Raw genomic sequence first — 270,234 nt, 5'->3', positions numbered from 1 at the left:
AAAATGTAAGGTTCATTTAACAAATGTTATTTTAAAGTATTAAAAAAAAAACAGTTGTTTTAGAATTTTCGAACGAAATGGTTGGTAATTAGCACGTTTACGATAATTCTGTAATATTGCAAAACCAAATGTCCTAATAACAATGTGATCATTTCACATAGTCAACTAATATACCTTGCAAATATATGACCAATATGTTAATGTGAGGAAGTTGTGTTCCATTGGCAAACATTGGAGTCACTTTTTGCCCAGTGTTAGGCCACAGGAACTCTCTCCTTCCATTTGAATTCATCTGCAAACTGGCAGAGTGATCTGACAAAGCAAGTAGGTCAATTATGCTTTACAGTCACCAGGGCCAAAACCAAGTCCAAAACTAAATGAAGACTAACACAGCTGCTGTATGTGAGTGCGGCTCCATTTGACATGATGGGACCACGGACTAAACATACTGAATAGCATATTAAGGGTCTTGCATCATGGAGCATAGGTTACAATACACAAATATGACTACTACTGGGCAAGCCCTATCGACAGAATGTACAGTAGTCATTCATTGTGGTCTTCTTTTGTCAGGCATAAAAAATCTGAAAGGAAAACCTCAAACAAAGCATATTTCCACTTAGATCAGGGGTGTATTCCAAGTAGGTGGTTAAGTGACAAATCTGGGTTAACCCAGAGGAAGTGGTCAACCTTCTAATAGAAGAACCTTTTGGCTTTGTTTAATTTGGATATTGAATCCCCACACTGTTCTACATGTACAGTAATATCAGGTGTACAATTTTCTCTGGGTCATTTTACCTAGGTATGCTACTAAACCACCTACCAGTACTTGGAATCATGACCTGGGGTGCGTTTCCCAAAACCATAGTTCCAGTAACTAAGCAACTTTGTTGGTTTCATTGCAATTCCCCATTGCCAACCAACTAAGTTGCTAACAGGTTAGCAACTTGGGAAGCGCACCCCTGGACAGGAGCTTAATCCAAGAGTTGTGTCATCTCCGCTAACAGAGAGCCCATTCTAGTTATGTGCTAATGGCCCGTGAGGGATGCTTTTAAATAAGGAACTTCCTAATCATATGCATTATGTGGTGGTATGTGCTGTACATTTATTGTGCACACATGTACAACCATTTTGCAGTTAATCAAGCTAATGACTATAAAAAACAAAGGGCTCCTGTGTGTCTACCACATTGAATCACACAACATACCTGTTCATATCAAAGGGGATTTCTGAAATTTGACTTGACCAAAAGTGTGTCTGAATGGTTTCAAAATAACACAAGGGTTTATTTTGAGTTTTCAAAAACAAATTCAAGCAGGTCTCTGATTGAAATATTTTCTTTGTTTCAAATGAACATACCTCACAGTATTGATTCCTGACCCTCTACAGAACATCTCAGTGGTCAACTGTCAAGTCATCTCTCCCATGAACTTCACTTCCCCAAATCTATTGAACTTTAAGGCACCAAAATACATTGTGAAACATATACATCCAACCATGAACGTGACGCATGGTCCTTGCACACTTTTGAATGAGCTTATTTGATTTGACCTTATTGCCCATCAGTGACATTCACAGTTCATGGAATGAATGGGGCTCCAGGAAGGTTTTGCTGCAAGATGCACAAATAACTTATTGGCAGGAAAACAAAGTTCAAGTTGCTGCAATGTGTGTTAGAGGTTTAATGTGCAATCACTAGACAAACACAGTAAAGAGCATGTTCCTAATACATACATGATAAGGTGGCAAGGAACCAAATATCATGTGGACTCCATGTTAAAGATCACATGGAGTACCTGGGGTCAGACCAGATAGCAGAAGTGAATTCCATACATGCATTTAGTCTGACACAGTGAAGAAACTGCATGGAAAATCTTTTGGGCAGTAGCCTACAGTATATGATAAAGACAGTATCTAATACTGATGCATTTCATGTCACCAGTGCACTGATGTTGAAGTAAATTAAGGCTTTTCTCTTCAAAGTCTTTGACAAAATGAACATTCACATCTGTGGTAGACAGAGGGCTATTTTTAATCTCTGTTGACAAACTCCTCTCTAAGGACAAGTGCCAGCATGGATCAGATATAAATGCTCCTGTAGCTAGGACAGCAAATGTGAAGATTAATAACGTATTAAAGACCTTTCATTTCGCCATTTAGGGGCAGGCAGTGCATTAGACCATATGGTACCTACCCATAGTACAGCCAGATAACTTGTAAGTTGAAATAAACATTCACACACTTTGGAGGCGTGATGGCCTACTCCAGAAATGCCAGCAACTGTGTGACGTTAACGTTAAACCTCCGCGAGTGGTTTAGAAATAGATTAATTTGTGTCACTTCAGTGCCACAGCGGGGGGTGGGGGGAATATGATCGTAGTTTCCCATTGAACGTTCTGATGTGGACAACGTGGATGTCCCACGAGCGAATAAACACATTTTAACTATGTATCCTACGGGTTTGCACGAAGTTATTAATGACACGCGGGGTGCACAAATAGAGCACTGACTACACTGGTCAATCCCATCATGCGCGCTGGGAACTCAATGTTCTATTTACAATCACTGGACACAGTTTAATGCCCAGTAACTTATTTGCGACTCAGATGTCGGCTGATTTCATTTGGATGTGTTTAAGGGGTCCTAACCTTACTTACCTTCTCGGTTGACTTTCGCAATTCCTCCTGGAAAGACTGCAACTTCACCATTTTCATCTGCATACCCATGAGGTTATCAGTTAAATAGGTTAGTGTTTGCTGCTGCTGGAAGCAGAACCAGCCGACGGTGGCTCCTCCAATAACGATAATGAGAAATAAAACAAGCAACAAAGCAAGGTTGTTTCCTGGCCGCTCCTCTGGTTCCAGAGAGTCATGTTTGTAAGAATTTTCTTCGTGTTTGTTGCTGCTTTTTCCTCTGCGGTGCTTTGCGGTCATCTTAACTCTGTCTTGATTTAAACTGAGGTCAGGGAAGAGCTTGCCGATTAGAGTAGCCTACCTATTTGCTTGCAGGAGCACCGACACGGCCTGGATTTTTTCAATAAGTGTTTGATCAACTGAATGGAGAGGATAGGCAGAAGGACCTCATGGGGAGAGCATCAGAAAGTACCGAGAAGCAACGAGTGAGGGGGCCGGGTCCTCTGGCACATAAGGAAAAAGGCGTGGCAGCAGAGCTCTGTTACTGGTAGGGAGACATGTATGTAAAGACGTATCATGGACGTGACTGGCTGGTCTGCGCGAAACCATGTGTGTTCTTATCTAATGGAAAAGACACACGTGTTACCACCGACATATATGACGATAATTAACTCCTGCAGCAGCACATGCCTGCAGCGTGGCCATTTCCCCTCACCTAAACTAATGTATACTCACAGCCAGCCTTTAGTGTGTTCTCAGTGGGGGATGATGCGTTTTTCCACCGCATCCTCAGGCCTATAACGTCAATTTTCTAAGGTTGTTCTTTAACCGCGGCAGTATCTCCAGAATGAGCCAGCGGGTCTCAGTGCCACTTGAACACAATTTCAAACAGCCTTATTATATGGAAAGAGGAGTCAGTTGAGTTTTCTCAAATATTAGATTTGCCTATCTGAGACTGTTGTAGCCTATTTAATCAATTTGTTCTAAGGAGGACACCAACATGATGTTACGACTTTTCTTTCACTGCTAATGAATGCATATTTTATTGTCCTGATTCACTTAGATGAGAGCAGTTAAAATGCAGGTTCAACTTTATTGCAAAACACAATTGATTGGATTGCATAAGGTCATGTGACATTTTCAAAAACACCCACTGCACTCATACAACCTGGTAAGAGGTGTGCCATATTAAACACTCAACCACCAAGTCATCAGGATGATATTTCAAGTATGTGGTTTAGTGACTGGGTAGTTCACTAATAGTAGGATAACTGTAAAACTCCTACAAGAAGAGCCTTCAGGCTTTGATTTACAAGGCAAATGAAGCCACAAGGCTCTCTTATTAGGAATTTGTGCACTTCCTCTTAGTTAACCTACCCAGGCTTCTCACTAAACCACTTACTTTAAATACACCTCCATCTACAGCTGAAAACAAGCAACAGTTTTTTTTTAATTACAGAGTAGTCTAGGCCTACTCTGTCCTCAATTATAAAGACCCGACGGTCTTCTGAAGCAGTGTAATACTTGCACCTCTGTACCACATTCATGTCATTTCTGCCTCTTTCTGTGTTCATTCACTGTTTCAACTTAGTGTACCATAGACTGTCATATTTTGTCATTTTGATGTCTTTATAAATAACCCAGTAGCTTTCATTTCACTCATTCTCACAACAGACATTTATGTTTCCTTTCGATATATAAAGCAAATAATATTCTCACACTAAATCTGAACTCAATAAATGAGTCAAGCAAAAGCAAAATTATATGAGGTTTGTCTACCTAAACAGAAAAGAAGAAAAGGCAGTATAGCATTAGATATGTACATGTCCTCCAATTGGATCCCATCCAGAATGTTGACATGATGGAAGAAATCATGATAAAAAGATGTGTGAAGTTAAAGGAAGGAAGTGAGGAGTTTATTGAACTCCATGCCATCTCATTCTGTAAAACAGAAAATATATCACATTATTCCTTTACTTTCACATCACAACTATAAAACTGAACAGAGCATAAAATAAAACAGAATATTTGGACATGTTTTTTTACAAGTTTTAACATATAACATTATCATATTGGTAGAGTAAATTTGTTTGTTTGTCTACATTCATTTAGGGACTAAGAATATTTATAGTTTCTATATAGTATGACATCTTCTTACAAAATATCAGTCGCCATTATCCACTGTGGGAATCTTTAGCCATTGTTCTCATGTACTGTAGTAGTCACGCATGCATTTTCATCCAGTACCTGTTCTAAATTTTACAATCTGACAGATACTGTATGTCTTAAGTTGCAAACCTCGAATATTGAGCTTGATGGAGCTCTCAGCCCGGCCCAGTGGGTTCTCAACCGTAATGGTGTACTCTCCCTCATCCCTGGGCCCCACCCTGAGGATGAGGATCGAGCAGACGCCACAGATGTTGGAGATCAGGTAGTTGGTGTTGGTGTTGAGGCTGACGTTGTTATGGTACCAGGTGATGCGGGGCAGCGGGTTGCCCTTCACAGCACAGCTCATGTAGCATTCATAGCCCTTGGGCGCCGTACGGACCTTCAGGGGCACCAGGAAGGCTGGTGCGCACTGGAAATTGCAGGTTTTGTAGTCAGGCATGTTGACTACAAATTTGCCTGTTGGAGGTGGAATACGATAGACTCAGTATCACATCATGACACCTCATTTGATATAGTTTATTTGATGCCATTCATAAAATTACACAATATTGCTACTGTTGTATTATCGAGATTATATGAAGTTTGAATCATCTTATACTAAAAAAACAAACAAAAAACTGTTTTACTCCTGGTATGAATTTTAGATTTATTCTAAAATCAGGCCTAGTACTTAAATAACTTTGGCTTACAGACGTTTCAACCCTGTACCCTGTACTGTAATGCCATGGCATGCCTTTATAACAAGAAAAAAACATGTTTCAGTGCATATTTCAGTCCCTGGAAAGTGTCAGATTTCATGAAAATCACATCTAACTCCATGCAATACCTTTCTGCTTAGTTGTACCCCATGTGGGCGATTCGGAGGGGGAAGACAAGCCCATGTCGTTCTTGGCATAGACACGGAAGTGGTATTCACGCCCCTGCATGATATTGCAGGCGGTGAACTTGTTATTGAAGAGCCTGTCTGCGACTGTGTGCCAGGTCCGCTTGGTGGAGTCACGCTGGGACACCATGTAGTGCAGCCGGTCGTCCCTCTTCTCGTCCGGGGACGGCTCCCAGACCACAGTCACCGTGCCCGGCACATTCTCCTCCAGCTCGATAGGGCCTGGTGGCTTTGGCTCATCTGATGTCACATCGAAGACATAATTAAACTGACGTCTGATTTCACTGCATGTTTCAAGTTTGTTGTTGAAGAATGGCAATTTGATGTGACGTGACAGTTTAATGGCCTTGTTTATGAGCTTTCAGTGGCCCCACAAAATACTACTGCAGGGTATTTCAATTGCGTGCCACAGTATGGCTATATAATTAGAGGATCTTTACTAGGATTTTTTTTTTGACTCTGTAAACCAGATAGAACTTTCTAGTTAACTTATTTATAGGTTTTGTGCTGTTTAAGAATGAAGGCTTATCAAGGATGTTTATAAAACCTAAAACTCAAAAGGTTGATCATAAAAAGTCCCCCAAGAGGAATAATGTAAATACATGACATGATGACCTACCTGTTACTCTGACCTCAATACTGAAGGTCTCCTGGCCCACCATGTTCTTGACCACTATGGTGTAGATGCCTGTGTCGGTGCGCTCAGAGGACGGAATCAGGAGCTGAGATCCACCATCTGAGTTGCTGATGGTTGCACGTTTGGTGACAGGAACGCCATCTTTCAGCCAGTCCACGTCTGGCCAAGGGGATGCCTGTCAACAGCAGCTTGGTGAGTTTTAGCACGTTGTGGTGACAAATATTTTATTTGTATATTTTAGGGAACAGTTGCAACATGTCAAGAGGGTAATGCAAAATAAGTCAATCATCAAATGTCCATAATCTCTTATGAACATTTTTATATTGGGAGTAACTGGAATGGCTTAATACCATTGGGACCTATAATTATGATCAGAAATGTCATTTTCCTCACACTTACTTCAAAGGCTAAATTGAGCCGTACTGTGTTCCCTGCGCACACAACCATAAAACTCTGCATGTTGCGACTAGTGAACTTTGGCCGAACTGGAAAGAACAATAGATGGATACGTAAAGGTATTTAGATACTGAAAAAAAAAAACAATGTAAATCAGATATCACAACCACATGGGAGTAACATGAGTGTTATAATAGTAATAAACATTGAAGATACTTAAATTAAATGTATTTGCACCACATGTCATACTTACCAGGGGGAGGTATGGCCAAAACATAGTTGTCCAGGTCAGTGGGCACACCATCTCCACCCTCATTCATTGCAATGACCCTCACCCAGTACATAGCCATGGCCTTCAGACCTTTAATGGTGTAGGAGGTCAGAATGATGGGTGTGGGGTTGCTCCTCTGCCAATCCAGGCTCTCTGCTGGCCTGACCTCCACAAAGTAGCCCTTAGCCTCGTCCATGACCCCCGGCTGTTCGTCGGGCTTAGTCCAGGTGATTGAAGCAGTGATGTATGTCGTTTCAGTCACTCTCAGGTCAATCACTTTGCCTGGGGGCTCTGAAATGGTACATTGCAAAAGATATGCCTACTTATGAAGATAAAATTGACTGATATGTTGACTAGTTTGGATGTGCTTTCAGTCACTCTCAGTTCAATCACAAGGGCTCAGAAAAAACAAATTGTATGATATACACTGTACATGTTAATGAAGACATCTTGACTAGTTACAGTAAATGTGCCAACGAAAAATAATGTAAAGCCTTTACTGTTGACAGTGAGACAGTGTTTCCTTACTTTTAGGGTCTCGTGCAATCCCAAACTCCGATGGTGGACTGGGTTCACTAGGACCAGAGACATTGATAGCTGTCACACGGAACTCATACTCCATTCCAGCAATGACATCTTTAACAGCATACTTCTTTTCTAGAATTAAGAGGTACAATGTTCCTTTAGCTTTTTTCAGAAGTAAATAATCAATACATCAGTCAGAATAACTGATTTCTCATTTAAGTCAGTGGTTTGATATACCTTTTTTAAGCTTAATTAAAGCTCAAGGAGCTCATACTTTTTAAATTAACCCAAATAATTTGATACTGAAAGTGAATGTTGATCATAATTCATACATGATCAAGTTTAGCCCAAAAATACACCTGGTATGAGTTCCCCTGCTGGGTTTACTGCACTCCAGACGTTGCTGCCCTTCTTGCGTTTCTCCAGGTTGTAGCCCACGATACGGGAGCCTCCCGTATCACCAGGGGCAGTCCAAGTCAAGTTGATGCAGTCCTTGAAGGCGCTTGCCACTTTTGGTGCAGCCGGCTGCCCTGGGAATGCTGGAAACCAAAACATTAAGTCAAATAAGTGTACAAGATGATATCCTTTGAGAGGCCAAAGCAGTGGTGAACCCTGCCTCAATTATTTCAGTTTGAGAGTATGAACATCTACTATTAGAAATCAGAAAAACACCCCTCACCCAAAGTGCCTGCCATGATGTCGTCTGTCTCCATCATCTCGCTTATTCCCTCCTCGGTGATTGCCCGGATCCGGTAGCAGTACTTCCTTCCGTGGTCCACATTGGTATCCTTGTAGGTGGAAACGCCGGGAATCTCTCCGATTTTGGTCCATGTGTTACGACCAATCTGCTGGCGATCCACCATGTAGTTCTTCACGGGCGAGCCACCATCATCTTTCGGTGGTCTCCACTTGATCTCGATGCATTGGGAGGAGGCTTCCACAATTTCCACTGGGCCCTGGGGTGGTCCTGGTTTATCTGATCAGAAAAAACAGAGCTATCAGCAGCTATAAGATGCTGATGTGATAATCAAACCTTATTTCTTCCAACACCTAAGAAAATAAAATGGCAGACTTAAGCCTTAGCACATCACTATCAAAAATGTCTTTAACTGATTTCATTTACATATTATTATAAAACTATAAGACCCCACGGAAGTTATGTAAACTGAACTCACCAAGGACAATTAGCTTTGAAAAGGCTTCTGTTGTGCCAAACTCGTTCCTCAGTCGGAACTTGATTTCTCCGGACTCTTTGCGCTGGCACCTGCTGAGGAGGAGCCTGCTCTGGGTCAATGACTTCTCGATTTTTACATTGGTGTCGTCCAGAAGCTCCTCGCCCTCCCTGTACCACTGAATCTTCATTGGATCACGGCCCTCAAAAGGCAACTTAAAGACTGCATTTTGTCCTACTCGTACAATCACAGGCTCAGAGAATTTGCCCAAATCATCAGAGTTGAATCTTGGTGGATCTAATGTGAAATAGGGTACAAGTTTAGTTGCAGTCATAGTGATATAAATATACGTACTGCAGTGTTTATGCTATATTTATTCTGATTTCTGGTACATCACACCTTCTCCCATCAAACCTGACCTTTTAAATATAATGTAGCCTCCGATTTCCGACCTTCGGCCTCAAAGCGGTACCTTCCTGAGTGTTCCTCTTCACACTTGCTAATCAATAACTTATGGCTGGGCCCATCTTTAGACAGGATTACTCCATCTTCTCCATCTGCAGATAGCTAAAAGAGATATGGAGGAATGCAAAAAGTCAAAATTGGTATGAGCAGCATCCTTGATTTATACATTACTGAATTCATCCATACATTTATCCATACAGTACTGTATATGTCCTTTCTACACTATCAGCGTGTCTTGGCAGGGACACGTATCAAATTATCATGACCTAACCACAGGTGTGCCTCAGGGATCAGTATTAGGGCCCCTACTTTTCTCTATTTACACAACTTCCTAAGGTGAGACCAATCGCTCCCATGGATTTGACTATCATTGCTATGCGGACGACTATCATTGCTATGCGGACGACACTCATCTTTACCTATCTTTCCCACCTGAGGACTCTAGCATTTCCCATCGGATTTATTTTCATGGGGCTATTGATTGAATTTACATTGTTGTTTATTATTGCTATTCTCCTTAATGTAGTCTTACCAACTTTATAAATTGTTTGCTGTTAAATTTAACTTTATATTGTTGTTATTTATATGTCACTTTGGACAAAAGCATCTACTAAATACCATAACCATGACCATATAATCCTCCATTGATGCATCAATCTAGCCATCCAATCATTTTATCCAGTTCATTCATTCATTTATTCATTCAGTCATTCATTCATTCATCCATCCATTCATTTGTTCATTCATTCATTCATTCACTCACTTAGTATATTTGTTTCATGATGGCCTACCTTCTTCCCATCTTTGTACCAGGCCCCCTCACTCTGCTCACTGCTGAGTTTACACGTCAGTTCCGCTGGCTGGCCCAAGAGGGCGGTCACATCCGATAGACCACTGACAAACTGAACCCCAGGATCTGGCAACACATAGTTAGAGAGTTAGAGAGCTAAACACTTGTGGATGAAACTCTTGAGTCAGACAGGAGACCCAGATTTTAGTCATGCAGCTTGCAAAAAGGCTCTCTGCAGTATTCATGTGTGTAAAATAATAATTCAAGTATTGCTTGTCAGCACTGTGGTGAAAAAAGATGTTTGAAAGAGACAAATGAAAGGGACAGTGCAAGAAGGTTTGCAGATGGTCCTTGCCAATGGCAAAGAAAATGCATGTTAAATGTGCCAGCTCTCCATTAGTTGGTTCATTTACTAAAACCAACCAATCCTGTTTTGCCCACCCATTGGGCTTGTTTCTTGTCTTCTTGATGTCTTCAATTTGTGAAGAAATTTCACTTCAAGAAATAATCAAAATGTCTCTTGAAACTTCTTGAAAAGACACATGTATTTAAACTTATTTTGATTGTTAGTGAAAATTAATAGTTTAATTTTGTGAAAATCCACAATGTGTTTCACAAATTAGACCAGGATTACAACTCACAGAGGAAAAGGCAGTAAAAGATTTTACAGGGATGTCTTCTGAATACAGGTGCTTCCATATGTCCATCAATCTGTAACATATATTCTTGGTTTGTAAAATACTGAAATCTTTGTTTTGTGGATCTATTTAATTTACAAAGGCATTTAGTTTTTACACATCTGGATCTGTCATTTAAAAATACTTCTGTAGGTGTGTAAAAAACACTAAACAATTTGAAGCGGGTGACGTGTAGAAAATAAGCGTTAAGTTAGATTTCAAGTCTAGTGGTCTTCTTAGGCCAGATTGTCCACTGATCTGAAGCCTCATCATGATGGTCTTTTGTGGTGTTAAATTGAAAACATGTTGCAGTTTTCATTCTGATTCACATTCCAAATGAATACATCGATGTAGTCAGTGGAATGTAATGAAAAAATATATAAAAATATTTAATCTCCTCCTTTCTATTTTCATAATCGAAGACAAGGTGATAGAAAAAGCAAAGCAAAGAATCAAAACATTATGCTGCTGGTGACACATCAAAGATACTCCATGTCAGACTTCGCCACTAGGGCGCAGTACATAATAAAGTTTGTGCTTGAATTGTACCCACTGGTAGGTGGATGGCTGGTCTTGATGGCTTATTTCTCAAGAAGGCCGACGTAAACTGTAGTTTCCAAAAAACATTCCAAAAATAGACTTTGTAAGTGGTGGGTCCTCATCTGTAGACTTTAAGTGGTGGGTAATCTGGAGTTCAATTTAAGAAAGCCTCATACATTGAATTTGAATTCAAAAATAACTTATAAATGCAAAAAATAATTTGCATGTTTATACATACAATAGCATATGCAATGGCATTTACAATGGCTTCTACTGACAACTCCCAAATATGTCTCACACTACACAAACACACATGACATGGAAAACAAGAACAACGACAAGATCATTTGCATTCATGTATCTTTGTACATGAATTGGTCCTCTTTTGACAAACATGTAAAATACAATGTTAGAACAACTTAGTAAACTCTTTTCACTCCTTCTATGCATTAAAATTACACCCACACTTTTTATAGGTGAATTTAATGAATGCATCTCTTTCATGCCACCATTGACCCAATCACCCTCTTACCAATGACCGTCTCAGGCATCAGAGAACCTTGTCTTGCACGGCGCCGCGCAGCCCGTGCATCCGCAGTGCTGTCCTGCAATTCAGCTCCGTCTCTTTTAGACTGACCACCTTGAGAATCTAAATCTGTGAGGCCTCCCTCCAGTGTCCCTTTCTGGTTCCAAACTTCAACTCCGTCATCGACGTAACCTCCAGCATCTCCTGCTGATCCTTCTTAGATGTTTTCAATAGTGTAGAACATTTTCAGTTATTGGCTGCACTTCGGCTTCATTGTGTGATGCAGTGACAGAAACAATGCAAGACATTGATATAGCATTATCAATGTACTTTTGCAAGAATTCAACCATGCATTGAATAATGCCAAGAGCCATTGAACATGGCATTTGCACATTAATGCATGATTGAATTTATGCAGTGGGTTGGACAATAATTTGACAAACAAAGCCAGCTGGTACCAAACAAATACCAGCTTGGCGTCCATCCAACTTTTTACAGTGAATTTTGACCATTCGAACATAAAATCCTGTGTTGAAATGCTCAAAATTTCCATACAATGTTCATAGTCGAATAAGAAATTAATTTGCTTGAGGGACGTTAAATGATTCCCGATTTGTATGAAGTTGATGGAAATTGGTTTATATTATTTATCAGCTCACAGTTGTTGAGATTTTATGAGGCGTTCCCATTACAGTTGCCAAGATGTAACCAACAACTGTTCACAACTACTCCCTTAATTAGGAGAGTGAATTTTAATTGTTTGGGCCGAATTTGTATGAATCCACAGCTATACAAAAGACTGCAACATGGGCACAACAAGAAAGAAGCATTTGTCGAGCTCATGTTGTGCTGTCAGTTGTTACAATCAGTATTTCTCACATGGTTAGAGATTAGAAACCAGGTGATCTTACAACACTCATGCAAAGTCTGGAAAAAAGACATCAGGGATGCACATTTTTACAACTTTGTAAAAACACAAAAATGGTTGTTTATGTACTTGCAAATGTTCAGTAGAAAGGCGTATTTTAAATATTGTCTGTTGTTAGTTGATACAGGCAGTGTGCTGTGCAATTTAGGTCATTTAGTTTGCAAACCATAAACTGTATGACATATAACATTTATCAATAGAGAATATAGCGATGTACCGTTTATGCATCTTTTGTTCATTAAAAGGAATTTGTGATCAGATTTAGACCTTGGCTAATGCAATCCATGAAGAAAAAGCTAGGATCACAGTGTTTATTGTGTCACTTAGTCATGCAGTTTCAAAAAGGGGTTTGCACTGTCATGTATGTGAAATCATCTAACAATCGCAGTGACCAAGACGGATATTTAGGAGAGACGAATGTTGATGAATTACTGCAGATTTCCTTTGTTCAGAATAAAAAGCGAAACATTTAATCTTTTCATGATGTTGGTTCATCTAACCAATCAATCATGCTTTGCCAATATGTCTTATCAAAAAGGCATTGTGACTGCCATGATATTACATTAGAGATTTGTGCTTCCTTGGAACTTGTTGCTTTTATCCATTGGACATAGATATTGTCTTCATGGCATCTTGAAGTTGTGAACAAATTATATTTTTATGATGTCTTCTGAGAACAGACTCTTCAGTGTATACATCAATATGCACAGCTTCAAGGTTCTTCAAGATTCTGAAATCTTTGCTTTGTGTGGTTCGACAATATTTAATTAACACAGGTCATTATCAGACATTGACATCTCATATACAATTGATACTACATAAAATAACTCTGGAATTGTGTAAAAAAAGCCTTCTAAGAACTTGAAAGAGAACGTAATATAAATTAGTCCTTTTGTAGACGCAAGGGTTGAGAAGTTAGATTTCAGTCCAGCTGTCTTCTCATCCTTTATTTATCATTAATGACATCATGGTAAGGCTCTTTAGTAGTGAGAGAAGTATATTGTACACTTTCCTTTCTGCTTCAAATCATTCCAAATGAATGCATTTATCCAGTGAAACTTAATGGATTTAATTCCCATGGCATGCAGCAACTGATAAATGGTGCACTTTCCTTGTACTTTTGGGCAAAAGTGCCTGATAAATTAGGTAAATGAATTTTACTTCCTCCTTTGCCTTTTCTTGATAAAAGAGATAGTGACACATTGAATCAAAAAACTAAGCAGCTGGTCAAACTTCAAAGATACTCCCGACTTCACCACTAGGGCGCGCTACTGTATAATTTAATAAATGTGTGTGACCGACTTGTAACCACCAGCATGTGCATGGCTGGGGTTGGTGGGCTGTTTATCCACCAGTGCCGATGTAAATATAGAAGCTACCAAAACATTCCCGAAATAATTTCAGTTGCTTGGAGAAGTATCCCTATCCATTGAAAGTCATCACAATTTTGTGGTTTACACAATATATGTAGACATACTGTATTGTACCAATCAGTATTTTCATTGTGAACACTTATGCCCTAATAAAAAATACAAAAATATTTGAAATACTAAAATATTCTGCTTGCATAGATATTTGACCCCTATACATTCATACTTTGAAGAGAACATTTTTTTGCTGTAACTTTCTCAAGACTTTTGAATTTAGTCATTACTAGCTTGCATATTGTTCTGTAGTGTTTTTCGCCCTGGTAGAAATCACCATGGGATGGCGCGCGGTCCCGCACTGTAGGCTAGTGACAGAGACTCCCAGAAGGATATACCTCGAGGCTTGTACTTGTCTCTAGAATATTCACTTGCCTATTTTTGAGCCAGTCCAGTATAGCTTTAGCCTTGTGCTTTGTTTAATTGTCCTATTTGTGGATAAAGCCTTATCAGATTGCAAAAGGGGTTTCTTGTGATATGTAGAATTTTCATTCATTCTCCCTTCAATTATCAATTATCGTAGTACCTATAGATAGGAACAGCATGCTGTTACAATGTTGACACTACTTCGCCATTAGAATGGTGTTTCTTTGGTGTTTTACAGATTGATTTACACTACCATGTACTTTAAGGATTAGACAAAAAGCTTGATTGAGGTTTCATATCACCATAACCTGTTCAATTTTACAACTCCAACAAATCCCACTCTCCTTCCACTATTGAATAAATTTTGGTGATAACATGAGACTAAAAAAACTGCCTGTTTACATGAGACTTACAGCAGCATATGTAAAGGCATTTTATATTTCATAATAGTTTCTACTGACAGCTTCCAACTATGTTACACACTAAAACACACAAACACACAAGACAAAGAAAACAAGAATAATCACAAGACCATTTGCATTCATGTGGACATGGATTGGTCTAGTTGTTGTGATAAGAGAAACATGTAAGACAAAGATCACAAAACAACTACAAGACCCTTTTGAATTCATGTACATGAATTAGGCCAGTTGTGATATGACAAACATGTAAGACAATGTTAGAACCAATCAGTTCAAACCCTTTGAGGGCATTTCTCTCTCTCTTTCAGTTCATTAAAATTCTACCCAATCTTGTTTGTGGGTGAATTTAATGAATGCATCTCATCCATGCAACCAATGACCCAGTTGCTCTCTTACCAGTGGCCGTCCCGGGCTGCTGGGAACCTTGCCTTGCACGTCGCCTGGCAGGATCCTTTCTTTTGGGATTGGAAGTTGTACTGTTACCCTGCATGCCAGCTCCGCCTTCAGACTGGGTCCCATTCAGTGTTTCTTCTTTCTCTTCTTCTTCCTCTGAGGTTGTTTCAAGCCAGTCTTCTCTTTCTCCTGCATATCCTCCTTCTTATACGTTTTCAATAATGTAGAACATTTTCAGTTATTGGCTTTACTTCTGCTTCATCATGTGATGTTGTGACACCAAGCCACGTCAAACAACAACGTACTTTCCCATTTTAGTTTTGCACAAATTCAACCATGCACTGAATGATGCCAGGTACGGAGGATTTTTGTCATAAAGAATCCTCCATAGCCAAGAGCCATTGAACAATAATGGAATTTGCACCCTAAATGCATGATTGAATTTATGCAGTGGGTTGGACAATAATGTTACAAACAATAGACAGTTGGTACATCACGTACCAAACAATGGACAGCTGGGTCTTAATCCAACTTTTGAATGTGAATTTTGACCATTCAAATCATAGACTGTATATATCTGCAGTCTATGATTCAAATACTGAAAACCAATTCAATCATGAACTGAACTCCAACAAATCCCAGCTCTCTCTTACAGATCCAGTGGTGCTTATTGTACATCAAAACACTTTTTTCATAGCATTTTTCTCACTTGAGAATGTGAATCAATGTGTCTCTGTAGTCTTGAGACAGAATATTTTCTCTGTTATTTCACAACCTTACCCTAAGACATACATATTTTTATATCCAGATGGGCATTTCTTCTGAACTAGAAACTCTTGCTATTCCTGGTCCAAACTTTCAGTAGGGACAAAAACTATGAGAATAGGGTACAGTATTGAGCTTGCAGGCTAATGCTAGAAATGGCTAAGTGGATCTACAGTATACAATGCAATCCTGTATAGCATGCTGTCACTTTAGAATAAACCTCTCCACCGACTAATGTTAGGTTCAAAATGTGTTTCCAAATGTTGGCCAACATGGACAATATCCATACAGAGATACTCCGGTGTCTGTTTACCTCAATAAATATGAAGAAAATGCACTATTTGCATTCGTACAGTGCCTGGCATTGCTCATTGATTGCTGCATTAGCTGTATTCTGATTACTGGAAAACAGGCATTGAATCAACTTACATGTACAGTATGCAGGGGCATATGGCTAGGTCACTGAGAAGAGGTCAGGCACTGATTTTACAAACAGTCAATTTATAAAAATCCTTTACACTCATAGAGGTAAACACAGATGTGTTTGTACACATAGAAGGGATTGTGTCCATGTAGGCAGACACTTGTAACTAGAATTGCATCTCCGAGGAACTGCAAGAGTCGGCTTGATCAGGTGCAGTTCGCCAAACGGATCGCAACAGTACCTCATTTTTGAAAATCGGGCACACGGATCAAAAGTGATCTGCATTAACGCAACATCTAATAAGCCAAAACGCATAAATTAAGCGGTTGCTATGCTGGTTGCTTGGGTAATCATGCTGGTTGCTATGCTGGTTGCTAGTCACATTATAGTGGTGGTTGCTAGATTGTTGCTAGGGTAATTAGCATGGTTGCTAGGGTGTTGCTAGGGTAATTAGGATGGTTGCTAGGGTGTTGCTAGGGTACATATGTTGCTTGATATGCAAAATAAACATGGTTGCTATGGTGGTTGCTAGGGTAATCATGTTGGTTACTATGGTGATTGACATTATAGAGGTGGTTGCTAAATTGTTGCTAGGGTAATTAGCATGGTTGCTAGGGTACATATGGTGGTTGCTATGTTAAATAACACGGTTATTTATCTCTGCCATGCTGTGGGCTTGCTTGATCAAACCCACTAATGATATGTTAAGCCAAGTCAGTGGCCTAAGGGGGCATTCAGACTGACACTGTAGGGACACCTCACTGTACATCATTCATAGCCAGGATTATCCTGGTCATTTTCATTGTATGCTGTTGACAAGTGATTGTCATTGATTGTTGACGTGTTGTCCCGCAACGTGGTGATGTTTTGCTGTTAACCTTAACCGACATGTGGGCTAGTTGCTTTGTGCTAATTAAATGTTTCCTCATTCAGGTAATTATAAACTCATAATGTCTTTACTTTCTCTAACGACACCACTAAAACACGCTTTTTTCTCCTCCAGGTGTTCAAATTCAACGGAGCTTTCCATTCTGTCAATCATAATAATGTAAAAACCAATCAAGTAGTCCAATTTTCTTGGAGCTTCTCCTTTTGTCCCACAAACAAATGGTGGCTCTGATGGTGTGTATATCAGTCACAGGTAAAGATCTTAAAGTGGTGCTCTAGAATCTTTGGTCGCAGGCAGGGGCGGACTGGGACCAAAAATCGGCCCTGGCATATTTGGCCCAAGCGGCCCTCAAATCGGTCGGCACACCTAATTAAATACAAAATCTTTGCATTACACTTAAATATGCATATATTTTCAACTGTCACGGAGCACTGAAAGTGATGTAGCCTAGGCCTCATTGGTTATCTCTCTGACTGATCAGAGGTAGGCATGGAGCATATGATCTCCATATTCAAGTAGGCTAACAAGCAATTATTAAAGAAGAGTTTCTGCTTGAATTCAAAGTATCATTTCAAATTATTCAATGGGCTACAATTGACAGCAGCACCAAAAATTACTGAAGCCTATGTGTAAAGAGTTAAATTACCCAGATTGTCTTAGACATTAATGTAATTTATACCAGTTATCACTGTAGGACAACTGAAACAACAGAAAATAAACAGGGCTGTTGCTGGAAATATTTTATTCCTGTAGGCTATACTACCTACCTACATTGCTGGTACATTTTGGAACAGTACAGCTACATGAACTAATTATCTTTAGTGTCTTCCAGTAGCCTATCGTAAAGGTTATATATAATGTAGCTTAGTTGGCTTGTGCATGACGTGACGTTTTAACCTACATTTCCGTCAGTCTACAGTCTTTTAGCCCTTCTTTACCATAATAACCCTTCCCAGATAGAACCCTACTCTACTTTGAGAGACCAACCACCACTCGTGCATGGATTCCAGTTGCTGCTACTGGAAGAAACTGGAATCCATGCATTTCCACTGAATTATTTTTGGAATCTGATCCCTTATCATACCTGTTCATTCTTACTCGTTGCTTCGACTTTATCGCGGACTAAATTCAAGATGGCTGCAAACGCTAAACTTCGTGAAGATACTGTCTGTATAAATCGCCTTGTAAGTAAACTACCAGTGCTTTTTCAAAGTTCTCAATGTCTCGCTTTAAATGTCAGGGCCCTCGAAGTCTACCAATTAAGTGTGGAGATACATTGAGCCCTCGTAAATGGGTGTAAAACAGTGATTTATTTGCATGGCTAGCCCGATGCGAAGCACCACTATTGAAAAGCTGTTGGTAGCATCGGCTAACTAGCCAGATTTTGGAGTGCAGGGGACAAGCCGAGATGGGCTATGAGATATACGTTCACACTTTCGGTATCATGTTTCAATACACTTTAGGTCAATATCACACCGGAATTCTCCTTTAAGTTGCGCTATTTGTTATTATAATCACAGCACGGCCTTACTTTGTTATCATTAGGCTACCATATCATTAAATTATCGCAATTAATAAGTCATCATAATCATCATAGTCAGCATCACAGCCTACCTGCTCCACCACTGAGTTCTTATCATGTAGCCTCAACTAGGCTCGCACTCTCCACCTGCTCACTGTCCCTTGCTCTGTATGCTTGCTTACATCCTCGTTCAAACTCAACGAACTTCAACATGTTGCTGACATATTCTAACCTACTTGCAATATTGTATTTTTGAAGCTTCTACATTGGTGTTAATTTTGCACAATTGTCACTACCGGCACCCGCCGCAATTTCGTGTAGGCAACTTCGATTAACTTTTGATGCGCTCACAGAATCCTGGCTCTGAGCCAAAATGGGAGGGGTGGGGTCTGACGTGAGCTGTTATTGGATCAGTCCAGTGTCAATATTGAAATGTAACCAATGGGCCGCTGATTGTCCTTCCTTTGGGCCGATCGTTGGCCAAAAAAATGAAATTATATTTTTAGCCTATTCTATCGGCCCAAAAGGTGCGTCGGCCCACCGGGAAAATGCCCGGTATGCCAGATGGCCAGTCCGCCCATGGTCGCAGGCAGTGGTTAGAGTGGGATTTGGCAGGTGGGGGAACCCTCAAATCCAGTGTCGGTGCAACAGGGGGAAATGACTCACCGCGGGACAACATATTGAGTATTGTGGTGTACAGAGGGTCCCCGTTAAAAATTGACATTTCATTCACGATAATGGTGATTCACGCAGCTGGGTGACATGTAAGGACAACTGCAGCCGCTTGGGGGCAGCATAGTCCGCTGTGGCGTTCAACGGTCGAACCGGACGGCGCATTCGACAGCAAGGGCTGTGATTGGCCGAGTTTTCAGTGCGTTTCTCTGTTTTTAGCAGCCCCTGCAACATGCTAATCCACTGTAGCCTAAGCTTTGTACATAATGTTAAACATAGTTTTGGATTCAGTGGCAAGATTTCTTGATTGTATAGTGCCTGTCTCTCAGTAATGTTTTAAAATGAGAGCTTCATCAGCTGGCAGTAGGCTACTTTGTCGGTAGTCATGAGAAGTTCGCTTGCTAACAGAACATAAAAATGCTGCCCAGAAACCTTGTGAATAGTTCTGACACTAACGAGGTTGAAATATAGCATTTGCCTACAGCATCTCCTTAACAGTAATGTTAACAAAATGACAGCATTCATATGACAAAGGAAAACGAATCCGGTCACTCAAGACTGTGCCGCAGTCGTGGGGCAGAAGACGCTTGGTGGCCGTCCACAACGTTATAAACTTAACCTAAATAGCCGGCTGCTGTAAGCTACAATCGGATTTTATTGTATACCCCTGTTGTCTCAATGATGATAACATCTCATTTCCGACTATATTTCAAAGTGTGTCGTTCATTTGCATTATTAACATAACATCGTATTTTGTCATTTTTGGCGAAGACATGCAGTCCGTTAGGGATATTGAACATATTTAACATTCTCTAACCATCGTGATTTCGAATTGGTGCAGTTGTCAGCACAAAAAATCATTTTATTCTTTTGCTCTTTTGCATTGCTCTATGCTGTTCTATGGTGCTTTCTGCCTCTTGGTTGCGCACGCATGTTTTCGTGACGTTTCATAGAAATCCATATATAATGAGCGCATAAAACGACTTGTTGACGTTTTGGGACATTAATCTACATGTAGGCTACGTTAAGCTTTAAGGATTGTATGTCCTTAATTTATTTATATAGGCCTATTTAGGCTACTTGCGCAAACCCTGGATACTTTTATTGCCACACAACAATATTGGTGGTATTTGTTACATTAGCTTCAAAAGGCACCGCTTCAGAAAGCTGCACTGCTTGTGAAAGAAGGGGGTGGGGGAGGGGAGCTTGCAGCCAAGTGTCGGAAAAATGCATAGCCTACAACACAGAACTCTCGCATTAGTCACTGACAGTAGACACGCTTCCAGCCTAATGACTTTCACACATTTTGAATGATTTACAGTATGCCTATACATTAGCGCTCCACGTGTAGAGACTGTGCAGAATACAATGTGTGAATGATGCTCAATGATTTGCCAATAGCCTATAATAGTCTTCTGCTGGGTTGCATGTACTGTATAGCCTAGTTTTACTGTACATTTTTTCAGCCTTTATTGGTTAAATGACCATTTTTATTACGAAAATATTTCTTAACTTCAAAAACACAGTGTCTAAAACTCGGTGTCATTCAGACTCAACCCTCTTGACGTTTGGTGATTAATTGACAGCTGTTTTGGGACACGTTAAACTTTCTTTATAATGAGCGCATAAAACGACTTGTTGTTTGGGACATTAAGCTACGTTAAGCTTTTTCACGTTAAGGATTGTATGTCCTTAATTTATTTATATATTTAGGCTACTTGCGCAAACCCTGGATACTTTTATTGTCACACAACAATATTGGTTGTATTTGTTACATTAGCTTCAAAAGGCACCGCTTCAGAAAGCTGCACTGCTTGTGAAAGAAGGGGGTGGGAGAGGGGAGCTTGCAGCCAAGTGTCGGAAAAATGCATAGCCTACAACACAGAACCCGCTTCTCGCACTAGTCACTGACAGTAGACACGCTTCCAGCCTAATGACTTTCACACATTTTGCAGAGAAAGCTCGAGTAGCCGAGAGAGCAGAGAAAGCTCGAGTAGCCGAGAGAGACGCCGAGAATGATCGGTTGAAAGCGGAGGTCAAAAACCTCAACGAATTCCTCCGCACAACACGCAGATCTTGCCAGGGATTCAACGTGCTTTAACGTAGACTGTTCATTATTTCAATAAATACGTTTTCTCTGAAGCACTTTCCCGACTTCGTCTTTCTATAGGCTAAGCACATCATGGAGATAGAGTAGAAAACTGGATGTAACTAAACAAATGTAACTAAGTAAACTGATTGTTTACTCTACAGTAGGCTATGTTCCCCCTCTCAGGCTGTACAATAGGCCTATTGAAAGTAGGCTAATGAGCTCAATAGACACGTTAGCGCTTCCATTAGGAAACTTTCGTTGCAGACTTTCACAGCTGATTGTTTAGCCTAGTACTGTAGGCCTACTCTACAGTAGCCTAGGCTATAGGTTATGTTCCCCCTCTCAGGCTGTACAGTAGGCCTATTGAAAGTAGACTAATGAGCTTAGACACATTAGCGCTTCCAGCCTAATGACTTTCACACATGAATGATTTACAGTAGACACATTAGCCCCACGCAGTGGCTTAACTAGGCCTAGTAGGTGCAGCAAGTGCAGTCGCACCAGGGCCTGTGACCTCCGTCGCTACCCCCGCAATGCAATTGCTGGAAAATTCTATACCGGTCCTTTCTGACTACCTGCGTGCCTTTGGCCAGGCCAAGGCTACAGCGCAGACACTCGCAAATAAATGGGGGTTCAGAGTACATTTGAAAATGTTAGAGCACGGAGAGTGAAAGTAGATGCTTAAATGACATAGATTGTGTATATGTAGGCCTATATGCAAGCTAAAATATGCAGGATATTGAATTGACGATATTGATTGCAATTTCTGGTGTGTTAGAGTGTGGAGTACTTTCACTGGGTCTGGTGTGGTCATGTGATGATGTTACCACCCATTTTACCTGCGGGTGTCAGATTGACTGTGAACGTGAACCTGATGAAGCAACTTGCGAAACGCGTTGTTCACGCCAAATAAAGTCAGCAAAATATACCCTCCAGTGTGCGATGTATACTACTCTTTTGACTTTTATGATGTAATAATATTTGCATATGTCTTATGTCAGCCTATATATTTGTGTCTTATTATTTTTTTCCCTTTTATATTGTCTGGAATCCGGTAATATAAGAACCATGATGGTGGGATACTCTATGGCTAAGCAATTTACAACAATGTATACTGACATAAATAGTTTACATTTTTGCTCAAAGTTGAAGACCATGTAAACTCTAAAAAAAGATAAACTCTATTTCTGAAATCTCAGATGTGGATAAACTGTGTTTACTTGCGTTTAGCCTCCACTACATCCCTGAACACTGTATACATATCGCAACTCTAGGGGGAGCTCTAGAGTGGCCAAAAACAGAGCCGGATATGGAGAGAGTTTGTGAGACCTTAGCAACAGTAATGCTGCATTCCAGACAGCTGGGAGGTCCGATGTATCCCACAAGGTCCAACCTTAAAGCGTTCCAGGTGAACAACGTCGAAGATAAACAAAGAACATGGCTGATCGTGAGAAGTTGACATTTGTTTTATTTTTGAAAAGGCAATTTGACTGTCAGTATTCCAGCCTCCTTTGCTTATATAAACCAATCAGAGACGGGAAAACGATGTACAAGGTAACAGACCCCATAATACTCTGAATATAGCCTTCTTTTTCCGTTTCAATAGCCTCTTTGTAAACGTTTAGACGTTGCCATTATTGTGTGACATCAGATTACTGCATCTCAACGAAGTCGGGGTACACCGATTTTCCCCCGACCTGGCGAGTAGAACCTCCCACTTCGACTGGCGTTCCAATGTGATTTTCCCTTCTAGAAGGTCAGAAATTTCAGACCTCCCAGTTGTCTGCAATGCAGCATAACTAGGGGGCGGTAAAGCGGAAAGGTCCTTTTGTTTTCATTGAAGGATGCGGCTGACCATTGCAACTTACCTCACATTAAAATAAACAAGGCGCAACAGAAAAAAAGTGAAGCTTGTAAAAATGTGAGGCGCACAGAGTTGAAAATAGTTCAACTTTTAAGGTCATGTTTTTATTTCAACAGTGGGCCATTGCCTGGCTGCCTGCCTTAGCTAAGACAGGGAGCTAGGTATTTAGCTAAGTATAACATATAGCAACAACATGTACATTATCAATTTCCACCTTTTAACACTCACTACTGGAATACTCACGTTTTGGACATGGAAACAGCGTGTCAGTGTGAACGGTCTTTGGTTGGCATTCAGGCTACTGGTAGCCCATGTTATGCTGTGAAGGACAGCCTTTACATATGTGAGGCTGCCACATGCCAGGTAGTGTATTGTTGTTCTATCTCTATATTGTGTAATTTAAGGTAGGCTTGGTTGTTGATTGGCCTCTGTGGCAGCATGTGTTGTGCCGTGAAGGAGAGCCTTTTACAGGTCCCGGGTACAACATGTGGCACACTTGTGATGTCACGTCATGCTGTGTAATGCAAAATAGGCTTGGTTGTTGATGGGTCACTTTTGGAAATCACAAGGAATTTCTAAAATCTGATACCAATAGTTTGTATTAGCCTGCTTATTCAATATATATTATATTGTCAATATTAGTAAAGGTTTGCAAAGAAAATACTGACTGGGAAAATTATGTGCAAGTATCTTTGAATTGTGATGACTTTCGTATTAGGGCTGAGCTACACCAGGCACGTAACTGAAGTGTTCCGTTCGCATTGCGTCTGCTGCAACAATTAGCTTCCACTATAATCAATGGAAGTACATGTAGCTACACCAGACGTGATAGCGGCGCGTACAGTATGTTCGAAAAAAAATAGACCATTCATCTAAAATTGATTTTACGCGTTGCGAACGGAACGCTTCAGTTACACGCCTGGTGTAGCTTCGCTGTTAGAGTTTTGAATAGAAGAAATACGAATTTATTTCTGTTGTTATTTTTGCAAGTCTCAGTGAATTAATTTTGGTGATAACATAAGACTAAAAAACTGCCTGTTTACATGAGACTTTCAACAGCATATGTAAGGGCATTTTGCTTCTTAATAGCTTCTACTGACAGCTTCTAACTATGTTACTAAAACACACAAACACACAAGACAAAGAAAACAAGAATAATCACAAGACCATTTGCATTCATGTGAACATGAATTGGTCTAGTTGTTGTGATAAGAGAAACATGTAAGATCACAAAGATCACAAAACAACTACAGTACAAGACCTTTTGAATTCATGTAGGCCTACCGGTACATGAATTGGGCCAGTTGTGATATGACAAACATGTAAGACAATGTTAGAACCAATCAGTTCAAACCCTTTGAGGACATTTCTCTCTCTCTTTCAGTTCATTAAAATTCCACCCAATCTTTTTTGTTGGTGAATTTAATGAATGCATCTCATCCATGCAACCAATGACCCAGTTGCTCTCTTACCAGTGGCCGTCCCGGGCTGCTGGGAACCTTGCCTTGCACGTCGCCTGGCAGGATCCTTTCTTTTGGGATTGGAAGTTGTACTGTTACCCTGCATGCCAGCTCCGCCTTCAGACTGGGTCCCATTCAGTGTTCCTTCTTTCTCTTCTTCTTCCTCTGAGGTTGTTTCAAGCCAGTCTTCTCTTTCTCCTGCATATCCTCCTTCTTATATGTTTTCAATAATGTAGAACATTTTCAGTTGTTGGCTGTACTTCAACTCCGTTATGTGATGTTGTGACACCAAGCCATGTCAGACAACAACGTACTTTCCCATTTCAGTTTTGCACAAATTCAACCATGCACTGAATGATGCCAGGTATGGAGGATTTTCTAATATGTCACAAAAAAACTCCATAGCCAAGATCCATTGAATAATGGATTTTGCACCTTAAATGCATGAATGAATTTATGCAGTGGGTTGGACAATAATGTTACAAACAATAGACAGCTGGTACATCACGTACCAAACAATGGACTCCAGCTGGGTCTTAATCCAACTTTTGAATGTGAATTTTGAACATTCATATAGGAAATCCTGAGTGAATGGTTGGATTCCAATCAAATCTATTACATCAAATCAAATCAAGTAAATTAATTCACTAGATTGACTCCCTATTTGCACATTCTATTTGCACTAGAATTTTGAGGAAACTGGTTTATTTGCATTTGTTGAGATTTATTATTGCTCACAGCTGCTCACAACTCCCTGACTAGAAGTGTTCATTTTAAATTCACCTGGATGTAAATGTGCATATAGAGTCATTTTTGTCTCAGTTGAATTTTCATAAATGTCTTTGAAAAATGCAAATAAGTTGGATAGACACTCAGCTACATACAAGACAGCCGAGTATAACATGGTCACAACAAAACAAATACTAGTGTTGTGCTGGCAATTTCTATGGTCAGTGTTTTTCACAAGGTTAGATCAGAAACACTCATTCAAAGCTCAAATGTTTCACTGATCAGGAATGCTAATTTTTTCAATTATAAAAATGAAGAAGTAGCTGTTCATGCCATTACAATGTCAACATTACTATTGTCAACAGATTAAGGTAGTTTGTAGTGCAATTTATCTGATATAGCACACAAACTATAAACTGTATGACACATTCTATTCTATTCTAAGATTATATTAGCCACCAAAAATATAGCAATACGCTAGTTAGGCAGATAGCAAAAACCTAAATCAGAATATTACGAAATCTTTTGTTAATTAAAAATAATTTGATCAGATTTACACCTTGGCTATATCACATAGTGAGGCCATTATAGCAGTGCTTATTATAGCAATAAGACCTGGGAATGGATTTATGTGTGCGTTGCTCTGATTGCCATGCTTGCATGTGCCATACTGCAGAAACATTGTCAGTCTTACCAGTAACCTTGTCTGGACCAAGTTGCACCTTATTTCTCTTGGCTCTCTTGCCATCTTTTCCCTCTTCATTGATTTGCCCTGATTGTGCATTTGGGTCAATGCCATCATTGAGTGAATCTGTCAGGAGATTTTGAAATCGCCTTTCAATCCAATATATATATATATATATATTTATATATATATAATTTTATTTTGTTATCATTATATACTGTATGTAATAAATTATATGACTATATATATATATATATATATATATATATATATATATATATATATATATATATAATTTTTATTTTGTTATAATTCATATTTAGAACAAAATACACAATATATAAATGTGAATATGTCTACAAGTCTACAAGTTAAAATTGCTAAAGTAGAAATATCATAGCCAGGGACAAGCCAAGAATCTTACCCTCTTCTGCAAAAAAGGGATTATTTCAAATGATATGATTTTGACTTTAATTCAATTTCATATTGTGGAGAGATATGGTAATAGCATGTTCAAAATCACATATCAATTTGTTATTGTAATTGTATTGGTGATTGTTTCCTGGGATATAAATGCACCGATCCATTTGGTGGAATGTCTCAGATGTCCATCAGGCAAAACAGATATATGGCCTATCTACAGATTGATTACAGTTAATAACATCTAAATTATGGAATGCTATGCTTTACCTTTGTTTAGGTTGTCATTTGAATCTTTTCCATCGTCTTTTCCTTTGCTCAGCCCACTGCCATCATTGGCGCCTCTCTTTCCAGATCCGTCACTGTTACCCTTCCCCTTCAGTTTGGACCCATCCACATCAGTGCCACGTCCGGAGCCATCTTTTCCAGAACCATCTTTCCCAGACCCGTCTTTTCCAGACCCATCTTTTCCAGACCCGTCTTTTCCGGAGCCATCTTTTCCAGAACCATCTTTTCCAGACCCGTCTTTTCCGGACCCATCTTTCCCAGACCCGTCACCTACCCCAGAGCCTTGGCCCTTGCCATCTGCTCCATCAGCTGCTTCGGCGACGGCCTGGGCTGCCTCGGCCCTCAGCCTCTCCGCTTCCTCCCTGTCCCTCACCAGCTTCTCCTGCTGCTCCTGGGCTAGCTTCTCCAGGTCCACCCCGGCGCCTCCAGCCTGCGTTGTCTTCCTGGCCACCTTCTTGCCCTTATTAGCAGGGTCGGAATCAGCTGTGGGAGACGACAAAGGGGTCTCAGTGAGGTATATGGTTTGGAAAATAAGTCTAATATGCCAGTTGTGTATCTGAATTATTCTGTTACTCTCCAGACTTATGTAGCTGCTTTGCTGCATCTGAACTGATATATCAAGCCAGAAGTAAACAGCTTTACATTATAGGCACAGTTCTTGTTAACAAAATATCTGAAGTAGCCTTTATAAGTCTGTTTTATCCAAAGCTTAAATGCTTTGGAAAGAGTTTGGTCTTTGGTCAAGTCTCTGTCCTCTACGGAGCTCGGGAGGTGTCATTGTAAGATTATATATTGAGAGAATGTGCGCTCATTTCCCTCATCATATTTTTACTAGCTATATTGTGTGCTTGTTTTACTTTAAATTGTGTTCTTGTTTTAATAAAATTGTGTGCTTATTTTAATTCTTTAGTTTCCACATTTTATTTATAGGAACTAGGAGTTTGGTCAGTTAGGACAGTTTGGTAAAGCTGTAAAATTACCCTCCACGATCAGCCAGGCACTGCAGGTTTTAATGCCTGCTATAGCGCAGTAGATGCCCTTGTCCAGCTGCATGCAGTCTTTCACCAGCAGCCTGTGGATAAGTTTGTCATCTGACATAGTGATTGAGTACTTGTTCCCATCCTCCAGGGCCACGTTTTTGCCCAGCCATTGAATTCTGCCAAAGGGGTGAGAGAGGACACACTCAAAGAGGGCATCCTCGCGCTCTTTGGCCTTCACCTCCTGGAGTTTCACGATGAAGTCCACCATAGGAACTATGCACACAACAACAGTTTGATTAGTACTTAAAACTTCTGCCCTCTCATCCTCCTCCAATAGTATTGCTTGATGTAGGACAAATGTGTCTGCTGAATTCACATTATTTTGACCTTGAAAAGCAAAAGAGTTTGGTTCCAAAACGCTATATCCTCCATTTTAATGAATTTTCATAAATATTTTTTTTTACATTTTGTTTTTAGTAGAAATGCAATTGGATATTTATCTTTACTTTACAAAACAGCAATTTGATTGATACAGTATTACCTGAAATACACAATTAAATAGCATGACTTTTTAATGTTTTTAAAAATGGAGATATAGCGTTTTGAAACCAAACTCTTCATTATGGCCTTACTCTTAAAATCAGTAGAGAACATGTTGACCTCCTCCACATCCACCTGGTAGAGGCCAGCATCCTCAGGTAGCAGGTCTTTGACAGAAAACACCAGAGTCTTTCCAACTCTCTTCAGGCTGTGTTTAATCTCTGTATCATCATTGTTGTCCGTGTACGGGATCATGACACCGTCCTAAATCGCAGCAGGTCAAGACATGTGAGTATGCGTCTCTAGGCATGATGGGCTAATCACTTTGACAAGTTTAGAATGATGAATAATGAATGACGAATGATGCATTGTGATACACTGTGATGTGAAATCAAATGCAGTGTGAGAGTTAGTGAGAGTGTGCATTGCTTGCTGACATCGTAGCCAATTAGTTTGCCAATTAGTATTGCAATGTTTTCAATTTCTGGGACTTCCACTAAGGACTTTGTCAGGCCGATGAAAAGGATAAGGATATTCCAAAATGTGTACAGAACATTGAAGAAGAACTTTTTGCAGAATATAGATGTTCATGGAAGTTGTCTGTTGACCGTAACACACTCATAATTTGGTTTTAGTCAGTGTCATCTTAATCTAAATCAGCCTCACCTTGTAGAGGAAAATCCTACTGGCAGGGTCTTTGAGCTCCAGGTCAAGTTGAAATGATGCAGAGCCGTTTGCTTTCACCTCAATGTGTTTCAGGTTAGATATAGCCTCAACATACTGGCAAGAGTGAAGGATGGATGGGGGATGCCATGGAAGGTAATGAAGGGATGGGGAGAAGATGAAGTTAGAGACCATTTTGATCGATGCCCATGAAATGGGTTAACACCATAGACTGTATATATAGAAATACAGTCTACGGTTTACACTGACATGTGACTGTTGAGGGTTCAACACATACAGTATTTCAATGATGAATGCTGCTGTCAAACATATGATATCATTAAAACATGTTTCGACTGCCAAGCCATTTGTCTTTTTTTTTCCTCATTTAGAGGTAATTTGGCCATATGGCTTGTACTCATGGCGTAGCAGGGTTGCCAATTCTTGCAAAGGGCAGGAATTGTCTCTGGTATCATTTCAATGAAATCACCTGTTATAAGCAGAATGATCAACAGTAATGTGTTGAAAGACAAAACTAAATCCAATGAAACACCAACCATCTTTTGCTCCTCCTCTCTTTCCTTCTTTATCTCATTGAGTTTCTTCAACATCCAGCGGAAATTGGTGACGCCAAACTCAGCACAAATACGTTCATAGTCCTTCTTGTCTGCACTCATAAGGATCTCCCAGAACTTTTCATCAACTTCTCCTGCGTCCTTCTTCTGTTCTTCCTTCTCCTTTCCTTTCCTGCAGTAGAGGAATACTGTGTTTTAAAAAATAACAGTGCACACTTAATCAAGTCTGTTTTTGCAGGACTACAAACACACAGTTGAAAATATGATTTCTGCACTTCATACTTGTCAGTTCACTAAAAATAAGAGTCTTAGATGACAACATCATCACCCATCTCAAATTACACAGACCTCTTTCTGAGCATCTTTCTGAACTCAGCAGGATCTGTTGAATTAAAGTTATGAATATATGAGAACAAGTATGCATTTGCAAAAAGGTCAAACAAACTTGACATGAAAAGAGAATTCTGTAAAGAAGAGACACAGATGACATACCAACTTCTGTGTCTTCCAAAACAACCTTGTTTTTCTTGAACCCAACTGATACAAGGTTAAACATGTAGAGAAAAGCAGAAGTAAAAAAGATAGAATATTGAATAAAAGAAAAAACTCAAGAATTCAATAACATTGAGTGTAGCTGTGCATTTGTACAAAATCAGCATGGATGTACTAAAGCATTGCTACTGTATTTGTTCAAGATGGGGAGAAACTGCTTCAATGATGTGCACAAGTGATAAGATGATATGAAGTTTGAACAAACAGTTTTGAGAATTATATTTCTGATCTGAGAAATGTGGCATGAAGCAACTGAGAAAAACTAATAATCAGAGATGACAGCATTCTCACCTTCAATGACATTGAGTGTAGCTGTGCAAACTGCTTTCCCATATTCATTGTGAGCATAACATTTGTAGGTATCGGCCTCAGCTCCAGTTACCTTGGTAATCTAACCACATACAGATAGTATATTTTTATCATTGGAAACAGACACACACATTCTTGGTCCTCCATGCAAACTCCACAGATACTCTACACACACTGCCACCAAGTCATGTCAGAATAAAGGCTATAGATCTTACCACTAATGAATACTCTCCAGTGGTCTCATCATACTTCTGCTCAAATTTGCCTTCGTCAGAGAGTTCACCCTTGGCTCTTCTCCAAGTGAGCTCAGGTTTCGGATCACCACATATGACCGCTTTGAAAAGGGCCAATTTACCTAAAGTTGACAAACATGATAAGCTTGTAGCTTCGCTTTGCATTGGGCCTAACAACACCCCTTAGCTGTTCTAAAATCAGTGGAATCTATGGCCTTTTGGAGCTTATTGCTTAATTATATTGGCTGCACACTGATGTACAAACTGAAATAGAAAGATATAAGATATCCAAATATATTTGATTGGTGTAGATTCAGTTTTGAGTCTCATATATCCACACTATCCATTCTGTTGGGAAAAGGGGGTGGAAAAGTCCAGCTTTAGAAAGTAAAGGTCCAGCCATGTATTGGTTCTACTGCACACTTACCTGGCAGAAAAGTTATGTGCTAATTACAATCAGCTGGTTTAAATTAATGGTTGGCACAGATATGTGGTAGGATTATTACTTTCTGATGCTGGACTTTTCCACCTCTGAGGAAAATGCTCACAAAATGTTGCATTAATCACCATCAAAAAGCTATCTCTGCCAAGTGATTCCTTGCCTAATGCATTTACAGTTAGAGATTGTTGATGAACTGACTTTCATTGTAGTTACATTTGTTTACATTGTAGTTTACATTTAGGCTACATTTATTCATTTAGAAGACACATTCCACAGAATGAAGAATATTTAAAGCACAGCGTTTGGAAGCTGTTGCAAAGCTTGGCAGAGGGCAGACTCCTGTGAGAAACAAAATATCGACCCCTGGCTTACAAGACCAGTGCTCTTGCCGCTGAGCTATAGATGTTGTTGTACAGTGAGTGTATGATATTCTGTGTGTTTTGTGCCTTACCCTCCTGGATGGTTAAAGCGATGGGTTTGCGAATGAAGTCTGGTGTTGTCATCCCCTCAGGGATTTCCTCCACCCACTGTGTGACCATGACACCTGGGACTTTGGATCGCTTCTTGATGCCCACTGAAAGAATAAGCAAAGATAGTTAATACAGAACTGAAGCCACGTCAAGTGATAAGTGTTAAGTGAACTCTTCCACTCCTTCATCTGGCCTCAGGTAGCAGCATCCTTGCTAAGGTGTGTCTGTATCCTTAGTATGTTGTTTACCCTTCTGCCAACAGGTGTCAGTCATGTCACACTAGACAAAGTAATGCACAGTGATGTGATGGTTAAGCAGATCCCAAGTAAGACATTTGATCTATTACATTTCCAGCAAATTCTCTTGACACAGAATGGCAGAAATGTATTACAAATCTGCAGCTAATAGCCTATAGTAAGGATCTGCTTAATGGAATTGCTTTCCATTTAGGTTATGAGACATTTGTGGAAAATGTGGTTTCTTATACGGATTCCACTGGTTCCTCTGAATCCATGAGATTTCCTCCAAGAGGTGGTCAGAAGAAACAGGGGGGTAGCAGACTGACAGAGACTCACGGAATACATACACACAGGGGATCACATACAGTCCTGGACAGTCATTGGCTGCAATGCTCCCTACCTCTTTTCTTGTTAGGTTTCTCTTCTTGAGGGGGTTCAGTTCCTGCTCGAGTAAAGACATGGGAATCACAGAACAGGAAAACAAGACAGAAAAGGGTTATTTCCCAGACAAGTCCAGGCTCAGGCCAACAACTTTGCCCAAGATAGTAGAAAGACACAGAAGAGAAGAGCCATCATGGGATGGTCTGTATACACATAGACTCTGGGAGATACACAGTGCATAGCAGGGAACAGACAGGTAGTATTTTCCCATCAAAAATGAAAAAGGAAGATGACATCTATTGAAATGTTTGTGTTGTTCTACATCTCAGTATAATATCTAAAGTACATTAACAGAAATGTTATCAGCCTTTGATACCAGGGAGAAACATTATCATAAAACGAAACTACTGTCGCCAAAAATGGTCAAGCTAGAGCTCATTAGTTTACTTATTCAACTGATGAGCTTAGTTTTTCTTTTTTTTAAAGGGTGGATTTCTTTTTTCAAATAAGATACCCTGAGGCTCTGGATTCCATGTTAATTAAAATACAATATAATTGGTCTCCTGAGTCTAATTGATAATGACGTTTGTCATAACATATTTTGATAAATATGCTGGTCAAGGTCATCTTTTTTTCATGTTTTGGTTGACTAGCTGAACAAATAGTCAGACAGGTGCCGACAAACAACAAAATTGACATTGAAATGTCATATTGAAGAGGTAAGTAAGAATTGTGGTTATCATGTCGCAAATTAAGACTTAAAGAATCTTCAGCTGAACATTCAGCTGTCCTTCCAATGGGGACGAGCATTCACCACAAACAGCAAAGTTAAGTGTTAGTTCCTCCAAAATATCTGTTTAGTTTTTGAAGATGTGCCCTAATTTCATTCATGGGTGATGCGGCTGGCAACACACAAAGTCCAAGTCCGATTCTTGGGTCAGTCTAAGTGCCCACATGGGTTGGTCAGTGTAATGCTGGGTTGTGTCCACAAAGAGACGTGGGAGTTCCATGTATAAATGTAACGTCTTTTCCATGAAACTTCAAAATGATTTTCTGTTGGGCAGATCTACGTCAGTCCCCTCACTGTGCAGCTGATGCATGAAGACTATTCTGCAGCAAGTGTTGTCGGCCTACTGTCGAATTAGATATTTAGACACTAGATAAATGGAAGACACTGTATTTTGAATGTGAGTTCTTGCATCACACATTCTAATAACATTGATTTAAAACAAAACTGTAATTACTTTAAGCCTGCAGTTACGATTCACATAAAATGCAGAGGTGGTAAATTGTCCACTCTATTGACACACGCAAGAGCCTCTCTGATACAAGAATTGATATAAGGCAACAATATTCACTGATTTAAGACTACACTATTATCATGGCAGTTCCCAGAACTAGAGGCCTATAAATAATGTAATGAGCTATAAAGCTCATCTAAAAGGGTGTACGTCAGTTATGTGTCCAGTTAAGGTCCTCTGAATCTGATGGCCAGACTTTATTGGGTATAGCCATATTGAGCTTCTGCCAGAGAGGTGGTCTTTTGTCAGTCCCATTTTAGCGATTTGACTCCATTTTGTTATCAGAGAGGAACAGCGAGGGTTCCCTTCATCTTATTTTGACAAACTTGTCTCCCACATTGGAGTTGGATGCAGCATAATTCTTTCCCTGAAAGGTATGTTTATTAAACCACCATGGAAAGATCAGTCATTATGAGCAGAAATTGAGCTTTAGCTTGCTTTCAGGAATTAAGAACACTGAATTGTCCTTCTTAGAGTCCTACAATGTCAGTAAAACCTTCAGGTCTTCTTTTCTTGCCACGTCTGCGGCATAAGTGAAGAAGATTCTCCAGCGCAGGACATAAGCGGTTTTACTTTGGGGACATTTACATATACAATATTTAGCATTGCAAATAGTCTGTGAAGACATTGGGGGAAATCCTGTCCTGACATTTGAACAGAAATGCCATCCCACTGAGATAAATATACTCTACTAAGCTACAAAATATATACTATAAATACTATGAATGTATGAATTAACTATGTGTGTTTCTTAATATTAATGTGTTTGGGAATCAACAGAATCAAAGGTTTAAACAGAGAGCAACAATTTCATATAGTTCCAAAGTTCCCTTTAGATTCCTAAAATCCCACTCAAGCTGCTATGTCCCTGGACATTAGTGAGATCACCACATGCATACAGTATAATGCTCACTCACTCACTCAATCAGTGACTCACTCAGTCATTCACTCTCTCACTGATTCAGTCAGTCAGTCACTTGCTCACATGCACACATGCCACATGAGATGTAATGAGCATTAGAGCATAAAAGCATAAAGAGCATACACACATACACACACACACACACACATACACACACACACACACACACACACACACACAGTGCCGCTCTCTCTGCAAGGACAAGAAAGAAATTAGCAAACAAATGACAGGTGTGAGGAGCATAAAAATCGTGCTAAACATGACTAATTTGTTATTGTATTGTTGTTACCCCATGAACGGCTTATTATTTTACAATCAATATTAAATCAGATGATTAGATTCAACCATGAAAAGTTTACCCTGTCCCACAGCTGTTTGGTCTGTAACCTTTGATTTCTTGATCATCTTGGCACTTTACAATATCGGATCCAAATGCCAGAAAGTCCTAAAAAGAAAACGCACGTATTACACACAACTTTTGGATCAAACATCAATCATATCTGTGTACCACCCAGTGATAGCACCTGCACCCAAAACAAACACATAAACAAAGAAACCCAAGCATGAATGAAGGATTTGAATGATCACATCTATGTGGATCACAACGCCCAAGTGTAACTCAAGTGATATTGGTGTCACATATCTCTGCCGAGCTCTGACCTAAAGCTCTAAGAGATACCATATATCTGCCAGTGGAACTCCTTGATGACATGGTTTGAATTGCACTTGCTGAAAAGTCTGTAGCTGTACAATGAGTGCAGGATACAGGTGCTTTTGTCTGACTTTTCACCCCTCATGAAATGTGACTGAAATATGAAGACATACACTTAGGACTTAATATTAAAAGACAGTGTCATTGTGTAGTTGTGCATTTCCCTAGATTTCTCCAAGCTTTAAACTGTTAATTTTAATGTTATTGCCATGTTGATTGATGTCATTATAAGTCACTTTGGACTAAAGTGTCTGCTCAAAACTGTACACACAAACATAAGCATAAGCCTGATGGAATTGCATGTGGTACAATTCAACAAATGTATGCACCTGTAGCACACTGCTAGTGCAAGGTGCTAATAACTCCAAGGTCACAGGTTCAGTTCTGAAAATATAATGCACTGATCTGAAAATACCATTTTATACACACGAGTATAAAAGCAAGTGAACGGTAGGTTATGGCCAAATCAGCACTATATATTGAATTTTGCCAAGTGTGACCTGTGTTCTATCTTGCTGGGGCACAGAACCAAAAACACAGCAATAATTATTTTATCTTGTTATAAAAAAAAACTTTAGTGGTAAAACAGATGACACAGGCAACAGCATGGTGTGCATATGGTGTAGAAGAGAGAGAGCAGACACATACCTGTTCTGCTGTGTACTCTTTATCACCAACAAATCCAACGTTGCCTGATGCCCACTTCAGTGTCTACCCTTTTCTGTTCAGTCAGACAATAAATCCGTATAGGAGAGAGATAGAGAGTGTGAGAGAGAGATGGAGAGAGTATTTTTGGTTGTACTGCCGACCAGCACGCGTCTAGACAAAATAAGTATTAGAGGGAGGCCCGTCCCTCTATTTAGGCTAGTAATTTAAAGGGGAGGAAGACAGAGGAGGAGGATCGCTCTGAACATTTCACCCCGCATTGGATTTCTCAGTGCCTAATGACTGGTGACAGCATGGCCATCCTTTGCACCATATTCGCTGACAAGGCCATGATAAGTGTGGGCTTAGTTGAAAAAGGTGTAAATGTTGGACAGGTATTCACTCTCTGTCCCATCCCTGCTGTGGAGTGAACCGTAACAGCCGTAAGGGGCAACTCTCATCCATGTTTTGTTTCTTTAACATACATATAACTGTATAACTGTAAAGTTTGACAGAAATGTATGTGGATATAAACTTAAAGGAACCGTATGTAAGAAATGTATTTCAATTAATCATAAAATGGCCCTGATATCTAGACATTAAGAAATCATGTTCATTTCAAATACTTATATCACTGACAATAGTAGACCGGCCAGGATATTGTCATTTAAAAAGTGAAGTTGCAGCCCTCAACTGATGTTGATGTTGTGTTTTGTCATGTCATGTTGTGTTTTGGCCTGATGCGCCACTCTCCACCTATCTACTAATAACAAAGTCAGTAGTCTTTCGGCATGTGGGTTGGCAACCTCGAGTCAGGGGGGAGGGGGAGGGGATACACCGCTCTACAGTAATTTGAAAGTGATTGCAGTACCAGTTTTGGCCACAATCTTACATATGGTTCCTTTAAATTACACAATTGGGGTTTGTATGATTGTGTGGAAATGTAAAACAGTGGCCACTGCTTTCTGACACATTTAGCATGTCAGCAACCATGCAACCTTTTAGATTGCTTAAAGTGGCAATGATAAAATTGATTTTATGAGGCAAATATCTATAAGTTATCTATCAGTGAAAATTCCTGTGGGTAGTAAGAGTGAATCAGTGTCAAATGCTCAGAGGACCATGGATAGTCAGGGTGTAGGGCAAGAGTGAACTGTAAAAGCAAATGGTGAAATGGTTGGCAGGTTCAAAATCGACCTTGGCAGAAGCCATCCAAATGGGTCAAGGTTAAGTGCAATCCAGCTATTGCTTTCACCCTAATAGACTTATAACATTACAGGTATTATGTAAGCTACTGCCATTCTGGCATTGTAGTCTAGATGTACTGTTCCTTCTGTTCTTCATGGTATTACCACGTAGCAGCTGCTTGTTGACAGAAAGAATAACACCACATAGGACAGAGGAACATGTACATCACGATCAGTGCAACATTAAGATCAATCCATGATGGCGACCCCAAATTATATTAGATATCAGTAATTGCTGTAAAAACAGTACTTCTTGAGACTGGTCATGTTTGATCCAGTGAACTTTGTATCTTCCCGCAGTATTTGGTTTACGCTGACAGGTGGACTGTGTTTGTGCAGTTGCTAAAGGATTTCGCAGGCAGACACACAGGGGAAGGGATCAAAATGTGATGCCACTTTGGATGTGACATGGTAACGCTTCCATGTCTGTTTCCCTCACGATCATAATCCTCAACACTTGAGAAGGCTCTGTCAAAGACTTTGATCTGGGTTTTCCCGACAGGAGACAGGAAGGGAACGACCTAGTCTCGAAGACTAATTGGAAATGAATTTGGAGCTGTAAAAAGCCATGACGGCAGTGGGTGATGTGTGCAACTTAGAAATTATCCACAGAGCCTTGGCAACTTGGCATAGGAGGCCTGGGATCATGTAAAGATAGAATTGTACTCACTTAATGAAAGTGCTATTCTCAAGAAATAGATCAGATATTGGATTATGTAGGATTACGCCAATTTACAATTTTGACATGCATTTCCTTCTAGTATCCCCTCCAAAGAGATTCCAGCTTTCCTAAATGCTGTCCATGTATCCTTTAAATAATCAAACATGGTTTGGTTACGGCATGGGCGTGTTCTACACCCTGATTGATTGAAGGCATGGAGCTTTTATTTTTGGGCCCACAATCTGATGCACGGGACAAGCATGGCAGTCGCTGGCAACAGTCATGTCTGGGATGCAGGCCCCAGCAGTTGTGAACTTTGGAACTCTAGCCGTTCATGTTTAAAGGCCACAAGAGATCAGATAATCAGTTAATCTTGCATTACTATGTGTTACTATTAGATACAATTACTACAAATAAATGTGCATAAGAAAAATATGAATTTTCCTCAAAAACAAATCAGACAGACAGAATCATGCCACACTGGAAGTAAGTCAGGCATTAATGTTGTTAATGCTTGTTAATGTTCTGTAAAGAAACAAGTCACTCTGTATGTCTTCTCTCGGACACTGTCCTTCTTGGAGAACCAGGCAGGAGGTCACAAGGTATTGTTACAGACAACCTATCCTCTCAGGATTAAGAGATCAAACCATCTTGCCTATCGTTTTCCATTTTCATTAAATGTCACATCGCATAGTGATCATTCCTGACACCGGCCAACCTGAGTGAGCGCTAACTAGACAGCCAGCCTGCCGGCTGCTCTCGCTGTGAACACGTGGCTCCACTCAAGTGTGACATCAGGCATCTCATGACAGTCAGAAAGGCATGGAGCTTATGAGTGAGCAAAGGACAATGTAATGTTCGAGAGCATCATATGCCAATTAACACTGTTGTTTTATTGTGATGACCCGAAAACAAAAAGTAGACTCATGTGTTATGTAGAGCCGTATGTTTGCCTGGAGTATGCACTGAGGGCTTCTAATACTTATTTAGTTGTTATGAACAATATAAGAACTATTGAAGGACATCTAAACTAATTAATGTAAACTTAGTATGGGTATAAGATTATTTGATAAATTCACAAGTGTGAAGGCTTTTGAGTGCAGTGATGAGTATGTATACATAGTTATACATACTAATGCCAATAAAAATGAGGCTTTATGAATGCTTTATAACCCTTTATGAATGTGTTGATAATACTTTATGATACTGGGTTCATAGAAAGTATTTAGTAGGAGCTGTCTCCCTAGCCTGGTTAAAACCAGACTTATTTACTTTGTGAATAGAGTTTTGGGACTCATGATTGGGAAAAGTTTCCAACACTAGCATGGTGACGAGCGTAGATTTTGCGTTTACTTTGAAATCACTGGTCCAGCCTAACCGATTACATTGATCTGGGATTCCTAACGTTACTTCCTACTGCAAAAAGGCATTAACTGTCAGGACACAATGTATGTAGGCCTACCTTTGCTGTAAATAAATGTACACATTTTTTCCGACTACATTTTTTGATGTTTGCACTGCAGGTGTTGCTACTATCGTTTACCACAGCCACTTTCGGTTTCGAAATTATGCCGTCATCCTCTCTCGTCGCTGATTGGCCTGATCCTTTTGAGGTCTGATGGAAACGTTAGTAAATCATGGTGTTCCAGACTAGTATCTCCATGAAAGGAGGTCTAGGTGGGCATGGCAAGGCTAGTCTTTCCCTGCTGTTTCTTTGAATTAGTCTGTGATTTCAGACAACTCAAAAGTGATAGCTTGCGTCCCAGGATGACTGTGCTTGACTCATGTCACACAGTCTGTCTATTACCAGCCCAAACATGCCCATCTTGGACAAGCAGTTGGATAAAGGCTTTTCCTGCCCCCTCCATGGTTTGAGTCTTAAAATAAATAGTGCCCACGCTGCACTTCCTCTAGTAAACAAGACCAATTACTGTTGAAGCCGTCAAATATTATGTCTTATAAAGTTGTTGTCGAAAGTACAGCAGTTGTAACTTTTATAAATCATTCATAAAACACAATCATAGATCAAGAACTTGAGTTGAGTTGTCCAGGCACCGACTCCAGCTCTAGTGGTTGTGGCTTTGGATCCCCTTTCTTGAGGAAATATCTGAAGTAATTTTTGCATTTTTATCTTTTAATCTCACTCCCTTGGTCATTAGCTTTACAATCACAAGTAACAAAACTCTGTTGCCCTGGATCATTATCTCTATAATCATATCAGACACTCTTTAGGGTAGACCAACTCACAACTGCATAGATTTTGCTTTTGTTGATATGTGTCTGTGTAAGTCAGTGTCTTGTGGCATACATTAAGTACACATCACATTGGGGAATAATGTCAGAGACAGTACAGAAATAGCCCAACAGGTCATAATAGCAGGAGCAAGTCCTGTTAGTGTCTCCTTGTGGCCCTCCAGGAATCAGATTGTGTGCCAAAAGGGCACTGTCCTGTCAGGGACACAGACGATTGTCGCAGGTGCATCCTTAAATTATGTCACATGTCAAAGCCTCACGTGTTATGTTTGTTGATCTGATTCACATCTGTTTTTTTCCTGACAAAAGTCCTTACTAGGGTAAGACATACCTGCGAACAGTGTTTTGAGGCATATGAAGACACATTCAAGGGTTTGATAGGCAATGAGCTCATGATCTAGTTTAAATGGCATCTTATGTGAGAGGTCACACACGTAGAGAATTGATTTATCACCACCAAGGTTAGGTATGTCCCAACTATGTGCCAAGGACCGACCTCAAGACTGGAAATATAAATCAGCTGCTATTTTGAAGCAGATGACTGGCAATGTGTAACGTTTTATATGAGGTGAGCCATGTTGCCACAGAATGCCATGGAACATTTTTGGAACAATAAAACTGGGTTAGTATGTATTTATCATGTACTTGTTCAAGTTTGTGACAACAAGGAGTTGGAGGTGTCTCACACTTCCTGATGATTTATTTTGGTCTTCTACCCTGTTCATTGTCTGCATTGAGACTGTTATGATTCAATATACAGCAATGCGAGACACACAAGCAGCTCTCACAAACAACACTGACATCACAAGCATGCAATAAATCAAGTTGAGCAAACACCAGACAACTGACACAGAGATAAATGTTCATGCTTTCAGAAAATGCCATCCACTTCAAAAACATACATTCTGGTGGGAGGTAGGATACACTCTAGACATACACAATAGGCCTATATATAGAAGGTCTTTGCTATTTGTGGAATCTTTTGTGCTTTTGAAATGTCTGTATATCTTTGATCATTCCCAGAATGCAATTTTGCAGCATGAAAAAAGCTGACATTGTTTTGTTCTGACTGCTCTTCGGAAGGTCCTGTGGTCATATCCGCCCGGCCTCATGGAGGATTTGCCATTACCAGTTTGATTTTAGCTGTTTTATTTGCCCCTTGTCTGAGTGGTGCCACACTAGCGTAATTACGTTGGGATAAGGCCTTTGAGGTGGCCATTTTAAAGCCATAAGTGTTGCGTATTGATTTTATTTACCCCGTGTTTGGGGCAGCTGATGGCTTGAGAAATGAAAGTTTTCCCCAATAGCAAACATCCCAAAGGTTAGGCATGATGAATTGAAATATGGTTATACCTCCATGCATTGATCCCTCTATTGATTTTGACCAGGTCCTCCATATGAGTGGAGAAATTGCAACCAAGCAGGCCCAAACGGTGATGGAGTCTCCACCTTGCTGAACAGACAGGCTCCTGGCAGGTATCAGTGCACTTAACTCCGACTCCTCATCTAGGCTGTAGGCAAGTTTTTGAACAAACTATTTGACATTTTGCCTCCTAATTTGAAGTCATCCGGCCACTGATTGTCACTCAGAGCTGTGTCATGTTTCATGGTCGGCCACCTTGAAAATGTTTGAAATGAGTGAAATAAGGTACAGTATGTCAACTTGATATGGCTATTTACTTAATCTGGGTAATAGACATTTTGAAGATAGATTTGGCTACATTGATACATTTCAGCAGTTAACATTCATTAGATTTCAGCAGTTTACATTACATTAGCTACACCAAATGACACTTTTGAAGTACTAATAAAATATCATAATAGAAAGTAGGGTGGCACAATTAATCAATATTTTACGGAAATCACAATTTGAATTAATGCAATTAGCTAGGCTGCCATTAACTGTGCATATCTCAACCCTTGTTTCAGTGGTTAATCTGGTCACATGTATTTTTATATTCATGGCATCCTCCTTGGCAAAGTAACACATGCACTATGTGAAGTAGTGACTAAGATATCACCCGACATATGTCACATAGCAAGCTCCTCGTCACATTCAGGATTCCCATCTGTAGTGGCTGACACACAGTCAGCGCCTTGAACTTCCAAACGGCAGGCAGTGACATAATGAACAGTGCTGTAAAACTAGCATGCTACAATGTGGCAAGCATACTGGCTTCGCCCACATGCTTTTTCTATGTGTCAAAGATAAGGTGTCCTATAGCGTTCCGCATCAGACACACACACAACACAGCACTTGTGAGTTTTTCAAAGGGTGGAGGCAGTTGACACAAATATAGTGAGTAAAAATAGTACAAGATACTTACCAAGAGTGTCAAAATAGTAAGTGAAGTTCTTGGTAGTTTATGTCAGGTGAGTTTGAGGCATTTCAGGTATTGGCTCTTTGTAAAAGGTCAAATTGCAGGTCAAATTGGCTGCACCATGTTAACCTTTACAGTCTTGTTATTTTGGTTTGGACATTTAATGGACTGACATTAATTTGACTGGGGAGTGTGCCAAGGCACAGAGAAGTTGTCTGTTAACAGCATTCTCCTCAAAGCACCATGGTATTTAGAGACAACAGCTGTCCTGTTTATTGCAACTCTGAGGGCGATGGGACAATGCTATTATGATCATAGCTAAAGGCCATGACTTTAAAATGTTTTTCAACCCTGTTTTTCCTCTTGCGGCAGGAAGTTAGGCAAATACAGTGCTCACAAGGAGAGCGTGCACTCCTGGAAATTAGCTGCTGTAGCTCATATTAGCTAAAAAACAGATGTCATTAACTGAAATAAGAAGTCACATTTCGAGTTTAACATTTCACAATTTGCCACATTACTTCCTCCAAATCACTCCAGGCACATAAAACACAAACATGCACTTCAATGTCAAACACCCTTTTGCCATTTTTCGAGGTGTGTTTTCCTGCTGTATTGTACTGAAAAAGGTAATAAACCAGTAAAATGACATATGCAATAAATATGTTGAGGTTACCTCCTGCTACATAACCACACAGCCATTAAAATTAATATGGGTAGGTCTCTGGGACTATAATAACACATTCAGATATAATACTCAATAAATTCAACTATTTGGGCCAATTACTTACTTTATTCATTTAACACTTTATTTTAGTTATCTTATAATGCAATAAATATACATTTGATGTGTGTTTCCTTGGTACTCGATAGGCTTTGGTTCAATTAGCTGTTTTTTCTGGTACAGGAACATTTTGGTAAACATTGGCTTGACATTAGACAGCTCAGCCAAAACCATCTTTAAAACTGGTAATCACTAAACTGACACACATTACAGCTGTACAGAAACCTTACAGTATATCTACCGTAGGACAGTGATCACTCTTGTCCTTTTTGCAGATCCAACCATCTGGAACCGTCTGAAATGTCATACTGCCTTTAAGCGGAAGCACCAATAACAGGGAGCAGTTTAATGGTCAATATGGTTAAAAACAGTATGTATTAGTACTGAAAATCTGGTAGTGGATTTTAGTAAACATTTTTTGCCAGTCTATGAGTTACATTGCTTTTCTGTAAATGATGCAATTGTTGAAGCAGCCACAAGGTGGCACACAGTTTCTGCTTTTCTCCTGATAATCCAAATCTATAAAAATGGATTTCCCAAGTGGTACTGTGCTTGTATGCAAACACACACACACACACACACACACACACACACATACACGCACGCACACACACACACACACACACACACACACAGACCAACAACTTGATCTGTGTCTTCCACTCTGTGATCATAGCTCATTAAGCCAGAAAAGTTGTTAAAATATAACATTGGCATGTGGATGATAATTACCAGAAAGGAAAACATCTTACAACAACAACATCTTATAAAAATGCATAACATTGTGCTTGAAGAGGAGGTGCACACACACACACACACACACACACATACATACACACACACACACACACACACATACACACACACACACACACACACACACACAAACACAAACACATGTGCACACACACGCACACACACGCATACACACACATGCACGCATGCACACACGCACACACACACACACACACATTCCAATGATCTAAAAATATCAGCTTGGCAAAATGTGTTTTCTTTGTTGCAATCTACAGTACCTCTGTCATGCTACACTATGTTAAGAGTTGAGTTCATGAAACGTTCATGTCATGTCATATAATGTACTGTAATGTAAATGTAATATAATGCAATGCAGTATCCTATACTATACTTCATTACACCACACTGTACTGTACTATTAGCCTACTCCACTCTCCGCTATGTTTGAATAGTGCCCTGTTGCTCTCATTCTCTCTCTCTCTCTCTCTCTCTCTCTCTAGCCCTAGGTCAGAGGAAGCCTACTGTCACACAACCTTGTGAGCACATTTGAGCTCACACATAAAGGTAGTGGCTCAGTATTGTCTCATATGTGTTTATTTGCCAGGCCTGTTCTGAGTTGAATTATTCTCTAATCTGGGCAAAGCAGGTTTTGTTATTTGTACTTTGTATCTGATCTTAAATCAGTGGCGATCTTCGTATGAATATTAATTATGAAATCTGAAAGTAATAGTATACGTACCAGACAGTCCACAGACAGAGACAGTCCTGGAAAAAGATACCAAAATAGAAGATTAGAAAAAAAGATGATGAAATGAAATGCTAAAAAGGATCTTGGGTCTTTTTAACTTATCTGGGATTTAAAAAAAAAACATCTTGTTTGTTTGTTTTTGGATGTAGCCTATTTTGTAAATAATCTGGTATCAGTGGTAACATTGACTTCTAGTTTTTAAGTAGCAGTCTCTTAGATCTATGACAACACACCAACTTCTATGCACAGGAATGCTTGTGTGGGCTGTAGTTTTCATCTGAAAAGAAGATGAGTGACATAAAGAGGTCTTAACAGTGATCTCCATTGCTTAGTGTGAGGATGCAACAATAGCTCACCCTTCAGTAAAAATCCTCCGTCTGAATATGATAATCTCGATCCGAGTGGAAGATGAGACCATTTGAATGGGGGATAGCTACTGTAATTCCTGAACACTTGTGCTTTGATATCAGAGAATTTTGTCAAAATTTTGTTATGACTGTCCTCATACTCTTTCAGGATAATTGTCATGCCAAGTTAGAAAATGTGTGCACATTTTTTTCATTGTTTGCCGTTTCAGTGTGCCAACCACCTTTCGTTGGAACTACTTGCTCTCACTGAGACTTGGATCAAACCAGAGAACACTGCCACCCCGGCTGCAATCTCCACTAACTTTACACTATCCCACACCCCTCGCCCATCTGGACGAGGAGGTGGGACGGGCCTGCTGATCTCCAACAAATGGAAATTCACCCCGCTACTACCTTCAAACAAATATGTCTCATTCGAATTCCATGCCATCACAGTGATCGCCCCAGCAAAACTCTACGTACTGGTCATCTACCGCCCTCCAGGCCAACTAGGCGACTTTATGGACGAACTTGACACTCTGCTGTCCTCCATCCCTGAGAATGACTGTCAGCTTCTTGTTCTCGGCGATATGAACATCCACTTAGACGCCACAGGCTCAGCGGACTTTTTGGCCCTGATCCACTCCTTTGACCTCAAACTGGTTCAAAGCCCACCGACTCACAAAGCTGGCAAAGAGCTTGACTTGATCCTCACTCTCATGGTGACGCTTCTCCATCTTTCTGACCACTTCTTCATCCAGTTCAACGTCAGCCTGACAGAACAACCTCCGGCTCCTCAGCCGATGATCACGTTCCGCCGCAACATCTGAACCTGTCTCCAACCCACTTTTCCTCTGTGGTTGCCTCCGGTCTACCTCCACTCAACACCTTCTCCTCTCTGGAGGTTAATGAGGCCACAGACTCGCTCTGCTCCACACTGAGCTCGTGTCTAGACAAGCTGTGTCCTCTTACCACAAGGCCATCTCGATCCAAACACTCTCATCCATGGCTAAATGATACCCTCCGATCGCAGCGCACCAAACTCAGAGCCGCGGAGAGGAAATGGCACAAATCCAAAGTAACTGATGACCTCAAAAACTACCAGACACTCCTGATCTCCTTCTCAGCCAGCATCACTGCTGCTAAGACGGCTTTCTACATTGACAAAATCAACAGCGCTACAGACACTCGAAAACTTTTCTCAACCTTCAAATCGCTACTCAACCCTCAGCTGCCTCCTCCTCCATCCAGCCTTACTGCGGATACCCTTGCCTAATTTTTTACAAACAAAGTGGCGGCAATCAGCAGTCAATTCTCTACATGCCCACACAACGCATCTGACTCCGCACTCCTACAACCTCTAGGGGCTGCTGGAACATCTTTTTCAGCATTCGCGCCTCTCTCCGAGAGTGAAGTATCTAGACTCCTGATATGTAGCCGTCCTACCACATGCTTGCTGGACCCTATACCTACGAGCCTACTTTAGTCCATCAGCCCGACCATCGCACCAGCTATCACACATGTGATCAATGCCTCGCTAACCTCCGGCACATTTCCAACAGCGTTCAAATTGGCCCGGGTAACACCGAAAGCTTCTCTCAACCCTGCTCAAGTCGAGAACTACCGCCCTGTCTCACTCCTGCCTTTCCTATCCAAAGGCATTGAACGAGCAGTCTCCAAACAGGTCTCTGACTTCCTTTCACAGAACAACCTTCTGGATCCAAATCAGTCTGGGTTCAAAAGCGGCCACTCTACCAAAACGGCTCTGCTGTCTGTAACAGAAGCCTTAAAAGAAGCCAGGGCGACCGCTCGGTCATCAGTACTCATTCTGCTTGACTTATCGGCTGCCTTTTACACGGTTAATCACCGCATCCTTCTCTCTATACTCTCTAAGATGGGAATCTCCGGTTCTGCTCTCTCCTGGTTTGAATCCTACCTCACAGGACGCTCGTTTAACGTATCATGGCTTGGTCAGCTATCTGCACCTCACCATCTCACCACAGGACAGTGGCGATTGCTGCTCTTTGGAACAGGGGAAGCTCTGATAAAAATGGTCAATTATTAAATTAATATTATTAAGGTGCTATATTGTTCTTTGAGGGCAAAAATGATCCCAAAACCCAGAATAGTCCAAACAGTAGGCATGGCAGACATGGCATAATGTAATGTAGCCTACACCGTTATATAGCGCGCTACCTAACTTAGCCTAAATACACAACTGAAACAAAAGCAAGTCACAAACTCTGTAACTCCACATTACGGTTTTATTTACTGTATGCTATTTACAGTACAAAGACAAATAGAAACCGACTGTATTGCTCCCAAATTATGAGAACTTGAGCAGCAACTTGCCTTGCCTCTCGATTTCACCTGCCAACGTTAACGTTAACGCATCCCTTGAACTTAACCACTTCCTGTCAGATCGCGACATATGCTGTCAATCAAAAAGAGTCCAGCCTCTATGACGGTTCCTCCAATCATCATACAGAAGCTCGGCATCCGGGCATCCCACTGTCCCATTCACTCCCAGAGACGCCGGGCTTATCTGGAAATTACGATTTTGTGGCGCTTGTCCAATAAACGTGTAGCTTTTCTGCACTGAGATCAGCCCACTCTGTAGTGCCATTGAAAGTCCAGTGAAGCCCAGCGTCTATGGGTTTTTTGCATGGTCTTTTGATGGATCGTGTCGTCACAGCAATTTATTACGGGTGCGAAATCACGATAAATGACCGGCAAAACCTTATTGCTGAACAAACTAGCCATGAAGATGAACATGTCTAGTTGGAATAGTAGGCTAGGCTAGAAGCTAATGTTATTTGATGCGATTTTCCGTAATATTTTAGAGGAGGCTGAGCTTCCCCTGTAGTCTTAGAGCAATCGCCTCTGCCTCAGGGGTCCCCCAGGGCTCAGTGCTGGGCCCCCTTCCCTTGCTATCTACACCACCTCCTTGGGACAGATTATCCGTTCGCATGGCTTCTCATACCACTGCTATGCAGACGACACAGCTCTATCTGTCCTTTCCACCTGATGACCCCTTGGTTTCAACACGGATCTCGGATTGCCTCTCAGACATAGCTACATGGATGAAGGCACACCATCTCCAGCTGAACCTCTCAAAGACTGAACTGCTGGTCCTCCCAGCTAAACCTACCATACACCACGACATCAACATCAAGTTTGACTCCCTGTCTGTTTCACCTACCAGGACTGCAAGAAATCTAGGAGTTGTTCTCGACAACCAACTAACCTTCTCAGATCAGGTTGCTTCAGTCGCCCGGTCATGCCGTTTCGCACTCAGTGAAACCCCTTCAGATGGTCCAGAATGCAGCGGCGTGCCTGGTCTACAACCAACCCAAAAGGGCACATGTTACCTCGCTGCTCATCCAGCTACACTGGCTACCTAAGGTGGCCCGCATCAAATTCAAGGCTCTAACGCTTGCCTACAAAGTAGTCTCCGGTTCTGCTCCCGCCTACTTGAATGCCCTCATACAGACATACGCTACCTCTAGACCGCTGCGCTCCTCAGACGAACGACGTCTAGCTCTACCACCGGTAAGCTCAGGCCAATCCAAACTTTTCTCATCTGTTGTTCCTCGTTGATGGAACACACTGCCAGTTCCTACAAGGGCAGTGACATCCCTCTCCATTTTCAAAAAACTCCTGAAGACCCAGCTCTTTAGAGAACATCTCTCATAGCACCACTTACAACAAGTCTTGCTGATCCTAGCACTTACCAGCCGTCTTGAACTGACACGTAACTGTTAAAAACAGCACTCACTGATGCACTTATTCTTACTGTACTCTACCGTTTTTAAATTGTCCTAAAATTTTTGAGAATTGCTTTAAAACTTAAACTGTTTACCATGTTGTTAGTCGCTTTTAAAAAGGCGTCAGCCAAATGTAATGTAATGTAATGTAACAAAAAAAGACATTTTCAAAAGGTGTGTAATTCGTGTGTCAGTTTGTGTGTGTGTGTGTGTGTGTGTGTGTGTGTGTGTGTGTGTCAGAGCCGGACAGTAACGGAGTACATTTACTTGAGTACAGTACTTCAGTACAATTTTGAGGGATCTGTACTTTACTCGAGTATCATTTTTGGGGAGTACTCATGACTTTACTCAAGTACATTTGAGAGGCAATTTGAGAAGCTGTGTACTCTGTCCGCCTCTGGTGTGTGTGTGTGTGTGTTTGTTTGCTGGTGTGCGCAGTGTGTGTGTGTGTTGGGGAAGTGGGTTGTAAAATCACCATATCCTTCTCCTCTGTTTATAACAGCAGGTCCTAGTCATCAGTGTGCAAGAGGTCACTTCCAGATTCATCCCCTCGTTCCTGTCCGGCTGTCTTCACCAGTGGCCCAATCAACAGGCCACCCTACATCATCTGTGCCTGACGGTTTTAAGTAGCAATAAATAAGTGTGCCCCCAGCACTTTGTCATGTGGAGGCTCACCCTCCATATATCTCCCCTTTTAGAGACTGTAGGTCTTTCCTTTATGGCCCGTCACAAGTTGGCCAGTGGGTGCAAATGATGGCACCGAATGACCGCTGGACAAATAATTATAGCCGATCGTTCCACTGCAATAATGAGAGGGAAGGGTCCTCAGCTTGTAAAAGAAAGACACCTTACAAAAAACAACAGATCCCACATGGCATGGTGAGGCAAAAGGGAGACTCATTGGTGGAGATGAGAGTGAGTAATTATGTTTTAACAATCGTATAGCTCCTGTTGGGGAGAAAAGGATAGGTCCTCCGTTGTCACTTAACTGTCATTAAACATTTTAAGACATCTCTTACTGGCTGTGTCTTCATGCTTATTGGTTAAACAAGTTACAAGGGACACATGCACTATAATAATCACAGTGTCTCAGAATGGGGAAAGGGTAAGTTACTATTTACACATGAAATGTATATATACATGTAATTGTCAGCCAAAGTGAAAGGAATTGCTATGGCAGGCATGATAAATATGAATTACCAATGTAACAACAGCATTGGAAGGATCACTTCTGTTTCTTTCCTAGCTCAGTGTCCCTGAGGGCTTGAGTGTCTCAGAAAGATCCCAGACTTGTTAGGGCTCAGGAGGGGTGGAATCACACTCTTTTTCAGATCCTCTCTTCTCATGTCACACTGTCTACGATGCTGGTGTAAAATGCTATCTATTCAATATCTACACCATGTATAATATAAATTAACTGACAACGTTATGTGGCCTACTGCACAAATTATGTAAATAATTATGTGTTCTGGGTTACAAACAGTAAGAAAGTAAATAAGTAAGTAAATGTAATTTATATAGCACATTTACATCCAAAGTACGTCACAATAAAAGAAAGACACCAACACCAACTACAGCTGATACCTCCAGACAAAGAGCAAGAGACCGTTATAGAGTAATACAAATCTCCATCGACAGTAAATACTCCTGAAGAGCGAAGGTAACACATATGGGGGTGAATTGAGTAAGTATTGTAAATAAAGCATGGTCAACAAAAACTCATTAACCTTTGCCCTCTAGTTATTTGACAACAACAGTCGTGATGACTGAAATACTAAATATTGATGAGCATCTCAAGTACTAATCAGCAGAGCCATACAGTAAATGACATCTACAATTATCTGTTATCCTAATGCTTCTGTCATTATCCTGTTATCTTACCCATGGGAGAGCTTCCTCTCAAAAGCCCTTGTTATTGTTTGTTGCCCTTCAGTTTAGCACTATATTGAAACCTGTCAAGTTGTGGTGAAACCTATTCTGATCTTATTGTAGGCCATATCATTAGGGATCTAACCTGCATTCCTGGGGCGTTTCCGCTCATCAGATATCATCGTCTCTGACATCCCAATCCAGCTGAGCCTGATCAAGCCTCACGTCTCCGCTCTCCTGATCAGGAGCTGCCCGCAGGCTTCCTCTACTGCCGCGGTACTGCTGTAGATAACTTTCCCCCTCCTCTTCCTCCTCCTCTTCCACCAACGCCAGTTGCAGAGTATAAGCCCTGCAGGTTTAGAGTAAATCAAAGCCTGTGTGTGCACCTATTACCTCCACGGGCGAGCACTGCGGCTGTAGCACAGAGCCTTGCCCATGGCAGTCAGTGATGATGACCCTCATTCTCTCTCTCTCCCTGCCAACGCTCGAAGGCCTGACAGTCTCTCCCCCCACGGCTCAGTGAGCCCCATGCAGCAGAATGCACTTGGTTGCATCTGACATCTGAATGATGTCAGGTGTGAGGGTGGCCTTGGCAACGTATTGAAGAAACTTGATTAGGCTGCCAAAGTCCGCCACCTGCTGTCAGTGCTCCTCCTGTGGAGGAGGCTTTATGTAGGTTTGACATTGTGTTGATGTTTTCCCAGTATCTAATATTTATGGTTGTTCTGGACAACTGGCCCACGGTGATGGCACTATGGATGTGGACTTGTAGATGTCCTGCCACCAGCAATATCAGCGTCACCTCCACAGTGCCACAGTCTTCTCTGCAACTGAACTAAACTGACTTTTTGCCTCACATTGCATCGAATGAGCAGCTAGACTTACAATATGTAAACATTTAATATAACCCGGGTTATCCAAGTCTGTGTGTGGAAGCAGGGCCAAGCCGCCATGTTTGTTTCCCATGTGCAGCCTCACATGCTGAAGGGACAGGTGGAGGACTGTGAAGACCAATACATGGAATTGGAGAGAGAGTCCTGACCACCTCTAAGTAGCAACTAATGGCATTATCCAGATAAAATATGAATATTTCTTTCAAAGATTGTTTTGCTTTGCTGTTGTGTTAGCCTCTTTTAGCCTCTTCTTTGGGCCATACACACCATGCAGACTGTGAGTGAAATGATCTTTTCCTCAGATAAATGGCCAGAGGACCCTGGGCCAGCCAGACAAATAAGACTACTGTATCTCAAGGCAAGTACAACCGTTGCCCTGTGAGTCTAGCTGAAATTGAAAACATATATAAACCTACACATGTTCAGATGTGACAGTGTGCCCTTTTCTTTCTTTTTGACCTAGTTGAAAAACAAATCCAAGCTGTTTGTCAGAAAAATAATCATATTTGTATATGCTGCAGTGAACATGAAAAAGGTAAGTCCCACAAACAAATGAACATGAAAAGGCTAGTCTCATAAACAAATAAACAAATGAACATGAAAAAGGCTAGTCCCATAAACAAATGAAAATGGCTAGTCCCATAACAAATTAACATGAAAAAGGCTAGTCTCATAAACAAATGATGAACATGAAAAAGGCTAGTCCCATAACAAATGAACATGAAAAAGCTAGTCCCATAAACAAATGAACATGAAAAAGGCTAGTCCCATAAACAAATGAACATGAAAAAGGCTAGTCTCATAAACAAATGATGAAAGGATTGCTCCAAATACTTCTTCAAAGTTAGTTCATTCAGTAGTCTCTCTCACTCTCATGCAAAGTTATTGAAATCATGCTGCGCTTGCATCTGAGTATTTCAGTGATCATCTAATGCAAAATATTCAATTTAACTGACATGATTCATTTTGGAGGAGTGATAAATAGATTTGAGCATTGCTTCAAAATTCTTGAAAACTGACCACTTTTAAACACTGAAAGTGCTGGGTAATTAGTTAGGAGTTTCTCTTTCCTCCAGAAAGGCATATCTAAAGGGTTGTTAGGTAGATTGCGAACACATTATGGAAGACTGCTCTCAAATGATGGTATACTATGAAAGGGAAAAATGTTCTGCACATGGGGCAGTCAAAAATATTCTGCACATGGGACAAGTCTGCTACACATAACCTAATACCAATTATATAATTATTATATATATTATTAACTATTATTAATTATATTACTAATATAATTATACATATTCTGAGATAACTACACTGATCTTATATATAGAAAATATATATAGAATATATAGAAAAAGGGTGAGCTGTCTCAGAGTAAACGTCCTCTCACCATCAATGGCTATTTTAAAATCAGGAATGGAATAATCAACATAACAATGAAATGTATTATTTATCTACCAACTAAAATCAAACTCAAAGTTGATTTTGCATTGTTCTGTGACTTTGCCAGTATTTTACACTTCTGTCAACAAGGCACAACTTTGCTGATGACTCACCTGTGGAAGATTGGATTTCTTTTGGCATTCCCCTACTGTATAGGAACACTATACACCACTTGTTTCCCCTCCAGAGAGTAAACACATTACATCGGCCACACACAGCAGTCGCCTTCCCTTCATCCTGAGTCCTACAGGGGACTCCATTAAGCCGTCTGCCGCTCACTGTATATGGAGGCACGGACACGCACACACACACACACACACACACACACACACACACACACACAAATACACAAAAAAGTGTCCTGTAGGATCCCTTCCCACCTTCGGCCGGTTGTTCATTAACTGCAAACACAGGAGCCCTCCCCGAGCGGTGTTTTTTAGCGCTCGCATAGATGGAGAGGTCGGGCGCCCCTTCACACAGGAAGCAAAGCGCTCTGAGGCGGGCTCATTAATATAAATAGGGTTTTTGTTGGAATGCCTGTCGAGATGAATTATTCAGGACACTTTTCGCCACAGACATATGGGCAGTCCCCTTTGGAAACAGACGGGGAGAGAGTGGGAATGGGAAAGTGTTAAACCCCTCGGAATGGACACAGCGAGGGGAGAGACGCTGCTCAGAGGAAGCCCCTCCTGGCCGAACGGGCGACGCTTAATCATTATGGCAAGGGCATTCACGTAGCAGGTGAGGGGAAAATGGATGGGGCTAACCTGCATGGCATACTGATTCATCATGTCTCTTTCAGACGTGTAATCAATATTACTGGACCCAAGGTGTTTTCTTTCCAAGGTAAACAACTATAAGAGAGGCGGGAACCTGTTGGCTCGCCGACACTCTGTATCTCAAACAGAGATGCATAATTTCAACAAACAGAATAAGAATAGCAAACAAGTGAAATAATAAAAAAAAATGTGAGTATTTCAGAGAGTATTCTCTTTTATCCATAAAGGGGTGGATCTGATATTATGAACAGCTTGTCCACATGTGTTATTGCTGGTAACATAATGGCATGCTCAAGCTCTGTCAAAAGTGTCCCAAAGTTTGATAAACCTCATCTTTTTATGTGGCAGTTTTGTGAGGATAGACAGCAGTCCATCAGGCTTGACAAAGTAATATGGGTGATGTGGTTTGATGTTAAGCCAACATCTAAGGGATCATGCCATCCTTTGGGAGGAAATCCCCTTCTCTGCTCTTGCCAGCACACTCCTGTCACTCAAAACCTGGGAACCTTAAGACCTGAAATGTGCAGTTCCTTTTATGTCATTAAATAAGTGGCAATAAAGCAATATCTTTCCAAAGTTCAGAAAAAGAGGTATTTTAGCTTAGACCAGCAGCACTGCTCATGGATAGCCTACAATATGAGATATATTGTTTCAAAATCTTGACTCTTGAATCTTGAAATCTGCTAACTAGCAGTCAACCCAGATCTCAAATTGAGTTTAAATATAGCAAGTCGCCGTGAATAAATCCTATTCCCTTTACTTTACTTTACTTTTAAGCCTTGAGATTTTGTCCCAAGAAAAAAATAGCAGAATTATTTATTTCATTTTTTTTTTTATATTTAATATACCTTTGCTCTGTTCACATTCAGATATGAGCTGCTGCTGGCTATCAGACTGTCGTTATTGAGAAGTGGACTCCGCTTGGTGGCCTTGTGCTCTCAGCCTGTTCCTCTGCTCTTCTCAGATGGGATTTGGCCATGCTGGGCTAACAGCCTCCTGTACTCACCCTCCCACTGTTTTTCCACTGTTCTCACTCACCCCTCTCTCTCTGTTCTTCCACTGTTCTCACTCACCCCTCTCTCTCTCTCTATCTGTTCTCACTTACCACTTTCTCACTCTCTCTCTATTCTCACTCACCTCACCACTCTCTTTCTCTGCTCTCTCTCTCTCTCAGTTCTTCCAATGTTCTCTATACTCATCACTCTCTGTTCTTCCAATATTTCCACTCATCACTCTCTCTCTGTCTGTTCTTCCACTGTTCTCACTCACCACTCTCTCTCTCTCCCTCTCTCCCTCTCTCCCTCTCTCTCTGTCTCTCTGTCTCTCACTTTCTCTCTCTCTTCTTCCACTGTTCCACTGAAAACAGCTTAACCCTTAGATGCATAAGTGGGGTCATAAATGACCCCAGCAGTTGTTTTTTTGCAATATCTCGGTTTGTATTTGTATAATCTAATCTTCCATGTCTTCCTTAAATAGGTAGTCTTTGACATGAGGCCATTTGGATTTGTATGTAATTGGTATATTTTTTTTAAGTAATTGCATTTTTTGTATCAGTACCACACTTTTCCATACGTGGGGTCAAAAATGACCCCAAGCATTTTTTATGGAATTTCAAAGGAACCTTTGATTTTTATCAACTGTGACTATCAGGTATACATTTACTGATGTATTATGAATGTAGTATGAATTATTTCACTTTTTACTGTCATGGCACAAAGTTGCCTTGAGGCAACAAATCTTAAAAATATATAAAAAAAAAAAAAAAAACATTATACAAATTATTATTATTATTGTTATCATCATCATCAAATCATCATCTTTAACCAAAATGAAAGAAAATTCTTTAGGTTTACAGCATAAAACGCTTCATTCTAATGGGGGTCATTTTCACCCCACTCATGGAAGAGTGTAGGTATTGGTAGGTCATGCATCTAAGGATTAAGACTGTATTGCATCACAGTTATAGGTATTATAGTATGACCTTTGTGGTTTTACTTTAGTATACAAGGTCTTTTTTGGACTTAAGGAAGTTTAATGGCCTAAAGCATGTCTCTCTTTTTCTTTCTTTTTTTGTCAAATCCAATTTTCTTTTTACTGATGGACAGGGGTCTGACTCAGCTTTTCTTTATTGAGAAAATCCTCCCCACAGCTATGTTGGGTGTGATGTTAATATAATGAATTCTCCCCTTGGAAATTGGACCTGTCCTTCTATGATCACGCTCTTCTGTGCTCTCAACAGACTGACAGGTACAAGAATGGCACACACCTGAAGATAGCCACAACAGAACCAAAAGGGTTCTGTTATGAACTCAATGTTGTGCTGCTTTCTGTAAAAAGCAATAGAGTTCTGCTTCCTTGTCTTTGGCTTAAGGTCACCAGGGTGATGAAATCCATCTTAGCCCCAGTAATAGGAATCTCAAAGTTTTCCACCTTACTGTATGACTTAATGACATGAATGTGGTGCTCATTCATATCTTCCTTTTTTAACTACCTACCTATATTGAAATGATGGAGCATCAGGTATCAAGCAGTTATTCAGGATTTATCCTGGTAGCTGTTTTATGACAGTTCTCTCTGACGTGCTTTTAAAAGGTCACTGCCATCTAGTTTCAACTGTTTGTTGGCTTTGTCAGTCCCACCAACTTGCTTGACAACCATATCCACCAAGACTCAGGCTATATACAGTGTCCACACTATTCAGTTTTCTTTTGAATCCGAAACACATTCGTTACATTTACGCCTCTCATTTACACTAATCTTCTAATTTTCAAGCTCCTGGAACAGAATGATTTGAAAATGCTGTCGGCCCTGTTTTCTATTAAAGCTCCGGCTTTGCGTTTTAACTTCACATTGGACATGCCATTTTTAGCTGAAAGTAGATCAATATAGAAGAAAAGATGAGTAGTTTACACAATTATTTGTAAAGGTATGTCCATGCGTTTTGCAAAATGCCCTGGAGACTCCCCATAGGACTTTTGGTTACCCAAAATGCATACTGATAATAAAAGCCTAACTGTATGAACCCTTTGGTGTAGAAGCATAATCATGGTAACAGTTTCTTGTTATTTGGATTACATTCTGATATAGAATGACTACACAACATATGGAATAATCACACAAAAGTATTTTCTGGTAGTATTAGTATTTTTTTTTTATTTAGTATTTTTTCATTTTTTCAATGGGTGTGTGTATAAGATGGACTATAAATCTGCACGACTTATATTGGATAAAACAACATGAGTAATTTGAGTATTCTATTTCTATGGATTCTTGTGGACATTTAAAGACCCAATATGCTGCATCTACACATGGCTAAGGACATGCATTATGGCTAGAAGGTAGGGAAGCACCAAAGGCAAATGAGGGGGAGGGGGGCAGTTTTAGTAAATTTAATTGAGACATAGTAAGATTTATTTTTACAATGTAAATCACTATATATATATATTGTACATGAAAAAGGTTGCCATGTATGGATTCCCAAGAGTCCAAGCTTTCAAGTGGTGTACAATATTACTTTACTACATAGCAATATGCATCCAATTGATTTATAATGTTAAATGTTTGGTTAGGGGCGTATGTGTGTATTTATTGGACCTTGATAGTCCTTGATAGTCTCATGTTTTCTTCCCTGATGTTGTTCTTGGATTATGTGACAATGGTTGTATATGCCCTAGCCTGGAAAAATCCATATTCACATACTGAATAGAGCCTGGTGACTCATGATTGGAATTCCTTTCCCAGACTTGCCGTGTCCCAGACTAGTATCTCCCAACATATGCCCCTATTCCACAAGAAAACAAGAAAAAATCACCTTCAACTCTCCATGACTCATTTCAACTTCCACGACTAGCCTGCTAGTGGTGAATGCAGCATGATGAATAGAATACAAACTTCATGGCCTTACTTTTTTGGTAGCATCTGTAATGCTATTTGAAAGCTAATTTAATGCATTTTACAATGGTGACAGTTGCATGAATGGTCATGAAAGAATGTGATTTCTAAGTGTGTGTGTGTATGTGTATGTGTATGTGTCTGTGTGTGTGTGTGTGTGTGTGTGTGTGTGTCTGTGTTGTATTAGCTTTGAAACAGCATTTTAAAATGAAAACAGTAGTGTGGATGTGGCTTCAGTTGAATCCAGACAGCACTGTATCACTGTATTTGTAAGTCTTACCTTTAAACCATTAGCTCAATCCACTTGAATCCTTAAACTTGACAGGAACAGTGAAGCTTTCCACTCACATTCAAGTCAGTGACATCCTGTTCCTGCAGCAGAGTAAGCCCAGTGAAACCCTCCTCCATCCAGTCACCATAAGCAGTCCAGTTAAGCGATTCCTCTGCACTCAAGTGGGTAAGCCCGAGAATTTGTCGCCCTGAAGTCTAAGGCAGCCAGCGGTCCAGCAAAAACCCTCTACCTGCTGTCAGGTCAGCCAGAAGTCCACTGAAGCCTCTGTCTTGCATTCAAGTCATACAGTAGCTAAATCTTTGTCGATGTGCGCTTAGGCTAGGCTACTTTCAACAGCATGGTCATTCTCAAAAATCTCTGACTGTCACAACAGAGATGCTTCACAAATGGAGAGCAAAATATTTGTTGAACATATTTGTTTATTTGTTTTTGTTGATACACATATTACAGAAGAACTCAGATGGATGCCAGGAAGCATGCTAAATCCTTTGTTATATGTTGTAGGCCTACATCTTGCAAATCACTTGCAGGAAATCACTGCCACACATAGTTTCAGTTTTCATGTATGGTAGACCATTGTATGCATACAAATTTAAAGAAAACATAATTTGTCAATTATATTTATTTATTTGTTTATTTATTTGTTTTGTATTAGCAGACACTGATAGACGGCCTGAATGATAGCATAAAAACATGCATCTGTTCAGTAGACAGGGACGAGTCAGTCCATTTGTTTCACTCAGGAGACCAGGATTTGGAAGGGTTAGCTTCAGCCAGTTAACATCCACCATCTTTAAAATGCTGTCCCTCAAGTGCTAATGTCCAACCCTATTTTTATACACAATTACTGGTTGACAGCACGAACGCTTACTGTCTACGTGGATTGGTGGATGAGCTGTCAATTTCCTGCTGAGGATCAGCCAATCCACAATGATGACATAATTTGTGTTCATCAGTAATGTAGCACCTAATTGCTGCCTAATTGGCTTGTTTGTGAAAATGAGAGTGGAAGAGAGCAGGATGAACATCATTTTTACGGATGGCAGCAGGCCACTGAGTATACTTTTGGCTGAATTTTGCTACCAACCATTGGAATGAATGGGGGCATAACTTCCTCTCTATGTCTATCTCCTGTGCTATATAATACCTCCATGGCTTCACTGTTAGGTTAAGGAACTTTATTTGACCTGAAGGAAATTTGTCCTCTGCATCCGGGGGTAGTGTACACACACACACACACACACACACACACACACACACACACACACACACACACTCACACACTAGGAACAGTAAGCTCATCAGGAGCACAGATACACACCTGGAGCAGTGGGCAGCCCTTGATCCGGCGCCCAGGGAAACATATTGGCAATGCTAGAAACATATTGGCAATCAGAGGCAGCTCAAATAGCAGGCAGCCTAGTATAATACTGAAATGTCTTATGGCTCTGGTACAAACTACTTGCGAGGATGTTTGATGTGACATTTCTTGTGTTTAGATGAGCAGCAAGACACATTCCTGATGTAGTTCAAGGTTGTAATTAAGGTGTAGTGCATTGGGCTATAATTGGGCCAACAAGCACCGAGTCCAGTTGTTATCAAGGATTGTGTGGACAGTGTGATTGCATAATCAAGTACAGTGATTCTACAGTGAGTTTCTGAAATAAAACTACTAACAGGGAAGTCTTTTAAAAGTACCTGTCTTTAAATCTCCATCAAACTGACTGAGACTAGACTAGATTAAAAAACAAGAAATGTTGCACTGACATAGTGTTTTTGTTATTGCATGCCTTATGGTAGTTGAGTACAGTAAGTAGGTGATTGAACTTGCAGGTGAATAAGGTCAATGTTCGCTGGCCGTGGCCCTGGGATGCCTACTGTATAGTGGAGATTGCGTGTGAATCTGTATATGTGTATACTGACACCTCCGAAAGAGGATGAGGTAAAGTGAGCTCCTCAAGGAAGTGACGAGAACATGGAGGAGGGATACTGTGCTACATTATAAGTGGGTGATGTGGTGGGCAGGAAAAGAGGGTTTGAATCTCCTAGAAAGTGAAAGTGGCGTGGTCGGCTGTCAATCATCTCAATGGGCCCCACTCGATTTGTTTTAGAAAACATCATTGTTGTTATGAGCCTGTGCTACTGAAACTAATTTAGAAATGAGTTATCAAATGAGAGACAAGGAGGAAAGAGACTGTTCTGTTAAATGAGATGAGGCAATTTTAACTGGAAAACATTTTATTAGAAATATGTTGTAAAAAAAATTAACATGCTCTACACATTTTCATAAGTTTCTATACATAATTAATAAATATCCAGGCACTGCAATTATATACTTATATATATATATATGTACTTTTCATTTTGTTTTAAATTTGTCAATACACATAGCAAACATGGTCAATTTATTTTTCTTATTTTAAATTACCTCACCATTTAGTTGGGTCAGCACATACTCTACTCTGAATAACAACACATACAGTTGGAGCATTGGTAACCAAATCAAGGAGACAGGGAAGCAAAAAAGGAAGCAAATCATTTTACACAGTTACAAACAATCCCACAATACTTCATCTGAAGATTTCAAAAATATTTAATCTTGTCCTTTTTTTAATTTTATTTTTATCGAAGCAAAGAACTGACAACCACGGATTGAAGGAAAATGAAACATACCATCTTTAGAGATTTATTTATCGGTTTTCCTTCTGGAGATCATACAAGCAGACAAGCATTGGTCCGAAGTCCAGTATAACATACTGAATGCCTTTAAATGTAGTGTATTGTGCAGTGACATCATACCGACTTAAACATCTCCAAGTGAGTTGTGCCTTAGATACTATCAAGAGCATATTAATGCCATGGCCCTTGAACAACAAAAAATAATTTCTACATGTGCTTGTCATAGAGATAACTATTTGACTGAAATGACAACTGTTTTGGTTGAAATGACAACTATTTTGGTTGAAATGACGTGTCCTTTTTGGTAAGAGGCCACGAGGGGTTGGGCATCAAGGAAAAATGCACAACTACATAACTGACTAGAGTTTGATGGGGTCCTACAATGGCCTTCAAGCATCAAGACGGGTTGTTGTATATAGTTTGGAGCACTGTTTCTCATAATGTCAATTCTTCGAAAACAACAATGAGGAGAGCTGATGCATATATTTCATTGTATGTTGCAATTGTATGACTGGTGGATAAATTGTAAAGCTATGGGGTTTAAAGGCAGTTGTTGGTAGATGCCAGTCAATGGTTTTACTTACTGTTACTACTGTATGTGTTCACCAGTTATTATTTGAGCACTATCCCACAAGATAAAGTGTGGTTACAGTAAATATGAGCTTTGCTATATGACACTCAATCAGAGACAACCACACAAACAGACAAAGAAAGATCCTCAGTCATGCCAACAGCCACTATGACAAAACATTTACTATGATAATGCTTAAATAACAAATGGTTACTATATAATGTTGTCACACAGCGTTTGATTTCAGAGTGACGCAAGTATTTATAAATATCACAGTGCTGTTAGTGAAAGTCAGCACTCCTGGAATGTATCTTGAAGATGAAGATTTTCTTGACCTTAACAAATCATCACTCCAGTTTAATTTAATTAATTAATAATTAATTATGAATGTGTTTTGAAAGTATTTCTTTGGTAATGGCTGCAAAAATAACCAAGTTTTAACTGTTTTTAACTGTTGCTAAATTAACCATAAACATGATATTTTGGTGATCACTGACTTTCTCAACACTATTTATGGGAAGCTTACACTCCAGGTTTAGGATAGGATGTTAAATGTGATGCTGTTTTCATCCATTTGAGCTTCTGACTTGGGCAACAGTCGACTGTGGTCAGCCAGACAGCCCAGAGTATTTATTTCACCAAGCAGTCCACCAATCATCTTGCATATGTGACACCTAATATGGCTTAAATCACCCATGAACAAATAACATTTTGTGGCTTTTTACCTTATTAGTAAACAACAAATTCATGTTAATAACTTAAATACTGTCAAGGTGCCAAATAAAATGTGCCACATAATAACATAGTATTATTATGTACACTATTAACCTTGGGATTTCCCCAGGAATAACAGCACTTTTAGGAATATAACTATGAATGACTAACTGGATAAAATAACCTTGAAATAGCCCACCTCAGATGTACAACTAATTTTGGCTCCGCTGCATCCAAGGACTATGAAGTACAGTAGGTGTTGCATTTTTCATATTACATACTAAACTCAGGAAGGTATGGAGAGCTCAGGAGAATGGAGCTCCCATACCAACGCGAGCAGAGGCAGCATCCTCGGTATGTGGCAGAGATGTGTCTTTATGGTTATATGACATGCATAATTCAACGGGCCAAACTGTGAGAGGCCTGAGTGTATTTTGAGGATGGGAAAGGGGGTTGAGATGGAGATGAAATCACTTTGCAGTATGCCCAACATACACAGGCCTTGGCCTTGCTGCAGACCTCTTGTGACATTTGCCTAAAAAATTAATGAACGCACAACAGAACACATGGGCTTTAGCAAAATGTTAATCACATAAACATGCATATTTTACTTTCAAAACAAAGAAGGGCTTTGATCTTATCCTCTGAGACAGACTCTGCACCCCAGGGGGACTAAGTGGCAGTTCTGTATACGTGTGGGGTGCAGTGGCGCCATGAAACATATTTGTTTACAGATTTATCCCCACTGTGCTTGTGCTGACACATTATGTCTGTTTATGTTTTTTGAAAAGATTTGTACTTTTTACTTTCAAACATCCAGTGTGTCATTGTGCTTCACAATGGCATTTCTGTTGCCAGCTTATCTTAGACAACACTGTCATGTCGAGAGAGGTTGTCTGTTTTGCCAAATTGTCAAAACATATTTGAGAATGAAATAAAAAAAACTAAATTAAATCATAGGGTTGTTTCGTCAAATTATTCCAAGCCTAAAACCCTTGTTCAATACTGTCCATTGTCATCAAATTTCATATGTTTTGAAAATAGACAGTGTCAGTTTTCTACACCAAGCAATTTAACAGAAATTTGACTGAAATCGACCTGGTCACACTTCTATCTCAACATCTGATTTAGGATTTTATCGACAGCCCATAATTACTCCTCTTGTCCCCCCACTACTCTGGTCACTGTGGAAACGATACTCATCTATCACAAGAGGGATGAGTAGTCCTGACCAAATCGCCAGAAAGGTTTAATCACGCCTCGTGAATACGCACGTTCCATTTTCAACCAATTTAACAACACAAGCCAGGACGAAATAGGCACCGCTAGCCGTGCCTATACGCCGGCAAGTGTAAATAATGGACCCATTTTGCAAGCACTGTTGTCATTATCACAGATTAATGGGGAGCTGGAGGACACAAATGAAAAAAGGAACTACAGTTGTTACCCCTGTGTTGATGAAAGAGAGAGTGTAGTGTGTGTGTGTGTGTGTGTGTGTGGAGGTGTGTGTGTGTGTGTGTGTGGGGGTGTGTGTGTGTGTGTGGTGTGTGTCTATGTGTTTGTTTGTGTGTGAGTGCGTGTGTATGTGGGTGGGTGTGTCTATGTGTGTGAGTGCATCTGTGTTTATGTGTGAGTGTATGAAAGAGTGTTTGGACATTGCATATTATATTTGCCTTTTGTTTGCTTGTGAATCAACAAATAGTTAGCATCATTGTCCTTTGTGATGTCAAATAGCTATTAATACAGCATTGATACCAAATTCGCTCTCCAGAAATAATGGACAGGACCATTTACAATCAGCCACCTATACAGTGTGTGAACTTCAAAAGGATGGATATTTTGAATATCATGGATATTTTCTTGAGTGTGGGGTGCAGTGGTGCCATGAAACATATTTGTTGAGTGTCAAATAGGCTTTTAATCTTTGACAGCACTTCCTTTAAATAAACTAAATAAAATAAAATTCTAAATATAGAGATGCTCCACTGCAGACACAAAAACTTAAATAATAGTCCATGAACATTGAAAATATTTATATAAAAAATAACTTCACATAAGTCAAGCTTGAACAAAACCATCATGAAGACACAATACAAACTCCAGAAGGAAAACACTGTCTTCACTGTTACCTTGGAAACGCGAAGGATGGGCTGAGGGAGGGGAGATTTCACTGTCATTTCTGTGGCAGGTTCCCCCTCTCACACTGCCTGTATGAGTTGAAATGGAAAAAGAAAGGATCCCAAAATATTATTTGATTCTTCCTTGTATCATTTTTTATTTCCTGTTGCCCATCACCCTTTGCTGCCTCGTGTTGTCATTTCCAGTCTTCAGCTGACCAACGGGCCACAGGGAGGAGTGGCGGGGGGCTTAGTCGCTTTTAGATGCCATGGTTACTGTAGCTGATGTACGTTTGCTTTGAAGACAAAGCTGGAAGCAACATAAAGGGACACATTATTAGGTTTGAAGGGCATAGTTCATTATTTCCTAAGAAAAATGCTCCCCTTTCGGAGGATCACTTATCTCAGACTAGATTTGGTTTGCACAGCAAATGTTATTAGAGTAACACACACATTAAGACTGACAATAATAGAGCACTGTATATACAGTAGAGTAACTTAATACTCATATTCATGATATTACAAATATTATACAAGGAGTATACCAGAAGTATAAAGTACACACGCAGATGGCATCATTCAGTAATACTGTCAGTTTCCTGTATGTAAGCATTCAGATACAAATTCCAAAGTGTGAAATAGCATAACAGTATCAATGCATGTGCAGTGTTTTGTTTACATATATAACATTCTTATGGAACCCCCCGTCACAACAACCATGGTCCTGGGAAACATAAGCTGAGCATCTTGTCAGAATACAAATCGTGCTGCTCTGATAAACTGCTATTTTAACAGAAATCTCAGTCCCATGCAGATACATCAAATCATGTGCAGGTATTTTGTGCACCAGGCAGTACATGCAGTGCTGTTCCAACAAAAGCATAGATAAGTAGCATAGGCAGTTTGTCCTGCTGAGACATGCCAGAGAGATAGCAGAAAACATATTCTCTGCGAGGCAGTTGAATGGGCCAAAGCCAACGCATTGGGAATACTGCCATTTGTGTTGTAGAGAAGCCCATAAAGATAGAGAGCATTTTAAGCACTCCGACACTGTGTCAAACTAATGAAGATAGGGGGAAACAATATATGAGCACAGCTCCCTCTGTTGGGCAGATACTTAACTTCACACTGTGCTGACGGCTTCTAAAATTTCCTCTATAAATTTATGAATTAGGAATGTTTTCAATGAGGTTTCAGATTAACATCAAGTCAGTATCTGTAAAAGACTTGTGGACTGGAAATCTGGGGGGCTGCATTAACATTTCTTTCTGTGTACATTTCAAAGTCAACTCTCTGAAGTAACCAATAAAGTACTTCACAAAACAATATTTCTTAATAATGTCTGTAGCTGTTTAATTTCATCCATAAAATTCACATGTCCTCTCTGCTCTTTAAGATATTGCCACATCTAGGTACAAAGTTTGAGGGTAAGGCTGCCAGTTGAAATAGGTGTGCTTGTATGTGCGGATGAATGGTGTGTGAGTGTGTTTGTGTTTGTGTTTGTGTGTGTGTGTGCTTGTTTGTTTGTCTGTGTGTGTGTGTGTGTTTCTGTGTCCTCCAATATAAAACCATCATCAGTTCGGCGCAACCATTCTGCTGTGCAATCAGCACACAAATATGCCAATCTCGGCCAGATGGGCTCCGGTGATTGGCTAAGTCGGAGTGGATAAATCTAAGAGGGCACCGTCTGACAGCTCCCCGAGACGGGCGAGACCGGGAAAAGGTGCTCTCTCTATCCCGTCCCCGTCCGTCCTCCCTGGCATGCAGTGACAAATGAACCTTATTTAAATATTTACACAGAGATAAAAAATAGATGGTCCAGAAAAAATTGAAGTTGACAGTTCCATCTGTCTTAGCCCCCCCCTCATCTTCCTCTCAAAGCAGTTGTTGTTTCTCCCATTACTGTTAATTTCTCAGTTTGCCATCATGCAAAAACAAATTACTGGCATGTGCGGCAATTGCTTGCCCCTGCAACATATACAGAGTAGCATGGAACACCATTAAAACCAGCAGCTGTCTAGAAAGGAAAAGGGTGCCGGTGGGTGGGGGTGAGAGTGGAGAGTCCTGTAGAGGTAGGTGGCATTTTAAGAGTGTTGTTTACTTACAGCCATTACTCAAGATGGACAGAAAGGGGATTCGTTTTCCTTAACCGTGGAAGCAAGCTGGCGAATGTGACATAACCAAAGCAGGCACAGGAGCTCAGAGAGACAGACTCAGTGGGGGGAGGCTCAGTGTGGTGGCGAGTGCTGGCGAGCCGGATCATACCAAATCAAACCAAACCAAACCAAACCAAAGGGCCGTTACCTGGGCGTCTGTCTACAGTCCCTCACCGGGCTCCCCACCCTCGCTATAATCTGACACATAAGTAGAGAGCTGCAGTTAGTCCAGGGCCCAGGAGGACTAGAGAGGCCCAGGGAGGGCACACAGATACAGTAAACACTTCCCATAGATGACAGGCAATCAACACTCAGATTTCTGCATACAGTCCTTGAGTTCGTTTAGACTTCTCTTCTCCAGAAGATGAGTTTAGCTAATAGTCTAATAATTCAAATAATCATAATCATAATAATAATATTAATCATAATAATCATGATCCCGCTCCTCTGTCGCTCAGAGGAAGTGCTGGGGTACAGGTGCGTTAGATTAGCTCCGCTGCTAAATAGAAGACAGGAAGGTAATTAGAGCTAGTCGAGCTGTGGGATTGAACTCGCATGGCATGCACCTGTGCAGATTACCTGGGAACACAATATGGATAATGACTAAAGGTGTATTTTTCCACCTAATTCTTCCATCTCACACAGGCATACATACTGTATCTGTACATGGCCTTTATTGGCACTGGCTTTATCTATACACATTGAAGGCTTGCTTCTGTAGCAGAAGCACCCTGTTGATCTCCAACAAACAAATCATGAGTAGTTGTTCAGCTGTGTTTCCTGCATTCAACCAATAGATCCCAAATGGATATACATGTACACCTCTGCTAAAACATCTGTGACCATTTTTGAAAGCATTCCCATTGATGATTCACTTTCTGCTTATTACATAACAAACAAACAAACAAACTAAAATACTGCAAATGTTTTCTTTCTTTCCAGAATTGTCCTTTATACAGATAGGAACTGCTCATGCACCGAGGCATTTATCTTCTGTCACCAGCTTGGCATTGGTGACAGGCATTGTCACTTTCGTTTATTTGTTGTCTACATGTCCAAATAATACCAAAAGCTGAGAAAACAAAACAAATAAGGAAAATAATGGAAACAAGAAAGGGAAAACAGGAAAAAAAAACATCACATCTCACAAAAAAACAACAGTCTGCGAATTCAGAAGACGTAGCATCAACAAACAGTAACACACACACACGCACGCGCACACACACACACACACACACACACACACAAAAACACACACACAAACACACGCACGTGCATGCACACGCGCACACGCGCACACGGACATGCACACACACACGTACACGCACACACACAGACACATTGTCTCCCTTCATCATGTGACACTAACCTTGTGTTTCCAAGCTCTCGCAGAGTTCCGACTTGGCCTCCCCGTTGGGTCTGAGGCCCCCCTTGGGAGTGAACTTGTTGGACATGGCGGCGGCGGTGACCACGGCCTTCAGGCTGCGCTTGCGCTTTGGGTACGTTTCTGCTCGGGTGGACGAGCACCACGTACACTTTGGGCATGTAGAGCAGCCCCAGGGACACGGAGGCGCTGAGGCTCACCGAGATGGTCAGCGTGGTCGTCTGAATGTACAGCTACAGGAGAGAGAGGGAGAGAGAGAGAGAATGACAAAGAGAAAGATAGAGAGAATGTTTGTGTGTGTGTGTGTGTGTGTGTGTGTGTGTAAAAAAGAGAGAAACAGGGAGAAAGGGAAAGAGAGATAGAGAGAGAGAGAGAAAGAGAGAAAGGGAGAGAGAGAGAGAGAGAGAGAGAGAGGTGATGATTATTTTATGACCTCTCTCTATAATGTGGGTCTGTTGACCCAAGTGCAGGTCAGTATATATACAGACCTCATCAGTCTGCACTATCCCTCCTCATGCTCTCCTACATATTTGGTTACAAGCAAGGAGCTCAAGCAAACCAAGATGTGTCATAAACAAACAACCACACCAACAGACACAAACTCCACCATAAACAACAACAGGAAGAAGATGATTCGGCTTTCGGACGCGGCCTCCTATCCATGGGAAACACAAATCCTACTAGTAGCTGCTTTGTTTGCCCATTTGTTTATGATGTGTGACTAACAACACAAAGCTCCCGACGGGTGAGACTGTTACAGATGGCTGTACCCCAAGGGGGCCCAAACAACTGTATGCTGCATGGTCTGCTGTGCTCAAGGTTTGGGGAAGGTAGCACCAAGACAGCTGAGACTCACAGCTGCCCTCACGAGCATGGCTGAGGGCTAGAGCATGCGGTGGAGGAGAATGACATCAGGGGACATTAATATTTAGTATGGGAATGTGCTGCTCTTGAAGTCTGCACACATTTACTCACATATATAGACACACACAGTACATATACACATACACATATACACAAACACATACACATACAGTACATATGCACATACTACAAACGCTACATACACACACACTCAGATGCAATGGGTTATAGGCAAGGCAATAGAAAAAAATGTCTTTCAGCTTTGGAATGTGGTTCACATCATGTGTATTGGTGTGCATTTATGACTTGGGATCCAAATATGCACATACACTTAGACCGCCCCACAAACAAAACACACACACACACACACACACACACACACACACACACAAACACACACAGACACACACACACAAACAACAAAACCATAAGCAAAAACACACACACACACACACGCACACATGCACACACACGCTACACACAAGACACGGACATGCACACACACACGCACACACACACACACAGACACATTGTCTCCCTTCATCATGTGACACTAACCTTGTGTTTCCAAGCTCTCGCAGAGTTCCGACTTGGCCTCCCCAAAGGGTCTGAGGCCCCCCTTGGGAGGAACTTGTTGGACATGGCGGCGGCGGTGACCACGGCCTTCAGGCTGCGCTTGCGCTTGGGTACGTTCTGCTCCGGGTGGACGAGCACCACGTACACTTTGGGCATGTAGAGCAGCCCCAGGGACACGGAGGCGCTGAGGCTCACCGAGATGGTCAGCGTGGTCGTCTGAATGTACAGCTACAGGAGAGAGAGGGAGAGAGAGAGAGAATGACAAAGAGAAAGATAGAGAGAATGTTTGTGTGTGTGTGTGTGTGTGTGTGTGTGTGTAAAAAAAGAGAGAAACAGGGAGAAAGGGAAAGAGAGATAGATAGAGCACAGAGAAAGAGAGAGAGGGAGAGAGAGAGAGAGAGAGAGAGATGATTATTTTATGACCTCTCTCTATAATGTGGGTCTGTTGACCCAAGTGCAGGTCAGTATATATACAGACCTCATCAGTCTGCACTATCCTCTCTGCGGCTCTCCTACATATTTGGTTACAAGCAAGGAGCTCAAGCAAACCAAGATGTGTCATAAACAAACAACCACACCAACAGACACAAAACTCCACCATAAACAACAACAGGAAGAAGATGATTCGGCTTTCGGATCGCGGCCTCCCTATCCATGGGAAACACAAATCCTACTAGTAGCTGCTTTGTTTGCCCATTTGTTTATGATGTGACTAACAACACAAAGCTCCCGGACGGGTGAGACTGTTACAGATGGCTGTACCCCCAAGGGGCCCAAACAACTGTATGCTGCATGGTCTGCTGTGCTCAAGGTTTGGGAAGGTAGCACCAAGACAGCTGAGACTCACAGCTGCCCTCACGAGCATGGCTGAGGGCTAGAGCATCACGGTGGAGGAGAATGACATCAGGGGACATTAATATTTAGTATGGGAATGTGCTGCTCTTGAAGTCTGCACACATTTACTCACATATATAGACACACACAGTACATATACACATACACATATACACAAACACATACACATACAGTACATATGCACATACTACAAACGCTACATACACACACACTCAGATGCAATGGGTTATAGGCAAGGCAATAGAAAAAAATGTCTTTCAGCTTTGGAATGTGGTTCACATCATGTGTATTGGTGTGCATTTATGACTTGGGATCCAAATATGCACATACACTTAGACCGCCCCACAAACAAAACACACACACACACACACACACACATACACACACACAAACACACACAGACACACACACACAAACAACAAAACCATAAGCAAACATACACACATACACACCAACTTTTCCACTCACCCCTTCTAGACATGCTAGACATGTATTGATGTAAGAGAGCTCTGTTTGTGCTCGGCTTGAGAGGGAGTGTGGCTGCATTGAGAGTGATGCAGAACCCGGGGGTGGGAGTGAGTGAGTGATAGAGAGAGAGTGAGAGAGAAAGAGAGTGAATGAGAGAGGGGGGGGTGTAATCCTCGGAGAAGATTACACGTGGCCTTGTGCGCCTCAGCAGAATATTGGCCCTATTTCCACACAACGAGTCGTATAGTGAACAGGTCAAACGTCACACACACACACACACACACACACACACACACACACACACACACAAAACACACCTTCACCTCCTCTCTCCTCATCTCACGCATGTGTCAGCCCTTGGCCAGATTAATTCTGTTCAGCATGCAGATACGATCACCAATCTCGCTCATCTGCGACACCGAAAGTGACGCTTTGAGAAATGTTGCCGTTGACTCCATTCAGGAATTCCATAAAAGGAGGGCAGGGACGCACTGCCTGTTATTGGCAGGAGCTTAATTCCACACCACTGGCTATCCCTTTTTTCTTTCTTTTTTTACAGAAAGCCTGTCTGGCAGCATGCAATGATGACAGCGCTTAGGGAAGGTAAGAAATTAGAAAGATTGAAAGTTTCCTCTCGCTCTCTCTCTGATGTTGTGAAATGACTTTTTTTTATTTCTTTTTTTTGATTTTGTTTTTTCTACCTTTTACCTTTATCTCTTTACAAACGCATTTTCATTGAACATTTATCTCAAAGAATTTCGCACTCACAGCGCTCCTCTGGATTCAAGGACCCAGAGAATGCCAGAGTTGAGATATATTTCATTCACAGTCATTGTTTTTTGGGGGGAAGAGACTTTTCCTTTCAAAAACGAAATCCTCTGCAATGAAGAAAAAAAAAAAAAAAACCCCAATGGCATTTGGCAGTCAGATCAAGGTTCTGCCCACGATGTAGAGAGGCACTCAATTTGAGGCAGCAAGGGCCAATGGACAATTACGCCCCCTCGTCTTGCCCGCTGTGTGCTTTCTACCGCTGTCTGAGACTATGTCACACCGTACGATGGCGAAGGCATCATTACCGAGCGACACTGGCACTGTGACCTGAAGTCCTCCAGCATGTGTCAACACCTCCGAGCTTCTCTACCAGCCAAATCAATTACGCGCCGCTCACTCCAGACTTTCTGAAGGCACACTGACATTTGTATGTGTTAGTGTAGCTTTTTTGTTCTGAACAACTGTTGCAATGCTAGTGTGGAGGATATGAGGAGAGGCCCTTTCATCAGAGCTTGTCACTGTATTTCAGTCAGAAAAGTACCAAAACGCATTGATGGGATTTGTTTATGTTTTTTATATATGTTATGTATATGTGTTTGCCTGAGTGGAAGTCATCTGCTTTGAGAAACTGCTCCTACTTGAGCTGCCAGTGCTACTGTTGCTGTTGCAGCTGCTGTGGCTGTATCAAGCAAAACAAATAAAAAGCACTGAGATCAAGAACGAGTAAAGAAACTAGACAAGACCCCCCCTGTTCTCAATGTGGATTTTGACAGGAGGTGCTGGGGACTGAGGCAAGAAAAACCCACTGTGCTGCAGAGAGCTGTGGCTGACAGCAGACTAACCGAGAATTCAACAACTCCAGAAAGGCGTTGTTGAGGGAATTAAGATAATTGGTTTTCAGGAGGTGGGCCATAGGAGACCAACGATCTTAAAATAGCAGGTTATGTACTGTACCAAACTGAATTTCAGTCTTTTATATAAAAGACACTTTTTAGCATTATAATGTATTACTGAGCAACATGTTTTTATCCTGTATTCAGACTATTCTTTGCCTACAAATGGTAATTCTTTTTGAAAACCTTAAACCTTGCATCTACCAACATGCATGAATCTAGCATGAATCTGCTTATTACATGTTGCTGAGTGGCTAATGAATGGAAGGACTATACTAATGCTCTGAGAAAACAACAAAAGAAATCTTCACTTAACTGAAGACTAAAATTATAATGGTATAAGTTTTTTAATAATAATGATAAACTTTTTTTATCTGATTAAAAGGGTAGCCAGCCACCTCCAGAGGATATTAGACCTGTAGCTCTATCTATGAAAACATTCATGGACATATAATAATGTCTGCTGGGTCATATAGGCCTTTAAGAGGATGTCACGTGAGACTCTGAGAAGGACTTGATTAAATGTTTTTATTCAATTCTGCAAAAGGACTGCCTTTATTACGGGAAAATAGATAGGGATAAATAGCTATAGAGGAGGAGAGGCTGAGCCATGGCTTGTTTGTTTGGGGTGTAATGATGGGGTTATGTCTGCATGATGATAACCAGGGGATGTTATCATTTTCTTATGAAGTAAAAATCCAATGGAATGTAATTAAAGTGTATTTTAATGTCCTCTGTGCTTGACTTCAAGACCTCTGCTAATGTGGTGTCCACCTTTGCTCTCTACACAGACAGGCACAGACAGTCCTAAAACAGATTATGAGCTGAATATTATTGGACGTTTCTAAACCAGACTGGCCTGTGAGACAGCAATCAGAGCTAACATGGTTAAGAGATATGTTGTTGTATGTTGCTAATGGAATGCATACCTGGTTAGATTGTCAAATAGCTCAACAAATATGGATTTAGACTTTAGAAGGATTCTGTGTTCATGCTAATGTTTATTTCAACAGTATTTATTTTATTATTTCTGATATAGAAATGATTAATTTGTGCACTGTCTGTTTGAAAGACATATTACCCACACAGATAATCTGCATAACACGTTTGCTTTTTCCTGTGACATGACAAAACTGACAGAAATATTTAAAATGACCCATGGCACATACATCTACAAAACTTGTTTTCACTGGAGATTTTCTCTCTCTTTTTTACTTTTTTTTTCTCTCTCTCTCTCTCTCTCTCACACTTTTTTAAGATGAGGTGGAAGCGAGACATGGCCATTCCCCTCCATGTGTTGAAGTTAGATATCAAAACTGCCGAGCGTGTTGTCACGCTCGACAAACCTTCACCCAGCAACTCCACGAGTCAATGGGCCCCAGTCCCCCCTTTCATCGCACACACAAAGCGCCTGGTGCCTCACCACTTTGCCTTTCATGAGGGGGGACAATGGTACAATTAGTACATTATCACTACCTGCCAGTCTGCTGTCACCCACCGCCACCACCATCACCACCCCACCGTCTCGCTGTCTGCTCTACTCTAAACTAAGTCCTCACATTATGTGATGGGTTGCCAGGTTCACATAATGTGATGGGTTGCCAGGTGTCCAACAGACAGGGGAGAGCAGCAGCGAATGGAGTTATTGTCAGGGCCCGCTTCTTCTGGAACCCCAACCACTCCCTCCCTTAGCCAATCACCCACGCACCCACGGACACATACATGCGCGCACACGACTGACATCAGTGGTGTTCAATCAACTTTTAACCCACTCAGAGTCAGGGGTTGAATTGTGAACTGATTTCTTAATGAATAAACTGATTGCTAAATAAATAAGCAAGAGGGCGGGGCTGACTGTGAGGATGCCATGTTGACACAGTGCAGCCAAATAGAAATAACACCAATTAGTATCCATTCACTGTGACGGCCTCAACATATTTCCCTTAATCGGCATCATGCCAATCTGACATGACAAACTTCATAAGCTACTAAAGACAGTTGTCACAACACGCATTGTCATTCAAATATGGAAATGTCAAAATCCTAACAAACTTTGTCATTTTATCACAGAGCTGTTATGTCAGCTTAACATCAAAGAGGACAATCAGGCCTCTATGACAGCTCCTATTAGTTTGTATTGGCCTGCAAGAGTGTTAACAAATGTCTATATCAGTTGTCACAAGTGCTTATGCAGGTGTCATGTAATTGTTGTACAATGGCTTAAAAAGAAAGCATTCTCAGATATAATGGGCTATTATGTGACATTACCTCTTAAATAAATAATCAAGACTTCTCCTAAGCGTGACACCACCTGCTTATGTGGAGCTGGGCTGGACAGAGAAGAAGTGGTAATTGCTATCTCTGTCAAACAGCCGTGCCTGTCCTTGCTCTCTGTAACACTACCCACTGTAATTTGGGTGCCATCACACTTGCAGTAATCGCTTTTTTTTTTTTTTTTTTTTTTTGCTGAGGCTCCAAGTCGCTCGCTTGCTCGTAGCTCATTCATTTCAAAGCATCTTTCGGGGTGAAACAACAAAAAAAGCATCCAAAAATATACAGCCAAGCACAATTAAGGAAATGAGCAAAACAAACTTGAGCAGCAAATAAATTACACACAAGAAGTCATCACTGGCTGCGTGTTTTCCCCGTGGGGAAATACCACAGGCACATCTCCTTGAATGATTAATACTGTAGCTGAGCACAAGTGATTGATGTTATACAACAACGGCAATTTAACCCAGCCACTTTCATTTCAATGGACCACGGTACAAACATGAATTGAAATGGAGGGACGGGCAGCCAGTTGTATTCCAAGGAGAGTTTAATTGGCTTGTTCGTGTGACTCAAACCATTTTGCTGTCGAGAGTTTACTAGTCCAGACTGGACAGATGTGTACATAAATTGGAACATGATTCATGGATCAAAGGGAGAATGGCAGATCTATTATCTCCCATGAGTGTGTCTCAACATATCATACTTCAATTTTGTTGCCTTGTTATATTAGAAAACTGCAACTGAAAGTGTTCCTGAAACGGCATTCTGTGCCCTGTGAGTCTGACAGAAACAAACAAAAACCTTTCTTGATAGATATGGTAATTTGCTGTGCAGCCTACCTTTTCTGCTGACTGTGAGGTCCCAAAGAAGATGGGTATGAATGCCAGCCAGATGATGCACGTGGTGTACATTGTGAAGCCAATGGGCTTGGCCTCATTGAAAGTCTCGGGCACCCCTCGCGTCTTGATGGCGTACACCGTGCACGTGACCATGAGCAGCATGCTGTAGCCGAGCAGGCAGATGAGCGAGAGGTCCGAGATGTCGCACTTGAGCACACCCCGCGCCAGCTCTGGGTTGGCCGTGCGCTGGTCCTCGTAGTCGATGATGGCCAGTGGCGACGGGTCCATTCCGAACCAGATGCACACGCCCAGCAGCTGCACGGCGATCAGGCTGAAGGCGATGACGAGCTGCGACGCCGGGCTGATGAAGCGCGGCGCGCTCACCGACTTCTTGCCCTGCTCGAAGATGCGGTAGATGCGGTTGGTCTTGGTCAGCAGCGCCGAGTAGCTGATACTCATGCCCAGCCCGAGGAAGATGCGTCGGAGCGAGCAGACGCCCACATCCGGCGTGGAGATCATCAGGAAGGTCGTGGCGTAGCACATGAAGATGCCCGTCAGCAGCACGTAGCTGAGCTCGCGACCTGACGCCTTGACAATGGGCGTGTCGTTGTAGCGCACAAAGGTGACCACCACGAAGAAAGTGGCCGAGATGCCCAGGATGGCGATGAAGACTGGGATGAGTGCCCACGGCGAGCTCCACTCCAGCTTGATGATGGGGATGGGCTGGCACGCCGTGTGGTTCTCATTGGGCCGCAGGTCGAAGCGGCACATCTTGCAGGTGTGTGTGTCGGCCAGGTACTGATAGCCATCGCAGCGCTCGCAGTGCCAGCAGCACGGCATGCCCTTCACCGACTTCTTGCGCTCCCCCGGGCGGCACGGCTGGCTGCAGATAGAGGTGGGGACCTCACGGGAACCTCCAGGCCATCGGATGTCTGTGACCTAGACAAGAGCAAATACATTTACACAAGAGCAAATGCATTCTCACTACATGCGCTCCAAAATACACTGCTACAGTATGCTCCAGCACCCTCATTTACTGCCACCCCTGGTAAAGATGAGTGAAAAGAGGTATAAAAACATTTTAGTTCCACAATTAACTCCATGAGGAAAAACCAACCTTGAAAGAAAGCAAATTCTCCTCCTTATCCTAAGTATATTTATCAAAAGCAAATGTGCCACGATAATTGGCACCCCTGTATTTAATTCTTTGTAAAGCTTCCCTTTGCCAATAAAACAGCTCTTAGACATATACTATATAATATCTAATGAAGTTGAAGAATACAGGGGATTTGAGGACGTATCTCTGGATCATTTAGATTTATCTAGCCCTCCTTGTGCATGTCCTCTTAAGCTATCCCCACTGAGTTCAGATCAGGGAACTGAGATAACCATAACAGAAACTTGATTTATGTTTTGGATCATTGACCTGCTGGATGTGCTTTGGCAGAAATATCCAGATTTCGATTTAAAATGTTCAGGTATCTCATGTACTTCATGATACCATGAACCCTAATTAGGTTCCCAGGGCCTTTGGATTAACAACAGCCCCAGAGCATCACAGACCCTCCACCATATGTATACTTAGGCCTAGGGTTCTTTTCAGTAGTCTTTTTTCTATGTACACCAAACCAACCTTGAATGTTTGTTGGCAAAAATATACATTTCCATTTTCATCTGACCACAGACCACAATTCCAGGCATTCCTGGCAGAATTTAGCAACTCTAGACATTTACATGTGTAGATACATGACAATAAAGGCTTTTTCCTGACAAGCCTTTTAAATACTCTGTTAGCATGGAGGTCACTTCTGATGTTTTTTTCAGACTTAGTGACCTCAAAATGCTTTTTATTTTTATTTCTTCTCAGAATAAAATTGTCTCTCTTCAGGGCTGGATTTTACTCTCATTGTTTTCATTGTGAAACTTAGATGAAACACCCAAATAGGATTTTTAAATATTCATCTTACTCAAACTCATCTTACTCATCTTCGCCAGGGCCAATACCATTGCCTGGAGGGTTCTGTATAATCTCAAGTCTGTATTTGCAGTACACTATACTAAGATGCCAATCAATCAGCCTGATTGCCAGTTCAGGTGTGGGCGGTGCTGTAGTTATCAAAAGACCATGCCAAGGTAACAGACAAGTAAAAAAAAACATCTGCGAGACAGAGACGTGCGGTATCGTTAAGGTCTAAAACCGGAGTACGCTTCCCCATTATCTTGAAAAGTAACGTGAAAACCAGTACATGTACATGTAACTTCATAGTAGGGCTAAATGTAAGGTTAATAGCCAAACCACTTGTCTTCACTAACATAGCCCATGGAGCTTCGCATAATAGCTTGCCTTGCCCTGCGCTGAGTTTGTGAACAGTTTGTGAATTTACATGCACACATTTTGTGAATACAGTTTGTGAATTTACATACACACTAGCCTACTCACAAAAGAGCTGCGTTTCACCAAATATACAGTACAGTACATGAACAAGCCCCTAATCAAAGATGAAGGTCAGTACTTTAACCTCAAAGCCATTTCATTTCAATCACCAATCAGTGGGCCTCACAGCACTGTCGAAATACAGAAACTCAAAGCAACACTATAAATTATGTAACCAAACAAAAAGACACATGTGGGATTTCTTATTATTTGTGGATGTTCAGTCAGGATAAATGGAGATCTTTCTTCACTTGTAGGGATGTTCAACAGTCAGGGTCTTTGCTACAAATATGATCGGTATGTGATATTTGCTTGAGAAAACGTACATTTAAATGAAGCTGGTCTATCCAATGCCCGATGACTTTGTATTCTTTAGTGTGATTCCTTATCTGATACTGGAAGATCTCATAACGTCCAGGGGCATCTCCATTCACATTGAAGACAACAGGAATGCCAGCAATACCTGGGGGGCAGAAAAAATATATTCATTTAAAGGAAAATTTCTTATTTGGACAATGATTATATGATCACAATTTAATTACTTGTTCACCCAGTGCTGTCCACTGTGAGGACCTCAGTGAGGGCATACAGTGAATGGGATGTCTGAAGCCAAAGCAATGATGTGTAAGAGCAAACATGAAAGCCATTTCGTATGTGCATACACTGCAAAAACTGCTTATCTAACAAAATCTAACCAAGTGTTATTAATCTTATATCAAGATAAAAAAAAACTAGTTGGTATTGTTTTCAGTATAAAGAGACTTACCTAGCGCTTTCTTGTGAAATCATTTGACTTAATTAAAAAAAATAAAAAATTGACTTATTTTAAGACATCTCATCTTGAAAACAAGCAAATTTGTCTGCCAGTGCATTGAGCAAATTTGTCTTGATAAGACTCCTTAAAATAAGTTAAAGTCTTCTTAAATTAAGCCAAAATGATCTTTTGAGAGGGCGCTACACTGTAAGTCTTTTCATACTAAAAACAATACCAAATAGATTTTTTAATCTTAATATAAGATCAATAACACTTGGTTAGACACTTGGTCATTTTTTGCAGTGTACAACCCCTTGACATCTTGCGCCCTGTCTCATTCTCCAGTACAAATCTCTGTGGTTCAAAGAGCAACACAATTCTGTGTTCTGATGTAGGTTAAGGTTTTCCATATTCAGCATGATGGTAAATTATTTATGGCCGATAAATTTTGGTTGCTGAAATGCTTTCCCTTTGATAAGGATTTGGACCCTCTTCCTTGCTGCTAATATGCAAAATGTGCACCCTGGGACCTGCTAATTGGTCTTACTAAACTGTTGACAAGAGAAGAGGGCTTGTCTACTACCTTCTGGAAGGTTCACAAGAGCTTGGTGTAGTTGGTGCTTAACTGAAGCATTGGAGTTTTGAAGTTTTTTGGTGGTTTATTTCTGCATTTGTTGCATTTATGTTTTTTTACTATTTGAACAGTGCTTAATCATTCATTTTGATCTGTACCTACCAAAAAAAAACCAAATGATTCATATTAAATCATATGACTGATTTAAATTGATCGGTACAGTAGGTTGGTTGGTTGAAAATAAAGCTTTGAAAATATCTTGGTTTCAGTCATGTTGAAGCTTTTCTCACAGTATTGTGTTAATATGTCATTAGCGACTTGCCTAAAAGCAAATTGGTAGGAGACTTCAAGTTGTGTGAGAGTAGGAATTACAGGCTACATGCATGCCAGTTCAGTCAAGCAACCTTGAACTTGTGCCTTGCATGCTGACATTCACTCTCACTTATCTGACTTGACAGTCTCCTTGCACTGTCCCCTTGCAAGCCTCTCTCTCTCTGTCTTAAACTGATGCATTCAATGTGCCATACCATCCCTGAATGCATCCAAGTATGAGGAAGATGCTAAGGCAGCCGAGCAAACAGCTGGAATACTGCACATCCAGATAGGCGTGACTCAAACTCAGAGATTCACAGAAAGTCTCTAATCCCCACCCCCCCAAACACACACACACACACACACACACACACACACACACACACACACACACACACACACACACACACACACACACACACTCCATGTCTCTTTCTCTCTCTGACAGTTCGACAATGGTTTTAGCAAACACACTTAAAAATGTAGTTGTGCGGCAGCTCCTGTGCCTGGCTCTTGACAACCTCCAGCACTTCAAAGGCAGTGCATGCACTGGTTGGATCTCTGATGTGTTTCAGTGGCAGTGTTATGCACACATGTGGTGTGTTAGAGAAGCTGCTGCAAACGTATTTCAATTTGTTTAACTTCAAACTGCATTTTGATGCAGTGGTCATAATCCCAAATGAGTTATCCCCACTGCACGTGCACACAGTTAATTATGGGTTAGATAAACGTAAACATAATTAATGCCAACATATTTAAGAGAGATAAGAAATAAATTGACCAATCCTGGCTAGATTTCCTCTATTTTAGCTAAATATAATGGAAAACCGCCAGCGCTACATTGAATTTGCACATGTAATCACTATTGAAAACTATGTATATCAAAGGAAAGTCTAAACCTTTCACCCAATCACTTTCTCTGAGATTCCTAATACAGTATGTCATGTTATGTTATCTGCATTGAGATATGCGGGCACCCCGCAGCCATCAAAGTATACTCTACATGAATAAGAAATGGGCACACTAATGCAACATAAACCACTTTCAAATCGTTTTGATTAAGTCCTGCACAGGGAAATTGAAAAGATATGGGGTTTTGAATTAAAAGTGGATTGCTTTAAGACAAAACTCCAACCATGAAGAATAATTAATTGAAGACCTCTGACAAACTTCTGACTTCGGAAGGCATGCTGAGCTACTGTAAGGAGTGTTTGTATGGACATCGCCATGTCTGGCACACTAGACGGCTGAAAATGAACAGAGCTTTGAGACCTGTGTTCACACAACCTGGATGAAAGAGAGAGAAATTTCATCCACGGCCACCTGGGACCAACTCATATTCCGTATAAGCATAGAATGCCATGGTTCTCATCCAAGTCCACAGCCAAAAGTGGCTCTATTCAATATTCCTTAAGCTTCTCCATCACACAGTGATGTGTGTGGTGGAGAGGCTTTCCTCTAGAATACAATACAAACTGCAGCTTCCCAAAAGCAGATGAATCTATAGAAACGCTCTGTTTCTTCCTTCCTATACAATACAAACTGCAGCTTTAAAAAGCAGAAGAATCTATAGAAACGCTCTGTTTCTGCCTTCCTATACAATACAAACTGCAGCTTCCCAAAAGCAGATGAATCTATAGAAACGCTCTGTTTCTGCCTTCCTACACAGCCTTACACTGGGCTTCATTTGTAAAGTGGCGACAGCTGGCAGTGATGGCAGGTGCAATCTGCAAATGTGCAAATGGGACACTCTGGGGCAGAGTGGGACTGCAGAAAACAGAGGTGGTATGAACAAACTGTTTTGAGATTGATGTAGGCCAATGGAGGTAGCTGTGTGTTCCCCTTAAAGCCAGACACACACAGAACCATTTTGTACATCATTTGGAGTTATTTTCCATGTCAGTCAAAGCTGTATTACATGTCCAAGTTTTGAGAAAGTCCAAAACTAAATTTGAATGAAAAGACAACATTGTCACAGGGCTTGTTTGACTTGAATTTGTTTGATTAGGCTACATAATGACCTAAAGGTGAGCAGTAATTCACTGGTTTACTGTTGTGAAAGGTAAGCAATTTTCTATAATTGGCTTACAACATGTTGGCATCCTGCCATTACATGCACAGTTGAAGCTGACCAAGGATAATGTTTATCGTATTTCATTACCTAATGTTTGTGCACTACAAATCGCTGTAATTAAGCATGTCTTCCACTTGTATCACACATTGGGGTGATCACTGAGGAGTGGTTTATATTTAAACCATTGGTGGTGCTATGCTATGTACTTAGCAAAGGCACTTAGCCATTGAGCTACAGTACATAGCTAGTCCAAGCTTGTGTATCTGTTAAGAGCGGGTGGATTGGGCTGGACTTTATTTTCAGCAATGTGCTTTCAAGACATCCCTGTTGTCTGTAATCAAGTTACAAGGTGCCCTTGTGTAAAAAGGCAGCGTAAGTTAAATAACTTAATATCAGTCCAGCTGTCTTCGCTGTCTTGTCCAATTTTCTCTGTGGGGTTGTGGAATAGTCAGCCTGCGGTTGATAAAACGGACTTCATTGCTGCTCTGGTCTCACAGTTATCACTTCAGTTACTTGCTCTTAATGAAACGTTTATTAGACTACAGAACACTGCCACACCTGCAGTAGGCTACCAGCATCAACTAGCCTAATTATGTCCTTTTCCTATACCAGTTGTTCATCTGGTAGAGGAGGTGGGACAGGCTTTCTTGTCACTAACGACTAGAAGTTTACACAGTTGCTACCTGCACAGTTATAACTTGTTTGAATGCCATGCTATCATGATAACTGAGCATTTTAAGCTATACTTGGTTATTTATCTTCCTCTAGGACAGCTTGGCTGATTTGTGCATGCAGTCCTCCTATAGGCCTACTCACAAAGCTGGTAAGGACCTTGATGTAATTCTGCTATGTAACTGCACTACAGGAAATCTTATGGCTATTATTACATGTATCCATTACAAGATAGTCATAAAAGAGCTAATGCAAAACGATGTATCACTACCTACATAATCTTTAATTAAAAAGATCAAATCCAGTCCTTATTTTTTTTTTACTATTTTTCTCTAAGCCACACAATCCTCTCTCTCTCTCTCTCTCTCTCTCCCCCATGTTTCAGCATTTTCATAACAGCATTTCTATGTGTTAATAACTGATGACACAGCTATGATATAAACATACATAAATCATTGCTGTTCCACCCCAACTGCTTCCTGACAGCAGAAGGGACTGCAGGAATGAATATTTAGAGACCAACACAATCATATTGCCTGTTTTCAACTGCAAATGAAATGTAGATGGTTGCTAAAGGGGCTATAGCAGGGATAGCAGTATGGGGTCAGACAATTTTGAGTTCTTTCTTAGGCTATCTCCTCTGGACGCTAGTAATCACTGTATCTTCCTATAGCATTCTGCTAAAATGGCCGTTGCTACACAAACGTGACATAGTCGTCCGAACTCTATACCTTTTTTTTTTTTTTATTGGTAATTCAAGTACAATAAGCATGGGTCAAAACAATCCATAAGGAATCCATCTATGTACAGGATCAGGTGTAATTAAAAGGAGGAAGCAAGAGAAAAAAATAAAAATAATAAACAAAACAGAAAAAAAAAACACAACAGAGGGAAAAAAAAACATATAACCAGGGCTTAGTCATTAAATCATATTCTGTAACACTGTTCAAAAGTTGTACTGCTTTCTTAGACTTCATAGCTTTAAGGGCTTTTGTATAATAAAGGAAATCATTGTAAAACCCACTAAAAGTGGGCTTAACCTTTGAGTATTTACATTTATGTATAAAAAATTTACAGAGAATAACAATCACATTGACTAAGAGATCATCGTTATCATTCACAGTAAAGAGTCCATATATAATGTCCTTCAAGTCAAAGTTATCTAACATAAAACATTTAGGACTGAGCCAGTTATGAAGGTCAAGCCACAAGGTTTTAACATAAACACATTCGACAAACAGATGCTCAGCGGTTTCCAGCCCATTACAAAATACACAATTATCAGTTTCAATCCCAAAGCGCCTTTGGATTAAATCGTTGGAGGGGTATATTCCATTCAAAGTTTTGAAATGTAGCTCTTTGGCCTTAGGCATTATGGGATATCTCATGTATTTAGTTCGCAAAAGCTGTATACGATTCTTTGGAAAAACTTTTAAAATAGAATTTCTATATGTTAATAAGGGGTAAGACCGGTTGATAAATAGGTTTCTAAGACATTTGTTGGAGTATCTAAAACTCTTAAAGTCACAACCTTCACGAGGTTACATTCAGGGCTGTAGTGGAGGCTAAACACAAGTAGGCCTAAACATACTTTATCCTCCTCTGAAATTTCAGAAATAGAGTTTATCCACCTCCTATTAGAGTTTATCCACCTCTCAAAAGAGTTCACCAAATGCAACTTTTAACATTCAAAAATGACACTGTATTATCCACATTCACAATATGTACACTCATCAACACTCTGGGATCCATTTAAGGGCGCATTCACACTAGACCGTTTGGTCTGGACATGGATTGTTTGGACCAATCGTTCGGTGATTTTTGCTAATGTGAACGCAGTCTACCAAACCCCGAATGCGAGTCCGGACCAGGGCCCCCTAGAAAACAGCGGTCTGGGGTAGGCCTATGGTTTGTTAGAACTCCGGTGCAGTTGGAATGCTATCTGTTCAAAAAAATAAAAAATAAACTGCCGTTTTTGCGACGTTGCGATATTGGTAATTACAAGCTAGTGTGTATGACAAACAGACCCTGGTCCGCAAACATAAATGTAATGTAACAGAGACCAGCTGAGTCAGGGCTAGGGAGGAGTAGGCCTAATCACACTCGGTTACGGTTATCAGCGGACCCAGTGTGAAGGCAACCTAATAGGCCCTACCTCTCGTAGCCTATTGTTATAAACATTGGACAATAACTTCCACCATCATCAAACATATTCTGAATGCCTTTTTTAAAAATCAGATACCGCATGATGTAGTCCACCTTGCCGTTTACCCACCTCTTATTTTACCACTACACCCCTGGTTACATTGGATACTGGCTGGGTTCAAACAGAATATTTATGGCCCATTGCTGATCTACTCAAGAAATGCTTTCACAGCAACATTGTGGCACTGAAACGTCCTGATTAGATTCTGCCTGTAGACAGCCAGGTAAGTCCAAACAGCTGGACATGTCTACTATAGTTTCAAAGAAAGAAGTGGGAGTAAGTAATGGAGCATTGCATTTCAATCTGGCATGGAGTTTATGGGTGTCTCTGATGTGAATCAACAACATGTGGGTAAAGTACACATAGAGTATCTTTAACAGGGAATATGTGTCTCCTTTAGCTCCTTTATCCACTATAATACTTAATATACATCAAATAAAATATACATCAATTACTTAAAGGGATGGCTCAAAAAGACTGTTTTTAGTGGCAGGCTAACACATACCGTTTTCTTCAGCTAGCCTAGCACCTGCAAACTCTGCAAATAGAAGGACTGGATGAAACGTGTTGAAAACGGTCTCCACTGATAAATATCACACTTGCTAACTTGGAAATGAGGTCCTACTGTATGTCCAAAATCCTTAATCCCTTTAAGTTAAAATATGTGCCATGTTATAACATACAAAAAGTGGGTGTGGCAGTAAAAATTATCTTTGAAAAGTTGTGACTGACTTTTTAAAACTTAAATGACTCATTTCACAGCAGTAATGTATTATTTCTCTGTCTCTATTTATAGAAATGTATGTGTAAATTAAAAACATCCACAGGGAAATCTAAAATTTGAAATTACACCAGGAGCAAGTTTCTTCAGCACAAAACAATCTAAAATATATTCTAGCACAGTAAGCACACCCTCCATGCCACTGTATACAAAATATAGTTTAACTTCTTCTGCTGAAACAAAAGCCTGGGTGCCAGTTCAAAAGCTCCTTTGACAATGTGAACTCCCCCTATTCAATATGAGTTCTGCAGAATTAAGACCAGGGTGCTGGATGTATGTGTTTGTTTACAAGCCTTTATTCTAATACTCTTTAAGGGGATTTATGAATGCTGCCCTACGTAAAAAAAAACAAACAAACAAACTCTGAGATGTCCAATATACCAAAGCCTGTGTGGTTCCTCCATGATGGTGCAGTCTGAAAATAATTACCCTCATAAGAGCCAGGCACCCAGGCAACCGTGGGCTAACGAGTCAAGAGAGGGATGTGAGGTCTGTTTCCATTGATAAAGACGCTTTGGCAGTTTCCAAAAAGCAAACTCACTGTGTAAGTCTTCAATGCGATTGCATTCTGTGCATACATTTACACAGCTGTGTGTGTGTGTGTGTGTGTGTGTGTGTGTGTGTGTGTGTGTGTGTGTGTGTGTGTGTGTGTGTGTGTGTGTGTGTGTGTGTGTGTGTACATATGCATGTTTAGTCATGAATATGACTCGTGCATTCTTTATCACATAACTTACATAACTGCACATACACTTGTACAGAAAATTCCTAAAGCTTTCTTGCCAAGTTTTAAGTGGGGGTATATGATTGGATTGATGACCTACAGCTTCTTCCTCAAAATGCAGATACCACAAGTATACTATTGAACTAATGCTTAAATACATTTCATTTAGTTAGGACATCACAGTATTACAAAACACCACTGCACATAAAAAGGAAAGAAGACACTCTGGACCAAAGCTTCCTACCTGTGAAGTTGACTTTGCGGATGTATTTAAGAAGCATGGAGCCGTTAATGGATTCCATCGCTGGGCAGAGGCCAACCCTCCCTGGGCAAAGATCCTTGTGCATGTTGTGCAAGGCGTGGGCCATAGCATAGACAGCGTCTATAACAAACTGCACTTTGCCCTCTTGTTCGTAATTAGAGTCTTTCCCAATCCGTTCATGATCTGAAACAGACAGAGAGAGAGAGTGAGAGAGAGAGAGAGAGAGAAAGAGAGATGCACACAGTCAATTAGAATTTCAATTTACAGTGCCACTGTCGTTCACTTAACAACCCTCGATCCATTTTCCATGTAAGGTAGACCGAAGTTCCAAAGTAACAAGATCAATTTCTCAGGCATGTTTACTGCTAAATATCAATCTAAACAATTGCAAATGGATGACACCATCTGATATTTGAACAATTTGAACATGTCATTCGTAACTCATGGGGATGCAAAGTGATTGATAGGCAAATCAAACAAATTATATGATTTCAAAATGCCTGTGATTACTCCATTCTCAACCCATACATCCTTTCTGAACTGAATTAATTTCAATCCATCTGTCTCGTGCCAATTATTGGTCACTGCTAATTAGTGCTCTTCAGACATGGTAGAGATTATTATTGGAATTCATAAACGGCCTCTTCATTGTTCTTGCTGCAAAGCGGCTCGATCTGTCATTGGTAGCTGTGGAGGGTAATTCAGCAGGATTTCATATTGTCAGCCACCAAACCTTGATGGAGCGTATCAGCGCATGCATAAATACAGTAATTACATTTTAGCTGGTGGACAGACTGATGGGCACAAATTAATTGAAGGAAACAGCTTTCAGGTCTGAGATCTTGACCACGTCAAATTAAATATGTGTTAATCAAGGACAGCAGATGTGTTAAAGTGGTGTTTGAAGGAGAGGGAAATTAAAAGATACAGCATTGTTTGTTCTGTGATGTTATGGCAGGCATACTGTATACTGATGAAAAGTGGGCCGTGCTTGATGGCATGGCAATAGCCTTCATTAAGTTAGGCAGCGCACTGGTGTGGCAATAAGCTGTAAAGACATCAACTGACCGGCAGAGTGGATGTCAATGATGTGAAAGCTGTTACTGATAAGGAGTACACATACTGTAGACTTCATTTACAAACTTCAGACTACATACAAATAATGTTGGCTATCTCCAGTTGCATGGGACCCTTCTGTCACCTCTCAACCACCTTCATAAGAAGCGGACCAAAATGAATCTTCAGCACATCTGTATGATCTGACTTGTGATGTGGCTCCAAAAGCAGGAATGACTTTGGATCTTCTTACATCTCAGAGGCAAAGACTCTTGATATTGTGTTGAATACTAAGATTAGTATGCTAAGTAGGTTTCAATGGCCACTGGCAACAGACTGATGGGAAAGCGACACAGATTAGAGTCGATTCACAGCATGAATAATAAATGGCTTTCAATACTGCTGTGTCGGAACATTGTCTGAAAACCACAGTCCAATGTATTTGCATCCTACACAAGAGTTAAATCATATTGTAGCAGGGGGATTTAAAAAAAAAAATGTGCTGAGACATTAGACACTCTGCACACAAACAGATAATGGAAAGTATATTACATATTGCATAGAAATGACTATGTCGCCTTGTTATCCCATTATCATACACACACTCGAACAGACATTTATTAGATTATGTTAAATGAATTAGTAATGAGTCCCTTTGGATAAAAGCACCCACCAAATGAAACATAACAAACAGCTCATTAAACACTGTCTCACTCACAAACATCAAATACACTAAAGATGCTCAGACATTATGGCCGAGTTGAGTTTTAAAACTTGTGGAAATGGAAGACTTCTATGACCTGGGGATGAAGTGCGATTAGATCAGTGAAGTGAAATGGACTTAGCTGGCTAAGAGTGCTCTGAGTGCATGGCAAAACCTAAAACCCCTCGCTCCTGTCAGGCACACAGGTCCTCTGAATAACATAACATGAATAAGCCCTGAGATAGACCCTTGATGGACCCCACAAGTAATTGAGGTACAGGACCAACAAAGGTGGAATAAAGTGGTCAGTTGGTCACTGCATCCTGTATGCCAGTCCCACTGATAATATAATACTGTATGTTATGTTAGTCAGTATGTCTGTAATATTAGTCACTGGAAATATTTGCGAACACTATATTATATGTATACACTATATTGCAATATTAATGGTCCTTAATGCTGAAAGTGTGATACTTGGGGTGGATAGTGTGCAGGTGAACAGGTGAACAAATAAAGGTGAAATAATACTGTTGAAATAATAGTGTTGTCATCAATGCCTTTATGTTCATCTATGAAGCATTGTCTTGTTTACTCAACACAGTTAAATATGAAATGTATTGTCCTTGAAAGTCTATCAAAGTTTCTATCAACTTCAATCAATTTAAAATGACTTCAGTTCACAGTGATCGTTTGAGCCCTGAATAAGAAAAGCATTGTGATCCTATACTACAGGGTCATTAAGGGAAACACATATTGTACATTACATCTATGTATTCAAAATACACTCCATTACTCAGTAAAACATACTCGCATATACACTGTGAGAGTTAAAGAATGAAAGAAAGAAAGAAAGAAAGAAAGAAAGAAAGAAAGAAAGAAAAAGAAAGAAAGAAAGAAAGAAAGAAAGAAAGAAAGAAAGCAGAGTAATTCTATTGGACAGCTTTCTTGTGTTGCCGGGTGAGAAGGCAAATAGGTGAATAAGCCTCTGGACTGTCTGGTCTGTCCAACAAAACAACATCATAAGCCAGTGCAATTACAACAGTCTTGTGTGTGACAGTAATGATTAAAAAGCCTTTTGTTTACAAAAGCACTGAACTACTTCCAAAACTCTACAAAAGGGTTTGACATATACAACTTTGGCACGGCTGCCAGTTTCCCTGTACTGTCATGAAACTGAAGGGGACATTAGCATATTGCAGCAATATTTGATCAAAGTTTTGAATAGGGTTCAGTGACATAAAATGCAAATAACATCACAATCAGCATCAAAATATAATCTACAATAACAGGATAGACATCAAATGTAACTGTCTGGACATACTATGACTACATACTATAACATCTCATTTCTACATCTCTCTACAAAATAGTTGGCCTGTAAAGGAAATTTCACATGCAGTGTTTTGGTTCAGTGCTCTTAAATGATCAATACTGAAGCCTCTACAGACACCCCCTACTGCACATACGAAACATCAAAGGGCAGGGCTCAGTTATCTGAGAGAGATGGAGTATTCTTGAAGGAGATTTCCTCCTCTCTACCTGCAGCCCATCATTCACCATGCACACACACACATACACACACATACACAGACACACGGACACTGGAGATCTTCAGCAGAAGATTTAGGCATCTCTGAATGATACCCTTCAGCTCTGCCACTCTGGTGGGATTTGTAGAAGGCCATTGGTGTGCTGGCCAGACTTCAACCCACTGAAACATTCATATCCTGCCTTTCCTATTCTGTTCAAGACTGGCAAGTCCAAATGCCACACCAGCCGGTAAAGGGCTGGTTCCTGTTCAATTTATCATAAAAAGACTCAGACAGTAAGTTATGGGCTGGCCTCCTCTACCAGACAAGCACATAGCAGCTTTCAATATGACTTCACACCTCACACAGCCTTTACTCTAATGCATGTGACCACACTAAAAAGTTGAGTATGGAATACTGTTCGTTGAGTAACATGCAGCTCTGGAAAAAAATAAGTGACATTTGAATGAGCTGACCGTCATATTCAAAATGAAAAGACCACTGCATGAAATGCATTGAATATGACCATCAACTCATTCAAATGTCACTCAGCAATCGTATATGACATCAGAAAAATGTGCAGTGGTCTCTTAATTTTTTCCAGAGCTGTATATAAGCCCCTCAAAATAATCATAGACTAAAAGGTATAATGAGAGGTCTTTGGAGGTTATAGAGTGATAATGACTATGTTGTACTGTAGGTAATGTCACACACACACACACACACACACACACACACACACATACACACACACACACACACACACACACACAAAAAAGTGTTCTTTGATGAACTATAACTCAACTTCTGTGGAGAGTAATAATGCTCATAAAGAAAACCACATGGGTAGTTTGAAGAGCCATTATGTGCATCCTGTTGCGCTGTCGAGAAGCAGATATAAATGTTGGCAAAATACAGAATCTTTCTGATTCCAAAGAGCTGCAAGTATGGCAAGCAATCTAGGGAAAGTTGCAGTCAAAAAGATGACTCACAACTAATGTGGTATTTAATCTGGTGGTTTCCAAGGGTGAACAGACTGACTCATTTTGGCTTTTAGGAGGACTAGTCCCCTGCAGTGCAACCTGAGGTGGGAATTATTTTGAACATTCTGTAAAGTAATACTGTCTGCAATTATTGCACTATTGAAAATGCCAGACATATTAATAGAGATGGAAATATAACAAAATACACACTGACATCTTGTATTGGTCAGAAAAATTAAAATGAAAAATGTTGGAGCAACACACATGTACAGTACACATACATACCATTTAACACATGTACACATACATACCATTTACTCACGCAGACACACACAAATACGCTCACTCATTCACATAAACCACCTTAAAAGGAAGTTTCCTCCAGAATTGCTTCAGCTAGCATGTCACAGATCTTAAAAAGCCATTTGAGTTTATCATAGGTTAGATGCCAATGTTAGGCTAGGAGGCATCTTACATGGTTTATTATATTGTACTGTATTTCTATACATGTACTGTAGGCTACATATATACTGGTGCCTATATACAGTATCTGCCTACAAACACAGTTCATGAAATGTCCTTACAGACTTGAACTGAATATGCAATGTGGTTAATGAGCTAATTTCCATTTTTTGGGGTTTTTCTTTTTTGCATTTTTATGAGATTCCTACCTTAGGGCATGTGGAGGAAGGGGCTTAGATGATGAAAGCACATGTAAACACAACAGGTATCATGTCACATTTGCACATCAGTAACTTGCCATCAGACGTCATCATTCAGGTCTACCTTTGGTGTTCTACGGGGTGTAATCATAATTTAAATGTGTCTCTAGAGTATTAGAACCTTCCTCTAACATTTGATCAAAATATACAACGTATTGGCCCTCAATCACAAATTAAATTATAAATGTCTAATACTTTACATACTGTACATGTTTATGTAGAGATATATGTGTACTATGTTGTGTCTAATAACTATTCAGTAGTTACGACTGCTTTCAAGCACAATTATTGTGATTTCTTGTTATACAGAACTAGAATACATCCAACCTCTGAGTTGAAAGTTGAAAACCATTATCCCTCCTGTAATTTTCAAAACAATTGAACTTCATTAAACCTGTGTGTCAGAGTGTCAGAGACCTCAGTCAATTTGGCAGTGGAAACATGACAGGGCCGTAGTCACCATAGATATTGAGGGGGACGTGCCCCCCAATATTCAAATATGACCAAAATGTCCCCCCCAATATACGGACATAGCAAAATAAAGAAAGAAAAAAACGCTATAGGCCTACAGAAAACCAACACGCACCACCATCTGAAATGTAATCAAACGAAAATAACACACACATTAGTGACCTAGTGATGGTTCCAGAGTAGCCTAGACCCCTGAGTGGTTTGTCCTGGTGGTTTTCTGTTTTTCGTTAGTGGCGTGCGCAATCAAAAGCTTCCATTTACTGCACCCTACTGCGGTGAGGTAGGGCTGTCAACAATATCGCAAAAGCTACCGGTACAATTTTCACAAAACTTGTTGGAAAGGTGTAGCACAGGCTAAGGAAATCCCGTACATTGTTGGAGCCGATCAGACTCAAAGGGAACTTTGAAACATTTTCCATATTGTAGCCTATTCTCGCAATGATAGCGAAAGTGAAACGTTTTATTTTAAATGATGAATTCGTGCAAGCCTGTTTCATTCATTTCTTTCACATTCATTTCTTTCACTTATTTTTTCAACATAAATAGGCTAATGCATTCATTTGCTAGTAGTAATGCCAGAAATTGCCGTTAATAGGCCTCTTAGAAATGGTTGTTGCATCTTGCATATGTTAAAATTGTGTGATTAGCCGCCAGCATAATAAAATCTAAATTAAAAGACAAAATCTTATTAGACTATAGGTCCAAACCTATGAGTCTAAGCCTTAGTTAAAAAAATCTTCAGGTGTAAGTAATAAGTCAAAGAACCACATTCTGTGTAATATAGAGTAATATCTTTTAAAGTATACATTTTGAAGACAAATGGAGTTATACCACAGGTCCAGGGATGAATTACTGAATGGGCTTACTGGGCCCTGAAGCCCAAGCCTCTGTGTGAAGTTGGTTCTTCTCCATCCTTCTCTTTTCACAAAACTGCCCAAAAGTCATCATTTAAAAAATCTTCCATGGGAGAATGCCTCAGGACCCCTCTACCCCTCCATCTGTGCCCAGGGGTTCATAATCCATCCATGCCATGCCTATGTCCGTCAAAAGTTTGGAATACCCTATTGACTGACTTAACTAATGACTTGTTTGTGATTTTTAATAATATTTTTTGCATGGTAGGAAATGTATTGAAATTCTGTTTGGGGGTCCCTCAGACCCCACCACAGATTTGGTCCCCCCCCAATGTTGACATCATGACTACAGCCTTGAAACATGACAATATTATTATTTTGACTTTTAAATCTTCGCTCAGATTTGATTTATAATCAGTACATCTAATAAAACTGTATTTAACCACAATTTATGTGTGCAGATTGATTTTTAAAACAGACATTTTTCTAACACATCATACCACATAATTTAAAATATTAAAAGAAGAAGAAGAAGAGTCTACTATCCAAAAATATTCAGGCCATAATGGACTATCTACTACACCCGCTAAAAAGATCTTTAAAGTTTCTAGAGCAAAAAGCCTAAAAAAAATGTATGTTTGTGACAGACACACACACACACACACACGCATACACACACGACCACCACCACCACCACCACCACTCTGATGTTATGTACCCCCCCTCCCCCAGACTAATATAAATATATCATTGCACTCTAATTTGCACAGTATACCAATATATGTGGCAGTGCTCATGTTGCATGGAAGCCATGGTACATTCATCCATTCTCTCAAGAGGGCTTAGTATCAAAGTCCCAATCTAACATGAAAGGGCATCACAGTCAAGTGTGTTGGTGGGGCAACACAGCCTCTCTGATTTGGCTTTGATCTCTGAGATTGCCTCCTCCTCGGCAAATTAAGATATGCCCTCATTTAACCGCAAAAAGAGAGAACAAAAACAAAAATATCCCAGTTGTCATAATCCTAACACTTCCTGCACCTTCAGGTGTGTCAATGTGAACAGTTATCTCTTTGAACAATTACACACACCTACATCCATTGCTCATACCCACATACAGACGGTGTTTTCATTGGTGTGCTTGTGGTGCTCGTTGTTGTTGTTGTTGTTGCTCTAAAGAACTGTGAAGATGTCGTCAATGCCTCGACCAGAGACACTGTGCCCACCACCCACCTCCCAGCACATTGTCTCTGCCGATGACTCATCCTCCAAGGGGCCCAGTCAGTGTGTGTGAGTCAGTCATATTTCCTTCAAGCCTCATTGAAACACCTCGTGAACTGGCATCAGAGCTTGCATTATCAGCTTCGCCACCCGCCCACCCCCCCCTCTGCCACCGGATAGGCTCTGCCCTCTACATAAAAGTCTAAGATTTGATGCTTAAGAGCAGCTGTGAGGAAGCGCGTTTATCCTTGGGCCACTGTCATGTGGCTCTGACTCCAACGCCAAAGCTTTACACTATAGCACTGATTAATCCATGTGCATCCACACTGCTGAAATCCTTGTTGAATTTAAAATGGACAAATAAGCACAGCAGGCCTCAATAGCGTTGCGTTCCATTTTTGGAAAATGCATAAACTGCTATGGTTGTGTGCACTTTGATGCACATCATTGGAGATTCACATGGCATGGATCAAGTCTTTCCCGATTTGATTTCCTGATATGAACACTTGATTTGCTGCTGATGTAGCACCATTATTTCAATATACATTATATGGTGTGTGTGTGTGTGTGTGTGTGTGTGTGTGTGTGTGTGTGTGTGTGTGTGTGTGGTGTGTGTGCAAACCTCCTTAGACAACAGAGGTAAAGTACTTGGACAGAGGTAATCTCAGGCTCAAGTCACACAGCAAAAAGCTTCCACGCACAAAATATATAGTTTCATTTGCTGTCCAATTTGTTGATCTGGTCATGTACCCATGTATATTCATTGACAGCACACACATACAAACTTGTTTAGCCATCCTCATGGATTAGGCCATGATGTTGCCCTTAGTTCTGTGTTCCCAGCAAGAACACTACATGAAATGCAAGTGAACAACGCAAACAGCAGGGTTTTTTCCCTCAGTGTGATGACTATTGACACTAAGGTGTGGTGCAATAAAGCAGCCACTCAATAGCTTACCGCCTTCAGCTTGGTAGTAAATAAATTAAATAATGTGTCTTTCAGGAAATGGTATTAGACACCATGCATGACCATTATTAATTGTCAAGACCAGCCTCAGGGTTGTGCATGTGTATTGCTTTATCTATTCATTCAACAAATTAATAACAGTGTGACTACTAGACTGTTGGAATCATCGACAGGAATAAGAATGGAAATATTCTGGAAATTCAGTTGTCTATAAAGTTTTAATCATTTTTGCTGATCAAACGGAAGTGTGTCAATGTATTGTAATGAGTCCAGCATGTATGTTTCACAGTCACAAGGGCATGGGTTGAATAATTCAGCTCCTGTCTCTAAGAATTCAAGGCTTTAAATGAGCTTAGTGGCTTTGGACTTGTCTGCCGAAACATTGATTGGATCCTTTAAATTTCTGTTATAGAGAGAGATAAATAACTGAGCGGTGACCGGAGGATTAAGATAGTGTCATCTTCTGTGTGTCTGAAGTTTGGGCTCACTAGTTGGCAGTAAACACAATGGCAAGGAGTTAAGGCATCTCTGCTATTATGCTAATGCATTTAGTCTGGTTGCATACACAAGATAAAGTTTCCTTTTATGTTTGTGACTTAGTGTTGTGTAAGTCTTTTCTGTCATAAGAGTAAGATTTAAAACCTCTATTGCTCTTAATAAAACACTTCTCTCCTTCTTAATTAGACTTTTTTGCTCTTTGCTCAGACAAATAGAGTATGTTGGCTCTGCTCAAGGATGTCTTGTTTTCTATTATGATGTTTTTTACGATGAACTTTCTGCATGAAAAGCATAATAGCCTGCCATAACAAAAATCCATTTGTGTTAGCAAGTTAAGTTTTTAACTAATTGGTTTCAGCACATAATTGAAGACTGCTTTATTGATTTATAATCCACTCTTGGAAACATCAAGGCTGGAATACACTATCAATGCAAAAGACTGGTGAAATAATTAATTAGCTCTTAATCAATCAATTAACTAAATATATAAATTAATGATAAGTTTGTTAATTTAATTCCCCTGTATGCAATCAGTGAAGCAATTATAACACATACAAGTATTATTATTATTATTATTATTATTATTATTATTATTATCTCATCTGTCAATGAGGCTTATCAATACAAATGTACAGCATTCAAATGTGGATGATATGTGGACAAGATGGAATGTCATGTGCTGTGTCATATGCTGGTCATAGGTTTACTGCCTGTGGCTATTAGTCTTGAAGCTTGCACACACTCACACACAATGTCCTTGGTTTGAAAACCCAAGGTCATGAATCTCCTACACACACAAACTCAACTCAACTTTATCACACAGAATCTCCCCATCTCTGCCTGATACTCATACTTGAATATGAAGCGTTTAAATAATATCACAAACACTGAATGTTCACAACTACATGTAGATCCTGGTCTGGAACTAAGTAGATGTGATTTATCAGGTTGTCTTGAACTCTATGGATCTGTCATGCTGTTAGACATAACACCCACTGCGTCTGCAATCATCTAAAATTAGGTAAATGTGATCAGACAGGTTGTCCAGAACTCCTTGCGATTAGTAGAAGACAACCTGCGTAAGAGGGCACATTGATTGAGGTGTCTCAGGACATGGGTTCCCTGATTAGATTCACTGCTGATTAAGTCCTCGAGAGCTGCACCGGTTTACAGTGTCTGATTGTGATTGTGCTGCTGTAGATTGAACCAGGATGAGTGCAAAAATGAGCATAAGGCTTGCACATTGCACACTTGGGGAATCTTTGCCACACATCAAACAATGAGGGCATGCACATATATACACACATGTACGCACACACACACACACAAATACATTTGGAATTTAGTGGTGTGGTGGTAGACAGCTATAGGGTAAAGTGGAGTAATTGGGCTATAGCCTTATTACAACCTATGCAATTAGCCGCTAAATACTCTAAAGAATGTCTCAAAAGAAAGAACAAATTCCTTGATAGCATTGATCGAATTCCCATAATAGTGATGACACACAAGAGTGACTGAGAGTTAAGAGTATTCAGGAAGTGGACCTACTTGTGCATTTCTTGATGCCTGATCCTTTCTTCAGGGCATGCCGGCTGAGTTTGCACTGGAAATTATCCTCCCAGAACTCGGCGAACCAGATATTTCTTCTGTTGTTGTCCAGCGTCCGGCTGATAAAGTAGCGATCAAATCCTAGGAGAGATCAATACAAGTAATATTGTTGCTGCACTGCGCTTGGTTACAGCAGCTTTATGACACTATTGATTTGTAAATGCTCACGTGTTCTCTTGAGACAGAAGTTGCAGTTTTAAAGACTTTTTTGTACACATTCAGAAAACTGACTTGTACCTGTTTAGTACCATATATCACATATTCACATATTGTGAGAGTAGGAGATCGATGTGTGATGACTACCTTTGATGGGCTGACGCTTGGGCAGAATGGTGATGGCTCCCTCCGCCATCTCTTCCTGATGTAACACCGGGGATATCTTTGACCCCCAGCTGTCAGACCCTATCCAAATAAAGTGACCGGGTCCACTAGCATTCTTGGCCGCTTGCAGGAGTCGTCTGCGGAGAGTAAAAGAAAAAAGGAAAAAAAAAGAAAAGAAAAATGAAAAGGGAAAACTCATTTAATGCCTCTATTGTCCAGGTGGTTCACTGTCACCTTTTTTGTTCAAGGACAGGGAGAGGTTCCAAACACCTTTCTGAGGAAAATTTTTGCAGGTCACAAGGTCGGACATTCTCCATTGTGCCAAAATTTCGGCTTTTGAGCCAGCATCACAACAAAATCGATTCCCTTCTGGGAAGCCAGACATTCCAGCATGAGCTGCAGGATTTCCTCTAAGCGGGCCTTGACACCAGCCATCTGCGATGGACTGTGACGCTTCACTGCTAGGGCTTCAACAGGTGCACGCTGCCCTGAGGCCTTTGAGTGTGTGTGTGTGTGTATGTGTGTGTGTGTGTGTGTGTGTGTGTGCGTGCGTGCGTGCGTGCGTGTGTGTGTGTGTGTGTGTGTGTGCGTGTGTGTGTGTGTGTCTGTGTCTGGGGAGAGAGGGAGGGTAGACTGTAAGGGAGGGTTTGTGTGTGTGTACAGTATGTGTCTGTCTATGCGAGGGGGGCTTGTGTGTGTGTGTGAAAGACTGACAGAGAGAAAAAAAAGAGAGAGAGAGCGAGAGATAGAGAGTCTGTGTGCGTCTAAGTGTGCGTGTGTGTGAACTGAAGTACTAATGAAGAGGCATCAGCAGCAGCAGCAGGGCGAGGAAGAGAGACAGATTATAACCGGGCAAAGTCCCCCCGCTGCTCCAAGAGTTCCCGCATCTCATTACCCCTCCTGCTCCCACACAGACTGACCAGCAGACATGAAAAAATAAAGTGCACACACATAAACACTTAAGCACACACACACACACACACACACACACACACACACACACACACACACACACACACAGAGAGAGAGAGAGAGAGAGAGGTGACCCTGGTGTCCAGTGGCCAGATGGAGGCCTGGTTACCTCACCTACTCTTATTTACCTGTCCTTCCAAACACATGTGGGGCCCTGCACAGTCCAACCAGTTCAATTTGACCATAGGCTCACTTTTGCAAGTCATGGTGTAAACACTGTCGTCTTGATTTACTCTGCTGCCCAGCTCGTTTCCGTACCCTGACCAACTACTCTGTTCTGAGAATAATTATTGAATAAAAAATGCTTTACCTCTTCGCCAAATTTAATAAATGCATATTAATTACGGGTTTGCCTGATGAAATTTTGCACCCCCCAAGAGGTGAAAGTTGTGGCCACCTGTTGGTATTAATTCCACTTTCTCAAGAGCTATAGTTTAATTTGGTTTTGTTATCAGTTGCCCTTTGTAATGAAGAAGACAAGTAAAGTAGAATGCAGAAAAAAACACTTGCCTACAATAATTCTATTATCCATTTGAAGAGTCATTTGATGGAAGGAGTGAATGAACATTTACAACATTAACATTTATACAGCTAGCCTTTTATCCTTTTGCAAGTGAGAAACAAACTTCACTAGAAGACCATGGAGTCAGCATTGCGTTGTAAATCTATTCAATAAGATTAAGTGCAAGATCATGTCAATTAGCGGATAGTAAGTGTCAGTAAATGTCTTTTGTGCAGGGATGGCAATACCAGCCAATGTTCCCTGGAGAAACACAGTGGCCAAAGACTGTGAGATTGAGTTCAAGTGGATCACAGGTTGTGAAGTAGAGGTCAATGAACTGCAGAGTGGCATGCCCTTTTGGGTTGATAGAAAGCCACATACGCCATCTGGACCATCTGTAAGGGTTTCACAGCAGACACCCAGTAGAAGGGCAGTGTAGGAGTTGAGGTGAAAGATAGACTTGCATTTTTGGTTAGGATGAGTAATGAAGAGGTGATTTTTATGTTGACATTGTAATGGATAGATTGATTGGCTGGGATTTTTTTACAGAGGTTTAACTGAGGGTGGTGTTTCTTCATAAACGTGCATACTGTATGTCTGAGGCAATCTGAGATCCATACCGAAAGTGTGGGATATTCTGGTGGGAATAACAAGTATAATTGGATATTGTCGGCATAACAGTTACATACTGTATGAGTAGCCATACAAGCAGATAATCAGACCCATGGAAGTGGTGTATATTTCAAAGAAAAGGGAACCCAGCACCAGGCCTTGGGGAACCCCTGTAGAGTGGAGATGGGGTGTGGACATGTCCTGGCTATGCTACATTGAAAGAATAGAGTGAAGACAGTGATGCAGAATTCAAACCAAGCATGTATTTTGCCTGAGTTTCCCCATATCAGGGCAAACAGATAGCAGGACGCAGTGGTTTACCACCTCAAAGGCTGCTGATTCTGCAAGATAAGTGAAGACTGAGCTGCAGCTCTAGCTGTCCTCAGGGTTTCTGTCACAGACAACAGGGCTGTCTCAGTGGAGTGGCCTCTTAAGATTAAAGCCTGGATGATTTAGATCAACAAGGTCATTCTGTAAGAGGAACTGTGAGAGTCTTGGAAAAACGCCCTTTTGACAGCCTTTGATAAGACAGGAAGTAACAAGGCCAGCCGATAACTCTTAATTTGAATTGAGTGAAGGCTTTTGGAGCAGGGATGTTATCCAAACCTGAAGTCAGTGAAACATTTATTACAATTGTAAATACTGGCACAATTGTGGGGGATATAGCTGGTGGGTATATCATAGGACATCCCTATGTAACAAAATCATGTCACATAATTTGATTAAGGCGAGACACTACAGGTGAATAGGGTACCATTTTTAGCATCAGTGAGTAATACGACTTTGGAAATTACCCTAATACTAATCTTAATCCCAATTTGGTTACACTATGATAAAGGTAACACAAATGTGTAGGCCTATCCACAGTTTTCAAGTGCACCCATATGACGATTTACCTGTTTCTATATTAATCGAATAACAATGTGTATGCTGACTGTGTATGTGTAACTGTCTATGCGAAATGGAGATTAATGCCCATGAGGCTGATTGGCATGACTTCACATTGGCACAATATTCTCCTATGGTAACTATATAAAAGTATGTTTTTGGCACTACCTTACATGTGTTACTTGTTGCAAAAACACTGCCCATGCTTCAGCGAGGCTGCCAATAAAATGATTAGGTCCAAATGAACTTCATTTGGATGCTGAATGTGCTGAAACACTTGGGAGATGAGTCAGCCTAAGTCCTGCATCTCGCAAAATGCCTTCCATGTGTTTCTCAACACTGCCATTAGACCAATATGGTGATTTAGTGTATGTTATGAAATGAAACGGCTGGCACATACCGTTTGCGCTAAAAACAACAGCTGGCACTTTTGAGACTTACTTAAATAAATGTTTGGCCATTTCTTAAACAAGGAAAATACTGCCAAAATGATGTGTCCAAGTATATTAATTAATAGCATGATGGTTGCTTTATGTAAATAATGAATGATCTAGTCCAATTTGGAATAGTAATTATTGTCTATTCCATCAGACATCAGATTGACGTGTAAGCCTTCCTGGTGCCCCTGTACAAGGTAAGAAGTTGTTTATAAAGAAAATAAAACAGTTTAATTACATTATTTTGATATCCTGTGTTTTTACTAAGTGGGTAGGCATTTCATAAATATTCAAACATTTGCCAGTAAACTTACCTGAACGCTCAATTATTTGCCACTAGACAACAAACAACATGAGTCAACTGCCACGAGTCAACAAATCCCTAATTACAACGGGACACCAACCAGGGCCATCACCGAACACTAACCTCAACTGCAGCACCAGCATCCTGGTTGGCACCTTCTCCTACTATCAAAACAAAGTGGGACCAAAAGTTCCTATGAATCTGATTTCTAGTCCAATACACTTTTTGGAAAATTCAACTAATTGCTGCTCACAGATATTCACTGGTGTTTGTACATAATCCTGGCTCTGTAAAATGGAAACAAACACAGTGGCGCTGGCCAGGCCATAAACAATCCAAGCTCATCAATAATGAGCTTCAGGAGCACAGAGGTCCTTAAAACAAAACTGAAATCACTGGATATTTGATTCACCAATTTTGAGATTATAAGATACATGTAGCTGAAACTTTGCAAATGTTGAGTACAAAAACAACAAGACGCTAAAACAATGAGGTGATGCTTTCATGCTGTGGATATTCTTCCAGAAAACACTATTGAATCTTGCATCTTGTATCTAACTTGTATCTTTTTATGGTGCAATTTCGTAGTTCCATAAAAAAAAGTGGGATTTAAACTCCAGTCCGCAATAAAAATGAGTTAAGATTATTATCACAGTCTAATTCAAAAGCAAAAATACTTGTCTTACCTTATATCATCCTCACTTGCAAATAAAACGACCACCCGAGCATTTGGGTTGTCCCTGAGTCTGTTTATGATTTTATCGAACTCTCCCGGTTTGGGCTCCCGAGGAATCTTCACAGACTGGGCGATGCACACTCCTCCTGCAATATAAGGTTACAGAGATTAGATTTTAGATTAGGGACAGAATGAGAGCATCCAACCATTTCTTTCAATGAGCTTTACAGAACATTGCCTTTAATTTCCCATTGCCGAATGAGAAATAATTGTCACAACCAAGTTCACAGATGAGGTATTTCCATAGCAATGCTATTTTATTTAGCAATGATGTCTGCAAAAATGTAACACTAAGACCTAATTTTCAACCCTGAAATGTATCACAGCTCAACAGCCTCTCTCGCAGGGTCAGGTCCAACAGAATGTGACCATTTAACAAGGAAGGTGATTTTCTTTAAACCCAACCTAATCCCACACCACTATATTTCCCCCCACATTTTATGGATGTCTGGGCAGAAGATTAAAATTGTGCAGGTGTAATAATTCAGGGCATGAGGAATGCCTGGTATTACGGAAATCCTTTGAGGAGGCACATGGGGGCAGATTTTCGATTCAAGGAGTGTCTGGACAATTTATGGCACTGCCAATAAGACAGCAGAGGCCATGCAACTTCCAGTAGTGAAACTGGTAAGAATTGAAACAGTTGATGACATTTCAAAATAAAATTTTTACCTATGTGTGTGTGCGTGTGTGTGTGTGTGTGTGTGTGTGTGTGTGTGTGTGTGTGTGTGTGTGTGTGTGTGTGTGTGTGTGTATTAGTTCATTGCTTGTTCCTTTCCTATCCCGTGAAGCTTTTTGTGATGGTTGCATCACAGAGGGTAAAGTCAGACAGAGTGTCCCAGTGGTGCTGAAGTGGTTTGTCTCAAAGGAAGGTATGCTTTGAGAACACTGAAAAATATGAGAAAAACATTTCCCATTTTTGTCAACAAATATTACACAACATAACTATTCAGTAAAATAAACATGCTCAGTTACTACTGAATATATTTTGAAACATAAAGTGCATATAATGAACCAATAACAACAACAGAAATGTATTCAGCAAAGCCATCAAATTCATACACACTCTGAATATTCAGTTTTTTAGTCATTGCCTGGAGAAGCATTGGCCATGGCCGAGGCATCTGATATGGAAAAAAAAAAAAACATGGAAAAAAATGCAGCAAAGCTTTCTAATACCCTCTGAAACATTTCAAGAGAATTGTTTTGTCTTCCTGCCAAAATGCCACGGAGCAAATTGCATGCTAATGAAGGCCTGTCTCTCCAGCTCCTGCACAAAGGCGAAGCGCGGCGCAATCAATGTCCAAATAATACCCTCTGGTTCGGTCCACGGCTGCCTGGGGCAACACCATGGATCACAAAACAAAGTGCCAATAGAGTCCTGAAAGTAATAGGCTGGGAGGGGGGAAAGGGCTTGGAGAAAGGAGAGGGGGGTGGCACAGCGAGGTAACAAATGGTTCAGAGAGAGTGGCCTGGTCAGTGGTCATAGCGGGGTGACTTGGGAGTGAAGTTCTCTGACCTGACCTCTTGACTGAGCTTTTGCATTTTACTGCGTGAACAATCGCACCCTCTCTCTCTCTGTGTGTGTGTGTGTATATGTGTGCGCGTCCGTGTGTGCGTGTGTTTGTGTGTGTGTGTGTGTGTGTGTGTGTTCATGTTCTCTGTGTCTTTGTTCTGGAGACAGGGAATTACAATCATTTGTGTTTGCAGTGGTGTAGTAATGAGATGCTTTCCTTCACTTTTGCTGCTACGTTTCCTCTTTATGCTATTCTCTATCTCATAACTGCATTTATTTACATGAAAATGGAGACTCTCTCTTGACTGAGAACAACAAAAATTCTCTCTCTCCCTTTCTCTACTACCCTCTCTCTATCTCCCCCTTCCTTTCTCTTTCTCTCTATCTATCTGTCCCCCTCTCTCTAATTTGTCATGGTGAGTTCACAGTATACCCACCAGCGAGTGAAACTTCCAAGAACAGCCTGCAGAGGACCTAATCAGCATTTAATTTCTAATCATGCACATTTGAGTGCATTATCATAACGATGGCTTTCTCTTCTCACGGGGATCCATTGATTGGGGGCAGTGTGGAGGGAATGGACAAACTGGCTTCACAGACACAAACCACCATTTCATTGTCCCTCAGAATGCTAAAGGGTTTTTCCACATGCCTGCATGACAAGTCATGTTAAACGTTCTACATTCTGTTCACATATAATATATCGACAACTTTTGAGATTATGCTTTTTTATTATTATTATGCAATAAAAACACATCATACACAGAGTGTATGATGAGAGTGGAAAAAAAATAAGAAGAATAGAAAACAGAACAACACAACACACTTAACTAATAACAAACTCATATTGACTACATCATCTTCAAAGAAGCTCTTTAAAGGCAGTGGCAATATATTTATCCAGAGGTTTACAGTGGTTGCCTTTGCCTTGTTGATCTTAGCAGTCATACACTCTAGGAAAGCTATGCAATGGAATAAGACTATCTAAAATTGCTAAAAGTTTGTATCTGTGGATACATTGGACAGTCCCAAAACATATGTGCCGGTAGTGTCTGTTTTACTGAGGCTGCAATGAGATATTGCAGGTGTACAATACAATAAAATTATACTTCAACAACTTTAATATTAATTAAGGTTACATTTTTTAGAAGTTCCTTTAGTTTACTTTAATGAGGACACCACTGTCAGAGAAATGTGTCATAGTGTGCCACTGAATAGAAAATCAGAAGCTCAAATAATGTGGTGTCATCACGAGTATTGAGCGATTCCGAAAGGCAGCTGAAAGGTTACTGGCTGTTGTAGTAGGAACTTTCCACAGTTTTCGGACGGATAGATAGCTCCCTTAGAGCACATTCAATATCGTTGCAGAGGAGAGCATTGTTTATGGGTAGGAGGGCTTTTTGGCCATTTTGATATTTGATCAAATATTTGATATTTGATTTTGATATTGCCGTCAGATAAACAGTCGAAATCCCCCGAGCTCAACAATGCAATATTTTGGATTGAATCTCAAATGCTTTGGGCGCTTATGGACCAACAATGTTTACTGCCATGGCCAACATATACAGTAAGAGAGCACTTTCAAAGCAGAGGACTGCAGTCTTCCTGCAGAGAGCAAGGCTTCATTCACTGTGAGATTTGTTCAAGGATGTATCACTGCAGTTTGAAGGTTGTTATCTTCTATTTACATTTTTTATCTTTTAACTTATTCTACCATTACTGTACTTTCTATTGTTGTGATGTACAAATATTTATAGGTGATTAAATTATATCACACTGTCAACAGCCCTGACAAACAATATGATTGTCATGCTGATCTAGCTTGGCAAAGCCTATCCAGGTCAGTTATCTCCTCACGTAAAGCAAATGTTGAAGCTTATTTGAGGCAGAGGAGATAGATATCCAATTGAACACATATCCTTCACAACAATTATAATCGTTCATAAATGCACTGGTGGTGCTGAAAGAAATCATGTTTATCCGAAAAAGAAAAATATTGGGAGAGGTATATCACTCACAACTTAGATTCCACATTCAAGGATGTGCTCTTGTGTTCACTAAGCCACTAAATAAAATTGTAACACCAACCAGAGCTTCCAGTGAGAGACTGTTTTTTTTATTGTTATTTTTTTTTATTAACGGCTGCGCTTTTTCCACCCACTGTCTTATTTAGACTGATGGAACCCAATCCTTAATATTTAGATGCTTAATGCATTGGTTTCATTACCCTCTGTGTCCAGTGAGTAGTCAAAAGTAGCTGCAGACCCATTCTGCCAGTTAAATCCATAGCGTGTAACTCTTCCTCACTGTACTGGAAATCCCATTTGTTAGCTAATTAGGAACACTACTCACACTGATCAAGCATTAAGAGGAACTACATCTCATCATTAGCAAATGAATGTCCTAAGAATATCTCTTGCTTTCTTTGGTTGTAATTTCATGTACGAAAGGTGTATCTACCTGCTAAGGTAAATAAAATAAGAAACCAATCAGGTCCCTCATTTAAAGTTCTTTCATTTTACTCTGTAGTATTTCATTCAGAACTGCGTCAGTGCATGCTGGCCACCCAAAGTAGTATCCCTGGCCCCTGCAGGGCTCTGTGAATTCCTATTATCTCTTGCCATCTGTTGACTGGGGACTCGGACTAAGTGCGTCACCACTGCTGACAGCTTGCTCCGGTGACGAGACACTCAAGACTGAGACCACACGCCTCCTGCCTGGCATGTCCTACTGAGCGTACTCGATTATTAGGTCACAGGCAGAGGGGAGTCTCGTCTCAGACGTTTCCGCAACGAACAAGTGTGTCATTGCCGAGTTTGTTTACCCATCAGGAAGGACTGTCTGTGTAACAGAGCACAACAAATACAGAGCTGTGCCGACCACCCACTCTCACCCCTTCCCAGACGCCTAAAAAGAAGGCCTAATAACTGACGCAAGCACCAATAGGTTTTAGCCTCCTTGCTAACATTGTCAGCCTTCTGTGCCTTGAGGCTGTGTGTTGGAGCCCCGTGCTGAAATGTGTCACAGCCCACACAACTAGCACAGTGCAGCTGCACATACAGTGTCTGAGTGGCAGGTTGAAGTGTGAAGGTGAGTTGTTCATTTTGATGGCCAGGCAAGTGCACTTCACTCGTTAATACTGCAATTTGTTTTTTTATCGATCTAATTATGATTCTGCCTCATTATGCATTTCCTGCAGTTCTTCATTTATGTGAGGTAATAATCTGGCTGCAATTGAGTGCCTTCCGGAAACCGGTGCTTTTTCACAGACACAAAAAAAAAGCAATCCTAGATTTCATTTAGCTGCAGGTCTAGTTTTAATTAGACAGCACAGCTTGAGTATATTTCCGCTCATTGTTATTCACTATCTTTGCCGATCGACCAGGTTGACTTTCCATTCAAAGGTAATGACAATCTGTCAGTCAGTTAGAAAGAATAAATTGGAAATAGGCATGGGAGCTAATGATTCCTTTTCCTCTGTGCTGTTTTGGGGGAGATCTAGCTATTCTAGTCACACAGTTTTAAAAGATAAATTCTAATCATCATCATTGCTATGATCCATGGCTACTATTCACAGGAAAGTGAATATGTGTCTCTCCTTTTCGGGGGCAATTCTATTATAATTTGAATCAATTTCCTGTCACATTTTGTCAGAGTTAAGAAGAACCTGTCCCAAGGCTAGGGGGAAAGTCAAAGCATTTTAACCTTAATGAAATGCATCTGATTCACAAAGTATGTAGAAATATAATTCCCACGCAACCAATGATCCTCCTCTATTTGAAATACTGGCAGAAACACCCCCCTCAACCCATCCACCCCATCCTAAATGCAATAACAGCTCTTTTCCACCAGCTGGGAGGGCCCCACACCACTCACAATCCACTTGCAGAGAAGCTGTGCAACAATCTGCACAGCAATTAACGACCCATGGGGGAAACATTCATGCCATAAAAATTAAATACAACCCACTCACGGGGGTTGATTGCTTTTTTTAAATCTTCTAGGATGGGCACGAGGAACATATGTGGGATCTTACTGTCTAATATAATTTCCCAGTGCGCCTTTACACACACAATGTGTCGCTCCAGACTGTATGATTTATTTCCTTATAAAATACCCGCGAATGACATTTAGATAGCTAAAGGTATTGGGTGTTACATAATGGACCCATTTTTGTTCCTATGACCAATACCACATATGTCTCTGTCTGCAACATAAGCTTAATCATAGAGTAAAATCTACAAACACTAAGAAATTTGACCTCTGAACTGGTACGTGTGCTATTTATCTGGTCCAAGACATGTATAAGGCTACAGTATTATGTTCACGGCAAGACAAAACACACACGCGCACTGAGATGTGTGAAAAAGAACATTCGGGTGCTCTCACGTCGCAGATCTCCATGTGGAGGGGCGCGATCCTAGATACCTGGCTAATCTGCATTTATCAGCAGGAGGCCGTGCTCCCCGGGCTGTGCCGAGATAATACTGTGTGTGAGGGAATGCGGGCGCTTCACATGTGACCGCCCCGCACGTGAGCTCCAAGGGCTCTGTGACAGTGGCACAGCAGCGCGACCAGAAATACCACCTCCCCTGACACGAAGCCAACAGCCTCAGCTTTGCTAGCTCCATAGTTACATTCTTGATGGAGAGTGGCTCTTAATGCACAGCGAGCCTCCTGTACCGAAAGGTAAGAACAAATAGGCCTGTGCTGTGATTGTTCATACACCAGCCAGCATCTACTGCGTCGATCATCAATCATTTCTTCTCAGAGTTGATCAGAATTATAGCGAAGCCTTGTCAAATGTGCAGATACACTCTGGTGCCCCGAACATAGCAAGGAGGAGGTAAAAACAAGACCATGCTGCAGCTCAACCACTGAAGCCATTGATGATACACAGCAACTTGGCAGGCATCGCTGATTTAGAACTTGTAGTGGTGCTTGGAAGCATTTAGTTAGCCTGCAGCAATGACACCTATTTAATACGAAAGAGGAAACCTTGCCTCACCCTCTCATTTCATGGTTGTTCAACATTAGTCTGGCAATTTCCATGGTAATTCTTTCAAACCAGCCATGTCTATAAGCAATATGATTCAAACACTGTATTGTAGGACCACTGGACCGTAGAAAAATATCTGACAAGCTACATTTGTGACTTTGCACACTTTAAAATCTGTATTACAAGAGTAATTTATATATGTTGCACATATTTATACTGTGGGTATTGTATCACATATTATATATGTTTTCCTTCTTATTCTGAGCCTTTGTTGCTTCCACTGCACCATTGTTTCCTTAGGAAAACATTAATATAATACAAGAAAACCTCAAGACAAATCTTAGTCAAGATCTGACTGTTGTTATGGCATTCCGCTGAGCAGGAACATATGCATGTGCACAGTAAGTCCAATTAAACAAATTGCTTCAAGGACCAGATTTTTCTTCCGAATACTATAGCAAAACTGAAACACACACTGGCCCGTCCCTAAGCGGATTTACTGTTTTACGCACACCACAGAAATGATGGATAAAGCACATGTTTGTGTTGACATGTCTGGCTCCCCCCCGGCACTCTCAACTGGCCGACAGTCCCACAGCAACATTAGCAACATCGCTGATAATTTGACCGTAAGCGTAAGCAGTCTTTAGGTCCCCGGAGGAAACCGACCTTGCCCACCAGTCGTGGCAAAGGAACAGGGCAGGTGACAGAGCACGCTATTTACCCTCATCAATCTCTCTTCTGACATCTCGCACAATCAAAACCTTTGTGTTGATTGCGGAACACAACTTCTCTTATTTTTTTTAAATATCTTAAAGCTGTCACTGCAACCATAATCCACAAGGACAGTTATTACACCAATGGGCAAAAGGAACAGAAAAATGCCATTAGAAACAAGGACGGGCTAAGCAATATAGAGTTCCATGTCTGCACCCTGAGAAAAGTCCCACTGCTCTGACAGGAGTATATTACTCATCCAGGGTAGGGCTGCCAGGTCTTTTGGTCATTACCGCCATAGACACCTGAAAGAGTGGATAAAGCATGTATACAAACCATACAACACAATGTATGATAAAATCTAGGGAAGCCAGCATTTAAAAAAAACTAGGAGGCCGCCTTGGTTTTCTATGGGCATTTATAAAAAATTACAAAAAATAAGAAATGTTTCACTAATAGACCATACATATACAGCATCATACCCTCATAATATGATATTATTGTGATAAATATATTATAATTCTGATTGTTTCTATCTATATGCTTATGTACATGAGTCATACTAACTCAGTGGGCTAACATTATAGGCAGAGAATTGTTGCTGTCTTGAGTCAAGTGAGTTATAACAACGTAACAATGAAAATTTGTCAAACACAGACAAAGTAACCTGCGAAAATGTCCAGTCATAGGAAACATGAAAGTTGGGCGCAAAAAAGAAAAATGCAGACTCAAAAACAAGAGAGAGCTTCAGAGCTACTAAAGAAGGCACCCAAATTAATGTATTATGGATTATAAGCATCATGACTGATGTTAATTGTCTCAAATTGCATAGGAAGTATAACAAGGATCTATATGATTTTCCAGATATGAACTAATACAGTTTTTTACTGTATTGTTTTAGAGGCACCTCCAAAGTGTTTTTCCAATGTTGACATAGCACTGAGGACATATAGGCTACTTTATGTTGTCCATAAAGTACTGCCATCGGCGAAAGATCATTTTCAAAGTTGGTGATTATAAAACATAGACTGAGGACATCAGTAGCTGAGGACAGACTGAGCAATTTGACTTTGATGTCAGTTAAGCATGACCTGCTGCGACAGCTGGATTTTGAAAACCTCAATGATGACTTTGCCTTTAGGAAGAGCGGGAAAAGGGCCCTCTGATCACTGGCGATATTATTTATGCACGAGTATAGCCTCCGTCAATAGAAAAGCATTTAAAATAGTTCTTTTTAATTATGTTTTCTGCATTCTGAAAATGGTGTACTGTCTCCGTGTGGTGTGTCTGTCTGCCTTTCTTGTTGAGTTTTGGCGTTTGTGTGGAAATGTGCTATTCTCTGGCTGTTGAGTTTTATTTGATTTTTTGTTATATATTGTTGAGACCCGTTTTTGCACTTCAGTATTGTTTTGGTGGTTAGATTATATGTTAATAAACAATATGATTTTTTTTCATCAAGGCTTGAAGCGGGCAGATTATAATAAGCTAGTTTAATAGTGTAATTACAAGAATCGTTCTGTTGCCTGGAACTTCCGTGGAATGCGCTGCTGTGTAGTATCAATCTGTGCAAACGTGTGTCCGTGTGTCGGCTACAGTAAGGGCTCCTTCCAAGACATTGTCCAGGACCACAGATTGGCTTAAACCGGCCTTGTACATATAGGAAATGCTGTGTTCAAAGAGTCAAGGAAAACAGATAAAAAAAGTGGTACAAAGGTTTCTTGAAAACCTTGAAGGACATAAATATAAATGTCCTGCTTTTCAATCATGTTGTACTGTAGCTTTGAATCTTTCACAAATTACATATACACACATACTGCATACACACACAATCTGCTTAGCAGTTGAGCACATATGGAGACCTCTGCACATTCACATAAGACTTGACAAACTAATCAAGAATATGCCTGTACCGTCCTTTGAGACTAATTATCTAGCTCTGGTTATTCATGCAATGCAAACTGAAGATTGTGCTGCCAAAACATCGAAAACATGCTAGTGAGCACCAGATGGAGTACTGTAGATGTGTTTCTCCTGAGCTGCTAGCCATGCTCTTTGGTCATAGTTTTTGGTCATTCCTTTGATATCCACTAGATGAATCGGCTTTCTCTTCTTTTTATCCAGCAGTTGGAGAAAGGGCCAATCAAGGTTGAAGTTCAACTGCCTTGAGAGCTAGTAGAGCAGGCCTCAGCAGCAACATAGTCCGGCAACAAGACTGATATAGAGTTAACAGATATCCTTTTGGCATTACAGAGTATGAGCAAAGTGACGACTGACTGATTCGACATGTTAGAGGCAACTCTAGCATTCACCCAAGTGACTCGGGAGGCGTATGACTTGAAGATGCTGCCTCTCATGTGTTGAACAAGCATGCATAAAAATGTGGACGAAGAATGAAGCACTCTGCTCTAAAGTGATTGACTTTAAACCTCACTCCAGGCGTCAGAGTATCAAAATTGTTGGCCTACCTGAGAAGATCGAGAACGGACGCCTTACTAAGTTACTGACAGAGTTTAGGCCTGAACTGCTAGTTGCTAGCAACTTTCAAAGGTCACTTGTATGGGCTAGAGCACAAGCAGTCCTCCGCTAAAAACATTTCCAAATAAAAGCAGGTTTTGTTTGGTAAAGTAATAAAGTCCCACAAAAGTTAAACCCACAATACCACATTCTACCAGCCCACTATCTCTATGCCACAGATTACCAATCTGAACTCAATTACATACCAAACTCTCTGAGGTAGACATGCCTTCAACCATGTGCATACTGTACCTCATCATGGTGCAAATTCTATAAATTACTGTAAATACGGTACATCACTGTAATACTTTATTATACGGCTCTTCACAATGCTAGCAGAATGCTTCATTGACTTGAATAGGATTTCCCAATGTTCTACGGTAAAATATTTTCATGTAATTACCGCTGCAAACATATAATTACCGCTGTCAATGGCAACGGGTTTTGTGCTGCTGATTTAAGTTTTTCATATCACTCCGCAAGTAGTCCGGTCACTTCTTGCATTGGAACTTCATTCAAAAGTGAAAGCAGACGGCTGATCAGCTGTGTTCTAAAAAATGTTTGATTCAAGTTCAGCGTGTGTTGCAAACTATTTGTTTCTCAGCAAAAGCCACGACGAAACGGTAACAAATAAGTGTAAAGAGACATATCGTGGACGTAGCCTGGGTGTTCCCATGCTGCCTTGCGCGCGATTTGATTCACGCTGCTAAGGCAGCCTGGAGACCATGGAGCAAATTTTCGCCTGAGATAGGGAACCAATCACAGAACAGGGGGAAAGCAAGACGATGATGAGCTATGCACAGACGCATTTGATAGACATCCGTGGCACCCAATAAACGGATCTGGGCATTTTTTTCAAATACGAGAAAATGAACGTTTGGTTCCCAGACCACGTCTCATTGAGAAGTGGTGGCGCTAGCCAGGCTATCGTGGACGTGGATTTTCGATTTATTAATGAGTCAGCTCAAAGCTACTAGAGGGAATAATAGTCCTTTACCCAGATAGCAGACGGGCATTGAAACTATGTAGAATCAGAGAATGTCTAATAAGGGGAGAACCTTCACTCTTGGAATGCTTCCGGTGTGGTACTGCATCTAGGGGCACTCGCGGGCGAGTCCAGAATGAATGTAGGTCTATGGAGCTGTACCCCTCAAAATCCACTTTTCTCGGGATATAATTTTTTTCAAGTAATTTGAATATTGTATTCGAAAGGGGAGGCAAAGACAATACACTTGGTTGAGTATTACATTTTTTAAAGTCACTTAATTGTTCTAAAAAGCCTTTCAAACGTGTCAATGACGTCATTCATTAGCATGATCATAGCATAGCATAGCATCAATGCTAGCGTGTTATGGGCAACAACAACCCAACCTGTAAGAAAAAGAAAGGACATGACTCCCGTATTATTTCCCTTTTGATTGATAATCCATATCCATTTTGCGAAAAATAAAATAAAATCTGAGGGTTTCAGTTGTTAAATAGGTGAAAACAATAAATGTAGCCATGTAGGACCCCATGCATTTTGGACTCGCCCGCGATCGCCATCTAGGTGAACTCTGGTGAACTGCAGCCAAATTCGGTTTGTATGGGATTAATAGAGAGTGGGGAGGCTCTCCGTAGACGGGCTCTGGTAGAATCAACATTGCATTGTCAACGTTAAATCATTGAATCAATGTCGGATTTCGATGTTGATTTAACATCAGTTTGCACCCTCAGTTAATATTGAAACAATGTTGATTTATTAACTATAGACCAGCGGAATTTCAATTGTATTTCAATTAAAATACATATTGAAACAATGTTGAAATTACAACCAAACTAAAGATCAATTTCAATAAGATTTCAATGGTATTTCAATTCATATTAAACCACAGTAAACCACTATTAATCTGGCAAAATATTGGGAAATTCATACCCTGCTTTATCTACAGCCAGGATACATTTGGCTAGGCCTAGGTATGTCTGGTTTAGGCTAAACAAGCTTGCATAAATAACCATTGACAACTTGTCCTCCTGTGTGCTGAGCTTCCCTGTCATCCAGTAGGCCTACGGTTGCAGTCAGATCGTCCACCATCCAGTAGAGTGAAGCGTCACCTAACATAAATAGAAGAAAGATAGACAGTGTTAGATAAATATGTTCAACTGAAGGCTACTTACAAGTGAAACTTTAAAATAATCATATTCAGTCTATGTACATCGCCTACTGTCTAACTTACAAACTCATTCATGCTAGAGTCAACTTAGGCTAGCTGGTAACAGTAGTGCTAAGCGTTCACGTTAGCCAGCAGCACATCATCTTCAGCCATCATTTTGACAGTAAACTCAACAAACATTTTATGTAAATCATATGAATATAATAAACTCTAACTTACTGACAACTAACGTTAAGGAAGGCCTAATTATAAATCAGACTGGGAGTAACGTTAACGTTAATATAACATTATGATGAACTGCCATAACGTAACGTAAAACATTAATTTGACCACAGCAAAGATAACGTAGCTTCTAGCTAGCCTAAGTTGACTCAAGCATGAATGAGTTTGTAAGTTAGACAGTAGGCTACGATGTGATAGACTGTAAACATGCCCGAAGTTAATGTAGTACAATTTCACTTTGAAACATTATCGTTAGATAAATAAATGCTTGCTTACCATTAAGGTGGAGCGGCGAACTTGACAGAGAGCTGAACACGGTTAGTCTGACTGAACCGTTGCTCAAAATGATCTCCGGCTGGACAGTTCAAACGTCGTCGCGTGGTCAACTAAAAATCCACTACTTTTTAATCACCACGTCAAAATTTCCCAGTAAACCATACATCCATGACTTTTCAATATCTTTTAATGAACTATGTATCGATGGTCTATCGATTATGGTAATATAAACTATAAACCAATGTTGTTTCGATGTCTCTCTATCTATGCTCATGCACTGTCGGAGTTTTGTCAGGATTGTAATGCTGATTCAATGTCTAGTTCTATTTACCATTGAGATTTCAATCTCAACCAAAATGATGATTTGGATGGAAAATCAACATCACATCAATGTCACCTTGTTATCTGTTAGATAACACCTCTGCTCAGATGGGGCAAAGTCTTATTGATCATTTGGGATAGGCCCGATGTTTAACAAATAAGTAAAATAAGTAAAAATAAGTTCCTTCAGGGCGGAACAAGACCCCTCCGCTGGCGCGTCGGGGTCCGGTTCGCCCTGTCGGGACTTATTTTCCCCATAATGACCGGCATTCTATACATTATCCCTTACGTAATACATGACCGGTGAAGGTTTACCACCACAATGGTTGTTTTCAGGGACGGATCATGGCTTGTGCCAAGTGTGCACGTGCACAGGGGCCCTCAGCCAATGGGGGCCCTCAGATTTAAACAAAAATTGGCATGAATTTAGGCTCGATTATGCCCGGTGCTTCTGTCGGTTAATTTGCGGCACAACTGAATGGTGTTATGAACCGCGGACCGAAAGAAAAATAAACTAAATGTTTTCCTGATCAATAAATACTTCTTAATTCATAAAATATAGAGGCATAACATTAGGTGGAAGTGGTAGGCTATGAGTGCTCATTCAATGTGTATGCGTGTTTGCGAAAGTGAAACTGGCCCACTCGTGGGTAGGTGAATGAAGTGGATTCCTGCAATGTTCATGAAAACAGCAGAGCGATTGGATAGCCTAATAAATCGCGACTTGTTGTAGGCCTAACAGTAGCTTATATCGTAGCAAATAGCCTATGGCGACCGATGATGACAGATAGGCCTACACTTATTTCACTTGCGTCTCGCTGGAGTGAGCGATAATGTGGGCTGTTAGCAAAGAAATTAATTAGGAGATGATCTGCATCTCCATTTACCAAACGCTATAGTTTTGCTAACATCTCCACTGTTAACGTGAAATATGTCTCCATGCAAGGTAGTGTCAAGCAGCAGTGAAGTGAAAACCGTATCATGCAGGTAGCCAATGTTCACGTCACCTGAGTCAGACAGAAAACGGGCCCTGCTTGCTCTGTTAAAGTTTGTATGCCCCTTCCAAACTGCGTTAAAAGGGTATATTTAACAGCCAGAATTTCGAAAATTTCCAGGGGGAGACACCCCCGAACCCCCCGTAATATGATCAGCACCACCTCTCACAAAATACTATCAACGTCCCTGCTACCGGTCCGTCAGATATGACAACTGTGTCCAGTCCGTTTAGTGAAAAATGTTGCTGTAGACTGTTTGGACAGCAAAGGGAGATTACAGCCTAATAATAAAAACAGCTGCTGGAATTCATTTCTGTGTGGGCCTGAGTTATAATATATGACATAATGTACTATATTTTCATTGTGTGCAATTGTGCACCAGCCTGCACAGCGACAGCAAAGAGAGAAGCGCTGGCTGCACGCAATCATAGCGCCAGCGCGTCGTGGTCAGGGGGAGGGGGGCCTTTTTTGATATTGTGCACAGGGGCCCATATTTGTTTAATCCGTCCCTGGTTGTTTTTGCTTATTTGTTAAACATCGGGCCTATCCCAAATGATCAATAAGACTTTGCCCCATCTGAGCAGAGGTGTTGTCTAAATAAAGGACTATTATTCCCTCTAGTAGCTTTGAGCTGACTCATTAATAAAGCTGGCAAATGATAATGGCCGTTGTATCGATCTGCAATGGGTCGCGATACTTGACAGGTAATCGCTTCAATGCTTTGTCTTGGTTGTCTGAAACCGCATCCCTTGTAATCATTTACTCAATACTGCAGAGCAGCCTGTTGATGAAACTCACACATAGACAGTCTGTTTGACTGTGAAAGACACTGGAGGAGGGAGCTTGTCAACCATAGCCTACTCACCGTAGCGATGTGTCTCCTGTTATAGTGAACATTCATGTCTGACAATGTGTTGGGTTAAGTTAATACTAATAAATACAACTTATGATAGCTTAGCTAAGGATTGTACACTGCCTGGCCAAAAAAAGTTTACACAACTCTAATATTTCGTTGGACCGCCTTTAGCTTTGATTATGGCACGCATTCGCTGTGGTATCGTTTCCACAAGCTTCTGCAATGTCACAACATTTCCGTCCAGCGTTGCATTCATTTTTCGCCAAGATCTTGCATTGATGACGGGAGATTCTGACCACTGCACAAAGTCTTCTCCATCCCAATTCTCAATGGGATTAAGGTCTGGACTCTGTGTCTGGTGATGATGTCTCATGGTCCCTGAATCTATCTTTCACCATTTGAGCCCGATGAATCCTGGCATCTTGGAATATGCCCGTGCAATCAGGGAAGAAAAAATCCATTGATGACCTGACCAACTGCAGCAATCCTAGATCATAGCATTGCCCCCATAGAGAGGTTCTTACCTATTTGCTTATTTAAATCCAGATGGTGACCATTTTTCAGACAGGCAGAGTATTATTTAGATTAAATGTACGCTGCCATGATGCTGTGAAGATTTGTTTTTTATCTGGAGTGAGGATGTATGTTTAAATGTTATTTTCCCATTTTCTGCTGTCTTATTCTATATGCTTATACAAATGTGCACAGCAATGCGTATAAACAGAGCAAAATAAAACAGTGTTTTGTTTTTCTATTCTGGTGTATTTGATACAACTGATCATAAACAACTTTGCCACTTATCTGTCCCTGGCTAGCCAAAGAAGAAGGTCATGATTTGTCAGAGTTTGTTTTCAAATATCAACTATGCTCTGGACAACACACACACATTACTGTCAAACACTACAAAAGTAATCTATTATCAGCTCACTGAACATGGTTGAATGCCTATGCATCCTCCAATATCATTTCCATACTCCGGGAGAGTGGTCCTGCATTTTGTGAGTAGCCTGTTTTTTACAGTAACCCAGCGATCTATCCCACGCTTCTCTGAGCTCCACCTGCAGCCTTGAGCCTCAAGGGCTGCGGCTCCAGACTTGCTCATGAATTATGCAGGACAGCAGCGGCAGGCAGGCAGGCAGGCAGGCCCCTAAAAACCCCCGGCGCGGGCTGACTCACCTCCTCCAGGGGACTCGCGGGCCCCGCGATCTGACGGAGCCATAATTTGTGAAAAATGAATTCTGACCAGAACATACATTGTGGCCATGCAGCCACTTCACAGGTGTGTGGCACTGAGTGATTTGTGCTGTTTTTGAGGGAGTTTAGGATGGAGAGAGGAGAGGAGAGCAGAGGAGAGGAGAGAGAACGGATGTGTGTGAGAGTGTAAGAGAGAGTGTGTTTGAGAGAGACTTTGTCAGTATGTGTGTGTGTTTATGTGGTTGCGTGTGTGTGTGTGCGTGTGTGCGTATGTCTGTGTTGGGGTGTTAGAAAGAGAGGGTCATCACCAGGGAACCTTGGCTCAATCTTTTCCCTCTGAAATGTGAGAAGTGCAGAGCTTCTCTAAAACCCTCTTCACATCATTGTCTTACTGCAGGCTACCGCAGAGCCTTTTTAGAGTGGTGCGAACATTCCCCAGCCCGACATTCAAACACAATATGCCCCTATGATTATTTCTATTGTACCAACACCTAAAAGACCCACTCATCAGGAATTCTGCAACTATTGATTAATAAGAATTAATGTGAATTATTTTCTTGATTAATCCATTTGTTTTTTGTGTCAGATGTCAGATGAAATGTCAGAGAAATGGTGAGAAGATATTTACTGTGATAGAACAGTAAGTAAAGCTGAACATATAAGTTGTAGAAGCTGCAATCCAAAAAGTTCTAGGTGTTTCCCCTTAGAAATGACACAAACCGATTAACCAATTACCAAAATGGTTGGCAAATAATTTAATAGTTGACAAATCATTGATTAATCAATTACTTGTTGCAGCCCTAAGTTCTCCACTTGAAATTATGGCATAAGATGCTATCAATGAACAGGGCTGCAAACCAAAGTTGCTTTGAGATCATTCAGGATATCAAAACTTGTCAACATAGATTCAGAAAATTACATCGTCAGTCCAATAGTGCCTTCGTATATGGTCAGCCAGAATCTAAAAACGTCTTCTCAAAGAGGGCATTAGAAAACTGACGGAAAGGCATCTTTTCAAAGAAGGCCTATGTGTCATATGTTTTAGACAAGGTATGTTTTTGGCAAACAGGTCAAAACATTTTTTCAAAAACAATCTTGCATGTTTGCTATAGGAAGACAGAGCTACCTCGTAAGTCAGTCGTAAGTCAGTCGTAAGTTGGATTGACTGTGAGAATGAGCAGTGGTAGGGACATTTGACAAAAAGGGGAAAAAAACCTCAAGTAGTGGTTGCTTCATCACAGATTTGACACTAGGCAATTAGAAATACTGTTACACAAATAATGACTTTTCCTGTTCCCTATAGGTTCAGCTCATACAATTCACTGTGATATTACATTATAAACACTGAATGTGAGCGAGATCTCAATATATGTTGAATTACATGGTTTTACAATAAGGGCAAAAGCAAAAGTTCCATAAGAAACAGTGCATTAGTTTTAGGGGAAAAACTTTTCCACTTGTTTCTATTGAACATTTCAGTGATGTTGCTTTTTCGAGAAAGAAACCGGCCCTGATTAAACTGGTGCACACAATTGCGTCCTTGCCTCCAGGTGGTGGTCTGTCCCACAGTGCAGCCTTTTAAACAATTACTATGAGACCTGTGCACAGAGGGCTTCTGAATTATCTAAATGAATGTTCAATTATTGATGCACATCTATCACGTTTGTATAATAAACTGACTTTTTCCTTCATTTTGCCATCCAAAACCTCAGGCCCAAGCTTTTTACCTGAAGTCTCTTTGATCAACATCTATGGAGTAATTCTGCTTTGTGCAGAATGGTGGCTGTGACCTCAAATCAATTACTGTATTGTGTTAAGAAACAATTCAACCCAATACACATCAACTAAGTGATAAAGGAGGTTGAGGTTACACACGAAATCACACAAACCTCACATAGCGCAGACAATACACACTTAAATCCTATTCAAACATATTGGCTGATCAATCTAACTTTTCCTGTACACACAAAAGCAATTGTTTCCCTAAATGGTGGTAAAAACAACCCCCCACTAACCTATATGAGTCAATACACAATTATAACATAGACTAGTGGCAGTAAATGGTAGACAGACATGGATGAAGAGTCTGGGCATAGTCTCTCCAGCGGTATTATAATATCCCAGACTATGCTGCCTAAGTCACACACACTCTATCATAACCTAAATTAAAGGAGAAATCCGGCGAGTTTTCACATAGATCTCCTTTTCTCGAGGTCACCGAGTACTGTCGGTACAAAAAAAAAACCTGTGGGCATCTAAATGGGAGCTCACGGACCTGCCCCCAGAGTGTGCTGTAGCTGCCTGGCAGAATTAGCTCCTGGCTGTAACTCGAGCTAGGTAAAAACGATTGTTTTCATTTTTTTTTCATACCAAGAGTACTCGGTGACCTCGAGAAGCTGAGATCTGAGACGTACATTTCTCCTTTAACTGCTGGAGTAGTGCTGCCTTCACACCCAAGACCATAGGGAAATGAAATAGCTGGCAGCTACAACATGCAATGCACACACAGGCCAGTGTCTCTTAGATTTGAATAATAGAATTATAAGCAGAGGTGGTGCAGGGTAATTTCTCACTGACGCATTTGAACAAAACAGCTCATGTACATTATCAGTGAAGGTTGACCTTAAGGTTGAGTTAATTGGCACAAGCATGTCAACATTTTTAAAATCTATTTGTTGTCTATTAATACTGACTCACCATTGTCGCTCTTTATATTCTTTATATATGGCAAATAATCTACAGATAATAATTATTGAGCAGTTCTGTGGCACATACTTGGAGACAACTTGTGTGGAGACAACTTTTCTCCTCAGCCTTCAGAAGGTCTGTGAGAGAGTTCAACCCTCTGGCCAACTAAGTACTGTAGCACAATGTGAATTCTGTGAAGGTTATCTCATCTAGAAAATGTTTATTGACTACAAATTAATATTATGATCAGTTTGAATGAATACTATCTACTGTATATAATCACAATATCCAGCTAATACTGTAAGGTATATTCACAGTAATGGCACACTTAGAAAAAATAATGTTAGCATCAGAGAAATGGTGAAATTACGGAAATTCTAATTAAGAAACTGACATACTGTAAGAGTATTTACTTAAGCTCTCTACATATTAATGTGTATTCACAGGCACAATGAAGCATCCAAAATGGAAAATAACAGTGACGACACCATTACCAACACCAGATGGCTATTATCCAGGGGTGCCCCAATCTCCACTTCCAATACGTTCCCATTAATCCACAATTATTAATGCACAATACACTGCACACTGCGTCCCCCTCCCATCCCCCATGTATTCCAACCTTATAGGTATATCCCTCTGGAATGTTTACATGCTAATATATCTGCATTACATGAACAGGCACGGCAATCAAGCATTACATACAGCTGGTATGGAATTTGTGATAACATGGCATGAAATATGGAATTAATCAGAAGAGTCATCAGGAGGCCTTGTTAATATGTTTAACTTTGCGTTTCGATTAGCATGTCCAATCAATCTGCAAATGCAGCATGCCTGACTGTCTGATGTGTCAATTAAGCCAACTTTAAAATGAATTTATCACACTGAGGCATTGGCCACACAGATGCTCCACCACCACGAAGGCCATACTGTTTTGTCACTGTGACATTATCGCAGGGCTGAGGGTATGTGTGTGTGTGTGTGTGTGTGTGTGTGTGTGTGTGTGTGTGTGTGTGTGTGTGTGTGTGTGTGTGTGTGTGCGTGTAAAAGAGAGAGAGAGAGAGAGAGAGAGAGAGAGAGAGAGAGAGACTAATTCTGTGTGTGTTTTGCATCTGTCTGCGTTTGTGTGCATTTGGTGGGTCACGCTTACTAATCAGAAGTAAGCCCCCCCATAAGAGTTTTTCAGACTTTCTCATCTTCAGCTCCACTAGAAGAGAATGGGAGCTTATTTTTTGATGGTTTATGGTTCCATGCCAAGGCTCTGCTCTTCTCAGAAGGGGAAAATAAGCTCCCAGTATCTCTGTAAAAAAGATACTCCATCAGCCACACCAATATCCCCACACAGTCCCCAGGGACACACCATGATGGTAAGTGTTGATGGGAAAACAAGCCGCTTTGTCATTTAAGCGGAGACATTAGGCACACCGCAGCTTGTGCAAGCAAGAGAGGGAATTGATTAATTCATTAAGACAGAGCTGCCACAAGATGTCCTACCAAAGAACTACTGATAAGGCAACGACAACAATAACACAAAACAACAGCGACTGAGCTCCAGCAAACAAAAGCAATGATTGAGTAACGCAGGTGCATACAGTACCATCATAATATCATCTTGCCTTTTGAATTCTTAAAATCTGAATCAGATAGGACTGAAGTCTTATCTGAGATCTCTGAAGCAATACTGAGGGAAGCACAGATCTTAGCAGGGGGGCCTCCAGGGAAAAAGCTGAGAGACAATGTTCTTTGCAACTCCTGGACTAGCCAGGTGCTGGGTAACACCAGTATCTTAACAAATCAGCAGGTCTCCAGCAACGCTACATGGTTTCAGCTTCCAGGTAATGCTAGAGATGATGGCTTCATTATACTGTGTGTTCATTAAGCTATGTCTACATTAAGCAATGCTCTACATTAAGTCCATTAGGGTTATATTGTAACAGTTGTTGGTGTAACAGATGTTTAAGTGCAGACATTATGACATTACATTATAACAAGTAGAACACTCAACACTTTAATGAACCCACTCAGTACTTACTGCATCATTAGATACTGTGGGTTGCCGTGGAAATAGTAGCAGAGAGGTGCACAAATTAATTACCCCGCAAAAGTTAACCTCAAGAACAGTATACTCACAGCTAAGCAACTTCACTACAACGCTGTGCATTTTCAGTGCAATTGACAAATTGTAGAAGTCAAATATCCATAATGCTTACTTGTATCTTGTACTACAGTTCAGTGGTTAAGCCTGACTCTAAACACTGCTAGTCTGAACAGGAACTCAGCGTTTGCACTTTCCTTGACGTGAGCTGTATTTGTGCTGAACATACAGTAAGCGTTTATTAAACGTGATATGCTGTGGTTGTGTGCCAAAGAATGCCCTCTAAGATGTTCCAAAAAGCCAGTGTGCAACTAAAAATAGACACTAAGAAGTGTAATTCAGAGTGTGGCCTAGTTGTTTAATGATGGTTTGGTTACCAAGGTATTGAAAAAGTAGTTCATACATTATTATGTGTAATTCATTTGAATAAGAATAATAAGAATAACAGTTTTTAAAGTTAGTCTGTTTATAAACACAAGTAAAACTCAATGCAACTGCAATCCTGTGTGTTGGGCCTTAACCCACAGCAACCGTACAGCAAAGTCCTTTTGAAGTGGCGCGGAAGTAAAGTCCATGAATGGATAAGTCAGCACAATAGGTTGGTCCGGTGGGATACTAATTGGACATGCCATGGCTTATTGGGTATTCATGGGAGTGTTGAATTGCTTCCCCCAACTGTGAGAAGAGGGTTGCTAAGGCTCTAATAAGGGCTCGCGCCATGTCGGTGGTCTTTAAAAAGAAATGCCACGGCTCCAAGCTCTCTGCTGCAAACAGCTCTGTGTCGGGACGTGCTGCCTGGAGCGAACTCAGCTTGGTGCATTTGAGCTCCGCTCGAAACACGTCCGACCAGGCAGACAGGTGCTTTGATCTGGTGAATCTAAACATGATGCCTCCTCACACCCCCACCCCCACCTCCCTTCATTCTGCAACAAGCAGACCAAACCTGTGAGACATCAAACCACTGTGCGCACGCATGCTGGCGCGACATGGCGACCTGGGCTGTAATCAATGCGACTTATCCTCTAAAGCCCTCCCCAGGTGGCCTGTTCCTGTGGCGACCCCCCCCCACCTCTCCCCATTCCCCCACCTCCTCCTCTTCCAATCCCTACCCTCTACCGAGTTCCTCATCGCATCATCTGAGAGAGGCCCCTACGCATCGCTCCAGGGCATGTGACGGTGGAGCTGAGAGCTGGAGGCCAGACAGAGCTGAGAGAAGAAAGGAACAGGGGGCCCAGAGAGAGGGAGAGAAAAAGAGAGAGAGAGAAAGAGTGAGACAGAGAGAGAGATAGAGAGGAAGAGAAAGAGAGAGAGACTGAGAAAGGAAGAAAAGTGGCGGTAGGGGGCACTTTGGATCCTGAGAGGGTGAGAGAGAATGGGGGCGTTTTGAAGGGGGCTTGGGGGGCAGTGAGGATTCTGAGAGAGAAAGCAAGTGAGTAAGAGACTGAAAGAGAGACCAAAAAGAGCTGAGCACTTGGTATCCTGAGAGAGAGTGAGAGAAAGGGGACGGGTAGCAGTAAAGATCCTGAGAGAGAGTGAGCGAGAAAGGGATGGAGTCATGGATGGAGTGAGAATGAGAAAGAGAAAAAGAAAGAGAGAGAGAGGAAGGAAGGTGTGTCAGTGGAGATTACACTCATCCCACGCAGGGGTCAGGGGCCACCCTCAGAGTGTGCTGGCTGGGCCTGCAGCTGGAACGTGCGGCTCCCCAAACGCCTCGTCATGGCACAGTGGCTCGCCCACTCCTTCTGCTCCCAGGCTGCTTTCACACGCATGCCATCTCCTCCTCCGTGTCCCTCACATATACACTCTTCATCGCCCTCTCTCTCTTCCTCTCTCTCCTTCACATACACTCTCTTCCTCACCCTCTCTCTTTTCCTCTCTCTCCCTCACATACACTCTCTTCATCGCCCTCTCTCTCTTCCTCTCTCTCCTTCACATACACTCTTCATCACCCTCTCTCTTTTCCTCTATCTCCCTCACATACACTCTCTTCATCGCCCTCTCTCTCTTCCTCTCTCTCCTTCACACACACTCTCTTCATCACCCTCTCTCTCTTCCCTCTATCATCCTACCCCCCTTTCTCTTTCTCTCTGTTTACTTCACTGTCTATTTATTCCTGTCACTTTTAGCCTTTTCCTCTCTTACTCTCTCTACCTCTCTTTCACTCGCTCTCCATTCATCTCTTAGCCTACTATTACTCTGGGTCTCTCTCTCTCTTTCTCTCTCTCTTTCTTCCACCATTCTGTATCCTTGCACCACATATCATCTTTGTTTTTGGCTTGCTTGTTCACATTGTGTAAATGTCAACAACAAAAATGTGTAATTTTTACACATCCAAGGTACGACACTGGAGTAAATATTTACACCCGCTGTTGACTTTTTCCGTGGCATTAACAAACATTAAGTCTCATCACATCTAATCAATATTCAACTTCTTGCTACATTAAGCAATGTGCTAGACCCTTATGCTAAGTTCTGTTTTCTTTCTCCCCCCTCTGCTCTATCTCCTAATGACGGAGCGAAACAGCTCCAGACCCACTAGCGGGGTTTCTGGAGGGAGGAACAAAACCAGCTGCTCATCTGAGCTCAAACCTTGGGAGGTCAAGACCCAAGCTTGCCTGGAGGTCATCTTCCAGACCCAGGGATTGCGATCCACATCAGCTGGAGGGAGACTGTGGTCTGTGGCTGGCCTGAGTGCAGTGACCTCTGTGTGCTCGACATGCTTTCCTTTCTCTGCATCTAGTTCTGATTTCCTTCAGCAAACACATATGGTTTAAGAGAACCAATAATCTTAGAATCTGACTGAAAACCCAATATTTTTTTAAACCAACCTGCACAACATGCACCCTTTCTTTTAGACCTGAACACACACAGCAATCATGCAAAATCCCACCAAAGGTGCTCATATAAAGTCACTGATTCAGTACATTCATACAAAATCATGCATAGCATATATTACAGTTTTTCTCGATTGCTTTGACCAGTTCAAAGAAACTGGGATCCACTTGTTCTTCATGAACACCTTCTTCGCACAGCAGAAGTCATCTCTTGTGAATGTGTTCACACGGTTTCATTGGGTTCACACATTTCTCACACCCTTTTGCAAAACAGTTAACACAGATGTCATTCAAAGATCCCAAACTATTTGTTTCCCTGTGCTAAACAAAAGGTACACATATTTTCACAGGTGGTAGAGATTCCTTGCATAAGGCTGAATTCTCTGATACACCTGTGTGAAACTCCTTTGCACAATTCTTCAATCAGCAATCATTATCCATAAGAGATGCCATGTCTGTTCAGCCTTGCTATTTGCAAGTATGGATCTAAGAGAAAGTACTGTATTGCCTATAATTGGTGAAGAAAACAGTACAAATGGTGTTTACTGTAGGTCTATTTCGGTGAAAAATGACACGTTGGAGTTCAATGAAATTTGTCTTGTCTAGGTTTATTCAGTACATTTTGTCTTTTCACAGTTTTTTTCTGATACCAGAAAAAAAGAAAGAAATAGAACAGACATAGCAAAAATGCTCATTTTGAGAACTATATTTTGCATTTTGTTGTCCAGTGTATAATGATTGATTGAAATCACACAGTGATTTGACGACAGGATGTGTTGTTTGAAGGCAACATTTGCTTTTGCTGCATGTTTTAAGTGTTTTGAGAGAGTAACTGCCTTTTGCAAGTGCTTTTGTTCAGACATGGGTGTTAACTGTTTTGAAAACTTGAGTTGACGCAAGCATTAAAGCGATCAAGAAAAACTGTAAGAAAAAATAACCATAAAGCAGTTTAGTTTGCATACCATTTGTTCTTGTAAGAACAAAGGAATAAGACAGCACTTTCACTCAATTTTCCTGCCCAAACCAATAAAGATTACGGTGCAAGTTTCATTTCCACTCATTTCGACTTGTAATGAGTTCGGAGCACATCTTCTAATTGCTTCTGATTGAGCTATCATGGGCACATACCCTCTGAGAACAAAGTAATTTACATAACCAGACCTCCCAATGCCAACCGTCACCTCTTCACGCTATTGTACTGCAAGGCTTTTTCTTTGGACGGCCACCATCAAAAGATATCCACTTGCTGATTGCCAGTCAGTTATACAGTATGTTCAGTGTGAAAGATATGGAAGGACAGACTGACAAATTTGCCATGGCAGATGCCATGCAGATGGGGCAAATAGGACGGACACATTTGCTGTCTGTCTGTGTTATGATTAGGGACATGCAACAGCCGGAGTCCCAAGGGCCCATGCTCTTACTTACACACCAATGTGACAGCAATTGGCAGTTAAAGTGTTCAGCACTTCAAATTGCGTCAAACTTCGTAAACTTTGAACCTTATTACTACATTATAAGATATTGGTCCATGTCTTGAGATACTGAAAATGTCAGTTGCAACACCCCCTATGGATTTAACTTCATGAAATTTGTCGTGCATCTGACGAATGTGGTTGTGATGTCATGAACTCCATGGTTAATTTATTTATGGTTCATTGGTATTTACTCTGAATACATTTACTTGCCTTCAAGGTTGGATTTTTCCTCATTGTTTTCATTGTGAGACTTAAACAAAATCACTAAAATATGTGTTTTACTTTTTACTCAACTTTACCAAGAGCACCAATACATATGGAGGGTGCAGATGCACTACATTGGTAAGTTCTAAAAGAACAGCTCTACGGCATGCACCATTTATTTAAGTCCCCTTAAATTCTAGGGAACTGAACAATGTCCTTTAAAAGGTAAGTGCTACACTGTCAAGACGAAATTAAGAGGCTTACCTCTCACACAAAACAATATACCGGTACTTTTCTGTTAAATCTGAAACTAAATGGGTTTTCCACATAGTGGGTGAAAAAACTAAGAGAGTTGGGATATAAGAAATGTTTAGAACATTGGCTTCCTTCATTAAAACCCCCATCCATAAACACAAATAAGTGATTCAGCAACGACCTATTCCGCTCATCAACATATTCAGTCTGTATTGGTTTTACATTATCCACCCGCACCTATGCGCTCTGGTTGCCAAACAGTCATCAATAAAGACCAAAATTGGGGAATGGGGAGAAGGTGATAAATGGCCAGCTAGGGTCTGCCAAAAAATAAAATCATACCAAATCTCATCAGCTCGGCTGTGGGGCTCCAACACAAGTGCGTTCCAAGCAATAAAACTCTCACCGTCTCAGTACGTGAGCACACTATATACAAGCTTTCCTTCCAGAAGGTGTTTGGGTCCTAGTTTTCATTTAAGTTGCTGCAGCTGGAGAAGAGGCATCTCTGCCAGTTTGAAGAGCTGTGTGGGCTAGATTTGCACTACAGCTAGGATGTGGTCACTTTTTGGTGTTACATGTAACATAAATGAGCTTTTGTCTGTTTATTTTTCTGTCTGTTCCTGTCTGTGAATTTTCTGTTGCCTGAGGCAGGTGCACTAGTCTTCAGCCAGGCAGCTTACATCAGAAAATGCTCAGATCAGAAACATGCTTTTATTTCACACTTTTTACCATGAATGCGTCATCATCCAGCACTGGATATCAAGTTGGTGAGTTTGTTTGTTGTTGCTCTGCATGACGTGTGAGTAATGCATGTCACTGTTAATGTTATGAATTCAGGGAGTTTCAGGGCAAATCAGGGCCGACGCAGGTCGCTTATGTAAACAAATCTGAACTGCCAGGGCTGAAATGTTGGATGGGCCTTGAGCCTTGTGATCTAAATACAACCATGAACCAGTACACTTTCTGCCTTTTTACATGCATAATACAAACATATGTTCTACTGTTCATTTTTGCAAACTTGCTACTTAAGGCACTGAATCGAGTTGTATACTCTTGGTCTACACTGAACATTTACATAGAGCTATTTAATAAGAGAGACACACTAGATCGGTGAGGACTCTCACCTGATCCCAACTGACAATACGTGTGCCTTTTAGTCTCTTTTAGTTCATATTGTTAGACTGAGAGCCTCTTTCTCTTGCCAGTTCACTTCATTTTCAACATTTCGGCATTTCAGAACATTTCGGCATTTCAAACTCTAGGCTCTAAATGGAGACATAATATGAAATCAAATTACCATAGTGGACCTTAGGGAAAGGATATCTGCGCTGAAGCGTATGGATCAGACAAGAGCTCTCAGGGGCCACCAGCATATTGCCACTGAGTGCACCTGTGCTGCTCACTACCTCAATCAATCAGGAGTGCTCGGCCAGAGCTCCTCCATTCCAGATCAGAAGGTTAAGGGGTTCTCGCAATCTGTGAGCATCTAGTGCTCTTTCGTTACTCTTTCATAGGACTAACATAACCTTGTCATATCCTTGTCATAACACTAACCACAGCCTTATTATAAATCTGTGATGGCAGATGCTCTGTCCTCTTATTGGTCATCATGATGATAGCCAGTGATGTGATAGCGATGTGAAGCTCTCAAACCAGCTTATGTCCGATACAAGTTAAACCATCATATCAGAATATAGCCATGACAAATAATGATGCTATGAAAATGCTACATCCCTGGACACCGACTACCATTACTCCACTTACGGAGGCATGTAGTATCTGTCAGGATATTATTATGTAAGTCGATGATGCATATATGTAAAATGTTACTGAGTTTACGATGCTCTTGAAATATCTTCAAATCTGATTCAGAGATTGCCGATGAAGAACATGTGGTGAAGAACATGCAGAGAACATGTAGGACTCACCGTCCTCTCTTGACTTCTGTATGAAGGCGTCCACCCCGCTTTCACCATAGCTGCCCTCCGAGGCCACGGTGGACACATAGTTCCAGCGCATGAACTTGACGATGTCCACCATGGCCTGTGCCTGATAGGTGTCCGGGGGCACCACGCGCGAGAAGTAGTCGTAGCGAGTGTTGTCGCTCAGCTCCGGAGCTGTGGAGGCATAGCTCACTTGGGGAATCTGCAATAAAAAACAAGACAAGGGTGAGAATGAGTGAGAGTGACATGTAAGATGGCTAACGGGAGCGATTCATTTTGATTCAGAGCTCCTGAGGTTCGTCCGACAGTGAGGTCTTGTTTTACTAGAAACATCAAGAGCTTTGGCTCTCTGTAGGCAAACATACCCCACCCCACCCCCAACCCTCTTATGTTTTCTGTTTCTGAAGCAGTGCAATCTACTGAATAAGATGATAAGTGAATTATTAAAACACAGCTAAAAAAATGCTACAAAATTCACACTTTTATCCATGCTGAGTGCAGAAAATAAGGCAGACAAAAAAATAAGACAGAAAAAAAATCAAAGGGAACTTGCAGTTGTGAAATGTGGAAGCATATAATAAATTCAACACTGTCCACTTACGAAAGCACTTATTTCCTCTCATAATTGTTAGCTTTGTATTCATTTGTATTCATATGAAAAGCAATCTTCAGAACTTCAGCATAATATTCTTCATCACATTTATGGCCATTTCCAAACGTTTCCCTCTCTCTCTTCTGAGCAAATATAATCTGACAGCATGTTTGAGCCTGCCATGTTATTGGTCTCACCTTGAATATATGTGGAGACAGACGCGCTCCAGAGAGAGGCTATTTTCAATGTTTGTATTTTAGAATTATTTTAGTATTTTATAAAGTATTTTCACACTGAGTTTATGTGTAGTTGTTATCAATTCAGACAGCATTAAATTAGATTTAAGTATTATGCCCCGCAGCGAGCCTGTGCATATTAAACATCATTATAATGGCTGTTTTTATTTGCCTTTGTTAAAGAACATCACTCCATAATTCAGATCCATTCTTACATATTATTTTTTAAACAACTGATACAATCTTTTACGGTTAGGCCAACCATGTGAAAACAATGAGGCTTTGTCATCTCCCTGTAAATATAATTAAAAAGTTTTGATTTGTTGTTTTCAGTTATGAAGGGGAAAATCTGTTTTTAGTGAAAAAATAACGAGCCTAAACAAATATTTTTAAGCAACCGTTCTCTAAGCTAGATAAAGCCATTAAACACAGTGTCTCAGAATTTAATATCTCCTCAAACCAGAACATGACTGCTTCATTAATGTGCCATTTCCTCACTTAGTAATGAACAACCAACTGGCTAGCAATTTATATACATATTATTATTATAAATATAACCAGTCATTTAATCCTCCATACTGCACACAATGACCACATAATTGCTATATGTTTCCTGTGTCCATTCATTAGAATCTCTTCTTGAATGACCCAGAGGTTGTGGAGACTGAATGTGGGAATTTGCCTGCACTCCGTGGCAGTGTGTGTGGGGCTGTGGGCTGTGTGTTGGATCCCCTGCGGAGAGTGTCTCCTCCCCCACCATCTCCGACTACGTGCGGCTTTGATGTTTGCCCCCGCGGTGCTCAGAGGAGAGATGGGCCGGAGCCCAGCACCCACAGAATTTACCGCCACCACCACTACCACTGCCTGCTCCTCTCTCCTCCATCTCTCTCTCTGTTCTCCTCCATCTCTCTTTCTCTGTTCTCCTCTCTCTGTCTCACTCTCTCAGCTTTCCTCTCTCTGTCCATCTTCCTTTCCATGTTCCTGTCCATCTTCTCTCTCTCTCTCTCATTTCTTTCTGTCTTTCTTCTTTCTCTTTCCCTCATGTACACTCTCTAACTTCTCTCTTATTCATTCTCTCTCTATCTCTTTCTCTCTTGCTCTGTCTTGACTGCCGCCCCTCTACTTTGCTTGCATGTGTGGGTATAATTATGCAAATGTGCAGCCCTACTAATTTGCAGCAGGGGCCACTATATAAGCCTCAGCATTAGCTGCATGTTAATGGCACTCTCCTGCTTAATGGCAGATCCCAGAAAACGTCAGGTTGGCGATTGGCGCCTTTTTGTGTCCTTTTTGAAAAGCATGAAGAAATGGCTGTAACTGCAACACCCTCTTTGTTGTCTGTATGTTTAACATATGTTTAACATTGCCACCTGTTGCTTACTGATGTCACACATTGCCATTTGTACGTGGCAAGGTACTATATAGAAAAAAAACTAAAAGATAGCATGTCCATTTATGTGCATTGATGTTAGATATAGATATTACTACACCAAAAATACAAAACCACATTTTACTGTTTTTCTCCTGTTTATTTGCCTGTGAATACTGTGCAGCTATCATCATCAGCTGCAGGTGAATAATGAATTCATATCTGCCGCAGTTTTTGTTTACACTGAAAAATAGACTTCCTTCAGAGATCTGAAGATGTGTATAGGGGTCTCTTTGTTTGATTGGGCTGCTTTGAAGTTAAGGGGAGCGGCTTTGTTTGTCTGTGGCTTCTTAGCTCAAGACAATTAATGTGCTGCTTATTGCCATTAAAGCTCAACAAACAATGTCTTGTTTCAGACATGCAGGGGGAAACCACTTCTGAAGATCTGGATATTCCCCCTCCTGAACACTTGCCAAAGCGTACCACCTTCCCCTTTTAACTACTTTAAACACAAAAAAAATCCCTTTGACATGCCACATATTCTATTCCGTTTTCCTTCGACTTTGATTCATTGTTGTTGATTTTTTTTTATGTAGAGCATGTCTCATTTTTAAATATCTGTCATTTTGAGTCTGCTTTACACCTTCTCTCCTTTTCTATCTATTCCTCTCTTTCTCTCCCTCTCCGATTCTGGCTCTACCTCTCTTAAGAGTGAGGCACTGTCAATGTCTATCCTTTTTGGTGCCACACAGACTATGATCAATCAGCCTCTCTTCCCAGGGGGGCTTGTCTAAACACAGCTTTCACATGGTACGGGATCACCCGCTGCTAGCTAGCACGCACGCACAGTCGCACACACAGACACACACATACACACCCACGCAAACGCTTGGCTGTACCTGCAACCCTGTCCCCCTCTCCTGACACCTCGCCGTTCTACTCTGTGGCCCAGAGGACAGTTGATGCCCAGACATAGCAGTGCTGCCACTGAGTCGATTACTGTGAATGGCATCTCTACTGTTTTTGCTCAGAAGAAAAGGGTAACCAAAAAAGAAATGTTCAGAAGAAAGTGTGGCCTATCTCGCCAAGTGTGCCTGTGCTGCACGGTCAAAGGGAGAGGCGTGCTGGGTAGGTCTCCACCAGAGACTCTGGTCTTTGTGATGTGCATTGCAGAGGTTGTGCTTCTGCCTAGCACACATCTTTACCTCCAGGCACAGAAAAGAAATCGGAATACTCATGATGCACAGTTAAAAAAAAGCCTGTTCTCTTCTCCCCCACTCTGTTTTTGATCTGGATGAGACAGCTGATGAGAGGGGAGAAAAAAATATTCTCAACTTGAAGATGTGGCAGCCAACAGTTCTGGACGTTTATAAGGGATTTAAAAATAAGGGATAAAAAAAAATTATAAGGGATAAAAAAAAAATGCTAAAATATCAAACTCGTGGTTAGAGGAGCATGAAAAAGGAGACAAGACATTTTTCATTCTACAGACCCCCATCCCTGACAGACAGACACATACATACACACACATCCACACACACACACACACTCACACACATCACAGTCCAACATCATTATCCCCACAGTATTTCAGCACCCATTCAATTTAAAAGAGCCAGGCAGACAAGCTTATCTAAGATTTCTGTTTGTGAGATCTGCCCTCTGGGGACAGCGATAGTGCTGAACTGTGGTGTTCGCCGTAATGGTACACTTTTTTTCCGCTCTGACAGGGGAGTCGGGAGCTCACCCTCCCCCAGACCAGGAAGAGCCAGTAAGAGGCAGCCAGCAGCACAGAAAAGCCCAGGCTTTCGGCACGGCTAGATAAGACCCTGGGTTGATCCCATGTTTACTGAAAGCTGAAAAGGTGTTGGGGGGAGGCAGGTGAAGGAAATATGTTCCAGTCATATCTGTGGACCTCGCTGGCCATATCTCACATCTTACAATGTCAACAGCTTGCATCTAACCACTGCGGATTTTTTAATCCACCATGACTGTGGTATTGAATGCACATGCTGCCTTAGTCACCAAATCAAATTGCTCGGTAACACAATAATTTATTAATTTATTTACATGTATGTAAGTATGCACGTGTATGTATGTATGTATGTATGTATGTATGTATGTATGTATGTATGTATGTATGTATGTATGTCCATAATGTATTATGTGTGTGTTTTGTGTATGATTACATATGAATGAATGTTTGTTTGTTTATATGCATCCCCCTTATTTGTCCGGTTGTTTACTTTCCATGACATTTTATCCTGGAAAAGGGATGAGATAAAGATGAATGGAAATGAAGACAGTGTCCCATATTCAAAGGCTTCAGTTGAAACCCTTTAAATGATCCATCCCTTCCCAGCCCATCTATTTGGATTTAAATAGGTTTGGGAGATATGCTTAATTACTGCTATGGAATTTATTGCAGACTTCTGATGCATTTCTAATGTTCAAATCATTTGCTTTAAATAACTGTGGCTTTTTAAAAATTCAATAAGTTCATTTGGCATAACATCAATGCAGAATTAATGATGCTCATTAGAAGTGTTACCAAAATACTATACATCTGTTGTGTATTCTGGCGACAAACTCTTGGCTGAGAGAAAGAAATAGAGAGAGATGATTTGAATTAAAATTTATTTGTAGGCCTAGTTTTTATTACAATACATTTTAGGCGAGGAGAGAATAGAAGTGAGTGTATTTATGAAGTGAGATGACTGAGCATTAGTGTGTTGGATCATGTGTTTGAAGTGCCCCCTTTCAAAGTGATTAGTCTGGCTGTTTACTTGTTGAATTAAATGCACCGACATCGCTCCTATTTTCCCTCATTTACGGCATACAAAACAATGAAATCTGCGGCAAAACATTTAGCATAATTAGCGTCTTTTATGAATCACACACTGGAAACCAGTTTCATATTACCCCCACATAAGCTCCGTTAAAAAATCCAGAGACCAGAGTCAGAGCCCTCCTGCTGCCATAGCAACCATAGGCATTATTATCGCATTGTGTGATGTTTCTATACAGCTCAGCTTCCCAAACACCCCAGCTCATCCACTCTTCTACAGGTACATGAGGGAGACTGTGGCTGGACACCGGTGGTGACCTTGTGTGGACACACAGAGAACAACTTGTTTGAAAAAATGCACTAGAACCCCAATACATATACAGACACTGCTGTTTGATGAAACAGCATGAAAGAAAAGGACACACGGTCATTAGAGTGAAAAGGCATGCCACTGGGGTCTGAATGACCATGTCCAAGGTCTACCTTCCTCCATGATTTTTTGTGGTAAAATGGCCCTTTCTTTGCCTCAAGCCTTGTACCTGCAGCCCAAAGACAGCAGTAGGGATATCCTTTACCAACCAGACATTCACTCAGCTCATATTGTGAGACATGATATCTATTTTAGTTGATAACTGTTTTTGCATATTGCAAAAGTTTGGCAACATGCAATTCTAGAAATGCTATCACCATCGAGGTCCCTGCATCATGTACTGTAACCCCCAAACACACACAAATACACACACAGCTAAGAATAAATATATTCAGAATCACTTTTGTGCTGAATGTACTGTAACACCCACCAACATAATAACTTCCCACCAATGTAATAAACCACCACCAACATAATATAAATCGGCACAAAATCAGCACGTTTTATACGTAATAATCCTGTCAGTGTAATAATTTCCCACCAACGTAATAACTGTTGCCTACTGCCAATGTAATAACCCAATTTCCCACCAACGTTTGGTGGGAAGGTTAAAAAATTATTACATTTACTTCCTACCAATGTAATAAATCACTGATTTAGTGATATTATATCTGTTTTTTTGAAGGGAATGGAGGGTTGGCTATGGCCTCTGGATTTCTTGCCAAGTTACAGGAACATGAAAAAGAACCAATTTTGACCTCATGCTACGTTGTGATTGTTAGAAGACGGAATGCTGAGATGGTTGGAGAATGTGGGAGTCCGCAAAAGGGCTTTGAATGGCAGGCATTGAAAAGAAGTTGCTGTAGTGGTCTTTGACTTGTATTATTATGACAAACAAAGTGGCGGTCATATAGGTTTAGTCAGATTTTTTTTTCCTTCAATGAATTTCTGTCAACGATTTCCGGGACACCTTGATTCGTTGCCCACCCGCTGCACTGGGCCCCCCAAAAGGAGGTAGGCCGGACACAGTTTTCTGTGAATATCTCGAGAATTTCTCCAGTGTAACTTGCTCTATTCCAGACCTAATGCAAAACATAAAAACATTTCTACATATATAGCAGTCACATACCCTGAAAATGAACGTTATTAGTTTTACAGTTGAATTGAAAACTCATCACAGTCACATCGACTGGGCTGGCATATGCACTATGTGAGTTTCTTTTTTTACCAGTGTTATTAAAGGTGTGAAAGCAGTAAGAAAAAATATACCGGTACCCTTTGGTTTCGTGTGGACGTAGCCTAAATGTCTAAGTTGATTTTGTTGTTGGATGTGAACATATACAATGACTAAGATAAAAAAAAAAACTTGTGAAAAGGATGTGGTCATGAGGATATAGCATAGCCTACAGCTGGAAACAGTGGCTGTGGACATGTAGCCAAAACAAGAGCCTATGATGTTAAAGGAGTGGGAGCAATAACTTCTAACACAGTAAGCTAATATGTTCGTGCAGCACGATCACATGAAAATCAACACAATTAACCCAATTATCCTACGGATCATAATACTATGCAATAGCCTAGCTGACCGGGCTACAGTTTAGCCTACTGCCACAGGTCTGCACGGTCCAAATGTAAAACCAAACAGAAGTCACAGCATGCTCGCTGAAAACACGGTTGTGCAACTATCTGTTTAAAAACATGTCTTTATCATTACACAACTTTTCCAGCATTTTGCTGCCCTTGTCCCAAATTTGTTGAGATGTGTTTCTGGCTTCAAATTCAAAATGTGCTAATACTTATCATAAAATAGTAACATTTCTCTCCTTCAACAAATGATATGTTGTCTTTGAACTATTCTCAATTAAATGTAGTGTTGATATGAGTTGTATACAACCTGAATTCCAAAAAAGTTGGGACGCTTTGTAAAATGTGAATAAAAAAGAAGGTATTACGTTGGTGGGTGTTACAATATACACAGACCTACTTATAGAGAAAATAGGGCTTTCAGATTAATATGTCTTCCAGGACCCACTCTCTCTGTGTTTGGCCATTACATTACATGCTACATCCTTAATACATATCAAATTCCTCCTGCAAGTAGTGTTTCACAGGCTGATGAATTCCTAAGCAATGCTACCTGGTACAGTTGGTATGTAAATTGATCTGTTCACTGCTCCTGCTGTTGACCGGATCATGAGAGTGGGCAGCAGTCCTCACAGCAAATTGAAAAGATGTTCCCTATCGTAATAGCCCAGAGCAAAGGAAAAACATATTTGCATCGTATGATAACACCTCTTTTCCCAGAAGTCATGGGTGTGAAAGCACTTAGCCAATGTGTCATGATTGATAAAGATCAGCGCTTCTCTAGCAGAGAGGCATGTCAGAGCTGTGCTTTGACCTAATGTAGATAAGGGACTGTCATATACAGTATGCTATTGTATACAGAAAAGCAAAAGCATCTTAAGTGGTGTTCATGAGTAAATCATTTTAATAGGTCCATATTCTGCTGCTCGGTCTGGTATAAAAAGACAATCTCGCTCCCTTAAGATTTGCTGCTTTTACTTCTCTTCTCTTCTCTTCTCTTCTCATCTCTTTCCCTCTCTTCACAGGGCCAGTTTAAAAGAAAAGTTTTGGGGGGAGCAGTGTACCGTGAGTATCCCTGAGGACGGGTCCCACTGGTCCAATTCAGCGTAGAACGAGAGTGCTGGCTCCCCTCATCTCCTGCATCAGTTTAATCCAGCACCAGACATCATGACCCACCCCCCCATCCTTTCTTCCTCTGTCCTTCCCTCCCTCCTTTCATCCCTCTCTCTCTACCACCTCCACAGTCTCCCTTCAGTCTTCCTGAGAGGCCCCACAGGGAATGTAGGGACTCGGTGAGATGAGAGCCTAACAACACACCCAGCAAAGTGGTCAAAAATTCCTGACTAAGGTGGAAGAAGTGCTTTACTTCACTTCACTTTTTTTAGTGTGTTGGATTATTAAAATTTCTATCTTGATAGTTTTTAGTAATAATTTACTGCAGTAGTGTTTTTAATTATTGGTCTAGTTAAGTACTGCTACAATCAAAGGTGCAATTGTCTAACCTCTGATGTATATCACTGAACAGGCTTACAAGTGGTGTTATCATAATCATAAGATTGTTTGGTAATGAGTACTCATGCATCTAAATTGTGTATTATCTTTTTCAGGTTGTGCTGCCGCAGAATGAATAAGACTACCATTTGTCTCAACGTATAGCCTACATCTCTGTACATCACACACATACACTTTTGGTCAATACACACACACACACACACACACACACACACACACACACACACACACACACACACACACACACACACACACACACACACTTGCTTATACAAGAAAATGTGAGGAAAATCATCGAATGACAAATGAATATACTTGTAACTGGGGAATGTCTGGTAATTCATTATCAAAAGAAGTCAAAACACCACTTTGTTGTTGAACGTCAGCTTCCTAAAACTACACACACAGCGAGGATGTAAAGCCTTTCAACATATCAGCCATGGTGTTATATACATCAGCTGAATGGCAACATCAATCTACAGTTCAGTTATGTAGGTTTAATAAACATTAATTGGGGACTGTCTTCTGTGATAAATTCCCTCATCAAGTACTGAAATGCTACGCATGATACATGCAAACACCTGCACAACAAAGGTATTCTTCTGTCACCCCATAATAACAGTTTTAATTAACTAGTCACAGAGATAAGGGAGATGATTCCTCCCTGACAGTATGAAGTTGGCATCACATTGTCCAGTAAAACTGGAAAAGGAAGAACTGCAGAGATAATTTCACTCTTGGGGGATGCAAATTGAATTACAATAGGAGCACTTCAATTAGGCCGATTACAACTTATAATAGCCATACTGCTTAGATAAGATTGTTGGACCAGTTGAGACAGAGAGGGTCACTTTAGATGCTGAGAACTCAATTGAAATTACAATGAATCTTCACAACGTCTTGCCTTGAAACCGATTCCTGAGCCTTCCTACAAGAGCCTCAGACGTCATTCAAATACTTTCCAATTACAATACTCTCTGCCAAGTGGAAACGTATGATTAGATCCGGGGGCCATAATGACCTGCTCGTGACTTAGCCTGCACTAAGGGAGAATAGCGAGAGCTCTTTAGTATTCAGTCCCTCTCTACCTTCCCAATCTCCACACTCACTCTCATGGCAATAGCCATTTTCTACTGCACTGGTTCAAAAAATTGCCGTAGAGGGAATAAGCCCTATTGAAAGAGACGCCTTTTAATGTGAGAGAATTCTTTGCAGCCCTTAGAAAGGAAAATATGTCTTTTACACAATGTAAAGGCGACGCCAGGGTTACAGGTGACATTCATTTAAGGAATTCATATGACGTGCCAAATGTATACATTCAAAGGTATTGTGACAGGGTGGATGGAGGTTCCTGCTGGACATTCTGAGGGATGTTCCTCCCATATCACCTTTTGAGATAAGAACACAAGAGCAAAGCTAACTAAATGATAGGAAGGGCTACTGCAACATACAGTAGGCTACAGCTGTATGACTGAGTGCTGATTGATGTGGTGATTGCACAAGCATGCATAATGTGCGTAAAAAGGACAAAACTGTAAGCCAGTAATCTTTTGTGGTAAGCCACAAAAGACTACTGTCTCTTATTGTCTGTCGATATGTCTTGAGGGAATCTAGTGATTTTCATTTTGATGTGTAATGGTCCTTTATATCACAAGTTCTCTCTGGTATTATATAAAGGCATTGGCATTGATCTGAGTGTTGTGTGAGATCTGAGTTTTGTGTGGGATTTACAGAGTCTCTGAATAAATGCCGTATCCTCCCGATGCCTTCACACCCATTTAATAAAGGGATTGTGGGATTGCTTAAATATCTGTAATTTGCGGTTTTATTGCAGTTCTCCTCCGGTCACACAAGTCTTTATTATCTCTAAGTGACTTTTTCCTGGTCTCACTGATCTTCTAATAGGAGTTTAGAAGCGTACAGACCAAAATATTTGCATGGGATCGATTCCGCTCCAGACAAGATTTTTATATTCCAAACTGTTGCCAGGGTTGCAAGAGCTCAGAGTTGTTACATTAATTATCAACAGGCTTTCTTGTGTTCCCTCTCCTGACTGTAAGCACAAAGCAAATTACCCAAAATAAAAAGTTGAATATATCAGTCTATAAACAGAATATTAAATGCCATATTTGGCCAGTACAGAAAACAAGCTTTTCAAGCATCTGTAATGCAAATGAAGACAAGAAAACTTCATAAACAAACATGGCCTTGGTGAAATTTTATACAAATATGTAGTCTCTCTTTTCCTTAAACAAAAAATGACCGAAATATGACCCAGCTCCAAAGGTGTACATTTATTTCTATTACAATACTTCTAGTGGTCCTATTATGCCATAGGAAACTCATGGTATATGGTATGACGAAGGTATTTGAGGAGCTCAGAAAATGAGCAGAGGTGTAAGCTCTTATAATAGCTGTAATGTTTAAGCCTCCCACAGAACCGGCTAATGATATCAGCTCAGAGGGTTAAAGGGCAAACGACAATTTTACACTTCCAACCATGCACCCTCTCTGAAACTTCCCTTGTCATGACATGATGAGGTGGTGACATCTACTATATGTGTATGGTGTAATGCTTGCACATGGTTTGGGTCTCGGACTGGACTTGCATGTCTGCATGGCCTTCATGAATCCCTATACTGGGCATGTATGGTGTGAGCAGCTTGAGGTGGAGGGTTTTTGTTTTTCATGTGAGAGTACCTGGCCCAAGGCTGTGGCTGGCGAGTGCACAGCTAGGCAGGGTGGTGTTGTGAGCAGGGTGATGGAGAGGACATGTGTGTGAGTCGTGTGCATGTGCCGAGAGGAGAGAAGGTGGGATGCAAAGTGAAAGCTGGCACGAGAGACGGGCCAAGATAAAATATGCTTGAGGCTTGACTGGAAATGAGACAGGACTTATCGCCTCGGCTGGAAGAAGTTCAAGTGTGAATGAATTGTGTATATTTGAAATAGCCTGGACATTAACATGAAATAGTCTGAACATTAATGCTGCCTGTTATCAGGATCTTGACGGATGATGTCATGAATGAAACAATATCAGAGGAGGGAAATTAAGTCTAAAAATGTGCAAATTAGTCAAGCTTAATAATAAAGACTTCTTGAGAGACAGTTCCAATTTTCTATTGTTGCTGTAAGGCAAAGAGGAGAAAAGTGGGCTTTAATAATCTACCTTAATGACCAATTGGACTATTGACTGCAAACTCTTCTCACACTGCATACCAAAAAGTCCAACTTTTGTATTCAAATGGCATCACTTATGACGAGATGTTTATTTCCTCATTTAATCAAGCTATCAGTATTTTCTTAAGCTATCAACATTAAAATCCCATTAACTCCCAATCTTGGTCAAAATTGGGTTTCATCTATTAGAAATCTATGGATGTTTTGTTTATAGCAGCCATCACCAAATGGCGGACCGCGGTCCGAGTCCGGACCGTGACGTGATCCTATCGACCCAGACCATAATAGCCTAATTTAGATTTTCACGTAAGATTTCAAAGCTGCGCTAAATGTTTCGTTGGTTATGATTACAGCATTTACTTCAGGAGCTTCAGGAACCATCATTTCGCTTGCTGCTACTCAGTCAGTGAAATCTGTGAATTCTGATAAAGTCGAGTCAGTGAGTAAAGTAGCCTACTATGGAGAAGAGACTGATAGCCTGAAACGAGCGAGGAGAGGAGGCGGGACGAGAAACAATCAGATGGATATCTAAGTTAACGATAAGTAAGTTATTTTCAAATCATCGATTGCTCAAAGAGGAAAAGCTAGACAGCGAGAACAGAGCTTTATATAACGATACCGGGCAATACCACGCAAAACTGTCACGTCCGCAACGCCAACTAAATATGGATGTGACAGTTTTGCACGGAATTACCCTGGACCTCTTCTATATATTCTGACACAGGCGATTTTAAGCGCCAATTTGAAGCACCTCTACTAGACAAAGCATATATTTTGAGCAAGCATAGGGTAGGCTAGGCCTATTCAACAGTGAACTGAGACCACAGAATATTTTACGATTTAAGAAGGTAATATGATTGATCCACCACAATCTAGTTAAGCCTACATGCATTCACTGCCCAACAACGTATTCCTGGGTTTCCAGGATTTCAGGGTCAACTTAAAAATAGCCAAGGCTACTCAGTTTTTCTCCCCAATTAGGCTACTCTTATCTTGCCTTATTTCTCCTCATTTCGAATGTTGCCTTTTAGGCTACTTATTTTATTTCACATTAAACATTAGGTCTAGGCCTACAATCTTCTATTTCTTGAATTTCCCCTTGGGGGTCAATAAAGTACCTATATATCTATCTATCTATCTATCTATCTATCTATCTACAACTAGGCTCCATCCTAATATTTTACATACATACATATACATAGCCTAAACACGCACGTTAAACATTATGATGCTCAGACCTTTGCTTGAGGAAATTTTCCGGAACTGGACCTAGCTGAAGATTAATTGAATACTCCTGGTTTATAGGCTTGCTGAACTATTCCAATATTGCTAGAATTTCATGATAGCATTTCCCTACTCACTGTGCATCATTAGTTCAATAACCAAAGACGGATGATGGATATCATCAGGACATTTTGCAAGCCTAAGATAAAAAGTTTAAAACTTGTCAACCCCTTTTTAGTGCTGGAGCACATAAACATACTGTAGATAAGTTGATGAGATGAATTTCACTTGTACTGTCTGTAAACTCATCCTCTCACCTGTAAGATAGTAATGTATGTGCACAAACTATTATTACAAGTAAACATATTATTACATAATCTTATCAGATTGTAACTATTCCCATCAATTCTATCTGTGATGTTCCTGCTTATTACCCAGTATTACATAACATAATTATTTAATTAGCATGAAACAAAGGCTATGCTACACTGTATATAAAATGCTACCATATTGATGGCTATCATATTTACAGGGAATATAATGTACATAGTAGTGACTTTAGTCAGGTGTATTAAATCTCAAAGTCAGCTGTTTTTTTTTTCTTTTCAAACTGGCGCCTTACTGCAATAGCTGCTTTCAGACATAGGTGTAAGTCTGCATGTTCTGTGGATATCAAGCGGTTGGGTCGTGTATCAGAACATCATAACCGGCTCTTACACTACTCCCCTCCTAGTATTTCTGACTGGACATTATGTAAATGAGCTTATGTCTAAATGAAGCGAAGAACATGCAGAGATTCTGTTCATGTGAGGGTTCAACCATGTTCCACCTGTTCAACCATGCGGAGATTCTGTTCATGTGTGTCGGTGTCGTTCACATATAATGTCCGCATGTACACATCATATCTGAATCACCCGAAGGGTCGGATATCCGTTTGACAAAGATCCGCATATACTGCGGAGGACATGTTTGAAAGCAGCTATTGTCAAAAGAGAAGGAACAATCTGAGAGACTTGATATACTCAGCCTTTGTTTAATTCCACAGCTATACAGCGAGGGAAAACATTCTGCACAGAAGCATCTGCTCGTGCCAATAAAAGACTTGACTCATTTGTTCTTGGTGTTTCTGCCTGACATGTTTATCATTAGTAAGCACTGACCACAGTGTTAGACACTTGTGTGGGGGCCAAGTAAAATAAATTAGCGCACTGGTCATATTCAGTCAACACTGCCGATTTCTCCCCCATTGGCTATGGACTTTGACACTGACTTTGACACTTTGACACTGATAAATATGTCTGTCAAATAATCACAAGCCAATGTTTACTCATAACTGTACTACAGCTAGGCTTACAGAAAGATATATGTACATTGTCCATTTTTTTTATAATGTGGGTGTGTTTGTTTTTTATGATTGCTTCAAACATTTATGCACTTCGCTGACCAATGGTGACCAGCTGACTGTTCTCTACAGTATGTGTTGGTAAGGGATTTGGTGGGATGGGTTGGGGAAGGGGGGTTGAAGGGAAAATTTGACCATTGTATTTGTAAGACAAATACCATGCATACTTCTGTATGTTCAAAAATCAATAAACATTGCATTACAAAAAAAGAAAGTTTATCTGAGCACAATGTATATGTAAATGATCACTTGCCTAGATGTAACTGCAGTTTGGAAAGAATGATCTGCATAAGCAAAATCGGGATTCAGGAATAAAATGCAGACCACACAAACTTTCTCAGCTGCCTATTGTGTGAAATTTAATCAACGTGCCGAAAAACATTCTCATAATTATCAAGCAGAAGGGGGCCATGACAAGAGACTAGCAATTACAGAGGGTGGTTGGAGAATCATGTCGTGCCGCCACCTGCTTCAAGGTAATTCTTATTAAGCAGCACAGCCGAGCTCAGCCAAAGGAAATGAACTTCGAATTTGATAGATTTCATGCACTTTCAAAACTTTTATGCAATGTGAGAGCTCCGAATGTGACCAGAATACAGCTGGGAAAGTTCATTCAGGGTGAAGTTTGAATAGGGTAGAGAGCAGCCTGACTCATGTCTTAGGTGGTGCAGTTTGTATAGGGTAGAGGGCAGCCTGACTCATGTCTTAGGTGGTGCAGATTGAATAGGGTAGACCAGAGCACCCTGACTCATGTCTTAGGTGGTGCAGTTTGAATAAGGTAGAGCAGAGCACCCTGACTCATGTCTTAGGTGGTGCAGTTTGAATAGAGTAGAGCAGAGCACCCTGACTTATGTCTTAGGTGGTGCAGTTGCAAAGCTCACTGGCATGGTAATACAAATAATTCAATTCACTCACTGATCTCAATGTGCATTCACAGACACATGCTTGTGACATGTGAGTCTATGCCTTCATACCGTATGGTGTTACAGAGCACGTCATATTGGAAAGAGACATTTCCCAGAAAAGCATGGTCTGTGACCAGGAACATGTACAGCTTGGCAAAGGTTGCAGGACTTCAGAGCACAAAAAGCAGCTGTCAGTGAATGTGGCTGGGGGTTAAATCAACACAATCCTGTTTCATTCACACTGTTTAATGAAAATGCACATGTTCATCTATGCTCAGTAGCACAGTGTTGAATGTAGTCAGTTGGGGCATCTGCTAGGAAGGGTGTATCCACGATACAGAGAACTGGGAAATGATGGTGTTTCTGACAAGGATCACACTTTCTTAAGTGTGTTTTCTTTGTTGTTATTGGCGTTATAAAAGTTTGTTGGTGGAACTACGGTACTCTTGCCAGCTTTCTGTAGCAGGGAGAATGCCTGATGAGCTAGTAACAGGGACGCACCCCCCTTTATGATAAGGGTATTTATAGGTATCTATACATTCTGGATTCTCTCTCTCTCTCTCTCTTTCTTAACATTAGTAACACATTTATATAATACATTTAAAGGACTATATACAATTAGTCTCAAGAGAATAGGCAATTAATTGTCCTATAAAATTGAAGTTAAATGTGTGTATGATAACTTATAATAAAGGAAGTTTTTCTTGTGCTCAGCTACAACAGCAAGACACAAGCAATGCCAAGGTCAAGGCTTTCATTCCCATAGGCTACTTACACTCATAAAAAATGCATTTCCCTGTGGTATAAGTCAACTCCTATGAAAGTATCTACTAAATAAATAAATAGGGATGCAAGAAACTAGGTGCCTTTGGACTTCATCATACTCTCCACGACTGCCTCCATGGACCAAAATGAGACGTACTCTAGTCCCTCAGGGGTCAAAGTTCAAATAATGATAAATGCTGCCACAAGACTACACTGGAAAGAGATGAACCATGAGCACTACTGTGGGCTGGTTCAAACAGTGTCCTTCGTTTCAAAGTAGAGGGAACACTTTTCACCAAAATTAGACCATCCAATACTAGACCAAAACAAGTAAAGATGTAAGTTGTGAGAAAAGTGTAATTCATATACAGTATGTCTATGTAAAAGGTTTCTCCATTTTAATTGTCTTGATGTATATATAATATAATGTATACAGTATGTAAATGCACAAGATGTACCTATGTAATGTATGTTTGTAATGTAATGTTATCTATGCATGTTTGTGTATGCAAGTATGTACAGTAGGCATGTGTAGATATATGTCTGTGTGTATATTTATGTGTGTACAGGATGTGTAATTCAATGAAAGCCATGCTTATCCACTGGCTTCTCTGAGGTGTGTGTGTGTGTGTGTGTGTGTGTGTGAACGCAAATGAGATGACCTGATGTAACCATCGCATTCTAGCCTAGCAGCTGATAGTGTGGCAGGGCCAGGTGGTCAGCTATCTGGAATGCACTGTGGCGAATTAGCATGGGCAGCACGTTCTGGAGAGCAGAGGGGGATCTGGAATCACAACACCAAGCGAGACTGCTGTTTTTGAAAGCACTTTTATGGGGCAAATCACTGACCGTCAGGCAAATTAATGACCCCCCCAGAGAGATGAGAGGCCGTGGGGGGAGAGATATAAATAGAGCCATGGGATGATATAGGGTGGGTGAGTTTGGCATACGTATAGTGATTCCCAACAAGCCTGCCATACTGTAAAACGGTACTTAAACCTTGCACTGACGTATCCCAAACATGTTTGTATAATATATTTCACATACATATTTCCTGTAATGTCACCTTTATATTTACATTTGTATAATTTTCATAACTCAAGCACCTTTACCTCGAAGTTGGTTATTGTAGATGAGGGTATGTGGAAATACATAAAAAACAGAAACAGGCTCCAAAGGGCAAACATACTGTATAGCACATCAAATGGTACACCTGCAACCACATTCAGCCCACTGGCTTGCTTAATCTTTTAATTCTCCTTTGAAAGCACAGCCTCTCCAGATTAAACCTTAATCTGCACTGCTATTCCAGCTCCAAATTTCCACTAGTCATTACTTACACTAATGCCATAATTGTTCTGTGATCAATCAGAGCCGTTGCATAAATTAATGGGACCCTTGCAAGGCTCTGAATAGATCTCCCTCCACTGTCCACATGTTTCCTATTGAGTGTTTAAACACAAAGCTGCTTACAAGGCATAGACAAAAACAAACTGCTTGACCCTGACCAAGAGCAAAGATGCCAAGATTGGTGAAACAGTATTTTTTTTTATGTGTGTACCAATCATATTGTATCAAACGATTTATAGGACCGAGTACCCCTTTGTTTTCAATCTATCTGTGACATTGAACAGTGTCTCTCTGACACTGTGATCAGCAGCACCGGAGCGCCACAGGGAACTGTGCTCTCTCCAGTCCTGTTCACCGGCTTGTACACATCTGACTTATGCTACAACACTGAGTCATGCCACATACAGAAGTTTTCTGACGATACTGCAATTGTGGGGTGTATCAGGAACGGGCAGGAGGAGGAGTATAGGAGCCTGGTGGAGGACTTTGTGCAATGGTGCAAACTCAATCATCTCCAAAACACACTTCACACTTCAAAAGACCAAGGAGATGGTGGTGGATTTCCGCAGGTCTAAGCCCACTCTGCTACCAGTCTCCATTGATGGGGTCAATGTCGAGGTGGTAAGCACCTACAAGTACCTGGGTCTCCACCTGGACAATAAACTGGACTGGTCAGCCAACACTGATGCACTCTACAAGAAAGGGCAGAGCAGGCTGTACTTCCTGAGGTGGCTGCGCTCCTTCAATGTGTGCAGCAAGCTCCTCAGGATGTTCTACCAGTCTGTTGTTGCCAGCGTCCTCTTCTATGCAGTGGCATGTTGGGGAGGAAGCACAAAGAAGAAGGATGCGGGGCGAATTGACAGGCTGGTAAGGAAAGCTGGCTCTGTAGTGGGAGCTGAACTGGAGTGCATCACTTCAATATCTGACAAAATTACCCTGAACAAACTGATCAACATCTTAGACAATGAGTGTCATCCACTCCACAGCACTATTGTTAAGCAGAAGAGCCTGATCAGCTGGAGACTTCGCTCACTGCCTTGCACAACAGACAGACTGAGGAAGTCATTCATCCCCAGGGCCATTGAACTGTTCAATGCATCACTTAAGGGAATAGGAGAAATAGACTTCTCCACATAGTCTGTCTGCCTCTTCACCACCTCCATGTCTTGAACTGTCTGTCCACTAGCCACTTTACCATTGTCTTCTGCCTCACTGTTTGCATGCTTTATTAGCACATATGCACAACCCCTCCCTCCATGCCACAGCCGAACTGTGACCACACTTATACCTTTCTTAATATAGTTATTTATATATAGATATACAGACTTTATTCTTGCACTGTTGCACTGTTTGACTTACTCATTTGCACCATCACCATGACACTCATTCACAAAGAGCACCTTACCTTACCTTATGCACAGAGGACCACAGGCTCAGTCCCTGCTTCAGTCATTGCAAGCGCACCCGATTGATTTATCACCCACTATGTGGATACTGTTTTTTAGAATTGATTTAGATTAAGTTTTATTTAGTATAATTTATACCTGTCAACATTTAGCTTTCCAAAAACGGGAGATTTTTTTTCGGGGGGGTATACGTTTCATACACGTGTTTCAACACTGCATTTCGGTCGTTGCTTTTGCCTTACCATTACCTTACGCATGCTAGTTATGTATCCGCCAGCTGCCTGCCTGCAGTCTACTTCCAAAACTCCAAAGCTGCTTGCTGTCAGATTTGGTTCCGAGGACACAAGTTCAGTGTATCAACAACACTCAATAACAGTTTATGTGATGTGTTAATCAATTAAATTCCCAACAATTTCACAACAGCTAGTTCTGGAGTTGGCCATTCAACTAGCCCGCTTGCTTACGACAAGACTCAGGCTGCGCAGTCGGCACCCGCTTGCTTATTTGGGTTTTGGGTTGCCAGGTTTTAGCCTATGACAAAACGGTTGAAATTGAAACTAAGTGATCGTGTATGTGTAGGGTGTATTTCATACACAATCTAGCAACCTGAATGGATCAATGATTTTAAAATGAAGTTTGATGGCCATGCAAATTACGGGAGTTTTTCGGGAGAAATAACAAAACGGGAGGGTGCTGGGAGATGACCTTGAAATACGGGAGAAACCCGGGAAAAACGGGAGTGTTGACAGGTATGGTATAATTTGTATTTTAGTATATTCTTTATCTTCTACAGTCCTTATTGCTTAGTTGTGTTTTTTTATATTATATACTTTTAATTACTTTTTCTGCTGTTAGTGAATGTGTGTGTGTGTATGTTGTCTGTATGCTACTGTGACCTTGAATTTCCCCTAGGGATCAATAAAGCATCTATCTATCTATCTTGAAAATGCTTCTATTTTGCTGTTCAATATGCCATCTCAGATAATGTAGGCCTACTGTATAGTTAATAGCAAAGTAGAGATTTACAAGTATCTACAGTGTGTGTGTGTGTGTATTAGTGGCTGCATCCTATAACCTTGTATACATCTATGTATTTTACATCGTGTATAATATACATACATGCTACCACATCATTGTTAAATGATCACCCATTTATGTTTGCAAGACTAATTATTGCCATATTAGTTGCACATTAAGGTGGCAAAAGGATGAGGAAAAACCCCACTAACAATGCTCCACTAACATTCCTCAAGTATGTACTGTGTCCTCCTCACACCATGAGCAGAGTGCATGGCATGCAATGGCCAATTGTGTTGATGAAAATATTTGTAATAATGAATAAAAGGTTGTTGTGTTGTTTTAGTAGTATGCATATGTCTGTGTCTGCTATTTTGTGCCTTTATCTTTTGTTGTGCTTTACTCTGGATGTGTATTAGAAACCATTCCCAATGTTAGGTGTGGACTAATGGTAGGTGCCATGATGTGGAATAATATAATGTGCAATTATATTCCTCATCCAACAGCTTTATATACTAACACAAGTAGGGCCATTTATTTGAATGAGTCTCAGCATGTTTAGTCAACCAACCATCTGGCTATAGGGAAAATGCTTATTCAACAACAATGAGAAGACAACACCGGCAGGTAACACAGAAACGGTCTATGCAGCTTCCACAGCTTTCTTTATCATTTGTAAACACACAGTTCTCTGTCATTGCAGAGGATAATCCAAGATAAATGTATATTCAGGTAATGTTAATGTTATGTTAGGGTAGAGTGAAAAGCAAAGAGAGGGGGAAGTTATGCGATTGAGGTTTTAACTGTAAATAGAGTAACCACAGGAATGCACATATTTGCAGTTTTATTCACTGACAGGAAAATGGCTTATGTTTAATGGACTTCCTGTTCTCATCCTTAATGGAAGGTTGTCTTGTTGAGGAAATGCTGTATTTTCTTCTGCTGAGTCTGTGATTTGTTGGTCTAGGTTTAAGTAACCATTATGACTGCTTTACTTAAAAAAAAATGTATCCATATGATTTTCCTTTCAAACCACAGTGCATTAAAGAAGATAACGACTTCTTGATCTTCTGTCATTCTACACCTTCAATTAATACTACCACTTATTGCAACTTGCAACCTCATAATGCATTCTGCACTGCACGCCTCCTCTGTTGCAAGACGGCCATTTTGACATCAGAGAGCATAAATACAATATGACAAGTATTCCACCATAACACCTTAATCACTGTGCCCATCTACACGTCCAGATCAAAGCCAGCAAGAAAGTTCAGTTGAGCGAGAGATTAAACCTGACCTTTGTTTAAAAGTAAAGTCAATCAGCTCAAAGTCATAGCCTTGTTTTATTGATAAGTGACTAAACAAGGCAAATATCAATATGTTTGAGTGATTGAAGAAAATGAATGCATTTGGAGCTGATGTCTTGGTTGGGTTCTTAGTAGTGACTGTGAAAAGTATGTACAATGCACACTCAGTCAAAAGGGAAACTACTAAAGGGAACTGAAAATTGGTGGAGATTTAACCAAATGTAGTCAGCTCTGGGTGAACTTGATCAATCTTCTATGCACGGTCTGGCACTTACTGCAAAGACCCTGGATGGAACTTCAGCAAAATGGCTGACCAATGTTGGCTTCATTTCTTCATAAAGTAAGTTAATGACGTCAATGCAGGGAGATACAAAGGAGGGTGAAACACAATGCTGCATGTGGCAGACTTTTGTGTCAGATATTTGTCAAACCAGAGACCTTTAAAAAGGAATGTTGTACACTCTATGGAATGGGTCCAAGGCAGGGTATTTACAGAGTTTAAGGTCCTATTTCGCTTCACACAATGAATCGTTTGTATTAAAGAGATATATTCTACAAAATAGTCTTCATGGCAGAACATTGTGAACAAAATTGCTGACTGAAGTAGGAAATTATACTAGAGAATCTTTAATGGGTGGTAAAAATGTGTAATAGCTCTTCAATGACGACAAGGCAAAGGCTCATTAGCAATATTGGGTAGAGCATTATGGCCTTTCCTGAGACTATACTTGTTGTTTAACAAAACACAGAAACATCCAACTGAGCTCCTTTTTTGCATTTTTTAAAGGTAAGAAGTGCATTATTGCAAATAACATCAAAGTGTTTGTGATGCCATAACAATAGAAGATCTCCAGTGTTATAATGCTTTTGTGCAACTGTTAAAATTGAGATTCGGCAAACCTTGTTACTTCACCTCAAGTGGCCCGTAATTATGAAAACAATATGCTGTTAGCATGTGTGGAATGATGCAGAAATGGACATCAGGAGACTACGACCAAAACAAGCTCCAAAACACAGTGTGTCTAGAACTAATTGCTCATAATAGGGTATTTGTCACGGCCAGGAGTCCATGATTTACTATTTGACCCTGGAGAAGTCTTCATATCGTGGTAAGAGTTCTTTCATGCTGGAAGTGTATGATTATTAGAAATACATCCATGCAATTGTCAGGGTCAAGAAAGCTGATGATGCAATTCAACTGTGAGGCACTGAGTGTTCCAGAAGAAAATCTATTCAATTCATATGCACCAGTCTTTCTGCTAAATGCCAAATATTTGTGATAAACAGATCAACTCATCAATCCTTAAATGTTTCTAGAAAACATGAGGCCTAACACTGCTTCCACTTCTACATATGCCACAAGCTCTGGGGTAGCTCAGCAAACCCAAATCCTCTCTGATCTTGTTTGTTTCCATTCAACTATGGGTTTCAGCACCATGGAGAGCCACCAAAACCAAGTATGCCTATTACTTTGCTGAGTCTATCATCCTGACAGGGAAGTACTGTAGTGAACCATCATTTATCCCCATTAAAAAACGAGGAGAAATGATCACATATTAGATCTGACTGCAGAATAGCAGAGCAATTCCCCTTTTGGTAAAACAGCCCATTTTATGGGAAATAATAGCTTACCAAAAAGCAGGACCACTAAAAGGAGGAAAACAACAATGAAACCTAATGCAACCCTAAAAAGAGTCAGAAATGAGAAAATGAGAAAAAGAGTGTGTGTAAAATGGCACTCAGTAACTCGCCACAGAATACATCCTTCAAATCTGTTCTTAAATCTATTAAACGGCAGCAGAAGACTGCCATACAAGACAACAGGTCCATCCCATTAGGGCGTCAGGGGAATCAGAGTCTCTCTTAAGACCACTCTGACATGCAGCCAGGGGGCTGAACTCAACAACCCGGATTCCTGGATTGCAGGTCACCGCTGTCCCTGGGACACTTCTAATGGAGGACTACTGGGTGTGGGGTTGATAGAACAAAAAAAGAAATTGATTTCACTAAGAAGTTTTTTTCTCTTAGTTTAACTGAAACATGCTTTATTAAATGTTAGAAACATACAACAGAGATTAAACAAGCATGGGTTCACAATGAATACACTTTCTATTTCAATGTGCTGTCTTAAAATGAATGATCAAAATCAACATTCTAAAAATAGTCAAAAACAATGGCTCTAAAACTGAAAGTGTCTGGTTTTGATTACTCTTGATATGGGTAAATTTATAACAAATCCCAAACACTTCTCTCATAACTGATTCCTTTTCTATTGTGCAGTATTTTATTCCATCAGTTGACCTCGCAGTGAACTTTCATACATGTTTTGCCTCCATTTATAAAGTCTGACAATGCTGCAGGCTACAATTGAACCCTCGCATATGCTAATCGACCATCAGTAAACATTATCTATCATGCAAGGGAATGGGACAAATCACTGGTTTTACATATTCATTATATATTAATTAAGTAAATTTGCATGAATTGCTTTATGATGGAATAAAGGGGGGGAGGAAGTTGTGCTGCAGGCTGTTTTCAAGAGGCTGTAGAAAACTCTGAGGCAGGTGCTGTAACCCAGTAAGCCCACTCTGCCACCTGATAAACACACACACACACATGCACACATCTCTTCTCAAGCCCTCTCGTAATATACTTTAAAATTCAGACACGCACACATACACACATACACACACACCCACATACACCAAACACACACACACACACACAAGCATGCGCAGAACTCACATACCCAGAAATACACACAGTCAATATTCTAATCTACACTCTCCCACACACAGGCATACCTCTTTACAGCCCCTTCATAGCAGACACCCCTCACATTCAACACCCCCAACACACACACACACACACACACACACACCTGCTCCAGCACCACCATTACCTGCACTCTGGAAAGGCTTCTTCTGTGTCCCTCAGAAGGATTTCATAAATAGCTGTGCTTTGTACTGCTAAAACACAAGTGAAATGAGTCTGAAAGTCTAAATGGGAGCTGTCCTTGTGCAGGATGAAAGATAAGTGAGCCTCTGTGATGAGCCACAATCAAAGATCTTTCATCTTGTTCTGAATACAGGACGGCTTTCTCTCCCTCCTTCCCTCCCTCTCTCTCACACACACACATACACACACACCCTTCTCACTCCTCTCTCTCTCTCTTTCTCTTCTCTCTCTCTCTTGTTCCTGATTCTCCTGTGCTGGGGGAAACCTGCTTACGTGGGCTATGCCGCGGCAAAAGCCAAAAGAATGGGAGGAAATTTTCAAAACGGGGTAAACAAACATGAAAGGATTTAGTCCTCCTACCACTGAGAAGAAGGGAGAGTCAGGAAAAACATTCGAGTTGTGGATTAATAATTGAAAGCGTGAGACCCAACATGCTCTGTGTGTTCTGAGTGGACTGACTATGGAGCAGCGTATGGAAAAGAGCTCAGTGCCTCTTATCGGGTATGGGGTCGGGTCAGAACTGAAGGAGAACTCTATTGTCATGCAGTGATACACGGAACACGGAAACATAAGCCACAGAGCACAGCAGCAGGCAGTCTTGTTCTACCGAGTGATCACATCATACATTTTGGCAGGAGACATGGCAGGAGACAGTGCAAAAAGGGTAGTCTGCCATGGTTGGCCATGAAATATGAATTCACACCACTACTGGCGAAGCAAAGCACACATGGCAACACAAGCCAAACCGTTATGTGCGTAAATAAAGGAGCAGTCAGTGGTTGTACGCGTTTTCAAGGCCATTACATTTTTTTGTCACATTCAGCGGACATCTCCTCACGATTCGCCAGCTGCCCATCCCCTGAGCACACCTCTGTAGGCAGCCCAGGCTTGGAAAGCTGGAAACAAACAAAGTGAGGACAGCCTGCCCCACAAACAAAACCAAAGCCCAGTGTGAAGTTTCTGTGGGGATACTGAAGGGAGGTGGTGAACTACCTCTGTGGTATGTTTTGTTTGGTGCTTGTCCTGTACGTTGTTTTGGACAAAAAAGTCTGCTGGAAAAAAAATAATATAAACATAAGCATAAACAAATGCCATCGCTGACTGCACCTTCCAAAAAAAAAACAAAAAAACAGCATCTCAAAACCACACAGGTCCACCACACCATAGTGTAACTCACATCTTCCTTCTCAGAATCCCCAATGCAACAACAAGGCTTAAGCATTTCCACATTCCCCTACCTTCAAGTCTAAGAGAGGTAAGAACAGCTTTGCATCAGTCACTTAAGAGTTGAGCTGATTAAGGGCTATGGTTTCAAGGCTAATTGTCTCAAAGAATCCAGCCATAAACGTGTTATGATTGTGATAAGTAAGCAATTAGCTGAAAACGCAGTCACTAAGTACATTTCCAAATAAACTATCGGGAGGGTGAGCAATTGTAGGCATTAAGAAAAGACTGAGTCATACAAGGAAGAGGTAGGTGTATGAAACCACATGAACAGCAGACATACAATGGCACAGTAATTAAGGTACAACTGTGGTTCGACTTTACAAGTCATTTTGTTAAGTTGAAAATATGCAATACTGAATTGTGTGTTGACTGCATTATACCTCTGCCATGCCACACAGTGAGTTTTTTTTTTCTCACTTTCAGTATGTTCATTTGACCATGATGGGAGAGTATGGTTGTAGTGTCTGGTGACAAATGACACCTTATCTGCCATAAACATTAAATAATAAAATTGTGACATATATACACACTCATTATACAGCCCAGAGACTTTCAAGATAAGAGTTCTGTTTTTCCAGGAACACCAGTAATGAATGCATAACAATTCAAACCTTTAAGAAAACAGACTATGTGAGCAGAAAATGTGGATCAGATGTGGAAGACAACTGATCTTCCAATTCCCCTACCCTTATTTATATGGCACTTCTGTACAGAAAAGATGCTCTACCCTGATGATCCTCCATCCCATAAACAAAATCTCACGTTGTTCCCCAGAGCAGCACCTGCTTTCAAACCTATGATTTCACATCAATGCTTCTCTGGCACAAGTTACCAATAACTGTTCTTTTCAAATAAAGTAGGACCAAGGGAGAGTGTCTCAGCTCAAGCATTGAGAAAGGAAGGTCAGAGGGAGAGGAGAGCTTGTAAGGTGTAAACTGTCGGAGGTGGGTGGCTTGGGGACCTTAACAAGGACCACGGGAGATCTCATTTACCACTGACCCTTTAGTAACCTTTGCTTTTTCACCAGGGAGGATAAAGATCTATTCATCAGTCAATGACCGTACTCGTGCCGTGTGTTTCTCCTAAAGAAAATGTCCCCATCACATCATGTGGTGCACACTTACTTTGTTTACCTATCTTCTCCATCAAAAGAGATTGGGGTCAATAGCACCTGATCCAAATACCAAAGATCAGGTATCGGACTACTGTGCAGGTAATCCGGTGTTGGACCACTGTGCAAGTAATCCATTTATTCACAAAACGTCTTCTTTGTTGTGGCATTACCAACAACCTGATTTTTTTTCCATCTCTCTTTAATTGTCATGTTTAATTATCACAATTGGAGATCAGTTACATACATTTACCGATGGTGGCATTTGGAGTAAATCTGCAATATCTCTGATACCTTTTGAAGAAAATCTAATATTTGTTATTAGAATAAGTGGATTTGAGCTCCACAAAGGAAATGCCAGACGGCATAATTCTTGTATCGCTGCAGAACATATTGTGAGACAAAAACAAGCACGTCTGATAACACTTGCAGCTTCATTTCATTAGTTGAGAAAATCTGAAGCAATCTAACACATGGGGGAATACATTAAAAAGCCATGGGAAGTGATTCATGCCACAAAATCTGTGCGTATGCACACACACACCAGACAAACACACACAAACACACACACACACACACACACACACACACACACACACACAAACATGCACATTTACTGTAAAAAGAGAGATAGAGAAAGTTGTTGAAATATCAATCCATGCTGAGGACGAGTATGACTTGTGAATGAATTTGATGCCAGCTGTTGGTGCACATCTATACATTATTCAAATTGATTCCCTGAAGGCTACCTCTTACAAAAGTATTTCCCCTTGGAAAGAGGTTTTTAATGTGCTGATTGACTTTCGCTCATTGCTTTTTACCAACACAGCTCCAAGCTCCAATTAAACGGTTTTAAAGCTTTATTAATAACACAAAGAGGATCTCTCATTGTAGACGTCAGAATTAACAGAGGCTAGTTTTGTCATTAGTATACTCTGACAATGTCATTCAATGTGAAAAAGATATATATATATATATATATATATATATATATATTTGCCATACTGTTTGATGCAGGTGAAATTAGTAAGTTTTACAAATTTTCTATTTACAAATTAGAAATTGGCAAATAAGTTCTTCTAAACAAATTCTCTCTCTCTACTCATATTGAAAGGTCTCTCTCTCTCTCTGTTTCCCTCTAAATGATTATACTGCTTTACCTCAGGGCTCTGTTTATCCTTATTATGCTACCTGCACACACCCTTTATGCCATTTGACAGATGAATAAATATTTTCCAAGAATTGAATCAAAGTTGTGCCAGCTTTCATCATGGCAAACTAGTGATGACAAAATTCTATGTTATTTGGTATTACAAAGTACCATTTCAATGTCATCAATATCACAGTAGATACTATGTGATTATGCTATAAAATGTCATTACAGAAAAAGCATCCATTATCTTCCTGTGTCATTTTGACTACAGGCTGTTTCTAATGAGCGCATGGAAGACAATGACATCAGCCCAAAACACCTCGGGTAGTCCTCCACGCTGGGGGTGGGTGAGAGGGGTATACTAGACAACAAACTCACATGGCTGACTAATGCTGCAGCAAATCAGCACTAGATCTTGACATAGTTTAACCCAGACTGTTACATGTAAAAATAATATTTGCACACATAGCTTATTTTCCCATTTCCATTTGTTGCTGTACATGTTTACAGGGGAGTGAAGAAAGGAATTAGCTTAAACGTCAAAACTCCGCTGCAGCACTTGTGTAAGTGTTCCAGTTGGACGCTGGCATTTTGGTTTCATATCTATCATAACACAAGATGAGTGATCCTGCTAAAAATAACTGTGACAAGAAGACTTATTGACAGATGGCACCAGCATCAATAGTTCAATTCCATGTGTGTGTACATCACCTCCATAAACCAAAGCCATAGCTGGGGTATTGAGAAGCCACATCCATCAAATATGGAGCTTTTCTACAGTTTACCCACACTGCAGAGAGCTTCCTGATAAAAGTGTATATTTTAACAACTGTGTGTTTCACAACAGATGGACATTAGAAGGACAACCTACAAACCCAAGGAGAGATATGAGGGACGCATGGGATGGTTCACTTGCTACTAAATGGACAGCTTGTGCTTCGGTGGTGGCATGTCGGTTATTTAGCCTAAGGAAATGACCAGATCATTAGCCAGTCCAGTGAGGCTTTCTGCAGAGTGATGAGGTATTTGACTAGTAGCGGAACACAGAGTTCATAGAGTTTGGCATTTACAATTTATTTGAAAACCAAGCAAGCCTGCTTTTTTTACAGTTTGGGTTATTGTCTTATTTAGGTGTTGACTTAATTGCCATCATTTCCATAGTGTCCATTAGATAGAGAGCTATATGGCACCTAATACAGAGATTTAGTAATGTTCCTGAAGACCCATACCTTCACTATAATGCAAAACATTTTAAATTAGAAAAAGGCTATACTTCTGGACAGACATGAGTGTTAAAAGGCTTACATTTGCATGCTGACAGGGAAAGGCACTCTCAGATAGATGAAGACATGCATCTCTCGCTTGCTCTTGTTAACATATAAAGTAATCCTTGGCTAGAATTGTATACATTGTAATACCTGCCACTCTCATTGTGCAAGTTCAACAATAATTGACACACAAAGGGTAGGATGATAATGTCAGCTTTCATTTGATTATTCAGCCGGCTTTGCTAAATGGAACAGGAACAAAGGAAAGGCACCAAGGCCAAGATTACAGTTGCACAGAATGGAAAGGCCAGTGATTTTGCTGGAGATTTATTCCACTGCAGCTCTTTGACATGACAACATGCCAGCCATCTTTCAAAGAAGCCAAAAAGAGCTATGACTTGTTTGATTGCGTTTATGTGTGATCAGATTTAGTGCTCCCCACAGGTACACAATATGGAACAAATTAGATTTTCCCTCCCCAAATATTTCCATTCCCAAATGCTATTTATCACTGCCCTGTATTTTCTACTTTAACGCCTCAACACGTTTATTATGGTGGTCAGCAGGTTTTCCCCGTCTTAACCAAGCCTCTAACAACCATTTCAGTAGACATTGCAGCTCTCACAGTTCCATGACTAAGCTGAGAAAGAATTTACAAAATATGGAAAGCCATACAGAACATTAAAAAACTATACGAAAAAATAAATATATATATCAATAAGCCATGTGATTCTGTGTGTGTCATAGTAATTCATGAATTGTCCTGGTGTTAGCCTGCCCCCAGGCTCATATATATGACCTGTGGTGATTTAGTGTGTGGAAAATTCAATACTTTGTCGGGCTCTGACAACACATCAGGCTCTAAGTGTGCCCAAAAAAATGGAGAAATGGCATGGAAATACCAAGCGCCACTCATTTGCTTGTCAGCTGTCTGTATGAGCAAAAGCCTGAGAGAGAGAGAGAGAGAGAGAGAGAGAGAGAGAGAGAATTGAGAGGGAAATTACCGATGGGCAAAAAAAAGGCAAACGAAAAGGAAAACATGAACTTCGTCCCCTGTCACACAGTTTACAACATTATTTGACACGGCTCTCTTGAGCCTTGGCGTGACAAGCAAGGGACCTTTCCTTTGATTGCATCAGCCGGCCTAGCGTGTGTACTCTCAATCTGTCAATCTTAACTCTGCCATCCAAGAGAAGGAGTAGAGAGAGAGAGAAGGTATTTCCAAGCTCTGTTTCCCTTAGCTATTTATCCCTAGCTATTTATCCTTTCCGGATCTGGGTTTTACGAGGGGCCTGAAAGACAAGTTCTGTCATATCCCGAATCGAGGAGAAAATAAATGATCTCGCAAACGAGAGAAAGAGAGAGAGATGGGGGTTTGTCTGAGATGAGGTGGCTGAAGGGTATCAAGGAAGACATGCTCGTAAGATTCACTCGGGCGAGTTCCACACTCTCCGGATCTCTCTTTCTCTCTCTTCTATCATAAAGCAAGATGCTCCAGGGTTGCCTTGACATCAAGGTGACAACATAAAACAAGACGTTATCCAGAGGTTATCCCGATCACTCCCACTCGCCTAGTCTGGGGGAGTCAGGCCAATCAGACGAGAAACATTCACTCCTCTTGGCCTTCAGCTTATTGTCAGCATCAGGAACTGGTGAGTTGGATGCTGTTTGACATAATACATTATAAATAATAAGTACATTATATTCAAACAGCGTACTGGCACAAAATGGAACATTTTCTCATTTGCAGTTTCTTATTGCACAAACCTTATTCTATTTCATCAGCAAGGGTCTGAAGATGTCATTTCGTTGATGCATCAGCGCCGCATTTCAGACACAGTGTTCTTATCTTAATAGATTATGGTGTCATCGCAAAGGTCATTTCAACTGTATGATCATGACATTATGTTTAATATCAGCAGGAGAAGCAGGCCTGACTCTGTCATCGCTCTGTGCATAATGATAAATTACCCTAAAGAAACAGGTTGAAACATGGGGCATATCAATGTCTCTGATGTGCTCTTACACAGTGAAGGTTGTCGTATTGCCGTACTCTACATGACAACTTGCAAAACAGGCAGCTCTGTTTACAAATACTGCTGGCTGTTATTTACCATGCCGTGTGATTGAAAAAGTATTCTACACCATACACAACTGCTCATGATTCAAATGGGCCATTTTGTGTCATTACCATTGCACTCGGATTGTCATTATCTCTCATTCTTTCACATATTTCTGGAAATCTACAATGAACTAAGTCAATTACAATGGTTCTTCGAAAAACGACACCTGTATGCACACAAAAGAATATGTCCACAATGCTCTCATGGTCATCACAACATGCATCACAAAGAGATACCATATCAGCGTGACACAAGATACCATGATTAATAAGAAGATCAAAATATAGAGATTAATCAATGTGAGGGCTGCTCTAAAGATTGACCCAGCACTCTCAAATGATGGCCATTAGCCTGAGTGTGATTACACAGACATCTTTCATGACAAGACCTATCTGGCAGCATGTAGCCCGCCATGGTTAATTACAGGCCCCGGAGCCCACGAGTCCTGCTTGCTGTAAGGCTGGAATTACACTAGGCAATCGAGACCACATGGCAGTGCGAGGACTTCTGCAATCCAATGTTCCCATTAGAAAGGTGTTGGACCACTAAACTGGATAGCACCCAGTGACTGTATTAGGGATTTTTTTTATAAACTCTATCATTTCAAGCTATTTCAAGCTGCAGATGGAATGGAAGCATTTGTTTAAACAATGTGTTTCTGTGAGAGTTTATCAACTAAAGGTGCACACTCCTCAGAGAGAGGTTTTTTTTTTGTAGGATGTAAACCATGTTTTTAAGACCTGCAAGTGTGATTACCTTGAGTTACACATGCAGTAAAGATATTCAGAGTGACTTTTTATTCAAATAGAAACTCAGGGCAGGGGTAAATCTTGACACTGATGGTTTTGTTGATTTGATGTCTACCAAATAAATCAACATATGTGAGGAGGATTACATGGGGCTGTAATTTATCATTAGGGGCATTTGAAACACCAGGCAGACTGTGTGCTCCTTGTGCTCCGTGTTTGAGAAATAAGTGTCAGGATCTGCTGAAGCTCCCTCTATACATGCAGAGCTTTGTATGTCTGCCAAGTACAGTTTCTGATTGATCCGACCTGCTTTACAGCTGCCTTGCTCTGCGCTCCTCAACTTCCACCACCAAATGCTAACAAGCCACAAGTTCAAAATCCAAACATGGTATTGTTTTTGTTTCCTTAAATAGCTGAATATATTATAAGCTAACATATGGAAAATAACTTGGGAAGTCATCATGTTTTTTTTTGTATTTGTTATAGGATTCCTTAGTTCTTTTTGTTATGCATTCTCCCAATTTCTCTCAGTACCTAATTAATGTATGCTACATTTGGCCTACTACATCTTTCTGCTTCACACTGCTGCATGAACTATTTTCCTCAGTTCGACAGAGAAAATACGTAATGCTCTCCTACATTTCTACCATTAGCAAACTGGAATCAAGCCTCCCAGGTCTCGTCTTTGATAGGGTCTATTGCCTATTAAACGAGTGTATTAATGTGAGCTCTTAAGGACATGCCATTATGGCGGTTCCTTGCTCAGCAGTTGCAAACTAGTTTATGGATTCGGCCTCACAAGTAAAATAAATCTCAATTTCTCCCATTAATGACACACAACATGAGAGCCCTACCAGCATATAAGTCACGGTGCCTTCACCAGAGCAGCCATTATGGCGTCATTAATTACGATGGGCCTGTAAGCAAACGGATGGGGAGTTCCAGACTGCAGAGTGAGAAAATGAGAGAGAGAGAGAAAGAGAGAGACAGTGAGAGAGAGAGAGAGACAGAGAGATAGACGAGAGAGAGATGAGAGACTGTGGCAGTGGTGATAGAGTGACTGATCTGTTTGGACGTGAGGCATTCCCTCTAGTCTCTTTACACCCTGTTGAAACCGGCATTAAAGCCACAGGGGCGGCAGAGCAGCCATCTCTCAGCGGTGCACCACCACGCCACGCCACCCCACCCCCTCCCAACTCACTCATACAAACATCCTCCCTCCACCTCACTCTGCCATCCCCATAGCCGTCATGCAGTGAAGTGATAACACACTGACAGGCTGCCTGACTACCCCAAGGCCCGGGGGCATGTGTGTGTGTGTGTGTGTGTGTGTGTGTGTGTGTGTGTGTGTGTGTGTGTCCGGAGAGGGTCGAGAGGCTGGCTGTGTCAGAGTAGGCGCAGGGCTCTGGCCGGGTAACAGAGCTAATGGGCCCGCCCGGATAGACTAATGTGGGATTGAGAGCCCGCAAACCCCGTCTCCGGAGTGGCACTGGGATTGCTCCACCGGCCTGCTGCCATGGGACTGCCATGATGATTTAGGCCCCTCGGCTTCCTGGCGTGATTTAAAGCTCTGCTGCACGCACGCCTGCTCGGCCTCACGCCCGAGGCATCATTCTCACTCTGGTGGCATGGCGCATTGCTGTTATCCGAAGTTCAGTAATCCTGATGGACTTAGGCGTGGCTGCTGAACACATAAGCCCATTCTGTTTCTTTAAACGCCAAACACTTCTTTTTTAATGGGAGAAAATCCCCTGGAACCAGGAAAAAATGTTATGGCAATACTTTTATCTATCCTATATTAAGGTAGCCGGGCAACAAAACAAACACAACAAAAAAAAACTCCATATAGTAAACAAGCATGACAAAAATAAATGCAGAATTGAGTTGTTTAAAGTAAGCAATTATTTTGACAGATGATATAATTAAGCTGTCATAAGTGATGTAAAAACATGCCCCAAGGTTTGATGTTGATGTTGGTGTATTATAGAACTGTTACAGAACTGAGGAGATGACTGGTTTTTGTCAGCATTTAGCCTTGTGTCTGTTACCACATAACAGGTGATATTCAGCATAGAACCAATGTCTCCACTGAGAGAGGAGATATTGCATTGAGATTGCATGCCTGAAAAAGTATAAAATATGACATTGCACCTACAATGGTAATTTATCTGTGCTCATAATTCAATGCACAGACGCTACATAATTGCTTAATGACTTAACTGACTTCTGTGTGGAATTTCATAATTACATGAATGGCCTGCTTTGAAGAAGTAAGCTAAGACAATGTGGACCTTTGTGAGTATGTTTCTTGCACAACACCATGCAGGCTTTGGCTAGGGTTTTGAAAGTCTCCTGTGCGTTTACATTCAAAGCCCCGCTTTGCTTCAAATGACTTCAAAGGAATGAGGGTGAAGCACATAATTTTCCTATTTGTCACTGCTTTCACTGTATTTTTTCCCCCTGTTTTTCCACATCATGTGTATCAGTGCAGGATGAGCTTTCAAAATACAACTCTGTGAATCCCAACAAACTCCTCTGGGGTTTATTTTTTCCCCTCTCATATTTGATTTAAATTACAATTTCTCATCCATACATAAAGTCAACTGTGGCAGTTTCTGATTAATTGATTAAGTGATTTACTATCATGTCCACTGCCACGTAATGTACTGAGGCCACAGGGGAAGCGGTCCAGAAAACCTCTGGCATGGCTGACATTTCAGTTGAAGGAGAAGGGCTACATTATCCCCTCTCTGGTATTCAGGACTGGGCCTGTAATCAGGATCATAATTTAGCACTGTTTACATTCACTACGTTATCTCAACAACCTCATCAAAGATGTAAATAGAAACATTAGCTCATGGAAATTTGTTGATGAATCTGCTGGCACTTGGTGTCACTATTTTTTCTCCTCCAAGAGACAGCCAGATGCTGTTTTCAGACATGCAATTTCATGCATTTTCCAATGACAGGGAGGACATTGGGTAATTAATGGCCCCATTCCAGTTCAAAGCAGATGTTGGAGATGCACCCCACCTCAGACCTGTTTCAGTCTGATGTCATTTGTCTGCCTCTGCCTTTAATTCATCCTTAACCATCTCAGCTGGTGGCTTCTTATAAATGAATCTCAGGCAAAATACCTGAAATGAGGTAAAACTAGTTGAATATGAGCGAAAGCCCTGATGAAATAAAAAGAGCTCAGTAAGCACTGTGGTAAGCTAAAGAAAAGATGGGACGCTACAATCAAGGACATACTATTATGGCGTTTCATTCATTCTAGGGTGGACTGTTTTGTTGGAAAGTTTTTAGTGCTCCCTGGGTGAATGTTTGTGAGTGATGTGATGCGCCAATGCTTTAATATCAATTGCTGTGTAAGTGTATTAATTGATTTGCGAGAGAGAGAGATGGTTGAGGCAAGTGTGTTTACCATTCACGGTTCAGTCGGTAAGTCACCTCTGAAGTGAGAAGGCATAATTCAACTGTTGCTGAAGCAGGGCCTAGCTTAGTATGGGCACTATGTCACCATTTGGTTGTTTTTTTAGGTGTGTACAGCGTTTCTTTTTTTTTTTTTTTTCCTTGTTTTGTTTTGTTTGTTTGTTTTGCTTGCTTGTGTCAACCTGCCAGTAGTCTACAAGGAAAATAGGAAGTATCCTCACATAACTGATATCTTTGCGTCTCTGTCTGGGTCAGCCCTCCATCTGCTTGGACATCCATTTCTACTGCAGCGCTACAGGAGGCTGGTGCAGCACGAGCCCGTATAGAACCCCAGGAGTTATTAGCCCCCCACCTCCGCCCCCTGTAAAAACGTCATCATCACCGAGCCTTCCGTCGCTGACAAACGCCAGCATCAGCATCCCATTCATCTTCCCTCTGCTTTTCTGCTCCATTGGGCACCAAACAAGATGAGTGTCAGCCATCCATTTGGACTTTTCCATGGCCTGCCCTTCATGTTTATGGTGCCGGCAGACAGACGCAGCACACTTCTGTAAACACCGCAGACCTCGAACAATAAATCACCCTAGCGCCACTCCAGCACTGGCGATGTGACGTCACACAGCTCAGAAATTAGGACCACAGACTGTTGGCTTCCTCTTATGTGACTATATAAGCAGCACAGCGCTGCACAGAGGGTGTTCATTTGTTTAATAGAGCATGAAGCAACTATTATCATGTTTAGTTGCCCCTGGAAATCAATGCTAATTATTTTTGCAGTAATGAATAGGGGAATGACAAACTGAACTTCTGTGCTGTGCAGCTTGCTGTGTACATAGAGTACCACTTTATCTGAACTGGAAGGCAGGCGAGGTCCATTGCAAGAGGCATGTCAAGAGGCATCGCAACAACCTATTTGTGTGTGACGATAGAGTGTTAATGTGGCACTATTTGATTCTGCCCTGTATGATTCATGATACAACACTCTCTCAGCAGAGGTCAGTTTGTTACAAGATAAATATATTACAGTACTAAAAAAAATTAACAGGTGTCCAGTAAGGTCAGTTTTTGTGTTATTAAGCCTGTATTGTTATTTTGACTTACTGAACTCCATACAGCATTATAAATACAAATTAACTTTTTAAAGTATTCATAATACCTCAGAGCATCTGGCATGAATGTATATTTATAAAGTGTTATGATATTCTTGTATAAGTGAAGAGGTCATTTATTGTTGATTTATCCTTGGTGATAAACATACTGGTCATAAATTATTCAATGTATGAGTTAAGTCAGTTTCCTAAAATAGTGAAACAGTATAGATGCCAAATAGTGGCACCTATAGAATATAAATTCTAACATTCTATTATAAGATAAGGTAATAGTACATAAAAGCATAGAAGGGCAATAGTTTAAAAGTGTTTAAAAAGTAATAATCAAAACACATAAAAACAACATAGAATGATTATACTAGTCAAACACCCAGTGAACAGCAGCACTGGAGATTCTTGAAGTAGTCCCAAGCTGTGCACGCACAAATGTATTTCCTTTCAAGGCCAAAATGCACGACCACAGGGTTTGATAGTCCCCTTCGTGGACTATCAAGTCGTATAAACTACATTTCTGATATACCCAGGAGAGGAAGTAAAACATACTTTATTTGTGCATTGATTAACACCCAAATAGTTAACACTCAGAGTTTCAAAGAAACCCGGTAGAGCTCTTAAACCGTAAAGAACGAGCCGTTACACTCTGACAGTATGCCCAATCTGTCTATTCTGTTAGAATGACAGGACAACTACTTCACAGAATCCCCCTTTGCCCAATTAAGGACAGCAATAGTATTACAAGGAACAATAGTACTCACCCCAAAGAGTGCTTCTTCTGTTGACGTTAGAAACAAAACAAAAAGCTAGCTCGCTACTTCCTCCTCCTCCCTCCCGTGCAATTGAAACTCTCCTAATTGCGCATCTCGTCTGTGATTTGCTGGAACAGTTTGTTATGTTTTTATGGGCAAGGTTTGCCCAAGTTGTTTTGTGGCTGTTTTTAGAGCCTGGGTTGTCCACAGAGATCGCGTTTTTTTTTACAGTGTATTCAGGACACAGGCAGCTAGTGGATTGGTGAGATGATGTTTGCTGGAAGTGACAAATAATGGTATGGTATGATATGAATGATTACATGAAATTTGAGCATTTGCTATTTTTGGCTGAAGAATGTAAATGAGAAAAAATTCACAAAAAATTAAAGTTATCATTCACATCATACAAATGCCAAGGTATTTCACTGGCGTTATGGATGTGACAAAAAGGCAGTTGCTGCTACTGGAAGCAACTGGAATCCATGCATTTCCACAGAATTATTTTTGAAATAACTACTAACTCAACATATAATGACCTGCAGAAATATGCAGGTCAAAAAGCTCCAGATAATCTTCATGATATGTCATTAAAGCTCTAACAGTAGCTCCCTATTCCAAAGTGTGGACTTTTCCTTTTTCTAAAGATAGGACTAGAAGTACAATAATGGCCTTCTACAAACGTCCACGGGTAAAACAAATGCATTTACCACTCATAAATAAAAGAGAATATTCCATGACTTATTGAAATCCATTTTCTAGTGAAGCTTTTTTTCCTACGTTGAAATGTTGAAGTATGAAAAATTAGACAGGAAGGATTGGAAGGAATGCGCATTTTTAAAAAAAAAATGGGCAATGGGCAATGGGTAAACTTTTAAGGAAATATAATTTGCCCCAGAGCAACCATTCACACAGGTATTCAAGAGGCATCATTTGAGTGGGACGTTCTATCATCCCTTCATACTCCCTCACCCCTTTATCCCCGTGCCTAACCTTGCTGCTTCTTCTTCATAAATAGAGGCCCTTTACCCATCAGGCGGGTGCACAAATGAGTGCCTTGTTGTCAAAATAGCCTGAAGGAGAACCGAACAACTGAACTGAAAAGAACATACAATAATGCAGTGCCAATTATCATCTAAGTGCTTCCTCAACCCTGTAAAAATTTCCTTCCTGCACACTGTAATTAGCAATAATTACCTCCATAAAAAAGAAGCCTGACAATGCATGCTGGCCTTTTCAGGAATAATAAACTAGCTTTTCTAAACTTGAATAAAACATGGTCTGGCTGGATATAGTGGCCCCTATCAATAGACCCCTCTGTCTAATAGACAAGGGTCACATAGTGTAGTTCCTACAGGCATGGGTCAACATAGTACTTAAAAGTACTGGAAAGTTGGTAAGATGTCAACCTGTGCATATATAAAAAATGACATTAACATGTTACAGCAGATTTAATAGCCTGTCAAGGATCAAAGAGCTTTGCCAATCTTTTGTTATGATAGTCAGTGTCCAGTGATGTAACTGAATAATAACAGTAAGCTGACAATACACTGTCATACTTACATACTGACACCTTACATTATAGGTGTCATAACAAGGACAACAAGGAGGTAATAATGAGATGACGCTGTTAAATGTCAATCAGCTGTCATGATGACCAATGTCAGGTCAGGGTATTTGCCATAACAAGTTTAGGACGTGATTCTATTAGCCATATGATGCAGATCTCATACGACAGGTGTTATTGGAAAGTGTTCACTGGAATTCACTGGAACGGCAGGGGAGGAAGAAAATATAAAGACATTGTAAAGACAATACACTATGTTGCTATGCTACTTGAGGACACCTGAGGACACATGAAACTTGGTGGGCATGTAGTCCTACTAGACTTTTACGGAAAATAAGCTGTACGTTGCACCCAAGATGACCAAATGTATGTGGTATGTTGGTCTGAAGAAGCCGCATCAACCTAGCCCCTAACCACTCATTTGTGGCGTGGGGGATGGAGCAGAAGGAGACAAATTGACAAGTGTGATTTATTATTGCAGAGAGAATGTGCAGGACTGAGCGGCAGTCATATTTTGTACCACTATGTGGTACATCTACTTTAATAAGAGGCACAACTAATTAAACACTTGGCTAGCCTGTGCAGTGACTTGCACTCTTGGTATTGCTCAGGATTATAGAGGAAGTTATGTGATTACTCCTTGCCATGCTTAAGAGGATATTTGGGGCGACCTGACTACATTGTGTGCCTCTGACCTTGTTTTGAAAAATCCAGCGCAGTTTTGTGCAGAGAGCAAAACAAGGCAGTGAAGGATGGAAGTTTCCTTCATCCCAAGTGAATGTGGCTACATTTTACACTTCAAAAGCTGCATTTCTGTCCAGTAAGCACCGGCGAGCTTTGAATCCATTAACTTCTTTGGGGTGGAATAAAGCCTTTCCAGAAAATACTCGGCTCGGACCCGTAAATAGAATATGCTTCGATGTGACTGGGGTAAACATTTCATGACAATGTGTCATCGAGATCCGGGATCCTTTCCAGGCTAATCAAAACCCTCCATCTGCATCTATTTTGGGCGGGTGTATCCTATTTATGGACGGCCTAAGAGCCCACGCGACAACCAAGGCAGAAAGTGTATGTGTCAGCCTCAAGCACAGGTGTGAGGAGGAGCACCTCTGGGCAAATGATCCACAACTGCCAGGGGAACCCAGCCACAGAGGCCACAAGATACATGTACTGATGTGCTGTCTGATACAATATTCAGCATGTGTAAATGGGTGTCCAGTGACACCTACTGCATTTAATACAGGAGAAAAAGACAAAGAAATAACAAAAAAGAAAAGGAAATGAAATAAACAAAAGGTGCGGGAAGAATGAGCAATCTCAACATCAACAGGTACCTAACAAAAAATAAGGCCTAACTTTTAACTTTGCTTTTCTGTGGTTGTCATTACTGTGTGCTGGAAAAAAAGGAAGGGGCATTATTCAGGAGCAATGCTGCTTAACATGCTAAAAGCACTTTCCACTTCTTTTACAGCCAGCCCTGAGCTCTCTCTCCACCCGCAGGCTCACTAAAAGGAATATCTGTGGGCTTGCTGGCACTTAAGAAAGTACAGGGAAAGGGCAGGCTGGCCAAAAGGTGACTCTCCTTTAAATTTTTCAGGGCTTGTTGTGACATCATGGTTGAGCATTTAGTGGTTAGTGGTCTCTGACGCTGGCAGTGTTTTTTTTGGAAAGTCTGAGAGAACAAGTGATTGTGATGTGCCTTGTGTTAATCTAAGCGACTGTCAGTACAATAACACTCATCAGGAGCCTGAAGATGACTATGGTACAACTGAATGAATTTAACATGAAACATGGTTTCATAAAATGAAAACATTTTTCAACCAAAAGGCACAAACATATAAGCTCTTAAATAAAAGTACAAAAGCCTGAAAAAAGAATCAGGACCTTTCCAAAAACATACAAAACTCATTGTAATGTTACTAATGTACCTGTAATAGAATGTATAGAGTTTATGTGACTGCTCTTCCAACAGGAAAAGGAGAGAGAAGCACTGTGTCCATTAATTTCACATTCAGGCGTGTGGATTTACTTCCAAGTCAATTTATGTCTAAATGCATGAGATGAGGAGGGGTGGCGAACTATTTCTTTACAGCCAGGGAGTCCAACCAACCATATGGTACCTGATTGACTGCGAAAACAGACGAGTGAACTGCAGCTGATTTGGTTATATCTAGCTTAAGTCACGAAGCAAGGTAGAAAATCCCCTCAATGTCTCAATAATAAGCTTTAAGCCTGCGACGATAACAGTGTTTACGTTGAAGCCCCACAGCACTGAACGCCTCGGTGCGCCCTGCCGCAGTTACATCATGAGCATAGGGGGATTAACCAGGTCACTTTCCCCCTCGTAACCTCAACACACAATGTCAGTCATTGTTCCCCTAGCCTTCGGAAGCATACATGAAGAAGGGATTTGTCACAAAGTAATGAATAATATTAAGCATTTTTTTACTCCAGTTCTGGTGACATTTGCTTTGTGCTACACAATCAACAAACATATGACAGTGTGTCTTGCTGTGGATCTGCAGTTCAGCTGGATGGGAGTACTGGAGAGTCTTGCCTTGCCTTGACTGTAACTGGTCTCAAACTACTAACACTGCTAGAATTACCCAAACAAATATGCTCCCATCTCCTTACAACTAAAAATGGTAAAAAAAATTGCAACCCAGTCTCTCCCTTTAGGGTCAGACTGTTTTGATTTACAATAAGTAATGGAGAAGGTTTTATTGTGCACACCCATGAGTGAAGAGTTGGGCTCAGATGTGTAAACATGTGTGGATGTGCCACACATGCTTGGGGAAACATATCACAATGCGGTGAGTTCACTCTGTGAAGACACCATGGGCATTGCACATCTGATTGCTCATTTGATTTGATGGTTGCATGAATCACATCTGAATTCAAGATGGCCTGTTTAAAGGGGGGCACAGCAGCCGGCGCAGAGAGTAAGAGAGGGCTATACGACACGATCAGGAAACCACTCTGCCCTGCCTACAAGCGAGTCAAGGAAGCGCGGTCTCCTCCCTGCACAAAGCGTGAGAACACCCCCCTCCTGCCTCTCAGCAGAGCTGGTGCTTTCCCCCCATCCTGCTACACCAGATCAATATTCATGAAGCGAAGAGCTTCTGTTTATATCTCCGTGCTCACCACATGTCATGAGAGGCACGTTACAGATACGAGTGGAATAGGGGCAGAGGGGGGTGTGGGGTGGGGGTTGGGGAGGGGTGGTGTTTCCATCTAAGCAGGATCTCCACCCTGAAGTCCATATATTCGAATGGAGGAGTCTCTTTGAGGTGCATTGCACTCGTCACGGCACCACTGTCTCCGAGCATCACGTGCGGAATCTTCGGCAATAGAATATGTGAACAAACTGGGTCAGTCGCGGGCACATCTCCAAACGCTTTGCGCTTTGAGGAGCGCCAAACGATGCATGTCTCGAACACTGAACGCTGACCCTGTTGGCCGAGTGATGAGTTGTGAACAGCCTCTGATGGTAGCTTGTCAGAGCCTTCGGTACATGACTGATAGCTCACTCTGCCGCAGTGTGTCGACCGATCATAGTGGAACACATCGCGAGAAAAAGCACATAGCTGGTTAAGTGCTATGTGTCCCCCCAAAGTGTAGGGTATACAGTATATGCATAATGTGCATGCCATTTAAGCCTTGTTAAATTAGATTAGCAGGCATGGTGTAGATTGGTTTCACGCCTGACTTCAGAGAAATAAATGCTCAACTACTGAAGGCCAAAGGCACCAGCACGTGTTACGTCTACGCAGAGGATTTATTGACACAACATTCTTATGAATTACCCTTGCAATCAGCACAGTAATGCAATCAGAGCAACTTACAAAATAACTTACTTTCCTTGTGCATTTTCCATTTCAAATTAATCGCACACATTTACTATAAATACCAAGCAGGATGATATAACCTATATTTTCTCTTTTCTACCCACCATTTCCATTATACGCGCTTGCAAAGCTCTCCTGCCCACATGTTGTTCAGCTGCCACTGACCGCCGCACTCACCGGGGATACGGGTGGATGTCGGCACTGGCCATGAGAATTACATGGCTTGCGGGGGGGGGGGTGGGGGTTGAAAATATCACAGCACCTCTTCAGCCATGACACCACTGATTCTGCTGGTCTAATCCATTACTTCCAGCAGCATGCAGGAACAGAGTGAACAGGATCTGTGCTGAGCTGATAAATACACACACACACACACACACACACATAGTACACACACACACACACACACACACACACACAGGGAAGGGTCCAAACACCCACAGCCCACATTCTCTTATTCTTTGTTTTGTCTCTCGTTTCTCGTTTCGTTCCCTGCTTGCCAGGGCATAGATGGATAAAGTCACATGTATGTGCAAGCTTAATCTTCATCATCCTCTTCCCCATTTCTTGGTCTTGAAACAGCTCTTTGGCACCAGCAATGCTGAAGCAGCGGTCAAACAAATCAACATGCATTTGAACATTTTAAACATTTGAATTACAGGATTTAAGAGCACTGTGGAGCAGTTGTAGGTGAATTTTGCAGCATTTTAGAGGCCAATCCTTTTCCTAATGTTTAGCTGCCAAGTAATTTCAAGCTTCAGCCATTTCTTCTTCTACTGCTTCCTTATTTCTGAGTTTTGACATCTTGTCACTTAGCCAACAATTAATGCAGTAAGAGGTCCACTCTTTCCATTTACTACCACCGTTTTCAAAGAGTCAACAGAAACTAGACATAATGAGTTAAATCAGTGGTCCCCAAACCACGGCCGTCCAGTGTCCCCCAAAAACACGTCCGTGGTATATAGCATCTGCCCCGCATGGGAGTATGACATCGTCAAACTATAATCTCCGTAATTCCCCCATCCATTCTCTATTGCGAGTCTTAACAGTACACGTGTAATACTCTTTTTGTCCACTGGTGGTTGTTTTGGCGCTGTTTCGCGTTTGCCATCGAAAACGGAATGAAATGTAGGCCTACTTGCAAACAATGAAAGAGGCCTATGCTGACTGTATCAGTGCTCAAAGTATTCTAAAAGTTTATCAATTAATTAAGCAATATAGCACGAGTGAGAGTGGGGTTGGTCATGGATATTCCCACGGGTGTTGTTCGGCCGTAGGCAACAACAGCCGTGGGAATATCATGGTACTGAATGTGACATGGAATGTGACATGGTACTGCAAAAAAACGGAAACATAGTCTACATTGCAGAACCACTCAACTTTATTAATGTATAGTGAATAAATGTTACACTACTGTGCACAGCCTGACGTGACGATGCTAGCATGTTAGCAGCGGTTAGCTAATTATGCTAACGTTAGTTATCTACAAGTCTCCTCCAAGTGACAATCATATTATACACAATGCTGGCAATGCTGAGAACAATTAGCATCCTCGTTTATCTTACTTACATTGAGTTGACTGTGTGGCTTTATCCACAGATGTGGTGAAGCACTGTTTCGTTATGGTTTGCTAAGGAGTAACCCATTGCTTGAAATAGTGGAGAGCTGGGTGTCAAATCTTCGCATTGTATCGCGGAGTGATTTATTATTAGCTGTGCTGAGTCTGAGTTGAAATGTCCAGGGATATTCCAACTCATGGAACGTCTCTCGGCCAATCAGAAACAAATAAATAGTTCCATAGAACCCAATTGTTGTATAATTGCTAATAACTAACTAACTTCTATTCAAGTCATATTTCTGGGACTTTCTGGGATAATTATTTATATTTTGTATCCACTCGTTTAAATGTTCATACAAATTCACAATTCACAAAGTTCTCATCATGTGAGTGAAAGTGGTCATTTCAGATGTTTTTGCCAGCACTTCATAAAACTCTCATAGTTTGAGAACTTTAAATTATTTGTAGAATATTGCTTGTTCACAATTTGAGCTGTGTATGCAAAGAGTTCAGAGTTCACACATTTTGAATATTTCATTTGAGCTACATTTTACACTGATTGGCATGATGGCAATATAAACACAGCTAGCAATGGTATTAAATTACAGTAGCCTATGATTAAATGTAATGGAATATTCAACTAAGGTAGACTGTTCAAAGCACTAAGCTATTTATGGTTACTGATATACTCCGAGTCTCTGGCCCTCTCTTAGAGCCAGGCATTTTGAGCTGGCCCTCGGAAGAAAAAGTTTGGGGACCACTGAGTTAAATGAAGGACACCAATGGTGGCTGTGCTTACCCTGTGTCAGACCAAAGTTAAACGCCAGTTAAAAACAAATAAAGGAAAATGCCAGTTCTAGGCAAAAAACGCTGGACAATGAATTGTTATGACAAACAGAAAGTGTTAAAACTAATTAAATTAAGCTTCTTTCAGCTCGTATTAACTATTTCGCCTGATCATCTGAGTCCATAGTGTCACTGATGGCACAGGAAAACAGTGGTGATGGAGGAGGCACTCCTGGGGCATATCACCCTGTCGTCTTTGCTAAGTTTGAAGGTAAATCAACCTACATAAGGTGGCAAAAGTAAGAGTATTAATGTGTTAAGTTACACTGACAAGAATGAGAAAATGATGCAAAATCACAGTTTGAGGCCTTTGGCGTTTCTAAGAAGAAGACAGTATATTCAGTATATTCATAGTAAATCTTAGTTAAATCAACTTAGATAAGGTGGCAAAGCTAGAGTATTAATGTGAAAAGTTTTTAAACGGACAAGAATGACATTCTTATGCTAAGTAATATTTTGAGGCCTTAGGCATTTTAATTGGCCTTAAGAAGTAGCCTAACATAAGGTTCCTGGTGCCCATGAGAACCCTCTGTTCCATTCTGACCGGCGATCAATTCCCTATTCCATCTCTATCTCTCTCTGTTTACTCCCTACTCATTTCCTCATTCCTCATGTTTGCATAAATGTGATTAAAGAAGCCTACAAGCAGCTGTGGCAAAAGGCATGTGCTAATTTACCACATTTTAGTGGTTGCAATAGTTTCCATAACTGCATGATTTTTCATGATATAGATCGCAGGTTGAAGCGTGTTCCATGTTCATAACATTATTAATAACACTAATTTCAAACAGTGAACAACAGTTGCTCATTTCAAACAGTGAACAACAGTTGCAGCATATAATGTATCAAGTTAAACAATGTAGTGTAAGCACTTCATGGCAATATGAATTTCCAATTGAAGGGTTCAGATGCAAAAGCCTCTAAATGTCACCTATGTCAAAAATGAGATAAAGATGATGAGGGGATGCTCTCCACACATAGTATACATTAATCAAATTAGTTAACTTCTAAACCCACTAAATACCACTCTCTTCCTGGTCTGAAATATCGATTTATAGGCAAAAACCTATAGGAGCCTGAATTTAAATGCTCATTTAAAAGAAAAGTGGTCAGACGGATTTAGAGGGTTTTGCATCTGAACTCTTCAATTGAAAACAGTGTGCATTTCCAATGTACCGTATGACTGCCCACGTGAAAAGATCAGAGGATGGATTTGAAAACTGTAGGCACTTATTTGACTGTAATTTCAGCTCAAACATATCCTCTTGGTTTTGGTGAAATAATATGCCTGTGTCAGGAGAGCTACTGTATCAGTGCCTGCCTAAGAGGGCCTGTTCAAAGTGTCATGACCACTGAAGACTCCAGCTATGTCACAGGAACAGTGTGCACTGTGTCATCAGAGACCAAAAAATAGCAAGGAAAAAAAAGACAGAGCACCTAGGAAAACCCTGCTGCTATGAAAAATGCAGACCTCCGCTCGCCTGAAAATAAGAGGTCTTGCAGTGTTCACAAATGACCTCTATTCATCGGAGTCGTGTGTGTGACTGGCACACACCTGATTGCAGCGCACACCACACAATCATCTCTGCCTGTCAGCGGGTCAGCCAGGCGCCGGGCACGCCGACTAAACCGTGAGTCACCGTCAGTCCATGCCTCCCAAACTGACCTCTCTCTCAGCCTGAACTCTCTCCACTTGCATTCATTAACACCAATGCTCCACATGGAGAGAGCCCTGACCTGACAACACGCCGAAAATCCAAACGGAAGTTATTATCCAATTAAGTATTAAAATATATTTGAAAGTTTTGCAAAAAAAAAAAAAAAAAAAAAAGTTTTTTGCAAATGATTCATTCAGAAGACTAGTAAGACTAGAGCAATCAGAGGTTGACTTGACTGTTCTTTCTTCGTGTGGTAGGCTACACTCTGTGTGTGTGACAGACTTAGTGTATAGTAGGAGACGTTAAATTATTCAATGCTGTTTCCTGCCCATTCAGCTGCTTTGCCTTAAAAGCCTCTGATGGTGCTATTGATCTGTGTACTTAGGCTGCCCTGGCTGTGAAATACCCCTTGCCCACCCAAAAGAGACTATCACATTTGTAGACAGGAGATGCAGGTTGGCCTTTATTGTTTTGTTTGCCTTTACAGTCCATTGGACATATATTAAGACTTTGTTTAAGGTATAATTCCGCTCCATGGCTTGCTGTTGGATACACCCCCTTCTAAAATTCAGACAGACAGATATGTAAAACTAAATCCACTACTTGGCCCTTTACAGGAGTTCTAATTACAGATCACAGTTTGGAGTTAACTCTAAGGCTTTATTAGAAGCTACCAATGTTCAGTAGTCAAGTACAGTGCATCAATATTCTTATCATTTTACTTTATTACTTGTATAACTATTATTATAACTAATACATAGACATACTTCACTAACACCAAATTGCTATCATTACAGACATCATCTACCCTACTTGCTTAATTTAAACACTGCATCTTAAGGAAAAGATTAGGCACAGTCAGCGGGTAATTGTTGCAAACTGAATGCTGGGAAGTTGACCACGACACCAACATGGAGTCACATTCATTCCAAACATTAGAGAAATTAGTATTGTTTATTATTTCATTTATTTCTGTTAATCCAATAAAATGTCAGTAAATGAGACATAATGGAACATGTCAACATACTTCTGAATAGCTATTAATCAATTTTCAAAATCATATTTGCTGTTAAGCAAACACATAACCTTTAGGGAACGTTCCCTTAAGGTTCTCTGAAGCTAATACCTTTAGGGAACCTTTAGGGAACGTTCCCTAAAGGTATGTGTTTGAGCTTAATCTTGCTTTCAAAGTAGAATGAAAACTGAATGCTGAAGTTGTGAATTAATAAAGAATACAGCTGTTGCTGTTCCAGCTTGTACTTGTGTTGCCATATTTTGTGTTATAAGTGATAAATGGCTTCATTAGCCTGCTGTTCTCTAGGAGCCTATTTTTGCTTTTGTGTGTCTTCTCACTCGGCTATCAACACATCAGCTTTCGACCAGTGAAACGCAATAATGAATCTCGGTGCATTTCCTCCGCTCTGCCTATAATAATAACCTGTTGTTTTTGACGTCTTCATGGACAGTGCAATTACGATAACTGTGGAAAATCTAATTTCATACGGACAATGTGTAACTGTGTGGCTAGGCGCTGGGAGAAGCGAGTGAATGCACATTAATGTCAACGTCTGAGTTTTCAAATCCATTGGAAACAGTGGCTTTGTGTGGACACGCTCCCTATCTGTTGTTAAATCGGACACTGTGCGATGATCCACATCAGCAGGCTGAGCAGTTTCGGTTAAGGGAAACAATCTGGCCCATTTAACCTAAAATATGCCATGGAATCACACAACTACTGCTAACTGTGTCACAATTATGTCAAGTGACAGGAATTAGATGTGATGTCTTCTTCACCAAGCACCCAGTAAACAGCTCCAAGGTACATGTGGCATAGCAGCAAAACATTCAAGATGACAAATTTCAATGAAAAACTTTTAGAGTGAAAATAAAATGTGACCTCTGCAGCTTATAAATAAACAGCCGACCATAAATTAGTGAAATAAACAGCAACATTAAAAAGCACTGATGAACAGAGACATAAAAAGCCTCTGTGTCAGACCGCAGATAACAAACAGCGAAATGGAGGCAGCGAACACCACTTTCATCTTCCAAATATGACATGTGACATCCGAAAGCATTTATGCCTCTTTGCACCTGGACATGCTTCAGCCTGACTAATGCCAGTCCAAACATTAGGCCTGCAGCTGGCACAAAAAACAAAACAGGAAAATAAAAAACCTGGCCCGCCTAAGAAATGCCCTGTGGTGGGTACTTTAAATATTTCATTGGGTCTTTTCAGCTTAACTTGCAGAAAGAGCCATGAGTTGCTTTGAGATGCCAGCAACAGCAGGCTCCGGGGTGGATGTGTGTGTGTGTGTGTGTGGGGGGGTGGGGGGGGGGGGGTTTAGGGAGCGACAGAGAAAGATTGAGAGAGGGAGATAAAGAAGAATAGTGAGAGAGTCTGGAAGAGAGAGAAAGGATTGAGGGAGTGAGAGAGTGAGCGAGAAAAGAGAAAGCAAGAGATGAGAGAAAGAGAGTGAGAGGGAGAAAGAGAGAGAGTGAGAGAGAGGACGGGGTGTCTGTGAAGTATGCCCCCAGACTTCACTCTTTACAATTACACAACTCTGAGTGTGCTGGCATTTCAATCCCCCCCCCCCCTCTCTCTCTCTCCTCCTTTCCCTCTCTGCCTGACACTGATCAACACAGACACCGCAGCCCTTTTTTACACATCTAAGCCTCTTCCACCTGTGCTGATGGTGGAACTTTCCCGTCTGCTCATCCCTGTGTCAGAATGCGGCGGGGGAAATTGTACTGATTCATAGTTGCGCGACTGCAGCTCTGGGAAAATCGAAAAGATCATCATATCTCTTTCTTCTTCAGCGTATCTTGTAGAAGCGAACTTCTGAGGGGACCGAGTGTGACCCCGCTCTAGATGGTGTTCCTTGTCTAAATAAGACTTTTTTTCCCACTACTATACACTATCAGCATCGAGCTGCACTATCAGTGTAAAATCGGCAACAACATATCCCTGGTGAAATCAGAGGGGAGGCATGAAGGAAAGGAGAAGTGTCTATTTCCCACGGATTTTTCTGGAACATGTTCTCTCAGCACATACATTTTCACATTAAAAAAAAGCATCTTGTTTATGGCTATGAAACATGCTTTCATTGCACAGACAGCAGGGATCTGAAAATGCTTGTACACCATTTTATGGGGATCTGCTGTGTGAGATGTTATAACTGAAACTATTCTCAAATCACATGTTGTGCGCTTGGCTGGAACAATAAGCTACACCCTCTGTCAGCTCAAACTGATGTTGCTTCACAGCACATTATCATTTAGCATATATTTCACATAATGTGTGTGCCATGGCCATAACACTAACATTTAATGAAAAAAAAACATAGTTAAATCAAATTATGAAAAACAATATGAAAAGTGTATTCCATAACATTCCATAAAGTAAGCTATTAAACTTCTGAAGATATATTAATCATTCAGAATTGTGTATGACTGTGTTGTTGTACTGTGCTATCTTGAGGACTGCTGTGATATAACACCTATAGTGGGTCTTGACTTCCAACTGTATCTGTTTGTTTTCGTCTGGGAAATATTATCATTCATCTCCCCCAATCAATGGAACACATCACCTTACAACACGTTACACCATTCACCCAATTAGGAGAACGACCTTGGCTCAGGGAAGCTGTTTTCACATTCTCCATTAGTGTTTCCCCGAGATCCTAGTTACTGGACACAACACCCCCCATCACCACCACCACCACACACACACACACACACACACACACACACACACACACCCACCCACCCACCCACCCCACCACACACACACACACACACACACACCCACCCACCACACACACACACACACACACACACCCACCCACCCACCACACACACACACACACACACACACACACACACCATCCCACACCCCTTGCGTTGTGAACTCTATGATAACGTATCTGTTCCTGGGCACTCAGTGGACATGTAGACCCACACCACCCACACCACCCACACCTCCCACACCTCCCCCCTCCTCCTGCTGTTTGTTTCATTCTTTTTTTCCTCACTTCTCTCCCCCTGTGGCCAGAGGCATGGAAGGCATCGGTGTCAACATCTGATGCCTCCATTTAGACGTGGTAATTGATTAACTGAGAGAACAGTAAAGGGGCAGGTAATGCATTCGCTGAGTCGATAGCACTGGCCTTCTGCCCACTGTCAAACGGTGATTGTAATTAGTTTTTTAGAAGGGACTCGGACTGATGCTCTCAAACAGTGGGGTTGAGTGGCTGTTTAGATCTGTCTCGTTAACAGATAGTACTCGGTGGAGAGCTCCTAACTCGTCAAGGTAAAAAGGTTGTGACTAGGTTAAGTAGCACTGATTCCTGGACTTCCTGAGCACAATAAAATACCGGTAGTGCATCATTGTTTTTTTCAATGGCATGTCTAATTGCGAGTCATTAAGTAAACTAATTTGCAATACTACAATACAAAGTGTTAAATAGATGAAACTTGGCTATTGCCTAGAGTGAAGAAAAAACAATGTTCAAAATACTTATACAGTATACAGAATCATCGCCATTCTGTTATTAGCACATGGTCCTAAATAAAGGCATGTGTGCAACATTCCTGCAAAATTAACTAAAGCAATAGTAAGCAATTTTAAGCCAATATGTTTTTTTGTCACATTCAGCAAATATCTCCTCACGATCTAAGCAGACCCTTCTGTGTGCACACTGAAAAACAACAGTAGTGGCTCCGTAAAACAAACAAAAAAACACAGAGTATATGCCCACAAGCACTTCTGCAGCCAATCAGAAACATGTAACGCACCCAAAATCAGCTAGCCTGATGAGTCAGACCCACATCAAGATGTGGCAATGCTCAATCTGAGGGGCGCGATAAACGGTTGTCTTTCAAATTCCCTCTGCACGCAATAGAGTAGTGCTACATCTCATGAGTCCCATGCATTTTCCCAACAGTGGAGCTAGTTGGCTAGTTGATCAAACTTTTACCGACTTAAAAAAGCTTAACTCGAGTTGCGATGTTTGGCAGCAGCAGCATCCATCTTCTTTGTTTTCAAGTAACAGGGAATTTATGCAGAACCCCGCATAAGCCCGCCCATCGACTCTATACACGATGTGATTGGCCTGATCGAAGTTTAATTTTTCCAGCTCGCAAGCCAACAGAGAGTTGCTAGACTACCCTGGCTGCAAATGACATTTGCTGCCGCTAGGGTGCGTCTAGATTTCTAGGCTAACAATCACCAGTAACACACATTTTAGGCTGTTCATTAACAATCTTTCTCCAGTATTGCTAACAGTTTGACACCAGGACTTTGTGCTGCGTTGTTGTCACTTGTTTAATTTGTCAGCACTTCATTCTCATCACCTCTAACTTTCCAGATGCGCTGCATTATGCAGTAAGTGAACAGCCCTCTGTCAGGGCCTCATTAAATTAAGAAGACGTGCTCGTTCAGATTAAGTCAGAGGGTGATCAACAAGGCATCGGGTCCCAGAATGCATTAGTTACAAACAGAAAGACAGCATGTAGGCAAATCCTTCTAAATATATCAAGCTAGCCTCCTGTGGCAAAGAGAGAATTCAAGAACATCCTAAAATGCAATCTCTTACCCCAAACATTCTTCTTATACCCAAGATTTTAAAATTTGGCAAGGAGAGTGATACGTTGTGATGAGGGCAATATTCAACATGCAGGTTTGGACCAGGGGGAATTCATAAAACTAGTGGAAAATATTGAAAATATTGAAATGTTGAAAAGGACTGAATCACTGATCATTATTTTGAACCACAGATACATTTTGATTCCCTGAAATAAGGTAATGGAGGGTTTTCAATTGTTTCCATACATGTAACAATAATCAATTTTCCACATTTGAAGGAGTCTACTAAAAACCTATGTTCTTTAAACAAATGTACATCTGACAAAAAAAACCTGAAGTAAATGACTTAACTTCTGTAATTTTAAACATCAAGTCATCAGCAACATCCATTTCAGTCCATACAACCTCACCTAACTACACTACAAAAACGAGACACCTATTAAATGTGACATTGAAATTGCCTTTGACTTTGTAACTCATGGATTAAATGCAGCTACCGGCCCCAGAAGGTGTCAGCAGTGCTCTTGACACTGTGATCCCTGAGAGTGGATTTATAGCCAAATCCTGACAGAGGTCACAGCGAGCTTTGGGCTTGATCCAGAGTGCAGCAGGCTTCTGCAGACTAATTAAAAAAAATAAACGTGGTTGTAAATCTGTGGTGAACCCAGAAGCCAACAGACCATAGCATGCTCAAGCAGACTTAGAAATGGTTAGCTATTGGCAAGATGATTTTCAGTAATGGAGTCCTTTTCTGCTCTGCTGTAGAAGTCAAGCTGACTGTTGTGTCCAGTACGTCTACCTATCTACAGTTTCTGTATGCACCAAAGCACCTTGCATCATGTTCTTTTGCTGTGCAGAGGGTGTGTGTGTGTGTGTATGTGTGTGTGTGTGTGTGTGTGTGTGTGTGTGTGTGTGTGTGTGTGTGTGCCTATGTGTGTCTGTGTGTGTTTGTGTGTGTATGTGTATGTGTGTGTATGTGTGTATGTGTGTATGTGTGTGTGTGTGTGTGTGTGTGTGTGTGTTGGGCAGGAAGAACCCCCTCAGGGCAGTACACTGGCCTGCCAACATCATCTCACTAAAATCTGTCTGCCTGAAGGATCGACAGTGTCCTTGCGGATCACCCTAAACTGCCACCTCTGGCCAGGCAGCAACCGAGTCCACTGCATTTACAGACCACAACCACTCCCACCTCCCTCTGTACTTACACATACCTCCCGGAGTACCTGGAAGTACCTGGGATGTCAGGGGGTGATGTCGGGCAGGATGAATAATAAACTGGGCTGAAATCGATTGTGCTGGCGGTGGCTGGGTGGCTCTGTATTTACTCCCTGGAGGGAGTTGGCGGGGTTGTGGGGAGACAGAGTGCTGGCCCGGGATGAACCCGTTTACAGATTCACAGTTAAGGACAAGGACGCGTGCATCACCTCGTCGCTTGAGTGGAGCCGCTCCCCCGTCTTGAGAGGCCGCAAGGGGCCTGAGAGGTGCTAACTGTTTGACGGGAGACAAGGAGGTGGGTGTGATGCATTAGGGGAGCGAGAACCAGGGTGAAGGATGGTGGACCTCAGGACAACAAGGTGATCGTGTCAATGGGCTGCATGCACGGGAGAGCCGGGCGTATTTTCCGGTGAAATCTCAGGATGCTTGTAAACATCCGTGCCCATTGACATGAGTGCCATGCTACCATGGAGAGCTAGTCACCAAAACAGCATAAACTGATCATTTTTGTCATTGTTGTTGTTGTTTATTTGTGTGACTTCAATATACGTCTACCTAATTTCAAGATGGCGTATAACCATATGAAAGTGTAATTTCAAAGATGGGAGGTGAGCACTTCTAGCCACCACTGCTTCGTTCCGCAACGTACAGCGTCTGCTGAATGTAACTCTAATCTCAGTTTCCATCCCAAAGTCATTGAATTACAGAACCAAACAGAAATTATGTTCAATATCCCTGACCAGAAATGTCTTAACATCCTTACCGAAACGCAGAAGTGATGCGTGCATGTAGCCCATATGATTACATATTACTCCTCTTCGTCCCCCATGGGACATAAGGCTTCAATGAGCACTCTCCATTGCATTCAGTACTTGGCAGCATGGGCCTCTCCCCATGACAGGTTAATCTGTTCCAGCTCTTGTGTCACAGTTTCTACGCTTTTGGTAGGAGGTGTTCTTTTGCCTGGAGGTGTCCATCTTAAGGCCACTTTGGGAATGCGGTCCTGCTCTATCCTCAACACATGTCCTAGCCATCTCAGGCGTCTGTGTGTAATCTCCTTGGTGATGCTCCGGCTTCCCGTTACATAGAGCCCATAGCCACTGTTTTCCTTGTAGCAGACTTTCATTATGTGACCAGATGATTCTTGGACATGTTTGGGAAGCAAATGTTGAGTAGATTGCCATGCTATTTCCATTACAGTATAGATAGAGAAGTAAAAGATAAAGTTGCCTTGTGGGAAAAATCAAAACAATTATGGCATAGTGCACAAGGAGTTTAGCTGTGTGTGTACACTGTGTTTATGCGATCTGATCATAAAGCCATAACTGAAGTAGGACTCTGTAAATCAACTAAGTTATTAATTCAAAGGTCAACTTCACAGTCAAGGTTAATAGGACAGTTGGATTCTTCATTTGAGGTCATCAAACAGCACTTACTGTATATAGAACGAGCCATGCATCATGCTCAGGCTTTAGAATCTGGAGAGAAACTGGCGTCTTCTCAGTAAAAATACAGGGCTTGAACATCATTTCATAAACTATTAGTAATTTGGAAAAATCCAACTGCAGCCACTTATCCCAGTGCCACATGTCATTTGTCATTGATCACAATTCAGCTACCCATCAACACATGCCCTGACTACATAGATTATTCTGGATCAAACACATCAACTTCATAAATTCCTGTCAGGCTGTCATTTCTCTCTGTCAGAGAAAATGTTGAATATACATTCTGATGGCTGATAAAGCGGGAAAAATATCTGGAATTGGTAACAGAGTTTGAGGACTGTAATCTCCAGCGCCTTTCTAGCAGAACTGACAAAGCGCACCACAAGAGGATCCCTCTCTGCTGTGATGTGACTGTTAAAAGATTTATGGGGTGCGGTGGCAGTGATATTTGGAACACCTTGATTTTATGGGATTTGGGGAGTCGCTGGTGGGACAGCTTCGCTGACTATTTCCAGACAGAAACACACAATAGGGAAAGTCGGAGCCAAGAAAACTAAAACTTTCCTGTCTCTGTGGAGTTTAATCAGCTCTGAGACCAGGTACACTGAGGAAACAAACATCAGTACATTATGTGATTCAAGACACAGTAATGTGTGTTAATTTAGCCTAAATTACAACACAAATCAAGATTGATTTGTATGCCTATACAGAGCCGCAGTGCAAGGCCTCAATCTCAGTGTACAGTGATGAGGTATTGAATAGCTGATGGGATCAACAGCAATACAAAGTCATAAAGTATGTGTCCTCAATGTCCTTTTTGGACTATTGGCCCTTGTTTGCACTCTTGCAACAAAATCATTCAACAACACATTCTGACCATATTTCAAGAATTTCTCTGCCATTGTGTTGCCAGTTTTATATTTGGTTTCCTGACAAAAAAAAACTCTGCATCTTTTAACAACTCAGTGACACTGATGGAGCACATTTACATTGGCAGAGGACAATGCTTCTCATTTGCAGCCATCTTGAATTTAGTCCGCGATAAATTCGGCGGCGAGGTATGAACAGGTATGATAAGGGATCAGATTCAAAAAATAATTCAGTGGAAATGCATGGATTCCAGTTTCTTCCAGTAGCAGCAACTGGAATCCATGCATTTCCACGAATTATTTTTGGAATCTGATCCCTATCATACCTTCATTCTTACTGTCATTCGACTTATCAACTAAATTCAAGATGGCTGCAAACGCTAAACTTCGTGAAGATACTGTCTGTATAAGTCATCTTGTAAGTAAACTACCAGTGCTTTTTCAAAGTTCTCAATGTCTCGTTTTAAATGTCAGGGCCCTCGGAAGTCTACCATTGAAGTGTGGAGATACATTGAGCCTCGTAAATGGTGTAAAACAGTGATTTATTTGCATGGCTAGCCCGATGCGAAGCACCACCATTGAAAAAGCTGTTGGTAGCATCGGGCTAACTAAGCCAGATTTTGGAGTGCAGGGGACAAGCGAGATGGCTATGAGACATAACGTTCACACTCGGTATCATGTTTCAACACACTTTAGGTCAATATCACACCGGAATTCTCCTTTAAGAGCATTTCACTATACTTTAATGAGTCTGCTAACTGTTTTTCTTAACCCTGATGTCATTCTCTGATTGGGTGAAAATAAAAAAACATTATGACTGCCTTTGGTACTGAGATTTCTGTCTGCAGTTTCAGAACATGGCACATCTGTTACCAACATATCCTGTAAATAGGAACAAATCTCACAAGTTACTAAGCAAACTAAGCGCATGCAAACAGTGTTAATAGCACTATTTATCTATCCTGGTGTCAGACGGACTTACACCTGAATAGCCTGAAAATAGCCATTCAACTAGTGTTTGGTCTATCATTCTATTTTATATAATACAATATTTTTATTTCAATTAAAGAATAATTGAGTCTTCAATGTTTTTGTTTTTTTGTGAACCAATGCACTCCACTGTCAAGTTAAGTTATTTTCTCCATGTTACCACAGAAAGCCATTTTAGAATATAACCCAAGTTTTGGGTTCAAACACTTTCATGATCACAAAGGGGATTTGTTAGCTTTTCATGTCAGATCAGAATTTCTTGTTTTGGAATTAGCGGCTACACTACAAACAGAAGACGTGCTCTATCCTCTCCTGTCTGAGTTGACACTTTTTCAGAATCAGCTGTAAGATCTAGACTCTAGAGGATGCAAAGTTAAAGATGTGAAAACATCAGAGAAGACCAGCGCTATTATAAACACAGCTAAGAACAAAATCAAATTTTAGGAGTTGAGATTCAAGTACATCCACTGGGACCAAATATTTGGTCACGGATACTCACAAGTAAACTGCTGAAGTAAAGACTTTTCTTCAGAGCTGGAGAAGACTAATCTTTACATAAGAAGAGAATTACTTAAAATAATATAGGTTTCCTTTCAGCTTTTTGGAATAAAAGTGAGAGGACTTTATAGAGAACTACATTGTTATGAAAGCTCAGTAGTAGGACAGGATGTCTCATAACGCTGGAGAAATATGTACCACTTGAACTCTGAATTACACAACTATACTTAGTAGGAGTTCTAACACTGATAATTGTGTTCACGGTGAGGCGCGCATGCGCGCGCGCACACACACACACACACACACACACACAGAGAGAGAGAGAGAGAGGGTGGTATCTGTAGACTTATCCTGGAGCATGTCCTACCCTCCACCATGCTTGTGGGAAAATGTCTGACAATGCAAATTTAATCATCCCAATCGTTCCTGCAGACCTGCCGAGCCAGTCAAAGCAATTTGCCATAAATTAATTTGGCTCATATTTCCATATTCAGCATTGTGTAAAGGCGCCACTGCACCTTTTTTTTGCAACTGAAAAATGAACATGATAGTCACATAGAACAAGCAAAAGGAGCAGAAGGAAATGGTGTGGAAACGGTGAACAAAAAGTATGTTTTCTCTCCCTTCGTGTAACTACACTGTCTCTGTTCCTCAATGAGTACTTCAACTATCATTAAACGTCTGCAGAAAATGGTACCATACATTTTTCTCTCACTCTTTTCTCCTCCGTCTATTTGGAGAAAAGAGTGTTGGGCCTGATTGAGATTGCTATATCATGGGTGGTGGTCAGCAGAACTATGAGAAACCGATCTGCTTTCAGAGAACAGAAAAAAAGCAGAGGGGGGAAAGAAAGAATTGCTGGAGGGTGGTAATCAGGGAATTGGCTGAAGGGAGGTGAAGGAGAAGGTGCTGCAAGATAACAGTAGCCTACAGACTATTGGGAATCACTGAAGGTCACGATAAACAGAAAGACACACACAATTGTGCTGCAGACCATTAGCAGGAGATAACTGTGACTACAATATAGATGATACATATCTAAAAATACAAATATGCATAAATGTTTTAAATATACTGTATATGAGGCAAGCTGAGACCATGGAAAATTAAGCATATACTCTCAGGGAGGTGATATGAACAGAACAGGCCGCTACGGTGAAATATGCAGGCATGACGACCTGTGTCTGTGAGGGTCTGAGTCAATTAGCCTACCATCATCCAGGAACTGAAAAGGAATAAGTTTATCCCAACATTTGCAGGCTGTGTGGTACTTTCTGGAATGTTTTTTTTAACCAGGATTCTTTAGTCGAATGACCATCTAGTGAACCAGCCCAGGTTTGGCCATGACGCTGATAACACTACGTTCAAGCCCTCAGGGCGATTTTCCACCAAGCTTTGTGTGCGACTGTGTCCGCCACGTTCCCCATTGGTGTGAATGTGAACCTTTGTGAGATCCCGTGACCGGAGCTCACGGGGGTTCCCATACAGAGCTTGGTGGAAAACCACCCTCAGTCGTAACAAGATAGCACCCACCCACTGATTCGCACAATTCGCAGCGGAAAGCCAGCTATCGTTTGTAATCCAATTATTGTGGAAAAAAAAGTAACAGTGTTTCTGGGATGTGTGATGTGCTGAGGATGCATTAAGGTGCCCTAAGAATGAATCTTCATCAAAGCATCAAAGTCACTCAAATACCCTTCTCTGTTGGCTGTTTTTTATCAGAATGCACGTTTTTCATGTTTTCATGTTTTCAACAAAACCTAACATCCATTTGGCTCTTCATTTTCTCAACACTTACAGTGCTTGCTTTGTAAATCAATGGACAAGGGCAGCGACAAACATCAATGAATCCAGATACATAAAACTGGAGAACTTGTATTTACAGCTTGCGATGGCTGCCTGTGATGTGGCTGTGACTAATTACTCTGAGACGAGGGCAAGAGGCAGGTCGTTCGGAATCGATCCTGAACTGGGGCCTCTCCCCTCAATTACAACAGCAGCACGCCGTAGAGGTACCATGAAGGTGACAGGGCAGACCTTAGAGGTCTAACTTGTCGAATGGTAATTCACCAACGTGCCCCCATGAAGGAGGCCATTGAGAAAATCGAGGAGATACAAGTTTTTAAGCAATACACAGATACACAGACCATTCAATTTTGATAAAGCAAAAATGGATTTTTATCTCAGTGTGATCCCCTGCGGGATATTTGCTTCCCGTCTTATAATATAATATAATATCCATGATATGGCTGGCAGATTAAACGCGAATACACTCTGAAGAGGTGAAATACAGATTATCCTAAATCTTATCAGAAAACTGCCTGCGGGTCAGACCACCTGGAATCTCATTTCAAGTCCGCTACGCATGCTGCAGATGCATACGAGCCAAGGTGGGATTGGTCTGTGCTGACTGTGACCACTGTTGCAGAGTATGAAAACTCTGGTCTCTTGCCGAAAGATTAGAGCCAAACTGGAGTGCAGATGCAGCTTAAGAGGCACAGCCAATTTTAAGAAGACGAAAGGAATGTACATTTTTTAACTCGACTGAAAAAGGAATTTCACGAGCAATCAGTAAACTCTACGGGACTCGTTCCCCCCAAAAAGGGATTAAACTGATGCTTGACCTCTTCTTAATATTTAGTTTTAGCATTGTTGAATATTTTCAAAATACCAAGACTATATTAATCCCTGTTTAGATGGTTGGTTCACAACCTAATGAAATTACAGTGCATTTTTCAGGGAGGACTACTCGATTATTACCAAAGACCTCTTCTGAGTTTCCAGAAGTTACGATCCACCTCCATCCACTTTCTCAACTCCCCAACCATGCAACACTAAATCTGTCTGTGACATTTCACACTCACAAAGATGGCCAAGATCCAACATTCATGGCAGCTAAACTCTATGAGCTCATCTCACTGAACAGAACGGCAGCAAGAGGACAACTGAAACAACCGAGAGGTAAGGAATAACGGCCGCGAGGTGTCCTGTTATACGGAATTAATGGACGAGGGCGAGGGGCAAAAAACTTGCCCGAGTAATAAATATTATTAATTTTCATTATTAATTGAAAATTAATATTATTATTAATTTTATTTTTTTTTGTTTATTACTGATTGCACTATGCTGTGCATTACCTTGCATCATGCATTATGCATTGTTTAAGACCCAGCATGCATTATTCAAAATGAAATTCTTGGTGGAGAACTTTTTAGTATCTTTCTTCTCTCCGGGTGATAACTGCCAATAACGCAGCCACGTCACCAAAGTGGTAGCACTTCAATTAAAAACCCGATCCTCATAAGGGAGTGTTCAAACAGCACCGCGGAGGTGGCGCATGGTATAGGCGGCTCGGGCTTAATTAGCCTTTTCGGTTGCCTGCGTGCACGCTTGTTTATGTAATGTTGTGGCCCCGGCTGATGAGAACATCTCTCCACAGACAGACAGCCAACTGGAGGAAGAGAGGGAGTGGGAAAAACACAGCCGAGGCAAAAGGAGTAGGAGGGAGAGGGCGGGAGAGGACGGCTCAGGTCGGCTCCCTGAGCTGATATGTAATTTCTGGAGCCAAATATTCACCAAAACCACTTGGGTGATGATCCTGGAAGTGATGAATAGCTCTCCTTTCGTCCATAAACACTCTGAATTAAGAGCAAACAGATTCCATAACCCATAAGAAAAGAACATCTAGAAAAAAAATCTCCTTAGCTCACTAGTTTTTTTCTAGATAAAGGTTACAAACAACTCAAATGCCACAACTGTAGGCTTAACTAACCATGTGAATTAAGCTTAGATCATCGGCTTCCAAGAACAGAATTCTTAAATCTACCCAATGTGCCGTGATTTCAGTTGTGCCACCTCTTCTGCACAGCTATTCTGAGATATAATGAATATTAATCTGCTCATTACAGCTTCCTCCTCTGTGTACTTATCTCTGGTGTATGTAAGATGTTAATTCATATTCTCTTATGTAGGTACGATGCTAATGTGCATTCTCTTTTGGCAGTGTATTACAGCTAGATAATCAAAAAGCACCCTACCTGTGTAACTATAAAGCATTGTTCTCATTTTTTTAGATACATTTTCACAATGTTTATTACTGATTGCACTATGCTGTGCATTACCTTGCATCATGCATTATGCATTGTTTAAGACCCAGCATGCATTATTCAAAATGAAATTCTTGGTGGAGAACTCCTAGAAATAGCTTTCACTTTAACTATGCTGCAGTGTCATAAAAATGAAATGACATAACATGATTGTTATAAAAGGCATGTCACAATGTGCGCCACTAAATTGAGATTTTTCAATCCCATATAAGGCCTACCAGGTCTCCTGGTACATTTCCTGTATATAGAGTATGCATAGACTCCATAATTTCACAAAGATATGTAAGGTGGAAAACCATATGTGTACACATTTTTAGGAAAAGATAAAAAGATTGAGCTTTTTGAGTGATTATTTTCCCTTTGATGAGGGCTGAGGATGACTGGAAAGCACAGCACACCCTGTCAGCCCAAATGATGCTCGAATAGAGAGATGATTGAAGAGTTGTATAAGCTTAGAGAAGAGAGGCCACAAAAACATGCAAATAAGGTAAACAAAGCCGTGAGAAGAAGATCAAAAGAAACTGTGTGCCACAGTGCTCACATTACTCCCTACTTATGCTTGACCTTCTCTCTAAGGCAACAGAACTACTGCAGCTTGGCCGTGATAATGTGAAAGGAATAGCCCATACTGCAGTTGCAGATTTAAATTTTTACCTGGTTTAATACAGGCATCACTGTAATATACAAGCAGGGTTGTACATTCCTGATGGACCTAAATGTGCATTGTCTATATGGCACTCTATATGCATATATGTAAAGTGTAAACTCAACCATTCAAGGGGAGGGTTTGTGGATCTAGACAGCTTTTAGACAGCGAAGAACATTTCACTCCTCATATTATTATACTGATACATCTGTTAGAAAAAAGTATGTGCTATCGGATGTCTCACTTCCACCAAATTGAATTCCGCAGAACAAATGTCCATACCATAGAGCACAATGCCAACATATGAGCCTTTATGGTAGATACTGCACTTACATATTGATCTCGCTCAGCACCATCATGGTTCTACTGCAAATCACACCACTGAGGAGGAGTGTGAGTCCAACATTTCCACTGATCATTAAAATCCACTGGACCGTCCAGGACAAGGACGTCCTTCAAGTAAAAATCAAAAAAGGGGATAGCTCTGTGTGTCGCTAATGAAGAGGGCATTCGGGCAATCTCACAGTGAGGTGCTTGTGTGAACAGGGAATGGAGGGTCGGAAAACAGCCTCAAAGGTTTCTGGCCACGTGACATGACAAGGCCCGCTTGGCCACAGCTGCAGGAGACCCATTTGTAGTTTCCTCAGACTCCCACTGAACCTTCAAAGCATTCATCCTGTCTGTACTCCTTGGGCTTCTGAATTTGAGTGAAGGGCTTAAAAGGTTCTGATCACAACATACCAGTCTTAGGGCAGTGGATGTTGTGGTGGGGTACCCAGCATGCAAAACATGTTACAAACATGTGTATTTGTACTCTGATGCATTACGACTGTATGAGAGCGCCAAACGAGATTGTAAATAGACATGTCACATTTTAGATTAAAGTGATGATTAAATCACTGTTTAGTTCACAGTAAATCATAAAATAAGTAGTTCAATTTGACCATTTTGACATAAATATTACATAAATATAATTTATTTTTTATGTTGTCTAAGGTCTTCAGAATGTTTAGCCAAAAATATTCTTATAATTTTTGTAAATGGAAAAGCCTTAGGCCAATATTGACATCAGTGTCTTCATCGTAGAATGTATTTATTTCAGAAAAACTTTTGTTCAAGCTGGCATTAAAACAATTGTGATGTTTCCCTTCTGAAATGCAATAGCTCAACAACTCATCGGGGCTTCCCAGTGTAAGGTCACATGCATGATTTCCTCTATTTAATTACATGAGACATCAGAAAGGGCTTGTCCCTAATGAATGTCATTAGTCTGAAAGGCTGACACGATGAGACACCTCTCTCCACGGACAAGCAAGAAACTACGTCTGAGAGAATTCTCTCACTCGCTAGCGGAAACAGATGGAGAGCTCTCCGAAGTTTCGAGTTCTGACCTCGAGGTCTTTCGGGGCGGCCTCGATGGGGGGAAAGATCAGGCTTTCACGCAGTGCCTTACCGTCTGGCTTGCTTAGCCCCAGCCTCGTCACTTCAGTCGAGACAGTTGTTAAAAATCACCTTGTGTTCCTCCAGAACTTCTGACTAATCCCTCAATGAGTCAGTATGTGAGTCATGAATCTTGGGGCACTGAAAATGCCCCCTGGCTCTTTTTTTCTTCTTCTTTTTGCAATTTACTACAGTTGAGTGGTGTTTTACTTTATAAATCACAATCACATTCATTCAGACCTGCAAATATTGTAATCCAACCGAGTGTGATGTTTGCATTAATGCCAAAACGCTTTGCCACTGAATGCATCTCTACTGATAATAATCATATTGCAATGGTGTGCGAGTGGCGCCCTGAGCACAGAATGTAATTTAGTCCCAGCGCTGAGATATTTACTAACACTGTGGAAAAAAAACACATTGGAAAGGAATGGAGACAGAATAAGCAATCCAACAAGAAACAACACAGGTAAAACAAATCCAGTTTGCCATAGTGCCTCTTCTAAACACTCAAAGGGATTCACACATGATTCTTGACACACAAGGGGTTGATGGGAAGTGAGAACCAAGAGGCATCCTACCTTGAAGAGACGCAGAATGTTGGCCACCATGATGGACACAGAGCTGGACGAGGCCCCGATGACGCCCACCACGCGCTCGGGCTTGGTGATGATTGGCGGGCCGCCACTCAGGCACTTGACGTCGGTGCCGTCCTTTCTCGATGAGCGCCTGCACGAAGGTGAGCGACTGCTCCAGTGCGTGGGTGTCGCGCGAGCACGTGTCCAGGATGCGCGCGCCCAGCGTGATGTTGGGCAGCAGCTCATTGTCGTTGTTGATGCGGTCTAGCGCGAAGAGCATGGCCTCCAGCCGGTGGATGCCTTTCTCCTTCTTCAGCTCACCGCAGGCCTTGCCGTCGTGGCCGCGGGCGTGTACGGGGAACAGGCCACCCAGGGAGATGTCGCCGTCAATTCGGATAGAGTTGAGGTGCGGGTGTCCCGGCGCCCGAGGCTTGGCCGCCTTGCTGACCGCCACCACGGGGAAGAGGATAAGGAGGATGCCGGCCAGTGCAATCAGTAGCTGACAAGAGCTGCGGCCACTGCGGCCTCGCCACTGCCAGGGTAATGGAGTCTATCAAATGGCCCCCGGGCACAGACATGGTGAAGGCTAGACTCTGGAAAAAAGGTGCCTGTTTGGCTTGAAGTCCAAATAAAAAGCAGAGGTAAAAAATGGGGTGACACACAACCCCCTGATAAGTGTTGAAGGTTAACTACAATATTTCCCTTCTGAAGCAGAATTAAAAAAATAATTTTAAAAAATCGTCAAATATCTGCTCTCATATCTCTCGGCAGCTTTGGCAGCACGACAGAAAATACTTAATTACTTAAGGGATATATCTCCTTTGAAAATGTTTTATTTTTTATTTTTTTGACTGGAGAGTTTCACTTACTCTCTCGCTCTCTCCTGGCTGGGTTGGAGGGAAGGCTCTCCGAGACCTAAGCAGTCTGACACGAGGCATGAGCCTGTCCATAGAGAAGCACCTCAGAAGGCATCCGGAAAGAAAGGTGGAAAGTATAAGCTTCTTTTCCTTTCTCCTAAGGGGGAGGAATCTTCTCTTGCTTCTTACTCTGCAGGGGAAAGGAAGCTGATGCTTTGTCTCTGTGTTTTTTGTAGTTGCTGTTGTTGTTGTTGTTGATGATGTTGTTGATGATGTTGTTTTTGTTGTTTTCAGTCCAACCAGGCTCTGAGTTCTGCTAGTATGTCCTCTCTAGGCCTCCATACAAAAAACGAATCCTGCAAGATAAAAACGAGGTGAGTGAGTGAGTAAAGAGGACAGTGAGAAAGTGTGTGTCAGAAGCACATGTGTACCAGATCCTTTTCAGCAGCTCTGACAGATGGCCTAAATGATGTTCCCTTTCTCTGTTCTTTTTCGTCCCTTTCCCTTATTCACTTTGAGTCCTCTGAGGCACATCCCCTTCTGATTTCACGAAACACCCGGATGTCGTTTGAAAAGCCCTTAACTCCCACTCAGTGATTTCCAATCTATTGAATGTCAGACACTTTTCACAAACAACCCCCAGAGTTGGCAAGAACAACCACTGTTCTTCGCGTTTTCCCTACTTAAAACCGCACTCATGGTGTCACATACATATGAAAGTTGGTATCAGTGAGCCGACTCACCACACAAAAAAAAATCACACAGAATAATCATGTTTGCTACATCAAAATAATAAAAAAAACATTTATTCTAAAGCTGTGTTGTAGAGATGAGTTATTGTTCAGGCCTCCAGAATCAATGATGCAGTGCTACTCAGCAGGATTCCATAGGCTTCCTCTCATTTGCATCCCACGTCCTTCAAGTAGAGGGCCTCAAGGGTGTTACTAAGTATCTCTTCAAACACACAGAGAGAGTGGCGCAGATCATATGTGTATCAAACTATGAATTATTCCAATTATTTAATTATCTAAATGTCTTCCATCAGCCTACACCGCAACAAAATCAGTAGGCCTACAGTCTTGTTCTGATGTAAGGTAAGGTAAGGTAAGGTAGGTTTATTTATATAGCGCATTCTTATGCACTGGCGAGTGCAACCCAAAGCACTCAAATGTGTGTGGTAAACTAAAGCATACTCCAATAGTAGTTTAACAGGTAGCACAAGGTTGCAATGACACAAAGGCCAGGAGTTCAACTCCCATGAAGCACATATACTTCTTCACCTGTGTTATAAGTCACTTTGGAAACAGGTATCTCATAAATATATGATTAAGGAAGTCCCTTGACAGGACTCATCCACCCTCTTTCTAATATCAGCACAGCCCACTGTAATAGTACAAACCTAAAGTCTTGTGTTGGTAGTGGGAGGCTAAATTCAACCACCAAGAATAGAGCCAGGCTGGGGACTATGTTCCTGCTAGAGTTCATGTTATAGCACCCAGTAAATCCCACTCTGATTACAGCCTCCTGTTCTTCACGCTCCACCCCACCTCTCTTTCTTCTCTCACTCTCTCTCTCTCACACACACTCTTTCTCTCACACTCATCTCAAAAGCACCCACCTGGTGGCTGTAAATCTGAGCTTCGTGCCTTTCAAGTGTTGCCCACCTAGCCTAGTCTACGGCATGCCTGGGAGATTGATGCACCCAGTATATTAAATAAGAGATGGAGCGCCATCAAAGCACATTGTTGCTGTACCTACCGCATATAAGAGGCAAGCAGCCTTTGAAGTCTGTTGATGGGAAGTGGATGAGGCCTTTTCTCTTTTACAGTGTATCTCCTCACTAGTGTTTTATATTCCCTCACTCTTCTGCATAGACAGAATGTTGTGATGGGGTGAGGTGGGGTGGAATGGGGGCAAGTAGGTGTTACAGTGTAATCTACTGACTGCAAAAGAGAAGCTGAAAAAAAAAACAGCTAAAGAGACCACATTGTTTACAAACATAGAGATGTATATGCTGTCAGCACTGACAATCAAACCCCCTATAGTGTAATATTGATAAAGACATTGGCCCTCATTTATCAACTGTGTGTAGAAACCAGCGTAGACTCTGGGGCTCACGTGTGATTCATGAAACGCTCGTATCACTCTAAGCGTAAGAATAAACGGTAACACTTTACTTGACACTGTCATGACAGTATCGACATAAGAGTGACATGACACTGTCATGACACATGAACCCTAAACCTAACCCTAACCCTAACTCAAACCCTAAGTCCAGTCCTAACCCTAATTTCCTAACCCTAATTTGTTATGACAAAAACCAAATGACATGTCATAAATTTTTATGACTTGTTTATGACACGTTCATGACAATGTCATGTCACTCTTATGTCGACACTGTCAAGTAAAGTGTAACCGAATAAACTTGTGTTGGTAAATGTGGCGGCTGAAAACAAGCGCAATTTAAATACCATGCCCCTATATATGCTAATTTTATATTCTTTATTCTTTATTTCATTCTTTATTATAGGCCTCGTCCCTAGAATTTACGAACATACTTTATTTTCACAGAGATAACGCATCATACTACAAATGCATTCATTACAAAACCATACGGCACCTGCCATTTGCCCCTTGAAAAAAAAAAAAAATATTGACTGTTATTGACTGTTGCTAGCCTGACGAGCCAGACCCATATTAAAGTGTAGGGCCTGGGCACTCACCGCTCGCAGTGCTCAGTCCGGAGGGGATAATCGGTTGTCTTTCAAATTCCCCTCTGCACCTAATAGGACAGCTGAGTCCCATGCGTTTTCCCACTAGCGGAGCTAGTTGGCTAGTTCAAACTTTTTCCAACTTAAAACAAGCTTAACTCGTGTCACACTGTTGGCCAACAGCAACATCCATCTTCTTTGTTTTCAAGTAGCAGGGAATTCAAGCCAAACCGTTGCAACTCTGCCATCAATCATTATGTTAAGCCCGCCTAAAGACTCGATACACGATTTGATTGGCCTAATAGAAGTTTAATTTTTCGAGCTCACAAGCCAACAGAGAGTTGCTAGACTAGCCCTGGAAGCAAATGTAATTCTCTCCACATAGTAATTCTCTCCACATAGTCTATGGCTATCCTAAGTCATCGAATGTGTCAACATAACAGGCTACATTAAGGCAAGTATAGGCTACGAAACTGCAGGAAAAGTCTTAGGTCCAAGATATTCCATGAATTCAACTCTTCAACTTTCTAATCCTTCACCGATTTACTGCTGCACCGCGCCATGCCGCCTCAAAAAACTTGCGTACACGAGTTGAGACTTGACATGAGATTCGAACGTTCAAATTGATAAATGCCATGCTTTGTGTGGAAATGAGCGTACGGTCGCACATTCATTTGGTAAATGAGGGCCAACGTGCTAGTTATGGGGAAACAGCAGTAGGCCTCAGCCTCCTTAGCACCTGTGCACTGTCACACACTGAGCTACAGTAGCCATCAGACTCACATAAAGGATTTATTCCCTTATTTATTTAGAACCAAGTAACTAAAATAAATATCGCCATTAAAATAAACATTTAAACACAACATAACTTTTTGAAAGTGTACATTGTCCGAGTATGAATTAATCAATACTCCCTGCCACTTCATCTTGGGCCTTAAAAACTAAGTCCAGTCTCTCTCCTGGATAAGAAAAAGCTCCTCTATCAGCTGTCCAAGCAGCTCATGGACTTCCGACCCCTTCATTAATATTTTGACAATATTCCTCAGCAGGCATTGATTTTTCCTGCAGTGTGCCGAGCACAGAGGTGGATAATTGGCCGTCCAGGCTCCTCCCGAGGGGCCGCTGTGACACGCGCTCAGCATGATCGGTGATGGGCGACGACAGCACTGTTTAAATAGAGTCATGCGGACGGCTGGCGACACCACAGTCATCCCTGCCTGAGCCGGGGCAGCAGCAGCAGCGTTGGAGCCAGAGCACGGAGCCACACTTCGTGAATTATAGACATCACTGCAGGCTGATGCGCATTCCCCGTGCGCGTTCTGCCTTTTTCTGTTGTTGTATTTCGGTCATCAAATCAAATAATAAAGACGTGGACCAGTGTGCTCCAATAACTTTGCTGAGGCCCCTTGTACGGCCCTGGTCTTCTTCCCCAAAGAGCCCTTCCGTTGGGATCGGGAAAAGAGGGAAAATGTATATCACTGTGCTCAGATCATCCTCCTAAAATACAGCATCTATAATAGATGAGGGCTTCCCAGCTGAATAGCTACAGCTCATTGAAGGGGAGGCCTGAGAATTGGGACCCTTTATAGTGCCTACGTGGAAGGCGAGGAGTAGAGAAGCAGAGAGAGAGAGAGAGAGAGAGAGAGAGAGAGAGAGAGAGAGAGAGAGAGAGTGTGTGTGTGTGTGTGTTTGTTTGTATGTGTGTGTGCATGCTTGCGCGTGTGTATGTATTCAAGTGTATGTGTGTGTGTGTGTGTGTGTGTCTGTATATGTGTGTTAGTGTGTGTGTTTGCATCTCTGTGTGTGTGCCTCTGGGTGTCTGAGCAACTGGCATGCCTTTTGTGTAAAATAGGACCCAGAAGATGAGGAGACAGATGCCCAGTCTCCACAGAGGATAAGCGTGGCTCAGTAGGCTCTAACCAGCAAGGGCCGTTTGTCCCATAAACATCGTCCAAGACGAAATCCCCATCCTTCCCTCCCTCTCCTCCTCCTACTCCCTCCTACTCCTCCTCCTCCTCCTCCACCTCCTCCCTGCATGTACTGTATGAAGCACACAGTAAATATTTTGCCGTCTGATATAATGAGCCTGATTGGATTTCCGGTGCTATTTTCACAGCCTCTGCCACGGCAATCTGGGTGGCCTTAAATAGAGCATTCATTTTTAGAACGTCTTTGTTCGCACCCCGGCTCGTGATGATCACCTTCTCAGATACAATTTTATGAGATTATTATCAGCGTGCCGTAACACAAGTAGGATGCAGGCAGGCAGTGCCACGTTATCTGCAGTTAATTTTGAATCTGGAGCTCCAACACTCAAGTGTTCATTATTGTCATGAAAAGGCAGGAGGAGAGTAACAACATTGATGATCATTGTTGTTTCCAGGGGGCGGGGGAGGGGGGAATTTTTCCTTTTTCTCAAATGACTTGCCTTGTGAAGAAGTGGTGGGTTTGTAGCTGTATGTCAGAATGATGTGCTAGCTACTGTCAGGGTGATGCATAGCAAACTAGCCACAGCAAAAACGGAAATTTGCGACGCGTGTTAATGAAATTGTATTGAATGGACAGTGTGTGTGTGTGTGTGTGTGTGTGTGTCTTCACAGTCAAGTGTGCCCGCCATCCCCACCCCCACCCCTACTCCAGCACAGGAACGCCCATGCAGCCAATGGTAGAGTGATATTAGAAGGACACCCAGTGTTTGTGAGTGTGTGGGTGTGTGTTTATGTGTGTGTGTGTGTGTGTGTGTGTGTGTGTGTGTGTTTAAGTGAATGTGTTCGCTTGCTCCTGCTCCAGCACACAAACGCCCACCCAGCCAGTGTCAACAGCCGTGTGCTTCAGCCACGCTCTGTGCCGCAAGACTTGGGCTCGACGGCACGCGGCACGCAGTGACAACTTCGCCAGCTGTTTGCAACGCAAGCCCCAGATGGAGGGCGTAAATAAACAGCTTCTGCTCACGGTACACGGAGGCTGAATACACACTGCACTGAGAGAATGAGGGTGATGGTGCTGAGGTCAATACTAAACCTCTGACCCTATACTGAGAGAGAAACAGAGAGACAGAGAGAGAGAGAGAGAGATGTGAGTAAATATAATATACATACACACACATTCTCAGACCCAGGAGAGGTTGTTTTTCTCTCCACAGCTCAACCCATACCGGTTGTAATTATCTTGTGTGTGTTCCTTTCCTGGACATTAACTGAAATAAAGATCAGCATCTGAGGGCCAATTGAGGTCAGCTATGCTCAGGTTTAGTGCCGGTTGTTATATACCACGGATATGTTTTGGGGGGCCACCCAAAATGAGGTGGCGGGCCGTAGTTTGGGGACCACTGAATTAAAGAGTGCAGACTTCCAAGAAAGCCAAATGCTGTATCTTGCAACCCTTCCACCAAAGTTTCCTGAAAATTGAGCGGGTAATTTTTGTGTAACACTGCTGCACACAGACAAACAAAATGTTTAATAGAGGTCATTACTGTGATAAGATTAATCTAACCTTGGGGAAAAGAATCAAAATCATACAAATTTGAATGTATGAACAAGCATCTCTCAGCTCTGTATTCCATGGGAGACTCTCACCCTCTTTCAACAGCCCAGCCTACTCACTCACTCTCTGTGTCTCTATGACAGGATAAATGGCAGCACAGAGGGGGCAACATGTTATTGTTCTTAACCAGAAAAAGAACCGACCGTACTACCTGACAATGAACATACAGTACAGGCGTGAGGGAGCACACTGACTGCATCAAGAGTAAATGGCCCATCACCTTGCAACTACAGTTTGGAATCGACAGTGAGAGAGAGACAGGCTAATTCCGGCTCTCCTCAAATGAATGGCTTGAGAGAAGAGCACCTAATACCATGTGAACCCCCCCCCCATCCACATATACCCCCACCCTTGGTCTAGTGCTGAGCAGCCATGCATCTGACAGTGATATTATAATCTGACAGCACGCCAGCGTACGGCCTGTACGGCTCATCGGCTTTACACTCAACCCACAAACACTGGAGAGGATCATATGCTTTGTGTGTGTGTGTTGGGTGTGTGTGTGGGGGGGGGTGAACTTTTGTGTTCTGGGTGAGTGCAAATCAGCCTCTCAATAAATCCCCCATCACACGTATGTCGGCATTGTATACATTTCTTATAACATCAAAACAATTAGATTATTTTTTTCCACCCCACGCCGTGACGTAAGCTAAGTAGAAATATGCTTTGCTACAACACAGTGTACTCTCTCTCTCTCTTTCTCTCTCTCTTTCATACAACACAAAAACACACACACACATTACAAAAATCAATGGCCTTGGGTAACCATGGGAACACATAAAAGTCCTGTACCTTCATTGAGCAAAGCTTCTGGAGCTGAGACTATTACTGCAGGTGCAGAAACTAGCTAGCTGAGTTAGAATTGATTTTCTGTCCAGCTAACAGAAGGCCACAAATCTCACTCAAAGTAATGTTTCTCAACAGTTCATAACCAGACACTGGACTGTTGTATTGTGACCCATTCTGTTCGATTGTGTGTTTAAATGGCTCTGCTGGTTATTTTTACAGAAATTGTTCATCTCCCAATGCCACGTTGTGGTCACTTACTGCTATATATTGACCAGTAGCCTGATAAGACGTCGCAAGAGATCTCTCTTAATGGCCATCATTACACTTAAAAGAGGTCCCTTTAAAGGCTTGAAGTCCCCAGCGAAGGAGAGCCCCAACAGATCCCGAGACTTAGCTCTCATCCTCCCCTCGGGGCCCGTGAGAGCGTGTGAAGGCAGTTGGCAGTCGGCAGCCTGATGCCTGTTACCTAACAGATCATCTATTATAGATGAAGCTCTGAGGAGGCCGAGGCCACAGCTGAACGACCTCACACTGAAGTCTTCTCTCTTTCTCTCTCTCTTTTTCTTTTTTTTTAATTTTGGTTGGAGCTGGGTGGAGAATGGGCAAAATGACAAGCTGCCAGAAAATCCACATTCACCAAATTCATAAATGTTGCCTGCATTCCCTATTTTGTTGCGCAATACGTTTGAATTTTTAACACAATTCATTGGGTGAGAAGTTCACTGAGTAGCAAATCACAGTGGTGGTAATCAACTTCGTTGGCCTTTAAGTCGGTGGAGAGAACAGATAACAGAGCCGATATATCAGGTGAGATATTACAGCTGTTGTACCTACCTCAGGTTCTAGTATATGTCTAGTGCTCATACATCCATATTGATATTTTGAAAACAAGATGAAAAGAAAATGGACAAGGGAGTTCCATTACATTTAGAAAAATAAGTAAACAAAGCTGGCTAAGATTTCACTTTGCGAGGTAGCACAGGAATATTACAGAAACTACCACACCTGGTAGTAGAAACCATATGGCACAGCATTGTACTGACCCTTAAGCAATTATCCTTAATGCCTCTCAAAGGTCTCAATGTTACCCTTACTGTGGTTTTATCACCAGGCACCACTGCAGTCTTAAGGTTAGACCCAGAATAAGTACCTCCGACTTAGCTTAAGAACCAGGAGCATGCCCTGTTGGTACACCTGGCCTGCTGTCTCTTCTCTTACACTCTCTGACATTGTGTGAGAATTGATGGCCAGATGACTCAGGTGTAACCCCAGTGCCCCGAACAGCACTCAACAAGCTCCGACTGGGACCCAGAATTCATCAGGAAAACCCCCTGAGGGAGGAAGAGTGAGTGTCGGTGGCGAGTCCGACCGACCGGCAGGGTCGCTGGAGGTCTGATATTGTTTCACGGCCGTATAAAGCTCCCTTCCATTTATCTGACCATTTACAAAAGCACTTCACCAGTCATCAGGAGCGTAGTACTTCACATCCTCCATCTAAAAACCCTCCTCCACTAGCCCTCAGGCCGGAAGGATCACCACTCCTCTCTGCATCCCAGAGAGAGAGAGAGAGAGAGAGAGATGGAAAGGGAAAGAGAGGGAGAGAGAGAAAGAGAGGTGCGGTAGGGAGAGGGAGAGTATGAGAGAGGAAGAGGCCATGAGAAAACAATAAAAAAACAGTAGAAAGGAGGAGTGAGGGCCAGAGAGAATGCAGATTCACTCATTAGTAGTTTGTTCATGTAAAACTGCAATTTTCATTAACAAACAGAGTCCTCTGTGCTTCCTTGGGCTAATGAGGCGACTGATGCAATGGTTCTTCTGCAGGCACTTCCTTCTACAATATGGATTTGCATCACAGAGGAAAGAGGCCACAGCCACACATGTGTGTGTGTGTGTATGTGTGCGCGCGTCGTAACATAAAAAATATTTTACATTCACATGCATTTTTATGCTTCTAATCTATAACATAGACTATTCTGGCCACATCTATAACATAGACTATTTTGGCCACATCTATAACATAGACTATTCTGGCCACATCTATAACATAGACTATTTTGGCCACATCTATAACATAGACTATTCTGGCCACATTCAAAGTGACTTTTACATTTTTCTTTTTTTTCACTCGTCCTATCCAGAGATACATCCAAGATATCCAAGGTTTTTATTGCATGATCAAAATTTCTATTAGAGTCTTTCCTTTGTGCCATTAAGGGAGTCGCAGGCTTTTTTAAAAAAAAAACTCTCTAGGCTAAGACTCTGTGTTACTTTCTATTCCTTTTAAATCTCTTGTCAGTGGCTCGTCATTGTGTCTCCGAGTTCTACATGCATTATTGCTAGACTAATGGAATGCAGGAAGTGATGAGTGCTTCGTGTCAGGCCTTAATTAGAGACCTTTTCTAAATCGGATCGGAGTGATGCAACACTTATTCAGTGGGATTTTAATAACTGTTCAATTCTCAGACTTTTTCCCGACGTGTTCTGAATTATTTAGGGCAGAATATATTACTTGTTGGCAATGTTTGTGAAACTAAAGAAAATCTCTGTTTCAGCAGTGCTTGCAGTTGCTGTTGTGCAGTTTTTTTTGGTTATTGCAGTGTATGTGAGGGTGAGGAGGGTAGAATGAGGGAATGGGTGAACAGAGACAAAGAGAAGGAGAGTGGGGGAAAGAGTAGAGAGAGAGAGGAAGAGAGAGCTGGAAACCAAGCATTTTGTGCCTGTCCTACTTTGCACCGACTCAAGGAAAATGTTCATATCACACAGTGGCACTTTATAGCATAAACACACACACAGGCATACACACAAACACACACACACACACACACACACACACACACACACACACACACACACACACACACACACACACACACACACCGCCCTCACTGGGCTGCTTTGTCTGAGGTGTGAGCACATTGTGCTACAGTAAGTGCTCGGATACAGTACATGAAGATGTACCACTGATGGTGCCGTCACGTGATTGAGATGCAGCACACCACTGCGGGTGCCTTGTTCCCAGCCTTACTGTAATGGCAGAAATCCTAAAATTACACCTCGCCAAAGCAATATAATCACGCATTTTTGATGATATTGCAGCAAACCACTTCCTGGGCCACAGAGCACTGATATGTTGCATGCTCTCACTGTTTAAAATATTGCACTGACAACACAATGGATACGAGCAAACAAGAGACCTATTTATCTCTCTCCTCTCTCTCTCTCCTCTCTCTCTTTCTCTCTCTCTCCTCTCTCTTTCTCTCTCTGGACAGAGGTAGCCGCTTGCCACCGGAGCCGACTCCAGGAGCTAAACACCTCGCCGGGGCTCTCCACTGGGAGAGGGAGTCGGGCTGCCAGCTCTGTGAGTGTGCGCTGCTGGCGAGGGGGAGTATTATTCTAATTGATACTCCAGACAGACACTGCTGTTCCTGCTGGCACACAAGCTCTCCTGCAGATCAATACACTGGCGTCGTAAAGTGCCCAGGGAGAGTGGGTGGAGAGAACAAGAGAGATGGAGAGAAAGAGAGAGAGAGAGACAGCTGAGGAAAGAAAGACAGAGATACTGAATGAAAGTTAGAGAGAGAGAGAGGCGTGTCAATGTGCATTGCTATAATAGGCATCTGGGACAAGCTTTGAGAATAAGAGAATCAACCCTCCCGCTTCTGTGCATACATTCTACACATGCATGGCATCGGCCGTCACATGTTGGAGCAGGAGGTACTGTAGATAAAGAAGTCTGAGAGACACATGTGTGTATGTTGCACACAGCATGAAAAGGCATCCCCTTTTAGTTCAACGTGAACGCACGCATCTCCATCTTCCTGTCTGTAGGCGTGTCCCTGGCTGGCTGATGAACAGCAGGTAATGCAGCTGCAGGCTCTCCGGGGCTGCCTGACGCTGCTGAGCGCTCATCTCAGAACATGGCTCAGCTCCCAGGTGAAATCGACAGCCCGGGGACGCCACACTGCCAAACCGGAGGGGTGGGTGAGAGGTAGAGGGTTTCCACTGCACATGTACAGAAGGCAGATGGAGGCTGGGATTTTATGGTGTTGTTTGGATTCCTGGTGGTGGGGGGGGTGTTGCACAGAAAGAGAAGTCCAAATATAGCCACGGTTTTATTTATGGTCCTGAAAAACTGAGGTCATGCATATTGTATAAGGCATGCTTTTTGCGATTCGGCCGTACAGGGTTTTTAGTTTAGATGCATGCCTGAGCGATCACAAGAGAGAGCTTTGCCAAGGGAGTCTTCCCATTTGTCTGCAATGCATTTATATCATAGGTCTCCCCTCAGCAGTTCCACAGTATGTGTGTGTGTGCGGGGGGGGGACACACATACTGTGGAACTGCTGAGGGGAATCTGCAAAATTATCAGATGTGTTCTCCTGATTTATCATTAAGCCTCACAGCTACACATTATTCACCTATTTCAACAGCTGTCTACTCTCTCTCTTTCTCAGCTCATGAGATATGACACCTACCTCGTGCGTTGCAGCTGTGTGTTAGCTGTGCCATATTAGTATGGCTGCGCTATTTCTTGTGTGTGTGTGTGTGTGGGGGGTCTGTGTGTTCCTTTGCAAGTTTGAGTCGGTAGCAGAGGTTTCCAAGTGACAGCTGTGGAAAGGAGATGAAGACAGAAAGAGGGGGAGTTGGGCTCAGACACACACTGCATCCTCTGTCACTTTGTTTTCTTCTTCTTCTCCTTCTTCTTCTTCTTCCTTTATTTCTCTCTTAGCATGATCGCTATTAAAAGTGTTGAGAATGCTGAGTTGAGTTACCCCCCTCAGAGCAGATCTTGCTCATTCATCCAGCCAATATGTGTATCTTTCATCTGCCTCTCCCTCTCTCTCTCTCTCTACCTCTCTCTCTCTCTCTCTCTCTCTCTCTCTCTCTCTCTCTCTCTCTCTCTCTACCTCTCTCTCTTTCTGCCTCTTTGCGTCTTAGAGCAGCCATCAGTGCGCAGCTTCAAAGTAAGCCCTGGCTGCCATGACATGGACTGTAAGCTGCGATCTGAAGACTCTGTGGTGTGCGATTTGGCTCGGCAACAGCCTGTAAGATTTTCTGTAAAGTGCGACTGGGCAAGTCAGACTGAAATGCCCTGATGAGGCATGACCTGCAGAGAGAGAGAGAGAGAGAGAGAGGAGAGGAGGGAGAGGGTCCACACAAAACACAAACGGGTCTCATTAACACCGCATTCAGTCTCTAATCTGCGCTAGTGGTTAGTGGAGAGGATTCAAAATGTGCTCTTTTGTTGATACCCATTCTGTGGTGATCGACTCCCAGGGGGGCAGAGAAAAAGACCAGATTTCTAAGAATGTGAAATAAGCTTTTGTTGATTCTTGGACTTACGGTAATCAAGCATCCGCAATATTCTAGGACAGCACTGAGACTCAAGTCAAGTTGAGTCAAGTATGAGATGAATAGGAGTGAAAGCATCCAGTGACAAAGAATTTTGTTCTTGATCTAATGTCATTTTAGGTGCTTGAACTGTTTGAATCACTTTAAATGACTGAATTTTATATTGCTTTGGTGCATATTGAGTAAAACACTAAATGTATTCAGTGAAAATACGTTTCTCTCTGTTTACCTCTGTCTTTTCAACATCATTGGATTGTTCTGAGATGGCCAAATCAAATTTCCTATAAAACACTAACTTTTATTAGCAATTCAGTTTTGCACAACACATTTATATGCAAAGTATAGTTTATGGTGGCAATCAAACGGTTTACTGTAAAACATTACCAAATTAACTGAGCAGATGCACTGAGCATATTTTTATTTTATTTATTTTTTCATATTTTGTTTTTGGTGTCTTGTGAGGTTAAGAGAAAACAGGCTGATACTACCACTGTAGAAATAGCAAGTAAATTATCTTGTAACTCAAGTCTACAGGTAATGAAACCTTGGTGGATTGATTTTTTTTCTATAACACAATAAAGATAGCCTCTTCCACCATTAAAACTATGATATTTGAAGTATATTGCTCCAGTCTTGTGGATCAATGCTTGACGCAAGGGAATTTCACGACCACAAACCACAGAATGTCAGAATGATTGCCAGGTTCACACACACACACACACACACACACACACACACACACACACACACACACACACAATCTCTCATGTCATTGGGGTGTCACGGCTGGCCTGTCACTCTGTGACACTGGCCTGAGGGTGAGCCGTTGGCTGCGTCTCCTCTGTGATCTGGAGGTAAAATGGCACCAAGGCCACACAGCCACATACCCCGGCCCTGGCAGCTTCTTCTGCAGAGACGCTTGATTCCTACCTTCGCTGACATTGAACTAAAATATGGATGCCCCAGCTACATAAGCACCAAGGTGAAGGAGCGAAAAGCACAGTACATAAACACATATCACCACATAAACAAAGGCAGAGTTTTCCGAAGCACAACATGGCACTATGCTTAGAATTTGTCATTTTTGGTCAATTTGCCGAGGGCAAGCACAAGCATGTATTCCCTTTTAATACCAGGCCTGGACCACTTCAGATGTTGACTCTAATAACTCTCCAGCAACCCCTATAATCAGTTAGAGTTTCAAACAGTCAGAATTGGACTTGTGAAACGAGCCACAACACCTAGCTAATGGATGCTATTTCAGGTCGTAATGCACAAGCAGTCATAAATAACATCTCATAATCTATCACCTTATCCGCTCGTATGCCACTGTGCTAACAACCTTCAGCAGAAAGTAATGAAACGTTCTCTGTATATATCATATCCTATGCTGTCCCGTTTATAAAACGTGTTGAGGGAAGTCTCTCGCTCTCCTTCATCACTTCCTAAAATTAAATGGTGTTGCACTGACAATGCATGTGTGGATGTTCACCACCTCTCTCTCTCACTCACTCTCTCAAGTTCAAGTTTGACAAACTAGCAAAAGTACTGGTGCTCAAGCTAAGAAATGTAGGAATATGCCCCTGGTATGTATTGAGAAATGACCATAAAAAGCATTTTATGTCCAGACCACTCGGAGATGCTTGATTCCACTAAAGGCTTTTGGTCTCCCTGGACCATGGCAGGAGGCTTGATGTCTGACCTTCGAGTTACTCTTCACACCATTTTGATTTTCTGACAACTCCTTCCATCTTCATGAAAAGTGTCAAGTGTGTGAGTGTGTGTGTGTGTGTGTGTGTGTGTGTGTGTGTGTGTGTGTGTGTGTGTGTGTGTGTGTGTGTTTAAGAGGGGGAGCGTCAAAAAAGGCTTAAAGCTCCCAAAAAATCGAAGTCTGCTTAGCCTCCAGGGTATGGTGGCTACTCCAGACATTAAGCATTAGACACTGCTATTAATTTATTTAAAATAAATGTTTACCACAAGGGTACATTTTCAATAAAAGCCTCAGTAGAAATAATAAACTTGACACCATTACTTTATTGCCTCTCTTACCATCCTGCTCTCTACAGAATATCTAGGTTTGCTGTCTTGTTTTTCTGTGTGGGTTGAACTGAGTGTAGCAGGGACTTGAAAAAATGCCCCGCTAATTTAGGCATCAGGCACTTCTTTCAGACGTGGGGGCCTGATACCTGGTAATTGCTCTCTTTCAGCATGTCTTGCTAAAGCAAGGATCAAACAAGACCGAGGTGCATGAATAGGCCACAGTGCTACGTTCCGGCTCTGCGATCACCAGTTAGCAGGTCCCGATTTGGGGCAGTCTATGCCCCCAAACTAGAAATTACATTACATTGATAAGATGCCAGAGCTGAAAGCTGGGTCCTGCACCTGTCTGCAAGGAGAAAAATCACTCAAAAGTAGGATGAGAGCGACTCTGCGTCTGCACAAAAGACAGCTCAGGGAGAAAAAGAGAGAGAGTGAGGGAAAAAAAGTTGAAGAAAGCTGTTTGTTTATTTTTACTTCTTAGAGGCAAACCAAATAGGATTACGTTGGATTATCTCGCAATGACGGCATATTAAGGTAAGTGACAAAATCATTCTGTAATTGGAAGAGCGTGGTGGGTCGATCACTGCTGAGATGTAAACCGGCCTGCTGAGAGTCAGCTGGAGGCCCTCCCAGGCACAGCTATTGATCAGCTTTGACATTTTACTTCTGGTCTGCACAAGTATTTATCAAGCGCGGTCTTATCTGAGCCAATCAATGGGATGAATCACTCATGCATGGACAAACAGCCCAGGCCTTCACAGGACACTGGGCCTGAAACATGGAGAAGGTGTGCATCTAGAAAAAAGATGGGCGAAAAAAGGTGGTGACCACCATCGCTGTCCTACCAAAATGTTTTCACAAGCCTCACTGCCGGTCACTGCTACGCTGTCTTTCCCTGGGTTTTCTTATTTATCACTTGTCATGAAAAACGTCAAACATAGGCCTGAACTTGCTCCATTATAGTAATTTTACATGCTTGTCAGGTGGCTCCCCGTGAAATCTAGGTAATTGCTCCATAACATTCTAGGTGTCGATGTAAAAATCGGAGTAATATACGGCCCGGGAAACTGCAGCTAATAATGTATGCAAGATTTTGATACGCTCTTTTCCAGCCAGCATTCATCACAGACTGACAGCTCACTCTGGGGATAAAGTGTTTCAGACTTCTTGCCAAGAGACTGTTAAAGTTCCTGGAGGGGAGGAGGGGTCATTAAGTTTTGGCCATATCTAGAACCGAGCTAGAACTGAGTCAACCACCATTTGGGCAGACCTATTGTTCCAGAATGTTCAGGAATCGGTGTTTGACAGGTAGGTTTTTAGACATCTAACCTGCCACGCCCTTTAGGTTCATCTTAAACTTCAGACTTAAATTAAACAAACCCTAATCAGTCTGACACTGCTTGTCCTAACAGATCAAGCTAAGCACAGGAAAGAGGCGGCTATGTCTGGACTTTTTTCATAAGCAACGATACAGCGTCTCTACAGTGATGGCAGCCAACATGCAGAGACAAAACTATTGCCTGTGGGTAAGTGTACCACTTCATGGGGAAAATTGGAAGGTGCTGCATTTAGGGCGCAAGAGGAAAGACACTCGACAGTGACCTGTCGCCCTTTTGTGGTCCCCGTTGATCTCCCAGCAGGAAGACACCCAATTTTGTTTTCAGAATAAGCCTTACTTCACCACGGCTCTCCCTCTAAGCCCCTGAAACTGTCTGGGTGGACTAGAGGGAATCATACTGATGCTGTCAGACTCGCATTAACAGGGACAACTTTGCGTTTCGTGGAGTTTTTTTTTTTTTTGCTGCGTTAGTGTAACCCATATTTTTTTTTTTTTTTTTTGAACAGCAGTCAAGCATTTTTTTCCCCAACACAGCCAGGGCAATATAGAGAACTACAACAACGTGACTGGTCTCTGAAAGCTACCGCAAACAAATAAAATAACTTCGGAACACATAAGTGGCCTTAAGTAGGGACATTGTGCCAGTCTTAATACAAAAAAAAACAACACTGGCCGGGACCCAACCTTCCAGAGAGATCTCATAAAGAGCAAAGTAATTAACAATGGGTGATCTTCTATGCAGGGTCTCAATGCTTCTTTCATGCCACACTCTCCAAACAAACACTTTTGCTGCACTGCTTCAGCCACAACAAAAGCTTTGATGCCAACTACGATTACGACTAATATGTTCACATTTCCTCACCAGCATTTAACTTTATAAACCTCCACAGCAATCTCTCTCTCTCTCTCTCACACCCTCTTCCACTGCTCAGGCCATGCATACAACGCAATGTCAGACAGGATTCACATATCATGAATCATAGGATTTCAGGCTTTTTATCCCTCGGATTATCCCCTCATGGGGGTAGAGCGGGACTGGGGCTCTCCTTTGGTCACTGAACTGGAGGGAAAATGTCAGGCCCATCGGGCCTGATGGACTTTGCTCCCGGTGAGTGGCTCCGTGGGGAGGATGAAAGGACCACGACATTGATTTAAGCTCAAGAAGAAGTCAAGGGGAGGGATGAAGACAGAGAGACAGACACAGAGAAAGACTGAGGGTGGGATGGGGTGGAGCGATTGCATGAGAGAGAGAGGGAAAGAGAAAGAAAGAGAAAGAGAGGGGAGAGATTGAGCGGTGTGGTTTTGAGAGAGAGTAAAAAAGGAAATGGATAGAAGAAGATAAAGACATAAATGCAAAGAGAGGGGAAGAGGGAGTGAGAGAAGGAACAGAGATGCCTTCCAACTAGCACTCCAAGTCCCACTGTGCATCATTTATAGACATAAAACATGAATATTATTCCTATCACAAGAGAACCAGTGAATGTTGTATTCTGACCAGCCCTTGCTTCTTCTCCGCCTTGTCTAGGCAATTATCACACATCTCTTTTTATAACCATTTTAATTAAATGCTCTGACACCTATGCTCCTAACATCCAAAATAGCGACAAAAACGAGAGCATAACCAAATGCTCCTGTAGCCACTACATAATGTAGTCCCATTTCACCTTCACTTGATATATGCAAAGCCATTGGCTACTACACAAAAGTGTAAACGTGATTTCGCACACCAAGTTTGAGAAGACAGAGAGATTTCCTTTCATTTTCTTCAGCCTTCTTCACCCTCCTCTGCGGGGTAGATGATGAATCCTGAACAGAAGCACTGTACACCTAGAAGATTCTGGAAAGGACTTTGTCCCTGGCCATGGCTTCATTTGCTATGGATATCCATGCGGCACAAGCAAAGCTGACATTCTTGACCCTTAGGGTCTGTTTAAGACTCATGAATGAAGCACTGGATGTAGTTTTTAAAGTGAACGACTATGGGCATCTGTTTGTCTACAGTTGTAGCCTTAGGTGAGAATCCTCTCCAGGCACTATGTTTAGCCCTTGACCAGTGAGCATTTCTGGATTGGACTGGTACTGGCATGATATTTGGTTCAGTTTAGATTTAATATTATTGTCTCAAGTCTTATTTTTTTTCTTTTTAGAACATTAATTCATCATGAATGATTGAAAAAAACTACTGAAGCTGACTTAAAAAAAACAGACTATATCTGCGCAAATCAAGTTTGCATTTGCAAGATGATGTTCACACTGGTGTCTTCATTACATCTGTGGAGCATTTGTGTGACTGATGAATGAATCATGATTCATGCATTCTCTACTTGTTAAAAATTACCAGAAAGGAGCAAACATCAATGGCGCTGGGGATTACTTTAATATTCCTCCCACCCACCTCCCAGCACCCACCTATAAGTAGCTTGCACACATGACCCCATTTGACCTCTGACCTTTTAGATGAATGCTGCATTAGGAGGGAACAGTGCAGGCAGATCAGTGTGGCTGCTCTTTCTGCATCATTGATACCGGAGAGGAGCTCTGTTAATGAGCCTTGGTTTTGTGCTCAGCGTGGGCATTTCCTATTTGAAACAGCCAGCAGGAAAGCCACTGCGCCACTCTCTTTTCAAGGGTGTGTGAGTGGGAGAGTAGGAGTGGTGGACGGTACCAGCAAGGTAAAAATTAGTAGTTGCCACATGTGGCAGCCAAGATGAATGTCTTTGCCACATTAATTGCGTATCTGTTGGGCTCTCTAGATTATCCCTTTGCAAGTGACAACCCCCCCAACCCCTTCTCACACACAAACGCACACACACACACACACACACACACACACACAAACGCAAACACACACACACACACACAAATGCACACGCACACAGACCGGATGTCAGGCACTCTATCCTGGGCCATTTGACCCACTTCTGCTCAGGGGAAAAAACAGATGTCGCAACGGTGATCAAGTAGGTCTCTTAATAAGCCCCTGAGCTTGCATTTAAATGCAAATGTGTTCCATCGAGACAGAAACAAAGAGGTCTGCTTCATTAAGTATTTGACAAAACAAATGTAAGAAAAAGACAAATCAGGCAGCGGTATGCCATTGAGATGAACCAGAGATTAGAAACGGTTCAAAGAACGAAAACCGGAAACGAACATAATTTTTGGATGTAACCGAAAACAGGAACTAAACCAATTTCACTTGTTCCAGAGAGAAAGCGCTATTTTCAATTTTAGATAAGTGGTTAATAGCAGTATTTCAGTATCGTTCCGATTAACATTTCTTTGAATTTATTATTCAAAAGTTCATAGGCTTGGATTGTCACCTGCCCGCAGAGTGTTCCCCAAACCCCTTATAGGACGAATTTAGTCAAATTTTATGAATCAGTGTCTCCCCTGTATAATAGGCTACACCTACTACTGTAGTTGATAAAAAGGATTTTCATGTCCAAACTATTGAACTATTCTGAAACATTATGTGAAATAACATAGGCTACCAGAAACACTAGGGAAATACCTATATAGGGCTGTCATGCAGTTGGTAGCACACATAGGTTAGGTTATGTCTGAAGTTAGGCTTTTTTGATCTAATATCATATAGATCTAATATTATATAGGCTAATTGCCTACTTTCAAATCTCGCCCCACACCTGAATTCAGGCACAGTGTTTTAGCCTTGATATCTAATGTGCTTTGATTTAAGCTTTAAGGCCAAAAAAAAGCCTATAGTATTGTGCTACAGGCCATAAATTAATTTGTAAAGGCAATGTAATTTTTAAAGGAACGTAACCGTTCTTCCAAGGCCTTGGAACACTGGAACAGGAACGAACTAATAATGTTTTCTGTTTTCAGTCCCTGGGATGAACACAGTACTAATATAACAGGAAGGAAAGGGATAGTTGTTTATTATCACAGTGGTGGTATGGCTGTGTGGTGGGGATTACGGTAGTCTGGGAGAAATCACGGTACTTGACCAAAACACCCATTTCATCTCGGAACCAAAATCTCAGGGCTACACCCACAGTTTACAAAGAATCAAATTTGTATGGGGTCGATCTCTGGGGAGCTTTTTGAGAAAAGGAAAAGGGTGGATAACTACAGCTTGAAAAACAAATTGGCAAAAATTTGCTGATCAACCTGTGCTAATTACAGTTCATAGATTTAGTGAAAGGTTGGAACAAATATGTGGTATGGTGTTTACTCGCTGAAGCCGGGTTACCCACCTCGACCAAAAACTTGCTTCTTTCAGATAACACAGCCATTTCTATTTTATGTCCTGTAGATGTCTTCAGTGTGATTTGTGGCACAGTCTCTTGTTTACATTCACACCCTCTTAAGTGATGCCATGTGCTGTGGTATGGCCCAGGGCCAGCTTCAGGTATGGATGCAACATACCCCACACACACACCGCATGTCAATGACTGTAAACAACAGTCTGTTTGGCAAGTTCCACCAAATCACCTAAGTTTTTTTAAAATGGATTATCATGAACACATTTTAAGCTGTTGTAGGAAATCCTCCTTCATCTAGCTGCCTTTGCCAGGGTTAAAACCAAGCAAGGAGAAATGGCATTTAGCTATTATGCCACACAGCACTGGAATAAGCTTCCAATAGATATTAGATTTTCCCCAACAGTGTTTTAAAAATGAAACTTTTTTCATGTATTGATGAATGAATTTACTTTAGATGGGTTATATTAAGTTATATAATGACTGTGACATAGTTTTACGTTTATTTTTATATTTATTTTTATTTATTTTTCTTTTACCTCCTATTCATTCAGTCTTATTTCCCCCCTTGATCTATTTTATTATTTTATTAATTACTATTATTATTACTGCTATTCTTTTTCTTATATTTTTAAGCACATTGAGTGACATTCTGTATGATAATGTGCTATATAAATAAACTTGAACTTAAACTTGAACTTTGTGCTCTACTAACTTTGTGCACTAAGGCGATGAGAGCTGCTTCTAAAACTTCCCTGGTGTGGTGTAGTGTGCTGGGCGACTGAAAATAATTCAACAGGTCAATTCTGCCCATGGAAACTGAAGAAGAGAAGACATCCTCGCCTGTCAACTAGCTTGTATGTGGGCAGAACAGTAAAGGAACTGAAGGGAAGACTACTAACAAGACTGGGTCTTAAGTAAATTAGCAAGAACTGCTGACATAGTCACCTTCAATGACTGGTCTGCTGTAGATGACAAAAGCATTAATAGCTTGTATGGTAAGAGCATTGCAGGCACCCACCACTTATTATCTCATGTATTCTCTGGATACTTGGACTTGTCTCCTTCAATAACTTCCCTGTGGATATTGTGGCTCTTTGACTTGGAACTAATCCTAGCAGTAGGCTAGACCTCCTCATGAGAAGTGTGGATACGTCATAATTTCTGAAGAGCTTTATTTGTACGAAAGATACATCACCCTTAAATGAATATGATGTCGAGCTGTCAAGGATATATTTAAGTTGTAAGTGCCTCATTTTCTGTCATGCTTTGTGCAATTACAGTAGGCTATATTCCAGACATTTTACAGGGCCAGACATATTACTCTACCTAGAGACAAGCATTGGGGCTTGAATATGGGTGGGAACAAAGACGCATAGAGAAATGAAACTTCATAATCAATCCAAGACCTCCGGAGGGCAAGAATATTTATGGGTACAGTTTTTGAAAGGCATTCTTTGGGCATGGCCTTGCCGATTTTGCCACAATACTCATACTGGAGTGTATGGCCTTAAACAAGTATATGTACAAAAGAAAGCCCAGTAAAAAAGTCTATTATTTCATGGTCATGGCCACATTCCAGTAATAATAAGGTGTTCATTGAGTTATCTGATATTGTTATTCATTTATTTATATTCATACAAAGCACTGAAAACAATTGTGTAATTATTTCCATCCAGAAGACAAAAGCACCACAGGATTTTGTTTTTAAGTAGAAAATAGTGTAGGCTACATCAGACATCTGCCCAACTGCAATCTTTGCTAACCATCAATCTATAGATACAACATATGAGCATTTTTCTCCTGCAAATGAGTTCCTGAAACAACAATTGCTTTATCCCACTGCAATTATCCCTTCAGAACACCGTCACAGCAAAAGTAGTAATTAAGATGGCACTTCTGCACAAATAGCTGCGAGAACAGCCCTGATTGTGGCATGAACCATAACCACTTGCACTATTATCAACTCTTATCATTACAGGCTGTGTTCAACTCACCCCCTCAGAAACATGTATGCAAGGTTTAACCTTCAGAACAAGAGTTCAGTGAAATTATGATGGGGTGTGTTAAGTTTCTCTTATATGTGATTAACATGAGATGTATGTATGAGAGGTATGTAATGTGTGTGGTAAATTGGTATAAGTTCTTATATCTATCTTTAATTAATATAAATGTTTAATTTAAAACAAGTTTAACTTGGGCTTTTGGCCTTATAAACTCAATGATGTACTAGACACTACAACAGATACTCAGACAAGTTCTTTGCACTTTAAGATAATTACTGAGTGCGAAGTTATTTGACTTGAAATATTGTACATGAAAGGCAGTCCCTGCCTTCTTATCCACAAATCCCCAGGCGCCCATTGCTTCACTTGAAGTGTTCCATCCACTTTATTGGAGATCACAACATCTCAAATTAAAATAACCCCCCAAAAAAAAAAAAAAAAATGACCAAGTTCATAACCATGGGGAATCCAGGGACTTGAAGGTCTGATCAGTGATTTTAATTAGGAGATAAAACTGTGCCCACATCATTGAGATTTATTCCTTGCTTAATCAGTTTGTGATCAGTCTTCTCAGCATCTTATTCAGAAACAATGACACTCAAAGATTAGTTGACTGGAAATAATTGATTGAGTTTGTATAGGTGTTTCTCCTCATGCTAGATATCTTTAGACATCCAGAACACAATGTGAATCATTAATTAAATTACCTTTCTGTGGCTGCTCTTCTGGTGTGCATGTAGACTGTGGTAGACATTTTGGATTACTAAACAAATCTTATTACATACAGTAGAGGTGATTAACAATGCATTTTTTTAATGTATTGTTAATCACCTCTATGCAATAAGATTTGTTTAGTAATCCAAAATGTCTACCACAAGACCTAGAGTCGATGTTAGTCTCTGTGCTGAAGCACACATTCAGCCCTAAATAACTGCATGCCAGCAGCACCACGCCTCAGAAAACTCCATTATAACAGCTAGTCTGCCATTTGTCTTTTGAAACTCATCAATACTTGATCAAGGAGACAACATAGTTCAAACAATTGCTGAGAATAGTGAACAAGAACTTCAATTGCTTACTTTGTATGTTTTTTAACTGTAACTGGACAATGATATCTCATTTAAAAGGATAATAGACAATGGTATGATCAAAAGGTTCTGGGATGTTCAAAACCAACTTTGTACAATGTTAGAGAGCACATTGTAACAATTATAATTTTGCAACAGGGGTAATTAAACCATATGCTATACTTTAGGCCTTTGATGCAGCTTATGATAACCTCACCACTTAAATCCAAAACAAATTCCTGTATTTAGAGTTACAGCATGTCACACAATGACAGATTAACAAAATGTAGTTCATATTATTGTTTTGCACATGCTTATGCCTTCTGTGCATCTCAGTATCCTATGTTAACGAATGCAGAAAAATAACAAATATAAACGGGCAAATATATTTCATCATTCATCATGGTGACCGCACCAGATGGCCAGAGATGCTCTGGGAGGAGAAGCCCTGACAGTCCAAATAAAATTTGAATAACTCATCACCCTGCACTTAAAAGAGGAGGTTCCTGCTGAACTATCACAGTGGCATGTTTAACACTTGGGTCCATAAGACTCCTACCCTTACTCAGATTGGACATGAAAAGAGCAACACCTTTCCAAACTTATTTTTATTTTATTTGTTTACATGTTTGCCCTTCGTGTGTGTGAGTGTACGCTGTTCATTTCCATAGCACTTCGGCCTTCCTACACTGACAGTTGAGTAATTATGATATATGCCGACATGATCAGGGGATGATTTAAAATCCAGTGAACAGTGAGCACTTACCCCATTTCTTCAACCCAACACAACAGACACAACATGTTTTTTTATGGTTAACAACACATTTAAAAGTTGGTAAGCTATTTTTGGAGATAATGACATTGTGAGCAATTTAAATAAGGTTGACTGGTCATTTTTAATTGATGACTGTCTGCATTAATTTTGCATGCCCTTTCACGTTTCTATGTGTCAATCACTCAGCTTGTCGACGCATGAATCACTGTTCCATACCACTTTAGACCCAGTGTGGGCTTTCAATGTCTGTTTCTCTCTCCATCACACGACTCAGTTCTCCTGTTTTCTGCCTGTTTCCTGGGATCTCCGTCTATGCATGCATGCTTGAGTGAAGTGACTTTTCAAGAGAGATTTTTTAATCTCAGTGACTTTATCTGTCTTTTTTTGTGCTGGTTCAGCAAAGATTAAACAACTAAAAAAGGGGGTGAACAGCATCCATAAGAAAATGAATTGTATTAGTCAGATGTGCCGCCGCCACCAGTCATGCTGGTCTGTGTTGTGACCTTTGGAAGTGACTGGCTGAGGCTGTGTGTGTTTGTTAATTATGAAATTTCTCAAGGGGAGTTGGGGGGTAAACAGAACTCTGGAGCATCTCTGAACTCTGCTCAAAGGGAGGACACTTCTCCTCTGTCAATCATATAGGTGCAAATTGACGGCACAAGAAAAGTCACTAGAGGCTTGGCGCTGACGCACAAGCCTTGGAGTGCAAATGCTAGACGTGTTTCATCAAGTGCTGACGTGGCTGGGGAAGTTTGTTCAATGCCACTGTGAGATTAGACTATTACTTAAGGCCATTCTTATGATACAACTTTCACCACAGATTCTGTTCACCACAGAATCTCAATGAATGACCACTGGGCATCCTGAGCAGGTGGAGCGCTAAATAAAACAGAAGGCTGAAGCCTAGAGGGAAAGAAAACAGGGGGGCTAGCTTTATCTATATATACACACACACTGTCCACAGATGTCTCTGTCAGCATAGTTCTGTATCACTGTCTCTCCCACTATTTGTTGTCTGTGTGAATGTGTGTTTGTGTGAGAGAGAGTGACAGAGAGAGGGAGGTAGAAAGAAAGAAATGAAAAGAAAACAGACTAAGAGAGAGTGATTGTTAGCACACAGCTAGAGACAGTCTGGAGTAAGTCATTAGTCCAGATCCCACCGAAGCACTCTGTAGTCGGAGGCATCTTCGTCTGCCAGTTAAATGTTAGGGAATCACACACTGCTAATTGCAGGCAGGCGCTGGGTTTTGCTGCTGAATTCAATTTAGCGGCCCGTCCGTCCAGTGACCTTTTAGCTGTTTAAAGCTAATAGGACTGGTCTTGCACAGATGTGTCTCTGATTCATTTTCTGTGTGTGTATTGCACCATTTTTACCCAACCTCTCTTGACCAACACACATGCACACAAGTGCACACATGCACACACACACACACACACACACACACACACACACACACACACATAAACACTAACACAAGATACATGCATTCATGCACACACAAATACACAAATGTGTGCACACACACACACACAGAGACAAAGAGTTCAATTAAGTTTCACTGCTATGCCAGATTACAGTTTGCGGTCCATTAAACATCAAAAAAGGCCACAGATAATCTCTGAAGCTAATGGTAGCACAGGTCGGTATAAATTATTTATCTCATTTGTATGGCCCCACCCCAGATTCAATGGGTATTTGATTGTATGGCCTCAGGTACTATTCTGTAACAGCACAACTGAATAAGTCTGCATTGTACTGTTATGCAGTTGTTTGTAAAAAAAAAAAAAGATGCTTCCCATTAAGACAAAAGAGACAGAAGACGATAATAACTGGAGACGTTTTCCTGAAGGTGTGAGTGAATAAGGGTTACTCTTGAGACTCCCTGTCCCACCAAAGCAAATGGTTCGCTGCCAGCAGCATCGGTGGAGAAGAAAAAGCGAGGCCCAATCCATTAAAAACGCCACTTGGGTGAACTCTGCACGCCCCTCAGAGCTTCAAAGGATATATCCCTCTGCTCCCAGCCACTGCTATGATCTTGCTGGCTCCGGATGCAGGGAGCAGATACTTACCCAGGAGGACCTCGGGCTACGTGAGCAAGGGAGGGAGGGAGGGGGCGGATGAGTCCAGAGGAGGGCCATCACTGAAATCAACTTTAACGTCATAGACCACAAAGCACACCGTATAGAGAACTGAAGATGGGCCAGGCTTCAGCGACCTTAAAGTGGCAGTGGCGGGGCCCGCTCGTTTTGAGAACACTGTTGACACCTATGCGAGCACGAATTACTAAACACTGAATATGAGACTGTTTGCCGATGTGAGAGTGTTTGCCTAACACAAAATTAAAAGGATGACTGCTACATCTGTCAGAACCGACTGCAAAATGTGACATTAATTGCAATGCCACCGAAAGAGACATTCAACAACATGCCTGATTGCTGCAACCAAATTAGCTAAATTATTCACTGACCATTAATCATCATACAAATCACCCACTGTTCTGACTGAACCCATTGTGTTTCTTAATGGGACCGCACGTAAATACTACTGTGCCAGTCAGCCTTGAGAATTGGATCTACATTTGGAAATACAAGGACCTCTAATTTATGATTAAAACTGAAGTGATTACTTTTTCACTGACTAAAATTAATCGCACCTCTAATCCTGATACCATCCAAAAGAATAGATGTTTAACGGTTATCAAACGGTATTCTAAGGCAAACCTCACCTTGCTCAGTAACTGATTTAAAAGAAAGATTTATAAGTGCTCTTTTTGATTTTTTGTTCTCCATCAAGCAAATATTCCTGTTGTTACTGACAGAGCTGGCCAGTGGGAAGCCACTTAGCACTCAGTGTGTTGTTTATGAGCAATCCCAGCCTGGTCATGTCTGAATCAAAAACATTGACTAAACCCTGGTCGGTGTGACAGTTCTGGTATCCAACGTGATCAATACCTTGGCCCATGAGTGCTGATGAAAAAAGAAAATTACGGAGGTTTACGATGACGTCAGACCGCCTCAAACTCACTCTGCGTGTGTCTTTCTAAGTGTTTCTCAGATGTGCCACAGACTAGACAGTTCTGAAATATATAATAAACATCATGTTAGATTGTTTTTAAATAACAGCCAACTTTCCTGACAGGAAAAAAAACTGGCATGTGAAACTTTTGTCAGTGCGTCTATTAACACTTTATCAGTTGTCTTGAGGTATGAAAAAAACATGAGACGCGAGCAGCAGGATGCAATTATCACGTGTTAGCTCATGTCACGGCTATGGCCATCCGCGCCCCTATCATCAATCAGCTGAGATTGATTCTGTTTTTCCTCACTTCCAGTTATCGTTGTGATAGCTATCTCACCGACAAAGCTCTGGCGACTGCCCTCACAGGTTTACTGGCCGGAGTCTCATGGCATGAGGTGTCCCGATCATGCAGGCTGTCTGCAGCGGAGGCCGACCTTGACAAAAACGCTGCGATCCGCCACACAAGGCGCCGGCTTGAACAATGAGCTGCCTGTTCCTTTGATATCAAGAAATATTTAGCTACTCATTTAGTAATTACCTCAGCGCCCTGACTAAAGGCCAGTGCAATTAATCAAGTTAATTATGTGCTCGTGCAGAAAGAGAGAGCCACGGAACTCGGCGGGGGCACAATAGTATCCGCAGGCAACCCTGGCGCTCGGAGTGGCACCAGTCTGGTGCAGATCAGCGGCTGGACTCAGTGTTTGCCTGCGACCACAAGGTCAACCGTTTGGAGACGCTGCCCTCTGCCACACAGCATGCGGCACCTGCTGTTTTGGTTTGCAATGGGTGAGACACAAACCACAAGACACACTTGGCTTCCGGTGTCAAACAAGGATCATGGTTCTTTTAATGAGGGTTAATTCAGATCTGTGGCCCAGAGCGAGTGACAAATCGAAAGTTTGAGTCTTTCGGCTGATGCAGTGTGGCAACATCTATGATGATAACAGAAATAAGCGGGGGACTAAAGCAAAATCAGATGTTTGGAGAGATTTGGATGTCAGCCCATAAAGACCTGCTGGCACAACTGTTTTGGTTCATTACACATGCACAGAGCTATGTGAAAAAATGCAGTGATGTCCCCCTTCCCCCCATTCCACCAGTGTTATCAAGCTCATAAAAAATGAATGGCTCTGCCAAACAGAGTCTGGTAACTGAACAACAAAAAAAAACATATTTACAATGCATATATGACAGACTCTACCAGCTTTGTCCATTTTTTTTGGTATCACTGCATTCAAAAAGCAAACACATATTACCTGGGCAGTGTTCCTAACAGACCAGGCGCTTTTGCCTCCACCATGAGGTTGACTAATTCAAATTGATTGCACCTCTGAAATGTACCCATGAGTGTGAGAGGGCCAAACAGCCGCCCAGCTGTAAATTAGCTTGGGAGCCCACAAAGAATTTCATAAATTACTTTTAAAGAGTTTCAGTGGGCAAGCCAGGTTGCCTGTTAAAAATAGGATCAACAGATGGGAGCAAAAAAAAAAAGAAAAGACAAAAAAACATCCATAATAAATGTGTTTTGAATCATTGCCGTACCACCTAGAATCTCTACCTGAAGTAAAATGAGATCATTTGTCATATGGCAACCTCTGTCTCTCCTGAAATGCGATTATGATTATAATTCACCAAAACGGGCCTTCCTCCCGGAGACTTGCACTCCAAATATGCTCTCACTGTCTAAACAAGACTGATAACAAAGAGCCACAACCTGTATCTCCGCACAGAGCACCACGACCTACAAAACGTGCTCCAGAACTTCAAAAAGAAAGTGTCAAGAGAGTGGCGCGATAATGGTGCCATTGCGAACGCAAGCAGCTCAGGAGATAGGCACAGTTGTTTCTGACAGCCTGAGTCGCTGTCAAAAACAGGTTTTAGGGTTTTTTTTGTGAAAACTCAGCACTGAGCTCTCTGTTTATGGCCACTGCCTCTTTGTCTTGTGACACGACTAATTTCCCGTGAGCCGGTCATCTCATTTTGATAGGGATCCTAATAGAAAGCCTCTTCAAATGGGTGTCTAATGAAGACGGATCAGCAGACAGCCTCATAATCTCATTTGCAGTGCCAGCCTATCAAGGCGATTAGAAGTATTCCACGGTGTAAAAGGTCTGAGAGAAAAGGGGGGGAAAGGACCGTGTGCACTGTGATTTTAAGAGGCTTGCTTAAGGCCACACTTGCATCCTGAGAGGCCCTGTTTGATTTAGCCCAAACAAAGAGGAGGACTAACAAACGTGGGTGTATTTCACAATTTACAGGATATTTTGTTACATGAAAAGATTGCGTCTCTCAGAACCAGTTGAAAAGCATCGTCTTCACAGGGAGATGTAGAGGGAAAAAAGTTTGTTTTGTTTGTTTTTAAGCTGGAGAAAGCCTTGGTGGCAGTGCAACAATGAGGGAGAAATTACGGTGTACCATGAGAAGAATGAGAAGGAGCAACACAGTTGAGTTGACACCTGAAATCGTAATGGTGCGAGGATAAGACTTTGTGTCATCAAAAGAGGATATTGCTCAGTAAATCATACACCTGCAAAAACTGCTTCTTTGCATTGCGTATGTCACTAACTCATTTCCCAGAGCATATATGAAACTTTTTGACATCTGTCAGCCAGTTAGAGGAGAGTATCATCACTGTGGCGTCATAATGTTCTACTGCCTCTAAAGAATTCTCAGGAAATATCCCAATTACAAAATATTATCGAGACAAAAAACGCCGACAGAATATGAAGTATTGAGCATCACGTGCAAGCTGTGCATTAACTCTGACTATATACATCATGAGTATTGAGCTTTGAATCATTGATTACAATGCTATATAATTCCTCAACCATTAAGCTTCTGCATTCACAAAATCTAAGCCATTGTGGGTCTGATTAAATTACCACTTTCTTTATATTGTGATTACATTACAATGCATAATGGTCATATTATATGGCTAAACAAATGCACTCTTAATGCATCGTGGATATAAATCTAAAAAAGAGCAATGTTCATTATAGCTGACTGCTTCATAGCAGTAAGCAGACATCAACTATTTATAGTGAATATGCACTCCATTTTTTTTTTGCACAGCATATAAGATTCTTCAAGATCATTCTTATAGGATAAAACATACAGCACAGCAATTTAATGCATCACTTCTTTTGCTATTTGATTTCACTTAGCTGCTCTTTGATCCGTTCGAATTCTACCCAAATCGTCAGGGGTGTCCTAAACAAGATGGATGCTCTTGATTTCAGTAGTCATAACATTTTAATGCATTACAACCGGCACTGTTAGACCTCTCCCTGCCAAAGTGAAATTCTGTAGTGCAAACAGAAAGTATTCACAGCGGTTCACTTTTTCCACATTTTGTTATGTTTCAGACTCATCTTAAAATGGATTCAATTGACAAGCGTCATAACAAAGGGTCTGAATACTTTTATTTTTTATAAATTTACAAAACACTCCAAACACCTGTTTTTTTGTGTGGAGTGTTGGAGTATTGTGTGTAGATTGATGAGAAAAAAAAATAATTGAATCCATTTTAAGATGAGTCTTAAACATAACAAAATGTGGAAAAAGTGAAGCACTGTGAATACTTTCCGTATGCACTGTATAACAGTGTGCATCAAGATCAAGGGAGCGAGATTGCCAGACATGGTAATGCAATTAAAGTATTGAAAGTCATTTAGTAAATTTGGAAGGTAATGTAATCTTAAGTCTGGGTATGTAGTCTCAGTGTCTCAGTGCTTAGCCCCAAAATCCATAAGAGCCATTTCAGTCAATCCATGTCTGTGAGGTAGAGCTTACGCAAAAGTTCTCTGATTCTTTTTATATGCCAAGAGAATGTCGCTGGAGTGGTGACAGGTTATATTCTTTATATTCTAAAAAGGCTTCTTTGCTTGTCATCACTAAAAGCTCAGGATTCTACTTACATGCAAATTAGAGAGGTGAGAGAGCTCTTTAAAGAACATCTCTCTTACTAGAGGGTCTGCCAAAAAGGGTCTGCCAAAAGTTATCCTATCAGGGGGATACTAGGAAGACAGGAAGTGTCTACACTACAGCAAAACTGTATTGGCGAGTTTGGGCTCTTTCTTTATTTCTTTATTCATTATACCGTGTAAATAAATGTATATTGTTCACATGTGTGCATCTCAGAAATCTCCCTTGGCCAATGAAGGATACAGGCTGTGAAAAAAAATCTATCGTTATGCCTATGTTAATTACCTGAAAAAAAAACTGTTGAAATTGTTTCAAATTGTTAATTTATAATCCTAAATTGTACATACCAATCCATGTGGTCTGAATTTTGTCTCATTAGAAGCTCTATCATTCTCCTATATGCCCAAATTTATGACTAAGTCTGTTCTGTGCACATTGTAAATTCTACAAACAAATGTTACTGAAGATTTGATAGTTTCCTCTGTGGTTTCACCAATGCCCACATTCTTCAGCAATTCATGATGCTTTTCAAAACCTTTGTTTCGCTTCAGTAGACTGGCACAGATAAGCTCTCTTAGGAGAGCCACCAAACAACAAGCAAACAGAGGGCGTGGCTGAGAGATTACGCTACACAGGCATCATCTTTAAATTTGTATGTCCCCGTCCCTATTTCGGGGAAAACAGACCATTTAGAAACCTATTATATGTGCTACATCAACGTTAGGTGACCATTACACTTTTATTTTTAGTTCTTTCCAGTTAACTAACAGGAGTGTCACAAACAAAGTCACAATCGAGCTGCCTGTGGGTTTGGCAAACTTCACTTTGCATGTTATAACATCTTCAAACATAAGTCATACCTTAATTCTATCACTTGAAATGCAAACGTATTCCCTACAACTAAGATGAGATAATTGGCTATGTTATACCAGAGAGGGTTAAAGCGGAGCAATCAAGGATCTTTGGTTATACTGAAGATCCACTGTTAGCTAGTTAGTAACGCTTTTACATTGGAGGTTATGGTATGGTTGTGTGTTATCTACGAGCTAAATTAGTCCTCTACACTGGGGTATTGGAAGCGAATTATGTTGGTAATGTATGTAGTCTCAGCATGAGTCAGTTACATATAGCCTACATATTTCTTCATAACTGTTGTGTTAGTAAAATGATTGAATGTCCTGTGAATTAATAACTAGATGAATAACTATATAATAACGAGTGCTTCAAGAGGCTGGTCCTGGACCACCTCAAGACCCCTTCCAATTCACCTTCCGTCAGAACAGAAGCACAGAGGATACCATCTCTACAGCACTTCACTCTGCCCTGTCCCATCTTGACAATAGCAACACCAATGAGAATGCTGTTCATTGACTTCAGTTCAGCATTCAACATCATTATCCCCTATAACAGTATTAATTGAATTATTTTGCATTGTAGTCTGTTTTTATATCTGTTGTGTTTATATTGTAGTCTGTTTTTATCCTTATATTTCAAATGTACAAACAGAATATCTAAAATGCGAGAGTGATTTGTTTGGAGTCACATGCATACTATTGTCTTTGGATCGCAGTGTGTGTATTGAGTTCGGAGTTATCCGAGAGGTTTTTTATTCTACTTTCTATTTCTATTACTTTCTGTAGTTATTTCCACACATCATATTTTTCATCAGAATTAAACATGCAGGCATTCCAGTTCATGGTCACAACAATGAGTTCTGTTGTGACCATGAACTGGAATGCCTGCATGTTCTGCCAAGAAGTGAACTCAAAGGTTAGACTTTCCATGGTCTCAACAATGAACATGAGTGATCGAATATTGGCAACCTCAGAATATGAATAGATCTTTTCAGTCCATCTTGCCTGTGACTGGGGCAGGCTGGTCGCAGTTCCTTGGGATGGCACAGGACTAATATTAGCAACACACAAATAAAGCTTGGCGCCAAGAGAGATGAGCAAGCCATAAGGAATGTATGGTCAGAAAGGTTAGAGGCAAAAAGAAGCAGATAGATGGAAGAACTAGGCAACTATGTATTATTACCAACTATGGAAAGGAGATAGAGGATATTCTGTCTATTCTGAGTGAGAAAAACGAATAACGACATGTGAAGACAGGGTATAAAGCCTTAACCTGACTCTCGCCAGATGAATTTCGTTCCGCCTAGCTCCACTCATCCATCTGGGATCGATCCCAGATCGATCCTATCAGTGTTAGGCTTTGGGTGAAGAGTGGTGAGGGTGGGTGTCTGCATGCTGCCCAGGGCCAAGCAGAGCTCTTTGTTGTTGTGATCATATTGGAGAATCTTGTCGTACCATTGTTTAAATAACATTCACTTTTATATGCCATGCAGTTCATGTAGTTATTATTCAGCTAATATTATGTCCAACTTAACAAGGTAATTTTAGGCCAAGTTTACTGTGTTTATTTACTTTATCTGTTAAAAGCTAATGTTTGTTTTTTAATTTGTCTCAAGTCTTAATATTTACAACCTTTCAATCTTTCTGAGAATATCTTCCGCATAAATAAACCAAAAGAAAATTTAGTTTGGTGAAATTTCAGTCCTTAAACTTGTTTACATGGACATGTAAATGTTGAAAAGTAATAAGCACTCTTAACATAATGTAATAGGATGATGGTTTAATGTAAGATATAGGCCTTTTGTTGCCACCAGCAAGATGTTGATGTTCTTACATGGACATACTCAAATACACAAAATAACAAGTCAGTGTTCACCAGAAATATTATATTGTTTTATACTGTATACAAGAGGTTTACGAGGCTAGTGATAATTAGTCTAATTTGCATAATAATAGATCTTTTTGCATTTTTCTTTTTTTCATGGTCTTAACTTTTGATGTATTGCCCAAGGGAGATTTCTGACATGCACACATGTGAACAATATTAATTTATTTACATGATATAATGATGCCCGCCCAAAGAAACTGTCATTTTGGCAGCCATTTTGTTTATGCTTATGCATTATAGTTGGTCATAAATTCAAAATTCTGCTTGGGAACAGGGCTAGTTGAATTCAGCACATGTTAATTATAATAAAAAGTCCTGTTCCCAACTTTTACTAAGAGCCGTATACAAGGGTTTTTTTCTTGAAATAGCACTTGTCTATATAGACTTAATCATATTACACAGTATCTAATGCAGTTTCATTTTTTTGTTTTGTTTTCTGGGCTCCCCCTACAGCGGTGGAGTATTTCTATTACAGTAATATACACATGTTATAAATACTTATGATTCGCACCCTTTCCCCTAGACACGGTGGATATGGATTTGTTTACAAACTGGCAAAGGTAATCTCTGAAGAGCCATGTCATTCACAAAGTTTTACACTATTTCAAACACATAGTAAGCTATAATTTGTTGATTCTCCAGGTCGGGGGACAGTGAGGTTGCAAGGCTGGTTCTCCATAAACAGGTAGGCTACAGGTGAGAAAGTACACTATTCTCCCTAATACAAGTTAATTTACCATCAAAATGACTTCAAAGCTGTTATATTAAGGTATACTTCCACAGAATGCCTTTAAACAAAAGTGCTACCACTAAACTACACTCTCCTGGATACACTCAGAGATGCTGAACTGTCTCCAGGTAACACTCAGAGATGCTGAACTGTCTCCAGGCAACACTCCCTTAACCCTGTCCTCTCCTGTCCTGACTGCACTCTGCTCTTGAGTTAATGAAAGGAAATATTCTGAAGATAAAAGTTTCTCTAGAAAGGTTTATGCTATTTGTATTTAAGAGAGAGAGAGACATAGAGAGAGATAATGTGTGCTTGTGTGTGTGTGTGTGTGTGTGTGTGTGTGTGTGTGTGTGTGTGTGTGTGTGTGTGTGTGTGTGTGTGTGTTTGTGTCTGTGTGTTTGTGTCTTGTGTGTCTGTGTATGCATTCAAAATTATGGTTTCAGAATCATTCAGCAGCACCTGTTCCATTGTCAGAGTAGGACACTCCAGTTGCACAAATTTAGCAGAGAAACAATGACAAAAGCACTCCAATGTATTGCATACATCTCAGTAATCATCCCCCCTCTCTCCATCCAGATCAGCTGCTCTTGTGCTTTTATATCAAACGTATTATCATGTGTGTTTGACAGTCTAATCACAGCTCTGGTTTCATTTGCTAATGTCTACTACACCACAAAGGCTTGCGTCTTCCAGGACAGCCGCCGCATGTGTCTCTAATCATTAAAATGTTTGTTTATTTAGTGAAGACACAAAGCCAGATGTCTGTTAAACAAACCTCAAGCTGGCAGGCGACTGTGCAGAGCAACCACTAACTGTACATGACGACACACACTGCGAGATTTCTTCATGAATAACTCAGAAGTTCTGCGCTGAAAAATATCACCCGGGTGGGCTACCACACAGTGGGCCCAACGATTTGTACACGTTGAATCTTGATTGATCTTACACGTGCGCCTGCTCTTCAGCGGGCATGCAAGGCCTCTCTCTTGCAATGCCCCCCCCCCATCTCTAAAATAATGGAGGGAAACCATGTCTCCTTTAAATATTGACTGTCAAAGACACTCAGCAGGGTGATTTGTTTCTCCAGCTGAAAGTGATCATTACCAGGGGACATCCATGTCCTAGCAAATGGCAGAGATTAGCAGTGTTCTTCCCCCCACCTCGTGCACAACTCAGAGGAAAAGCTTCTCCTTAAGCAAACCAAGCAGCTCCAACACAAACAACCGTTTGCAATTAAGCTATTAAAATGTCTCATAGACAATAGAATGTTCACATTCACTTAGAATGTATATTTGAGGTTGGGGTCGGTCACCATAGATACGATTAAGTTGATGCATTGTTTAAACAGAATTTGTTTAAACAATGACTCCAGAATTGTCTGCGCAGAAGAGAAAAGTCTAATACTATTGTGCATACTTTCGCTCTTTTTTTAATATTAGAGAGCAGTTTCCTCTGAACTTTCCCTTTCGCCCCCCTCATCTTTCTCCTCCGTTGGGCAATTACAATCTGGAGACGGTCACATCTGTGACGCAGTTGAGAATTTCACAGATTCACACTGTTTTAATTAGCTGTTGCTTTATATAGTGATCTATGTGAGAGGTTCACTGCTCTCCCTCTCACACGCACTCTCTGGAAGGAAGCTCCAGTCTCCATGACATATGTGTGTTCAGTTCAACCCGGTAACTCCTTATTCAAGCAGTCTGGCACAATGGGCCTACCACATACACATTTCCCATTAGCATACTGTTATGAACTCCAGTCTATAGCAAGAAAGCTCACAACCTCTCAGTCCAGGGTTTTACTTTCGTAATTGTCCTTGATATTCCAGGAATTTGTTTGGAAGAGAATAGATAATGGTATGGTGAGGGGTGCTATGAAGACATACAGGTTCTCCTCAAGTGCGTAGAGCCCGTCAAACGCAAAGTATTGATTTATTTTTCTTATTATCTCATAGCAAGCACTCTCTCACACACTGAGGTAAAATGTCCTCTCTCTACCTTTCAGTGGGATCCTCTCTGTTCACTCTGACCACTTACACACAACACACACACACACACACACACACACACACACACAATTTCCCTCAGAACTGGCAAGAAGAAAAGATGCATTCTCCTGGTGGAAAATGGCTGCACTGCAAGTGGGTGCATGGTGGGTAAATACTGGACCTGATGTGACACTATGGGCCTAGTATGACATAGATGTTGTGCACTTCATACATTTCAATTCCCTATCTGCGTCATTTCCATCTCCCCTCACAATTAACCCACGATTACAGTGATGAGAGAGAACACATTTCATTCAATCATCTTTCATTTTCTGTGAAGGTTTAGCCCAAGGTCTGCTTTCCGAAGCTTTCACTCACTATTCAGTAGGTCTGCTAGTGTAACAGTGTAAATTATGTAATTTTGCAATTATAAAACATATCTGCCACTGAAATGGTTCTATTTCTATAAGGTAGGTAGAATATGTCAAAAACATCATCGACCAAGGCCTCATGCTACAAGTCTCACCATCTCGTTCTGGTTTGTTTATGTAACATGACATTAATGCTATGCTAACATCCTGTGAATAGGGTAAGTAGTTGATTTTGATGGGGAAAACTGGTTTTCAGTCCCGGAAAAGTTGCTATTCAAGGCTTAAAGATAAGACCCACAGTCTGCCACTGATTAAAAAAAACATCAAATGTCAGGGTGGACCACCTCACAGATATGCTTATCATGTCTTATGAAAACAGCAATTATGAGAAGTTCTACCACCACAAAGGTACTCCCACGGTTTCTTCCTGTGAACTGCTTTTAAATAACTTGTACATTGTAGATGTCTGACGTTCATATAAATGGAATTAAATAGCTTCTTTCGACACAATAAACAGAATGCACTTATGTCAGTGGTAATAGTGTTACATTTGCATTTATTCATGAAACAAATATTTTTATCCAATAGTGTTTAAGATATTCTTCTTAGGTTGGTGGAGTTCTAAAGCCCTTCTCCACATCCCCCTCATTCAGTAACTCACTCAGTGCCCAGACCAACCTCCAACGCCTTATTGTTTCTGTCCCGTTTGCTACCATCACCTCTAAAACAAATGCTGTGGGCTTGCAGCAACCTCTGACATTTGATGTATATGCCTGTACCATCTCTGAGATTTAATAAATCACGCCTCAAAATATGCACCGAGACGGCAGAGGTGAAGAATTTCATTAGCACGCCAGAGCCTCCAACCTGCTAGTGCCAGGACACGCTGATCGTCAAACGGGGAGGGGGGTAGTCGCCGGAGTGCCTACACTGCAAGAAACCCGCGCTAGTCAGGAGCTCATGCTTTAGTCATAATCTCCTATGGACTCCTTCAGGCGATACCGTCCACCTCCCTGAACTCATGCTGCGTGACGCATGTGTGAGCCTCTGACATGTTTGTAATATACAGTACAAGCACAAACACACACACACACACACACACACACACACACACACACACACACACACACACACACACACACACACACACACACACACACACACACATACAAACACAAACACACACACACACAGACACTCATCTCATCTCATGAAACACATCTCATGGTGTCCTTGTAGTCTTATGAAGAAAATAATTTAGTGCTGACTAGGGCTGGGATAAACGATTATTTTTTAAACGATTAATCTAGCGATTATTTTTTCGATGCATCGATTAATCTTAATTTTTTCAGTCCGATTCGATTTGATTATCGATTATCTCCCCATTAATTAACTAATAGCATGTTGATTTATATATCTGAATGAAAAAACATGAATTCCTTAACATTGCAATTTATGTTTATTGCTCTTAAAATTCCAAAATAAAAGACTATACAAGTGCAAAGTAATGCATTCTTAGTCAGAGGTAGCATTCAATAAAGGTCAGTAGTGTATAGGTCTAATTGAGGGCCTGTCACTTTAAGACGTTTGTTCCCTTGCAATAACACTAACACAGTTAAAAGGCTGCTGATGTATGGATGCAATTCATAACGTAGTTAGTTCAAATAACAGTTTGTACCTCTCCTTGGGACAAGCACTTTTGAGTCTTAGAAAACACTTTTCCATTTACATCGGGATTTTGCAAACATTCAGTGTCAGAGTCAATAAAATGAGCCCTGAGTAACGAAATTGACAAGCAGCTGTAAGTAAGCATGCTAAACTCAACATCCAAACAGTATTCTAACGTTAGCTTTGAGATACTGCTTGATTGCATAACTTAACTAAGTTTAGTCTCCTCAATTAACTATGTTGTGATAAGACCTTAGCAGAATTAACTTGACTGCAGCAGTTTTGAACAAATTTGCACAGCATGGTCATGATGCTAAGTGGATTTAATAGCAATTTAGCCAGCCGTGTTCTATGCAATGCTTCTATGTCGCAACAACAATCCTTCAACAATCGTGAATGTTTTGTGTTAAAGGGACATCAGGCAATGTTTTTGTGTTAATTACTCATCTTCGTAAATCGGTATATGGTTAAATGACTCATTACAGGGCGAATGAAGACTCTCTCGCCCGCCCCTACTGCCTGTAGGAAGAATATCCCGCTTGCAAGTTCAGTGTATCCTACCTCACGACCCGAAGCAGGATCAATTACATCCTGCATCCACAGCACAGAGGCAGGCTAACTAAACGCTAGCGATTGTTGCAAGCGGTGTATAATGGCAGAGCGTGAAAAAAGCAGCGAAAACCCTTAACGGAAGATGCAAAGAAAAGGAAAAGAGCTTCAGACCGAGCGAAGGGGGAGTTTCGTAGAGAAAAAAGCATCAGGCTTGCCTGGTGTCCCTTTAAATGCACATGTAGAGGAGGGGCAGCGGGCTCGTTACGAGAGAGAGCGGGCGGGGCAGGGAAAGGCTGCGTGCGTAAAAAGTGCAGCTCAATCAAAGGATTTTATCTTATCTTTAATTTAAATAGTACAACATAGAACATCAATGTGTGACGGCCGGTTTTGATTTCGTGGCGCCCCACCACAGATTAGTCAACGTATGGGAAACAACACTGAAGGTCCCAGCCCTAGTGCTGACAAAACTCAACGTAATCCACATTAACCAACATAGACAACAGATTTATTGTCCATACATGTGCAGGACACATGAGCATGTTTTAGCCAAGGGGTAAATTACATAAACATGCTAAACTGAGCATACATTTGAGAACATCTCCTCTCATAGCAACACTTACAACAAGTCTTGCTGATCCTAGCACTCACCAGCCATCTTAAACTGACACGTAACTGTTAAAAACAGCACTCACTGATGCACTTATTTTTACTGTACTCTAATGTGTTTTTAAATTGTCCTAAAATTGTTGAGAATTGCTGTAAAACTTAAACTGTTTACCGTTTTACTGTAAACGGTTAGTCGCTTTGGCTAAAAAAGCGTCAGCCAAATGTAATGTAATGTTAACATTTATCACCCATCTGTGCATTAAGTAGAGGTAGCCTGGATCCTAGTGTCTGTTTGCATTAACTAGCAAACAGCTTTCCGAGTGCGATCAGATCCATAGTAATCATGCAAACATATGAAATGAATCAATGCTATTGCATGAGGGCACTGATGGATGATTGGATGGAGAATTGGGACATTCAGATGCTTAATCTGAGTCCAGGACCTTCTCTGCAACATCCTGTGCAGTTTACCTCCCCACATAGAGGGAAGCAATCCTCACTAGTGCAACATTTCCTGCACAGTGTTCCATGCGTTATTAATTGCGAGTTTAAAGTGGTGTAAATAATTATGTCTTCTTACCTAGAAGGGGGGGGGGAGGGAGAGAGAGAGAGAGAGGCACAGACAACAGTCAAGAGTCAGAGTGTGACAGTGAACAAACAAGGGAGACAGTGAAGGTATGGAAGAAAGAAGGACTGAATGTGTGTGAGAGAGAAAGAGAAACAGACATTAAAGAGAGAAAGAGACAGACAGAGAAGGAGAGAGGCACAGCCGGAGAGTGTAAGTAAGACAGAGAGAGAGAGAGAGAGAGAGAGAGAAAGAGAGAGAGACTATAGAGGAGAGGCATACACTTCAATGTAATGAGCTTTCAGAGATAAACACCATACATGGCGGCAAACACCATTAGGGAGGCCCAAACGCCCAACACCCTCACAAATTATGACAGAGCCTCAACTAAAGGGTTTAGAGTAGAGACTTTATCCCCCCGTATCCTAATTTCCGCCCCTCGGGTTCTCCCACAAATGCACTCACTGTCATTGACAAATGTTTGACGCAGCACTGCTATTCCTAAACAGATGCATTATATATTAGGGGTGTGAATCTCTCTTGTAAAAGATGATACGATTCGCATCTAGATACATGGGTACGATTCGATACAAGAAAAGATATGTTCATAAAAAAACGATTCAGTACGATTCGATGCGATTCGATGCAATTCGATGCAGTTCAAGAATGGAAAGCATTCTGAAAGATTTTTTATCATTTGCTCAAGGTGCACATTCATTTTATATTATCAATTATCATGGTCACGGTTGTCAATTAGGCAAAAAAATGTGTGAATATGACTATCTAAACTGAGGTTTGTTTCATATACTCTATTGAAATGAAAAAAGAATAGTCTACATTTCAGTCAAACACAGCAGCCTATTACATAAAAATACATTTTTATAGATTTCATAGAGTTATATCTGATTGTTTTCATGGACCTGTAGCCTTGTTGAGGTAAGACAATAATAAATAATAATAAAATAAAACAGTGCTTAAGACACTCTTGGCCTTTTCTCATATAGCCTACAAGAATAAAATAGGCCTACATATCAATGAACTCTCTGGGCTTATTTTGTTCCAACGGTAGACCTAATGCAGAAATCTATAATGCCACAAGTCTGAGTGAATATGAACAAAATAATTGGCTAATAATTTGTGCATCGTTTTAGCAGCAAGGGCCAAATTATTATTTAACATTAAGGAAATCCCTTCATCAAACGTAAGGCTACTCTACAGACTATCGTTGCTGTTTAGGAATGCTATAAGTGTTTAATTTAGCTGGATTTTGAAAAAAACAAAAAGAGTAAAAAACCGTAAAACAAACGACCCGAAAAGCGAAGTTGTCCGCACTTAAGTTGCAGTAGATGTATGGGTAATGAGGTCATTTGACAACTTTGGGCAATAAATGTAGCCAAAAACGAACTGCATTACCCACAATTCCGTGCCACATATAGATTTGAAACAGGAAGTGGGATGAACGCGTTAAAAACGGATACCGATACATATCGGTTAATCTTTACAGCCCTATTATATATATATATATATATATATATATATAGCTTTAAGGAAAAAGTCTGCACACTTAAAAGCACTGGATATCAGCTGGGTGTAAAGGCTTCTTAACCATCTGTTTTGAGCCTCTTCTCTTGATTTCTGTGTTGCAAATACAATTTTTGTATATCCAAAAATGTATGAAATAAGACTCAAGGCAAGACAAATCACTCCGACTTAACTTTATCTTTATAACAAGAGAGCTTATTGGATATCTGGACTTCAGCCATAGTCTCAGATGTTGTGGAGACACATATCAGCCTCACAACTAAGTGAGGAGATAAAGACCCAAAATAAACACACACTTCTACTCTCTGAGGTAGAAGTGGCTGCTGTAATCAGCTGTGTATACTAACAAGCTCCACACACAGCTGATCACACTGTGGGGTGGTCCCTGGGCTGCGGTGTCTGTATATTGAACAATGACGGCGTTTTTCTACCGTACTTGTTCTAAGCCTCTTCTTGCATTGTTCACTCTCCGTTCGGCTCATAGTCAGGGACAAGGCTAGCACCGTGATACAATAAATCATTACCAAGAAGCTCTGACATGAGAATCCAACACGGGATTGTCCTCTGCATTCATGTCTATATAAAGCCCACTGCCGCTAATGGGGAAACCAGATCGGCATGGCAGATCTATAAGCATTTAAGTTGTCAGCGAGCACAAGTGAGTGTTTAATGGAGGTTCGCCATTTTTTTTTTCTTTCCTATGTTTTTTTCACGTGGGAGAGGCAAAACAGTAATGGCCATATCCCATATGTCTACCACAAACAGTTCAAAACCAGGATTAAAAGTGAAATTGCAACTGTACGGAAAATTACCCCCTTTAACCGAGTGAGGTCCGAAACAAGGCCTTCTGTTTTTCCTGACTGGGTGTTTAAGTGCACTGTAAATCACCCCTATAAACAAAATAAATTATCCACAGCTCATTTCACCCATTTTGGAACAGTATTAGTTGCTGTCATGGGCATGATATATGGAAGCAAATCTCATTTCTGACAAGCAGGACAGCAAGGCGATTTCTCTCTTTCACTCTCTTTCTCTTTCTCTCTCTCTCTCTCTCTTTCTCTCTCTCTCTCTCTCTCTCTCTCTCTGTCTCTGTGGAGCAGGCAATAGGTTGTTGTGTACTGCAGTGGCCTAAAAGATATAAAATAGGTGTAGCTTGTCACCACTGCCATGCACTTATTCAGAGGCAACAGGTGTTTATTTTTCTGTGTGCTGGTTAACAAACAAGTTTGGCTGCCGACCCCCTCTATAAAACTGGCTGAAACACATTGCAAAATGTGCATTGCACTTGTGCAACAAAGGTAGACTAGGCACTGTCCAGAAACAGAAAAAAAATCAATTGAAAATCCAGAATACATTATTTAATTATTGCTCAGTGTATTTTGAAATATGAAGAACGACATCTAAGGAGATGCCTCTCCTTGCTTCTCTGCTTGTGCACACATTGTGCACATAGGGGTCTGTGAGAGAGATCCATGCATATGGGCATATATGTTAAGCGGTCCGAATGAATTGAACAGAGGTTGTGGTATGGCACTGGACTGGCAGCTACCCATCCATCCCAAGCAGTGAGTTGAGAGCTGATGAGGTCTCCATCGCTGCTGCAACCCCTCACCGGAGACAGACAACAGCCTGAGCCTCTAATGGCCATACATCACATTCCGCTCATGAGAATGGACTTGATGCTACTGCAGCACAAACCATAAAAAATTAGGTTGGAGTTCTGTGCGCAACTGGCTTGCTTCTCTCATCCTTTCCTGTGGTTTGTGGATGAGCAAGCACTCAGTTACCCACCAACCCCCCCATCCACCCCCATCCACCACCCAGCCCCCACCCACTCCCCTCCACCCCACCCCACCCAAGACAATTTCCTCTGAGCCTGTTGGAAGCAGGGTATCCACAGGCTTTTTTTTGGATATGGAGCCTAATCTTGTTTTTATGGACACTTGCATTTGTGCAGCTGAGTGAAGCCATGGAAGGGAATGGGCCCTGGCCTGGACAAGCGACACGCTCAGAAGCAGACTGGGCTGAAGCAGCATTATGACAGGCCCGAGATACTAACACACACACACACACACACACACACACTTTCATGTGGCGTGCTTTAGTGAAAGGTGCCCCGGCGTGTGCCGAAGGGGATGGCAGCCAAGAGCATGAAAACTGCGGTTCAAATGAACGTATGAACCATACAAGCGAATGGACAAACAAGCGGATGGACGGATCACTTGGGCCATTGTTTTTTTTTTCCTTCTGCGCACTCATTGTAAATCTCGTAAATTAACCGCGTGGCGGGCAGATGTCATCTCCGCTCAGTGTCAGCGGGCCGCTAATGAAGTGGCCTGAAACAGTGGGCCGACTTCAGCATTTAGACGATTACACACCTCAGCTGCTGCAACAGCAACAGTAACAGTAACAGCGAGACACAACAACAAGCACTCTCTACTTTACGCTCCATGTTCTCATGCTCGCGGGACCTGATACTCTCCCCACTCTTTTGTTTTCCTATTTCCTTCACAGCTATTTACCCTGAGCCATAGCTCTCAGCTCTGCAGTGACACGATTGCACTGCACCAATCCTATACATCCTGGTCATCTATCCTTTCTTTTCGCACAAATCCGACTTATGCGAACGTATAACTTAGTGGCCTCTGCAGAAGCACCAACCAGCCACAAACAGAGGCAACACCAATTAACAAAAATGCTAAGGATGAAGGAGAAGGCTACTATACTGTCACAGATGCCACTGCTGCTGTTGCTATCTGCCTTCGCAGAGCAAGTGTTATGCATCACCACAAATCGGCTTTGCTTGAAATAAATCTGGGGTTACACCCAGGGCTCTCTTATCTTGTTTGGGGGTTGTTTGTCAGGGGGCCTTTGAGGGAGCGCTTGGCAAGCTGTGATGGACTACGGTAAAGCCGTATGCTCCTCACCCCTGGCTGAGCAGATGGCTCTGGCCAGAAGGATGGATGCGAGAGGTGAACTGCGACGGGAGCCAGTGAAGGATGGGCTGAGAGGGAAAGTGTCCACCCCGCCCCCAAGCCCCTTCCTACCCCACTACTCCACCCTGTCCTCCCAGAAACTTCTCAAAAGTGAAGCCAAAGGGAATTTCTGCCCTATCTGTCAACCCAATATGTCACACGCATGTTTACTCTCCGAACCCAAGAGTGAGGGCAGAGTGTTTTTGAGAGTAAACTACTAATTTACAAAAATACACACACTGCCCTTTCATGTTGAAGAGATAAATGGATTAACTAAATTCCTGATGTTGCACGAATGCCTGGAGCTACGACAGACCTTCACTGTGGCAGACGACATGCATAGCACTGCATGTGTGTGTCGTGGGGGTAAAATAGCAGACTGCTTTGGTTTAATGTGTTTGAAAGGTGCTTTGAACACCGAGAGTGAAGAGGTGCGAATCACTAAAATGTCATCCGTCTCCCTCCCACACCAAACAAAAGAATCACGCCTCTGTCGGAGCAGAGGGGAGTGGAGGGGCTGGGGGAAGAGGGAGAGGGGAAAGGTGTAGCTCACGCTTGTCTCCCGCAGTTTGATTTAAAACGTTGGCTTCCCTGCAACAAAAAAGCGCACGACTCAGATAGCGCGCACTGACAACTCTGCATGGGCTCCTACTGATTGCCTTCGGAGCAGGGCGGAATCCTTCTCCACAACAGCCAAAAGGAATTAGGCAGAAGTCTTCTCACAGCGGCGGGCGGCACTCTGAAGAAGCATGTCCTTGAGGGACCTGCGCAGTCTTAACCACGAGGAGCTGCCGCACACATATGCTGCTTAGTTTGGGCATTTTTGGAGATGATTAATGCTACATTACAGCAAAATATGGCGAGGAACGGGGCTGTGGTGAGATAAGCTCTCACCGTAACAGATGCCTAATCAACTCAGAAACAAAAACAGCTGCGCTGCGAATAACATCCAAAGACCATAGTGGGATGCCAGGAAGCCTATTCTCCGTTAGGTGCTGACTGCTGACTCAGACTGGGATATAGCACACTTAAAGAGATGCTGACTTAAAACATATGAACAGAGGGGAGCATACCTTAAAAGCCAAAAAAAGGCTTAAAACAAATCCCAGCTAGCCGAGTGTATGCAATTCACTCTGGGGTCAAGGAGTCACGTAGTAAACCAGTCCACATAAGCTCCAATGACTGCGCCCGAAGCTTGTGTTTGAGAGTAGAGATGCATAGCCAAGACATATTGGGGGTCAGATGTGTGCCACCATATGTACAAGATGTGTCTCTCCTGGTATTTCAAAAGGTTTCTCACAACTATGTGAATACATTCAATTCCCAGTAACGGTTTAATCTGGTGTATACAGGACTCTCATTTTCTCCTATAAATCAGTACATTTGGATGCAGTCAACTATAAGTTATACGATCACTCTGTTCCTCAGGTGATGCTAACAGGTTTAACAGCCCTCCTTGCCAGCACGCAATCTCTGATCCCTTCAAATGTGGACCCATTAAAGCATAGATTGTGTTTGGAATCCCAGGCAAAAGCAGATCTCTGTTTCAAGTCATCACATCACATCACCTCACCTCAAGTGAAGTTATATAAAGTGATTAATAATAAAATAAGCAGAAAAGGAAGATAGAATTCACATTTTCAGACCTAAGCAATGATGATAATTGACTAAGACCCCTTTCAGGGAACCCTCGGCAGCCTGTAGGTGGTCTTAGGGTAGATTGAAATGTCACCAATGTGTATTTAAGATAGTATTACATGACTACGTAACTGTAGAGTGAATGAAGAACAGACAAATAAGCCGTTTTAAAGACATCTCTCTCAATGGACTTATCCTCTCAACATTTACCTTTTCGTGGAGAGCCACGATGAGACACAGCATTTTGTTCATCAAATCAAAGCCAACGTGTAGGCCTAATTCTTATTTTTACTAAAAATCGTGAAAATTTGTCCATGTGGGGAATAAAGTCATTAACTATGTAATCACCACTAGCAGAATCTGCCTAACAAGTCGTTAATCAATATCTGAATATGGGGAAAGCAAACATGTCGATTGAAAACATCCACTGTCACAGCAGCATTCAAAGCAAGACTCCGGTTCTCCTGAGCAGCATACTGTTGTCTGTATTTGACTACAGTATCCATGCTACTTTATTTATTACTGCAATTTTCCCCCACATTTCAGAGTGAAGTAGGCTAGATCAAGACTGACAAAATCAACACCTGTCGTGACGACTGTCATCGTTGGAACTATACGTTCCATGCCCGGGTAGAATGGAAACGCAACAGTTTTTACCTTGGCTAATTGTCCTGTGTCCCATGGAGAGCAGACATGCCTGATCCAAAAGGCACATAGCCACGGGCATATACATCGTTAATTTACACAATGATTCTAGTGTGATTTTTACGTAAAGAAAATATGAAGAGGCATTGAAATGTGTTTGCATACCTTTGGATGAACCCCACGCGACTTTTCAGGGAAGGAAAAAGTAACAGTTCCACACGGACGATAAGGTCTGCACGTTAAAGTGCAAATCTGAACTTGTCCGTCTGTACACAGGTTGGTGGTGTTGCTTGCTTTTCTGAACACTGTTGTGTCTCGGGTCTTAGTTGGGTTTGAGCCCCTGACGCACAATACTGTGTGGAATTCAAATATTAAGGGTCAGTCCGGTCGTTCTGGAGACGGGAGAAAGATGACTGTACTTCCATGTTTCTTAATAGAGTTGTATTTCCAATCACTGATGCGAAATCCAGTTGCCAGAAAACTCGTCTACTCCTCTTCATAACCCGAGGTCCTTGTGTGGGTGAACCTGAGAGATGCGTCGTTCACTTTTTGCAACCGCCCTCAGCCCCCCTATTAGAGTTCAGGAAATAGGTCTTTCGCGGCTTTCCGATAGAAATGGTATGCAGTGTTTATGGTACAACACGGAGACTGACAGAGACCGATTGTTACCAGTATAGCGCACTACCCAAAAAGGGGCTGCTCTACAACAGCGCAGAGAACCCAGAATATGGATAGCCTACCTTTATTAAACGAAATAAATAGGTGAGGTTATTTGAAGCGAATTACGTTTAATTTTCGTCATCTTACGAATTTTAGTAATATTATATTACGCTTATTGGTATTATTTACGCAAAATGGTAAGTCGTCCTGAATGCACGAACACTTATTTCAGAATTGCCTTGGAACCTGACACGAATGTTTTCCGTTTGGGATGTTGACTGGTCCTTCGAAAACAGAGACCAGCTAGTCTATAGAGAATAATATCGCTGAAACCCCTATTCATGAGCATCTGCTATTGTTTCCAATTTGTTGTTCTGCGTTTTGGAACCAGTAATGCTGAGGACTGCAGCAGTGAGTTTCCGGATCAATGAAACCTATAAGAAAGAATACTAAACCTAAAGACATTTCGGGCAGATTTATCAACACGTTTTGCAGTGAGTCATCCCAGTAGCCAGCAAAATGATGGCTATGTAACTGCAAATGTTCATCTCCACCTCCAATAGAAAATTAGCCCCTGTTCCAACGTGATGCAGGCGCGGTAGGCTAAACACGCTGCGGGGTAATTCCAGCCCCCAGAACCCCTCAAACTAAATTAAACAACGACACTTGAATATGAACAAGCTTTGCTGGCCTAATGTTGTCTCCGCCGATCTAACAGTAAGACATCAATAAGTACGAAGAAAGTCACTTGCATTGTATCCATGTAGCGTGAATGTCTAATGGTACACTGCTCTTTTGCTTGGATAGTCTATCCTACTTTATACCATCAGGAAAACATTTTGTAATACAGAGAGGTTACTGCTTACATGTTGCATTGCCTTTGAATGCAACTTCCCAATAAATAATTAACTGAGGTTTCATCGCGTCTGAAAAGTAATTAATGTAGGCTACATTAGGGTGTACACTAACATGAAGTGATGAGTTATCTGGAACCATCAAATGTCGGTGCCATGAGCATAATCAAGATTTCTGGAGATGGCTTAAAAGTGCATAATCAATGTCACAATAAATTGCAGTTGCGCTAGACTGCATACAGCTGCCAGGATGGGTTCCAATTAATTCTACGCACAAACCAAGCACCACGCAAGACAGTGTAAAAGAAAAAGAGACAGTCACGCATATGTAGTTCTTGATCTTGGAACTGGAAGCCTGGTGGTAACACATTAATGTGTGAATTTCGACTAATTGTTTACATTTGTTTTGGCAAACGTTACACATGCAACTCCTGATGGAGAGAGCATGCGTTCTGAAGTAAGTGGTCCTGCCTGAAGCACTCACGCACGCACTCACGATGAGAGCGCTCGTCTGTCCCTTCCCCCACATTCAAGCACCATCGGTATCCCCGACGCATGTGTGGTTCCTAGGCGCCCACTAGTGCCCCAATGCACCTGCATGCTCGTTTTTTGTCTGTGTAGACACGAAGTGCGCAGCGAGCTTTGTAGAGATAAGGGAATCAGTAACTGGAGGTCATTCAAAGCCTTGTTTTTCCTTCAAACAATGAACGATTTAATATGTGTGCTGTTTGAGCTGCAGTGTCTCCTTGCAAAAATAGTTGGTTTAATAGGTGCCACGAAACTTTCTGAACTTCATTCTGTATGAAAAGGCAGCAATGCAATCCACCTTGCCAATATTAATACGTGTTCATCCCACCAAAATTATATTCAGGGGATTTTGACCCAGGTGTACTAGGGTGATATTAAACGTTTAAAAGGTGAAAATCAATGAAAACTGATTACTGTCCATTACAAATGTGATTACATTTCCAGCCATCACCTCTATCTCAACACATCTCTGCATGCACACCTATAAGCGAGAACACCCCTATGCATGCATGTGAAGGCACTCATCACTGCTCCCCAGCAACACAGCACTGCCCTGGGTTCCGTTATCTCTCAAGAATAATTTTCTGAATTGAGTCAGGTCTCATCAGCTCAAAGGTCTGATGCACACACACACACAATCACACAGGCAGCTCCAACAACCTTGCTGACCTTTCTGTCTTTCTCCAAAACAGTAGATAAAATCCACCATGTCCAACTCCGTGAGTCAGTGCCAGAACAGGTTTAATGAGTCAATATCTATCTAACTCCAGCAATGTACTACACCTTTTTGTATTTTGAGTGTGGGGCAAAACAGAGCCGTTTCTCTCTCTTAGACAGCTTGCCCTCTACAAAAGTGGCTCACACAGTGTCAGGAAGGTCTATCAAATGTTGGAAATGACTCCATCTTCACAGGGCTTTGCAGCTAATTTTCCAAGACATTGGCTCAGATAGGACGCGGTGTCCGAACCAAGGGAATAATGTGAAGCTCAATTCTAATCATGACGGTGCTTTCAACAAAAGAGGAGCCTAAATCTCCACCAGTCACCTACGGCAATCCCAGTCACAAACCTGCTTCAAAATGACCATGTATCTCAGGCCAGCCAGGCATGACTAGCTTGAATGGCTTTGTGTGTTAATGAGATCTGAGAGTATTATGCTCATCTGCCACTATAATGGATGGGATATAAAGTATTTAATGAGTTGGTCCTAAGCATATTGGAGTGTCACATGTGAATGATGTAAAGTGTACCCCTGAGGTTTTCTTTCTACAGTCAATTGAAAAAAGTATTTTGAAAACGCTGCTTGGGGAGCAGCGAGATGCCATATTAACATGCTTGTTTGAGGGTCCTTGAAGCAAATTAAAAGTAGTACTTCAATGCACAAGGACCTTGTTCCATACTAATTTTCACATTAAAATATAAACACCAATATTATTACCCAGCCCAAATCAGTTTTATAATCACATTTATTTTTAACTATCAACTGTCAGCAGAGATGTCTGATGAACATTGATGGGTTTATAACACATGCCGACTTGGGCATGGAAACATGAAGAGGAGGCCACACACAGATTTCAAATGATAAGTACATTTATTAAATAGTAAGAAAAGTCAATGTTGTGAAAACTGAACCAAAATGGTTGAGGGGATGTGGTGCAAAACGGAAATCCAAAAGGCCAAAAGCCAGGAGGAAGGGAGGACAGCCAGCAAGGAAAGAAGAGGTCTCTTGTCCCCCTGCCAATCAGGAGGCCATCGGCCACACCTGCACGCATCTGAGCATAGATATTAGAAAGCTAGATACCGCATTGGGCTCCAGAACGTACTGTATGTAAATAGCGCCGCCCTCTTGGTGGGGGCAACAATCACTGGAGGCCAATGGAGAAGTATGTGACTCTGACTGGAAATCAGACAGGTGTCTCTGATTGCCGGCAAGTGTTGCCCATAGACAGTAAAGGTGTTTGCCCCAAGCAATATGGCGGCCGCGTTTACGATGCCACCTAATAGAACTCGATAGCTAATCTATAGCTTTCTAATATCTATGCATCTGAGCACCATTCACCTGCCACAGACAGAGAGAGAAAGAGCAAAGGTTAAGGGAGACCTGACAGGCTCGGCACAGGTTGAATATGTGGTATCTCCCATATCTTATTTTAAGACAAAAGTTTCTTGGGACCACTTATGTTTACACACTATAATTAATGAAACACCTCTCCATCAAGTGCATAGCAAGGCAGTCATTAATCCCTATTGACAAAATCCCTATTTTGTTACTGTACCAAGATAAACTTCAAATATGTTGAATGGGTCATGGTGTGAACACATCAACTGCTTATGTTATGAGTGAACAGAGGACAGCAGGGTTAAACAAGACAGCCAGTGTGTCAGCTTAAGTACATTTTCTGTGACAGTTTATTAACCATGAATCATCACCCCTGATACTTTAAACAGCATTAATACACTACCTAGATGTGCATTGGTGTGATTTCTCAAAGTGGATTTTTGGAAAGAGTTCATTTTTTTCATTCTAAAAGGTAGACTATAAACTATTTTTTAATTATTTATCCCTAAAGCACTTTACAGGCAAACTTCAGGCTGACTCAAAATACCCACCAACCCAAGTCATACAGTGAATTTAAGGCATATACGGTACTGGTGATGATAAGCCAGCACTAGTCATAACATTGATTTCTGCCTAATGCATCAGAGGTGTTTAAAACAGTTGCATATATGACAAAGCCATCATTATATTCTCCACATAGTTTGATGGCCAAAACTGAGAGACTAAGGAAGGGCTAATATTGAAATGATTCATTATTATTAATAATTCATTATTATTCATTATGCATGTATGTATATTCTCTTCCATTTTGCACAGTTATGAAGTTGATCAGGTTTAAATTTCTCTGCTAGTTGTATACTATTATAACTGTGTATGTGACAAATAAATCTCCCTTGAATATTGAATCTCCTGTTCCTGGCAACATAACCAAGACGTGTGGGGCAGTTGTTTCAGCCAACTGCACTAAAGGATTAGTCGTTGAGTTTAATCAAAGAATCCTTTGATGTTGAGACATAAAGGTAGCTTTGACACTATGGCAGTATGCTAGTCATGTCTGTGTGTTGGGTTCTGAAAGTGTCACCTAAAGAGATCTGTAGTACTGATGAAATATGATTCAAACAATTTTCAAAACAATACACATCTGGCACAGGCCTACATCAAACATCTCATGGATATTACGAAAACGCCACATAGCATAGGCCTATACCAGACTGAAATGTCTGAAATGGAGGCTATGGGTGGCCACAAGGAGGAGGGTAAGGAGAATGAGCTGTGAGATAGAGACTGACTTTAAACAGGCAGATATAAAATTGCCTGCAAATACCCAAACACCTGCCAACACACCCATGGTGGCTGGTAGGGTCTAAAGCGACAGAGGAGTTTATCTATTCAGTTGCACCTTCACACATTTTCTGACATCAGTCATTGTTGACTTGGACACCGCTGTTTGTGTTGGCTTTGAAACTTCGAGACATCCATTCATGAGTTGGGGAAGAAAAAAAAACTAATGCTCACCAACAAGTGATTAATGATAGTCTGCTAACTTGCTGGGAGGGTGTTTAATTGTCATAGTGTGAAGGGCAAACCTTATATCAATATGCTTGCCAAATGCCTCAGGAGATAGGGCAGGGGATGGAGAGTGACTGATGTTGTTTATTTTAGAAGCCCAGACGGCATATTAAACGGCTCTTCAGAGGCCTCCCTCTAAAGTAGACTATCGCCCGATGCTGGCAGACATCTCTAAGAGTTTCACTTTCCTGTCTCTTTCCGTACTTTTAGATGAGGCTCCATATGTCTGTAGTCTGACTATTAAACCCCAAACAACAATCAATGTGCAGTGAAGCACTACAAATACAACTTAATTGTGTTCAGTGATGTTGCTTTAACGTGTATGAACAAAATCTTTGCTACTATGTATTTGAAGACAAATCTGTATTAGCTTAATATGATCTTTTATAGAACGGTCATTTGCAAGAATGATCAAATTGTTTACCCAGAAAATGTGTTAAAATAGTTTTTTAAGGTTGCTAATGTTTTCCCTCCAGAAGCTGTTTTTACTTCACAAGTATTTCTTTGACAGTTAACAATGTTGAAATAGAAGTGGTAAATGAAAATAAATGAATACTTAAAGGGAAACTCCGGTCTAACAGCAACTAGGGTCTGTGGATGGTAATCTAATGAGTATAAATTATCTAGTTGTTAGACTAGACTGGAGTCTCTCTTTAAGTGTACAGATTGGGATGAACCTTTAGTCTAAAGAATAATTTGATTTGTCACATTGCAAACAAATTATCTTATATTATTCAGACTGTTTGGTAATGTATTAAGTATAACAGAAAAGTATAACGTTATTGCTGAGGCCCTGAACACTTACGAGTGACTCATTACCAGTTGGAGGGGAAAAGTTATTGACTGAAGGGCCAGTTTGACTAGACATTAGTCGGTGTGGAACAGTGTGGCACTGTCCAAGGTTTTCTTTTTCAGACTCCCCTTTAATTATTTAATTGATCTGCAGACAGGGCTTATTAATGATTCATACATATCATGTAACCAAGATCCCCCCTGTGTGTATGAGAAATGGATATTTCAGATTAGGAAATTATCCAATAGTTTTGCTCCTTGATCAAACTGCAATTGAAACAGAATGGCACTAATTGATTGGACTCAAATGTTTATCATTAAGCAATGTGAGTAGCATATGCAGGTGCAGCCTTACAGCATCCGAGTGAGCAAACTTGTGTGGTGTAGTATTGAATGCTCTCTGTCCAGACTGAATCCGTTAAATATGGTCTTCTATTGTGTTATATTTCTCGTTCTAAATAGCAGAGCAACACGAGCGACAGAAAGAAAATAGAGAAAAGGTTTGCACGAAACGTCACACAGCATCGTGCCGTACAGCACTGCATGGCATTGCGTTTAGTGAAGGCATTCCAAATTAATACAATGTAATCAAACTGATATTGTAGCTAACGCTCGCTCGCATCACATGCAGATAGGATAGGTGTTAGTGGCCCTATTGCTGTGTCCATACTCTAACATAGTAACTGTGTTGTACAAAATGGTTTACCAAAAACATGACGCCCCACCACCCCCATATCCATGCAGTGATTAGTGACTTATCTGGTTGTGAGTACATTTTTAAAAAAGGATTCAGACATGCCCCCTGGTCATGTTCCCTGGTCTCAAGTCATCGTCCTTTGGAATTGTTTTAGCCTTATGAACTAGAATGGAGCAGGGACAAGGTTTGCTTTCTGCTTTGAATTTACCAAGGCACAAAAACTAGTAGGTGCATGACTCACTGTCTAAACCATGTGTCAGGCCTTTCTTTAAAGTTTAAGCTGACAGTAAAAACTCGCAAAATATTTTAGGTTATGTCATATCAGCATTGTCATATTTGCATTGTCTATGGTGCACGTAAAAACGGTTTGTTTATTTATTTATTTAGTACTGATACCATTCATGAGGTATAACAGGCCACACCGCATTCATTCATTTGGAGGATGCTATTATCCAAAGTGACTCATAGGGCCCTATCATGACATTCTAAAGCGCATCGTCACTCGTCAAAAGCTTATTAAAATTTAGTAGGATGTCCAGTCCACATTGGGAGGGGTTTCGTTATCAAACGTTTAGCTCATGGCGCAACAAGGTGTTCCTAGGTTTTTTAATCAGTCATATGGTTGTGTTTGGGGCGTAACATCATTTAAACCAATGATAATGACATCTGTCATTTCCTTTAACGGCGCAAATGGTGCATTCAGAGCACCTCGGAATGACAAGGACCGCCCCCATGGCTACTTTGTTTTTCCTACAGCAAGTGTTCATGTGCTTTGCCATCGGAATGTGTGACAAACACGGATGCCACAACAAAGGTTAAAACATACACTCACTAATCCTAAACAAACAACTGTATTTGCTTAAAATATAGTGTAAGATGCTCGTGAAAGAAAGATACAGTATGCAGCTTTCAAGTGATAAAAAGGGCAAATTCCCAAGTTCACATTAAAACTGTTGGACATGAAAGGCCACATGGACTACAAACGAACTACAACGTGACGACAAAAGTGATGACGAGCCCCTAACTGGGCAACTCTGTTAGCAAAATCTAGCCTCAGTTTCCGACCTCTGACTCACACATTAAGTGACGTGAATGACGCGGAATGATGATGTTTTCACTCGGAGAAAGGTTTTTCCGAAGCCCATGAACGCTAGGAAAGTGCGATATGTCAAATAAATGCATCGGTATTTTGGCATTCAATGGCGCATTTGAAAGAGGCTGCTTGCGAGACCGTATGGAATAGTCATTCCACTAAACCATGCTTTACTAAAACCTAGCATAGCCTTCACGCATTTGCACTTGTCTATCATGCGCGGATCTACGGGGTGGCAAAGGGTGGCAACTGCCACCCCTGGGACACAGTCTTGCCACCCCTGTTGCCACCCCATTTATAAATCAGATAATATTTTTTGAAGTATATTTTATGTTCATAATAAGCATATTGCACAGTGCATGCAACTATGTGTCAACTGTCTGTAGGCCTACAACGAAGTGGTAAGTTTGACCACCAAGTCGAAAAAGTCCATAATCAGACCCATAGTCAGTCCATCAGTTAACCCGGCAACAACCTCACTGTTAGTCTACGTCATTTACATCCGCAAGACTTTGTCTCATCGAATTTTTTGATGATGGTCAGGTCAGATAATAAGGGCATGCTCATGCGTAGCTTAACGTTTAACGTTTAAAGTCTATTTGTGTGTGTCGCTAGTTTATAACATTTGATTGTAGCCTAAATACTGCTGTCAATGTCAACCCATACATGTGATAATTCAACACGGGTTCTCAAAATTGTCATGCATCCACTTTCCCAGCATCTATGACTATCCAAATTTGGTCGACATGTGAAATCAAACTAGAATATCTAATCGGTGTCAAGCTGGTGGCGGTTGCGTTTTTTTACCATTATTTTCATATATAGTGTGAATCAATCTACACAAGTAAAAGTAGCCTACTATTTTCAAACAAACCCTACTCAGACTAGACGTTTGAAAGCACATCACATATGAAGCGTTGTGCATGAGATGTAATTGCTTAGATTCCAGTTAAATCTTCCAGTTTCATTGGGTGATAGATTTCAATCATTTGCTGGTAGATGAACCAACAAGCTGAGGCCAGCACAGGAGTTTGTGTCCTCAAGAAATTAACATGTTGCTTGTTCACTCATGTTTGAGGTCGTTTTAATAGGATATTTATAAAGGTACTTTAATACAGTATACATGTACTTCCTTATTCACCACTTTGTGAGTGAGTGAGTAGCCTAAATTGTGAATGGCAAAACGTAACATTTGGCACTAAAGATCAGGGACTGAAGGGGACTGATTTCCATTTAGGTTTGTTCTGAGCAAAAACATTATTTGATATCATAATATTATAATATCTATATAATATTAGGTCTTAAAAATAATAGCCTAACTTAAAGGCACAGAAAATGTCCTTGCTTTAAGCCTTGCAATAGCCTAACCTATGTATGGTGCTACCAACTGCATGACAGGCCTATAAATATTTGCCTAGTGTCTCTGGTATCTTATTTCACAAATTGTTTCAGTAATTTAGACTACATACTTGGAAAAGGCAGTTAGATAGTGTTGGATATTAATATTCTTTTTTTTTTATCTACTGATGGCTTATTTTGTATGACTAAATTTGTCCATATTCCCTCAAAACTCACTAGAAGACATAATTTGAGGGGTCATGTTTTAAAAATACCCCCAAATCATCAGAATCTTGTTTCAATCCATATAACCTAAATCTATTTATGGCTTATTTTATAAATGTATCCATATTCCCTCAAAACTAACTAGAAGAAATCATTTGAGGGGTCATTTTTTAAAAGAATTCTCTGGGGGAACATACCTCCAAACCCCCCTAGAATTGCTTTTTGACACTGTATAATTTAAGTACAGACTACACAGACTGTATAGTGATTACACAGAGAAAGAAATTCACATATTAAGACCCACATCATCCAAAAACGCCAGCTACATCTCCGATTTGCCTCCCACCTCCTGTAATGTAATGTAGAGAACAAAACATATTCAATGAAATCTGTTATGAAATCCGTGAGAATTTTAAGTTTTGAATAATGTCCATGGCCCCCCTCCTGGAACCTCATGCCACCCCTTCGCCACCCCAGGAAAAAATCTCTAGATCCGCCCCTGTTGTCTATTATTTGAACTCATTGGCAAAGTGAAACTTACTTCACTAAGTTGTCAGTCAACGACAAGACAGTTATATGCAGTTACATTGTTGACTGACAATGGGTTACCATCGAAAACATAGGCTGAAAAAAGCAACACTTACCCAAATATTGCTCAAATGACTGAACAAAACAACATTTATCCTGCAGAGGAGTTGCTTATATCTCGTGACAGTGCGTCTTCAGCTGTGCTCCATACGTGTCTCTCGCCTCTTCCCTAATCACTTTTAACCGTCATTACCAATTTGCAAATGATGGTGAATAACTACTCATCATGAGATGTACAGTATTTCATAATATCTTTATTCTAATTATGTTTCCCATTGTAATCGTGCAATTTGTAATGTTTTGCATGGACGTGCGCTGGTGTGCGTTCATGAATGATAGAAGGATGCCAATTTGACTGTTGACAATGCGCTCTTAAAATAACATATAAACAATTCACCATAGACTTCTGACCAGGTGTACAATAGCGATTTTTAGACAATGCGCCAGGCCCCTCCCTAGGTTGTTAATTGCCACACCCCTGGGCGCATTGTTTAAAAAATAAACGTGCAAAATACCGAATTAAACTTAAACAGGTGGAAAACGAGTTTTTCGCCATGCGCCAGTGTGCAAAATACAGCCCAAAGGCACATATTACTGTAAACCAGCATATCTGTTCCCATGACGAAGATTGCATGCATGTTCTTTTGAGCTATCGTTGGAACATGTCTGAATCATACAATGACTCTCTCACGGGGGTTTAGTTCTGCTCATTAACAGATCATAGTGGTATTGCATTGTGGGAAACAGATGGTTGCACTGTCATGACACAGACGGGACTTCCACGGTGTAATGCTTCCACCGCCAGTCCCACAAACAAATGCTGGCTATCACCTGCCAGATATTACAGAAACACAGGTGTTGCCTCAGGCAGATGCCAAATCGTGCCGATTACTGGCATGTTTACAGAAAGGTGTGGGAGGAAACTTCAGAGTTGTTAAGCGCTGCGTTACATGTGTGCTCCCCATGCCACCTGCATGCTTTCAGGCTTATGTTCATGGGAATGTCAGGGAAATTAGCTGGTTCCAATAGGGAAGCCATTTGCTGCTGTGCAAATCCTCGGCATTTCATCCAAACATATTCAACTCTACTGCTGTAGTTTTTTTTTCCATTTTGCAGCATAATCTTTCATAATCTGTGATAAAGGCAACTGCATCCAGTATTGTACAGTTCAGCAAAAACACTAAGTTGAACTGAATGGCGTCACAGTTTTGTTATGTTAAGAAAAGTTATAGATATATAAACATAGACTTAGGTGTGTTTTATAATTAATTGAGGTGTAGTTACGTATGTCTATCGTTTGATTATGTGTCACTTTCAGGCTCTTGAGAAATATCTTCCCTTGATAGTACATCCCAGTGCCTTCATGTACACCTCAGCTGTACTGTATTCATTTCTCTGTGCTCGCAATTCATTCATCTTAAATGGTCAATAACTAATTTTAGTTTAGAAGATTGAGACCAGAAAATGTCTTCTGTTATAAATGAGACGATGGAGGATATTTTATGTAGTTTAGATGGATTCTCTTAATCCACATGAACGAAGGACATGGCAGGTCCAAAAGAGGGGTATTATTCTAACAAAAGTGATGGTAGAATAGACCGGCTGGCGTTTTTAGTAAATTTAAATTATATATAAGGGGAGAGAAAAGACAAATGTGCATTTCTGTACCAGATGTGCGGTGGTGAACTGAATTTACAGTAAAGTAAAATCCTCTCAGACTGTGATGAGTAAGACACCCTGTTTTTTGAGTATCTCTGTGTGTGTGTGTGTGTGTGTGTGTGTGTGTGTGTGTGTGTGTGTGTGTGTGTGTGTGTGTGTGTGTGTGTGTGTGTGTGTGTGTGTGTATGTGTGGTAAACAGCTTTACCCTGGTTGTAGCCTTGTCTGCAGGTCTCCTCCAGGTCTCAGCCAACACTCCTAGTCGAAATTTGCCCGTGTGCAGAAGAAAGCTGTACTCCTTGAACGGATCAGGACATCAAATACTGATCTCTTTTGAGAACATGAGAAAAATAAATAAATAAATGTTTCAGAGTCTTCAGACATCACTTATGAATGCAGTGTTTTTACTGAGCGTACGCATAGAGCCTGTAGCATGTGGGCTCTGCCAGAGAGGCATAGTCTCTTTCAGACTCCCTTTGGGCCACTCACATGTGGAAAATAGGCCAACCATCAAAAGAGGAATGGACAGGTTTTTAGTCTTAATGAACTGCATTTGAAAAAATGGCAGCAGAATGGCGCTCTCACCATTATCAAGAGCCTGCCTGGTTTGGGAGCCATAGTCTTTCCAAAGAGCTTATTTAATAGTTGACATTTTGTTAGTGCTCTAGATTAACCATTTTTTGCAATGGCTTGGTGGAGATAAATGAAATTCTATCTACATCATAGCCTGCTGTGCTAATTTTGTGTCATGATATGTAATATCCTTTCATGAAAGGATGTAGCAAGAGAAAAAACACATTACCGAAGCATGTTGGGAATATGTATGTGCTCTATTTCTAGCCTTAATTTTAGTGTTGAAGATTAACATACTATAGGGGTATTTCATCTAGTAAATGAAAGGAGGGACACACAAGGCATTTGGAAAGAGTGGGAATAGATGATTCAATGATAAAAGTAAAAACACAAGACATTTTCTAAAGCAATCAAATTAAACACAACAAGCTGTAAGCTCATGAAGACAGCATGGAGCAAGCTGATGCTTCTGCAAATATGTCCACATCTGCTCATTTGGAATCTATTTTATTTTAAGTCAGGTTAGGTGAGATTAGTCCTTTTCACTGTTGCTGGCACTGACTAACAACATTCTCTCTCTCTCTCTCTCTCTCTCTCTCTCTCTCTCTCTCTCTTTCTTTCTTTCTCCTTTTCCACATTCTTTATAAATCCAAGACAACAAAGTCCTTTGAAAAAGTCCTTTGAAATGTATCAAAATCAAATTTAATGGAAATCCCTAATTTGGTATATCTACTTAATTAACTCTGACTGAGTCTATGTGTGAGTTCCACCCAGTGGCACTGCCTCTGTCTCCACCCCCCCCTTCCCTCCCTCCCTCCCTCCCTCTCTCTCTCTCTCTTGCGCTCTCTCTCCCTTACAGATACAGTAGTGTGGCCGCAGGAAGCCCTGATAGGGTCTATGGGCCCGATTAAACAGTTTCAGGAGCTTGCTTCCACTGAGCCAGGATTTAGCCCTGGTCACTGGGCCATGGATGTGCCAATCCCGTAGAGGAAGAGTGCTGCGACGCGAGCCCAAACTATTAGCAACATCAAGTGAAGTTCTCAGTGCATGCAGGTGGCACGGCTCCCAGAAGCTCACTTCAGCGGAAACGGACCTAGCGGAAGCAACCACTGATCCTCTAATTGGCATTTCATACCGCAAATGCACATAAGCCTATGCATTTTGATGGGGCATGTGTGTCTGTGTCAGTGTCTGTGTGTGTGTGTGTGTGTGTGTGTGTGTGCGTGTGTGTGTGCGGTAACTGAGACATTCTCTATATGTTTCCAGAAATAGAATAATTACATTAATAACTTGATTAGTGAAATCACATGGAAAAGTTTAAGGCAACATACCTGAACCCTAAAAGTACTCAATACAAGAACTGTAGGATTTGAAGCAGAAACCCATGAACATCTGGAGGATCTCAGATATTCATTAACATGCAAGAACGGGAAAACCACTCAACCCTCCCCTTAATCCATTCCGTATTTGGCACAGTGACAGGAAAATGAAGGCAAACGTTTTTTTAATAAATGAACTCTGCACCCAATTCCACAGTCAATAAGCCCTAATACCCCGGCCCCTCCTGCCGATCCTCAAGCTATCCAATTCAATAATCAGGGGGTCCAGGCGAAGACCCCTCGGCTGCAAATTCAATAGACCATCCAGGATCTCTCCAGTTTTCAATTACACTGCCAGCGCCAGCCACCGCGGTAATGGAGAGGTGAAAAATCAGAGAGATGAAAGAGCACATAGCATGTTTAAGTCATATTTTATGAATGGTGGACTGCGGTAAACCACTGAAAATATGGGGCACTCTCATAGTCAAACCCCTAGGGGCCAATTAGGTTTTCTCGAGTAATGGTAGTTATTCAAGTTTACTTGTTAATAGAACACACTTTGATTGAGAACTTGCATTAAAACTCTCGTAGACCCCAGAATGTGCGTACTGGCAGTAATACCTTCTCCACCTTTAGTCCTCAACACCAGCACCCCACAGGGCAATGTTCTGAGCACACTGCTGTACCCTTTGTTCATACAGCTCCAATTCCATAAAGTCTGCTGACAATACCACCTTTTTGGGCCTATACACCAACAATGATGAGGCAAGCGGCAATACAGAGGTTAGGCTGCTAGCAGAGTGGTGCCAACACAACAATTTTGCTCTCAATGGTAAGACTGTCAGGGATGGGGGCAATGGTGCATGGTGGGTGAAATCAGTTCCTGTCATTCTACTAGGCTATTTGTACAATTTCATGAACACATAGGGTGATATGTGTACATGTTTTATTTTCAACAATACTGATCCTGTATCCTGTACTGTTCCACTGATTTTAGAACAGCTATGGAATGTGCAGCGGAGTGCCTAAAACCCCCATTAACTGTTCTAAAATCAGTGGAACCTAGATGGAGTCGAGTGGCTTATTGCTTTTCTACGGAACCCTAAAGGGGTCATTGCAAGATATTTTTTGGTATATATCCGGAAAACGTGCACTCATTTTACTAAATTGTGTGCTCATTTTACTAAATCGTGCACACGTTTTGCCAAATAGTGCGCTCAATTTACTATTATTGTGTTCTCAAGAAATATATTTCCTCTATCTGAATGGTTGCCAAGCAACGTCAAGACGCAGCTATACTTTATCTTTTGTATGAAGTTGTGGTAATGCAGTACTATAGAACAAAATGTCAAGGGGTATGTTTATGTTGGATTTTTACAACAGCATCAAACGAGATTCAGCCAATCATAATCAAGGACCGGAACTATCCATTTTTAAACTGTTTTTCTCATTTCCATGTGTCATTCTCATTTCTCATTTCTCAGGGATAGAAAGTGGCATGGGGTGAGTAAAGGAGGACTTATCTAGTGTCATAGCTTAGTCGAGGGTGCAGTTGTTTTGGTTTGAATATTGTTTACATGATCGCATAAGATCATGTATGACCCCCTTACAACTTTCTCATGCAGTAGGCCTAAGCGATGGCTCAAGAGAGGATTATTGTGCAAGGCAAGTCAGTGTGTTTTCTTAGCCATTCTCTGTTATCATGTTTCTTTACTTAAATGAGAATTCCAGTGGTTTTTCACATAGATCTCCATTTCGCGAGGTCACCAAGTACTGTCGATACGAAATAAAAGGAAACAAATCGGTGCTACCTAGCTCAAATTGCTGCAGCCAATCAACTACAGTGCTACACTCTGGGGCACGATTTTAAAGATGCCCCCAGAGTGTACAGTGAGTGATACTACTGTACCATATCAATTTATGTCTTGGAATTGGGTTGGGGGGCACATTGAACATGAACAACATTTGGGGAGGATATAGCTCACATCCCCATCTAGATCAGTGAGAATGCTGTGCAGTCTCAGCAGCTTTAAATTCCTTGGGGTTACCCACCCTCAGTGATGACCTCAAGTGGACACAACACACAGCAGCTGGCCCATCAACACGTTCACTTTCTCAGCTTGGATGCCCACTATAGTCCTCACCAGTTTTCACAGGAATGCTGTGAAGTCCATCCTCACAGCCAGGGTGTAGGCCTGCAATCTATGCCCACCTACTCACTTATTCTAAAGAATAACTAATCTGATGTGTCTGCAGGTAATGCTGATTGCATGTGTTCTAGCCTATACATTTTTAACACCAGATTTGAAGGAATGAGGGAGGGAGGAAGTTTGGTTACCTCGTAAATGTCTCCCTGCACAGGGTGGAAAGGCTTCTCCAAATCTCAGATGTAAAAGAGGTCTGAGGCCATCACCATGTACAACCACCAGAGCAATAAAACCACTTAGGTTTGGGCAGGTGTTTGGTGTTTAAAGCACCCAACGTCGTCTTCCAGGCAGCGCTGCATGGAAGGCACTAGGGTTAGGCAAGGGTTAGGGTTAGGGTTAGGGTTGGGTTAGGAAATTAGAATTAAAATTTATTTTAGTATGTAGTTGGTTTGACTATTGTGCACTGGCCAGTTGTTCTCGCCCCACTATTCCCATCTAAAAGTCAAATAAAATAAAATAAAAACAAATAAAAGTTAAGAAGAAGAGATAAAAGAGAGGAGTTATAAAAAAGACACAGAGTGGTTTAAAACTTTAATTTAATTTTTCATTAAGACCTTGTGGGTGTAGTGTTTGAAGTTTTAAAATCCACAATCTCTCTGCTCTTTTCCTCTGTAAAATTGTCCAGCCTGGGTTCCCTTCAAGGCCACAGACCCTCAAATGTGTGATGTTGTGCGTCTGGAAGTGTGTGACGAGGTAGGTGTTGAGTGTATTTTTATGTATGTTGTGCAGGTGTTGTTTAAGGCGTGTGCGTAGTGTATATCCAGTTTCCCCGATATACAGCATGTGACAGTGAGTGCAGGTGATAACATAAACTAAATTGGGAGTGTCTAAATTTAATGGGTTAGTGGGTGCAGAACAGTGACTATGGATATTGGTGATGAATAATTGAGGGGTGAAATGTAGGTTTTCCTTAGGGGGTGGGGGTTGTAAGTGACGGGTGAAGGTGGTGCGTATAAGGAGGTCTTTGAGGTTTTTATTGCGTCTAAATGCAGAGATGAGTGTGTGGTGTTGGAAGGTGGGGTGTGTTTTTTGGAATTCAGTATAATGTTGTTTCAGTGTGTGTTGTAAGTGTTGTATGCCGTGTGAATAGGTGCTAATAAGGGGCAGGAGATGGGGTGGGTTAGGGTTGGGGTTAGGAAGAGGGTTGGGGTTAGGGTTAGGAAAAGGGTTGGGGTTAGGGTTAGGAAAGGGGTTGGGGTTAGGGTTAGGAAAGGGGTTGGGGTTAAAAAAAGGGTTGGGATTAGGATCTGGGTTGGGGTCAGGGTTGGGGTCCGGGTTGGAGTTAAGAGGAAGGTCTGGTGTGGGAGTGGGTGATGGGCAAGTGTTTGGGGTGTATGAGTGAGTGGGAGCAAGGCCGGCCAAAGTCAAGTGTTTGATGTGGCGGAGGAAACGTTTAGAGTAGTGCCTCTTACGGAGGGCTTGAAAGAGTTGTTGTATGGCATGGTGAAGGTCTGTGGGAAAGGAGCAGATGCGATGAAAGCGGATGATTTGTGATTTAACTATGGATCTAAACGTGTGTTTGGGGTGATTACTGTGCTTGTGCAAAAGTGAGTGAGTGTCTGTGGGTTTAAAATAAACTTTGGAACTAAAAGTTTTATGTGTAGTTGAAATGGGGGTGAAAAAGATGGTGGTGTCTAGAAAATTAATCTGGTGTGGGTCAATAGTGGCCTTAAGTGAGATGGATGGATGATGTGAGTTTAAGGTGTCTAAAAAAGTGTTGAAATCCTGTAGGGGGTGTGGCCAAGCTCCAATGATGTCATCCAGAAAACGAAAGTAAAAAGTGGGTTGAAGGGGGCACTTGGCTAGGGCGGCCTGCTCTCACTCACTCATGTAGATGTTGGCGTAGGAAGGTGCAAAGCGTTGACCCATGGCAGTCCCGTGTACTTGTAAGTAAAGTTTATTGTCAAAGTTAAAATCATTGTGAGTGAGACAGATTTCTAAAAGTTGCAGGAGGATGGTGTCCGGTCTGTGAGGGTCTGGGTATTTTTGAAAGGTGTTTTGAACTGCTTGTAATCCGGCGGGGGTGTTGATATTGGTGTAAAGGCTATCTACGTCTAAAGTGAAGAGGTAAGTGTGGTGTGGGACTGCCTTGGGTCGATGCCTGGTGAGGAAGTGGTATGTATCCTTGAGGTAGGAGGGGTGTCTGTTGGAAAGGGGGTTGAGATATGAGTCAATATAGATGGAAATGTTGTATGTGGTGCTGTTGCAGTCTGACACAATGGGACGACCAGGAGGAACCTGAGAGGGAACTGTCCAAGTGTGTGGGGGTTTGTGAATTTTGGGGAGGAGATAGAATTGTCGTGGTCCGCCCTTTCGTCATCAGGTGCCTTGAAGTCGACAGTTGCAGCGCTGCCTTGAAGTCGACAGTGGGGTCTTAAAACACCATCGAGCTTATGGGCAGCAGGCACTTCACCCAGAATCTTCTCCATGTCCGTGATGCTTTGATTTATTTTCTTATGACAATGCTGCCTCGTCCTCTTTGTTGGGCCTTGCAGGGTGGTTCGTTTCAAATGAGATCTGATTTGAATGCAATGGCATTCATTCTCACCTTACACAAGAAATGGCATGCATGGCATGATGGAATTCACGGTTTTCACAGTATTTCAGAGGAAAAAGCGTGGATGCGTTAAAACATGAGACCACACAATTGTTGTATTATTTGCCTGCACAATATAACACATGCATAATTGGGGTCACACATCTCATAAGAAAGAATCATGGGACTGCAAATGTTAATATAAAAGGACACCGTGAGGCTTTTCAGCAAAAGAAAAAGCTTGCTATTTTCCTTGCCGTATAGGGCTAAAGGCAAAAGCTTTTGATTGATGTGGTTTATAATCAAAAAGATTGTTGGTCACTGAGTTGGGTGAATGGCTTCTTGTCAGACACACAGAAAATTACCCAAAAGGTTATGTATGGTTCATAGCTAAATTAGATCAGTGGGAGACTGAATTGGCCAGTGTCAATAGTCCCCATTTAGAGTCATGTTTTGTCATGCTGCTGACAGCCTTCTTTTTTTTATTTACTTAAGAAAAGTCTGTGAGTTATACAATTCAGTCCTTCTGTTTGGCGTATTATTCTACAGAAAACCCACTCCCCACTCACAGCAGTCTAGCACTGCCTTCAATCTGAAGCTCTCATTATACAATCGGAGGGAAAACCAGCACCCCAAAAATCATAACGCCTCTTACACACATATAGCTCCCGCTGCTCTCGCTGCTATGCACATTGGCCATTCACACAAACAGCATGTAAATAAGATCACCAGTGCATTCGCTCGTTTCATTTTGCTGTCCTCGGCACTGCACACAAAGAAAACAAACGCAAGTCAGAAACTCCAGATGCATAACATGGGAGTGGGAGTGGAGAAGCAAAAAAAAAGATCACCTCACACAAACTCTCTCTCTCTCTCTCTCTCTCTCTCTCTCTCTCTCTCTCTCACACACACACACACACACACACACACCATGCAGAGGCAAAAAGTGTGAATGCCAATGAATGTTCAGCAATTCATGCTGCATGCAAAATTAAGTTTAAAACACACACACACACACACACACACACACACACACACACACACACACACACGTCACACACACACACACACACACACACACACACACACACACACACACAGATTTACATCCCATCAAATAAGTGCTTTCACACTAGACCTCTATTGCACTTGCTCTTCTCTTTCTTCTAATAGCTTGTAACCCTCAGCACCCACTCTCAACACTGGATGTTAATTATCCCACAGCCCCTCTCTGCTCCATGCTGACCCTGTCCTAATAGCCTGTGACCTCAGTCCCCCCAAACTTGTAATCTGGTGTCCCCATCCAACTGTAGACTGTGAGAAGCCAGCTCTCTGAGAACACCAGATAAGGCTGTGGAGAGTAGAGAGGAGACAGACCAGAGACTCCAATGACTTGTGTGAGAACCTGTGATCTTTTGTGATCTCCAACATTACTGCTAAAACCACTGTTGAAATGGGGGTTACATGTGAGGTATACTGATTTTGTGTTGCCTATGCTATGTGTGTGTGTGCGTGTGAGAGAGAGAGAGAGAGAGAGAAAGAGAGAGAGGTTGCAATGGAAAACTTGTGTTATGTGTGTTATGCTACTGTGTTCAATAAAGCATGCACAGGAGCTGTTTTGAAGCATCTTTGAAGAATGAATATTCCTTTATTTGAAGTTGACGTTGCAACAACCTAACTATCATCATGTACTGGGATGGCACATTATTTCATCAAGGTTTATTTTTAATACTTTTGAGGCATCAATGTATTAGAATAGCCAGCCTTTTAAATGCCAAATATATGTGCTTTCCTATTCAGGTAGCCTTCCGTTTAATGTAGTGTGGAAGAATAGCTTTTGGAGACCATGCGATATACAATCTAAAGGTCTATGGTTATTACATTACCCTGCTCAACTACTTTTGTGCTAAGCTAGGTGTCATGATGAGACCTAACAACTCATTCACAATCAATAAGGGAAATACTACTCCATCTAGTGGTGCTTCCTTATATGACACTGAATACAGTCAAGCTCTTCAAAGTCAAAGTCAAAGTCAAAGTCTGCTTTATTTTCAATTTCTTCACATGTCAAGACATACAAAGAGATCAAAATTACGTTTCCCACTATCCCACGGTGGAGACAAGACATATTTTACCAATTAAGTCCACAGACAAACATAACATTCAAGTAAACAATATAAAAAGTAAATAAGAAGGCACATACAATGAAGAAATAAGAGCAGCAAAATTTGGCCAATAAATGGCTGAGGTAGTTCTGTTTGACCTAAGTATGCAAGTGGCATAGTGGTGCAAGTTATGTAAGAGCAGCAGAAGTGTGTTCAGAAGTGTTTTCAGGACAACAGGACAACAACAACAAGTTGCAAAGTGTGCAAGTGTACAAGTGGAGTAGTGCAAGTGGAGTAGTGCAAGGGAGCCATTGTGGGTCCAAAGTCCAGGATGTTATGTAGCTGAGGGTGGAGGGGGGAGAGGGGGGAGAGAGTCTGGTGGTGCGGGAGCGCAGGCTTCTGTACCTCTTCCTAAAGGGCAGTAGATCAAACAAATTGTGAGCGGGGTGACTTGCATCACTCACAATTGTGGTCGCCTTGCGGGTGAGGTGGGTGGTGTAAATGTCAGGGAGGGGAGTGAAGCACCAATAATCCTTCCAGCTGTGTTCACTATGCGCTGCAGGGCTTTCCTGTTGTATTCAGTGCAGCTTCCGCCCGGTAGAATGTGGTCATGATGGCTGGTGGAGCACTTGCTCGCCTGAGTTTCCGCAGGAAGTAGAGGCGGCGCTGAGCTTTCTTCACCAGTGATGCAGTGTTGGTGGTCCAGGAGAGGTCTTCACTGATGTGCAGATGTCTCTTCGTAATTAAGATAATGAAGGTCTATTTATTTACACCTATTTGTTTCTATCCGAAAAAAGTGTCAGTATACATCAATAATCATTTTCTGATTATCAATGCTAGAAAAAGTTGTCAACACCAAACCACTTTCAATCCACTTTCAACACACTCTGCCTCCCCCATCATTCACCACCTATGATGACACTGGTGTCTTCTTCACTGAATATATGGCAGCCATCCATGGCCAGTTCAGGAATCCATAACCGCTCCCATCCCACCAGCACATCACTATCCATGTTATCCAGACTCAACCACCTGCTCAACCACTGACCTTTGGTACCCGGAACCCATCGCTCTTGACCAGTCCATCCCATCTTCCACAGTCATACTACAATACACATGCACCAGTACATAACACAACACACACACACACACACACACACAAAATGATTCATTAATCACACTGACCAGACTCATTTACACCACAGTGACATCTATACCTCCCCACAGACACCTCCCCAAACATACATAGATGCCTATACAGCTAACAGGCTCAGTTCATCTTACCCCTCTCAAAGTCAGCTTCATCGGACTGTATAGGTCACCAGTAAGAGTGGACATGTTGCAGCCAACATGAAAGATGGAGGGGTAAAACATTTGCTTCTTACACACACAGTAGGTCTTCCTTATTTGGTGCTATATGGTTTTATTCATAGCACTTATTCATGAACTTGAAGCAACACCTTACACACACACACACACATTTATTATATGCCCACACATCCCAGAGAGAGAGAGTCCTTCTTTTGTGTTTGCTTCCATTCTGGTTCCAATTTGTAGACTTCAGTTAAAAATGTCAGAAATTACTTGGCTGATGAGGACAAAACATCCATAGTGATGCACACAGCAGCTGCAAGGACACAGACACAACTGAGATTAGGCTTCCAGAAACGCAAACTAATAACATTTTAAAATTCTCTTTCAGGTGGCAGCTGTATATGTGTTTTAATTTTTGAATTAACCAGATAAGAAGCCTCCAAGTGGTGAGCTGTCATTTTGAACACACCCTTTCTGCTTTCCAGTAGCCTCCGCCTTCGTTATCAGTATGTGCAGTTGGTCTCTCAGAGGAAAGTAATACAATGTATGGTAGGCCTACTGGCACATTGTGTGAAAGTAATCCAATTTTAGACATTTTGCTGTAGCAACTAAACCATTGTTATCATTACCCTGGGTACTGGAGAGCTAGACCTAAAAGTACAGGGCTTGAACAGTGTTGTAATCAAGTTACACAAATGTAGCACCCTGTGCTATGATCTTACTTATGTAAGATAATCACTGCATGATTTAGATGATAAAGGGAGCATGCTAAATAAGCCGGCACTTAATCGCAGACAATATTACACATTTTCACGCATTCTGATGATGGTATTGTAATATCTAATTAGCCATGTATTTAATTACTAAATGAATGCACTTGGGACTGAGAGTATTGGATTCAGAACTTATTATTTTTATATACATGTGATTTAGGTCCTGATGCTTTTAAATCGGTTGATAATCTGAAAAGGTGGTACACCAATGGGATTATCCCAACCTGATATAGAAATGATATAGACGAGTTTCTGAAGTTTAGAGGGATTGACCAAATATATTCTTTTTTTGATTTACTGTGGTTGTTATTGTACACCAATCATGTGTAGCTATTTTTCATGACTTATGGAGAAATTAGTTAAATCATGTATCTAGTCATGTATAGTACCTGCTTATTTGGATCTGACTAACTTTAATGAAACAAGTGTATAATCATTTATATTTTGTGCATTTTCCCTGTAGCATTATTTGATTAAATGTTCCAGCCATAAAGGCTGAAAAAGGGGGACTGAGAGAAAGTGGAATAGAACATTATGCCCAATATTCCAATATGTGGTTTAATGTTCTGCATTTCTCATTAGTGGGTCACTTTGATACTAAAAGTATGATTCTATGTAATGACTGTATGATATCTGTACTGTCCCTGTGTATATCTGTGTGTGACTGTGTTTAGAGATAAGCAAGAATATTATGACTGCAGTGTTTCACTGTTCTGCATGGCTGCGTCAGTAGCTATCTGCTCCGGATTGCCAGGTTGCCACTAATCAGAGTCTGATTCAGTGTAGTCCACGTGAGATGGGATGACCAACGCCATCTCCCGTCAGCCTGGAAGGATACTTAAACCCTAACTATTTCCTTGTCTAGTTAGAGCAGCTGATGGATCTTTAGGTGAAGTCATGCTGTCTCTCCCTTGATGCGCATCATTGTAAATAAACTCTATTCCTGATTTTTCATACTAATGGTCTGACTGGGTCTCTATTAAATCTATGGTATCAAAATTACCATCAGGACATACAGCCAGAGAGACACAGCACTCAAAAAATACTCCATAGAAATGCATGGGGCTAGTTTGTCACGCCAATATGGCCGTTGTCTACACATATCCCACCCCTTCCTCGGCAAAACGTCGACATGTGAATACTTCCTTTTAGGCAAGTCCCTCCACTCGGCGGCCATTTGACAACGCTTTTTGGGCACTCGTCGGGCATCCATTTTGGCAGAAATGCGCATGCGCAAGGCTTCACAACACCAATCTTGCTCCAGCGGGCGAGATCACACCACATGATTGGTGTTGTGAAGCCTTGTGCATGCGCATTTCTGCCAAAATGGATGCCCGACGAGTGCCCAAAAAGCGTTGTCAAATGGCCGCCGAGTGGAGGGACCTGCCTAAAAGGACTTTGATACAGCTAACCTTGCATATCTCTGCCTATTTCCTCTTTTCTTTTTCTCAGCAATACCCATGACCTTTCCATGACTACAGCCGCTGTATTCAGATCCTTTGAAAGGAGACGGGGGGTTGATATATATTTCGGAGTCATTATAAAATGCGAGATCAGAGGAGTCTGTAATCTCAGTCTAAACAAAGGCCCTCCAACGGCTCTTCCTGAGGGCAGCTTCATCCAGGCCGCGCTTAATTGGTTCCTCTGCTCTGTTGAGCCTTTGACGTGAAGACTTGAGGTGACACTTACAGTATGGCCGAGCATTCCTGCGGTGCTTGCCCTTTGTTCGAGTCCCATTAACCTTTCCGTTCCACTTCATTCTTCACCTTTTTATGTTCAATTAAAGGCTGTATCACAATGAGGAGAAATAGCGAATGGACAGTTAGCCACAGACTCTGGGAAGAGGAGGAGCAGTCTGGTGAGTCAAGATGTGCACCCTGTGGTGCTGGACTGGCACTGCCCAGTGCTTTCTGAGTAGATACGTAAACACATTAAAAGTAAAATGATTACACAGGCAGGATGTTAAATGAATTGCAAAGATGCCATAGGACTTATGGTCAGGATGCAAGCACTGTCAACCCCCTCCTTTTAACAGTATTCATCTGACTGTTTATTGTGTTATATCATTATTATCAATTAGAGCCAAACACAGTCTAGCGGGCAAAGGGACACTAATTTGATAAATAAATATTTGATAAATCTGTATTGTGATAATGTGGCACACTAGGATGTGCCATGCAAGCGGTAAACCTAATAGCAGTCAAATACAAATCCCATTTTTAGTACAGCCTGTTAGGGCCATTTATGCTTAGAGTATTAAATGACAGTGAAAAAGAAAAAATAACAACCAGCATTAATCTTTTCAAGTGATATCTCACGTTTGTGGCCGCTCCATATCGCTTTAGGTTGCTTTAACTCAGCTGGCTCCAAACTACCAGTTTAGCACTAACAAACATGTCAGACTGTGAGGAAAATCTTCTGTTTCTGTGCTGGCATGCCACAAGTGGATACATTTTGTCTGCACACTGCCTTGTTGGGGCAACTTACACATTAAAAGAGTGCTCTACATCGACGAGTCTGGAATGGACATTTGGAAATTAGCATTCAATTGTGTTGCACTGTGTGTGTGTATTTGTGTGTGTGTGTGTGCGTGATGTTTGCTGATGGCCTGTAAGCATATGTGCTCTGCCACCTTTTTTGCCATGTAAATTTGGTGCACAGCAGCAACGAGATGGATATGTGAAGCAATAGTTTTAGCTCTGCCCTTTGCCTTCGCATTTCAGAGTAATTAATCACAGGCCCTAAATGCATTCAGAAGTTCCCTTCCCTGTGGTTAATTGGGCTTCAACTGCAAAATGGATTAATAGGATGATTTATTCAGAAGGAAGCTCTAATGCCATGGAGTCCCTGTGCCAGTCCCTATGTGCCACTTGGATGAATTACTTCCTCTTGTACCTCTTCTCGACCTGTCTAGGCCGGGCCTCTCGGAGGAAAGGTCACACTTCACCCTGGTGACAGGATGGGAATGATAGCTTGTCTAATGGCGTCGCCATACTTCAAGGTAAAAGAATTCAAAAGGGGCAGAATTCCTTTTGAGGTAGGTTTAGAGAACTTATGCAGTGGCCAAAGTATTTCTCGAGATTGTTTTGCAAAGTTATTACCCTGCTGAATGGTGATGCAATAGGCTCAGTGTTATGACTCTGTTAGCCCCCTTCTTTTCATGCAAGAGTCTTTATTATGCATGGCCTTTTCTACTATGAAATTACATTCGTCATTGAGTATGGCAAATGTGATTGTTAGCCGCAAGTCATGCAAATGCTTCACTGCAGTGATAATATAAACACAAACAACGGAGTGGCGATAAGACAGGCAGGTGGCATTTAGTGGACCCAGGGTTGTAAACTTCCCCAGGAGGGTGGGAGGGAGGGGGCGTATTTTTCCAAGCATGGAGTGCTATTACCCACAGACAACCACACGTTAATAGTTAATGCTGCTCAGGGCCTTTCTGAATTACAAATGGGCTAATCCATCTAGCCAACAGCCCTTGAGGCATGGCTACCTCAAGCTGTCTTCAGCAATCCTAAACATTCATCAATATGCTGCCACCCAACACCCAGTGTCAAGCTGATACGACTTGGTCTCAGTTCTAGACAGAGCCAAAGTTCTCTGGATGGCTGGTATATTGATTTGTGTGATATGGAGTAATGGAGTAACGGGTATAATTGGTCAATATAAGATACAGTACTAATACTCAATAATACTTTCATGCTTGGGAGGAAACCATCCATTTTAACCTTTGCATATCAATGGATGATTTAACTCTGATCCAGTTCAACTGCAGGTGAATGTTTTTACTGTATAATTAATGCTTCCATTAGCGTATTATTATTAGTTTATCAGTCCCTACAAATTGTTATATCACTTTCTATCTACAACAGTTATTTGAAAATTAGATACAGACATAGACTCCTCGAAGCTGAACAGTAATTAAACATTGAGCACATCAGTGCACCATTTTGAAACCGTTTACTGATCCATGGCCTGCATTATGACCTTCCTCATCATAACTAACTTGTATAACACTGTGAACAAATTGAAAGTCAGCCGTAGTTAGTCACAGGTCACAGACTCCAAAAATCTCATGTGAATCTTATGAAGTGGGCAGGCTTGTCTGTTTTTTCTTCATCAGCAATGTCTTGGAACATAATTTCTCTTTAATAATTGTATAGGGGAACATTAATGCTATATTAAGGTCTTTTAAAATAGATGAAAAATTACATATTCCCTTGAACTTGTCTTAAAGCCTTACAACATAATTTCAGTTTGATAATTGTAAAGGGGAACACTATGTGATAATAGTCTTTTATAGTATGCCTCTGAAGAAAGTGCCTTGCTTAGGTGGCATGTGTGCTTTTCAGTCAGCATTGACAGTGACAGCTGCTAGACAGGCTCAGGGATGGGTTTAGAGCAGGCGCAGGCGTACCCACTCGCTTCGGATCAATCAAAGCACACACCGGATGGAGAGGCTCTCTGAAATACCAGATGCCCCAACACCAAGGTCATTTTCATTGATTACAGCACACAGAAGCCCCCGTCCAAGACCCCAGACACAGTCACTCAAGGTTACATCCATCTGTCAAAGTGTCTTCTTTGATTCTCTGGCTCTTAATGTGGAACAGATGGGAGGTGACGCTGCACTCATCAAGAGGGGAGTTTGGTGAAGCAGGGGAGTAGTTCATGGAAATAGTTAACTTCTGTCCTCCTTTTGTCTTTCTGTCTTTTTCTATTATTTTTTTCCTCTTTGTATTATATCACCAATACAAACATAGCCACTACAACAACTAAATGATCCATAGCCTACTTGCTGTGCCACTTCCTATCCAAGTGCAAAGGGTGAAGTTTTGCTTATCCAGCTGTAGCCTATTTCAACTGCACTGTTGCATAGAAAAATAGCTTAAGGATCTGGCATTCATAGACAGTTCAAATACACAAACAAATGCTATTTAAATCACTACAGCTCAACAAATTATTTTACCAAATCCCATGGCTCCTATGTGGTCAGTGTGTTGGTGTGCAGTGCCATCTGTTGGACCTGTCGTGAAGAGCAATCCTATTCCTCTGTGGCTGACATTAGACGAGAATCTCCTGCAGAGAATGGGTTTCCGTGGCAACGGTGAAGAGCTGCTCTTCTTTGGTTTCTTTGTGCGCACGTGTAGCGCCCTCAATTCAATGTGAGTGATTTAAAAAGAAAGATAACAGGTATGTGGTGTTTGTTCAAGAGTTTGGGTTGTATTTAGTTGTTCACTACATCAGCCACGCCAGTAGGTGACAGCAGAGCGCTGTGGAATCAGTCTGTATTCACGAGAATCTCAGCAGGGAAGTAGAGTAACTGCGTTCTTAGTTGAAGCAAGCGTGAATGTTCGTTGTGTCATCCTACTGAGTGTATTTTGATGTTTCTACAGGTGAGCTGGTGTTAAAAACAAACTCGTATAACCTTATTAGCGTAAGTGACATTTAATGATATGATAAGTGACATGAAATGAGATTGTATCCGTTTCATATGTTTAATTTAGAAGTGAGATATGTGCCGTTAGCCATGCTAGCTGTCTAGCTTGTTGTGTGTCATGAATAGCCTGCGTATGGTTTCCCTCCATTACATATGTATTAGTGACGCATTGGCTATGAGTTTTCGATGTAAGAAAAGTAGTAGAGTAACTGCGTTCTTTGTTGAAGCAAGCGTGAATGTTCGTTGTGTCATCCTACTGAGTGTATTTTGATGTTTCTACAGAAAAAAAGATTCATTAAATATGTGGCATCAAGACCATTGAGCCTTTGAGTCCGCTACACACGCATTCTTCTTGTTCGCGAGGGCATGTGAAAGGACATGTGTGCACAATGAACTTCATTAGCAGTATCAGAGTTTGACAAAAGAACACCTCAGAACTAACCTAATGAACAAGCGTAGAAAACAAACATTTGTTTCCATCTAAACAACCCAAGTTATGACTAAAACAGCTTTAAAACTCAATTTGTTTGTGATGAAGTTGGCCAGAAATATAGACTATGTCGCAGTATCATAAAAATGAATGAAACAATTCTAATTAAAAAATAGTCATTCCAATTTCCCTTACCAACAATGCCGATCCGAGGCATTAGTAGGTCATGTTCATTGGAACGCCAGCAGAGAAGGGTGTAGGCCTACGCCTATGCTGCTATGAACGGTTGAATGATATTGAAAGCACGAATATGTAAAGTCCCAAACCTTTCTAAATTTTCAAAGACATGCAAATCAGATGTGAAGGCACAATGAGGTCTATACAATGTGCTTCACCAAATCATGTTGCTATGGTAATGTTCAAGCGATACGCGCAAAATATTACCCCATTGTCTCATGCAACATAGCCTATGCCCTCAAGATTGGTATTTCCTTGTCCCATATATTTACCACTAGATGTCGCCAGATGAAAGAGTCGTTTAAGACTTTTTTAATGAGGTCAAGTTGAGCTTTCACTGATACAGGCAATGTCTTCTCGTTCCCATCATCATCATTAACGCGTAGGCCACCAAAGTCGCCAACTAATTACCAAGCAGGCTCAATTTAAAAAGGACTTAATTATTATGTGGGCCAATATCCAAACCGATTGCAAGCTTTTTACATTTAAAAAGAGCATTGTGGAGCAAGGTGAATTTACAACCTGCATACATTTGTGTATAATGATGTTATTGAAAATGATATTAATTTGTGATAAGAGCAGACCTATACTGACTCAATAATGTGTGTGGCCTCTCCAGACTGGAAATATTTGTTTCTGATGTCAGGTGGGGTCACAGGGGGGTCAGCAAACAGATAAAGGTATTTCTTTGACATTTGATAAACACAAGCCACATGAGATTGGGATTTGGGTACTTTCCCTCACGTTGCTCACAGAGCTGACTCATCTTAAACCTCCTTAAAGTATACAACAGTCCAAGGTTAATTGTAATAGAAAACCTATTGTAAAGTATGTCTCAACTGAATGTAGACTTAACAATTTATTGTTAGTGCAAACAGGAATCCACAATTGCGTTGTAGCGTAGATAGCAACTGCAATTTTGGTATACATTCAGATATGCTTGTTACTGACCAGGGTGTGTGTGTGCAATGTAGGCCTTGTTCATCCATTGTCTTAACTGTCATCTACTTAATGTTTTATCACTCTCATGTCCACCAAAGAATTACCCAACAGCCCAGAGAGTGTTCACATTCTAATAAAGTGTTGACCATTGCTTACAGCATAGAAAGTGATAAAATAACTAAAGCAGATATAAGAATGGCTGCATGAAAAAACATACTACCATAGACATGATAAGGACAGTCAACACTGCATTCAC

General features: G+C 41.2%; 3 protein-coding genes across 3 annotated transcripts in view; all 3 read right to left on the bottom strand.

The window, feature by feature from the left end:
- The window catches only part of LOC125293831 (retinitis pigmentosa 1-like 1 protein), a gene marked incomplete in the record, with an annotated part of 5,277 nt that extends 2,029 nt beyond the window's left edge, over window positions 1-3,248 (bottom strand). Inside the window, 1 exon segment of the mRNA XM_048241975.1 lies at window positions 2,658-3,248. Coding sequence (XP_048097932.1) covers window positions 2,658-2,933 — 276 coding nt within the window.
- Window positions 3,249-3,706: 458 nt separating this feature from the next.
- On the bottom strand, window positions 3,707-36,133 carry LOC125292986 (immunoglobulin-like and fibronectin type III domain-containing protein 1). The gene is made up of 28 exons (XM_048240584.1): window positions 35,995-36,133; window positions 34,994-35,079; window positions 31,773-31,895; window positions 30,862-31,001; window positions 30,629-30,728; window positions 30,278-30,322; window positions 30,134-30,167; window positions 29,768-29,957; window positions 29,214-29,327; window positions 28,640-28,811; window positions 28,008-28,280; window positions 27,010-27,510; window positions 26,329-26,445; window positions 24,918-25,115; window positions 15,221-15,418; window positions 11,691-11,897; window positions 9,943-10,067; window positions 9,106-9,253; window positions 8,690-8,983; window positions 8,194-8,490; window positions 7,874-8,053; window positions 7,518-7,646; window positions 6,972-7,280; window positions 6,722-6,807; window positions 6,305-6,497; window positions 5,629-5,925; window positions 4,932-5,258; window positions 3,707-4,574 (listed from the first exon to the last, which is right to left on the bottom strand). Exons 2-28 carry the CDS (start codon window positions 35,037-35,039, stop codon window positions 4,570-4,572), a joined length of 4,848 nt encoding a protein of 1,615 aa, XP_048096541.1. The 5' UTR covers window positions 35,040-35,079; window positions 35,995-36,133; the 3' UTR covers window positions 3,707-4,569.
- A 24,126-nt stretch (window positions 36,134-60,259) lies between these two features.
- LOC125293603 (metabotropic glutamate receptor 4-like) lies at window positions 60,260-192,902 on the bottom strand. The gene is given in 12 exon segments (XM_048241597.1): window positions 60,260-64,430; window positions 67,646-67,751; window positions 69,188-69,328; window positions 75,201-76,139; window positions 77,961-78,097; window positions 85,973-86,173; window positions 96,543-96,683; window positions 96,906-97,060; window positions 101,325-101,460; window positions 128,623-128,839; window positions 192,375-192,509; window positions 192,511-192,902. Coding segments are annotated over 12 exon segments (2,499 nt in total). The 5' UTR covers window positions 192,652-192,902; the 3' UTR covers window positions 60,260-64,380.
- Window positions 192,903-270,234: the final 77,332 nt, after the last annotated feature.

This window comes from Alosa alosa, chromosome 4 (assembly GCF_017589495.1).
Source record: "Alosa alosa isolate M-15738 ecotype Scorff River chromosome 4, AALO_Geno_1.1, whole genome shotgun sequence".
NCBI classification, from domain to species: Eukaryota; Metazoa; Chordata; class Actinopteri; order Clupeiformes; family Clupeidae; genus Alosa; species Alosa alosa.
This window is presented reverse-complemented; position numbering and strand designations above follow the sequence as displayed.

Bases quoted from the DNA above. Each gene is read 5' to 3' on its own strand.
- LOC125292986 (XM_048240584.1), bottom strand. From the start codon at position 35,039: ATGATCAAGAAATCAAAGGTTACAGACCAAACAGCTGTGGGACAGG. The intron at 26,446-27,009 runs GTAAAGCATAGC...ATCTCCTGACAG, and splicing joins AAATGACAACCTAAACAAAG to ATTCACTCAATGATGGCATT. The intron at 6,498-6,721 runs GTAAGTGTGAGG...TGCTGTTGACAG, and splicing joins GGCTCAATTTAGCCTTTGAA to GCATCCCCTTGGCCAGACGT.